The following is a 288,358-nucleotide window of genomic DNA, read 5'->3' as shown; positions in this document are numbered from 1 at the left end:
GTTTGATGACATCCCTCCCCAAAAAATAGTTTGGGGTTTTTTGTTCCCCAGTTTGTCTCCTTCCCCCCTTTTTCCAGTTAGGAGTAGAGAAAATAGTGAAAGAAAAAAGAGAAAAGACAAAACACATTTCTTGTTTTGTTTAGTTATAATACTAAAAGATTCCATACAAAATTTTGTATAAAACCTTTCTTAATTTTACTTTATTTTTATTGAAATACTTGTCTTTTTTTTTACAAAAAGGTAAAACAGGCAAAGAATGGGAGGGGAAACAGAGTCACAGAGACATGAAGTGACTTGCACACCACACGCTTCAGGTCAATAACAAGGTGAGGAATAAACCTGAAGTCTCCTGACTCACAGTTCAGTACCCTATCCACTAGACTACTCTGCCTCTCATATAGATCTTTTGTTGAAGAATTTCCTGATGGAAGCACCAAAAATACAGCTTGTAGATCCACCTCTTCTCTACTCCTTCCACCTGCAGAACTGCCAGAAAGAGGTGCCGGGGCTCAAGCAAGTAGGTGCCAGGACTGAAGCAATTTTTAAAAATTAATAACTGAGGCAGCAAGCCCAGAGTTACCAAGGCTCAGCCCTGGCAAACCCAGGCACAAATTAAGCACTGAGAACTGCTATTAACAGGACTTGTGCCCATGATGGGTCTTTGGGATCAAGGCTAAACACAAAGACTCTTTTCTTGGAAATATTTCAGGGTGTGCATGGCCTGTGCATTTACTCAAAGTAAATCTTTTCTCACTCTTCCCTCTGAGAGAAGCACAATCCTGCCACTGTATACTTAAAATTAGTCCCTTTGCCCTGAGAAATGGAAAAGGTTAAAAGAAAGAATCCAAAAAAGCATCAAAGGATCAGTATGGAAGTTGAGTGAAGAACAATTTTCCATGTATAGAAAATATACTCCTCAAAGAATGACCTGCAAATGAATGTGATTCCTACATATGGCGTGTGCTTTTCACTGTACGATCAACAAGCAGAAAAGAAGAGTTTTTAGTAAACAAAAATAAGAATGATTTGTACTTGAGCTCAGACTGATTGCTAGTAAAAGATAAGTCTGCACGTGTCCAACCTGATTCCGTGCCAATGCACTCTAATATTTTAGCAGGAATATAATTGTTCAGGGAGATTTAGACTGCTGAAAGATACAGAGGTCCATAGCAGCATTTCTGTCCTATGTTACTGTATTAGGGGTTTGCAGACTTTAGTAATGGGACTTGGCTCCCCAACCCTGTTTGAGAGGTTTTTAATGCTGATTACACAATCGGGGATGGAGTTTTACCTGCTGAGACCATAGGAAGAAAGATGCTGTAAAATATTTTTTGTTAGCATGGTGATATTTGTTTCATTTAAACTTGAAGTCCAAGTCTGGATATATAAACACTTTACCTGTCAGATTTTCTTACCTTCTAAGAAGCCACTAACATTTCTCAATGACTACCAATTTTACGGGTCAAAAAAATTGACATATATTCTAACCTACCTCCCTATTATGGGACAGATTGCAGCCCATGCTGCACCTAAGCTACCTTCTTACTCCCCTTTGCCAGCTACCATAGAGCACAGATGAAAGAGCAACCTCCATGCGGCCTTTATATCTCCTTGGTATACACAGCTAAGAAATGCTGGATCCTTGGATCTGACCCAAAGGGAACTTGTACTCTGCCCAGTAGAGAGCAGGCACAGGGCACTATCCATCCCCACACTGGAAGTGGCGGGACGGGGAGGGAGGGGGGACAGGAAGCAGCTTCTGACTCTGGGTAACAATCTGGCTCCCATTCTGCTCTTGGGTCAGTGCAGCCCCAAATAAGGAGCTTGAGGCAAAGACGTAGCCCTCTGAGAACATAGCATCATTTTAATTACATAGGCAATGCCTAGATATGCCTTCTTATATTCCGCACGATCAACCTATTCTTAAGATCAGTTCGTTCAAATAACAGACCCAATTCTGGCCCCTTTATTCAGATTGCAAAAGTAACCTATCAATTTCAGTGGGAGTAAGGCACCACTCAATATCTGTTAGGTTGGCAGGGCTGGCCCCAATATGTTTTTAATAATGTGTGTAAAGTACAGTATATTCTTATTACCAACGTGCATTTTAATAAATATATTCCCTTAAATGTACAGTTGGACTCATGCTAATCTACTTACACATTATTTTCTGGAAGGTTCAAGAATCCTAAAAGCTACATTACATGGGCAAAGTTACATGCATGCATCTTCATCTAAACATCAAGTTCATTGTTTTATTATAGAATGAAAACCATAAAAAGATTTGTCTGAAGTGACTGGTGATTGCACTTCACATCTGGTGGACTGTTAGTTATTATAATAACTCCTTCAGCTCCTTCAAATGAAGCCTTAGGCTAAATATGAAAATAAGTAATACTATTAGGACTATAAAAGGCTGTTATGGTATCATACGGAGATATTAGTGTGATGTGAGGCAAATCCAGCCACCAGAGGGAAAAAATTGCTGAACTGAAAAATTGTACTAAATGAGGCAGAGAAAAGGGTCAAAACCCACATGACTGGGTCAGATTCTCAGCCCTAATCTGGCTGCTTTGTTTCACTCCGGCAACACAAACCATCGCTCTCATTGGATTATATAGAGCCAACATAGCAGTTCCTATGCCACCCTCTCCCAACATCTGGTGAAAAAGAGGTGTAGGTTGGATAAATCCCCTCGGTTCTGTGGGTTGCTGATGTAACTTAGAGCAGCCCTGAGGATGCTTTAACTTATGCTGGTGTACCAGGCTGGGGCAAATTAGGCTCAGAATCCAGGAGCTATAAATTAAAGCTGCCTTCCCTCCTTCCTCAGCAAAACTCTACCTCCCCAGAGGATCTAGTTCCATTATGTGCAACACACTGAGGGTTTGAATGGTGAACAATTAACATAGAGAATGCTCCTCCATTTATTATACGAGTTTCTTGGTCTAAAATTTCAAGCTCTGGATATACAATTAGCTCTTTCTAATCACTGACCTGCATTTCCATCTACTGAATATTGTTAGTCTCCAGCAGCTTTATTTTACACACACGCACACAGGCCATATTGCATTTGTATCCAATGTTCTTACTGAGAATTTGTTTGTATTAAAAGTGTCTGATATTTCTGGATCAACTATGCATGATATTGTTGGATTTAACCACGAGACAGGTAAATTAATAACAGTGTTAGAGAGAAGGTATTTGGTAGTTAGTCTCATCATGGGAAAGGTGGACTCCATAATTGACTGGTTAATATTTAAAGTTTAGAAATATATGTCTAGTCCCGGTCTTATCGCGAAGCATCAGGAAAAGTGGTTAAGGATAAATAAGTTAACAAGAAACATCTGCCTTTAATATTACATTTTGACGTCAGCAAGTCTTTATTAGCCTCCCAAAATAGTCTAAGGTTTTGTGAAACTTGGAGAGGGGAAAAAAAGCATTGTTGTTCATTTTAAAAGCAATTTTCCATTGATGATAGAAGTGGGATTCGGTGCTATTTCATTTTTTTTTTTAAATAAATCAGGCATTTACAACAGCTCAGGCCACTACAGGATCTCAAGCATTATCCTGTTTCACATCATCTGAATGTTGTTGGCAACTTTTGTTAACTTAGTCCCAGATGTTATGGGCTAAATCCTATCCTTGCTTATGCTGTCTATTGCCTCTGGAGGCATACTGGCAGCCTCCAGCACCTGCCCAAACAGTGCACCTTTCCACTTCACCTGCAAGCCAGAATCCTTCCATAACATACACGTGAGCACGAGGATATGGTCTGGTAAAGCACAGTTTGCGAGAAAGAGGCAAGACTAATCTGTCTGGGGATTGGTCCTGCTTTGAGCAGGGGGTTGGACTAGATGACCTCCTGAGGTCCCTTCCAGCCCTGATATTCTATGATTCTATGATAAGCAATAAGCCTAAGCCAGCAACAACTGTCAGAGCACATTAGGTGGATCTGCACCTCTGGCAGCATTTCTGTTCATCTTCTTTGGCCTTTTGTGCACTTTAGATTAAATCCACTGTGGTGCAAAAGGCCCTCCATACCTCTTCAATCCCCAGAGTGGCTGGAACTAGAGCTGGTGGGGAACTTTTGATGAAAAGTTGGCAGTGTTTGGCTGGGTTTTGGTGGGTAGTGAGAGGTTTATGGGGTTTATTTTTTTGGCCTTTGTTTCTTTTTTTAATGCTGATTTGTCAAAATTATTTCTCAGATACAATAGGAGAGACACACACACCCCAGAATAGCCAATACCCCCCAGGGTTGAGGGCACTCACTCAGCCTGGGTTAGAAGAGGGACTTGAATCTGAGTCTCCCACATCCCACGTGAGAGCCCTAATCACTGGACTATAGAGTCAGGGCTTGTCTACACTTACCTTAGGATTGACACATGGTGATCGATGCATCGGCGGTTGATTTAGGAGGTCTAATGAAGACCCGCTAAATCTACCGCGGATCACTCTTCCGTCGACTCCTGTACTCCACCTGAATGAGAAGCACAAGGGGAGTCGATGGGAGAGTGTCTCCCCTCGACATTGCATAGTGTGGGACCCCAGGGTTAGTAGATCTAATTACGTCGACTTAAACTACAAAAAGAACAGGAGTACTTGTGGCACCTTAGAGACTAACAAATTTATTTGAGCTATAGCCCACGAAAGCTTATGCTCAAATAAATGTGTTAGTCTCTAAGGTGCCACAAGTACTGTTCTTTTTGCGGATACAGACTAACACGGCTGCTACTCTGAAACCTGACTTCAGCTACGTTATTCACATAGCTGAAGTTGCGTAACTTAGATAGATCTCCCACTGTAGTGTAGACAAGGCCTCAGTTTCTCTGCTACTGAAACTTCTCCAACTTATGTAAAAAATAAATATTCATTGAGCCAAAGAGAGGTTCAAGTTACTGCACTGACCGTGGTTCACCCACTGCCTAGGTAAATGCCCTAACCACCAGGCTGCTCGGAGGTGGGGCTGTCTCTCATTTAAATGTTTTTTCACAAAAAATTTGGAACAGCCTCATTTTCATTCCCATACAGAACAAAAACAAATGCCAAATTCTCAAAAATTGTCATGCAATGGAATTCTTATTTTCTGGCCAGCCCTAGCAAGAACCACTAAGAGTGGACCCATGCAAACAGACCACTGTATGTCACTATTGCAGCCTATGGATTGGAGTACCAGCCATAGGGGAAGAAAAGGATGGCTGTAGGGCAGCACCTCAATCCAGCCCTCCCCATACCTGTGCAATTAAAGCTCAAACACTCAGGCTTATGCAGGCGAAGTGAGTTTCACCTAGCAATAGGAGTTGACCCTGTTTCAAGGAAACAGTGTTAATAGGCAGGTAACATCTATGAAAAGGCATTGATTGAAATACACCTCCAGTTTATTTGTAAAGGGTCTTTTACCCTTGAAACTCTCTCTTTATACCATTTTATACCATATTTGTAAGAAACAGATTCGGAAAAGTTCCCCGGCTGCTAAGATTATCCCTCCCTCCCTCCTTATGTGTAGAGAAGAAAACAGAATACATTTTTGCAAGCCACAATAAAAACTTTATTTGCATTCCAATCCTGATGCACATCTAGGACTGATGATGTGGCAACAGCAGCCATATAACAGTTGGAAGCAAGGCAGAGAAAATTAATTTCTCTCTAAACAAGAAACCTTTGATCTATTTCCCTTTGGACAGAAGCATTATGTTGTTGTTCTCCCTGGCAATTATTAAATCACTTTCTAAAACTTTAGCTTTCCCTCTTTGGTTCAGTAAATAAGGAAAGTGTATCTCCCTTAAGTCATACAAAATAACCTCACTTTAAATTACATAATGCCTTCTTTCTGTGAATTCTAATAGCTCTGGTAGGTCAATAAATTCTTCTTTGCAGTGCTGTAATGTCACCCTGAATCTTATGTGACAAATATTCTATAACTGAAAATTAAAACATCAGCTCAAAATCTTAAGAAGCCCAACAATGTCCTGTTCAGCAACCAGCCTAGCTTGCTTGTCTGACTTTATAGCTGTCGTTCACTCTGTTGGAACAAACCGGCCTCCGGGGTCAATATTTATTCTGATTGAGTTAATGTTTCACATTTCAGATCAATATTTTTGCATTCCGGGGCATGACCAATTGGATTGACCCCCAAGCAAAGAATTGACATGGTACCCATGCCAGCCCCCAGCTTCTCTCTCCTCTTTTCCCAATTCCAGGTCTTCTCTTCCCAACTATGTTCATTCCCCTAGTTAGGGTGACCAGATGTCCCATTTTTAAAGGGAAAGTCCAGTTTTTGAGGACTTTTCCTTATATAGGCACCTATTACCCCCCCCCCACCCCCATCCAGTTTTTTTCACCGTCGCTATTTGGTAACCCTACCCCTAGTGTCCTCGACACAACCATTCTGTTATACACTCAGGGATTTAGGACTATGTTTTTACAATTGGTTTCTAACCTGGATGCCCAACTTGAGAAATGATTTTCAGAGATGCTGAGCCCCCGCAGCTCCAATTGACTTCAATTGGCATTGTGGGTGCTCAGCACATTGGCTGAGCAGGACTTAGGCTTCAGTACCAGGGTTGCTGTGCCTCAGTTTCCCCTCCTTCAGGGCCTGAATCAAACAACAAACAACAAAACCTCCCACTGGGGCTTCTATTTGGATAGCAAAATGTAAGCAATCGGTCACCCTTGTGGCAGGGCTTATATAAAATCATGAGTGGTGTGGAGAAAGTGAATAAGGAAAAGTTATTTACTTGTTCCCATACTATAAGAACTAGGGGACACCAAATGAAATTAATGGCCAGCGGGTTTAAAACAAATAAAAGAAAATTCTTCTTCACACAGCGCACAGTCAACCTGTGGAACTCCTTGCCTGAGGAGGTTGTGAAGACTAGGACTATAACGGGGTTTAAAAGAGAACTAGATACATTCATGGAGGTTAAGTTCATTAATGGCTATTAGCCAGGATGGCTAAGGAATGGTGTCCCTAGCCTCTGTTTGTCAGAGGGTGGATATGGATGGCAGCAGAGAGATCACTTGATCATTACCAGTTACCAGGGCCGGTGCAACCACTAGGCGAACTAGGCGGCCGCCTAGGGTGCCTAGTGGTTGAGGGCGCCTAAAAGCCCACTCAGGCGAGGAGGTGGAGCGGAGGTGACCTGGGGTGAGGGGGCTCGGGGTGGGCCGCCCGCAGAAACAGGGGGTGGTGCACAGGGGAACCCTCCCCGCCCCAGATCACCTCCACTCTGACTCCTCCGCTGAGCACACAGCCCCCTCTAATTCTCCTCCAATTGGCGCCGCAAGCCTGGGAGGGGAGAAGAATTAGAGTGGTGCCGGCATGCTCAGCGGAGGAGGCGGAACGGAGGGGAGCTGGGGCGGGCTCCCCGGGTGGGGTTAGCTTCCACGGGGGGAGTGGCGGGGGGGGTTAGCTGCCGTGGATGGGGGCTCCCTGGGTGGGGTTAGCTGCAGAGGGGGGGTAGCTGCTGCTGGGGGGGGCGGCGGGCTCCCTGGGTGGCGGGCTGGGTTAGCTGCCACGGCGGGCGGGGTTAGCTGCCACGTGGGGGGTAGGGTTAGCTGGGTGGGGAGGTGGCGCAAGGTGGAAGTTTCGCCTAGGGCGCGAAACTTCCTTGCACCGGCCCTGCCAGTTAGGTTCACTCCTTCTGGGGCACCTGGCATTGGCCACTGTCGGTAGCCAGGATACTGGGCTGAATGGACCTTTGGTCTGATCCAGTATGGCCGTTCTTATGTTGCTTGTATCAGGGTTTCTCAGTTTTCAGTCACCCTTCTATCAGAGCTCTGTGTCAACCCTACAGCTCAGCAAGGTCCCAAGTATAGCAGGAGCCTGTAATGCAGGGTTCCTGTTCCTGTTTAGAGTGTACGTTTGATGAGAAAGCAGCTGTCACTGTTACACATGGCTGTGGATCTCAAACTGTGCCCATGGACCACTGCTGGGCACCGAACTGCTTCTGCCCTCAGCAGTGACAGATGCACAGTTCAAAAAAAGCAAGATGTTTTCTCGCCAGGCTAGAATGCTCAGCTGCAAACTCACAGCAAAGCTCCCTTACAAATCTGTGCTGCCTCGATTGCTGCACCGGAACTGTGGCTGTTAGAGTCACTCTGGTTGCTGGTACTTTGGTGCAGAAACAAACTGCAAAGTGGCTTGGAGTGAGGCAGGCTGCAGAAACAGGAGACTTGTATTAGAAACATACAGCGCTACACCCAAGCAGGCTCAGGCTGGGCCACAGGGTAACCAAGCATCTGCTCACTGGGCCACTCTATTCCCTCCCAAATGTACACTTAAGCCTGAATAAAGAGTGAATAAAAACTAAGTAATCTTTGGCCAGCAGTTGGGGATCTCCCACCTATCTCCCCCAAACCCGGATCCCAGCAGGTTAAGGATAAAAACCTTAATGAATCCATAGCACTTTGTGGCTTCCCCCTAAATCAGCGGGCTGCACTTACCCTGTCTGGATCAGCCTCAACAATTAGAGAGAGCAGAAAGCTACAGAACCAATTCCAATTATATTGATATTAGCAAAACCTTGAGCTGCTCCCCCCCCACATTCAGTGTATAATCTAATCCAAACCTGACTGCCCCAATATACCCGGCTCTCCCCTTTACTCTTTTTGGGCTTACGGTATAATAAGTTGATCAGTGTCAAGCCAGGCTACTAGTCTATATTTGGACCTTAAGGCAGCAAAATGAGAGAACTGACCTTTCTTGCCTTCAGATCCTATTTCATTGTTATTTATTGCACCTTATCTGATGTCTTCTGTATCAAGACCACACCATGAACATGGCCTAGATCAGTCAGCAAGCCTCCTGCTACCTTAATAAAGCATCAGTACCTATGATCCACAGCATAACACAATGAAATCCAATACCACATTAAAATAATTGGCAGTAGCAGGGCACAGCCTTGTCTTGTTCCCTATTTCAGTGGAAACCTTCCAGGTTCACACATCTTGGACTTCCTGAGACAGGTTTCTCCCCCTGGAGTCTTACCACTTTGCTGGGAAAGAGCAAGATACTCACTTAACAAATGGCCCGTTGATGAGTCATGTGCTTGTTTGAAATCTACAAGGCCTATGAATCTCTCTTATCTCACTAGGTATGTTTTCAGTGTGTTCTATTTAAAACATTTAATAATCACTGCCTTTCCGATGACCCACTCGGCCTTTGCACAAAACCCACTCCCTGCTCTGTCTTGCTGAACTGTAAGTTTGGAAGAACTCAAGAACATTTTCTGGTTTTCGGAAAGCTGAGGAATCAGATGCCTTTAGATTGAGGAGGCTGTGCATTACATCCATTGCCTGAGGGGATATGGATAGCTTTCTCCAGCTCATTTGGATTTAATCCTACACTGTTAGCTTTTCCTGAACCTCTTTATAGCAATGTCACCTCAATATTTGTCATTCAGTATAGAAGTATTTCAGTCAGCCAGTGGGAAATCCTCTGCTTTTCTTAGTTTCTTATCTAGCATGTGGCCTTTCAAATCTTCTCTATTATCCAGACACTGCCTGAGTTTTGTTTTTTCTTTTTCTATTAAAAAAAAAATCTAATGCTTTTCAGGGGTGTGATTATGCTTTTGAGTTGACAGTTCCTTTATGGTCCTATACTGTACTAGCCTCCTCCTGCAAGGTGCTGAGAGACCACAGCTCCCATCAAAGTCAACAGGAACTAATGGCACTCAGCACCATGCAGGCATTGGCCCCTAGACATAGCGCCAAGAAAGATAGAATATATTTGCCAGAGGTTCTTTAGCTTTGTCAGAGAACTGGAGACCCTAAGACTGTCATAAGATATGATTAAAGAAGCTTTAAAACATTTATGAATAAGCAGGAACACACGCTCACAAATCTGAGCATTGAGGATTAAGAAGGCCCCTAAAATACTATAGAAAGGGCTGTGATGATATGAAGTTCAAAGACAAACTGCTTTGCAATACCTAAAGTGGTTAGAAATGTGATTTCAGCTACACTAAATTAATGTGCCCTTTTATCTCTACAACAAAGGGCATCTGTAAGCATCAGCACTGTGTGACAGGTATATGGGAATACAATATTCATTCCAAGTGTAACGATTATTGCTAGCAGATCACTTGGGATATTGAGCTAAATTTTCTGCTTGTGTAAATGAGCAAAACTCCACTGAAGTCAAGAGAGCATCACCCTTTTACAGCAGTAGAAAAGTTGGCCCATTCTGTCAACACATGAACTTGTGGGGTTATATATATAGGAAGGAAGGTGTTTTATATATAATGCTTTAAATAAAAAACATTTATAAAATGAAAAAAAAATAACACCACTTAGGTCTTGTATAGTATTTTTCATGAGTAGGTCCAAAAATGGAAGCTTGGTGTCATTATTGTCATTATACCCATTTTACAGATGGGAAAAGTAAGGTACAGAGAGGTGAAACAACTTTCTCAGTATAACTGCTTGCAGACAGTTTTATAGAAGTGGGCCATTTCTGTGTGAGGATTTTGGCTGCTTTAGAGTAGCATTAGATTGAAAGACAACTTGGTGAAGCACTTTATACCAATATTCCACATGAGGATGGACTACAAGCTGTCAGGAACAGTATCCCTGATGAGGCCACAGCAAGCCTGGTGGCTGAGCTTTGTGACTTTGTCCTCACCCACAACCACTTCAGATTTGGGGACAACTTATACCTTCAAGTCAGTGGCACTGCTATGGGTACCCGCATGGCCCCACAGTATGCCAACATTTTTATGGCTGACTTAGAACAACGCTTCCTCAGCTCTCGTCCCCTAGTGCCCCTCCTCTACTTGCGCTACATTGATGACATCTTCATCATATGGACCCACGGAAAGGAGGCCCTTGAAGAATTCCACCTGGACTTCAACAATTTCCACCCCACCATCAACCTCAGCCTGGACCAGTCCACACAAGAGATCCACTTCCTGGACACTACAGTACAAATAAGTGATGGTCACATAAACACCACCCTATACCGGAAACCTACTGACCGCTATACGTACCTACATGCCTCCAGCTTCCATCCAAGACACATCATACGATCCATTGTCTACAGCCAAGCCCTAAGATACAACCGAATTTGCTCCAACCCCTCAGACAGAGACAAACACCTACAAGATCTTTATCAAGCATTCGTAAAACTACAATACCCACCTGGGGAAGTGAGGAAACAGATTGACAGAGCAAGACGGGTACCCAGAAATCACCTACTACAGGACAGGCCCAACAAGGACAATAACAGAACACCACTGGCCATCACATACAGACCCCAGCTAAAACCTCTCCAGCGCATTATCCACGACCTACAACCTATCCTGGAAAATGATCCCTCACTCTCACAGACCTTGGGAGGCAGGCCAGTCCTTGCTTACAGACAACCCCCCAACCTTAAGCAAATACTCACCAGCAACTACACACCACACCACAGAAACACCAACCCAGGAACCTATCCCTGTAGCAAACCTCGTTGCCTACTCTGTCCCCATGTCTACTCTGGCAACAGCATCAGAGGACCCAACCACATCAGCCACACCATCAGGGGCTCATTCACCTGCACATCCACTAATGTCATATATGCCATCATGTGCCAGCAATGCCCCTCTGCCATGTACATTGGCCAAACCGGACAGTCCCTCCGCAAAAGAATAAATGGACACAAATCGGACATCAGGAATGGTAACATACACAAGCCAGTAAGTGAACACTTCAATCTCCCTGGTCATTCTATCACAGATTTAAAAGTCACTGTCATTGAACAAAAAAACTTCAGAAACAGACTTCAAAGAGAAACAGCAGAACTAAAATTCATTTGCAAATTCAACACCATTAATCTGGGCTTGAATAGGGATTGGGAGTGGCTGGCTCACTACAGAAGCAGCTTTTCCTCTCCTGGAATTGACACCTCCTCATCTATTATTGGGAGTGGACTACATCCACCCTGATTGAATTGGCCTTGTCAACACTGGTTCACCACTTGTGAAGTAACTCCCTGCTCTCCATGTGTCTGTATATAATGCCTGCATCTGTAGCTTTCACTCTATGCATCCGAAGAAGTGAGGTTTATACTCACGAAAGCTTATGCCCAAATAAATCTGTTAGTCTTTAAGGTGCCACCAGACTCTTTGTTCTTCTTCATTCAGATACCCACAATGCTATGCTATTATTAAGTATGTGGCAATGACGCACCCTGAGCAGCTGGAGACAAAGATCACAGAAGGCCCAGGTTAGGCAGTTAGGAGAACTAACTAAACCAGGGGTCGGCAACGTTTGGCATGCGGCTCTGCAGGGTAAGCACCCTAGCGGACCGGGCCAGTTTATTTACCTGCTGACGCGGCAGGTTCGGCCGATCACGGCCCCCACTGGCCGTGCTTTGCCGTCCCGGGCCAATGGGGGCGGCGGGAAGCCGTGGCCAGCACATCCCTCGCCGCGCCGCTTCCCGCCGCCCCCATGGCCCGGGACAGCGAACCGCAGCCAGTGGGGGGGCCACGATCGGCCGAACCTGCCGCGTCAGCAGGTAAATACACTGGCCCGGCCCGCTAGGGTGCTTACCCTGGCAAGCTGCGTGCCAAACGTCACCGACCCCTGAACTAAACTAAACTAACTAACTAAAACTGCCATCTTTGGTTTCAGGTTTATTTACACGGTTTTTGTTCACACAAACTAGCACGGACCTGCAAAGTATATGGTCACATTCCCTTCATGTATTTTACCAGTCTGTTAACTCAAAACAGGCAACTTTATGTCTACAGCTCACCCTGTTCTGGCTTCTAGTGAGCAACCCCCTCCCTCTTCATTTTTTAAGAGTCTGAGTTTAGTTCAAGGACACTCTTCCCCCACCTGGGACTCTGAAAAATCTGCAAATTTATTATGAATCTTGCAATATTTTGTGCTTTTTCTTAAAGTCCCAGCTTGTGGAGTCCTGCAATTACATGAGAATCCTGGCTTTCTTTTTCTGTTTTTTAAAAGGTGAATCCTAAAGGCTCAACTTTTTTTTTTATTTCATATTTTTTTGAGGCCCAACTCATGATTTTTGAATACTTGGGGTTGGCAGTACTGAAGAGCTAATCCTAAAAGCACCAGTGTCTGGCTCAGTAGAGCCTGCTCCTAAAAGAAGACGCTGGGGCTGGGTTCTCTTTCCATAGGTTAGTAAATAGACTGCACACCCTGCCACATTAGTAGCAGACTTATTCCTACTGTGACCATCCCCCACTGTATCTAGACAATACAGCAAAAAAAAGTTTGCACCACGCACAGACTATATGATGCCAAATGGTTCACTACCCTTTCAACCAAACACTGCTAGAAAAAAAAAAAAAAAACATGCCAAGAGAAAACACCTCCATATACTTAGTACATTTGCTTTTCTAGTTCTCTTCGCTCTCAGACTCAGCTAAACTTCCCTAAACTGTCTGGAAAGGGGACCAAATAGAACACACATTGTTAGCAGTAAATGCAAAATAAACCAAGTGTCATTATATATTATTGCAACAACTTAGTAACCCTTACAGAGCATTCTCTCTCTCATGTATAGCACATAACTATGCTTGTGTGGTGGGGGGAGGGTTGGGGTTTTTTTTTTTTTTTGTAGCAGGAAATCAAATTCTTTCTGAATACTCCCTCTATTTACATGTGGGGAAATAAATATTAGTGGGGGAATTACTGATTGATTTGGTTTAATATTTAAAGTCAAATTTTTAAAGGAAACTCAATCTGGTCTCTAAGGCCCCAGCCATGCAAACACTGCCGCACGTGCTTAACTTTCTATCGGAGTCAGCCTGTTGAACTCAATGCACTACTTATGGATTCATAGACTTTAAGGCCGGAGGCATCATCGTGATCATCTCATCAGACCTCGTGAATGGTGCAGGCCACAGAACCTCCCCGGCAGTTCCTGCATCGAGCCCCATGACTCCATGCTGAGCTAGAACATTTCTTTTAGGAAGACATTAGGGGTTTGTTGACACAGCCTGCAGCAGCGAGCCTCCCGGCCTGGCACCACAGACTTGGGTTTGCGGGATTCACACGAGTGCTCTAAAAATAGCTGGGTAGAGTGCTTGTGAAGTTGCCATTTGGGCTAGAGCTCAGGCTCTGACACCTTAAGGCTGGGGGGGGTCTATCGATACAGGCTGGGAGGCTCGCTGACGTAGGTTGTGCACACACACCCTCAGTCATTCATCCCTTGGTAAATTGTTCTAATGGTGAACTACTCTCACTGTTAAAACTGTGCTTTATTTCTACCTGGCTTCAGCTTCCAGCCATTGGAGCCATTATGCCATTTCCTGCTCAATTAAAGTTCCCCGTGTAGGAGCTTATAGCCCAGGATCAAGTCACATTTTAAGTTTTAAATAGATTGAGCTGCTTAAATCTCTCACTGTAGCCAGGTTTTCCAGATCCCAAATCGTTCTTGTAGCTCTTTTTTTCACTCGTGTGTGGAAAGTTACTCATATGCGTACATTTTGGAGGAGTACAGAGCATGGAGCAGCCAACGTCAGAGACTGGCCCAGTGGGACTGGTCAACTGTTTCTCAGCTCCTCCTTTAGTCTTTAGGTGGGAGTGCTGCTACTCCAATCTGGAAGGATGGATTCCTTTATCCCCTGCCCTCCACTCATCTGTTCAGCATCTGTTCCAGTTATTCAGGCCAGGCACTAGGCAGAGTATTTGGGCCCACTCCCATGGGTCATAAACATCTAAATATACAAGAACAGCAGGGTCCAAGCATCCTATGTGCTTTAAAATCAACAGAGAATCCAAAACAAACGAAGCAGGAAGAGGTCAATAAAGTTTCAGTAAGGAGAAAAAGATGATGGTTTCTTACGCCAGATACTTCTTCCAGTTCAAGTAACAAAACGTAGCCACATAGCCAAATAGCTATCCTACGAGTCATGTCAGACTGGTCATTTTTTCCATGGCTAAATCTTCCCAGATTTCTGTAAACTATCTGGCCAGTGTGGGGGTATTAGCTTTCCTCCTGTTACAGTGATGCAGCTAGAAATGAGGAATGTAGAAACTCATTCTGACCAAATTTGGAAAAAGAACGAGCAACACCTAACAAAGCCAAAGCAGGAGTTTTAACACAATAGACGTATTTGAACTTGTATCTTCTCTATACACAAAAGTTACCACTTTCATATATTGGTATATTTAAAGCAGCACAATACCCTTGTGTGGATGGAGCTAAACTGAGGTAAAAGTGCTTACACTGGTAGATGTGTTCCCTTAGGCTAGGTCTACACTACGGGGGAGGGGGGGGAGGGTCGACCTAAGATACGCAACCTCAGCTACGTGAATAGCGTAGCTGAAGTTGCATATTTTAGATCAACTTACCTGGCTGTGAGGACGGCGGCGAGTCGACCGCTGCCGCGCCACCGTCGACTCCGCTTCCGCCTCTTGCCGCGGTGGATTTCCGGAGTCGACGGCAGAGCCATTGGGGATCGATTTTATCGCGTCTTCACTAGAAGCGATAAGTCGATCCCCAATAGATCGATTGCTACCCGCCGATCCGGCGGGTGGTGAAGATGTGCCCATATGGGAAGAGGAATAAGGGATACAGGCATAAGCACCTTTATATCGGTATAACTGCATCCACGCTAGGGATTGGATGGGTATGACTATTTCACTAAAAAGTATCACACCCTAACCAAAATAGTTATGCTAGTACAAAATCTGTGTGTAGACCAGCCCTTAGCTTATGATGTTTTTCTACCACAAGCCAAAATCCTTTAATATTTTCATTTGTCTCCCAAAAGTAGCTCCTTTGGCCCCGCTGCTCACATTGGTCCAGATTCTTATACCCAGCATGAATAAAGGTAACACCATACTCCACAAAAAGAGTTCCATTCACTTACTTGTAGAATAGAGTACGCAGGTGAGTGAAGCTATCATGATCTCAGTTGAGGGGATCTGCTTATGGAATGAACTTCAAGTGGCTATCAAGTGAAAACAGAATCTGAACATCTCTAGGAAACTTCAAAACACTGCCAAACAATGATATTCACAACACTATCACCCCTTCTATCCCTAAACTCCTACCACTGCCCTCCCCTCACAAAAAGGGAGCTCTGCATTCTACCCCATTCTGTCACAAACATCCTGTGTGACTTTGAGCAAGTCTGGGCCTCAGTTCCCCATCTGCAAAATGGAGACAATCATACTAATTATTATTCATAATTAATGGTATTCTGGTAGCACCTAGGAGTGCCAGTCGTGGGTCAGAACCCCTGTGGCTAGACACGGCACAAACACAGAACAAAAAGACAGGGCCTGCCCCAAAGAGTTGACAGTGTAAGTAGCCAGATGTTCTTCTGCTCGTTGCCTCATCTATTCAGATTGCAAACTCCTCACATTATGTGTCGCCTCATATTATGTGTGTACAGCGCTTAGTACAAAGAGGCCCCAGCTTCACTTTGGGCTTCTTGGAGCTACCATAATACACATAAATAAATAAATAAATAAATAAATGATGGGAAGAAGCTAGAGGGGACACCCAAAATATCTTAAATTCCAAGTCAGAGGAGTGTTTAGGCCAGGGTTCTCAAACTGGGGGTCGTGACCCCTCATGGGGTCGCTAGGTAGTTACATGGGGTAGCAAGCTGCCAGCTCCTGAGCCCCCATTAAATTAAATTACCCCCCTCATTTTTAATTAATCAGAGGGGTTACACTCAGAAGCTTGCTGTGTGAAAGGGGAAATCGACTGTTTTAGGCATTAAAACATTTAGAAATGAATGGAGAAAATGTCAAATCTACATTATAAATGGCTAAATGATCCAGCTTTGGCAAGGATTTTTGTGGTACCCAAAGAAGAGAGCTTTAAATTGTGGTGCTACAAAACAGACATCAGCCCTTCCCTATCTTTTTTCCTATTGTAGCTAAATATTGCTAATTTTAAATGTGACCAAACAGCAATCAGAATAATCAGAATCATGGAATTTCGTCTGGGCAGGATATTCATGCTTAGAATGTTGGTGTGAGCTATTCAGGGGAAGCATTTTCCAATCAGCCAGATCTTTAATTATATCATCTAGGACTGGAGGATAGTTAAGTTTAAAAGCTGGGTTTAGAATACAGAGAGAAATTAAATCTTTCAAATTGTTGTCTGGCTCCACAGGTAATATTTTGATGCTTTCGTCCTTCTTTTTTTTTTCTTGGATTATATAGTACCTGGCATCATTAAATTAAGATAAATTATTTTCACTGAATCATTTAAAACATTGGTCTGACATACTTAACCTGTATTTTTCTGTCTGCTGAGGATGGGGGAATAAAAGCTTTCTGGTATGTAGGTTCAAAGAAATGGACCTTTCACCAGACTTGAACAGTTGTCTTGGGAATGCAGATTTATGAAAATTGATAGCCTGCCTTTGTGTGCGGGAACAATGTGCCTTTCTTTTCCGTGTTTGTCCCCGACTATAGAACTGAGTCAGAACTTCTTCAGAAAACCTCTTTAATTAATAAAGGATACCTTGCAACCACAATGTTACAAGATGTCTCTGACAAACCTCTCTTCAGATACAGTCAAAAAGGAAGATCTATAGACTTCAGATTCAATTTAAAGTGGAGGTTAAGGGTCAAAGTATAGTTCCCTACTTGGAATTCAAAATAATCAGAAAAACAGAAGGGCAAAATTAAGCATGTGCACTTCTCAGTGCTATCAACAGAAGGGATGCAGTAGGGCTGCCTCAAATGAATCTAGGCTCATCGCTATGAGCATAAAGCCTTTGTAAGACTGTTATGTGTATTTTATATTTTAAAAAAAGAAAATAATTCTACTATCTTAAAAAAATGTACACTTGTCTGAAGCAGAAAGCGTCAGTAAATACAGCCAATGTCCTGATTCTCAGTGACACTGAATTCTCTTTACATCTCTCTGGATATGTCTACACTGCAGCTGGAAGCAAGCCTCCCAGTCCAGGTAGACAGACTTGCACTAGCTGGGCTTATGCTAGTGCTCTAAAAACAGCCATATGAACTTTGCAGCTTGGGATCTCAAACCTAAGAGTCAGGTGGGCTTGAGAGCCCAAGCTACAATGTCCACACGCCGTCTTTAATGTGCAAGCTCAAACCCTGCTAATGTGAGTCTGTCCACCTAGGCTGGGTGACTCACACTCAGCTGCAGTGTAGACATAGCCTCTCTCTGACTATAAACATAAAATGAACTGTACATTTTCTTTAAGGCCCCTTTACAATGGCAGAGTGGTGCAAAGTGTTTTTAGTGTAAGTGAGAATCAGGGTGGATGTCTTTATGGAAGTCATATTTTTAAGTGTCCCTTGCATCTAAATTGTATGTTAAACATATCTGTAATTTTCTGACCATTACCATTTCTTGTGATCATTCTCTTTTGGGGAAAAAAACAGAAGACTTCAGTGAAAAGATTATGTGACATATTCGTTTCTTACTTATACCAGTTTTACTCCACTGCAACTTCATTGACTTCAGTGGAGTTACTCCTGATTCACACCAATAAAAAGTGAGAAGAGAATCTGACCCCTATGTGTTAATATAAAGTACAGGGAGTGATATGTTTTAGCGCTGTCAATGACTTCTAAATTATTTGGTTATATTGAGTGCTGCTTAAAACAATACGGCTACTGCATCTGAAAAGAAGTGGCTTCTTTACTCTGTTCTGGTTGCACCTCATTTTTGTTTCTAGGCAAAGTCACATGGGAAAGATAAGCTACAGGAGAGTGTGTATCAGCAGTGACTACAAAAGCAGAAAATAAACAGCAGCTGAGATAATACAAAATATCTAAAGCCCACTCTATCTACATACGCGCACCACAAGGAGACTTCTATTTACACCCATACAAGACAGTGCTACCTAGGCATTTTTGCTATAGAAATTAAGGGCTTTGTTGATGGAATTTTTAAAGACTTTTCTTTCAATTATTGTACTTCACAGAGCTTCCAGTTGTGTATGTCCACATATATTTTTAATCACATCTGATGTTTATGCTTTACCTGATCTGGACTCTTCCTGTATACATAATTAATTCCGCTAAACATACCAACTTTTAGAAACATTTCCCTGAATTTCCATAATTCTGGCAATGGAGTGTCCATGTGGCTTCCCTGCCTTTGCGGATTGAGGATATAATATGCATGGTACAACACTCAAAAAGTGTTTGTCTGCTCCCACATCACTCAGACTCTATCTGTCTCGGATTTGTATACTGCCACCCATTACCAGAGCATCTAATCACCTTTCAGGTATAACCAATTAGCAATGGCAAAGCCCCTAGTGGATTTCATGAGGCCGCTGGGTCTTCACCCTTTTCAGGATAAAGAAACTCTGCTTGGAGTGGGATTACAGTAGAACCTCGGAGTTACGAACACCGGAATTATGAACAGACCAGTCAACCACACACCACATTTGGAACCGGAAGTATGCAATCAGGCAGCAGCAGAGACCACACAAAAAAAGCAAATACAGTACAGTGCTGTGTTAAACATAAACTACTAAAAAAATAAAATATTAAGAATCGGGAAGAATGAAGTCACAATTTCTCTTCACTCATCTCCCTTTGTTTCACCTATGAGTCAACCAAAGCTTTATTTCAAGTCGTTCATATTTGTGGACAGTGTGGTTCTGTGGACAATCTGTTTATCACGGCGTGAATACATTGGAACATTTGGCAGTGACATGTGAGATCAATTCTGTGGCACCTACATACAATTCCAGTATATTTCCCTTTTTCCGTGAGAAGTCACAATCAGCAGCTACATACAGCCCCTTGCTCATATTAGGGAAGAAAGAAATTGTGAAGAAGCCAAATATAGTGTGCATATAAGATAGGAAAAAATAAATGTAAATAAGGCTATTATGGCCCCCTGAATCTGCAAAAATGCCTGTCTGTCTGACTACCATCCACAGGTATGCAATTCTTCTAACCAAGGTCCTGCAGGCCATTCATTGTCTAATTACAGTAGCGCTTCCCAACTCTCTTCCATTAAGGTACTAAGGGCCAGATGGAAGTGAGACATCTAAATACCTTTGCAAATCTGACCCTAAGACCTTTAAAATAAGAGCATGCTTGTAACCCTGTCAGCATGTTTTAATGATCCACAGTGCCCCAATTACTACCTACCTTACTTAATTTTCCATTTTCATTTTAAACATCTTTACAATGCAAGAAACTATTATATCATTTTCCAGCCTCCTCCATGTTTGAGCATGTGATGCGTCTACATTTAGAAAACTCCTAAATGAACTTTACTGTGAGACCCAGGGAGCAATCCTGCAGCCCTCACTCAAACATTGTCTGATTTTTGCCTGAGATTGGATGGAGATCAGTTCTCAGCCCATGTCACCATTCAAATATTTGTGAGTGCTACAGCACTTGTTTCCTAACCTTGTCTCACTGAGGACACCCAGCAGCTACAGAGACCACATACAATCTGATATGCTGCAGTTATGCAGAAAAGAAAATTCCATCGAAAAGGTCAGCTAGTTTCTACAGCAATCCGTAAATTGAAAAATGATACTGTAGACATATACATGACTCTTAACATATAAAAAGCTAGAAAGGATTTGTTTATTTTCTCTTGTAACGGAATTCTGCACAGTGACTGGGCTCAGAGACGTGTGGTTAAAGTTAGCGTCAGAAGGATAGCTCGAAACGTGAAGAACATCAGAACAGACAGAGGTGGAAAAAAATGTTGCTTTGTTGCGCTCAAAGACCAATGAATTGGAAAGCAGAACTAAAACTTTACATTGCAAGCAACAGGAGAGGGTGAGGCCGCATTTGTAACATTTACATTTCCCTTTTTACCGTATATTTGTTAATGCAGCTTTCCAGGCCAGATGAAGCGAGTTAGAGGTATTTTCTCACAGTGTAAGCTAATGTTCTCAAGCTGTTGGCCTTTCCAGGGTGTGCATGGACAAATTCCATGGTAACATCTGACGATAAGATCAGACAGTAGTAGTAGGGAAACATGTTTAAATCATATTTACAATGTGCCCCTCCAGACCAGCTAAAAAAAGGAACCTTTTTAAAACAATCCATACCGGCAGGTTTTTATGGCAGTTAAAGTTAACATTAGTTCTTCAGTACCAGCCAAATCCTGAAGTCCTTACTCAGAAAAAACTGGCATCAAAGGCACTGGGAGCTTTGCCTGAATAGGGAGAACTGAGGAAGGGCTTCCAAAAGGAGTTTTGCCGGAGTGATTTGATTTGCCTGAATAAATGTAAAAACAGTACATTTTACACCTAGTTTAAAGGGAAAATGGCACTTTTTAAAAGAAAAAAAAAGACAAATGTTTTCAGGATTAAAAACAATCTACATTAATTTTAGGTTCTTAACATAAACATTCCACTCACCAGCCTGCCAAGGGCCCACGTCTCCGTACGCTCTTTCCTCACCCCTGCTAAACTCTGAATCCTGCAGGGAGACTACAGAGGTTCACCTCCAGTTCCTCCTCCCAGCCCAGAGGACTGCCAGGCTGCCAGCTCTTCAGGAAACTTTCCTTCCCCCACTCTCCTGCTTCTCCATGGTTGGAATGAAGCAGCCAGGTAGGAGGAGAGGAGAGAGAAAGCAGAAGGGGAAAGGAAGCTGCAGTAAGTGGCTACCCTAGTGCCCCACAGCTGGGAATGGGAGAACATAGGGGGAAGGGATGCCTAACTCTTTCCCAAGGCCAGCGGCGGCTCCAGGCACCAGCGCTCCAAGCGCATGCCTGGGGTGGCATGCCTGCGGGAGGTCCACCAGTCCCGCGAATTCAGCGACAATTCGGCGGCGGGTACACCAAAGCCGTGGGACTGGCGGACCTCCCGCAGGCATGCTGCCGAATCCGTGGGACCAGGGACCGAAGGCAACCTGCCTGCCATGCTTGGGGGAGCAAAAAAAGCTAGAGCCGCCCCTGCCCAAGGCTCCCCAATGTGCCCAAGGCACTCCCCCACACCTAGCCCTGTGAAGCTACCCCTGTAGTCCCACCACCCTCCAAGCTGTCTCAGGATTCTTTCCCAACAACCATTCAAGATGCCCATATCTCTCCAACTCATCTATTTTGAAAGGCAATGGTTAAGAGGGGATATGACAGAAGTTTACAAAGTAATGAATGGTGTAGAGAAGATAAATTGGGTGCTCCTGTTTACCCTCTTTCAGAATGAAATAAAATAATTTACATGCAAACATCCTGTGGAACTCATTGCCACAAGATATAACTGGGACTCAGAGCTTAGCAGGATTGAAAAGCAGGGCTTACACTTGTATCTGGATAATGAGGCCATCAGCAGTAATATTAGATAGTGTCAGAAACAGTGATGGGGTTGGTCAGGCTTAGTGGTTGGAGCCAGTATCAGGAGTCCAGACAGAACTGGAGCAGGACTAGGAGCAGGATAGAAGCAAAAGCAGGGCTAGAGCAGGACTGGGAGCAGAGTGGGAACAAGAGCGGGGCTGGAGCAGGACTAAGAAGAGGGCTGGAGCAGGTTAAGGCCTGGAGATTCGGTTGGCACTGTTACATAGGAGTTAGTTCCAAGCCCCAGAGTGATATTGAGCAGACTGAATTGCTGTTCTGTCTACCTGGTCTGGGAGTCTCAAGATCAGTTCTTGGCTTATGGATTGGCTGGAGCCTAGCACAGGAGTGACTCATCACCTTACAGATAGGATAATAAAGAGTGCAAATATTATAAACACTCATGTTTTAAAGCAAACACTATCCACTTGCCAACAGCAGTTAGTGCAAGATATTCCATCATGGTCTACTACAGGGGTCGGCAACGTTTGGCATGCAGCTTGCCAGGGAAAGCACCCTAGCGGGCCGGGCCAGTTTATTTACCTGATGACGCGACAGGTTCGGCTGATCGTGGCCTCCCACTGGCTGTGGTTCGCTGTCCTGGGCCAATGGGGGCGGCGGGAAGTGTCGCGGGTGAGGGATGTGCTGGCCGCGGCTTCCTGCCACCCCCATTGGCCCGGAAAGGCAAATCGCGGCCAGTGGGGGCCGCGATCGGCCGAACCTGCCGCGTCAGCAGGTAAATAAACTGGCCCGGTCCGCTAGGGTGCTTACCCTGGAGAGCTGTATGCCAAACGTTGCCAACCCCTGGTCTACTAGGTGGTTTCTTTTACCTTTCTCTAAAGCAGATGGTACTGAATCCTGCCAGAGACAGGATACTTGACTAGACAAAACCATAGTGGGAATGTAATAAGGATTCCATTTGGAATCTAGTCTTGAAATATTTAGGATTCTGCCTAACTAAACTGCATGCAGCCTCGACAGCGGGACATGGTAATCTTCACTTCCTGTCTTAAACAGTTGTAAAACACTGCTGTGTGTTCCAGAGCAGTTGTCCTGTTTTGCTCAGAAATAGCTAGATAAAGTGATCTCTAGCCATCGTCTGCATAAAATTTTCTTAAATTTGCCAAAGCCACGGGAGAACTTTTGGGATACAAGTGTATAAAAGTAAGATTATATTATTTAGTATTGTTATTATAAATGTAGGGTCTTTCCTGTATGTACTGCCCTAGAACTTTTTAAGCTCTTTTTCTTGTTTGGCTTTCACTGCCTTTAAGCTTCTTGCTAAATTTAAAATCTCTTTTCTTTAGTTCCTTTTCTTTCTCTTTACTAGGAAATTTGGCATGCAATGAATCAAAGAGGAGATATTTATACCCATACTATAAGAATGTTTACAATATACAGAAAATTCTGACTGTGGTTTAGTCTTTGTATATTTTCAGAATAACTGACAGTTTTCCAAATTTACTGTATTACTGTGGAGTCCACAGAGTCTGTATTTATGTAACTAACATGCTTTTATTTGGATCTTTACAACATGCTAAAATTAAAAACATTTTAATGAATGAATCAAAATAGTGCAGCAAAGACATCTGCAATGTATTACCCTTGCAAAATAAAGATTTCAGTGAAAAACCCCTCTCAAATACAATTAAGGTCTATTTGTTTTAAATAGAGTAATTTTGTTATTTTTATTACCATTGTTTTAATAAAGAAAGCTTGATCTCAAAAATATTTTAGCATGAAACATGAATATGGTAATTGCTAAAGTTTCCATTCAACTGCTGCTATCAGATTCCAAGGATATTTAGTTCCATTATAAGCAGCATTTAATAATTTTCATATGGGCTCCAGGAGACCTCCTAGAAGACTTGCAATAGACAGTCTTTTCACGTTCCAAAGGTATAAGCATTACTAAACTTGAGAATATCAAAACAACATTAAGGGCCTGACTTAATTTTCCCAGTCCCATGTGTTGATTTAATCAGTTGACATTCTATGGAACATTACCCAGATCAATCACACCGATAACATTAAACACTCCATGTCTTTCCTGAATTTTAAGTTCTAGAGTTTCCCAACAGCACTGAAAAGTAGTTAAATTATCCAGGCATCTTTTACTAAAAAGTAGATTCTCTATGATGTGTTGGAAATCAAAGGAAGCAGGTATTAATATTACATTTCCTGAGCCTCTTTCAGCCCAAAGGAATCCAGAGTATTCCACAAATTATAAGCATGTCAGAATCCAGCATACTTCAGAGTACTTCAAAAACTGGCATACCCAGGGAAAACGTCTTTTTTTAATAAAATATTATGCTGTGATCTTTTAATGTGCCCAAAGAACCTCACCTATTAAAGTGTCACCTAAAAGGCCCACAGTCAATAAGTAGCACGGTATTCTGTTTATCTACTTCAGAGGGAAAAGAGACTAAGGTAGATGAACACGCATCTCCGAGAGTCTAAGAACGGTGTTTTCAAACAGTGGTTCCATGAGAGAAAAAAACAAAGGAGCACTGCTGGGAGCACTGAGAAGCTTCTGAACATCTCGGTGGCCACTGTATTTATTTAAAGAGGAACTGTATAAACAGAGACATATTGGGGCCAGGTGAAGCCTGGTTCAGAAACAGACTGATGTCAGGTGGGATCCCTCTCTGGGCTGAAACTAAGTTGCATTTCTGATTTTACCGTGCAGTTCCCTAATGGGTGACTCCTCTCGCCCATTTCTAGAAATATGTTTGCAAATGAAATGTGGAAAACAGGGCAAGAGGAACTTTTTGAAGCCAACGTCACCATCACATCCCAAATCAAGCCGTCTTTAAGCTCATGCCCTTCTTTAAGCTCACTGTGAAGGAGGGGCGAATGAATAAATCTTTCCAAGGGTTAACCCTGGAAGAGAAACTGGAGATAATAAATTTTAGTTAATCTTCATGGATGGGCTGAGGGCAGCACACGTAATAACCATCCGGCAGAAGAGAAGGTATTAGACATTTCAGCTACCATTAAATGTACCACCTTGCCCTTGAAAACTGATTAACATCAACATTGTCTGAGAAAGAAATGTGCAGACTCTCAAGTATCAGGCATCCCTTTGCAACACACGTGCAAAAGGCAGCTCTGCCAGGCAGTTATGTTCTTTAATGTTTATTTATGGTAACTGGGATTATTTATCATTTCAGAGGACTGAGGAATGAGAAGCAGGCTCTTGCTTTCTTGTCTCCCCTTTCCTGCCAATAAAGGAGTTGGTCATTTATACCCGGCTCATGCCTAAGAACTATTCCCTTTATAAGTCAGAAGAGTCCAGTCTGGAAAAATGAATCAACCCCCCTTGAACTCTGGGATGTTTGGCTCCACCTGAATGTCACTGCTCGGGTCCTGTTGGAAATGCCTGAACTTGGGCATGACCAATCTGAATTTTAACTTCATGGCTTGAGTTCAGCTTTATTCACAACATTAAAATGCCCAAACTGGCCTTTTCTTCTTGGTTTTCCTTCATAAAACTAATTAGAATCCAATTAGACATGTTCATCTAACTATCTATTTTGAACCCAAAGAAATGTTTCTGTGATGTAGAGGAAAATATCTGAATAACTGCACAGCTAATGGTGATACCAACAGAGCCTTTGGTCTAACAGAGCAGCTTTTCTGGACTCAGCTATAATTCATGTGACTACAGTATTCATGTGGGAATACAAGAGGAAGAGGAAAGAGCGTGATCATCTGAGAATGTTCATCCTGCACTTTATTTCCTTACACTGTAGTTCCTCTTCCCAGGATGTGCACATTTTGTAACACACTGTAAAAAGGAACTGACCCTACAGGCTACTCCTTCGTTTCTTGAGGCTTGATCTTCTGAGGTCCGGAGAGTCCTTAGTCCCTACTGATTCCCAAAGTCTGGGAGCAAGCAATTCAACTGATCCCGCATTGGGCCCCCAGCTCTCATTTTTAGTGAAATCTCCAGGATGATTTACATTAAAGAAGCATGTGTTTGACTGGTAGCCATTTATGCCATAGCCCTGTCACTCTTAGAAATGCATAAGTTTTGTCTCTCCCACATCACAAAGTCAACTGGTATTTTCACCAAAGGAGGTCCATTCCTTACATAGTGAACGACAGCTTAGTAATGGTCATCTTTCTTCACAGCACCCACTGGCACTCGAATACTACTTCATATCTTGCTCAGAAATCAAAGGCAACAGAAGGACAGGTTGCAATCCCTTGACACATAGGGCATTAAAGAAGTTTAAAGGTAATATGGTATCTGCATGCTCAACCATACTGTCATACAGCTCTAATATACTGGTCACTGGATGAGTAGTTTTCTGTTCCCTGAGTGATCAGAGCAGGGGCTGTACTAGAGTAATCAGGAACCTGCTAGAACCAGTTAAGGCAGGCAGGCTAATTAGGACACCTGGAGCCAATTAAGAAGAAGCTTCTAGAATCAATTAAGGCAGGCTAATCAGGGCACCTGGGTTTTAAAAAGGAGCTCACTTCAGTTTGTGGTGTGAGTGTGAGGAGCTGGGAGCAAGAGGTCCAAGGAGCTGAGAGTGAGAGGGTGTGCTGCTGGAGGACTGAGGAGCACAAGCATTATCAGACACCAGGAGGAAGGTCCTGTGATGAGACTAAGGAAGGTGTTTGGAGGAGGCCATGGGGAAGTAGCCCAGGGAGTTGTAGCTGTCATGCAGCTGTTACAGGAGGCACTCTAGACTATACTCCACAGAGTCCTGGGCTGGAACCCGGAGTAGAGGGTGGCCCCGGGTTCCTCCCAAACCTCCCAATTGACCTGGACTGTGGGTTCTTCCAGAGGGGAAGGTCTCTGGGCTGTTCCCCAACCCACATGGTGAATCTCTGCGGCAAGAAAATCTGCCAATAAGCGCAGGACCCACCAAGATAGAGGAGGAACTTTCTCACAGTCTTTAATACTAAATTCAAATTAACCACAGTAACTACTGTCAGATTTTGATGCCTTTACACTCATTGATTAGCATCTTACTCCACAACTAAACCCATTAATTTCAAGAAAACTGCACATGGAATAAGGTGCTACTCAACGTAAGTTAGAGTATCAGAATCTACTTTAGGAGTGACAGTACGGATGGGGGAACAGAGTATATCAATATCTGGGGAGAGGTCCCCCAATATAGAGACAAAGATTAGATTGTGTCCACCATATTCACATTGATTGTATCTTATTCAATGACTAGTCTAACTGAAATCAGAGGGCTTACTCCTGGAGTACTTAATGCGAGAAAGAGTATCAGAATGTGGCCCTGAGTGCCATCACTTCAAATTCAGTGATTGCATTCTAGTTATTAGATTCTGATTTCCATTTCAATAAGGTTGGCACAGTTTGACCCCAAATTAATCTAAGCAGGTCAGTTGATGTTATCTGAAAGGGCTATTGGCACACACTGAATAAGCCTGACCCATCTTCTCTCAGGTGTTTTGTATGACGTAACTAAGACACAGTGGCAGCATAGGGAAGTCTATACTGCCTCTGATTCTGTGCGCCTCTTATGTGGCTAACCAGGGATCATCTGTACATAGTGCTATTGATCTGGTACATTTCATCAGTGCTAATTTCACTTAACAAAAGAGAAAACTGAAATCTAGATTGCTGATCACTATTCATCTTCAGCAGTATGATAAGCAACAGAAAAGAGACTACTTAGAGAAAGAGTAAGTTAGAATGCACTATAGGAAACCTCGGAAGAGATGGGAAAAGAACTTTGGAAATGAATTATTTGACCCATAACATAACAAACTGCTTCATGTTAGCATACAGCTCTCATTCACAACTGCATGGCCTGTCAGCTATTCTACTGTTACACTCATTTCAGGGAGATTTTACTTTCTTATAAAAACACAGTCTGGGTTAAATTTAGCATAGATTAGCTCAGAGCATAAGCAAGCTTATTCTCTCAAAAAAGTTTGATTAAGGGGCTTTATTTATAGTTGCCATCTGAAATTTGGCAACCATAATACATAGTTTAATGGGTTACAATGTTTCAATATAAAGACATTAACTCCCTAAACGGATATATTTATATACACTGTCCCTCTATTGAAATAATGGCTCTCATCACCTTTATTGTGTGCTGATTCCAAAGCCCACCATAATCATTGGACAAACTCTCATTGACTTCCGTTAGCTCTGGACCATGCCATAGGTCAGCAGTTCTCAAATTTTTGTACTAGTGGCCCCTTTCACATAGCAAGCCTCTGAGTGCGAACCCTCTGATAATGTTTTTATATATTTAAACCACATTATAAATGCTGGAGGCAAAGCGGGATTTGAGGTGGAGGCTGACAGCTTGCGACCCCCCATATAATAACCTCGCGACCATCTCAGGGGTCCCGACCCCCAGTTTGAGAATCCCTGCCATAGGTGCCCTAAATGCTTTCTTACTGTCAGTCCAACTAGCATGGATCCTCAAGAAGAATTAGCATAATAGAGCTCATCCTCCACCCAGCCCTTCCATCCACACCAATTACAAGCTTGGAAGACCTTGGATGTACAGAATCAGTATAGCTGTTGTATAGAGGCAGCTTGTACCCTAGAATGCATGCAAAGCATCTACCGCTCCTGAGCGCCGTCAGGCACAGCTCTGTGGGGCTCCTGTACCCCACTGGGTGGGCATGGTTATTGTAATTACTTACATTATTGCTATGCCTACAGGCTCCAACCAAAACTGGGACCCCATAATTGTGCTAGTCCTGTATGAGCGTGTAGTATGAAACAGGCCTGTCTCTAAAGATCTTACAATTAACCCCACAGATGTCACTGAGGGCAGAATTTGGTCTTGCCAGATTGTTAAAAAGATTCCTGTGTTGATGTGAATTAAACCATCCAGATTCTTACAGCTCAAGACTGAGGCACTCTGCTCCAACCAGACACCATTCAGCTTTTGCTTTGGTTTTTTTTTTTCTTTACAACACAAGTTCCTGTCAGAATTTCCTGGGTTAGATTCTGCTCTGATTTACACCCCATGCAAATCCCACTGGCTTCAGGCAGGGCAGAATTTTGGCCTCCTCAGGTTTGTCAGTTTAAGGCAAACCTGTGCAGTGATTTGATTGGATTTTGCAGGTTCTGAGTGCCAATTATTGGTTCTAACCTGAGACTAATGGCAAAGGAAAGGTTGAACATGTCAGCTTTTTTAAGCTACTAAGAGGGTTGGGGTATTAGAAGTAGTCCAGGAAGAGTTGGATAGGTAGGCAGAGCATAGGTGAGCACAGAGTATAATGAATGCAAGTGATCATGTGACTGTATAATTTATCACACACATTGTATCTACTCAAACATATACTTCATTGTTTAATATATGGTGGAATTTCTCAAAGATCTTATGAGCCATTTGTGAAAGTTCAATCCATCGGTAACTCTTTTTTTCTAAGGATAATTTTCTTGAATTTGCCTGTAGGTCTAGCTCTCTTCTAGCAGTAAACAGCTTGGGAAAAGGGTGCCTCAAACTGTGTAAGTATTGAGTAGAGAAGACTTAAACGGTCATCCTCAATACCCATTTGTTTCACGCCGTTTAAAAAAAAATCAATGCTGTAAAGTATCACGTGACCAGATTGAGAGTATGGAAATCTTCCATTTCTTTCTGATACTTTTTGCAATTGTATGAACTAGCCCACTAGGCTGTTTTTTTGTTTGTTTGTTTTGTTTTCTGTTTTGGAAGAAAAAGCTTCCCCACACAGTCATTCTTTGTCCATTTTAATCACTGCCCCATATAGCCAGATTCAGTTGAACAAAAGATTGATTTTCCTCAACCATTTGACTGAGCCCTTTTAAAAGGAATTGCACAATGATATGGATCTGTTCATTATCACAGCTAGTACTTATCCTCGTGTCAAACCTTAGGACTGCTAGCAAGCTAGGTAAGTTAAAACATACAACCTTAATGCACAGTCTTTCCAAGGATAACAGCTTGCTACAGCTTTATTTAAAAGTGATACTAATGGTAACTTTACAATTTACTGTTTTTAAATAACTAGACACCATTCATATGTTTGGTCATTTTGCTTGCTAACTTATTAGGGCAAAGTTCTGCTGTGAGATGTGCATGAACATGAAGATCTCCCATTTAATTCAGTAAGACCATGCATACACAAACAATGGTAGAATTTACCATTAGGACACAGTTCAGCCAGCGTTTATATGGATAAAACTCTCATGTAACTGAAAGCAGAATTTGATCTAGAAGGTTGCATCGCCTCTGAATCAATAGAGGGTGTCACAATGCCTCCGTGGGTCACAACTCAGAATACCAAATTCAGGACAAACTGCTGAGAAATAGGACAGACACACTCCATAACTGGTGGTTATTCTCCCATAAGATATACCAAACTGACAACAAAAGTAAACTTCTGTTTCACTACACTGGATAACAAGAAGTCAGAAAAGCAGTCTCCTTAGATGTTCCAGTCCTTGTATCACCACCAAAAACACTACACTTAATAATGAGTGGTTATTTATAACCAATTTCATCGAAAGGGTACTTCTGATCCCAAAGGACCAGTCACATACCCAGGTCAATATATAACTCATATCTTACCCAATAATCACGCTGTTGCAAACCCTATCTAATCTTATCTAATAACTAAAGTTTTCTTTATAGAAATAAAGAAAGAAAGGTGAGAGTTAAAATTGGTTAAAGGAATCAAATACATACAACAATTGCAAAGTTCTTGGATCAGGCTTGTAGCAGTAATGAAATAAACTGCTGGCTTATTAAGTCTCTGGTTTCTTCCAAATCATTGGAAGGTCCTCAGTCCTTTGGTTAAAATGCTCCCATTAGTATAAGTTCATAGTCCAGAGGTTTGAGCAGAAACGAGGCAAAATGGAGATGTTTCCAGCGCCTTTCATAGCTTCTGCCAAGTGAAGGGAAACCCATTGTTCTCTCTGTGGAAAATAGTGTTTGGGGTCACATGGGCAAGTCACATGTCCATGCATGATTTTGCTTAGTCACAGCAGAACCCATTACCTATAGTCCAGATGGAATGTTCACAAGAAAGTCGATTAAGTGTAGATAGGCATCTCCCATGGTCCACTGTGAGGTAAATGTTCCTTGATGAGCCATTTAACTTGAATAGTCCCTTCAAAATGTGCAGGCTAAATAGCTTGTGGCTGCTACCCAGAAGTAAACACTTTAGAAATACAGATATAGAGCCAATGCTCGTAACTTCAGATACAAAAATGATACATGCATACAAATAGCATAATCATAGTCAGTAAATCATAACCTTTCCATAGACACCTTACTTGACATACTTTGTACAAGATTTGTTGCAATTATATAACAGTGGTAGCAACGATGATCTATATGGCCATGTTTTAATCAGATAACGTCACAATGGAGCTAAATTCTTAACATAGTTACGCTTAGGTAAAATCAGAGTAAAGCCATTGCCTTCAGCACCACTGCTCTCTGCTGTTATGATTTCCATCAACTTAACTGAAAGTACAATCTGGCCCGCACACTCCAGACATGCTCAGCAACACTGCATCACTTCACTAAGGGCCCAGTCCTGCTTCCACTAAAGTCAGTGGCAAAACTCTTACTGGCTTCTGCAAGAATAAAATCAGACCCATACAGCAGATTTCGCTTTGACCTTGCAATGAAATCATAAGGATGAATTTGTGACATCACAATAATGATCTGAAGAAGAGCTCAGGGTAAACTTGAAAGCTTGTGTCTCTCACCAACAGAAGTTGGTCCAATAAAAGATATTACCTCACCCACCTTTACACACTGTTACTCTAGAGATTATTAGTGAGATGTCACAAATACAGGGTTGTGATTTCACTGACGAGTCAAGCTAAAGAAAAAAAGTTGCAAGGGGGGGGAAGCTGTTATTCCAACAAAGATCATTAGTCACATGGGGACTTCAGAAAATTACTGGCAGAGCAAATAGTTCCTTTAATGTTATCTTTATTCAGGTTAGTCATAAACATGGGATTATGACTTTGCTAGGGGCCTGAGCTGAAGATAATGCTGAGTTTGAAAGAGCAAGCTCATACTCAGACACAAATGTCTGCATTTCTAACAAGAAAATGCAGACAGTTACTGACAGGGCAAAAAAAAAATTAGTGTGACTCTCCTCTTTATCCAATGCAAAACCCACTTGTTTAGGGTTAGGTCAATTCCATTATGAAAAACAGAATTTAGAACACTAAGGCTGCAGGGTTTGGGTTTTTTTTTTTTTTAAACTCTACAGCAAATAAGAAATGTTTCTGTGAGCTTTCTGAGGCTCAAGTGAAGAGCTAGCAGTTTCAAAGGCAATGTCCAAGTAAATTAGACGTTGGACAGTGATTTAACCTAGTTTAAAATAGCTCCTTGGCACACAGCAAAGCTTTTGAGCCGTGATACAACCAGACCAGGTTGAATAATGTTCATCAAATAATTTTTATGACAAATATCATGATATTGTCCCAATAAATTATTTAAGAAATATTTATCATCATCATGCACCCAGCTGTATTCAGAGTTGATTGAGATCCCAGCCACTTCAGGTGCTAGTCGCGTAGGTCCAGATCCTCCAAGCTATTCAGGTGGCTAACGCTTATTGAAAAAGGTTAGAAGCGAGGCACCTAAATACCCTGGAGGATCTTGGCCTTCAGGTCCAATCCCCCAAACACTTGCCACTGGGCACAGCCCCCTTTGAAATCAATAGAATTATGTATGTTAGAAAGTATTATGCCTGGTTCTATGTGAATAGAAGACCAGTCTCTTCCAATCTGATTTTGTACCCATTGAAGTTCAGGGAGGGTTAACACTGGTTTTAGTGGGTGCAAGACCAGGCTCTAAAAGAGCCACTTCTAACACAGGGTATGAGTTACACTGCAACAAAACACCCGGTGCTAGGACCTCACTGGGGAGTTCTGGTGCAACCACCAGTTGGGGACAGCTTGGTGACAACATAACGGCTACAGGGGTTGTGTTACTACAGGGGAGGGGAAACCAACTGAGTTGTTGTGGAGGTGCTGGTCCTCCCATGGATGTTTCTGGCTCTTGTGGGTATCACAAGATCTGCGCAGAGCTTGGGACCACTGCATGTTTTGGAGAAGGCTGGCTAGTTCTTGCTCACATGCTCAGGGGCTAACTGATCACCATGTGTGGGGTTGGGAAGGAACTTTCAGGCCAGATTGGCAGTGACCTTTAGGGGTTTTTTTGCCTTCCTCTGCAGCGTGTGGTGTGAGTCACTTGCTGCTATCATCTAGGTATATCTAACATAATCAATTTGCTGCCATTGCAGGGGCATTGGTGCACCTCAGTCCTTCCTATTCTCTACCTGTGGCACATAATAGTTTAGTCTCCTGTGAGCTGTAATATTCTGGTCTCATTTTTTTCCTGTGGAAAGAAGGAAGCCCCTGCCATTTCCATGAGACAGCAGAACACCTTCCCAGGAGAGGATTGCAAGGACACTGAATTTAAACTCACAAATTTTCCAAGTCCTTACACAAGTAGAGCACAGCCTGTCATCTTATTTAGGCAACATCAAATCTTCTTCAACCTGTAAGTTTCTCCCAGCTGCGTATTCAGAATGTATAAATTGAAAAGTCAACGTGTGCAAGCAGTAAACTAAACAGGACTAAATCAACCTTGAACAAGAAATGCACACTGACTTTTGCAGAATATACTGTGCATCTTAGAGCCCAGGGACATTAGAATATTGTCAGTAGCACAAAGAAGATATTTCTTTTCTTGACTTTCACACAGTAGGAAACAAATGGACTTCGACATCTCATTTCAACCTAAAACAGAACAAAGACAACAAAGGTGCTCCATATGTCGGTGCAGGTTATTCATGCAACAACTATTTAGTCTACTTAGGACAACAATGCCCCTGCCTAAGAACCCAACGTCTACTTCATATAATGACAGACTTCTCCCGCCCCCCACAATGCTGCCATTTCCAGAGACTGATTTATTCCTATTTGGATTAAACAGATAGTAAGGATAACATGCTACAGTGCATGAAGTCAGACAATTAAAGCAAAATGGATCATAGCTGATATGAGACAAAGCTTGGTGGCTACAAAAAGAGGTCCTATGGAAGATTATTCAGATTCTTGGTAATTGTGCAATACTTTCATTTTTATAAACCTTACGAAAGGCCTTATCTGACAAGGTGCTGAGATCCTGCTGCAAAATGATAGGTACCTTCAACTCCCCTGGAGGCAGGTGTCTGATAAAATTGGTGATGAGATCCGTGGAAGTTGAAGGTGCTCATTACCTCCGAGGATTGGCTCCATAATGAACTCTAGAGTGTGTTTATTCTGCACGGTGCAGCTTTACTTCTTAAGGTTAAAGTATTTGGATAATGAAGCACTGGTTTTTGCAATTTGCCTTTCTGATTCTCACTGTTTTCTGAGTCTATCCTTAGTGAGCCATGCATGTTTTTAGCATGTTGACCAAAACTGGCTTCGTACCTTGGATACCGATCAGACTTTTCTCTCTTGTTTGGAAATGACATTCCAACAATTTTTTTTCAAAATCAGAAACCCAACTAATCAAAATAAATATATAAACAGGCATGTAAAACTGTGGTCCATAGGGGTAATTATTATTAACCATTGCCCTTATAGTAAGTAGCTGTATGGTACTGGCTAGGGATTATGTGATACCACTGCCCTCAACTTGCTGGAAAGTTAGACAAGAGAAGAAATGTGACCCTCTAATGACAGCCCACAACACTCCCGGAGATGGGGACATGGATGAGAGCTAACTGCCTGAAGCCCACTCCTTATAAGACTGAAGCGATGGTGGTACTGTTAGTTAGCAGAAGCAACCAGAAGATGTGGCACAGTTATACCTGCCCTTTTACTGAAGGGGTGTTTCCTTCAATTTCTACCACGGCCTAGCATCTAGACCAGGGGTTCTCAACCTTTTTCTTTCTGAGGCCCCTCAACATGCTATAAAAACTCCATGGCCCTACATATGCATGGTTTTCTGCATATGAAAGCCAGGGCCAGAGTTAGGGGATAGGAAGTAGGGCAATTGCCTGGGGCCCCATGTGACAGCGGCTCCTGCAAAGCTACGTTGCTCAAGCTTTGGCTTCAGCCCCTGGTGGCAGGGCTAAGGGCCCCAGGCTTCATCCCCATGTAGTGGGGCTTTGGCTTTCTGCCCTGGGCCCAAGCGAGCCTAACACTGGCCCTGCTTGAAGGACTCCCTGAAACCTGCTTGTGGCCTCCCAGGGGACCCCGGGCCCCTGGTTGAGAACCACTGATCTAGACCATACTGATAGAAGATCATGCAGCTGTGGTGTCCAGAAACACTTTTATCCATCTGCAGCTGGCTTGCAGATTGTGTCCCATTCTGTCAGATGTGGTTCTTGCTATCTTGCCACTACAAGACTGGGCTACTGCACTACCCTCTACATTGCATCTTCTCTAGTTCCAGGCCACTCCTTGCAGCAGCACTGTCCTGGTCCATTGGAGCCAAGGAAATTTAGCACTAAATGAACAATATAAAAAGATGAGCATCTTAGTAGCTCTTTTCAGTCATTCTGCAGCTAATGCTGTTTAACAACAATTTTAGGTAGCACTGTTGGTAAGAATAACCAAAGTAAACTGAGTTTTATGAGCCAAGCAAGATGTTTATGATTGTGAAGCAATACTTAATTGGAATGCCCCTTGCTGTCTACAACTAGCACTTATTTCCATTCATAAAATCACTGGTTGGCTGATATGCAGGACTTTATGGGCCTGATTCAGAGCCTGCGGAAGTCAATGGGAGCCTATGACTGTGTATTCTACATTGCTCATAATAAAAATTTAAAAACTGAGAGAAATATTTTTCCTCACTCAAGATATTCCAAATGTTAGCAGAGGTAAAGACATTACAAAAAAATAGAACAATCACCTTGATAGAGTAACTTTTTAGTAAAGAGGAGCACAGTACAGTTACTTTTCTGCAAATCTGACTTCGTTTAGCTTATATGTGGAAACAGGAAAACCTATGCTTAATGTCACAAAAATGCTAACTGCTCATCAGGGATACATTAGATCAATGTTAAAACACAGCTGGAGGAGACTGGAGAAAAGATTGCACATGATTTGCAAACACTTTGTGGAATATTTCACTGGCACCTTTTTGGAGCGTATATGAGCATTTCCTGATATTTCTGAAGACATGCTGAGACAATGTTATTGTCCCAAAACAATCAATTGAGTGGAAGAACCATCTGATAAAAATCAACAACAAATACTAATGAAAGAGTTTAATTTATTCCCAAATCAGTGCTAAAGCAGAATTGAGTTTAATAGTATCCTTTGATAAGAAACCACAAGAGTAAATTTTATGTTGCTTCTACAATCAATTCCCTTGATTACTACTCTACCAAAGGGCCAGATTCCAACAGCAGATGTGAGATGTGTTGGTGTGCCAGCATATCTCAAGAAATCTATCAGTCTCTACCTTCCTCTCTATTGTCTTCTCCTTGGCCCCACTCAGTTTTCATTATTTTACATGAATTCTTCCATAACTTTACACCAGAGCTTGCAGTCTGTTGTGCAAAACTGATGAACACTCTTGCAGTTTGCTCATGAAGTGATTTATTGATTATCATAGCAGTTCTCCTCTTCTTGAGAACTTACTTCTTGAAACAGAGATCCCTTTTTTGGCCACGTCCCCTCCCATCCTCTCAATCCCAATTTCACACCTTCTCTGAGGTCACAAATTTTGACTGCTTGAAAAAAAATACTATTGGAACAATATTAAGGAGACAAAAAGGAAGATAACTTTATTTAAAAGATGGGTGTAGCTACTGGGTTACATCTCTCCACCACCTTCACTTCACTTTTTATTTCTTCTCCCTGGGTGCAGGGCTTTACATTTACCAGCACACAAATGTACACTGCACTGCAGCCTTTTCTGCTTTTCTCTTTCCAGATCATTTTGTAGCTTCCTGTGTATTTGTGTCATCCTCCAATGTGATTAGGGTTGAATATAAACCAAAGAAATGTCCAACAAAGACAGACATAAAGCAGCTATGCAAAGTCTAATCGAGGGTTTCTTGTTTGCAAGTTTAGTCATCACATTGCCTCGTAGAATAGTTAAATAAATCTTAGACTGGGCAAGAAGCTTCAGTGCTTGAATACAGTGATATATTCTTCACTATTGTGACCGCAACAGTCCCATGAATCTCCTGGAAGTTTTCCAATGCACCACCAGTGGACTGCACTGGTCTCAAACCACAGTTTGAGAATCATTGCATTAAAACTTATCATTCAAGGCCCTATTAGACCCAGAAGTTTGTGTATCTTAGCTTGGTAGGAAGCCAACCTAGTAAGTAGCATAAAAGGCCTACCAGGACACCCAAGTAAAACCAGATGCTGTGCATTGGAAAGACGAAGAATGAACTGGGAGATGAGGAGAGGGAGGGGAGGAAGAGAGAGTGTGTGGTTTGGGAAAGGAGAGAGGGCTTTAGAGATGGGAAGGGGAAATTGGCAAGGGGATTGGGATGGGAGAAGTGGAAAAAGGGGAGACAGAGACCAAAGGAAAGGAAGATAAGTCTGAAATAGACAAAAAGACAGAGAGGAGAGAAAAAATGTATCTGACACATTGAGCCAAATTCCTCCCTGGTGTAATGCTACTGACTTACATCAGAGACTAATTTGGCTCTTGGCTCCCTGTCAGACCTAGACAAGAATCATGGTCCTCAGAAGAGCCAATTCATACATTAAAAAAGTGACAGGAGCATGAAATACCTGACCTAAGATATTAAAAACAACTAGTGGTGACACCCTAACTTTGGAAGTGTATCCTCTGTTTTTCATCACTAGTGGGACATCAGACGTCAACCAATTTCTGATATGATCTGATAAGTACATCCTCTAACATTCCACAAAAGAACTAAATCCCATATTCCTACATGGTGACTATGGCCAGTATTTTTGTTTGCAAATGAAAACAACTAAGGTATTCTAAAAGGCCAACAACATATGCAAATTTAAATGAACAGAAATATCTTTGACAGCTTTCCCTTTGATAGGTAACCTGTCTACACCAACTCAGTACCCTCACCTTTGCCTTTACAATAGCTGTAACCAGATAAATCATTTAACTCTGCCACCAAGACTGTTACCTTTCGCTGATTCCATTACTTTGTATCTTGTTATTCAATGACTTGACTCAGTCACTAGAGTTCACTTCATCAGGCTTCAATAATCTTCTGCGGAACAACAATTTACTTATATCAGCTCCTGATTTTTTTCCTGTCAGTCCAAATTTTCTTTGCCCGCATTGCAATATTTCTCTTCACACTAGAAAAAAGTGGTGCATTTCCACAGTGACTTCTCTAGTACAAAATTATTGTAAGGTATTCACCTACTGCACAGTACCAATTTGTAATTTTATTTACAATGCTCTGGAATTCGTTCACCTATATATCAATATAACCCTTTTTTCTTTTTGTCTTCTGTTGGAGCTCTGCCTGTGCATGGTATCATAATTGGGCCTCAGATTGATAAAATTTCAGCAAAAATAGAGTCAAAACACAGTAGGCTCATTAAACTGAACATTTGCCATCCACAAATTTTGATTTTTTTCAGTAAACATTTCCATTGATCGTTTAATGGACAGAAACAGGAAAATAATTTAGCCAATATTTTCACAAATATTTCTTCCCCACTTTTTGACCAGCTCTTCTTATTGCTTCCACATAGCTAAAGTTGAAGGCTGCAAGCTTGTTCAGGATCGAGGCTGTCACCCAAAGACTGAGAAACAAACAGAGGTTTCTACTAAGTATCAGAGGCAGATCCAACCAATAACTATATGGCACATGATGTATTTCTTACCCAATCCCCTTTCTGTAGCAGTTTCCTGATGCCAGCTATTTAAGGAAGAGTTCTGCTTGCCATACTACAGTTTAGCCTTCACAAGTTTATATTGCTTTGTAACAATACAAATATTATAAAATTGCTCCCCAGATCTCTAATGCATACTCTGTTCAACTCGTTTTCCATTAGGGAGCATTTATAAAACTACAGTATTGCAAGATTTTTCCATAATGTATTTACAATAGTTGTTACTTGCAAAAGGATATTATACCATAGGAGAGAAATTCACCCATGGCACAGAGGACCAGTGCAAAGTCCTTTACACCATTTATGAGCTGAAGAGGGGGGCTAAGCAAAGGTTCAGATTGTGTAGCAGCCACACAGGTGCCTGTGTATCCCCTAAGTCCCATGGAAATGGTCTCTGCAGAAGACCACCATAGGGGTGGGCCAAACGTCTGTGACTATGAAGATCCATCGGCCCCAGCATCCTGTGGAACCGGAGCTCAATCATGCAAGGTAGTGAGCACTCTGGCCCAGATCCAGCAAAGCACTTGCTTAACTTTAAGCATAAGTATCAGTGGGGCTACTCACATGCTTAAAGTTGAGCATTTGCTTAAGTGTTTTACTGTATGGAGGCAAGAATGCTCAACTCCTTGCAGGATCAAGTGCATGTTGCAGAGAATCTGAGACCATTTTCCAGCTTATGCATATCCCCACACACTGCCCTGAGTTGGGGGTAGCTTTGGCCTTCCTTTTTGTCCATACTCCATCCGCATAGAAGCAGAGTACTCAGGCTTTATGTCAGAAAAGTGAACGTCACACTAAGTCAGTGGATCCCAACCTCTTCAAAACCAGCAACCCCCTCTCTTCTAACCAGAATTTAGCTGAGAACCTCCTCCCATTTAGCAATATCTCTCCCTTACACATGTTCATGTCACTGGTCAAAATATGTCAAGTATTGTAAGTCCAGAAAGACCTTAATATGGCACTGGAATACAATAGATCTCTACCACATTGCATTTACTTTATTTTTTGTATTCCTGGTACTTACAGTGAAAAATAATTCAAATACCACAGCAAATTTAGTTGACTAGTTCTGGCAAGTGCCATGCCGTCTCCTTTGATGGGAGTATGAATATAAGCTTCCTCCAACCATCTCATTTGGGGCAGGAATAGTTGGGAATATAGCCCCCCATGGAACGGGCAGGGAGCACTTAGCCCAGGGGTAGGCAACCTATGGCACGCGTGCCAAAGGCAGCACGTGAGCTGATTTTCAGTGGCACTGACACTGCCTAGGTCCTGGCCACCAGTCTGGGGGGCTCTGCATTTTAATTTAATTTTAAATGAAGCTTCTTAAACATTTAAAAAACCTTATTTACTTATTTACTTACAACAATAGTTTAGTTATATATTATAGACTTATAGAAAGAGAACCTTCTAAAAACGTTAAAATGTATTACTGGCACGTGAAACCTTAGGTTAAAGTGAATAAATGAAGACTCAGCACACCACTTCTGAAAGGTTGCTGACCCCTGATTTAGCCCATAGATCTCAAGCAGTGCTTCCTGCACATAGCCACTTTGCTGACAACACCATAGCATTAGCTGCTTGTTCCAAACCCATTTCAGGCCCTGTGTAGGCTTGTTTCAGCGTGTATATGTGTGGGTTAAGGAACAAACCACATAAAATATTAACCACAAGAAGTATATGAAACAAGCAAGAATCAGAAGAGATAGTAAATGGTGACGTTTTTGACCTTCTGGAGATGCTTAAATCAACTCGATACAAATACAGATGTCCTCAAAAACATCTTCCAGATTAGATTACCTTTGTTCTTCCAGGGAGTTGCTTTACCTCTTAGAACGCATCAACCTCTTCCCCTGGAACTTCCATTTACTTCTCTTTTCATTATGTTGCCCACAGTGTTAACTAAGATATAGGCCTTTATGTCTGTCTCATCTCCACCCCCTCCCTAATAATATTTTCTGTACAAAAAGGTTTTTAATAGAAAAAAATAGTCTTTTCTCAAACAATATTTTTGTGGGAAATTTGATGTCATTGGAATTTTGTTTTTTCATAAAAACATTCATTACATTTTTATCAAACTTTTCCTTAAATTTGAATGCAAACATTACTAACCAAAACTTGTTTCTCAAAAAGTAGGTGTTCAATAAATAAAACAACCATTTTGATAACCTTTTAATGAAAATTTCACGCACAAAAATTATCACAAAAGTCGCAAAATATTTTTGAAAAAAATTGATTTGTTTCAAACCCTTTGAAATTGAAAATTTTTTGACATTTCAATTTTTTCAAAATTAGTTTTTTAAATTTTGAACCAGCTCTAGTAATTTTCTTGCTGTGAGCCTTGTGTGATGTCATCTCTACAAATAAACCTGACAAGCATTACAGAGACTGTAGAAATTGAATGATCCTTGTTTGCTTTAGTTTTCAGAAAAGAACTTTGAAATACTAGCTACACTTTCAATCTGCTCACTGTCGACAAACATTACTTAGTTTCCAGGACATCCTTAAATATAAATCACAGGGGGAAAAAACCCTTGGAAGCTGCTAAAACTGGGACATTTGGAAAAGAGAAACAAGACTAGAATTGAAATAATCATGAGAGCGGTGAAGACTGTTTCCAATTAGAAAGGGATAGTTGTGAATATCAACATTTAACAATCTAATTAAAATGGACCTTGTAGAGCCTTTTGTGCAAAAAAGAACACAGTCAAGTTCTGTGGAGTTCACAACAAAGGTATGGCTTTAAAAAAAATGTTTCTAATGTTTTCCATTCCAGCCCAGTGAGAAAGCTAAGTAAAACAGCCATCATGCGGAGGCCTTGAGGGCCTCTTTACCTATTCACCCATGCCTTGAAAGACTTTTAGCGTCCCCAAAGGACCCGGCTCATTCAAAAAGGAAGACTCTTCCTACCTCTAAACTCAATGAACCTTATCCTTCTTTTAACCCCTCACACTTGAAAAATACCTCATGTCTCTCAACAACAAAACTAGGTTTGTTTAATATCTAGGATTTGCAGCTTTTTTTTTTAACCAGGTTATTGGTAATCAGAATATACACATAACAGTCTGATTCTTTCCTCACATACACCAGTGTGAATTGGGTAACTGTTATTACACTACAGAGAAACCCAATGGATCTGGAAAGATTAAGCTTTTCGGTATATCATTAATTAATCCATAGATTGAATAGATTAATGGGACTAAATTCTGTATTACTGTAACCTGCAGTAATTTAGCAAATTCTGCATTGTGTATTGACAGCTGTATATTCAGTTATAAACATAATGCCTATAATACCAATGTTTGGCTTTAATAAGAGAAGCTCCAGCTTTAAATCTCTTCTCTAAATATGGGCTACTTTCAAATAATCACATTTACTGCTGGAATAGGCAGGGACAACCTCACTGAAATAAAGAGAGTTGGGCCTTCTGTAGCAGTGCTAAATTTGGACCAAGAGACAACAAAAACCACATAACACAGTAGATTTTTTTTCAGGTAAGTTGCATTAGTACTCATTTGGAAAGCAGCAGATTCACAACCCCAGAGAGTGAGGTGCTGTTTGTGCCCACAAAATGCAGACTGACAGAGTAAACTTCCCTACACCACCACTCTGGTTGAGTGTATGACTGGAAGGATCAGTTTGGAGGTGGGAAAGTAGTCCAGTCCTCTTGCCTACTTGTTGGCCTCCCTACTGAAGCTGTCAGTAGAAGGTTGTTTTTGCAACGTTGACACTTTAGGAACTTGATTGAGAATGCATTAGATTCTGAACAGGTTAACCGTAAGTTGCTACCAACTTAGAACAGACTTGTATCACAGTGGAAGTTTCCATGCCCACTCATGTCCCCGTAGTCATCCAGTCCTCTGGATAAGATATCATTGATGGCAACAGACACCAAGATCTTTAACAGACAAAATTTAGTTTTTAGGATGCGAAACACAGCCATACACACTTTTCAGATTTAATGATGTGGGAAGTTTCCTACAGATCTCTTGAGTTTATGACCAACATAAAATCTGTGATCTTCCAAGCAGCACTCTTTCTCTAAATTGTCATTGTGAAGTTATAGTACAACTCAGGCGAGAGATATAATTGCCACACTGCATGCAAACACACTTATTACTTTTATATGAAATCTTTTAGCATTGAAAGAAAATCACTTTTCTGAACTCTAGTTCACCTACCAAATAGAACTGAATTAATCTCTGAATAAATGTTCCAAGGAAGTGGTTCTCAGCCTTTTTCCACATCAAGGCTCTGTTTTATATTGTCTTCTCCCACCCCATCCCCATCTCCATCTAGCCGGACCACTTTCCCATTAAGCAATATGGAACAGCAGGGTCAACATGATCCCCTGACATCTGTTCACAACCTCTCTGAAAGTTGGTAACTCCGGGATGAGAACCCACATTTTAAGGCAATCACAAACAAACAATTGCTAGAAACTACAGAGAGGCCATGAGCTAAAAGGCTAAACTTCTTCTCTTCAATGAGTTCTTTTTTCAAAATTCCTTGAACCATCACAGGCAAAATATTATTCTTACCTATTTCTATCTCTGGATTCATGTGACCAAGAATTCAAAAATAAATCTGATGTTATAACAGAGGTGTCTTCTGTACGAAGGGGTACATTTTCAGAGACTCCTTCCTATGCTTGCACAAAATTTGAATGTGCATTTGAGTGAGTGAACTAGGCAACTGCAGAACTAACTATCCAATTTGTACATGCCAATGCCTGACTTTGCATGTTGGTGCACATGTACATTATGCACAAACAGGAAAGTTTGTTCCCAAATGTCTATTAATAAACCAAATGTTGTTGATACCAAACAGCCAAAAGTAAACATTTCACTTTATTCAGTATCACTTTCTTAGTGTGAAAAAGGGCTTACTCTTGTTCCTATTAAAGGCAATAGGAATTCTTTCATTCACTTCAGTGGGGAAGGACTGGGCCCAAGGACTTCAGAAATAACCTCCACAAACACACACTTCTGAGCTTTGTGGATCTTTGTGTTTGCCCAAAGAGAGCATTGTGTGATCCTTGAACATGATTTCCATTCAGACATAACAGCATTATAATAGTAATTCATTCAGATCCCTATTCTCCAAGGTGTAGAATGGCCTCCCCTAGCACTGAATTCACTGTACAGGGAGGGCTAGCAACCTCTCACAGAATAGAGCCCTTAATGAGGGTTTATGTTTTATGTTCCATTCATAACCACAGAGTTAATTATAGTCTGGGTTTAAACATTATCATTAGTTACAGCAGGTAAAATGTGTGAAAGAGAATTAGGCATAGATAATGTTAACTTGTTTCTCTTTTAATTGGTTAAATAAGAGAGCAAAAGGCAAAGAAATGACATGGCACAGTATGTGGGGTTTGCATGATAATTCAATATATATCTTATGTTTTTGTACAGGTCAGAACATTCACAAACAAAATTCTTGTGGCTTGTGGCTTATTAGTCAGAGCAAAGGATTGGGTGCAAGGTGCTTCTTGAGAGACAGCCTCAGCTGAACTTCAGAATCATTGTGTGATTTTGGGCAAGCAAGTCGACTGCTTTGTGCCTCAGTCAGCTTAACTGGGCAATTGACAACATGTGTAAAAACAAGCAGCTCCCTGAAAACCAGTTCCTGCATTTGATCAAGTGGATAGAGCACTGGACTGGGACTCCGGAGACCTGGCTTTAATTCTTGGCTCTTAGCCACAGACATCCTGGGTGACCTTAGACAAATCATTTATTCCACCTTGTGCCTCAGTTTCTCATGTGCAAATGGGATTAATATTTCCCTACCTCACTGGGGAGTTTTGAGAATAAAATGCAGTAATAATTGTAGGTGCTCAGAGTGGCAATGAGAGTAAGAGTTATATAAGTATCTAGCTAAAAAGAATTGAACCCTTGAGTAAATACACTGCAATAACTAAAGCAGCCCTGCAAATATAAAGTGTTTGTTCCAAAGCTTTTCATATTTAACTCTGTCCATATTAAAAATAATATAGAAACATATTATTCAAAACCAAAAGCATTTTGGGCTACAAATATATATATATATATATATATATATATATATATATATATATGGATTATGGACCATAAAGGAAAGATGTTAATGTTTCTGTTGGGTGGCGTATTTCTCCTCATTTGCACACTCCTTCAAAAAGCACTGCACTTATTCAGATTAGTGATATTACATCCTTTTGTTATAACACATCATCAATAACATGGTTTGTCTGCCTTTTAGACTGTTTTTCTTTCTTATTCTATTTTACTTTGTTGCAGTATATATAATTCTCTCCTAAACATCTCTCTCCACTCCACCACCAATCCCAAATGCATATGTGTAGGGTGAAGTCCTGAACTCACTGAAGTAAAGCTTTTCATTACTTAAATTATTTTGCAAATATATTATTATGTTAATAATTTGTGTTGTGGTAGTGCCCTGATGGGAGCACCATCGTGTTATTCTATAACAACCCTCTGACACTCTATTTGTTCCTCTGTCACTGTAACTATGTTGCATGTCTCTTACTAATGCATGTTTAGATTCTGTTGCTAATAAAAATGAAAGCCTGAGACAAAAGTTTTTACTTTTTGGAGGACGATAAGCACACACATCATATAAGAACATATGGATTGCTACATGGATCAGAGGCGCACGTAATAGGATATGGAAGCTTTCAAAGTTGCAAATTTGTATCCCAGTTTGGCAGTCACCAAAATTCTGGCTGAGATCCTCAAAGCAGCCTAGGGAATTTAGACACACATCTTAAAAGTTAAGCATGTGCTTCAGTACTTGGCTGGATCAGGGCCATATTGAGTTGCAAATTTCAGTAAGAATCCATCTGATGAAAAACGGAGATAAACCCAAGAAAAAGGTTTGGGGAAGATCATGCTCTATTGAACAGATTCTATTACCTTTCAGTGTTTAGTTGGAGCCAAATCAATCAGAACATCCTGATAATAAAGAGCCAAATCTGCTATAGAGAAAAAGTTGATGCTACATCTGCATAACCAGATTCACTGAAAAGCTTCTTTTTAAAAAAAGGTAGAAAGTTATAAAAAGGAAATTTCCTTTCAGAAATCTCAGAAGTGAACAGAAAATCAAGCTTTCAATAATAACGGAACAAACCAACTTAGGCTGAATGAGTTCAGTTCAGTCCCATTCAGTTGTGTCTGAAGTTGATAAGCTTTCTGGCTTCACAGAAACACAGGAAGATGGAATAAACACAGCCTGTTGCAGAACACCAATAAGCACCAACCCAGCTTGACACAAACCCTCTCGTGTTGGAATTATGCCTGGGCTTTTCCCCAGTAACACTAAAAGGTGCCCTCACGCTTATGACAGGACATCAATGTTAAATGAAAGCGCCCTAAGGGTTCAAGAAGTGGTCCCACCCCAGTACCGTACCTCTAATGATGAAAGACCCAGCTAAATGAAAAGGACCCTCCTTAGTTGTGGCAGCATAATTCCAGCCTTGCTGGCAATTACAGTAGAAACCAAACCTCCTTTCAGTTTCAAACCTCAGCCTTTGAAAAACAACATTAAAGACTCACGTTGAGGATTATTTTTCGTCACAGAAAACTAAATTGAAGTGTCTGTCTCAAGTGGCAAAAGTTCCATTCACCGTTTTCTGCTGTGTGTAACGACTGCAAGGAGACAGTCTGAACTGTCGTCATCTCAAACTAATTTATAAAGGAAAGAGGTGACACGTGGTGGGTGGCCTGCAAAAGCTTTCTTCAGACTTCATTCAATTCATAAATAAAAGCCGATGCACACATAAAAGTAGTATTAAAGTGGATCCCATAATTCCCCATCAGCATCTGCCTGGTGTGACTCCAAATGAAAACATTACACAAGCTCTTGACAACATTTTCCATCCAGATATTTGTACAGTTTCTAATAACTTTTAAAAACCCTGGTCCTAATTTCACTCCCACTGAAGTCAATGGAAGTTTTGCAATTGGTTTCAATAGGAGCAGGGGAAGGTACTGTGGTATTAGGATTTTTAAACCAATTAATCTAATCTATAATAGATATATTTAAGGGAGATAATGTATCTAGTGTAATATTGTCCAAAAGGGACTAGGGACTATAAAAAACACAAAAAAAGAGACAGTATCGGCCCCAAAGAACTTAAGTGGTAAAATATCTGAGTTAGATCTTGCCTATACAAGGAAATTGACCAGACAGTTATTGAGGAATAAACTTTGTGAGGGAAGTAATTATTCCAGAATATATTTTGGAAGAGAGTATCCATGAAGGAATAACTATTGCAGACTAGCTTATTCCATAATAGCTATGCTGGTCAATATCCCTGTGTAGACCAGGCCTACACTATTTAGGACCCAATCCAGGATCCACTGAAGTCAATGAAAAGGCTTCCATTGACTGCAGTGGGCTTTGGATCAGGCCCTGATATGGCATGAATTATCAGAACAGGTAATATTACATAGGGACAAATCCTGAAGGTGCCATTCAGATAAAACTCCCATTGCTGAAGTCAATGGGATACCTGCCCACTGAGTCCTGTGTCCCATGCTAACTGACAGTGTTGGAGAACACTCTCCAGTATTTGAAATGATAACATAAGGATCTGACTGGTAAGCTGCAACTTTTTAAAGGTCAGTTCCAGACAAATAATCATCACAGACATTCAGAAAATCATTCTACCATGATATAATAGTTGGATACTAAAGGTCATCTTGAAGCCTTGGGTCCTAGCTGTGCTCCCACTTTACCGTAAAATAGGGTATACTAAAAGAGCAATCAAAATGGAATGGGTAGACGGCAATTCTGGGAGAATTCTACTTTACCATCTGAGCTAGGCAATGCTAATTTATAGCTCTTCCAGTTCTTCAGTGTCAACATGTAATATGGTACCCAATATTCTGCACAGTACTCCTGGTGTGGTCTCACTAGCACTTTATAGCTCTATATGAAATGCTTTTAGATGATCTCTGGATGGAAACAGACTTCAAAAGTACTAAACTTTCCTGGGTCTATACACACATAACTCCCATTGACACTAATAGGACATTAATAGGCCACACAAACATGGAAAATATGCTCCTTTTTATGAAGATATGAACTGTACTGTTGGATTGTGCTGTTGTACTCATCTCTTGGAGAGTGTTAACATCCTAACACATCAAAATTAGGTTTTCTAACATGAGTGCTCCAGCTTCCCCCCTCAACCCCAAGTCCTGCAAGTATCTTTCACAGTCTCTTCCCCAACGCCCCCCGTATCAGTTTGCCTCCCCTAGCCCCAACGCCAGCATCTGTCCTCCAACAAGTCCTGCCTTGATAATCTTTTTATCCCAGCCTCCAATTCCTGCACTCCCAGTTCCCCCACTCAGGTACCTGCCCTGTGCCCTCCCTAAGCTATGTCTCCCCCCACCTCCGGTTATGTCTCCCCCACAAACAGCCCTTGCCTAAGTGCCCTGCTGGTGCCTGTCCCTCACACCCAGCTCCCCTCCCCAAGATCTCCCCAGAACCTGGCTACTACACACCCCTCTCTGTGACTTTTCCTGCCCACACAAGCCTGCCTCCAACTCACCTTCAATTTCCCTCTTGTAACTGTCCCATTCAGTTCCCTTCCCCTCTTCTCTTAGTACCTTGTATCCGCCTCAACCCTCCCACCAATCCTCCTTGTCACTCCTCCTCAAAGTCCACCCCAGGATCTCGCTTCTCCCCCCGGTACCCCTTCCTCTACCTAGCAGGGCCCCCATCACACTTGTTCCCCTCGCGTTCCCTCCCCTTCGCGACCTGGAGTCAGTCCCCCCAGATTCCCAAGTCCCCCTATCACCTGCCCCATCCCCAAGCACCCCACCCAGAGTTCTCCACAGTACCACTCCTCAAGAAGCCCCCCTTGGACCTGCCCCCCACCCATGTCTCCTGAACACAAAGCAGTTTTCCAGTTCCAGAAAACACAGGGGGGAAACATCGGCATTGTCCTCTGGCCCCCATTCTGCGGCTGCCTCCCTCCCCTCTCTAGGCAGCTGGAATCTGGTGTGTGTGTGTGTGGGGGGGGGCAACAAAGATACTGTTGTCCCCTAGGGTGACCAGATGTCCCGATTTTATAGGGACAGTCCTGATTTTTGGGTCTTTTTCTTATATAGGCTCCTATTACCCCCCCCCACCCCTGTCCCGATTTTTCACATTTGCTGTCTGGTCACCCTATTGTCCCCTCTCCCCTTGCTAAAAGCTGGGGCCACAGGGTCTTTCCCCCCTCCTCCCACGATCGCACCCGCTGCCAGCCCTGAACAAGAGGCGGGGCGGAACTGTGCGCCGCGAAGTGGTGCGCATTAACTCGAGTCAATGCGGTAGAGAGGATTCCTCCCAAGCCCTTTGCAAGGAAGTCTCCGGCAATTAGTTGAGCCAGTCGACAGCCTGCAGCCAGCCTGTCTGGGCTGCTCCCGATGCGCCGCAGGGAAATCAAAGCGCGGTGGCAATCCTTCCCGATGATCTCGGCAGTCCCTTTTCTGGGGGGAGGGCGGCTGGTGAGCGTGTGAACCCCCCCCCTTCCCTCCCCCAGCCCCACATTTCGGGTGGCTTTGGCCGAGCCTGGAGAATGGGGTTCGAGCTGGATCGCTTCAGCGGGGAGGTGGATCCCGACTTCAAGTGCAACCTGTGCAACAAAGTTCTGGAGGACCCGCTGACCACCCCGTGCGGCCATGTGTTCTGCGCGGGCTGCGTGCTGCCCTGGGTGGTGCAGCAGGGCAGCTGCCCGGTACAGTGCCAGCGCATCTCCACCAAGGAGCTCAACCACGTCCTGCCGCTCAAGAGCCTCATCCTCAAGCTGGACATCAAGTGCGAGCACCACGCCCGGGGCTGCGAGCAGGTAGTGAAGCTGCAGCAGCTGGGCGCCCACGCCGAGCACTGCGACTACTCGCCGGCCCGCTGCCGCCACCCGGGGTGCGGCGAGGTGCTGAACCGCCGCGACGTGGACGCGCACATGCGGGAGAGCTGCGAGGCCAGGCCGGTGGGCATCTGCGAGCAGGGCTGCGGCTTGGTGCTGACCCACCGGGAGCACCGCGCCGGCGGCCACTGCTGCTTGGAAGCCCTGCAGGGCCACAACCGCTGCCTGCAGGCGAAGGTCGGCGGGCTGGAGAAGGAGTTGAAGAAGGAGGCGCTGCGGGCCGGCAAGCGGGAGAAGTCGCTGCTGGCCCAGCTCTCGGCCGTGCAGCTGGAGCTGCAGATGACAGCGCTGCGCTACCAGAAGAAGTTCACCGAGTACAGCGCCCGCCTGGACTCGCTCAGCCGCAGCCTGGCCGCGCCGCCCTGCAAGGTAAAGGGGCGGCGGTGGGGGGGCAGCCGCCCTCGCTGGCTGCCCGCACGGCTCGGCCCAGGAGTCAGCGCCCTCAGGTGCTCCTCTCTCTCTGCCCCCTGTCCCCTTCCCTCCTTCCGTCTTTCCTTCCAACCCTCTTTCCTTCAGTCACCCCAGCGCCTACTTTCACCCCCCCCCCCGGGGGGCTGATTTGGACTGGAGTCCCCCCACCTGGGCAGCTTGTTTTATCCTTCACCCTGGGGTTGAGCCACATTTTTGGGGCAGATACACTAGTGGGGAAAAAAAGCATCCAAGTGCCAGACTTTGGGGCTCCTGGAGTGGGGGGGCGTGTGAGTGTGGCACCCTGTTGAAGGCAGTTTTCTTCTCTTCCCCCATGAGGAAGGTCTGGTAAGTAATCAGCATTTCTTTTTTCTTGGAGACCTATTTTCTCCCCCCTTCCTCACCCACAGCCTGGCCTGTCAGCTGCAGCCTTAGCCAGCTGGCAGGTCTGGGTGAAGGGCAAATATTTACAGCTTAGCTGCTCGCCACCAACTGAAGAAACAGGACCGGCCTTAGAAAAGAAAGAGGGAGTTATCAAAATCCAGGGGGAAATATATATATATAGTTCCTGTGTTTATCTCTGTGATTTTTAAAAAATGCTTCAAGCTCTTGTCATGGATTATGTTAAAGTGACACTTATTTCGGGCCGTTCCCCACACCACATAGTTTGCACGCCGTTTCTTTTTAAGCCCATTTATTGTTACCTACCATCTCTGCGTTTTCTTAGGGTAGGGTTTTGTAAGATAATGCTTTTCACTGCAAACTGGGGAATGACGGAGTTACGTGTGCTCAGAACTCATGGTGCTATTCGATGTGTTTTGGGGAATTGATGTGTAGGGTGCTAGAGAGAGTCAGAAATGTTATGCTTGTCATTAAGAAGTAATTGCTAAGTGAGCGTAACAAAAAAAAAGTCATTTGAAATATGATGATGAGCTCTGGTCTTTAACTGCCACAGTCTGTTTCTATGTATGTATTTCTAATGGGACAGCTCAGTAGTATCTGAAGATACTACAGGAGTGGTCGTCTATCCAGGTCACAATCCCTTTTCTCACTTCCCTTCCCAAAGAACCCTGTAAACACCACAAATGGGATTTCCAGGACTCACAATATCGAATCACCAGAAGTCAACTTACTGGGCATAACACTAAACAGAATCATTTGCAAAAGACTTTTGGTGACTCAGTGCTTTCCAGATCCAGCATTCCATAACCCTAAATCATTCAGAATGGGTTTTCCATAATATGGCTTTCCACAGTATGATGTCACTAAGATTAGCCCTTACACAACGCAGACACACCTCAAGTAAACTGCACAATCGGTAGCCGCTAGCAATGAGCTTTCCATGATGTGAAACCAAATAGTGTGGACGTTCTACTGTATGTCCAAGTATGGGCCATCTACTTTGAGCTTTCTTTTTTCTGAACCATCTATAATAGGGATTTCAAAAGTTGGATTTAAGTAATTTAAATTTATCTTGACTTTGAACTACCTGCTGCTTATAAAATCAAGGTGACCAGAAGCAGATTCTTCAGGAAGCAGAGTTATACAGCACAGGGTTTCAGTAACCCCAAACTATTAATCAGAACAAGTCTTCCACATGAGGGGAGCATCAAGAAACCAATTAACTTCACGATGAAAGCACTGAGAATACATCTTGGGCTTTTCACAACTTACCACATCCACAGATGCAGCAGCAAACTTATCAAGCTCTGTTCAGAGAGCTGCATTGACATCTTTGACGCTGCTGATGTTCAAACAGCAATGTAAACAAAACAAAACTTCTTTTTATAATCTTCTACCCCATTAGAAATTAATGGGAAGAAAAAAAGATCAGTGTTTGTCAGATAAAAACATCATCATCTCAATAGGGGATATGCTTTTTTAAGTCTGTAGATGGTATCTGATGACAATGCAGGCTAATAACGAAATGAAACTAATAAAAGAAATCACAGACCCTACACTCAGTGGATCCAAGTCAGATCAAAACTGCCTTTTTTTAAAAGCATTCTTTGGATTTACTCAACCATAACCCCTAACTCATAGATCTTTTCTCACCCCCTCCCCATTTCTTTCATTCTGCACCCGGCCCTGCTCCCTCCACTCATCTGGTCCCCCCTCTTGCTCTGTAGTTGATGTGAAATCCTTCTCTACAGCTGCCACCATCTGGAATGCCTATTTATATCTCTCTACCTCATCAGCTTCATCTTAAATCTGTTCCAAAACCCACACCTTTGCTCTCTTATCTGAACTTCTCTCACTCTGCTGATAACTTTGCGGCTGCATTATTTAGTTCTGTAAAGTACTGTGGGATGCAATTTTATGAAAGGTACTTGTGACAGGGCCTTTTGGGGTGTCACCTGATGTGCTGGGGTGCCACTGAGTCAGCCTATTCTGCCAGCCTGGGTCCCCTTTACCTGGCCTTGCTGGGCTGGGCTCACAAGCCTCTTCCAGTCAAGCGCACGGGCAGGGCCACACCCAGCTGCACAGAGAGACAGAGATCCACTCTGGAAAGATTCAGCACCAACACTCTGGTGCCCACTCCCTTTCAGGGGTACAAACCCAAAGGTTTTATGAAATTCGCCCCCTCCTTCAATGTGGAGGGAGATATGCACAACTTCTTGTCCCCTCCCCCCCCAGTTAGACATTACATAAACTAGATTATGTTATAAACAAGAAATAAGTTTAACAACTACCAAAGGTGGATTTTAAATGAATATAAGAGATAACAGACAGAACAAAGCAGATTACTAAGCAAATGAAACCAAACACGCAAGCTAAGCTCAATATACTTAAAGAAACAGGTTACAAAATGTAATTTCTTACCCCTAAATGTTATTTTAAGCAGGTTGCAAAGTTCCTGTGGTTCAGAGTTCCCGTTATATTTCTTTTCAGACCAGACCGCTGTCTCAGTCTGGACTCCCCCCCGCCTTCCCTTCAGGTGGCTTTAGCAGTCTTTCTTCTTGGGCAGACAGTCTATGGAGAGGAGGAGTCCGGTTTGCCTTCTTCCCCACCCTTAAATAGGCTTTACATAAGGCGGGAATCCTTTGTTTCCCAAACTTGACACCCCTTCCCTTCCAGTGGAAAGTTACAAGAAGTCCCAGGTAATGTTTAATATCAAGTGACAAGACCTGATAGTTTCACAGCGTCCGTGAGTCAGTGACAGTATGGAATGTCTGCAGGAAGGCCAAGCCTTTTCACAGTCCATTGTTTTTGCTGATGGGTCATCAGCCCTGTCTGGCTTCTCCATTGTTGTACCTGAAGTGTTAGTAGTGGGCGTCACCCAAAGTAGCATAGTTGAAATACAGATACATAGTTAATATTCCTAATTTCAGATACAGAAATGATACAGGCATACAAATTGGATTATCATATTCAGTAAATTATAACCTTTCCAATGATCTCTTACAAGACCCATCTTGCATAAAGTACATCTGTTATGTTCTATTCATATCATAAGCATATTTTCATGAAGAATATGGAGTGAAACGTCACAGTTCTGTTACAAATCGATAATATGTCTACAGTGTGTAATTTCCAGCAATACTTTTATCAAATCTCTGGATGCAACTGACTAACATGAGTGGGTTCATTTTCAGCCCTGCTACAAAAAGGCTGTTGTGCAGTTTTCTGACGCAGTGCATAATGTGCAGAAAGCCAAAAGGTGTTGTGTCACCACAAACTTGTGGTCTAGCGGTCAGTCAATTACATGTCTTTCATGGCATTTTGGGCAATTTTCCAATGTTCATAGTTTCAGTCTGCCCAGTGTCAAAACATATACAATCAGGAAACATGCATCTTTGTGCACTAGAGATTTTTGAAAAAGACCATGTTGACAAGGTGATCACCTACTGCAAGAGATGTTGCACCAATTTGGGATGTGGCTTGCTTCCAGATTATTTAATCCTGGATTATTTATTCAGACAATGATGCCAGCATAATATGTGCAGCACAGGATGGAGGCTATAAACGCCTCGTAAGGCACATATATTTGACACAGACACTTTCTGGTCCCAGAACACCTGGTCTAGGAGTAGTAAAATATAGAATAATTGACTTCTCCATTTGATTCCAGGTTCAGAAATAGCTGTACCCAGTCAAAATGTGCATTGTCATTACCAATATTATTATTATTATTATTATTATTTATACCTCAAATATTTGCTATAAGCTGTAGTTGCTTGGTCAAGGTTGAAGCCCTCATTGTTCAAATAGAATGGTCATTAATGAACTGTGTTAATGTGTTTGTGCACATTATATTTGTTCCATCTATTTACTTTACAATGGCCTGAGTTCTCTGTGCAGGTTAGTTTAAAAATAAACGTTCTGGCTTTCCAGACTGAATTATTGCTCATTGGTAGTGATGTGGAACCACTCTAGATAGAAGAGAGGCCTCCTCACCATTCTATTCAAAGTATGAATCAATGGGGAAATTAAATGGTTTGAGGATGTCCACAAGGCCTTCTATACCAGTTGACCATCATGATGAGATTGCACTAAGGGATCAAAAACAGGCCAACTGTGTGCTGTGGAAGGGGTTTGAATAGACTGTCATATGGTGGGGGAGGGGAGAGTGCACTGGGAACAGAACCACTGAAGCTGCAATTATGTAGATCTAGTGGCTCAAAAACCTGCATAGGAGGAAATATGGCTGTGGACCGTCCATCCACTGAGGAAAGGGGAATTCCATTCCCCTTCCTACGTATAATCCCAGCAGAGATCTCTGCACAAAGCCCAATTAATCAGGTGTTTTAATTTATTTTATTCAGGTTCTTATACCATCTGTGATAAATGAAGGGGGAGGGGGGAAAGCTCCCTTTTATAGACACCCAGTCAGCCAGTTAGCTATAAAGTTCCTCTTGGTGGCTGTTCTCTGCTTGCTTTACCTGTAAAGGGTTAAAAAGTCCCCCAGGTAAAGGAAAGGGAGTGGACCCCTGACCAAAAGAGCCAATGGGAAGGCTAGAACTTTTTTAAATGGGGAAAAAATCTTCCCCTTTGTCTCTGTTGTGGTTCTCCAGGAAAGAGAAGAACAGGGAGCAGTTATGCTATATGAGAAGCTTTAAGCCAGGTATAATCATAGATCATACCTAGGACTACTTATTTGAAACCCACCAAATGTGTAAGTAGATCAGGAATGTTCAGAAAGATGCAATTAGGTTTATTTCTGTTTATTTCTTATGGCTAGTGGACTCCTCTGTGCTAATCCCAGATGCTTTTGTTTGCTTGTAACCTTTAAGCTGAACCCCCAAGAAAGGTATTTGGGGTGCTTAATTTTTGGAATTGCTCTTTTAAAATCTATCAGAAGCCTAAGTTCCAGATATATTTTCTTTTTTTGTTTTTAATAAAATTTACCTTTTTTTAAGAACAGGATTGGAGTTTTGGTGTCCTAAGAGGTTTGTGCATATATTAGCTGGTGGCAACAGCTAATTTCCTTTGTTTTCCTTCTCGGCTCTTCCCTGGAGGTGGGGGTGAAAGGGCTTGAGGGTGCTCCACAGGAAGGAATTCCCAAGTGCTCCTTCCTGGGTTCAAAAGGGTTTTTTTGCATTTGGGTGGTGGCAGCGTTTACCAAGCCAAGGTCAGAGAGCAGCTGTAACCCTGGGAGTTTAATACAAGCCTGGAGTAGCCAGTATTAATTTTTAGAATCCTTGTGGGCCCCCACCTTCTGCACTTGAAGTGCCAGAGTGGGGAATCAGCCTTGACACCATCTGATCTACATAGTGTTTGAGCACCTTCCAGATGTGCATTAAGTTACATAACTTGCATGTGTTCTCCCTCCCCCCTCTCCTTTTTCATCCTTGAGGAGAAAGTGTGAGGATGGTTTTTTAAAATATGTATGTATTTATTTATTTATTTATTTCATGTCTGCTCTGCTGTGTGTTTTTATTATTGAAAACAAGGTCTAAGACGTGTGTCTTGCATTTGGAGAGGCAGGCATTGAGGTTTGAGGTGGCGAGAGGTGAGGGCTTTTGTGCGTGTGTTTGAAGGGGAGGTGGTGATGTGTTTCACCCAAAATGAATATTTCGTTTGATAAAGAAAGTCAGTCTGAATACATCAAAGTCTGAATACATCTAAAAGAAAAACCTCAGGCTATTTAAACTGTGTTTGATCCTCACTGAAACATGCCATTATTCAAACCTATTGATAAAGTTGGTCACATTCTGCCCTTGCATGTAGGCACATGGTTTATGCTGAAGTCATTGGGAAGAAAGGAGCAAGGATGAATTAACAAGGTATTTTTGGAGCTGGGTCCTAGGCCACAGAAGCCCCTCCGAACTGGAGGCTGTGCTGCAGTTTGACCTCCTTCAGAGCCCCGTGAAAAAGCCACACACTAACAGAAACACTGAAGATTACATTTTTAAAATGTCCAAGTAGCCAATATCCAGAAAGGTGAGAACAGAGATCTCTTGTTTTAACTCCTAGGCACTTTTATTTTACTGTATTCAAACCTGCATTGATGCTGCAGTGAGAGGGAGTCCGTGGGTAGGTAAAATGGATATGTCACAGATCCTCAGCATAGATCCAATCAAATCAATGAAGTTGTTAGGTTTGCACTAGTTGAGGACCTGGTCCATAATATTGGGGTCTTTATGAAGGCAGTATCCTCCAGAATTTTAATTTAATAAAAGGCAACCAAACTGCTGAAAACTACAGTTGAACCTCAGAGTTATGAACACCAGAGTTACAAACTGACCAGTCAACCACACTTCTCCTTTGAAACTGGAAGTACGCAATCAGGCAGCAGCAGAGACACACACAAAAAAAAGCAAGTACAGTACTGTGTTAAATGTAAACTATTAAAAAATAAAGGGAAAGCAGCATTTTTCTTCTATATAGTGAAGTTTCAAAGCTGTATTAAATCAATGTTCAGTTGTAAACTTTGGAAAGAACCGTAACGTTTTGTTCAGAGTTGCAAACATTTCAGAGTTACGAACAACCTCCATTCCTGAGATGTTCGTAACTCTGAGGTTCTACTGTAAAAGCAGATTGTTTGTTTTTCTTAGAATATGTTCCTGACTATACAATTCGGCATAGTTCGGTTAGCCTGTATTCCTCTTATCAGGAGGCATAGGCGCCAACTTTCCCCAACACCAGTGGGTGCTCGCGCGCCCCTGACCCCACCCCAACTTTACCCTTTCCCTGCCCCCATTCCAACCCCTTCCCCAAAGTCCCTGCCCCAACTCTGCCCCCTCCCTATCCCATTGGACCCCTTCCCCAAATCCCCCCCCCCGGCCCCGCTTCTTCCACGAGCGCGTTCCCTCTCCCTCCCAGCCACGCAAAACAGCTGTTTTGTGGCGCATGCGCTGGGAGATGGGTGAAAAATCGGGCACACGGCGCGCTCAGGGGAGGAGGTGGTGGAGGCGGAGGTGAGCTGGGCGGGGAGCTGCCGGTGGGTGCTGAGCACCCACCAATTTTTCCCTGTGGGAAGCCCCGGAGCACCCACGGAGTTGGCGCCTATGTCAGGAGGGGTAGTTTCTCTGGTTGGTAAGAAATGTCTTCTTAGCTACAGCATCACTAGAGAAATGAGGAAGCTTCTAGTGTATAGATAGGAGATAGTTTATTAGCTCCAAAATATTCAGGTGGGAGATACAGTAATTTCCAGAATTACGTTTAAGAGCTTTACTCAGGGCTTGTCTACACCACGCAGCTTTTAGCGACAAGGCTGGGTCGACACAGCCTTGTCGCTAAACGTCAGCATATGTAAACGCTTTGTCGGTACTTTGTTGGCACTTTAGCGAGCGGCTTTAGCTTTGTCAGCAGGAGATCGCTCCTGCCAACAAAGCTGCATTCACACTGCCGCTTGCGCTGGCAAAACTTTTGTCTTTCGCGGGAGGGCTTTTTAAGTACCCGTGAAAGACAAAAGTTTTGTCGACAGCTTCGCAGTGTAGACAAGCCCTCAGGTGTGGGAATACAGCATGCCAGGAACCATCAGGTTTGCTGCAGAACCTGATGATATGGGCAGGGCTGGGATGCTGGCCATTCCATCTCCAGTCATTTCACTGTATAACGATTGGTTCACTGGAACATAAGACGTTGCAGGGAAGAAGAGAAAGTCACCAAGCCCTACAAGAATCGTTCTCTTTGTGGCTTCATTAATGTACATAAAAACATTTTTAAAGCCCCCTCCCCCAAGCACTTATCTTCAAAAGTAACAAAATATAAAAGCAACACATTGCAAGGTCCCTTGTGACTTGATATTTTAGCACATATGGTGGAATAATCACTTTGCATTGCCATATGCAATTCTTTACTGTAATACTACTCTGCTGCAGTAAAAATGGTGGACAAAATGTGCAAAGCCATTAGAGCTGGTTCAGAGTTCAACAACTCCTTACATCCAAAGTTATACACACAAGAAGACAGAAATATTTGGAACAATATTTTAAGAATGAAACCAAGGAATGTGCAATGGCAGGCGTGCTTTTGGGCAGCTGGAGGAAAACACCAACGAGGTACGCTGCAAGAAAGGGAAAATTTATGGGACACAGCAAGGAGGACATGCAAAGAGCAGCCTTGAGTGACAACAAGGATGGCAGACCTTGTAAGTGACATCCGATGGGGCAGGAAGGATTCAGATTCGAGTTGGTTGGAGTTATTTAAAAATTACCAAGGATATTTTTCATGAAGAAGTTTGAATTTTTTTTTTTTTTTTTACCATTTTTCAGATTGCTCCAAAATCCTCCTGCATGCTTAGCTCAAACTGTAGAAATAGGGGAATTGGAGGGAAAACAACGGGGAACACCTTTCTCCTTGGTATTAAAAGTATAATGTCCACCCCAAAAGCAGGAGTTGTAATGGAAGTACGTAACTCAGTTTTAATTGCAGCAACCACTCTGAGAGCAGTATGGTCATTATTTCTTGATTGACTTAGTCAATTTCCTCCATAGAGTAGTATAAAAGAAAGGAGGAGGAAACTGCTTTTGTGACAATGGCATACCTGTCCTTCAGACCTTAAAAGTGGTCTCACAGGACTGGAAAGTTTTCTCCTTGAAATATTATCTGATGTCTGGGTTTGAAGATTTCTAGGAAAACACCTAGTATTTCATTCTTCCCTGCAAGCCTGATTCTGATTAATGCTGAATATGTGCAAATCCACTTGAAATCAATGGGAGCTGTGAATGCTCAATACCTTCTGGGATCAGGTCTCAGTCTACCTATGTGATCTTCAGGAAAGAAAATGACCACATACAACTGAGGAATATTATAGGCCAAATTCTCAGCTGGCGTATGTTGATGCAGTTCCACTAAAGGGGTGGTATTGGGCAGCTGGGGGGAAAAGGGGTACGCTGCCAGAGTCCCTCTGTCACACTACTGAGTTAGTGGTGCTCTGTCAATTTACTGCAGCAGAAAATTTGGCCCCATCGCTTTTTTTCCTGCAAGAGTGATTCAGTGATATTGGATTGCTTTGACATTTATAGCGTTTGATTGACCACTTCAAATTGATATGTGAAAAGAAAAATGCACAAACTAAAAACATCTGCATTGAGTTGCTAAGTAACTGTTGTAATTTATGTCATTAATTGGTTAGGAAAACCAGACTTGTAATATAGCTTCCTCAAATTCTTGTGCGTTCATAACTTTTTCACCTTTTAGTTAAAACAAAGCAAGAAATCTGCAGGTAGCAATGTTCGAGTTCTGATAAGACCTTCTCTATATTTAGACATGCACCATATCACTCTGAATATCTGCACAGTCTCATCTCTGAAACCCTTAAGATATACAAGTGGGGGTTCCTCCCCCCCAGCCGTAAGGTGCTATTATTAACTGCTGCTTGACTGAGAACGAAATTAGTGGATTTTGAAGATTCAAATTTGTCATTAACAGTATAGGCATTTAATTTTGCCTTCCATGTACTGTAATTTGACACAACTTAGAACTATGACAATGCTTCAACTTATCCGTGGAAAGGATGTTATCATATAAGCCAATGACGTTCCTATGTTTGGGAGCAACCTTGGGACACAGGACAGAACAACAGATCATGTTTATATGGAGTATCTCCTTCACCTCTTCTCTATTGCACATTATACATAAAATATATCTATTATTCCTACCAGTCTAATCAGAGACATGCTACTTTAGGGTTTTCTATTTTGGGAGTTGGGGGAATTCTCAGTGAAGGAGGTTTTCTATTATTATCACTGTCAAGCCTTTATAGATAGGATCCGAATTAATTAGAATCTCAGTGGAATTGGTCTCTGTAATACTCACTTTGAACAACAGTTAGGAGTCTGATGCTTTTTGTCAGTTCTACCTGCTAAATTCACAGAAGAATTGCTGTTTCATAACACTTCATGTCTGCTGCTGCTTCGGATCACTCATAGTTTAGGACAACATAATGTAATCAGCGAGACAAAGAGTGGCAACATAAAAATGCCGTCCCAAGAATCAATTACAAAAGAATCAGAGACAGCAGACTATAGGTGACCCTGAAGATTTTTAGGTAGCTATAATTACTACATAGCATATGGACATTTTTTTTTTATTATTCCATTAGGCTATGCACCTGAGACACATGACACAGCAAAGGGTTCTCATTGCTCTAGCTTGCAAAATAAATGATGTATAAATCTTAAATTCTTCATTTTCAAAAGAGCTCAGCACTCAGCAATTCCTATTGAGAACAATGGAATAGATGGAATGTGGGAACAATGGGAGTGCTGGGTCTTGAGCACTCTTGAAAATCTGGCCATAAACAGCTTCCCCTGGAATTCATCAGCAAACTAAATATTTAGATGGAAGCATGACTCATCTTAGCATCTGCCTATATGCACATGTTTTGAATGCTTTTACCTGTTCTTCCTAGGGTGAAGAGACTAAAGCACTGACTCTTGTCCTTCATCGCGACTCTGGCTCTCTTGGATTTAATATTATTGGTGGCCGGCCATGTGTGGTATGTTAAAATGCGTTTGCCTTTTCTTGTTAGGGAGAGCACGTAGATCAGTGTTTGGAGAAAGAAATGCTGCTGACTACATATTTGGCTCCGTAGGAGATGGTTTCATGCCTTATATTCAAACCGACATGGAGTGTCTGCTTTTCCCCCCGTATCACTGTTTTTCATCCATGATCGCAGGTAGTTACACTTAAATGATGTGGATGGGCTGTCACAGCTGGGTTGCGTAGACAATGCTGAAGCACATAAGGCCCATTCCTGCAGACCACGCTCCTGTCAATACGTAGTCCCATGAGTTCAGTGCTGACAGGATTGGGTCCTTTAACAACTTGTTTCAAACTGCATTTGCAGTTGGGGCTTCAGAAATTTACCGTCCTTTCCATCAGACACTAAACAGCCCACTGTACTGTGGAAAGTATATAATTTAAACAACCCACAGTCTGCTCAGTTCTGAACTCCTTGATTTCAGTGGAAGTTTTGCCTGTGCAAGTGTCCAGGACTGAACTTCTTACAGGAACACTTATTACTATTTTTTCCCCCTTGATGTTGACTAGCTGGATCCAACATCATGTGACCTGAATTAGGTCAGGTGGTGGATTTTAATTTGTCCTGTTAGTTCAGAAAGGAAACAGCTTAACTTTGATAGAACAGCTTCTTTGCCTCTCAATAATGTGACAGAAATTTGGGCTTGTTCTTGGCAGTTTAACATTGAGGTTTCCCCTCAAACCCTCCCCCTCCCCCCATAATTAACACATTTTAACTACACTTCTTCATCATCACCACTCTATGCTGTTAGCACTTATGGGAACTGATTGTGCAGGCCCACTGGGACATAAAGAATAGCTTGTTAGTTTTATTTCATTTGCCATTGCTGTTTCTGCATTTGTTCTCTTGCATTATATACTTATTACACAAATGAATGATGGAGGGGATCAGCACCTCTCAGGAACTGGCTTTAGGTAACTATCAGTGTAAAGTGAGATAACAAATACAAGCCTGTTTGTGGTTGCATTTTTAAATGGAAGTTGTAGGTACTCAGCACTTAAGGATCTAGCCCATAGTAACTACCATAATTACTTTAGGTTGGCGCTGAGCATTTTGGGGCTCATGTGTCATTGACAAGATTCAGCCTTAAACAAATTAGAGCTGGTATAAGAACTGGTATAAAGTACAATGTTATATTTTTCTTTTCATTCCTAAAGGACAATCAAGATGGCTCATCTAGTGAAGGAATTTTTATATCGAAAATAATTGACAGTGGGCCTGCTGCCAAAGAAGGAGGGCTGCAGATTCACGACAGGATTATTGAGGTATGTGACCACGATGTCCAGTCTCTTTTAATAGGCCAAGTTCCATCTCATGTCTTCTGTAAGGCATAATGTGGGGTATGGGAGAGGTAGAGCATGGTAAATAATGTCTGGTAAAGAGATGTCTGTTAAAATATGTTTGACCAGAGTCAATGCTGACCTTCCTGGCTTTACGTAGAGCTCTTATCTAAATATAGAAACCAGATTATGGATGGTATGTACATGTCCTGGCTTTTTGAGGAGTTAGCATCTATTTGGTATGCTGCAGTTATTTCTTTTTAAAGCTATTGGAGACTTGTAAGTTATTTAGTTAAAACCATATGTGAAATATCTGTTGTATAAACGGTAACTTTATTTAGCTTGGTTTCTAAGACATTTCATAGGGGTAGCAAAATGTTTTGAACAGATAGAGGACAAAAGTTCCTGTTCCAGAATTTTGGTACAGACAGTTATAAGCTTGCCTAAGTAATTTCTCTAATGTTATTCTGGACTCCTAATATTATTCAGACTGCAAGTCTGAATTTCTTCTTATTTTCCTAGTCTTGACCTCACTAAAATATCCTTCTTGTTAAAGAGTTGGTAGCTTGAAATGTTTTTCATAAGTTTCAGTGAGTGATTTTTTTGGAGAGGGGAGGGGGGGTAACAGGGTTAGATTTCAGAAACAGAAAGCAATTTTTTGGGAGTCAGATTTGAGCATTTTACAGTTAAAAATGTGTCCTTACTGTCTTTTTATTTCCGTAAGAGGAGGAAAGTTTGAGAATCTATTGTTCAAAAAGATAAGTAAAGCTTTAGTTGCCACGGATATCATGGAACAGTCAGTTTCTCTAAGTAATGGAATTCCATTGGTGTTATGTTTTGCAAATGAGCAATAAACAGCTGTTAAGGATTTTCTGTTGGCAAAGGACAATGTGTATTTGCTATTTTCTACACTGTTATGGTAAACTGCATTCACAATTTAGGGAGTATAAAATATTAATATAGTACGTATGGAGAAGAGGAATAGAATCACAGTAGCACGGTCATTAAAAGATAAGAACTTAGTTGTGGAGTGGTTTAGAAGTGCTATCCCTGATTTAAGTTATGCTTATGATGTAATGTAACCACAAAGCGTCTGCAAAACTCTAAGAAGGACTCCATATAAATCTTCTCTGTATAGAATCTCTCCCGTAAAACAAAATATACCTGTAAAGCTTTAGTCAAGTTAGGATTTTTTAATAATGTGACATTTTTAATAACCTTATCTGTAGGTACGTCTGTCTTAAATACAGTAGAACCTCAGAGTTATGAACACCAGAGTTACAAAAAGTGACCGGTCAACCACACATCTCATTTGGAACCAGAAGTATGCAGGGTGGGGGGGAGAAGCAAAGACTGTACTGTGTTAAACATAAACTACTAAAAAAAAAAAGGAAAGTTTAAAAAAAAAAAAAGATTTGGCAAGGTAAGGAAACTGTTTCTCTGCTTGTTTCATTTAAATTAAGATGGTTAAAAGCAGCGTTTTTCTTCTGCATAGTAAAGTTTCAAACCTGTATTTAGTCAGTGTTCGGTTGTAAACTTTTGAAAGAAAAACCATAACGTTTTGTTCAGAGTTCCGAACAACCTCCGCTCCCGAGGTGTTCAGAACTCTGAGGTTCTACTGTATACAGTTACACACAAACTATGTTAAAGGAGTGTTAAGGTTTCACAATCAAGTACTCAGGAGTCAAGAAATGCCAACATTAATGTGGCTTATGCACCCTTAATTCAGCCTCTTTGTGCATAGGAATTTTGATATATTATTTAATTACATGAGCACATAGATTTTTTTTTTTTCATAGAACCCTTGCCTCATTCATTGCACAGTGTTATCTCCTGGAGGGCAGGGGAAAGGGCTACTGTGTACCTTTTGATAGAGTGGTTGTTACAGCATCTGCTTTTCCTTGCAAGAGACTAGTTCTGCTCCTCTTTGTCATTGCCTCTTCCCACTCACTTCTGATGGTATGTCTACACTGCACACACACAAAAATGCATTCCTAACTCAGGTTAGCTAATCTGGATTAAAATAAAAGTGGAGATACAGCAACTCAGTTCAACCCCAGGCTGCCCTATAGGCTTGGAACTTGAGCTGCTAACTAGCTGCTAACTAGCAGCTCACGTTTTTCAATGTCTTCACTGCTGTTTTAACTTCGGTTACCTAAACCAAGCTAAGAACACTTTTGTTTTGTTTACAGTATAGATATACTCTAAGGCCAGGCCTACACTAAAAAGTTAGGTCAACCCAGCTAGATTGCTTAGCAGTGTGAAAAATCCACATCCTTTAGCACATAGTGAAGCCAACCTAACCCTGGTGTAGGCCGCACTGGGTCACCAAAAGAATTCTTCCTTTGTTCTATCTACCACCTCTCAGGGATGAGGATTAACTACAGAGCAGGGAGAACCCCTCCTGTTAGGGTATGTCCAGACTACCTGCCGTATTGGCGGGTAGCGATCGATTTATCGGGGATCGATTTATCGCGTCTCGTTAAGACCTGATAAAGGACCAGGAGTCTAGGGCCAAATTCTGATACTCTTATTTGCCTTGAGTAGTACTCTATTCCACAAATAGCATTGCTGATTTCAGTAGGACTACTCCAGGAGTAAGGTACTACTCAGGGATATCTGAATCTGGCCCTTGGTGTCTATGTTGTTTTGCAGGATTCATACAGGCAGTTTGTTGCTGCCCTTACTTGGCCACACACGGAATAAGGCGTGGGAAGAGCTACTTTCCTCATACTTGCTGCTATGAATAATTGGGCAGGGAAGGAGCCCTGGTTACCCCACACCCACAGTTGTGTGCTGTAACAGCTGCTTAGATGCATAAGGGGAGTAAGCTCCAGGGGCACTGCATCTATGTGTCACCCCTTCCATAGGGCAGACTGTAAAAGCACCACTCAGCCCTACGTGAGTAGTGTGGGATTGGGCTCACATGTCCATTTGTTCTATGGTTGTGTTCACATTTTTCAGTTATATCCCCAGAATAGAAGCAGCCTGGCAATTCGTGGTATTTACCACCTACCAAGATTTCATCAGGCACCCATCTGGGTACAGCTTATCAGCTGAATTACTAATTCATGTGCCCTTAAGTGTCTGCACACCTCTAGTCAAAATTGAGCACACAGTTTCCAAAGCGTTGACATTGCTTTGTGTTCATACAGCAAAATGGTCCGTGTGCTTTATCATCTTTGCTTCCTGTGAGTGTTCAACCTAAACAAATGTTTGATGCTTCAAAGCTAAGATACATGCTTTCTGTGCAAACTATGGTTCGTACGCTGTGATAGCCCTAATACAGAAGGGGAGAGGGGATACTTATTATCAAAGCATCTGAACCATGTTTATCACCTTCATATTCACACAATCTAAACACCCTGAGATGGATATTTAAATCATGTTGCAATGCTGAAGTTGTTTAATTTTTGACAACTGTGTATAGCCAGTGAAAAATGGACCTAACAAAGAAATAGTCAGTGGCATAGCCATAAGGTAATTGTTTGAAGTTATCTTCCATTCATGATGCTAAATATTTATTTTGTTTGTTTGAGGCTCAATTTCACCAGCTTTACTCTCACTAAGTAGTACCTTATCCTGCAGTTATTCTTATAGTTTTCATAGTGCCTGCTTGTGGCATAAGGTCCTACTCAAAGTAGAGTGGCAAAAATCTATCCCTTCTGCATCATTCTTGGCTGTGCATAGAATGCTGTGATAATGCAGAACATTTATTAAACTTGGTCAAATATGCCAGAGGAAAAACCAGTCAATCTGCTAAAATAAAAGGGGGGATAAGAGAATAGATAAGGGAGAGCTAATGAAAACAGGATAACAAATTTGAATTGATCCAAATACAAAGCCCTTGCAGGCAGCTACAGACTAGAATTGGTGGTTGTCTTTAGGGAGGTAGATTTGTAGAAGGATTCTGCAAACAGACAGGGCACAGCAGTAGGATCTAGGTAGAACTTAAAGCTAGAGAGCAGACACATCTCATCTGATGACATTTGCTTTGGGAGAACACAGGGGAGAGATGGTAACCCAAGTATCTAGAGCAGGGTTCTCAAACGGGGGGTCGGGACCCCTCAGGGGGCCACAAGGTTATTACATGGGGGGTTGCAAGCTGTCAACCTCCACCCCAAACCCTGCTTTGCCTCCAGCATTTATAATGGTGTTAAATATATAAAAAAGTGTTTTTAATTTATAAGGGGGGGGGGTCACACTCAGAGGCTTGCTTTGTGAAAGGGGTCACCAGTAAAAAAAGTTTGAGAGCCACTGTTCTAGAGCCTAGACTATTATATATTTGTTCATTTAAAATGGAGGGCTTTATATACATTGCTGGCATGACCTTCAACTGAATCCTTTAAAAAGAACTCTCATTTCAGTGCGATAAACTATCCAAAAGCATAAACTGGGAAGCACAGCAACTCCAGAATTAATTACATTTCTGATCATAGCGAATTTACAGTTTATATCAAAAGTGAATTGTGCGGCTTCCTTTTGGAACCTTTCCTTTCTGCATGTCTTCTGGTAAATGAATTCTGAAGAGCCTGTTAATAATGGAGTGCCATTTTTCATTTTCAGAACTGTCAAAAAGCTTCAAATTGCTGAGCAGGGATTATGTGGTTTTTAAGATGTGCAGACAAATATAGTGGTCTTTATTTATAACTGATAGTAAATTATTGTTATGTTGATATTTGCTTTCAAATGCTATTCCATGATAGTTTCATACCAAGATAAGCTTTTGAAAAACGTCTCAGATCATTTTAAGCTTGGTTTCCTTATGTAGGTTGGGTTTGGATTTCCTCTCTCACCAGTTTTAAAAAGTTAAATGCAAAACAAGTAAATCATTTAAAAAAAAAAAGTGAATAGCCCCTTCTCCTTATTTGTCAGTAACCTTAGAAAATTATTTCTTAACTGCTTGTATGTCACGGACATGAGCAATAGCCCAGTAATAGTAAGGAAACAGCATGCCATGAAGTATACATCCTTACTGCTAACCAAGGACCTATTCCCTAGATGAATGCTGCATGTTTCAGGAGTTTAACACTACACATAATCGACATGTAAGGAAAATACAGGTCCCATCCCCTTGCAAAATCCCATTCAGTGTTTTGTTTTACAGTATCTGTTCAAAAATAATAATTGGTGCTTACATAGCACTTTACATCTTCAAATTGTATTGCAAACATTAACTAGTTAATAATTCTCACATTGTCCCTGTAGGGTAAATATTATCCCCATTTTACAGATGGGAGAACCTGAGGCGGAGACGGAAATGACTCCTGGAAGAAGTCAGTGTCATGGAGGATAGCTCCTTCAGTGGCTATTTGCCAAGATGGTCAGGGATGCAACCCCATGCTCTAGGTGTCCCTAGCCTCTGATTGCCAGAAGCTGGGAGTGGATGACAGGGGATGTATCACTCAATGTTTGCCTCTTCTGTTCATTCCTTCTTAAGCACCTGGCATTAGTCTCTGTCGGAAGACAGGACACTGGGCTAGATGGACCCTGACCCAGTATGGCCATTCTTATGTATGTTTTTGAAGTTTGAGTTCCTGGATCCCTGTCCCGTGTTCAATTTATCCCTAACTGCCTCTATCTAGAAATCTGCTTCTAAAGTACATTTGAATGGCTGGCCTAAATCTGCTTCCAGGTCTTCCACAATTACTTGCAAAGTTAGGAAGTAACACTATAATGGCAGGACTGCTGTGCCTTCTGTTTGCTCGCACCATACATTTCTGTGGCTTATAAATACAAGGCAAACTGCAATTAGAGCAATTATACTTTAATCTATTTAATACAATAAACCACTAGCGTGCCATTAAACATGTTCTGTAGTAAGATCCAGAAGAGACTGTGTTATGTATGCATTCACAAACACATGCACATAAAAGGCCTGGTTCCTTCCCCGTTTAAGTCAATGGGAGTTTTGCCTTTATTTCAATAGAAGCAGTTTTGGATCCCGTGTAAGAAAGAGATGAAAGTAGGCACTGTATGGACACTTAAACGTTCTCTATAATCATATAGTAGGCTCTTGTTGTGGGAGCAAAATGGCAGCTAATTACATCTCTGAATAAGGGTCTGTGCACGTTCCATAGATGAGCATGTGATCTTTCCTCAACTAGATAGAGGCCAAATTTACTTAAATTATTTCAGCACATCTGCTTTGTAGGATTATAGATTAAATATGACATTCTTTGCTGACTGTAGCTAGTGAGTCAGTTTATTTAGCTTCTGTGCTAGCGTAGGAAGTAGGAGACTTATTAAATTCCCTGCAAATAAATACTTCCCATCAGCATACTTTTAAACCTACTGGGGCCGATCCTTAGCTGGTGTCAATTGTCAGAACCCCACTGGCTTCGCCCGAGCTATGAGAACGTATCCCAGCTGAGGAGATGCCCCATGTAGCATGCTGTCTGTTGGAGCGTTTATTGTTTCAGCAGCCAGGGATGCGCCTTAGTGCAGAAATGATTTGATTGATTCGTACCCCAAAGGACACTCATTTACTATGAATTATGGACGGATTTTGTATGATGTCTTGAGTGGTTTTCATCACCAGTCTTCACATAAGCATATTCACACATTATAGCGACTCGTCCTGTGTTTTTGTAGATCTGTTTGATCGTTTGCTCTTTGGTGAGGCTAGTTGCAGAGTTTGCCCTGCAGGGGTCTGCTCCAACAGCAGTGCCATTTCTCATCTTACATAGAGTACGTCATAGACAGAGTAAACTGAATTTGGCAGCTGTGTTAACTGTGTAGCCTGTGGAAGTGCTCCAAAGCCAAATTAACACAGCGGAAGCTGAATCAGACACCCCCGGATGGATCACTCACCAGAAGGAAAGGTCACAAGTGCATGATATTCAGTTCTTTATTAATAAAATGTGTATGCTGAGGAACATCTACGGCTGGGGTTGGGAGGCAGGGGCTCTTTTAATTTTATAATGAACTAAGCGGGGTTTCACCTGGTTGTCTAGTCTAGGGTGTGATTTGCTAGTCCAGATATTTGGATTAGTTGCAGGTTTCCTTGCTAACATGTGAGATAAGATAGCAGTTTGGGGGCTGACAGTTTCCTCTTTCCTCCCCTTTATCTGGAGTGGTAGGATTCCTTGCTGACTGCTGGTGTTTCTCTGTGAATGGTCCCTGATTTAAGTGCATGTGTTTGTCCTGGAAGATGACAGCTGGCTAGGAGCAGGGGCCTAAAGCACTTTGGAGTCTCTGCGGCGCTGATCCCACATTTCCTGCCCAAGAACAGCAGCACAGATCCCTTCCCCTTGAGAGCTGCAGCAGGGGGGTCCCTTGCACTTACCCCAGCGGCAAGTGTGCATCTGTTGGGGAGAGCAGGCTGGTCCTGTTGCACTCCTCTCCCTTTCTGGGGCAGTGTTGACAAGGGTCCCCGAAGCAGTGGGTCTTGGAGCTGGGGCAGTCCACGCCCCTCAGAGCTATTGTGTCAGTCTGCGTTAGGGTGACCAGATGTCCCGATTTTATAGGGACAGTCCCGATTTTTGGGTCTTTTTCTTATATAGGTTACTATTACCCCCCCACCCCGTCCCGATTTTTCACATTTACTGTCTGGTCACCCGAGTCTGCGTCTCTGTCTCCGTTACACTTTGTTCATGGTTTTAAGATTCCCTCTGCAATTGTGACAGATTATATTTTAAATGAGAGCTGAGATTCTGAGGTACTCATATCACTCCAGGAGCCAGGGCTCTATGCACAATCCTATTGTACCTATGTCTTACTGCAGCTTTGGCTGGGAGTTGATCAATTGAAATGTCAGTCTTCACCTCAGACTGGTGAACTCCGATGAAAGATATGTCATTAAAGCCTTTTGCCCTGCCACCTTTTTACAAGGTGCAGTATGTGCTTCCCTATGCAAGTTCCGTTCTGCTAGAAGACCAGGCAGGAAGTGGACATGAGCCCTCTTGCACACCATCTTCTCCATATGGAGCCAAGTCCAAGCTATAGACTAGCACAGGACAGTCAGTGATGGAATTGTGCAACCCTCCTACAGAGAGAGAGAGAGAGAATAACTTCTTGCACCCTCTCCTCCCCTTGCAGAACTGTGTAGGACTAACTAATCAACCAACCGCTAACTAATCTGACCCTTGTACGCTAGGCTGAAGGGGCTGAAAAAATTGCCATTAGAGCAACCCTAGCAAAATGCAATGTTCAAATGCTACCAGCAATGACTAAGAGTTAGCGTCTGTCACCCATACTCCAGGAGTCACATTTTTGTCACCAGTCATGGAGTAAGGTGCTACTTAACATGAGCGAGGGTATCCGAATCCAGCCCTGTTGCTTTGCAAATTAGGGGAATTTAGCCTTCCGTTTGCAAATTGCCCATGAGAATTTTCTTGGGAGGTCTCTTTAATTAATTTGAAATTATTCACCCATTACTTTTATAAATACACCTTACTCCATAAATTATTCATGAGAAGTTCATTGCAAGTATTCACTAGTTGAAATTTAAAATTCTAGCTGCTGTTGTTTAGTTTTGATTAAGTCACATTGTATTGTTTCTGTTCCATGAATGGAGGAGCACAGCTCTTAAAACTAGATTCCCTGTGTGGATATGTGTGCTTACAAGTCTGGTTTTTAGGAATGTTTTCAGACTTTCACTTAAAATTGGCTGTTTCTGTGAATGTTCCTGCCAGGGCACTCAAGCACACTAAGCCTATTTGTAGGGAGTGAACACCAAAGGGCTGTTAACACAGCAGAAGCAAATTCAACTTTTTATTTTTATGCATATTCACAGGAAAGTTTTAGAGACGTTTGCCCCGGTCTATTAATGATGTCTCAGAAAGGAGCAGCATGTTCATGTCTGTGCTAAAGGCAGGATGGGGCAACTTGGCAACCGATGAAAGAGAACAGTAACAAATTTAAGGGAAAAACTCTGTAGGTCCAAATGAAAACATGAGGCCTTGGTTCTCACTCTATTTTCCCCCCTCCATAAATTTATTCTCTAGCTTGAATTTAGTGCTGTAGTCTAAGTTGGGGCAGGGAGGTGGGGAGTCGAAGAGAGAAGCCAAATTGAGTGCTGGTCAACATTAAAAACAAAATAGAGATGTAATATAATATAATATGTCTTATATTAAGTATTGTACTACAGTTCTTGCCTCAAACAGGAAAAAAACAACTTGGCAAGAGGAAAATAAAAAAAGTACTGCAAAGAAAGAAAATAATGCCCTTCTGTCAGGCTCGCTGTATTATTAAATTCCTCTCTCCAGATATGCAACTGGAGTTCCCCAGCTGAAGTATATTTCGTGCTGTAACTTCTGAAGCAGTACCCTCAATGATTCCCCTTTCATACACCAGCAACATTCCATTCTCTGCCCATTTTAATAAAAATCTACAGCATGTTGACACTTTGCACATTGTGGGCATTTTGGATCCATAGAAGCTTATAAATATCTCCCTCATGGGTATCTTTAAATTAAAAAGAGGTAATGAAGTAATCCAAAAAGAGCTTCAAACCCAGGAATAAACCAGAGACATGCTGGGACTGTAAGTGGACAACCCTTTTAAGTTAGTGGGAACATGTTTTTTTTTTTAATAATTTGGTTTCCTTAATAATATGCAGTGTTAAAAAGGGCCAGATCTTCTACTGGTGTAAATTGGCGTAGCTCCATGGAGCTACAGTACTAAGGATCCTAAGTTTCTCCTTCTCTACATAGTGCTGTTAGGTAGCATAGGAGGTAATTACATAACAGCATCTGTGTTTTTGTTTGTGGTGCTATGTAACAGAAAACAAATAAAACTTGAGAGAAAAAGGAAGTGACTAGGAAGAATATATTCTCTAAGGTTGATTCTCCACTGCATCGAACCTTGTCTAGCCATCTACAACCGTAAAGTGAGTGCAAAATGCTCTCAGCATGATGTGGTAGCATTTTGCACCCATATGAGACTCACTTCGCTCAGTGGTAAAAGACTACAGAAGGCAATGGAAAATCTGACCCTCTCGGGACATCTTGTCTCTGGTGTAGCTATTAATCTCTGTAGCAGAAGGAACAACTCTTTATACCATTTGGGAAGAAAACAGGAAGTGCTCAGGCTTTGATAATGTCAGTTGTATGCATTTGTATTATTATTATTTCAAAGGAAAAACTGATAAATAGCTATTTCCTATTTCGTTCTTCAGGACAAAATAGAAATATGTCAGACTCCACTAGACTGATCCTTTTTCTTTTAATGTGACATATTGAATACATAACAATGAGATGATTTAATCTCCTTTTCACATATGGTGCAGTTCCTTGAGCTTTAAATCATCCTCTGTTCAGTTTTCCGCAGTTGAAGCCAAACCGTTATGATTATCTGTTGGATTATTTTTTTTCTTAGATTTGAAGTACTCTGAGAGGCTTTGTAGAGAAAACATGCACTGTCCTATCAACTATTTTCACACAGTTTGTGCATTTTACAATAATTGGGCAATCAGGCGCAATCATCCTTAATTTAGTACATGTGCAATGAATTACCATGTCAATTGTATCAAAAGATATGAATAAAATAAGTGCAAATTAACTACAAAAGCGATTGTATGTTCAGATCATTGCTATTCAAAATGCGCTTGAATAGAGCTTGCATGACTTCTTTTACTTTGGATTAAATGGAATGTGGAGATTTTCTAGAAAATGCTAATATACTGGATGTATCAGTGGAACCCTGTCTTTAGATAACATTTCAAAGGGTCCTTGGTCCTGATCCTGTAGTTGAATCTTGGTGGGCCCCCCAGAGAACCTCATTGACTTCAGTGGGTTTTTGCATCAGTACTGCGGTATACCCATGCACATCTGATTGCAGTGCTGGGCTCATGCCTGGGTTTTTTACAACGTCATATTTCATCTGTATCATGTACACTACATAGTCACTGAAATAAGATATTGGGGGTCTAGTCTTATAACAAAAATAATGCAAAGTTGCTTCTGATTAACATTTGAATCAAATAAAATTCTTTTACTCCACAACACATATATTTCAATATGCAGTTGAGTAGGTGTTTTAAGAATTGCTAATTGTTAGCATATGTTAAGAAATCGTTTGTGTTATAGACAAAAGGGAAAAGATGGAAATAAAGATGCTTGATTAGCAACTGATCAAATTTGCTATGTTAAACTGAATAGCAGTAAAGTTATTAAATTCATGTTCTCTTTTCTTCCTGAGTTAATTAACTCTTTGCACCACAAAACATTAAAGCTGTTCATAATTAACTGCAGTTCTTTGACTTAAATACTCAAGAGGTGACAGCTTACCAGTTTTATGTAATTACATGTAATATTGTCTGCTTCTGTACTTTATGCATGATGTTTTGATATTTTTAATACTAAAATATATTTTTATTATTTCAGGTTTCACTACTGAGAGCAGCCACAGGGCTTGTAAAGTTGTTAGACCCTCATAAATATAAATGGTACTGGGCCGACAACATTAGCAGTTCAGTTTTTTTGCTTCAGCACTGGGGCTTTTAAACTGAATGTAGTACTTAAAGTGTTGCTTTCAAATCATCTGTATGTATTTTAGTATCCAGTGTAAATATAATTGTGTTATATTAGCTTTCTAAAGATTGTGTGGCTTTTAATAATGGTTATAAAACAATTCTCTCTGTGAAGAGAAAAGAATAAAAGTTCACCTGTTATAGTGAAAGGTGGTCTTTCCAAGACTGGCATAATTCATTTTGCCTACCCTGCAAAAGATATCAGAGAGATATGTGTGCTGCAGAGGAAAGAAATGCAGGATACCAAAGGGTGAAATTCACACCCCATTTTCGCTACTCCAGACTATAGGTGGAAGTAGTGTGTCCAATCCTGCCATTTGCGTAGCGTGACAATACCATTAGATAGATATACTATTATTTGTAGGCGCTCTAGTTACGAACTGTGTTTGGTGGTGTGTAAACACCCATGGCTGGCCCATGTCAGCTGACTTGGGCTGTAAAATTGTGGTCTAGACATTCGGGCTTGAGCTGGAGCACAACCTCTGTGACCCCCCCCCCCCTCCCCTCTATCAGCTAAGCCCTGTTTGGGCTCATCAGTTCAGGAAGCTTTAGTTTATTTCTTAAAAGGCCTTGCTTACAGAGCAGACCTTTGTCCGGCTCTCTGCCATACTAATAAAAATTACCAGTAACTTTAGTAGCTGCCACATCACATGATGACTTGGAGTTCTATCACATTTTCCCCCCCAAAGAACACCATCTGATCTTTACCTCTTACAAGATTATGTGAAATATATTTCAATAACTGATTTTTTTAAAAAGGTTTTTCTTTAATGCTCCTCTCTTTTCATGCTGAAATCTGAGATACAGTGAAAGTATAAGATACTTTGTTAGCTGTGTCATGGGTGCCTGCCAAAAAGCGAATACGGTGGACTGTTTTTTGCTACCTAAGCTCTGTTTACTTCATACCCACAGCCTAGTTGCTCCTATCCATGGACGCAGTCTAATTTCAGCCTGATGTCATTCAAAAAGTACTTTCAGAAATGAAGTTTCGTTGCCAGAATTATGACTTCTTGGGGCTGATGCTCTGTGTCTGAGAATATCACCTTCTGGTGATGACAAGTTGAGGAATGACAAGCAACAGATAAAAGTGCATAAACAGAGACTCGTATCAGCATAAATACAGTAAAGGTTGAACAGTAACCATGGACCCAATCTAGCTCCCACTTACGTAATTGGGAAAAAAAGACCCAGGGACTTTCATTGGAATAGGACTAGTCTCTATATTTTGTAATAGCATGGTTATGGAAACCGTGCCTAGAGCCAGATCCACACAGACATTTGTCAAGACAAAGACAGTGTTAAAATGTGTAAATTGTTCTTCCATTATGGCATGCTGAGTTGCACCACTTCTCTATTTCCCCCACTAATCAAGAGAAAAAATAACTTTTTATTCTAAATATTGATCTCATTGGCAGTTTCCCATTTAATATCAGAGACAATATGATATTAATCTTTGTGGAACCCAGGATTTGTCTGACATAAAGATAAATTGTGAACTGATTTACAGACTGTGCATCCAGACTGCCTTGAATTTGGCTGCATATGTTTTAAACCAGAACCCAGTTGTAAGTCAATAGCAGACTTTCCACTGACTTCACTGGGAGTTGCATCAGGATACATTTGTGAGCAGCTCTGTAATATTCTTAGTTTTGCCTTCCTGCAGGCATGATTCCAACACAGTTTTTTATGGTGGTGTGTGTTTGTTTTTAACAAATAGGTTGTCTGGTGCACATTGCAGCATATATGCAAAAGTTCTGTGGCAAAACTGGAGATTGTAGATGGAAGTTTAAAACCAGTTTGCCGAAATCTGAGAAGAACTCTCTTGTGCAGTGGTTTTATGATGCAGATTTCTTGCAAAAAAAACCCCCAACCTTTGTTTAGTCAGGAGACTCTATTGTCTGCCCTTGCGCATTTTGTTGTCTCACTTTTTTTCTTACCATGCATTCAGATTTGTCTAACATTAATCTATTGTGTGTCTTCAGTAAATTTCATAAAGAAATGGAACACAGATGTGTACCCATGACACTTACCTTCTGTCCTTGACTATATTTTATCAAAATCATCCTAGAACACTGTCAGATACATATTACAACAGTCGTATATTTATAATTGTTTTAAAAAAACTTTTGTTTTCCTCCTTTTATTGGTTAGAATGTTTTTCAATTTCCCTATAATACCATTTGAAATTACAACTTTAACTGTCAACTAATTCCAGTTGTGTACAAAACAAAAGTAGTGATCACTTTGTAGCAAATAAAGCAACACTAAAACTAGTTGGCAAACTCCCCCAGGTAGGCTGTTCCCACACACAACTCACAGAAGGCCAGACTTTGCTATCTGTACCACATTGATTTAAATGGAAATAAACATGGAGGACAGTACTATTCAGTGCAAGGCATTGGAATCTGGCCCAGAGTTTCCTATTGTTTATTCCCTCAGTGTCTCGGGAAGGGAATTCACAGATCTTTGAAGATCCAACAGAGCTCATTTCCACATTGACTAATGATCTCCAGCCTGGCAGCTCAGCTCCTACAGGGCTTTCTAGTTAACTTGATTGCTCTCAGAGTTGGTAAGACAACTCCCACCTGTTTATGCTCTCTGTATGTGTGTATATATATCTCCTCAATATTTATTCCACTCTATATGCATCCGAAGAAGTGGGCTGTAGTCCACGAAAGCTTATGCTCTAATAAATTTGTTAGTCTCTACGGTGCCACAAGTACTCCTGTTCTTTTTGCGGATACAGACTAACACGGCTGCTACTCTGAAACTTGATTGCTGCTGTTACCCAAAATAGTCTCCCTGCACAGAGGATCAGCATATAGAAACTACAGTGACTGGGGCTATCACCAATAGATTAGACTAGACTAGATTAACCTCCTGGGCATATCAATTTTTATGATTTTCACAATTGTTTTCTCTTATTTTTTTGAAATAGTAATTTTCACTTTCCCGGTACTGTTTTATAAACCCACAGCAACAGTAAAGAAGTGGGTGTGGGTGTGGTGGGATGGGGTGGGGGACGCTCTTGGAAAGAACACGGTGAAGTCAGTGGAACTACTCAAGTGCTTAGACTTGAGTATATACCCAAAGGTATGTTTACAGTGCCAAAAAAGGGTGGCAGTGAACCTCAGAGCCAAGTCAGTTGAGGGGCTTGAGCTATGGGGCTACAGTGGAGCCTGGGCTCTGAAACCCGGAGAGGGTGATAGGTCTTAGAGCTCTGGCTGAATATCTATGGTGTTGTTTTTAGCCCTATAGCATGAGTCTCATTGATCTGGGCTCTGAGACTTGCTGCCTTGGGTCTTTTTTTTTTTTTTTGCAATTTAGACATACCCTAAGCCTGGGTCTGTGGGACCCGGGCTTGTGAACTTGTGAACCGCTGCTTGAGCACCCCCATTGCATTGTAAACTGTGGTTTACAGCTGATGGACCCAGATCTCATAGCCATACTAACACGTCCATGCTGTACTTCACAGACCTTTGGACTTGGGTCTGTGACTTGACTTACATCCCCCTGAAAAATGACAGGGCTTCAACCAGAGTCACAGCAGGACTTACGCTCTGACCCACTTTCTTTGCAGGGTCCTAGCACTTGAGTGCTTGAGGACCTGAGTCAGACCAATTTGTGTGTGGACAGAAGTGGGGTTGGGGCTCAAACTGGAGTCAGAGCTTGGGCTTAGAGTGCGGTGTAGACATAGCCTAAGCATTTGCAAGCTCAGGGCTTTATTTAGAAGCCTAATTAAAAATTTTGGAGCATAACTTTAGGGACCTATTTTTGATAACCTTGCCCAAAGAAACCTTTATTTGAATCTGGTCTCTTTCAGTAATTGCAAATTTAGGTCTAACTTGGAACAAAAGTAGGTGGAAAATGTTCAGACAGAGGTATGGTTTCCATATTGCCAATATCCCACTAACAATTCTTGCTTTATTTTTAAGTAATTTCACACAGCTGACTCTTGTCTTGTATTTTAAGGAGTCAGCACATGCGCTTGCCGTTGTAAAAATTTTACACAACCCTTATTCTTTCCCCTTCATTTTGGCCTCCCTCCTTCCTTTAAAAGCTTTGAAGGCAAAGCCTGCTCTGCATCAGGGGAATTGTTGGCTGTTTCTATTACGGATTCTTTTTTAGCAACTAAATTGTTTGTTGTTTTTTCAGTTTTTACCAGTTCTTACCCCTAGTGAACAATTAAAATAGGTTTCCCTTTTTGTCAGCTGCTTTAAGATCCCCAAAAGTGAGTTTTCTTGGCTGCTTTGTGGATTGTACAACTGATGAAGGTCATTTCATTTTCAAACTTTAGAACTAGAAATTAGTAATAAACCCAGGAATGGACAGTGGTGTCAAAAACTGCGATAGGTAAAATATTAGCCTATTGCAGAGTCCCGTAAATCTCCAAGTTTTATGGACTATTAAAGTTACTTTCACTGAGCTGACATTGTGAATTCCTGTTACAGTATTCTCAGTTTGCCTTCCTGCTTGCTCGCTCCCTTGGTTCTTTGTTAGTTCCCTGAACACTTTAGATTAACCAGAAGTATCTTGGTAACTTATCTGTGGCTGGGAATGGGCAGCAGTTTGAAACTGCTGGGAGGGGAAAGCGTATTTCGCTACAGCTGAAATGAAATTCCATGGATAAGCTAAGGTGCTGGAGAAACCCTGTATCCCTCCATATTTGGAGAAATAAATTGAGTTCTCAGGAGCAGTTAGTCTCTGGTGCCTTGGATTGTGTATCTTCTTTTGAGTGTTGGTGTCATAATATGAACATAGATATAAAAAAACCCAAAACCCCATAGCCATTATCCAGACTGAAGAAACGCCCTTATCCTAGATTGTCACACGTACTTACACTGAGCAGTGTCTTACTCTGCATTTCAATGGGAGTACTTGCAGAGTAAGGTTCTATTCACAGCATGAGTACGGGCAGCAGAATCTGGCCCTTGCTCTTCATTTCTGTCTGGCTGTGAATATTACATTTCCTTCCTTTAAAAAAATCCCTGAAAAAACCTCTAAGCCTAAAAGCTGGCTCCCCTCCCCACCCCATCCTTAGAAGAAGTTTCCATACAGTTTTCAGGAAGTAATGCCTTTATCACAGTTGCTTAATTAAAGTGAGCTGTCAATGAAGCGATAAACCACGGTAGAATTTACTTAGGCTATCACTGTAGCAGAATGCAAATCAACGTTATAAATGGAGGTCTTGGGAAAGGTCTTGACTGCTTTTTGCCACCAGACCAATAATCACTCAAGGTCATTCCTATTCACAAGAAACTAGATGAGATACATCAGCTTCTAAGTGAGAAAAACTGTGGCCCTAAACACATGTTTATACTGTTAAACAAATGCTAACAGAATAAAGGGTCTTGTTTATATTCACCTCTGCTGTTTTAGCCAACCGTGTTAATTGTAAACCACATTTTAAATCTGCAGATTCCTCACTCAAAGTAAATCAGAAAACACACTTTTTGTTTTGTTTTGTTTTGTTTTGTTAAACAAGTAGCACGCAGTGAGAAAATAAAGGATACTTCTTTTAAATTGGTAATATTCTGGGGCCAGATCCTGACCTGGTGTAAATTAGCATATGTCCCCTGATTTCAGTGGAACTATGCTGTTATGTACATGGGTGAAATCTTGGCCCCACTGAAGTAAATGGCAAATCTCCCATTGACTTCAGTAAGGTGGGTGTTTCACCCCAGGTAAGGATCCGACCCAGCATCTCTTAGCTTTTGTTTACTAAGGAGCAGATTCTGTCCCCGTTACTCACTCTGAACTAGGCTGTGAAACCTGTTTTCACGAAGACTATAGCCTTACACTATCAGTAGTTCTATTGAAGTCCTCCGAGAGTAAGGTGCTACTCAATGTAAGTAAAAATATCACAATCTGGCCCATTCGGACAACTCTAGAAGTAAACCTGATCACTTGTTCTTAATTTAAACATATGATTAGCCTCCTTGAAGCCAAGGGGACTGCTCATAGGCTTAAAATTATGTGTATAAGTGTTTGAAGAATTGGGGCCTGTTAGCACGTGTGGCAGAATCTAGTACTTAATGTGCATATTAAAACAATCCACATAATTGCATGTATTTTCAAATGTAAGACAGTTCCTTCATTAATTTTAAAGTACCTGTTAAAATGTAAAACCTTAGCTATCCTAAGCAAATCCAAGTTAAATATTTTATTTGTTATAACTAAGGATTGAGGATTATAAAGAAAACCGTGTCAGATTTTACTTTAGTCCATTATTTCACTACATGTATCTGAGACCTCCCATAACGAAGCCATACAACCACATTTATGTTTTAGCTACCTGAGTTTTAATTATTTTAAGCTTGAGATCTGTAACCTAAAAATTACTGTTTCAGAGTTTTTTCCCTGACATATGCCTATGGTTTGTGCATGAGCCTTTCCACAAAATAAAGTACAGTGCAGGATAGCTATTTGATGTACTGTTGTTATAGCTATTATTAGACTTATCTATAGGATATTAAGAGCTATTGCCTATTAAAAACATGACAAAGCATATTCTTTTCTTCTTTTATTTCTTCATAATAATCATAATAATCCCACAATTAGGATTCTGTCATTAAAATTATAAATTCTATGATTCTGTCTTTATTCCATATTGAAAAATGTTGCCCATAAGATTTTCTGTTCTTAATTATTTATTAGATTTATGGCCATATAACTACACAGAACTTGGAATAATAGTTGATAACTGGCATACATTTACCTTTAGTGCTCTCCTTTTTGTGACTGATATAAGAAGATAAAACTTAGCATTATTATTATGTTGTTTTGATTTCTTCCTACCTGTTATCTTTCTCCAAGTGTAAATTTTGTTTTGGTTACCTGATTAATGTAACTAAGTTTGTCTCTTAATTCCACGAGAGTTAATGGTTCAGATCCATAGTTAAACATTTCCTTTTGGTTGGGTGAACCAAGTAGGCAACGTCTAGATCAAGGTCAATTGTAAAGTAAAAAATTGGTGGATAGCTTTGATTTTTAATTTGTCTTTTGGCAAGTATTTCATCTATCATTTCATAGGCCTTACACTGCAATATATTATTGTGTAAAAAGAATGTAAAATTTCAGCCATTAAAAGCACTGAAGTGTATCTATAAAACCACAAATGGGCTTGATTTTTGTTTTGTTTTGTAATTTACTATGCTAGACAGAAAGGATGTCCTACCCCTGCCAGTGAAAAGAAAACTGTTGCTGGCATTATAAGGGAAAGCATAAAACTAATGGTTGATGGTTTAATGTTACAGACCACCTAGGAAGCCTGAGACTTTGGGTCAAGTTTAAATTCTAAAGGACTTAGAATCTATGTAAAAGATTAATAAACAAATAAATAAAACCTGGCAGAAATTTACTAGAAAATAATCTGGTTGAGTTTTGTTAGCATTCTGGTACTCTTCATGACTTTATATTTAACAATCAAAACGTTAAACCAAAACATTGAGTGAAGCAATAAAATTCGTTCTATACCCTATCAGCTGTCACCGTAAAGCTGATCATGGAGTTACGTAAATAATGTCTATGTAAAGCTTTTATGGATAGAATTAATATACTGTATTTATTTTATATGTATAATACACTATATTAATTCTGTAAATAGAAGCTTTGTATATTAGTGTATATGCTTTACACAATAGAGCAGACCTTAAATTCCTCTTACTGTACAGTTAAACGGGGAAAAAATCATATTGTAACATATCTGGGAAAAGAGAAAGAAAAAAAATTATATCCCAAGCCTGAGCCTCCTCTAATAAGGAAGGTAGAAGAGCAGAACACTCCAGAAGTCCTCTAAGCCTCTAAGGGACTTCACCATGCAGACCTAATTTACCTGGAAAGTGCTTAGAGACTACAGTGATGGATAGAAAACTAATAGGAGGTTAGCTAGCTAGATTAGACAGATATATCACCCTCTAAACTTTTGGGGCCAATTTTAAGCACATCTCCCTAATTGTCCCTAGAAAACTTGCAAATGCATCCTCCTTCCAATCCTGGCTCTGAATTCAGTCTGGTTATTTGTGCATATAGTATTTCAGAGGAGATGAAGAAGACAGAAAAGGTCAGAATAAAGTGATACAGAGTGATAACAATTGTGATTTTAAAGTAAAGCCCAACTAAGAGAGCTACTAAAACACAAGTGTTTCAAACAACACATTTGTGCTAAGTAACAACATTTTCACAGTTAATGTTGTTGGCTACAAATTAGCTAAAGAAACTTGATGTGCTGTTTAAAGGGATCCCATGAATTTTAAAGTTACTGTTGTCTCAAAAGTGTTTACCTATGTTGTTATAGCGAACGTTTAAAATAGCTATAATTGAAAGGGATTGGAGAAAAGCACCACAACTCCTTCTCAGTCAGCTTGCTTTGTGCATATAACAGTTTATTTGCTTCCCTATATGGTCAGCAGTTCAGTTAGCTTCCTGTGTTGTTTGTGTGGGTCTTTAACACAGTGACTCAGGGAAGAAAAAGACATTGAAAATAGGAAAATGTGATTGCAAAAAATGTGATTGTCATTGGAACACAAAAGCACAGTTGTGTTACCAGAAACTAGTTTCAAATTTTGTTTTAAATGGTTAATAATACACCTCTACCTTGATATAACGCTGTCCTCGGGAGCCAAAACATCTTACCGTGTTATAGGTGAAACTGCGTTATATTAAACTTGCTTTGATCCACCGGAGTGCACAGCCCCGCCCCCCCCCCCCCCCCCCCCCCGGAGCACTGCTTTACTCCGAATTCATGTTATATCGGGTCGCGTTATATCAGGGTAGAGGTGTATGTCTTTAAATTGACCGCATTTTAATTTCTGTAAGTTCACACTGCCTCTTTTACCTCTCCTTCAGGTTCCTTTACACTGCTGTATGTTTTAGGCATTCAGATACCCTGGTAATGGGCACAAGATAAGAATCTAAATTGAATAGATAAGAATATTTGATCCCCCAAAACAATGTATATACAGCATTTATCTTACCCTAGGTCACTCTAGGAGTCCAACTGCACATCAGTGCACTGGGCCAACTGAATATATCTATATTTATTCAAAAGACACTATCAATTTTGCACAAAGTGGTGATGAAGAAAACTAATTTGTGTGCAATAATCCTTCTGTAATTATAGTTAGAAGGAAGGACTTTGTTTATTGCAGCTATGGTGTCTTTCTTCAGAATATTTGTGGACAGATCCATTGTAACACCTTAAAACAAAACTATAGAAGACATAACCCTATGTGAATAAAACAAGTCAATAAATGTGCAAGATTCACAGGATGGAAAACAACGGCGGTGTTCCCTTGGCACTTGACAAACAGATGTCTTTATGGTTGCTATGTTTTCCGCTGACATGCTTAGCTCTTACTCTGTAAATGCTATTGAGTTCAGTGAAGCAAAAGTGATGTGCTGATGGATTTTAACAGGTGTCATAGGAAGCCTTTTCACTTATAAATTCTTCAACCAAATCATTTCCTGCTCAGGTTAAGATTCTGTTACTACCAGGAATGAACATGTTTCTATTTCTTATAATTAAGACAGAATTTCACATTAGCTGAGTTGATGAATATTTAAGAGTATAGCACTAGTGAAAAGCTTTCATATCTCCAGGTGGGGAGTGTTATTGTTTGGAATGCCCCTTTTAGGGACCTCTTTACTGGAGCCTTGGGATGTGGAAAGATATAACAGTCTATTTTGATTCCTTACAACAGGTGGTAGGAGTCAAACTGCAGTTCATAAAAGTTGTAATCTTTCCAAGATTTCCATTTCAGCTGCACAAAATGTGTCTAATTTAGGAAGGTGAGAGTTACCATAAGTCGAACTCATGATGGCTTTTAACAATAACCAGTTGTGAGTAAATCTCTTATTTCTATCATTCATGCATCATAATATATTTTTGCGTTCCCTCAGTCTAATTGGATATGAAATAGTGACACACACTATAAGCTTTTATTCAAGCATATAGGTCTGATTCAACTCCCACTGAAGCAATGGAAATACTCCAGTGACTTCAATATGGGGTGGATCAAGCCATAGAGGGGAAGAGCTGGCTACTAAATTAGCTCTGTTGTCAGTGTGTGGATTGTTATATACATTTGTATTGCACAAAAATCTGTACCAAATGCTTCCATGGCCTTGTGCAGTCTGGTAGAATTATCTAGGGCCAAATGTTGCTCCTACTGACTTCAATGGGGCAAGGATCTGGCCCCTCAGAAAGTAACAAGATACATACCAGACTGGAGACAGAAATCAAGGTACCTTCCTGTCACCCCTCATCAAAAGAGAGACACAAACATTTTCAGTCTAGCCTCTTGTTTTAATAAAATCCTAGTTTTCATTGAGCGTAATGGATAGACATCAAGAATGCTGAAGTATGAAAGTTTCATAACTGCTACTTAGACTGTTTTCCCTGTAAAGTCTGAATTTCGAGGGCCTGATTTTGCAACCCTTACTCACAGTAAGTAATTGCATTGAAGTCAGTCTACTCGGCAGGAATAAGGGTGGAAGAAAAAGGATCTAAGAGTCTGATTCTCTTATTTTTGATTTACACTTCATTTGGGTATTTGGGGGACATAGTTTAAAAAAAGCATGTTTTACCTCAAGGGCTAACCCTTGCCCTCGTTTACACCAGTGCAACCCCATTGTCTTAATTAGGGGAGTTGTATGGGGGGGTAAGGGAAGGCAGAATTTGGTTTATACTCAAGTCAATGGGAGCTTCTTCATGAGCTTCAGTGGGCACTGGATCAGATCCCATATCTTGGAATTAAATGTGTTTGACAACCCTCAAACATACATGTTCTCTGTGAAGGAGAGAAAACAGTGTTTTGGTAGGGCTTGGTGGCCACAAGTAGGGGAAAAGCATCATCAGTTAAATCAGCCTACATGTTTTTGGAGATATACACAGTTAGGGGGTATATAATTCCTTCAGGACTTAATCCCTCTCTTTGGTTACCAAATGAGGCAGAAGCCTGTGCCTGCCACTGGGCTGTCTTTTCTTGTAGCTTTCCCCCTTCTTGAGACTCTCTTGTGGAAGGGAATCATAGGCTGGACAGTGATTGTGTAAAGTTCTCTCTTTTCAGTCAAAGGCAAGTGAGGTGGTAGCTGGTTGTATTACTAAAATCAAAAAAGCAGAGAGAAGGACAGTGACAAATACAATGAGACACATTGGGGGAGGGATAGCTCAGTGGTTTGAGCATTGGCCTGCTAAACCCAGGGTTGTGAGTTCAATCCTTGAGGGGGCCACTTAGGGAGCTGGGACAAAATCAGTACTTGGTCCTGCTAGTGAAGGCAGGGGGCTGGACTCGATGATCTATCAGGGTCCCTTCCCATTCTATGAGATAAGTATATCTCCATATATTACTTTATTACAACCAGCCGCACGCAGGCCTACATAGCTAATCTAGTCAAAGATTTATTTGAGGATTCAGTTTGAAGGAAGTGAAAGAAATACTTTAATTTGATCTATTTATAATAATTGCATCCTTAAAATAATATTGTTTTTAGGAGCCTGAAACAACAAAATAAAATGATTATTTCAGAATTTATTGGTGGAATCTTCTCAGCGTCTACAAATTTTCCCCTCTGAATTCACCATGGCAAAATATTGATGTCAAAGTTTTGTACAGTATGCTTAAAGAGAGAGTCAATGTTAGCAATATCAAGAGCCAGCCAATGTTTAATGTATATTAGTATTGGTATAAATCAATAGGAGATCAGCACACTGGCATGGACAGAAGCGAATGAGGCAATGTGCATATAGCACAGACTCTAGACATTATTGTACATAAGTGTCGAATATCTGACAGTTCTACAATTGGCTTGTTATTTCTGACAACTGTTGCATTAGGATAAAGAGCATTTGCTCTTTCCATTTCTGGTCTTCTCACATCCTCAGAACTATTCATGCCTCGAGGATGTGCAAACAAACGGTAGCTTTACGTTGTTCCATTTATGATGGGTAGCAGATACATGTGTCTGTCTCTTCCATGAGCCAAAACACAGAGAGACTGTTTTTGTGTTATATTATGGCATCAGAATGGTTACTTATGTATGTTTTCTTTTCAAGTGTCACAATATATCCTGAGTACTTGTTTGAATGATTTATCAGGAAGACACAGAGACTGTGCATGGAGGTGTAGGTTCACATTGGCTTTTATGGGTTTATTTCACTATTCATAGCCAGACAAAGATATTTTTTCTATTTCCACCAGAGAGCAAAGGCAGTTTCTACCTCACTTTTTCCTGGTCCTTACATAATTTTTATAGGATGGGTTGGAAGTTATGTATTATTATTTATGTTCTGATAGTGCCTGTAGGCCCCAACTGAGGTCAGGGCCCTAGAGTGGTAGGTGTTGAACAACACAGAGTAAACTGTAGTCCTTGTCCCCCAAATCTTACAAGCTAAGTTGTTGAGACAAAGGGTGGGAGAAAGAGGCAAACTGAGGCACTGAGAGGTTAAGTGACTTGCCCAAGGTCACAAATGAACGTTGTGGCTGAGACAGGAATAGAACCCAGATCTCTCAAGTAAGGTGAGAAGAATCAAGCCCTGTGTAGTAAGGAAAATAACTTTTACTTCTCCACAAGTTCATAGCTCAGCCAATTATGTTCTTCAGAATGAAAAAAAAAACATGCATTTTGTATTAGGAGCAACTGTACAAATGGTTCTATATATATTCACGGTTACATTTTAAAACTGGAATGTTAAGTAATGCATTAAAAAATACCCGAACAATTTTCTGACAATGTGAAAATTGTGTTAATTTTTATTAATGCTCAGGTAACTCAAAAACAGCTAATGGGATTTTACTCATGCGTTAATAATATAAAAAGAATTGTTTACCTCTAGGCTAAGAACAAACATGAGAAATTTCAGCCAAAAGAATAATTTTTTCAGAAACATTTTAAGGGCCTGAAAACAAAGACTTAAACTGAAATTGCTTCCTCAAGCATGACTATAGCACCTCTAGTCAGATGCTATAAAAATAATCTATCCTTGTGTTTCCATACTGAAACAAACAGCAGCTTCAACAATGGGCTTTACAATCATTATTCAAACATATTGATCTGTGAATTTTAGCTTACACACAAATGTTTTGTTTGAACATTGGTAATAAACTAGCAACTAATAAATACCTCTTAAAAAGTAAACCAAAATTGAGTCCATTTAGAAGTACAGAGCCTTATTCTTTAGTCCTTCGTACCTAAAATTGCAATGGGAGATTTGGGTGTGCAAGGAATGTAGGTTGGGTGGCCTGTCAAGAGAAATTTGAGGCACAGGGACATCATGTTCAATAGGATCCCACCACTCCCATTTCACCCCAGTTATAGACATTTCGGAGGGGCCCCCTGAGCTCAGGGCCCAGGTACAGTTGTCCTACCTTTTCCCGCCTCTCATCAGCCCTGAGTGGACCATTTCTTCATTCCCTTCCCTTCAGCACACAATATTTCAATAACCTACCACCACCGTTTATTGCCATTTTTAATGATTTTATAGCTGCAGCTATATACTTTTCTGAAGTACGGCAAGGGCCCGTAATGCATTTAGGAGTTCTCATCCTAAATAGTGGGGAAGCACTATGTAGGTCTGGCAGCGTTTGCTTTGATTGAAAAGGTATGCTGACAATTTAGAGTAAGCTTCATAACAAATGGCATCAGTTTCTAAAAAATGTACTTCCAGGAGAACCACCCAAAGAACCTGTTTACTTAAGGATTGCAACATTTTGTTATGCCTGACATTTGTGTTGAAACCAGAGTTTTTCCAGTGTGAAAGGAAATAACAGAAATGTCTTTTAGACAAATATGTTTAGGGATTTATCATAAAAGCGTAGTCATTATTCACGAAGGACTCGTTACTCATATAAGCCGCAGCAGCGACACATTATTGCTTACTTTATCTGAAGGTAGCACAGTTATTGTGGCTGTGTAATTATTTACATTGGAGTGGGTGGCTTGCAGTAACATGAGGGATGATGGCTAAGCACAGATGAGTCTGAGATGCAAAGTTCAGAATTGGCCTTCAAACCTTTAGGCACTCTGCTCTGGGTTTCTGGTGATAAATGCAAGTTGGCAACTTAGAGATTCTAGACTAGGCTTTCCTGAGAGTCTGTGGGTTAGATTCAAGCTTTTACTTTCAGCTCATGTCAGTACAGTTCACATCACAATGTGAGTGACCTGAATACGTTAAGACGAGATCATTTCTGATACATTTTCCCATGGGGAAACTCTTCATTGACTTGCACCTTTTGTGGTCATTTACATCATTGCAAAGTGGGAGTAAAATGGTACCCTCTTGATCTGGTCATGTTTTATACCCGCTGTGTACTGGTGTAAGTGACTACACATGGTACAGGGCAATGGAGAATGAGGCCCAGATACCTAGGTACTTTTGCGTGGAGGAAAGATGCTCTTGGATTTCTCATTTGCTCCCTTACATATTCTCTCTACATCATCCTACTTGCTTGCTCACTAAATACACATCATTCACATCAATGCAATGTTTAAAGGTGGGGGGACATCATAAAAATGGAGTTGTCTTGTGTTACTTCTGGGAAAGTAAATGGAAACATTGGGTTTATAACAACCCAAATGTGTGCACATGCTTGTGTAGAATTCAGCTCCAATTAAGGCCTGGGACTTCAGTAAGATTGAGGAGGATTTGTGTGAGGTCTGAGGGCTCACATCGGTATTTTGATTGGTGAGGCTGAGGGAATGGTTGAAGTGGATTGGCTTAGATGGGAAGGAAACAAACCAGTGTTTTATGCAGAAGGGCTGGATGGGGAAAGTTCCAGAGAATGAGGGCAGGATTAGGCCAGTGCTCTAGCAACTGTGGAGAGGAGGCAATTTGGATAGGGAGAGGGAATTTAAAACAACAATTCCAGTTGCAGAACACGGTTGTATATGCTGCCTCACATGTAGTTGGATCCACAATGCTATAATAATGACATGAGAACCAACCAACCAACAACCAACACTTATTTCGCATCAAGCCATTTTTTCCATTTAGCAAGAAATTGCACAAACATTGTTTTCTGAAATGCAAAAGACACAAATTTGTGGAAGACACAGTGCTGTGATTCTAGCAGGCACTGATCTAAACAGGTAGTGAACAAAACTTTGGATGTCCTAGATTTGGAATGGATAGATCTGGTTGTGTGACGCTGGGGGCTTCTTCTGGTTTTGGGGTTCTTTTTATATTTCTTTTTCGTTTTCTGGCCCACAAATGGTCATAGAGCAAACCAGTGATTTGATTTTGTGACCATAAAAATCTCAGGGGCCTAACCCAGTAGCCCCCGACTACCTACTAATAATAGCACCTGTTACAACCAGGCATCCCATTTGAAGAGATTAGTATAAATAGCACAAGCTCGAGTTAGATGGACTTTTTACCATTCCTTGATGACAGCTAGAACAGCTGAATAAAATAAAGGGAAGATAGCCACAGCCATCATTTTACGTGATTTTAACTAATTTAGAAATTACACATAAGCCATCTGAACACATCTAACCATTTTTACACATAACTTCTATAGAGTAGCTTGTCTATCTCATACAAAAAGGTACTGAGAGAATACACAGGTAAACTGAAGAAAGAGATGTGTATACAGGGCTGCTGGAACAATTTGTATAGTGGGAGTGCTGAGAGCCATTGACTCAAACTGAAACCCCTATATATGATGGAAACCACTTCAAGCCAGGCGGTGCGGCAGCACCCCTAGTTCCAGCACGTGTGTGTATATATTTAATGAACAAAGACCACTGGCACGTTCCCATTTTGGCAGTTCCTATGTTCCTATCTATCTGTGTAATTAAGGATCCCAGCATTGCAGTGTATGAGTGCTTCACAGTCAATGCATTTATCCTTATAACACCCTTGAAAGCTAGGGAACAACTATCACCGCCATTTTACAGATGGGAACTGAGACGTGGGAGGGGGATTAAGTGTCTGGCCCAACATCACGCAGGAAGTCTGAGTAGAGCTGAGAATTGAACTTCATTCATCTGGCTCCCAGTTCAGTGTTTTTATCACAAGAGCAAACTTCTCCCAGGTTTTGGGATCTCAGAGATGTCTCTTTCTTGTGACTGTTTTGAAGTTTTCTCTTTTAAATGTTATGCTTCTCGAGCTTCCCTGATAATTTTTTTAACCAACTTTTTTTTACCATCCCCCCAACCTTTATTACTGTCTTTAGGAAGGCAGGTTCAAATAGATGATAACACCAGATTTCAGATGAAACACTGTCCTTCCCCCTCCCTCCCCCCCTCGCTTCCTCCAGTGCTCTCGGGGCCATATGCACTCTTTCCTGTTTGCCACACAGGGAAGCAAAAGGTACCTAAAGGTACACAGAAGGGAAAGAGACATTGTTCAAAGGGGGAAAGATAGGTACTTGGTACCATGGTCCCCATTTGTGTAGACAACTCTTTGCCAGAAATTGGGAGTGGACGACAGGGGAGGGATCACTCGATGGTTGCCTGTTTTATTCATTCCCTCTGAAGCACCTCGGAAGACAGGACACTGGGCTGGATGGACCATTGGTCTGACCCTGTATGGCCGTTCTTATGTTAGTTGAACACTAGCCCTACTGCAGCCACAAAAATGGGAGTTCCCTGGGGCCACAGCAAGGAGCTGCCGTACAATGCACGTGTTCCTCTTTTGAGGCAGTGCAACTGGCAACATAGAGTGCATGAGTAGCAATAATTCCCTCACTCCCAGGCCTGTGGAGGAGGTGGGCAGCTAGCCAATAACAGGGCAGGCTGCTTGTGCCGCGGAGGGGATTGGTGGGGAAGGGAAGGATCTGTGGCTGGTATACAATTGTTCCTGTGCACTGTTAGTCTCAACAAGAACTGTTTGCACACACTCAAAACTGTTCACTGTGCCACTGGTCCCTCAGCGCAGTGGAGCAGAGACTTAGCAAGGGCCGTGCCTGTCTGGAAGTCTTTGGCTGCTTGTGTATGGAAAAAGGAAGACAGGGCCACTACTCACAAGCTGTGAAATACATACTGTTGCTTAAAGGGTCTCTATTATCCCAGATAGCTATAATGGAGTGATGAATAAAGGGTATGTATGAATATTGTGGTTATACACAAGAAGGAGAGAGATCTGTATACTTTATGTAGCAACCTGTGCATGTCAGGTTACATTAACAAGCAGAAGGTGTTTGTTTTGTGCATATTTTATTTCTGATTTAGGATGTTAGGTGATTATCATAATACTTATGTAATTAGATTGTAATATCACCTGACAGTAATTAGGACTTTGATAAGGATCAGTATACCAGGATGTCAAAACTGGCTTCATGCATGGAATTACCATTGTTAAACAACATTTAGTTTCAGCTATGAATAGAAGAATATGAATTCAGAATTAATAGTGTGGCTCTGTAAATTGTGGTTTTTATATTAAATATGGCTGTTAGTGGTTTCAATATAGCCTTGAAAAACAGTTGTAACTCAAAAATATTCTCAATATTGCAGAATTGCTAGTCCCCAGTGTTCAAAAAGCACAAGTCAGGCCACAAAATATAATGAGATTGCTTTAAAAGTTATAAGATTTTAAAAAAACAATACATTTGTCTTCTAGTTTTTGAGCCTTTAGGATTCACATTTAAAAGTTTTTTTTTTCTTTTCTCCCCAAGCATGAAGGCAAGAAACTTACATTTTTGAATGAAAGCTGAGATTCCCACTTAATAACAAGCTGAAACTTTAAGAAAGACACCAAATGTCATGAGCATCACGATAAAGTCACAAGAATGGGACTGATATTGACAGCAGGGCTCTTGCTGACTGGGTAGGCAGCGAACAGATTCCCCATAGACAAAATGCTCTTCGTCTCCCAAGAGGAGGCCAGAACACTAGACGCAGATTAAATCTTCTTGGTGCAGCCTTGCTGATCAACAATCTGCTGCTCTAAGCAGAGACAAACTGCTGTGATGTAGGGGGCAGATGTTCAGCAATTTGGGGCCTTTCAACAGGAATATAGTACGCGTTGAAAGAAACAGTAAAATGTAAGATTGCACAAAGACAGTATAACATACAATGGTAGATCCTAGTAAACTGTGAGCGACAACTGTTTGCTTGTTGGATTTAATCTGTTGATAAGAGGACAGATAGTCTTGTGGCTGTGGCACTTGGTAGATCTGCCGTCAATCCCCAGCTCCGCCACAGACTTTCTGCGTCGCTTTGAGCAAGTCACTAGGGGTAATGCCCACCCTGCATTTGAAAACCCGCGGCAGTGGGTCTCGGAGCCTGGGTCTATAGACTCAGGCTCGTGGGGCGCATATTATGGTGTTAAACAGCTGAGTAGGTGCTGGAGCTTGGGCTGCGAAATCCACTCCTCCCCCAGTCTTCAGAGTCTGAACATCTACAACAGCTGTTCTTAGTGCTGTAGCACAAGCCCTGCGAGCCTGAGTCTGGGCTCTGAGAGTCGTTGCCGTTTTAAAACATTCCATAGACATCCCTTAATCTCTCGGTGTCACAGATCTCTGTCTAAAAATAGAGGTACCGTATAAACTCGTTCATAAGCCAAATATTTTTGGTAAAAAAGTGACGCATCAAAGAGCGGGGGTCGGCTTATAAACGGGTCTACACCAAAATTTGATGATTCTAAACTCTATGGAATCATTGAATTGAATATCTAATACATTGTCGTTTTGTTTACCTGGAGCATCTGCAGGCACGGAGCCCCCCCCAGCTCCCTGTGGCTGCGGTTCGCCGTTCCCAGCCAATGGGAGCTGCGGGAAGTGGCGCGCTACTTCCCACAGCTCCCATTGGCTGGGAATGGCAAACCGCGGACACTGGGAGCTGAGGGGCGCCGTGCCTTTGAACGCTCCAGGTAAACAAAACTTCCCAACCCGCCAGTGGCTTACCCTAATGGGCCAGGAATCAAAGTTTGCCAACCGTTGAAATATAGGGTCGGCTTATGAAAGGGTCATACAGTTTTTGCTGTTTTTACCTAACCATCTTGGGGGGGTCGGTTTATAAACGAATGGGCTAATGAACGAGTATATACGGTAATCAAACTTACCTCCTCCCACCCCCCTTTGACTCTCTTGTCTACTTATATTTAAGCTCTTTGGGGCAGGTAAAATTTCTTAATATGTGAACAAACACAGTTGACATTTTTACTCACAATGCCTAGCACAGTGGGGCCCTGATCTTGGTTGAGGCCTCTCCGTTCCTAACACACACGACGACCCACAGACTGGTTTTGATCCACCAGTGCATTTCTCTTAAACTCAAGAGGGCAGTATTTGGCTTTCAGGACCCACATAATATTCCCTATGCAGCTATAAAATGTTTGGAGATTTAGGAGATAAAAAACAAAACAAAAAAGTTGCATTCCTGAATTTTTTTCAATACAATCCATTTTTATTGCTGCTAATAGATATAATGAAAAGCTGCTGTAACAACAATTCTGTGCGCATACTCTTGTTAGAAAGTAGAATGTGCCGTCTGTAAGGTTTAAATGGCTTTGCAAAAGTGTTGTAATCCATTAGTGACAAGAAAAGGTATTTGTCTATCGGTTGTGGTTAACTGCATTCCTTGTATTAGAAACAATTTAGTCTCTTGCGTGAACCCAGTGCAGGAAATTGTTTAGAGTGAGTCTGGCTGCAGAGTTGGAAAAATAGAGTAGTCAGAGCTCCCTTCCCCCAGCAGCAATGTGATGTATAACTGAACAGTGACAGCTAACAACTTAACCTTTAAAGTGTCTTGCATAGAACAGCACTCCATACTTTTTACTCAAGTGATTTCAGTTGTTTCAACCAATGACTCCTGCTAAGTACATTTAAATGTTCGCAAATGCAGGGTTTGGCACCCTTGCTTTTTGGGCTCTTGTAAAATAGCCTCGTTTCTGATTTTCTTTTTCTTAAAATAATGTTCAATGGCTTGGATGTCATCTTTGCTCTTTTGACACACAAATCCTAAATCTCTGGGCAAACAGAGGAATGAATCCAGATTAGATCCATATGAAGGGGGATTGTAACATCCCTGTGGAAATAAACTCCTGAATATGGACCAGATTCACATTTGAATGCTGAACCAGTTGTGTTGCATTCCTCTGGGCTTGGGAGCTATATTTGGCAAAATATTATCAAAATGCTTTGTTAGCCCAGGACATTTGGCTAAAATGCTTTTATGTGCAACATTAGTATGTTTTGTAGTTGAGCTTTATAAAGAACTTGACAAAGACAGGTAACCTATCCAGTGGTTTACAGGCACCTAACCATGTGATCAACACATACTAGAGCATGATGAGTATTACATACATGGAATTACCAAAACCGGAGATGGAAAAGACACATTCTCTGGTCACATCCATGTCCCTGCCACGGCATCATTGGCACAATAATAATACTGGCACTACCTGATGTCTGTACTTTCTTACCATTAATATTTAACAACAAATAGAATATAGAACTAGCAAATAGATTATGGATGTATAATATACAATATTTGTACAATGCAAGATTCTGTTCCAAATAATTTTATGCAGTTTCTAACATCATTAAAGACTTAACTATGTATCAGGAGCTATATTTTGCATGGACAATTCCAAATGTTCTTAATAGTTTTATTTTTGGGGAATGGGACAGATTTTGCATTATGATTTGGTCCCTTTGAGCCACTCAGGTATTGCAAATGGGATGGATACGGTCAGCAAATGGCCAGTGGAGAATTCTCCTGGAAGGGACTTTGAGAGGTCATCTAGTCCAGTCCCTTGTACTCATGGCAGGACTAAGTATTATCTGACCATACCTGACATGTTAAGGATGGGAGCATGGGTGTGTGACAGAGCTATGTTGATCTTTCACCGGTGTAGAGTTGAAGTGTCCCTAGGCCAGAGGCATATATTAGAGCAACCTTTAGGCTGCTCTAAGTTATGTTGGGGCAGGACAAGTGTAGACTGACTCTTGAATGCCCATCTCGAATTCCACAGCACTGAGGGAGTTTAGATGCAAAGGAGAATCTAACTCTTTTTCATCATGGTAATGAAATTTTCTTCTACGTGTGTTATTCTATAGAATAGATATAAGTTAGCTTTAGTTCCCACTTCATGAGTGGAGGTACTACCTTCCCAGGACTATCAGGAGAAGAGGACCCTTTGTCCATGGGAGGGGGCTTAACTACCGCTCAGATGCTGTCTCCCTCCTATCCTGGGATCCCACACACAGCCTTCCCATGGGGGTTAGGATTTGCATACACTTAGAGAGTGGAGCTGCAATGCCAGCAAGCCAAAGAGGTATCCAGGAGACGCTTGAGCCACGGCAGAAGCTATAGTGATGTGATGGGGCAATGCCCAATGTCCTACCTAGAGGCTAAGAATCACACAAATGCATTGGGTGCAGTCCCACTGCCTGAAATGAACCCTGCTTAGTGTCAGGCATGCAGTCTTCAAGAGATTGCCTGTTTGTTCAAAGTCTTTGCCTTGTCCAGCAAAAACACTCAAGGCCCATATCTGGCAAACAAATCAGAAGGTGAATACTGCAGAAAATCAAAGCCCAGTTGTCCTACCTCGTACACAGCATATTTGGCAGAAAAGCTGCAAGTTACAAGGAATACAAATTATACCCCCCCAAAAGAGAACACGTAACCAGCCCAGGGGAGCAAATAGAGGGAGAGAAAGAGGAGCAAAATGCAGTGCATAGGGTTTGCTCGCTTTTCATGAGCTCCCTCTGCAAATGTAGGCATTATATTCCAAAAAGAAGGTGTGGTCAGGGCCCCCACATCTTCCTAAATATAGTGAAGCGTCTGGGTTCTACCGCATTATAAATAGCAAATAATAATAATCCTCTTTTGTGGGAAATACTTGGAAGCAATGTAATACCAGAAACATAAATGTTATATTGATATTAAACAGCTGATATGCATCTGTGAATATGCATGGTGAAATCTGCATGCATTGGATAGCTGCTGTATTTTTCTTAAAATATCTACTCTAGGAATTATTTTTGGGAAGTTTTGTTGCCTGTGTTATACATAGGGCCCTACCAAATTCATGGCCATGAAAAACATGTCATGGACCGTGAAATCTGGGCTTCTGTGTGCTCTTACCCTATTCTACACAGATTTCACAGGGGAGACCAGCATTTCTCAAATTGGGGGTCCTGACCCAAAAGGGAGTTGCAGGGAGGTCGCAAGGTTATTTCATGGTATTGCCACCCTTTCTTCTGCTCTGCCTTTAGAGCTGAGCAGCCGGAGAGTGGTGGCTGCTGACTGAGGGCCCCACTCTTCAGGCAGCAACGCAGAAGTAAGGGTGGCAATACCGTACCATGCCATCCTTACTTCTGCGCTACAGCTGGCGGTGGCTATGCCTTCAGATCTGGGATCCCGGCCAGCAGCCGCCGCTTTCCAGTTGGCCAGCCCTGAAGGCAGCACCGCCGCCAGCAGCAGTGCAGAAGTAAGGGTAGCAGTATCGCACCTCCCCACACACAATAACCTTGTGACACCCAGAGTTCCCAACTGTCTAATCACACAAACCCAAACATCCTTACCATGCCCCTCCCCCTCCCCTTCTCCGAGGCCCCGCCCCACTCACTCCATCCCCCCTCCCTCCGTCATTCGCTCTCCCCCACCCTCACTCACTTTCACGGGGCTGGGGTAGGGGTTGGGTTGCGGGATGGGGTGCAGGCTCTGGGCTGGGGCCAAGGGATTCGCAGTGTCTGGGGAGGGCTCCGGGCTGAGCCTGGGACAGGGGGTTGGGGTACAGGAGAGAGTGCAAGCTCTAGGAGGGAGTTTGGGTGCAGGAGGGGGCTCGGGGTTGGGCTGCAGGAGAGAGTGAGGAGTGCAGGCTCTGGGAGTTTGGGTGCAAGAAGGGGCTCTGGGCTGGGGTAGGGGGTTAGGGTGCAGGAGGGGGTGTGGGGTGCAGGCTCCGGCCAGGCGGCACTTATCTTGGGTGGCTCTGGCCCCATGCTGCTCCCAGCCAGCACGTCCCTGCGAGACAGGGTCGGGGGCTCCACACACTACCACTCACTGCCCCTGCCTGCAAGCACCACCCCCACAGCTCCCATTGGCCACAGTTCCCAGCCAATGGGAACTGCGGGGGGGGTGTGCTTGCAGGCAGGGGCAGTGTGCAGAGACCCCCTATATCCCCCAAGGGTCCGCAGGGATGAGACAATTGCTTCTGGGAGCAGCGCAGGGCCAGGGCAGGCAGGGAGCCTGCCTAAGGGTACATCTACACTTACCGGAGGGTCCGGCGGCAGGCAATCGATGTTCTGGGATCGATCCCGGAAGTGCTCGCCGTCGACGCTGGTACTCCAGCTCGGCGAGAGGAGTACGCGGCATCGACGGGGGAGCCTTCCTGCCGCGTCTGGACCCGCGGTAAGTTCGGACTAAGGTACTTCGAATTCAGCTATGTTATTAACGTAGCTGAATTTGCGTACCTTAGTCCGAAGTGGGGACTTAGTGGGGACCAGGCCTTAGCCCCTCTGTGCTGCCAGACGTTAAGCTGGCTAAAATCTCCCGGCTTGGCTTCAGTAGCCTCTGGGAGATAGAACCCGATTCCAGGAGACTCCCAGTGAAACTGAGAGGGTTGGCAACCCTAGTGACATCCCCACAACTCCTTTTTGGGTCAGGACTCCTACACTTACAACACCGTGACATTTTAGATTTAAATAGATGAAATCATGAAAGGTATGATTTTTAAAATCCTATGACCGTGAAATTAAGCAAAATGGACTGTGAATTTGATAGGGCCCTAGTTATACAGCAGATCAGATGATCACAGTGGTGCCTTCTGGCTTTGGAATCTATGAATCTATGTGATGTTCAGGTGTATGTAACTGCGTGGGTGGATTTTGACAGCACAATTTCGTTCTGTTGGGGGTCAGAACTCTGTTATGGTTTTTATCCATGTTTGTATGCCTGTGTTGCTCAGTGGTTTTGATTGAATTTAACCACATGCTGTATTGACTCTACAGTAGCAAGAAAAACACCACTCCAGAGCTCACAGGCCTGTGTGGAAGTTGCAGGGATAATACTGCATGTGCAGCACCATTGTTTGTTTGTTTGTATGTATTGTCTTAGATTTATTGCATACGTCAATCATTGCTAACCACTTACACTTTTTTTCCCCTTTGTAATTCACATGTCTCAATTCAAGTGCTGTCCAACAGACAGCTGAAAGTATCTCCCCCTCAAAGGGCCTCCCCAGCCCTAAGGCAAAACAAGCACCTGATAAGCCCTGCAAGCCCTAAAGACATCTACAGTTATCAGATGAAAAAGATCCTTCAGGGAGCCTGGTGCCTGTACAGTCAAATCCACATCAGCTGAGCCTGTCTTCTGTATGCCTCTGATTTTTCCCAGGTGGTATAGGTATCCAGTCGCCTGGGTTGCATTCCCATTATCCAAAGATTTTCCCACAGCCAGACTGCTTATCTATCTGCTTCATCCAACACCATCAGCTGCTTCTACAGTTCTTCCATGCTTTGTACAGTGGAGATGTGAGAGCTGGGTGCTGTGGTTAGAGACCTGCACAGATACAAATTTGATATCCGCATCTGATCCACGATCCGCAAGTATGGACTGCGGATATCTGCATCCGAGTGGATGTGGATATATGCAACTATAAAGTGGATATCTACAGATTTGCAGGGCTCTATTTACAGGCAGTCTGGTGCATCTGGGCTTTCAGAAGCCATAACTGAAGCTGCTTTTGCACCACTTGAATAAACATTGCCTCTTCCTTGTCTAGAACATCAATCATTGCTGAAATGATCCTCAGTGTTTGCTGAGAATCTTGCAGATTTGTAAGGATTTGATGGGAGTACAGCTTATACTTTCCTGTTTTGGATCATATTTTCCCCTGCACACTTTATAATTCCAGAAAGGATGAATGAGTAGATATATTTATTTAGCAGGTGAGTGCCGAGGAATCTACCAGAAGTTACAAGTAGGAAGCCAGTTCTGTTTTAGGCCATACATTAAATTGCATGAAATAGTAGCTATGGGAGGGGTAGACTTCAGGCTCCAAATTACAAACGCAGTAAGATGCAGAAAATAGGTTCTGGGTTTTATACAATGTATTCGACTATCAAGCAGGGCCGCCCAGAGTGTGGGGGGGGGGGCGCAAGTGGGGCAATTTGCCCTAGGCCCCGGGCCCCGCAGGGGCCCCCACGAGAATATAGTATTGCAGCTTTTTTTTAGGGAAGGGGCCCCTGAAATTGCTTTGCCCCAGGCCCCCTGAATCCTCTGGGCAGCCCTGATTACAAGGAGTGTGTTCTTACTGGAAGTCTACTTATTTGCAGCTAATCGCTGCTTTTGATTCATGAAGCTTTTTCCCTTTTTTTATATACAATAGAGTTTTAGCACACAGTTAACTAACTCCCACCAGGAGTACTGAAAACATGGTTTCCATATATAGCAATATGGATTAAGCGGATTTAGAAATACGGTATGTTGACAGTACTATTTAAAAAGCCTATGGGAAATCTGCTTCTTTCTTCTTCATAACAAAAATGAGTAATTACCATGAAATGCAGTGCTTCAGAACACCACCCCTTCCTTTTTTTAGACCATTGCAATCTTTTCCAGGTGCAAAATAAAATGCAGCCTGTTTTATTGTCCTTGAAAGGCACTGAGGCATCTACGGCACCCTTTACATGCAAAGTTAGCGTAAAGCTTTAAAATTCAGTTTTAAATTATGAGCCTCTGTAAGTGCAGCCGTTCATACCATCAGTTGAGGTTACCATTTGAATTGTGTAGGGCTGATTCTCCACTGTGTTGGAACTGTTTTATACCAGTTTAACTCCACTGGCTTCAAGAGAGCTACACCAACGTAAAACCAGTGCAAGACGGAGAAGAATTGGGTGCATTTGTTTTTAGCACATGCCTTGCTGGACCCTGCCTGGGTTCTATCTGTGAGTAGGATCTTTTTGGTTATTCTGAAGAATTATGGAAACAGAAATGTTAGTAGGCTGAGTTTTATGTTGTTCTTAAAACATCATTAAAAATGTATTTCAGATTAAAAACATCACTAAATCTCCACTTTGTACTGAAGTTGTGAAGAGGGATTTTACCAACAAGGAAAAGAAATGGTGTGTATCAAACAAGATACTCCACTGTATCAATACCTTTGTATTCTATAACAGAATCATATAAGAAATGAGACAATTAGAGAAGTGGGATTTCCCAGGCATTTGTCAGAATAATATTTTGAAGAAAAAGAGTGGCAAAAAGAAACCATGCATGGGGATGTGAAAAGAGATGCTGTTATGCTTATTGAACCTTACAGAATTTTTCAAGACTAAATTAATCCTTTTGCTCAGATTATTCTCCTAGGGCCTAGTCCTGCAAACTGTCACTCAAGCACAACAGTAGTTGCTCAGCTGAGTAGTCACACTGATGACTACTTGCATGAGTAGGTTGTTTTGCATGTAGAACCTTAAAGGTGAGTACAAGGATACTGAATTTGATTCAGAAGGAGAAAGGGAGCCAGTGAAGGGGTTTGAGGATGGGAGCTGGAGTGGCAGGGTGGGGATGTTGCATAGGCAGGGGAGGAAAAGACAGGCTTAAAATGAAATGTGCAGGGGTCACTAGGGAGGCCTCACATTTTATGTTTGTTTGTTTTTCTTATACATATTTATAAAACCCATATAGTTCTGTATGTCTTTAGCAAATGTTTCAAAGTTCATGAGGACCCCTGAATTACTAACAAATGTGCATGCCTACTGAAGGAGAACCAGATTTCAATTTCAGGCTTCCAGTGGATATTACTGTAAACCGCAAGAGAAGATTTTTAAAAACACGGTGGGTCCCCATAGAAAGTTTGTCCAATTTGAAAGATTCTGTTGGTGCTAAGGGTATATCCTCCTTTAAAGAGAAGGTTTGTCTCTGGTAGGGTGACCAGATGTCCCGATTTTATAGGGACAGTCCCGATATTTGGGGCTTTTTCTTATATAGGCGCCTATTACCCCCTCCCCCGTCCCAATTTTTCTGGTCACCCTAATCTCTGGAGCCAGTAGACTCTTTCCAACCGATGGAACTTGTTAAGAGCTCCCACTGTAATATGACACGTACCTTATGTACACAGAACAAGGTAAGCAAACCTTTTCTGGCAGGAACACACAGCCAGATTTGGGTGCATGAAGCAAAGTTTTGCCAATGGAATTAAATTTAGATATAAAAGGGCTATTAGGTGTCCCACTCCCGTTGCAGATCAGTCAGCTAGGGTGCCCAACTCCCAGCTGTGTCTTTGAAAATCTCCCCCAGCATGAATAAATAGGCTTGCCAACCCTCCCGGATTGACCGGGAGTCTCCCGGAATCAGAATCCATCTCCCGGTGGCTACTGAAACCAATCTGGGAGATTTAAATAGGACACTAAAAGTCCGGTCGGCAGTGCAGCAGGGCTAAGGCAGGCTCCCTACCTGCCCTGGCTCCGTGTGGCTCCTGGAAGTGACACGTTCCTGGCACTTTCCTCTGGCTCCTAGGTGCAGGGGTGGCCAGGGGGTCTCTGCACGCTGCCCCCACCCCGAACGCTGACTCCGCAGCTCCCATTGGCTGGGAACCATGGTCAATGAAAGCTGTGGGGGCGGTGCCTGCAGGCAGGGGCAGCGCGGAGAACTGCCTGGATGCCCCAGATCCTAGGAACTGGACATGCCGGCTGCTTCCGGGAGCCTCCCGAGCTAAACACTGCTTGGCCGGACCCCATATCCTGAACCTCCTCCTGCACCCCAGCCCTGATCCCCCTCCCACACTGCAACTTCCTCCCAGAGCCCGCACCCTGAACCCCCTCCTACACAACAACCCCCTACCCTAGCCCTAAGCCCCCTTCCGCACCCAAACTCACTCCCAGAGCCCACACCCTGCACTTACTTTATTGTAACATCCCTTATAATGTGAACACCAGCCACAGCTTAGTTCTGCCTGCATTTTCCTTCAGTACTCACCGTAATGTCAGTAATTTTGCATCTCTTTTAGATATAGCATCATTGTTTTTCATTTCCCTACTGCTCCAGGAGTCTCTACTGGGGGCTTTTATGAGGCACCATGTTATTTCCAAAATGAAGGAATGCAAATGGTGGTTTTATCTGAAGTTGAAGTGAGTGTTACTTCCTGAATAGGTTAACATGGGATGTTCTAAAGAGTGAACCTTCGCCCTCTGCTAATAAAAAAGTTCTCCTCCCTAATGGGCTAAAGGAAAGTGTTCGTGGAAGGTTATTTATTCCAGATCATTTATGAATATGTTGAATAGGACTGGTTCCAGAACAGACCCATGGGGGACCCCACTATTTAGCTCTCTCCATTCTGAAAACTGACTATTTATATCTACCCTTTGTTTCCTATCTTTTAACCAGTTACCAATCCATGAGAGCTCCTTCCTTCTTAACCCGTGGCAGCTTACTTTGCGTAAGAGCCTTTGATGAGGGACCTTATCAAAGGCTTTCTGAAAATTTAAGTCGTGAAATATATGAATAGTAGTACACTCTACCCTGATATAACACTGTCCTCGGGAGCCAAAAAAATCTTACTGCGTTATAGGTGAAACTACGTTATATCGAACTTGCTTCGATCCGTCGGAGTGCATAGCCCCGCCCCCCCGGAGCGCTGCTTTACCGCGTTATATCCGAATTCATATTATATCGGGCCACGTTATATCGGGGTAGAGGTGTATTTAGTATTTACTACAATTACCTTAAACTGGAAAATAAATGAATCCCCTCATACTTGCTGATCCTCAACTGGTGTAATGGAACTATGACAGTTTACACCAGCAGAGGTTCAGCCCCCAGATCTCGAAAGACTCTGTTTATCCATTTGTTGATTATAGTGGGCAAATAACACCATGTGCTAGAATAGTGCCATGACTTCTTTTGTTAATGACACAAAACATTGAGAGTATGTTATAATTACATTTTGCACCTATTAACATCTCACGTATTATTGAAGCAAAAAACAATACATTTAAACTATAGTTATTTAAGTACTGTATAACAGTTTCTCTGATTTGTCACTGTTGTATTTATTATTGCAACAAAACAATTTATGCAATGAGAGGAATACGTTTGATAGTAACCTTTATATTTTATTCTCTTATGAATGTTACACGTATGACACACTTGGGTCCCAATCCTGCAGCTGCTCCATGCATGGAACTTCTGTCGGTAGCTAAGTGGGCTTGGCTAGCTTCAAAGTTTTTAAGTACCTCTTGCTGGAGATACAAAGAAGTGATTCAGTATTACAAATGCATCTAAAGAGCATGAACAACATACTGCTCTTAGCCACACTTGATGTATATCCAAAGTAATTTGACTTCAATGCAGTTACTTAGAAAATAGACCATTGTATCTGAGAGCAGAATTTGACCCATGAGTCTGCATCTTAGTCCAGGCAACAAGCAAAGAAGGTGACCAGGTAAAACTAAACTCGTGGAGCTGGTCATCGAATAACAATATCCCATATTGTGTACCTGATATTTAAATTGAACTCCCATTGATTTTAATGGAAAATATTGATTGGGAATTGGTAGTGCAACATAACCAAGTGTGATGAAATTCCAGGGTTGAGGTCATGCTTTAGTACCTAAGACCATGACGATAAAAAAAATAATTTGTCAATTTTTATAACTAAGACTTTGTTTGTAAGGCAAGATTTAAAAATAATTAGTAAGTATTTTGGGGAGGTACAAAATATGCATGGTAGTAGCCCTTGTAAAAGAAAACCAAGGAATTTCCTGCTAATAAAGTTACATACTATAAATTATGATCATTCGCATTAGTGTCAAAAAACTGGAAACAGACACTGAATCATTAATGCAATGAAGAAAAGAACATGTCAGCAAACAAAATTAATATAGACAGGTATGTGCCAACATTTCCCAGACCCTGTGTCACTAACAAGCCTTGAATGAAGTTAATTTACATTCTTGAATGCAAAGCCATTTGGTTTTTCACTGTTTACTAACGACCAGTTAGAGACAGGCATGCATATCTCATGAAAAGAACCGTTGTACAAAGAGTACTCCATGGAAATATCACATATACAGTGATAAACATTTCAAAGTTTATGCCCCATGCTCCACCTCACAGAATGACGCGATGTTAGGCAGGTTGGGCTCTGTGTAATAATAGATTATAACGGTTCCTGTCAAAGCTCTGGAATCCCTGATCCAAATACTTACTTCAGTCCCCGCTATTTACCACTAAATTTAGTACATGAATGTATGCGTTGCACGTATTTTTTCAGAACAATGATTTTATGATTTAGTGTTTGCCCAAACAGAGACACATAGAACTGCAAACTCAAAACAACACCTTAGGATAGTTGAAAAGAAAAAACATCTCATCACATTTCTGAGAGAAGTCTTTCCTTTTCTGGCATCTTACTGCACACAAGTTTGTTGTGGAGACATCAGGGTCTCCAGGGCTAAGAGCACTGAAGTTGTTGTAATCCAACTGTGCTGAAATATTTAAGAGAATTTGTTGCTGTAGGAGAGTTCCATTTGCCTGTAGATGTTTCCAGAAATAAAAGATTATGGGCCTTATTCAACTGTCATTAAAGTAAATGGAGGACTATGATTGTCTTCAATGAAAATTGGATTGGACCATAGGTGCTGCCGCGCCCTCTGGTTTGAAGTGGTTTCCCTCATATACAGAGTTTACAGTTTGGTTCAATGGCTTTCGGTACCCCCACTGTACAAATTGTTCCAGCACTCTTGGATTGGACTCTTGATCACTGTGCCTGTATCTAATATCAACTGCCTTCTTAGCAAAATAAGCTGTTAATTGTTGTAATAGTTATTTATACACAGGTATATGAACTGCATATAATAATATGTTATTTAGCTATGCAAAGCATAAATCACATGTCCAGGAGTAGAAATCCAGCTGTTTGCAATGAGAGTTGTATTTGAGTCTTACCTTTTATTGACTCCCTTACAGCTGTATTTTATATCCAGTACTTTCATTAGGGAAAAAACAACTGACTAAACACTCAAACAGCAATACTCCATGTTTCTGTACATAATTGGGATGAACAAAAAAAATATTTTCTTAGATAGGTAATTTTTTGCCTTTCTTTTTTCTACCAAGCACCGCTGAGCAGCATGGTGACAAGCATGTCATAAGTATGTGCTATGTCATCTGTATCTAACAGCTTTCATAAAAAGACCCTTTATTTCATCGCATGATTCCAGTTCTTGCATTTGCATTCTTAGAAGGTTCCTCTGTGGCTTATCTACACAACAAGAACAGTCTCTTGACCATTAGCTGTTTTATTTATAACAATAACAGGCCCTTGCGTATCAGTAAAATAAATCTTTATTGCAGATGCACACATTGTGTATCCGTCACTGATTTTGAAGTATTGACTTGCCTCTCTCACAAGATGCAACTATGAGAATTATCTAAAGCAGAGGTCAGCAACCTATGGCACGTGTGCCAAAGGCAGCACGCGAGATGATTTTGAGTGGCACTCAAACTGCCCGGGTCCCGGCCACTGGTCCCGGGGGCTCTGCTGCCATCCTGAGGTCCCAGACGCCGGCCCCCTGCCACCCTGGGTCCCATTCACCAGCCCCACTCAGCCTGCTGCCGGCCCCGGGTCCCGGCCACTGTTCCCATGGGCTCTGCTGCCAGCTTGGGGTCCTACCGCCGGCTCCCTGCCACCCAGGGTCCCGGCCACCGGTCCCAACCTGAAGCAAATACTCACCAGCAACCACACACCACACAACAAAAACACTAACCAAGGAACCTATCCTTGCAACAAAGCCCGTTGCCAAATCTGTCCACATATCTATTCAAGGGACACCATCATAGGACCTATTCACATCAACCACACCATCAGAGGTTCGTTCACCTGCACATCTACCAATGTGATATATGCCATCATGTGCCAGCAATGCCCCTCTGCCATGTACATTAGCCAAACCAGACAGTCTCTACACAAAAGACGTCAAGAATTATAACATTCAGAAACCAGTCAGAGAACACTTCAGCCTCCCTGGTCACTCAATTACAGACCTAAAAGTTGCAATACGCCAACAAAAAAAAACTTCAAAAACAGACTCCAACAAGAAACTACAGAACTGGAATTAATTTGGAAACTGGACACCATTAAATTAGGCTTGAATAAAGACTGGGAGTGGATGGGTCATTACACAAAGTAAAACTATTTCCCCATGCTAATTTTTCCCCTACTGTTACTCACAACTTCTTGTCAACTGTGTGAAATGAGCCATCCTGATTATCACTACAATTTTTTTTCTCCCGCTGATACTATCCCACCTTAATTGATTAGTCTTGTTATAGTTGGTATGGCAACACCCATTTTTTCATGTTCTCTGTGTATATATATATATATATATATTCCTACTGTATTTTCCACTGCATGCATCCAATGAAGTGGGTTTTAGCCCATGAAAGCTTATGCCAAAATAAATTTGTTAGTCTCTAAGGTGCCACAAGTACTCCTCATTCTTTTTGCTGATACAGACTAACACGGCTGCTACTCTGAAACCTGTCACTTCTGAAAGGTTGCTGACCCCTGATCTAAAGATTGTGTGCTTTATGGGCAAATGTGTTTTATGGGCTCCCTTCATGTGGAAAACCTACTTGGGAGCTAGGGCCCAGATTTTTAAATCCCATCAACTTTCCATGGAATTTACACTGCTAAATGCCTACATCCCTTTTGCAAAATGACATTTGGGCTCCTAAATCAGTTGGCGTTCTGACGCTGAGGGCCGCAGTGCCTAAATATCTTTAAAAATCTGGGCCTAGGTCACTCCAGTGATTGAATTTCCTCTTAATTGTTAATTCATGGCAAGGTGTGGGGTCAAGGGCTCTCCCTACTTCAGCAGAAATAGCATCCCAAAGCCTAGGTATGAAGTTTTCTGGTATTATTGGAGCATCTTAGAATAACAAGAACAATATTTGGTTAAGCAGCTCTCCTGGAACTTTGAGCATTTAAAACAAACAAACCCAACCATGCTTAGATGCTTTTTATTAGTGCTCAGTTAATGACTTGTGCCAACAGAGAACAATCTTGGGAGCAGTGGTCTGGCTCTTCCGTTATATATATTTATAGCAGAACAATGACTTTTAAAACTGAGGTTTGCGGAATAGATAGAGTAGGTCTCACTTATAAGATCAATACTTTAGTGAACATGATATTCTCAGTAAATGCTCTTGGAAGCACTAAAGTTTTTCATTGACACTTGGTAGTCCACACACTTATACCCCTGCCTAACATTAAGCATGTAAGTAATCCCGTTGAGTTTATTAAACGGGGCCCCAGTGAAGTCGCTGTGGATTTTGACATTGACTTACATGCCAGATGTGTACACAGAGCAGTAACTTGTGCAGGACACAGACCTTCATTTCTGCATCTACAGTGTCCCCCGGTAAATATGTTGAGGTTCAGTGACCCTCTGTTTTCCCCCCTCATGCATTCAGAAGTAGAGCTGGGTACAATTTGTAACCAAAACATTTTATTTGGCGACAATGTAGGTTCAGTGACACCAAAACATTTTGCGAGTTCCTGTCAGTCGTGCTGAGTTGTTTGCTCTCTGACTTGCCTAAGGTTACAGACAAGTTAGAAGAACAGGAGTACTTGTGGCACCTTAGAGACTAACAAATTTATTAGAACATAAGCTTTCGTGGACTACAGCCCACTTCTTCGGATGCAAGTTAGGAAGAGAACTCAGTTCCTTTCTTATACTACAACCCCAACTCTTAGTCCCTTGCTCATACCACTAAACCACACATATTCTGGCACAGGAAGGTTATCTAGATGTGCTTTTCCAGCCTTAAAAGAGTAATCTCTTGGGTTTTGTACATTTTATTTGATAGGAATTTATTTGCCCTTTGACAGATTAGGAAGAGAGAAGGTTTGAACAAAATACTGGTTTACTTTGTTAACAATTATCTGAATTCCTGCCACAATTGTTGAATATTCTTCTTCTCAGAACCCAGCTGCCACTCCCATCTCCAGTGATCTCATGGGGCTAGATTCTCATCTGGTGTAATTCGACATAGGTCCACGGTGTTGATGATATCCTAATGTATTTTCATTACTAATGATTGATACTTCTAATAGGTAAAATACATCAATGAGAGAGTGGACAGAAGATGAACATTTTGTGTTATGACTTTGAAGCAGGAATTCCTAAATGGGAAAGGAGAAATTATTAGGAAGAAAGCCCTTAAAAATCAATATTAAAATAACTTTGATACCTTTTTAATATTAGGAAAAGGGTAGGAGAAAATCTGTTGAGCAAAATACAGATGATTCAAAATTTTAAGTATGATGTATTTGAAAACTTTCTCAAACATAAGTTGTATATTATATAATCCCTTTATACCATTTTAGGGTTATGACTAAAGTGACATTCATACGTGACAATGTTTAAAGACATTTTACATTATTTGAACATTTCTAGCATATCTAAGGTTTGACAGTCATACCTTGAAACTTAGTGAGACAAGATAGATGAGGTAATATATTTTATTGGACCAACTTCTTCAAGTCCTAAAAACTGCTCTGTGTAGCTCAAAAGCTGTCTCAACAAGAAAACTTGGTCCAGTAAAAGATATTACCTCACCCACCTTGTCTTTATAATACCCTGGGACTGACATGGCTACAACAACACTGCTACCATACCTTGAAGTTTGTCAGACAAAGTCCTGCTTTCAGTATTTACTTCTGCTAATGGGAATCCAGGGTAAATTATGACCACATGCTGACGGAAATCAGATGAGAAATATTCAGTGAAATATTTCCAGATTTCACAACCTAAGGCTGATGATCAGGTTCCAAGAAAAGATAATGCAAATTTCATCAACTCAAACCAGCTGCTTTTCTTAAAAACAACATACTGTTTTCCTTCAGAAATGGGACAGAAATCTTAACATGGTGAAGAATAACTGTCTGAGTTGTTATTTTTGAAACAGCTGTCATTTATCTGCAATGAACTTACATTATTTTAAAAATTCAATGGGGCTAAAGCCTTAAATTACAATCTTTTGAAATGACATTTTAAAAGCTCCATTAAATAGTGCTGTGTGCTGTTACTAAATATTACATTTGTATTCATGCATGCTCTAACAAAAGCCAGCACTTCTTCAACATCTCAGTCAGCCTACTCTCATTACCTAGAGCATAATGGACAAAGCTGTGAAAGGCCCCGGTCATTAAACATTAACTGGCATGCTTCGTCAATGTCCTCTTGTGATTTCTAGCGCACAGAATGAGCAAGTCGTAAAAAAGTCACTTCTTTGTGTGGAATTTACTACTGCTGGTTTTCCTCTTCTTTCAGAATTTTTCATGTGAATTAATTGCACTTGATTCAGGTATCAGTTTGATAACCCTAGGGAGTAAAGTCCCCTAACTATCCAAAGAATTGGCAGTGGCACTGCTCTATGTCCTTAAGTCCTATTCTGTAGCGCCCACCTCCTCGTCCTGATGGGTAAGAGAGGATTTCAGTCTTGGTTATCCAGTCAATATTTAGCCTCTTTGCTGAGCCAATCAACGCAGTGTGTTTTTGTGATGTGAAACTCAGTTCTTGGTTGAAACCCACATTCATGTCACAAAGGCTCAAGAGCCACGATGGTAATAATTTTGGGTCACTTGCTGATTTGGGTTGGATTTGAGGCAGTAAACTGGAGAGGACTCTCCCCTGAACTAGCACCAGAAGTATCCTTATGATCAGTATTATTATTCACTTGCATTGTGGTAGTGCCCAGAGTCCTCAAACGAGGTTGGGGCCCCTTTGTGCTAGGCACTGTACAAATGCATAGCGCTTACATTTAGACAAGACAGGCAAAGAATGAGAGGAAGGGAGTATTACTATACCTTTTTTCGCAGATGAGGAACTGATGCACAGAGATCAACATGTTTGTGAAAGAGTCAGTCAGTAAGCCCGGATCCCTGAGTCCCTGTCCAGTGCATTAAGCATAAGACCAGTTTCTCCCTCTGTCTCTGTTTTTCCTCATATCTTGTGCTTTCCCAGAAAATATCAGGGCTATGGCAAACTGGTTGGTAGGTCAGTATGAAACATCATGGATTCGGTTTGCAAAGGGCTCATAAGAACTGGTTTTAAGTCATGGGTAAATTTGTATCTTCCAGGTTTCACTTAAGGTTTGAATAAATAATGTGAAGTGAAACCATCCAAGATTTTATGTCAAAAGAATGTGAAATGATCAATTCCACATGGTTTTAATGTGAAACAATGTATTGGACCAAGTCTGCTTAAAACTAGGCCGCACTCACTCATAACTGGGCTAAGTTTGGAGATGGTAACAAAGCTCTAAACAAGGAAAGTTTTGTATGGCCTTAACTTTCACTATTGTTTCCTAACTCATAGATCCTCAGTAGCATAAGGGAATTGAGAAGGGCTAAGTGCAGAATCCAGTTTTTGGTTTTGAACTGGTGAGCAAGAAAATACCCATGTTGGCTTTCAGATCCCAACTTGAATTTGCAGGGTGTCAGTTAAAAAGGAAACAACGCTTTTTTTCCAGAGTAAATTTGACACAGTGTCATTGTTTGAAGATACTAAGGAACTTACAGTTTCATTGAATCTGCATCATATTAATGATTTCTAGACAGTATAAATCATCAAGCAAATAAAACCAAGTTTTTTTATTGGGGTTATGCAACAATTATAAGAAGGTTGTAAGGGCAGGAGGAATTGACATCACCATGGGGACTTTATAGCTGAAATGTGGCTCCTTTCTCACGCCATTGGCAGATTTCATACTACACCCTCTTCCTGCCGCGCCACCACACAAAAGAGTCAGCGGATGATGAGGAGCACTTTTGGAGTTTGTTGTAGCAAAAGAAATCCCCCAAACTTCTACTGCTGTCCTGCCTCTTACCACTAGGAGCTTTTGCACTGAATTGTTTATGAGAAAGAAAGTCCTTCTGTGAAGAGAAAACATTAAAGACTCTTGTATGAAGTTCCTCAGAACCTCCTGCTGCTTAGACCCTGAATATTAAATTCCAGACTGAGTTGGCCACCCAGAAAGGCTCTGCTCAGGGGGTAAGCTAGAGAGAGAAACCGGATAGAAAATGTGTGGGATTTGGAGGGCTTGTATGATATGGGAGAGGGGGACTATCCCAAGAGAATTAAGGACGGGTGTGGGGAAGGAAACACTAGTGCATGCATATGACTTACTATAGCTTCATTTACAATATTGGCCCTGAGCCATAGTAAACAAATGCAGTCTGCAAAGAAAAGACGCCTGATGACTTGGTATAATGAGAGGCCTGTCATTGTTTGTGCTGTAAGACGCTATTTTGTAGATCTGTAAAAATACCTCCTGGATTAGAATTTTGCATACAATGTTCCATCATGAAAACAAGCTGCTTTCCCTAGTGTGTGTTTGTTTGTTTCTGTGTTTGGTATACATTAAAAGAGTAAAAACCAAACCACATTTCCTGGTTTTCTAACATTGTCAGTATCTCCTTGTGTTTCAGTTGAATATAACATTCTTGGTTATGTAGTGGTGTGTAGCTTTTCCAGGCATGCTGTTTTTCAGTGGTGGGAAAAGTATCATCAGAAGAGAAGTGATTTAACCTATACAATTGAGTAGTAAATTTTATACGTGCATTGGGAGACAGTTGAATGAAAGGCTGTAGATGTAGGAGCGTAAACAAACTAGGTAAATGCAACCTAGATGGAGCTACTATAAGGTGGGTGCATAACTGGTTGGAAAACCATTCCCAGAGAGTGTTATCAGTGGTTCACACTCATGCTGGAAGGGCATAACGAGTGAGGTCCTACAGGGATCAGTTCTGGGTCCAGTTCTGTTCAATATCTTCATCAGTGATTTAGATAATGGCATAGAGAATACACTTATAAAGTTTGCAGATGATACCAAGCTGGGAGGGGTTGCAAGTGCCTTGGAGGATAGGATTAAAATTCAAAATGATCTGGACAAACTAGAGAAATGGTCTGAAGTAAATAGGATGAAATTCAATAAAGACAAATGCAAAGTACTCCACTTAGGAAGGAACAATCAGTTGCACAAATACAAAATGGGAAATGACTGCCTAGGAAGGAGTACTGCGGAAAGGGATCTGGGGGTTATAGTGGACTAGAAGTTAAATATGAGTCAACAGTGTAACACTGTTGCAAAAAAACTGAACATCATTCTGGGATGTATTAGCAGGAGCATTGTAAGCAAGACACAAGAAGTAATTCTTCTGCTCTACTCCGCACTGATTGGGCCTCAACTGGAGTATTGTGTCCAGTTCTGGGTGCCACATTTCAGGAAGCATGTGGACAAATTGGAGAAAGTCCAGAGAAGAGCAACAAAAATGATTAAAGGTCTAGAAAACATGAGCTATGAGGGAAGATTGAAAAAAATGGATTTGTTTAGTCTGGAAAAGAGAAAACTGCGAGGGGACATAACAACAGTTTTCAAGTACGTAAAAGGTTGTTACAAGGAGGAGGGAGAAAAATTGTTCTCCTTAACCTCTGAGGATAGGACAAGAAGCAATGGGCTTAAATTGCAGCAAGGGAGGTTAAGGTTGGACATTAGGAAAAACTTCCTAACTGTTAGGGTGGTTAAGCACTGGAATAAATTGCCTAGGGAGGTTGTGGAACCTCCATCATTGGAGATTTTTAATAGCCGTTTTTTTTTGTTTGTTTGTTTGTTTTTTTATGGAGATATCCCATCTCCTAGAACTGGAAGGGACCTTGAAAGGTCATCGAGTCCAGCCCCCTGCCTTCACTAGCAAGACCAAGTACTGATTTTTCCCCAGATTCCTAAGTGGCCCCCTCAAGGATTGAACTCACAACCCTAGGTTTAGCAGGCCAGGTTAGACAAACACCTGTCAGGAATGGTCTACATAATACTTGTCCTACCATGAGTGCAAGGGACTGGACTAGATGACCTCTCAAGGTCCCTTCCAGGACTATGATTCTATGATTACTATTATTTTTATACTGATAAACTTTTTTAGGCCATTAACACAGAAAGCTGATTTTCAGTCTCCTTTTCTGCCTGTGCAAATACCTGTATGTATTTTTCAAGCACTGATACCTGCATATACATTTTTTACAGAGTTGCATGGGACTGAATGACACAGTTTCTGGTTGTGTGGCTCAGTTATGTATGAATTTTTGAAAATATAGGTGATGTTGTTCAGACGGGTACTTTTGTCCAGTTAAAACATCAAAAGGATTTTTTAAAATCTTCTTGGGATTTCCTCCAGTTAAAAAAAAATATTACATATTTAACAAATAGCACTACTCTTACACATTATTTGGAACACACAGTAATGTAGGAGCAAAATGTTAGCTACATAAATAATGGAGAGGTCAACTAGATTAGGAGCCACATTGAATAATAGTAAATAGAGACAGTTTGCTACCTGTGTTATCATTTGCCCTCCATTTGAGGTAAGGACATAAGGCTTTAGAGGTGTCAGCATTGGCAATAAAACCATAATTCTCCATGGAAACATGGCACATTTTTGTCTGTAGCTGTATTTTCATGGTGCCAGATTTAAGAAACATCCAGAGAGTATTCATAAGAAATATCTCATATGTTGGTAGATGCTACAACTTAAACCCTTGTTGCAGACTGCATAGTGTCCTTTCTACACTTTGGTTAAAGAAACCATAATTCATTTAACTTCAGTTTTCATAGCTCAATAAACAGTAGTGGAAAGTATACCGAAGATACAATAGGTCATATTTTGTTCTAATTTAGACCTATGTAAATATCATTGGAGTTACTCTGGATTTATACCAATGTAACTGAGCAGAATCTAGCCTGTTTATATATAGATGAATACAAAAACCTTTTCTCACATTCATGTCCTGTCTCAGACTCATGTCCCAATGGTTTGAACCTGAGGAAAAACTTTAAAAAACAAAACTTACATTTTGGATTGCACATTTCTGTTGGAATATTCCTTTGCACACTTGACCATTAGTCATATTAAGTTATTTAATTCTAAATAATTGACAATGACTCCTTTGACAGAGTTCAGTAACTTTTGTTTTTTGGGTTGTTTTTTTTAAGGACTATAACCAGGCCTGTGTGAAAAGGATTGTACACACGTGAAATGCTCTGTGTGAAAAGGATTGTACACACGAGCCACTGTAGTTTATTGTATTTCAGAGGGAATCAAACTGTAGGGTCTGTTCAGCTGAGAGGATTTTATTTATACTCTATAAATAATTTTAATAATATTTTGCATGTATAAGACACCTGTAATCAGAGCATCTCAAGGCATTTACAAAGATGGGTGAGTACCATTATCCTTATTTTTACAGACGGAGAAATTGAGGCACAGGGAGACTATTGTGAGTTGCAAAGAAAGACAGCAAAACCCAGCTCCTTTGCTCAAACCACTAGATTTTACTGCCTCCATGTGGTCTTAAAAGGATTAGTAGTTAATGTTGTAAATTTAACAAAATTCATTCAAATTACACTGGCTACTTCTGCTGTGTTTTGGAATATGTAATAACACAAAACAATTTAATCACATAGAAACCACAATAAAGATTTTTGTCCTTTTCAAAAGAATAAGGTGTGTTAGGTAAGTGCACTTGGCAATACTGTCAATAATCCTAGTATTCACAAAGAGCACATGTGTAAGTCAGTGGTAAGAGCCACATAATCATTCCCCTTGCTCAAATGGAGAAGATGGATAACTCTAGAACTGGCAATGTTAGTACTAGCAGCTTCAAAGAGACAGGATGAGATCATGGCTCCATGCTCATTTCTGCATCAGTTGGTGGATTGAAACCCCAAGGAAGCACTGTAGCCAAATCATCACACAGTCTTCTACAGCAACCCCTAGTAGCTAGAATAGCCCCTTGGGACCTTAGGCAGCTGTGCAGAATTCAGGGCCGCCTGGGGGGTGGGGGTGGGGGGGAGGGGAAGTGGGGCAATTTGCCCCGGGGCCTGCAGGGGCCCCCATGAGAATATAATATTCTATAGTATTGTAACTTTTTTTTTATGGAAGGGGCCCCCGAAATTGCTTTGCCCCAGGCCCCCTGAGTCCTCTGAGCAGCCCTGGCAGAATTTAGAGAAAACCTGAAGTTGCTCCAGGTTCTGCCAGGGTTGAACAAGTCCCAGAATCAGAAAAATCAAAGGTGGCATAAAGCCATCTTGCCCCCTCACCCTCCAGGACCAGTCCTGAGAGTAGCTTAGTTAGACCCAAGAATCAGAGCCATTGGATATAGTCTGACATGAAGGACTGGGTGTATTTCTCCTGCTAACGCAATTATAGATCTCTGAATTGGGTTCAAAAAGTAAGCCCCCTTTCAATGAGTTGGAATGTAAGATTTCCCATTTAAGTTTTGTGCATGTTGCTATTCCTCCCTAATGAAGAGACCCACTAGAACACAATTAACTTATGGGCACAGAGCCATAACATACAAAGATACAATCAGGAAAGGAAAGTGATGCTTGACCTAGTGCAATAAAAAGATGACTTTGATGGGAAAGTAAAACACTCCATTACAATGGAAAATTCTTGTGGTGCAACAGTAACATGGGCTTGTGTGTAAGTATGGCTTCACCATTGCTACATGGAGTACACTTTCCAAAACATCACTCGCGTGATGTGTTCTCTATTCCTAGTTTGTCCTCCCTTGTCCTTCTACCCACCTCTCTCCAATTGTTTTCTTCTCCTTGTCATGTCTCATGGTTCTTTGGGATAAACACACAGGACCATAGTCTGCTCTAAGGTACACCAGTGTAGATCTGGAGTTAATTCATGTAAGTCACTATACCTTTAAGGTCTCGTGCTTTCTTATTTACCCACCTTCCAAGACACAGCACAGCTCTATTTCTGAGTCCTGCCTGTCTCTCTGGTGCTCCCCAGTGTGTGGCAGTCTTTCTGAAAGTGATCTGTCTCTATTAAGGTATTAACAACCTTTCCAGTTTTGATGTCATCAGGAGACTGGCAGTTCCCACTTAGGGGAAGCCAAAGACTGAAATAGCAGGGTAGCTGTAGGTCATTGGCAAAGCTGTGGAAGGTCGCAGCACTTGCTCAGTCCATCCATGGCTGAAGATAATGAGTTTGTCCCTCACTTTTTTGTGAGCTCATAAACACGTAAGGTCCAATGTGGCCACTCATACTTTTGTGGAGGTATCCTGTTCCCCAGGAGTGCTCCCCATTGATTTCAGCAAGTGTAGGTGGCAAAATCAGGTCCATAAAACTGAGTAGGTTTGGATAAATAATATGAGGAGTTTTGCTTTTTTAAGTTTCTTGTGGACCTGTTGAATCTTTTCTCTGAAGGCTACGTTGGGATTTTACCTGGAAGCCTGGGTAGGGGACAGCACATCACTGCATCTTCCCTGGGGCAGCTCTGGCCAAGGAAGGCATCAGAATTCCTTTCCTGGTTTCCCCCTGGCTCCAAGGTGGAAGAAACGTACTGCTGCCCCATACCAGTAACAGATTGCTTCCCCCATCCTGCTTACTCAGCTGCTCTCCACCCATTCCCCTCACCTAGAATCATAGAATCTCAGGGATGGAAGGGACCTCAGGAGGTCATCTAGTCCAACCCCCTGCTCAAATCAGGACCAATCCCCAGACAGATTTTTACCCAGTTCCCTAAATGGCCCCTTCAAGGATCGAACTCACAACCCTGGGTTTAGGAGGCCAATGCTCAAACCACCTGCATGAGGATAGCCCTGGATACCTTCCTGTGCACAGACTGGCGATACAAAGAGGTCTCACCGGAGCATAAAATTGTGCTGGAACCTCCTTTATTTCCCTGCACAGCTGTGTAGGACAAGTCTCAAGCTGCTGTTACTAAGTAGCTGCTGCTAAAGCTATACCATATGGCTGTAGATACCTGCTTTTTCCATAAAAGACTAATATTGAAAAAAAGTAAATGTATAAAAACTTTAATGTTTCTCTCTCTCTGTCTCTCTCTCATATATATTTTAGGCATATTGTTTTTAAGATTTTGAAAAGACAGTGCCAAACACAGTGGCCAAGTGTTGATTCCTGGCAAAAGTAACTAGTTTCAGTAGAAGATTCAGCCTTCCAGAGTTATGAATGTACCTTTGCTCATGAGAGTAGTTTAGAGATCTCACTATCTTCCCACTTCCCCCATTTGCAAAAGCTATTCAACGCTTAGGGTCAGATTCTGCTTACCTTACTCAAGTCCATAACCCCATTGCCTTCATTGGGACTATTTGTACAAGTAAGGGCAGCAGAACTGGGCCCTTGTCCATAATGAATAAAAAGAATATAACTGTGCTACAGAACATACTGTTCTAGCCCCACTCTCTCTCCCCCTTTTTCCCCTCCCCCTGCCGGAGGCAGCAACGTCTCCTGACGTGCTCGATGGCTGTAATAAGATCTCCCTACTACTCACTGCTCTGGACTTTTGTTTTTCTTGGCACAGCACTCACTGAGACACTTTAATACAGAAAGCAAGTTTGAGTACTTTTGGCTTATTTTTGTGCCTTGTCTCCCTCTTTCCCCTTCTCGAAACAGTTTATGAATAAAATGGTGATATTATCTCTCAGATACATTTATAGTATTGAAATAGGAATTCTGAAGGCCTCTTCTGAGTGTACAAAAGCGGCAAATGTTTGTGCTAAGCATAGTGGGAAAAGACCATTCGCAATTCTAACATTAGAAAACCATGGTGCAGACTCCATTTTTGGTAGCAGTATGAATCCCTGTAGATCACTTAGTGCATATTTTAATGACATTTAAAAATATCCAGATACAATTGATATTGGAGAGGTGCGGAAGTATTTTAAAATAGGTTGATTTGAAAATGCTGGTTTTGTGTTCGATTTCCAGTGAAAGACTCATTCACTGTTTACTTATGAATGTGCTGAAAACAGTTTTGGGGAAATCAGTTAAAACAATGTTACGCAAATGGAGGTCACATAATTCATACTGGAATCAAATGCTAAGAAAATGTGGTGACAGAAAATTATTGTAAGCACAAAGCAAGTTAAATTTTTCATGCTTGTTTCTCTGTGTGGGGTGAATATTTCTGGAAAGTTCGAAGGAAGTCCATTCCATCATTGTGGAAAACACGGTTGTTTTCTACCCTCTAAAATTCTAATTGTAGACACTTTTTAGCACTCAGAGCTCAGATAACAAACATTGTTCAGCTTTTGAACATTCAAACCTGATAGATGTGTGAAAGGCACGCGTTGCCAACTTTGGAGAAATAAAGAAGTTATAAATGCACATGTAGATTGTACAGGGAATATGCCACACATTACCTTTTCTCAATAAGGATGATAATTTTTTTCTAAGTCCCTAAGTGGTTTAGGGACTTAAGTCCCATTTTCAAAAGTGACTTAGGCACTTGGAAGCCGAAGTTTCATTGACTTTCAATGAGACAGACTCTTAAGTCACTTCAGGAGCTTTTGAAAATGTTACCCTATGTCTATCCTGAAGATGGCAAGCTCAAATATCTCTGGAAATCCACATAAATCAGTGGTAGCTCCTGAAGACTCCAGATGCCCTTTTCCCCAAGCCCTAACAAGCCACCCATCTCCTACACTTTCTAAATCACTGCAGGGTCTTTCAGAAGCCCGTGGGAGAAGGCCAGAATGACTGCTAGATTTTGCTGGATCACCATCCCTTAAACTCCTGTTCCCTGAACCAGGCACCCACCCTCCTTCCTCTGGGAGCTGGCAAAATACCAGGTTTGGTCAGGAACCTGCTGTGGGCATCACGCTAGCCGCTCCTTTCTAGGGGGGCTGGGAAGGAATTTTTCCTTCACCACCATATTGGCCAATGTGGAGTTGGGTGAGGGTTTGCCTTCCCCATGGTGGATTCAGGGAGGACTTTGTTATGGCGAGTAGGGAAGGGAGTTAGGTATGATGTCGCAGCTCAGTATGTAAGTGTGGGGCAGATGTCCAGTGCTGGTACTCTGTAGGGAAGGGATACAGTGACCAGATAAATAGCTTGGTAAAGGACTTTAAAAGGAAGTGTTTGTTAGAGGAGCAGAATGGCAGAGGGAGGGTTCGGGGCTCCTATGACTGGTTCAGTAGGGAGGCACCCCTCCTTTCTTATAGCCCACCTTAACCCTTGTTCGAGGGCAGGGGATGGTAAGGTCCCTGGGGGACCTGGATGGGGAAAGGAGGGGCTGGCAGAAGCCCCTGGGTAGCTATTGAAATGATCCTGGCGTTACCTGCACTGTACACTTTATCTGATGGGTAGTCTCAGATATCTAATAATAAAGTTGCTGATTAAACCATATCAAGTGTCTCCTGTCCTTCTTCCGGGATAGCTGGACAACAGCCGCACCTCACATTTCATGTGTTCTGGGAATGCACTGACCATGCCAGAGCACACAGGGCCAAACCCTCACACTGTAACTTGCCATAGCTTCATTGACCTCAATTGGACTGTGCTGACTTATGCCAGCTAAGGATCTGGCTCATGAAATATAAAATTCGCAGCACCTGCGACTTTGCAGAAAATCTGTCAACCCCGGGGGGACATGATGCCGTCTTAAACGGAGTCCAAATGCACACAAGTCTACAGCTCTTCAGCATAGCACCACTGATTTCAGTGATTACATGTATTTACACCAGCTGAGACTACATAATACGTGCTTTAAAATATGTGACCTAACGTCTGCATGATGAAGTTAACACACCAATACTTTTTTTGGCCTGTTTATGATAAAAAGGAAATTAAATGCAAAATGTATTGCAGCACATTAATGCAACATTCTGATTGAGGTCTGAAATGCACAATTCAGGAAATTCAAATTTGTGCTTCCTATGGGAACCATAACTTAGTCACATTATGTATATATATATTGAATCATGTGTATACAGTCATGCGGAATACTATATATATATTTAAGGGGTCAAATTACTGTTGCTGTGGGAACCATCACTTTAAGCATATAAATGTCTTTTAGAAAACATAGAGGAAATTCTTAAGAGGTTAACAGCATGTCAGAGGGAAAAAACATTTTTTTAAAGTTCTCACATCTGTGTAATCATCAAATGTTTCATACCCATTGCTGTTACTGCCAGGCCTGCCAATTCTTTACCAGGCTCTTGAATTTTATCTTACCTATCTCCCTGGGGCAAATTAAAGTCATCTGAGAAATCAAAAGGATTTCAACAAGACGCTACTAAATTTCATAGCAGAAAAAAAGTTGATGTAGTGCTGCAGTTTCATAGGTGCATACAGATAAATCTTGCACCCCTGGGACTTTTTAAATTGGTGTCTGCTTTAAAGAGGACTCAAGGAAATGCTAATCAGATGCTGTTATCCACAAGAAACAAAAAACAAATGAAAAGAGTACGATATAGTACAGTGTAACCGTATAACTAGTTTGCATCCTCCATGCTCAAATATCACCAAAGGATTGAGTCCATGGGTGCAGTGTAGCTGTTGTGTTCCAAATAAACTCATCTGTCATGATTCAGAAGCGTAGCACTGTTTCTCAGCATGATGCCTGATTTCAAAAGGTAATGGGATGCCACTGAGCACTAATAGCATAACTACAAAAGATCAGACAACCACAATGTAGATGAAGTGTGCCCAGTGCGTGCTTGTACAGTACAAGGGAATTTAAAGCCTGTTTCCCATTCTCAGTAAATTAAGAGCTGTCTTTGTGGTCACTGTGAAACAGCTGTAGAGACTCCAGAAAGTCTATACTGGAAAACTGAAGTGAGAAACTTAAGTAAAAAAGTATATTCTCCAAAGGTATCATAATAGATTTCCACTCTTGCATGCATGTGTGTCTGTCTGTCTATTTCTGGGTCAGAACACCCAGCGCTTAAAGTTCTTACCCATTAAACTGTCCCATGATGGAGCACCTAATCTATTATATGGTAAACATGAGAAAGCCATTTTTCAGTAATAGTGTGCTGTGACGCTTTTGTATTTTTATATCTGATTTTGCAAGCATGTAGTTTTTAAGTGAGGTGAAACTTGGGGTACACAAGATAAATCAGACTCCTGAAAGGGGTACAGTAGTCTGGAAAGGTTGAGAACCACTGATCTAGCCAGTACTGGTAGGGACCAAATGTAGTTGCCATCTGATAGTTAATCAGTGTCTGCCATTAAATTAGTTACTATAGATATGTTAGACGTGTTCCCAAAAGACAGGTGTCTATGACACACGCACACGCATGCAAAAACCCCAGTCAAAACAGTGGGCAGTGATTGGCCTCTTTGTTGGAAATCTCAGCAGAGGCAAAGGATTGACTGGGCGTAGAGACTGAATTAACCCTAGAGTATTCCCTCTATGTAGGGACTGAGACATGGTGGTGAGCAAAGTAAGGGACATTTGTACTGCAGCATCTGTATTGGGTCTGTAGATTGAAATTCTCTATCACTGAGGCTTTGAACCTGATCCCTTTCATCAGAACATGACCATGCATGAAGGGGGAGACATGAATGAAAAATGAACAGCTGCTGCTGGACCCCAGTAAGGCTGATGCAGACAGGAACTGGCGAAATGTTTACAAATGTCGCAAGTGGGTTAAGGAATTCCTGTCTTTTAAAAACAAATTCTAAATGCCCATAATTTGGGGGCAGTGGGAGAACTTTGCCAAAAGCCCTCTGGGCCATTTGCACCGTTTGGAGTGTCGATAAATGTAGACACATTTGTTTTTTATTAGTAAGAAAATAATTTTAATGTTTTGTGCCTCTGCTTAATTTAGTAAAACTGTTTCATATCAATGGTATGCTTGCTTAGTGGATTGGGAGCTTATGCTCCCAATACTTCTGTTAGTCTTAAAGGTGCCACAGGACCCTCTGTTGCTTTTTAGTGGATGGTAGTGATTAAGGATATCAGTGTATGCCAGGCTCTGTCAGAATGGCTTACTGGGGAACGATGTGGCATAACTGTTTGTGTTTATTGAACAGAAGGAACTTAAGGCAAAAGTCAGAGTAACATCAAATGTGTTTCTTCTGTAAAGTTAGTCATCAGTTGCTGGAAACCACTTTTTAACTGTTTAGTAAACATGCAACTCCATGTATTGACTCTTGAGCTACGCTTATTCTAGAAGCTTCCAAATATGTACTAGAATGAATAGGTTAAACTGAATCTGTGAGACAAAAAACCACATTGGAGTTCACATCCCACTATTTGTGTTGTGATCATGTTTTGTTATTTTGCATGGGAATGTGCTGCTGCTCTAAAATTCTCAACAGCCAGTCTCACTGAAAGAGTCAGGGATGCCCACAGGATCCTTTGTAGTCAATAAAGAGGGAATCCACTTCAGTCCTCGAAAGATAGAATTGCTGGTGGCCAAATACCATTGTACCACTTCTTTTATGGATCTGACCACTGAAGCCGAATGTAGCTAAGAAGACACAGCTGTGAAATAGCACTTTACCTGCCTTGGCTACTAGAACAGAGACATGGGAGGATTCAAGCAAAAGGAAAAGAGGGCACATGGGGATACACCGTACTGCACAGAAAACTGGAGAAGGGTCATACGCTGTCCTCCTGCCAATTTAGAGAACAATTGTGGGGAAGATACTCACTGAAGCCACATAAGATGAGAAGAGATGAGTGGAGTTTTTGAGAAGTAAGAAACATAGAATCATAAGACTGGAAGGGACCTCGAGAAGTCATCTAGTCCAGTCCCCTGCACTCATGGCAGGACTAAGTATTATCTAGAGCAGGGGTGGGCAACGTTCGGCACGCAGCTCGCCACGGTAAGCACCCTGGTGGGCCGGGCCAGTTTTATTTACCTGCGGACATGGCAGGTTCGGCCGATTGCGGCCCCCACTGGCCGTGGTTCGCCATCCCAGGCCAATGGGGGCTGTGAGAAGCCGCGGCCAGCACATCGCTCACCCGCACCGCTTCTCGCCACCCCCATTGGCCCGGGACGGCAAACCGCGGCCAGTGGGGGCCGCGATCGGCTGAACCTGCCATGTCAGCAGGTAAATAAAACTGGCCCGGCCCACCAAGGTGCTTACCCGGGCGAGCTGCGTGCCGAACGTTGCCTACCCCTGATCTAGAGCATCCCTGACAGGTGTTTGTCTAACCTCTTAAAAATCTCCAGTGATGGAGGAGGGTTTAAGAGAGGGGAAAGTGGAGACATAAGTCTGATCTCTTAGGCTTTATTTATAAAAGTTTGTAACAAGACACAAAGAGCATTACCATTTTGAATCCATGACAAAATATATGTCATCTTCAGTAATATTACATGTTTACATTTCTTGCCTTCAAACAACTGCCCAACCTCACCAAGTTCATCATCAGAAGCAAGCTCCTCACAGACCAGGACACACCAACTCAAATGGCACCAGACTCTGTCAGACCAACAGATCCCAAACCTGCAGACATATCTCCATTGCTATGATGATCAAAAAACCACACAACACATCTTTCAAAATCCATGTGTCCTAAACATGCCATCACAACGTGTGGTGTATCTCATCCAGTGCACTAAGTGCCCTGAGAACAATTATGTGGGTGAAACCAGACAATCATGTGCTGTCAAATGAGCTCACACAGAAAAATGATAACAGGTAAAAACACCATATCGCCTGTGGGCAAAAACTTTTCACAAAACAATCACTCCATATCTGACTGCTCAAACCGCATCCTCAATGGAAACCTGCACAACACGCACAAAGGATGAGACTGGGGTCTTAAATTAATAGCATTGCTAGCCACTAAAAATCATAGTCTTCATAAAGACAATGGATATATGGCTTAATACAATAATCTGTAATCCACTTTCCCTCTGCTGTACTATGACTGCCGAGGTATGAACTGGCCACTTCACCTTGAATAGTATCTTGCAATATATTTTAGCTCCTTGTGCAGAACAATCTGTTTCATCTTGTATTTATCTGTGACACTTTGAGTAACTTTCCCAGACCTGAAGAATAGCTCTATGTAGCTCAAAAGCTTGTCTCTCTCTCTCTCTCTCTCTCTCTCTCCAGCAGAAGTTGGTCCATTAAAAGACATTACCTCACCCACCTTGTTACACCTTTAGCAGGCAGAATTGTTTTTAATTTAGTTTTTAAATTACATATAAATGGATGGCTCAGATTAACCGTTTTAAACACCTGATCTCCAGGCAGGTCTCACAAGAACTCACATTATGACTTTGAATTTTTTATGATAGGGTCTTTGGTATCTATCTTCTGGCCTCCTCCTTAATGTTATCTCTGGAAAGTCTTTTATCATGATGGCCTAATCTCCAGCTCAGGAGGGCTGTCTATATGTACTTATAGAGTGTCATTGGAGAGCCACTTGAGGCTATCCCTTCTCTCAAGGCCATCAAAGAGACAATAGTGGAAGCTAACATGGCACTTCATGGGAAAGAGGAGCACTTCAGGGACATACAGAGACAGATTTAGAAGGGTATTTAGATAGGTGCCTAATGGGACTTTCAAAAGAACCTACGTGAATTAGATGCATGGCTGTCCCTTGGGTAAAATAAAATAGAGCGAATCGGGGTGACCACTGTGGGCCTCGCACTTTGGGGGCCCTGCGCTTCAATAAAATCGGAATGATCCCAATATTTAGCCCTTTGTCCCGCATCCCAACCAATGTACGATCGGGACACCATTTGTCACGATATTCAAGTGAGGAGGTAGGCGGGGAGGTGAGGCGGGAGGCAGGTGGGCGAGCAGTGTGAGGAGGCGAGCAGGAGGCGGGTGAGGAGGCAGATGGGCGGGCAGATGGACAGCGAGGAGGAGAGCAGCGGTCGGGCAGATGGGGGGTGCGTGCCAGATGGACAGCGGGGAGGCGGGCAGGTGGGTGAAAAGGCAAGCGGCGGGCAAACAGGGGGTGAGGAGGCGGGCGGGTGGGCGGGCATGCTGGGCAGACGGCGAGGAGACTAGCAGAGGGACTGATTTGTCCCAGGCACTGCACCCCTCTAGGGACGGCCCTGGTTAAATGCCTGATTCCCATTGACTTTCATCCTATCTCTGTGTTCAAGTGCCTAAATGCCTTTGTAAATCTGGCACATTCAGATTTGTTAGAGCCAGCAAGCATAAATTTATGAAGGGGGAAGGTGTGGAATTAGCAGGAGATACAACTAAGGGTATGAGAAAAATCACTCATCTTTGCTTTGCAAACATCCCAAATTCGACTTGCTGAAAAATGTTTTTGCACCTGTGATAGCTCCTTCTCTCCACCGAAGTTGAATGTAACCTCAGAGGCTTCTGGGAGTTGTATTCAACTTCCTTCCTAACAGATTGGCCTCCTCCCGAAATAAGGCATATCTGGAAGAATAGGGAAGAATTCAACAGGTGACCCCCAAAAGCCCATTAAGGAAAGTTTTCTGCTGCTGTCTGTCTTTTCAGATTCAAGCCTACAAGGCTTATCAGTCCCAGTACGTCAAATGGTTTCAGTCAAGTACAAACATAAACATCTGTTCTGTTATATTCTGCAGTGGTTCTGAGTGCATATGTCCAGCATTGTGAACAAGCATCAACTTCAGAGAGCGATAAGCTACTCTTGGGCTGTTTTGTTTCTTTAGTGAGCAGCAAGCAGTTAATGCTCAATGTGGCAAGCCAGAACTTACCCACACAACTTTCATAGATGTTAGTGGCAGCCACACAGCTAAATACCAGTAACCACTTACATGCAGGATTACATTTTCACACCATTTTTCGGAGATATATGTAATAACCAGGGAAATGTAAACAACTCAGTATGGGGAGAACTCAAAGTATTATCCTCTAAAGTACTGCTCCCGGTGGGGCTTTAAATGAAGGCTAGGGAACACACACGAAGCAGTTCCATAGAATTGTTGCTCATACATATTTTCATTGATACTATTTATGTCTTCTACTAAAAACATCTGCTCATAAAGCCAGACTGTGTCAATGTAACTGGCAGCGGAGTACTGTGGGCTGCTTGATTCTAATTATTTAAAAGGACAAAACTAAATTACCTAAAGAATAGCCTACAGGAGCTAGACTTGCTGAAGTATGGCAAAAAGTTAAATACTTTAAAATGGCAGCCTTAAACTCCAGTCAGAGTAGGTAAACTTAAAAAAATGCAGTTGGGTTAATATGCACTGCTTTGGCCTAGGCCACTGTGCATTAATTCCTGCCAAAAGTATTTAGAAAAACGTAAACTTAATTAAGACAGAAGGATTGATGTGGGTATTGGCCTTATTTTTATAAATCCTTCATTATTGCTTCATTTGACTTTGCCAGTGAATCTTTTTTCTTTGATGTTAAGCTTATAGGATTAAAATCAACTTGTTAAAATTGAAACCTGAGGTTACAGGGAAGATTCATTAAGATCAGAGTTTTATCAAAGTTGCTGCTTTTCTAAAAAAGTAGCACTTTAGAGCGCTTATTACTCTGATAAGCTTTCATTTCTTCTTTTTGCTTTACCTGTTTCGAGTGAGCTGCACTGGATAGCAATTGTAATTCTACAGGGCTGCATAATATTTTCCTCAGACCTGAAGTGATGCATTTTTAAATAAATTATCAATCATGCTGTATGCCATTTTTCTTCCAATAAATTTGATACCAGAGATTTTACATTCTGTGAATCACCTGGATCCCCAACACTTCCCAAAACTCTCAATCTCTGAGGACTTAGAATCATAGAACCACAGAACTGGAAGGGACCTTGAGAGGTCATCTAGTCCAGTCCCCTGCACTCAAGGCAGGACTAAATGTTATCTAGACCATCCCTGACAGGTGTTTGTTCAACTTGCTCTTAAAAATCCCCAATGATGGAGATTCCACAATCTCCCTACGCAAGTTATTCCAGTGCTTAACTACTCTGACAGTTAGGAAGTTTTTCCTAAAGTCCAACCTAAACCGCCCTTGCTATATTTTAAGCCCATTGCTTCTTGTCCTATCCTCAGAGGTTAAGAAGAACAATTTTTCTCCCTCCTCCTTGTAACAACCCTTTATGTACTTGAAAACTGTTATATCCCCTCTGTCTTCTCTTCTCCACACTAAACAAACCCAATTTTTTCAATCTTCCCACATAGATCATGTTTTCTAGACTTGTAATCGTTTTTGTTGCCCTTCTCTGGACTCTCTCCAATTTGTCCACATCTTTCCTGAAATGTGCCACCCAGAACTGGACACAATACTCCATTTGATGTTTAATCAGCACGGAGTAGAGCGGAAGATTTACTTCTCGTGTCTTGCTTACAATACTCCTGCTAATACATCCCAGAATGATGTTTGCTTTTTTTGCAACAGTGTTACACTGTTGACTCATATTTAGCTTCTGGTCCACTATGACCCCCAGATCCCTTTCCGCAGTACTCCTTCCTAGGCAGTCATTTCACATTTTGTATGTGTGCAACTGATTGTTCCTTCCTAAGTGGAGTTCTTTGCATTTGTTCTCATTGAATTTTATTCTGTTTACTTCAGACCATTTCTCCAGTTTGTCCAGATCATTTTTAATTTTAATCCTATCCTCCAAAGCACTTATAGCCTCTCCCAGATTGGTATCATCTGCAAATGTTATAAGTGTACTCTCTATGCCGTTTTCTAAAATCATTGATGAAGATATTGAACAGAACCAGACCCAGAACCGATCTGTGCAGGACCCTACTCGTTATGACCTTCCAGCATAAGTGTGAACCACTGATAACTACTCTCTGGGAAGGATTTTCAATGGCAACTTGCTGGAAGCCCCAGGAGTGTACCAAATGGAAATGAATATAACTTTTAAAATAAATACACACAATCATACCAGATCCTTGCATTTGAATCTTCCTTGATATCTAAATAGAAATTGATTGTTTAAGTTAATCAGGAAAAAATGGCTGTTGACCAGATTTCTCCTTGTTATGTAATTATGTAGAGGTTTCAGCTGTGTGTACATTTAGCAGATGGGCTTGTACTTTGTGCAGTAACTACAGTATGTATGTTATCCAGAGTCTAATCACATCATTTGGAATCTTATCTGTGGTTTTGTAATGTGTGTTAAGTTGCAAGTATTATGTCATTTGCCTACATTTTACAGAACCTCACATTTGAAGTGTTGGCACTAGTCTTGAGGTTAGTCACATTAATAACAAACTCTATAACAACATTTACCGCTACACAGAATTTCATAGTAAAACTAAACATAGTAGTGGCTTCGTTATTTAGCAGTGGTCAATTTTATTATCACAGGTGTTATATTGTAAAAATTGCCTATATTATGAACTACAAAACTGCACTCTAAACCTGAGTAAAGAGGCCAGGCAACCATACAGAACTGCTGCATTCTAGAATCAACGTACTAGCTTAGTCTGATGCCAACACCACTCCGTTGTACAGTAATATATATAAGTAGAGCAAATCATGAAAAGGCATAAAGGGGTTAGCATTACAGAGCGAGTTTAAACCTTATACCTTTATCTTAATAGCAAACAGCCTCAAAATATACATGTATCCAAGTACTGTTCAGTGAACTGAAACATACTGACCAGAGCTGAAGAAATTGCTGTAACAATTTAACACCGGGTAAATAAAATGCTGAAGAATAATGGACACTGCACTGACTTGTATTCTAAGTTTCGCACCATGTCACTGGTGTGTTGGAAAAAACCAAACTGGGTCGGGCCTGTCGGCTGGTGTGAATCAGCATATGATTATTTATTTTCACCAATTGAACGTCTGGCACGTTGGCTTAGTCTCAGCCCTTATTTTATTTTCTCTTTTTTTATTTTGTAGTGGCTTAAATTAGAATAGATCAATGTTCATATTCCTTACACTTAATTCTTGATCCGTTTATCTAGGCGTATTGGCCCGGTAGCTGATTTTCAGTCCACTACATGATTCTAATACTAGCTTTTCTTTTAATGCATGATTGTGCATTTACAGTACTTATTTGTAGCCTGTACGTAAAAGAAAGACAATGGGTCAAAATTCACACAGCTCGTACATTTCTGGACTGATCAAAGCATTGGGAAAATTTCCCATAGGGAACAATCCTGAACTGGCAAAGGGGTGGACTTGATCTCCATCCCAAATGATTCTGTTAAAAGAACTAATTATATGTAAAAAGAAGAACAGGAGTACTTGTGGCACCTTAGAGACTAACAAATTTATTAGAGCATAAGATTTCGTGGACTACAGCCCATGCATCCGAAGAAGTGGGCTGTAGTCCACGAAAGCTTATGCTCTAATAAATCTGTTAGTCTGTAAGGTGCCACAAGTACTCCTGTTCTTCTTTTTGCGGATACAGACTAACACGGCTGCTACTCTGAAACCTGTAATTATATATAGTTTTAAAGTTGAAATTAGCACTGTTTCTCACATGTCTTGTATTAGTGTGCTTCTGCCCTCCTGCCTAAAAGTCTTCATTACTAGCTATTTACATAATAAGCATATTACAGATGATTGAGTGCACTAACAAAGCACAAGCTGAAAAAAACACTGACATAATTTGTTTAGAATCCAAAATTGTATTATTTTTATGGCATATAAGTTATATTTACTTTGATCTGTAGATTGCTAAAGGAAAAGGCTGCTAAAAATAAAAAATGAGTTATTTATTTCATCCTCAAATATCTATTATGAACAGGACAGACTTTCTCCATAAGGCAGGGGGGGGAATTGTTTAAGTAAGAAAAGTTTATCCTCTTTTAGGATTTTAAAAAATAATGGCAGGCAAGAGATCGGCTTATAGCTCTGGAACATTTACAAATAAATGTGAATAAGCACATTGTAAAATTCACAAACTTACTTCAAACCAACAGAAAAAAAGTTTTCAGGGCATAGATCCCAAATCAATTTCAAATGCCACCAACCCAACTGAGCCAAGCATTCACTCCAATTCAGAGAAGTGCAACAACATTCCAAATTTGTATTACAATGTCTTAGAAAGGTCAATAGGAAAAACTTCAGTGCTCATCTGCAGAATTGAAATCAAAACATGTTACATGCCAGGAAAGTGGAGACTGCAGCAGCCGAGGACAAAGATTTCTGCTGCTTAGAACGTTGGTTTGTGCTTAGTTTTGAACTACTTCAGCTAATCAGTAAACTAAAAGAAGAAACTACCATTAGAAAAGCACAGTGGACAATTCTATAAGGAAAAAATTCACAGCAAGCATCACCTCAAGATATATTTTCTCCTCACACTCCTTGACAGAACCTTATGGAAGATCTTCAGAGTAAGAGAGAATTTGCAGGAACTAATGGACCACGGACAAGAAAATATAGGTGGATGTTTAGAGTTTGTTAAAACAGATAATCGCATGGAGGCAGCTTCTAACCACCCATCCTTCCCCATCACAGCCCCTGAGTTGTGTTGTGTACTTTGGATGTAGACACATTGATTCTAATGAAAATACTCACCAAGATAGATATTATTCTGTCTTGTCTTTAAGAATGGAAGAATTGGACCGATTGGAAGGGCAGAGAATGAAATTCAAGGAATGGAAAGTGCTGGACCAAGACAATATGTTTATTCTGTGGTTACTTTTACCTTTGAGTTTGATTACATTAAACATTTGGACTGACCAGAGGATTGAAATAGGAGAATAATACATATTTATTCTAGGTATTTTATGAAGGAATGACACTAATGACATACTTAGCTTTATAGAAAATGTGATTCCCCAAGTTACTTATGGTAAATATAGAAAAATGTCCAATTTATATGGAAAAGCAGCTATACAATCTCAAGAAGACAATATAATACAGAAAATCTTATAGCACATTTTAGAAGATTAGAGGTGTTAAATCCAGCATCCTGGCCAAATTCCTCTTTTAGTCATTCTGATGACCTAGATTCCCTTTGGGGTTTCAACAGGATATGGTATAACTTTTACCTCCTGTCCTTAACTTTTGTGTAGTGGTATTGTATACTGTTAAACAGTTACTTCACTTCAACATAGAGGTGGCTGTTCTTCAGATGGATCTATGTAGTTTTTAAACTGCTTTGGGATCCGTCTGGATGAAAGATACCATGTAAAGACCAGTTCATTAAGATCATAAATGTCAGATAGTTATCATGGCAGCATCTAACTTAGCAGATAAAGAAAGCATACTAAACGCAGGGAAAAAAAGGTTTCCAGGACAGTACAAAGATTAGCAAGTCCACTTTAATGTATCTTAACAGATACATGAATATGAAGAATAGAAAAAAGGAAATGACTAATTAAGGGACAGCACCCGGAGTAGCTTCAGTGTATTTTGCCAGACTCCAAGACCCTGATTAAAGGCTGAAACAATCAGACACTTCTGATACTTTTAGAAAAAAGTGAAAACATAAAAATGGTGAGGGAGAAACAGTAAATGAAGAGAACAATGAAGAGAACTGATATTACCAGTCTTTCTTCATTTGTCAAATATTCATGTACCATCACAGAGACTCCTTATATGTGAACTATGCAAAAATGAGCCCTAAAATTTAAGAGACTGAAGATCTGAAGGACTTTAAAAATATATACTATTTAGATCTCCCTCTCAACCCAGCCCCTCAGGAAAAATGAGTGAGGAAAGGATATTGTAGAGAGTATGAGCACAACAGAAATTATGGACCAGAAAGAACTGTAGAGGAAGAATGGTGCAGAAGGGAAAAGGTCAGAAGAAGAATGGTGAAGAGGAGAGAATGACAAAGAAAAAGTAGGTGACAGACAGGGAGAGGAAAGGAGAGGCAGGGCTTGTGGCCCATGTGGACCCATTTCACAGAATTTGGAGCAAGCTGCAACTTCATAGTTGAGAAATTAAGCAAAGGGGCCCAGAAACAGTGGGCACCACAGCACTCTGGCCCCACCTGACAGCCAGTCACAGGGAGGAGTTAAGTGCCCTGATGGAGGAAGCGCCTCTGTGTAGTGAACTGAGGAGTCTTTATTAAAGAGACTAATGTAACAGAAATGTCAGGATTCTGTTGCTCAGGAGCTGATGACTAGTAAGGCAGCAAAGAAACTAGAAGCAAGTTCCTTTTTGCTAAATATTAATAAATACAGAAAATAAATACTTTTTTGCAGTCAGTCCTATGAACTCTCACAACACACTTTTACTTCTTTCTGAAATCCAGAGTGAAAACTAGCTTTTGCAAAGCTTCCTGACCTCATCCAATCTGGGAAGTAAAACACACATAGTGCCCATGTGATTCCAGTCACTTGACCAATCACAAACAACCCAGCATGAAAAAACGACAAATGAAATTCTGGAAAGCACGATGAAACTTTTGTGTCCAGTATCATTAATTGGGGATAATTTCATGTAGAGCTCCCTTAAAATTGGTAAAACTAGCATCTTTTTGCCTTATTCACTATACTCAAATCCAAAACTAGCCACATTAGCCCAAGATTTAGTTCATCTATTAAATAGCGAATAATAAAAACTGTATCATTTGTATAATCTCTACTATTTTTATTAATGCTCTGTTTATCTTTCAATGGATTTATCTCACCAGTAGTGCCACTGTTTGGTGGCATAGGTTTGGCATTAATTTAAATGATCAAGTATGAACCTTTCTAGAACATTCTCTAACGTAAAGACTTGTTTTTTAAAAACAGGTTTTATTTATAACTGTTTCTCTGACAGTCATCTTACAAATATTTTGTTAATTTTGTGATGTTTTTATAGTCTCTAATACATGTAAACATGAATAATGCTGCTGAGGTCGGAATTACAAATATCACACTTAACATACAATTTAGCAAAGTTTGAAGTAGCAGGCTTTGTTTCATGTTCAATATTAACTTCTTTCCAGAAAAGCAATAATAAAATGTGTTGGCTATTACTTTATAATCTGTTTAGGCATGCCAGCTTTCATTAAGGAACATAAAAGCTTGGCTAAAGAGAAAAAAGGTCTGAAAATCAGAAGGAAAATTTCCCATTTGCTTTGCAGTATTACTCCAACTATAACCCAGATGTAATCTATATTGATGTAACGCTTTATATAATTCTTGTTAAATAATCACTCGAAACTTGTCTGAAAACAATAAAAGTATAATGTCCATATTGTTCATGTATTTGTTTCTGTTCATCCCATTCTTGTGTGCAGTTACAGGCTTTAAGCTATGTAGCTGGTTTATTGTAAACTTCAAAAAGAATGCCAGGTAGTTTTAATCTTCACAATGTACTGCATGAAAGGAGTAGTTGCAATGATTGAAGGATTAACTAGCAGGCGCTTTAAACTGGCAACTCATGTAAGCTAGTGTCCCCAGTCAACTTCCAGCCAAGCATGAATTAAAGCAGCCAAATTGGCAGCTGGCATTAAGGAGCACTCCGACATTGCATGGGTCTTTGGTTTTTAGTGGAAGACCCTTGACATCAGAAAGGGTTGAACTTTGACCTTGACCCTTGCAACCTTGAATATTAGCAAGAGTAATTTGTTAAGGGTTATTGTGTGTGCAGCCCTGAGTCTGTTGAGCATTTAGCAACTTCTAAAGCAAACTGCAAGGAGCAGTTTGTAAACTGTGCTGTAAAAGGAACCTTACATATACATTCATATATATTATGCACAAAGATTATTAATGTTGCAGACCCAAGCAGCAGAAAGTTAGGATATGTGCATATGCATTATGATACAGTTATTAATTAAACAAACACATACTTTTTTTTCTACAGGATGGACTGTGCTCACTGAACGAGCAACTATTTTATATGCAATTTTTCATTGTTCAGTGTGCGGCCCCAGGCCTTATTTACTGCACACCGTTTAAACTCTACTCTGAATGCAGAATTATTCATTTCCTTTGGGGCTTTTCTATGGTACTCATCACTGTAGCATCTGAGTTTTTCACAAACAATTTATTTTCACAACACCCCTTTACGTTAGGGGGTATTATTATTCCCATCTTACAGATGGGGGACTGAAGCACAGAAAGATTAATGTAAAAAATATCCTCCAGTTTTGGATACCCGTGTCTGAAATACCTTGGGCCTGATTTTTCAGAATACTTAGCAATATGTTGCTTTTTTTATGTTCAAAGTTTGTATGACTTCAGTTGCAGTTGTGAGTGGTCTGTATTTCTGCAAATTGTACCAAAGATCTCAAGTTGGGCACCCATAAAATGTGGAATATGTAGTTAGCGGCCACCTGTTAGAAGTTTGGTTTATGTGACTTGTCTAGCATCACGCAGGAACTCTGTGGCAGGGGCAGAGATTGAATCCAGTTCTCCAGGGCAGCATTCAGCTACCTTAACCATGAGACCATTCCTTTCTCATTCCTTTCCAGCCAGTCTTATATCCACCTCATCTCCCTGGGGTCCTTGTTCAAGTCTCCTTGCCAGCCAGTCAAAGGCTCTCACCTCTCTGGCTCCTCATCCTGTCTGTCTCTCCAACACTTCCCAATCCCTCCCCAGCCCAGTCTCGGTATCTCTCTTTCTCACGTACACACACAGCATCCAGTGCCAATCTTCCCCCTCCTCGCCCCAGGCTCCATGTCCCAATCCACTCCTCCCCACCCCCAACTCCTCTATATTTCAGTGAAGCTACGGCTTGGGTGCCACCAGGGGAGCACTGAGAGCACAGGAGAGACAAATCTCCCTGCTCTCAGTTCCTCTGCCCTGTATCTCTCCCCGCCATTGCTCCAGGGAAAGTCATGTTCAGCCCTGGGATGGAATGTGCTCAGTGCAGACACAGTCTCCAGAGATTTTAGCTGCCAAATTCCAATGAGTCTCTATTGAGTCAATATGGGGTGAGATTTTTTTTAACTAGGCAAAATTTGGGCATTTGAGCAAAAGGCACATCCTTGACACCAGGGCGACACCCTCTACTAAATTGCTGAACAGCTAGGTGCTATATCTTCTCAGTGAAATAGCAATGAGAAATTTTTTTTAACAAGGGATAAATAAAACAACATTTTCCCCCTAAACTTCTTGTCAGAAACAGCTGAACCAATTTTTGCAAAAACTTAAAAATAAAATATTCTAGCCTAAGGCAGACACCCAGCATGGAAACAGTCAGCCCATTGGTTAAAGTTCAGTAAAGTTGTAAGAAACTGAAAACATGGTCTTATAAGGGAAAGTGTCAGGCAACTTTAACCTCAGGCAGTGCTACCAGTCGTGCTTATAATATACAAAATATCTATAACATACTTTAAGATTTGTACCCATTGAACTGGTTTTATCCTCTTCCTGGATTATTTACATATTTACATATTCAATTTCACCACTGGATACTGGAGGTTTTAGGATCAACAACAGCGCAATCAACATGTCATGGTGGTGCCATGGCATCTTTGTCACAAAGGACTGTGAGGTTCCCTAGTTACTTGATGTTGTGTGTAAAAAGGATGGAAGAAATGTTGTTTAACAATGGACATTCTGCAGCTGTGCATTTAACAAAACAGAGCTATTAAGAAAGCTGTATAAGGACTATTAAAACCATATTAATAAATGATCACCAGGTTACATTTGAGAATTATTGCAGTGATCAGGAATACTGGATTTCCAGAAGGTAATTTTCCTTCTCTGGTAAAGCTCCTTCCCCCCACATCCTTTTGATAACCTTTATTTTTAATTATTAACAACACTAGGTTATTTAAATAGTTTAATTAATGCAAAAATACATCCTTTGGCATGATACAGTTCTGTTCCCCAGTGTCTCCAGGACAACAAAGACCCAGAGACAACAATTCCTGTTCTATTGACAAAGAATTGTTCATTACAAGGCTGATTTTTCTCTGTTGTTTCCTTGATAATGTCAGCTAAATTTTCAAAGGGAATACTTAAAAACAAACAAATACAAAAAAAACCCCCAAAAAACCCAGATCAGCTGGTGACTAGAGAGAAATCGAACCAGATTCACTAGATGTCCTCATCTGCTTCTACCAAAGTAGGACTAAATCAAAGGGCTGGTCTACACTGGGGGGGGAGGAGGGATTTATCTAAGATACACAACTTCAGCTACATGAATAGCATAGTGGAAGTCGAAGTATCTTTGATCGATTTACCTTGGGTCCTCACGGCGCGGGATCAACGGCCACGGCTCCCCCATCGACTCCGCTACCGCCGCTTGCTCCGGTGGAGTTCCGGAGTCGACTGGGAGCGCGTTCGGGGATCGATATATCACATCTTAACGCGATGCAATATATCGATCCCCGATAAATCGATCGCTATCCGCCGATAAATCAGACGTACCCAAATTTCTGAATCTATTTCTAATGGCAACTAGGAGTCTGTAGTCCTACTACTTTGTGTCTCAGATCCTGTCTTAAATAAATTCATTAACATATTTGGGAGTGTTGTTTGAGTAAAGAGCGTAAGGTCTGTTCCATAGCCTGTAGGTTATTGGAATTAACTTTGGATAAGGTTTGATATGTAAAGGTTGGAGAATTAATCAAATTTTGCTGCTTCATTAGCAATGATATTTACTGAGAAAGTTTCTCTTTAGTTATTGGAAACCGTATTGTAGAAGGGTGTTCCAGGTTTGAAGGCTTCAGTCTGTATTGATACACATTTTAACTGCAATGTAACTGTTCAAGTTACTCACCTGCAAAAGTGTTTGCAAGGTCAGGCCCTTCACTTTCTCATGGAAACAAATCTAAGTTGCGTGTTTGAGCTGGAAGTGCACATGGTATAGCATCATGACTGAGTGCTATACCATATGATAGCATAGCCTCAGAAGAAGAAATGAGTTTTGAATCCATAATGGATGTGAAATGTAATGAAAAAATTCCTATAACACCTGTACATTGAATATGCTGTATTATTTGTTCTGTATTATTTGTTCTATTGAATAGTCTCTCTGCAAATGAAAAAGGTAATCCTCTCATGAATGCCTTTAAACTATTTTTCAGATGTTTGTTTGTTTTTCTGAAGTTGGGGTTGGTTTGTGTTTTTAGATGATGTGTTGTCAGATTGTGATGACCCATTAACTTTATGTACACTTTAATGTATTTAGCAGACCCTTGACTTTGAGCCAGAAAACACATTGGGCCAGGTCCTGAGCTGGTGGAGGTATGCTGGTTTACATCAGCGGAGGACCCATTTCTCTGTTACAGCAGTTGTAGATGTTGAACGTGCAGTGTATATATTGAATGGACAGTGAACTCTTTGGCATTTGGAAGGTTGAGCTGAAAGGGAACATGTGTTGAACAAACCAAAGAAGAAGAAAAAACTTCCAGCTATTATTTGAGACAACTGTTATTTAGAAATTGCCTCATCCAATGCCCAGGAAAGTCAATGAAAGAGCTCCAACGGGCGTCAGTTCAGTCCCATACTGCAGTATACACACATTTTCAAAAGGGCACTCACTCATTATGGCAACTGAATTATTCAGCATTAACCAGCATCATAGCCACCTTCATATTTCTGCTGGTTTTGACCTTATGAAATATTGGACCCTTTCCAAAAGTTTAAACTCAGTTGAATACGAATGCTTTTCATTTTGCATTCTCAGTTAAGAATGCCACTAACAGAGCACTTTTCTTCATAAATCTGAATTAATTAAATTAGAGTGTGCCAGTGAAAGTGACCACTTATAAATACAGAATCCAACTCGGTGGGTCTCGTCCTTGAAAATCCCTCTTATTCGGAATAACTGATCTTACATCAAAGCAACTAGTGAAGACCAAGGGCTCTTTCATTTTTTAATAAAGAGATTTTCTGCTCTAAAGGCACACCTGACATTGTTTGCATCCAGAGCAAGTGGTCTGTAATAAGTGGCCCAATGGAGGTTTAAGCCTGCTTTCAAGGGTCATTGGCTTTCCTGACTGTTACTTGATCTGTTTAGAACTGGCTAATTTGTTAATCAGAACAAGGCTTAGATCTTACTGTGATTGCCCCTGAATTGCTGTTACACACAGACACAACTTTTTAAAAAAAGACTTCAGTACCAAATTTTGATGTTCTTTGCTAAAATGGAAAGTGTAGCTGCATCCAGCACAATATAATGACTCATGCCATTGCAATTGTGGGCTTTTTACTCTATTTAATAAGGGAGAGTATTAAAACTAAAGAAGCAAAATTAATGTTCTTTTAATTTTTGCATCAACAACTTGCCTCTTTATCTCATAATTATACTAGACCCAGTTCTGATCTTACTTCCATAATTGTGCATGAAATTAGAATTAGCCCCTCATCTCTTTATAGACTACAGTGGAATGTTAGACTACTTATAGGAAACTGTAAAAGCTGAACACGTTAGAGAATCTGAGGGCTTGTCTACATGAGGAAGTTGCTCTGGTTTAACTTTCATCTGCTTTTAAACCAGTGTTGTTTAAACCAGTGCAAAAGACTGTCTGGACACTTATTTCAGAATAAAAGTGACTTACTTCAGTGTAATTAAGCCGCTTCCTAATTGACTTAAGCGAAACTGAAGCTCTTATAGGGTACGTCTACAGTACCCGCCGGATCAGCGGGTAGTGATCGATCTATCAGGGATCGATTTATCGCGTCTAGTGTAGACGCGATAAAATCGATCCATGATCACTCTGCCGTCGACTCCGGAACTCCACCGTGGTGAGAGGCGGAAGCGGAGTTGACGGGGGAGCGGCAGCGGTCGACTCGCCGTTGTCCTCACGGCCAGGTAAATCGACCTAAGATACGCCGACTGAAGGTGCGTATCTTAGGTCAACCCCCCACAGTGTAGACCTAGCCAAACTGAAATAAGTGTGTCCATGCAGCCTTTTTTGCAAGTTTAACTACATTGCTTTAAATTCACACCTTAAGTTATACTGATACAACTTTCTCATGTAGACAAACTTTCCCTGTAAACACACTCACTCTGAATAAGAAGGAAATATGAAGTAAGGGGCTCAGTCACTGCTAGTGGAAGGAGAAGTATTAAGTAGGTTGGAAAATCAGAGATCTGCTTCTGACAATATGTCCTGACTTGGCCTCAGGGAGAAAACTTTGACAAAACATCATCTGTAAGCAGGATGTTTCAACCCACTGGCAGTCCACATGATGGGTATATGGTTGAGAGGCTTCTGGGAAAATGAAATGCTGTTTTTTAATATTTTTGAAAGCTTCTTGGATAGACACTTGTCCTGACATCCGCCCATTAAGATCTAATTTCCAGTTCAGTTAGCACGCTTTGCCTTTTTGAACTGGTCACTTAGAAGTCATTGTAACTGATGTGTGCCGCCTTGCATAGCCTTGTGTATGACTATTTAGCTAGAAAAAATAGGAGTTAAATCTTTAATGATACAAATACTGTTGCAGTTACGTGTACAGGAAACCTGATTTCTAAGCCATTCTCAGACCCTTTGTAAGTAGAATATTTGTAAGGAAAGACATGTTAGCAGCATCTCTTGATCCTTGTTTGAAGGATAATATTGACATCATGCTCTTTGCTCCATGTACACCTAAATCACTTAGATAATGCTCTTTTCCATAAAACATTAGATACCAAATCATTGTGCTCCATTTCCTCAGTCTGCCCAGTACATTACTCTAGGTCAGTCCCATCACATGAAATAAAATATATTCCTAGCACATCACAGTTAGTCTTTAACTGATTGACTGTAGTTAAACAGTAACAGTGAGAGCGTTCACATTAGCAGCACCAGTGGCAAAAGCAGCCACACAAACAGGTCATTCATGAGAACAGGCGAGCTTTTTGATAACTTGAGCCTTTTCTCAACACTGCAGAGTGAAGCAGGATTATCAAAGGAAAAATCAATCTAGCCCTGCATCTCAGGTAGATTACATTCTAAAATGAAAGGACTCAGGGTATCCAGTAAGGCTTGTTAGTGTTCAACACTGAGAAGTCCACCATACCCAGTTCTGGGGGGACGGGGGAAATGGTGTTCTTTGCTTGGACTTCTGTAGTGCTGTCAAGTTATTTCAGTGCTCTTGATGGCATAGTTACACAGTAGACACAAAATGAAAGTTCCCAACATTAGTTGTAATAATAATTGTCTTGCCAAGACTGGGGGCACGCTCGTTTACATCAGCCTCCACCCCATCCATTAGAGGATGGAGCTGACCAAAAAGACCATGGGGATGACTAAATCTATCCAGAACAGATGAACTAATCTTCCTCCACCCCCACCCACTTTGCACCTGTGGATGATCATCCAGCAAAAAAAGAGAAAGAAAAAAAAAGGCAGGATACTGAATGCTCAGTTAGCAAATACAATCTTTGTGTCAGATACGCTATTGGTCTATGTGCAGACCACATAACATGCCTATTGCTTCACTTCAGATGGTTTGGGAGAGTGGTCCAGTTAAGCAGCTTTCCCACCTCTCACTTGTCTCCTTTCATCTCCTGTGATATCCCTTTCATGTTTCTGTGTGTTTTGTGAGGGTGTTTTTTGTTATTCTGCTAAGCTGGCTATGGTAGTGCTGATTAGACCATATTTAGGAAGCACCAGGAATTTATTTCATAAGCACTTCTTCTGGATAATGAGTATTTCCTTGAGAGTTGTGGGTACCTAACCCATATTCTTTTCCTGTGGTATTTGAATATTGGATTACCTGATTATTCAGGTATATTTTGGTGAGACACAGAATGGGCACACTGATAAACTCATTCTAGTTTTAGAGGTATTACAGGTTGGTAGCAATATTCCCTGAAATGGGATATAACTCAAGAACCAATAATATCTCTGGCACTAGACTGTACTAAGCCTGACAGATACATTCCCAGCCCATCAATACGTTTTCATTCCTTAGTGTCACATTTTCAAAAACAGCTGCTAAATATGTCTGCAGAAGTTGTGTGTGCAAAACTGCAAACGTAAACTGGGGAGTTAACCCTCTGACTGCCTGATCTGTGCACACAAGTGGGCTTTTGCAGATACAGAACTGGGTGCAAATGTAGGTATTGGATTGACGCCACTTATAGAATTTGGCTCTTAGTGATTATATATGATTATTTGCATATTGCATAAAACACCTTATCCTGCAACAGTGGAGTACATGCTGGTACTGGACAGGTATATACAATACAGTGACAATGGCAGGTAATCGCTATTATTGGCCCATATCCTGGATCACGTAGGGTTTAAGAAATGGTATGAAGGAGGTGAGTGAGGGAGCTGACTGGGACGCTGTTCCGGGCACTGGAGGTGGATGATGACACTTTACAAAGTACCAGGAAAGTGTAATTGGAAAAAAAATCCAACACCACGTATGTTACCCTTGTTCTGAAATATGAAGATGATTCAAAGAAGATTTTCAAAGCAGGTGTTATATGTATTATAATTATGGATTCGGTTATTTAGAGTATTCTATTACTGGATATTTTGACTATCAGAGCAATTAATTCTGCAGCTCAGTATACACAATACCTAGATTTTTATCTCTCCCTTTCCAATTAGATGAGTAATTTTGACTAATACACCACCTCCTCCATTCCCAGTGCTCAGAGAAAGAAACGTAAAATATTTATAACAAAATGTTTGAAATTTCAGGGTACTGATATACCATGGTGGTGATGAGAATGTGCAAAAGTCTAGAGTAGGATCCACTGTTTTTCAGTTGCTTATAACTTTCTCAAACAATTTCCTCTTGGCCAGGAATTTTTCATGCCTGATCTCTTTTCAAAGTCAGGTGGCTTTTTTCCCCGTTCGATTTCGGGGAAAGTTTCAGCAAAATTAGCTCTGCCATTTTTGAATTCTGGGTGCATTAAAACAACTGTAAAAGCAATTTTGTTCAGATGTGTTCAGTTTTGTCATTGGGCTTAAGATCTAAGAAACAAGCCAATTCTGAAGGAAACTGATTCAGTAGTTCTAAAGTTATCAGAAATGGAAGGGACTTTGAAAATAGGTGACATATGCATGGCAGACTTTACCTTTTCATTTTTTTAATCAAAAACAGCTTTTTTCCTTAGATTTTTTATATCTTATTTTCCCAAGTATTATAATGCTCTGAAAAAAATTACATTTTTCTCCACAAAAGATTTTAACAGAAACTCAGTGAATACTTTTATTTAAATTAAACCATGGATCCTGATATGTCCATGTGAATATTAGCAAGTTTGCTTTACAAGGGTGCTAGTTAAGCAAGTGGAATATTAGAAACAGCTCCTTAAACCGGATCAAAATCCCGTGTTAAAGATTAACTTTAGTTGTAAGCATATGTTGCAGGATGCATACAGATGTGTTTATTATTACCTTTAACCACAACATTTTACAATTCACAACATACTCTCAACTACATCTCCCACCATTGTCAAACTTAACTGTCATTAAAACAATCAAGTTAGTGTTGCTATAGGATACTGGCCAATGGCTAGGGTGAGGTCTAGACACAGATTTTGTACAGAATATCTTTTTTCAGTTAGGGTTGTGATTTTTTTTTTTTTAACCCATACACTTGTACCAACCCATAATGTGCACATTATACCAACATAAAGGTGTCTTCCTGTAGAGGAATAAGCTGTGCCAATATAAACATTTTTATAACCATCCACACTAGGGGGGTTGTACTGCTTTAATTATACCAGTATATTTAAAGAGAGACAACTTGTGTGTGTAGACAAAACCCCCGGCCTTCGTGGGCCTCCTCCCCCGCTCTCTACAGAGGGGCCAGACATAATTTCATTTCACTCAGAAACAGTCTAATTTTCAAAAGAAAAAGACCACGGAATTTTACAGAGTTTTTGCTCATTTGCTTATGCAAGCCTCAAATGGTGGGGCTGCTGAAAAGTCACTGCCAATAAAGAATGCAGTTCTGTACACTCACTTTCGCCTTAGTTCTGAGGCCCCCATATTAACCTGCTCTCTCTCTCTCTCTCTCTCGGATCATGTCTCCCGCAACCAGAGGCACTCGCAAGGGAATATGCAGTCTCTGTACTATTTTAAAGTCTGTTTATTGGTTTGTTTGTGAACGTCAGTACTTTACAGTTCATGACCTCAGTTCAGGAAAGCATTCAAGCATACTCTAACGTTAAGCACATGCTAATGGAACTTAAGCATGCGCTCAAGTTCTTTTCTGAGTAGGGCAGCTCTCCTGAATCAGGAAAAAAGTATCCAGGTAATTTGAGAAAACAAGCATCTTTACCTTCAAATACTATTTTAAATATTGTTTTAAGTGGCAGGTTCATAATAACTCCTTGGCCCTTTAGCTGTTTTTAAGGCAAAACTGTTTAATTACCTCCATTAAAGTATAACTTCTTTCCCAGCTTTACATACAATCTTTTACTATTCAGCCTCTGTGCCTCATGAGATTATAATACTATACCCGGGCACAAAAAGTTAAAGTTGGATTTTCACCCTCAATTCAGAATAGATTTGATTTGATTAATTGAAATCAGATGCTAATTTATGGCCCAATCCGGCAACCCCATAGGCAGTCTCACAAAATTCATTAGGAATAGATGTGTATATTAGATCTACTCATATAACAAGGGTTTGGGGGTTTGCACTTTCTGTTTAACTTAATTAGTGGCACATCTAAGTTTTCTTTTCAAATCAAGGCCCCAGGCAGTGGAATTCATAAGTACTGGTTTGCCAAAGTAGAATTTCTTTTCAGAAAAACAAACCAAAAACAAGGAAACTTATCTTTATTTTAGTTAGTGTTTCAGTGAACAATGAAACATAAAATCAAAGAAGAGCATGTGCTACTAAGAAATAAACATAACAGCTCCTGAAATATTTAATCGATATATCCTATGGAACCACCTTCCACAGGTTTTAAATTTCGAGTGTACTTGTGAAAAATATGAATTTTAGGGAAAAATCTGACTAGCATTGCACGTATTTAGTTCTGCTGCACCAATGTTTATAGAACTGGTCAGAGAGTGTTTTACTGCACAAGATGAATATTTATTAACAATTCAAAATGATCTGTTCCAAAATGTACAGTACACTCACAGAGATGTTTTACCACAGAAGTCCAGGTGTTTCCTGTCTGAAGTTTGGAATGGCTATTAGCTTATGGTAGGTTTACTAAGCAATGCTTTTATAGCTTTAATATGCAGCAATGAAATATTTTACTTGGTATCTAATGCCTCAAAATACAAATGGTTACAGTCACTGAATGCAGACATGCCTTGTTTAATGCATAAGATGTACTTGAGAAAAGCATGTATCATATGGGCTATGAACTGTTATATTAATTTCTTCTTCCAGATCTTTGCTGTGGTTTTCTAAAGAAGTGTGCTAACCGTCCCCAAAAACACACAAGTTATGTTTTCAAACATAGTTGCAAGCCAAATGTTTAATTTCTGATTCAGAAAGCTGCTGTATTGTTAACACCTCCGCTTTCTGTGAAATAGAAGTATTAAGCATATACCTGGATGGTTATAAGTTGTGATTATAAATAGAGCCAGAATTAATTTAGCCATCTAAAGGACAAGCACAACTTCTTAGAGGTTTGATTTAAAGTGAATACAGTGAAAGGTTGGTTTTAAATGCTAGCCTTACATACATGTATTTGGCTCATCACTAAAGAATAGACCACTTTTTGTTACTCTTCCGACTAGGTTGCCACAGCTCTTACACAATCACGCAGGAGAGTAAGGTCTTCACCCTTGTTCAGTTTGCAAATCCAGCCATGGAGGGGAGAGCAGGAGCTGTTCCTCTGATATTTCCCCCTGCAAACAATTGCGTAAAGGTAGCAAGGGGCAGAAAGTGGGAGGAGCCCTGTCTCTGTCTCTCCCTACCCCTCCCATACTAGCCAATCAGACACATATGGGAAAGCAAGCTGCTCGATAATAAGGAATGAAGTGATTTACTCCTCCCCACCAGAGCAGGCAGGGAGCAGGAGAAGAAATGACTGTCAGGGCCTGTCTTGATGAGCAAAAAGGGTGGGGGTTTCCAGTCACGGTAGCTCAACCATGATTCCTTAACATGCCTAAAAAGTCATGTGAAGATGCAAACTAGACTTTTTTAGCTTATGCTACAGAACATGGCCAGTTCGCACAGCTTCATATTAGCCTGCATCTTAATGGGGCTTTTCAATAGACTTAAGCTAACCTAATTGAAACACACCCCTTTTCCCTATCTAGACAGAGTGTTAGTTACCATTCGTTCTCTGATCTGCTTCTGGGACAATGCAGCTACATGTCATCCCAAACTGAGAGAGAATTGTAAAATCACAACCTAGCTCTTATTCATAACAGAGATGCACCATTATAGTTAACGTCTATCAGATTTTGATTAGCTATTTCTGTATTCAGAATTAACACCCATAAAATTTGATTTACATCTGAAAATTGATATTACAGAGCTTTGCCTCTAGAATAAATCACACCGTTTTTTTCAGACTACAAAAATATGTTGTGGCCTACATTGTGACTTACACTGCCATGACATGGTCCCCAGCTGGAAAGTTTTACTTTAGGGTTGCAAATACGTGACATGGTGAAAGACTATGTACTTATAACAGTTCACTTAGAGAGGAAGTTAGGTTTTTGTTTATTTCTGGTTATCACAGATGGACTCAATAAAGCTCACAGTCTTCAGAGTGTCTCACTCAGATCCAGATTTTCAAGTGCTCGGCACTCACAGTTGGAGGCAGATTTTCAAGAGTGCTCAGAATCAGTCACCTCCCATTGTGACACTTATGACCCCAACGAGCTCAGCTTTTTTGAAAATCTGATGGTTGATTGTGGGTGCCGAGCCTCTCTGAAAATTCTGGTCTAAATGATTAGAAGAGCAATGGAAAGCAAGAATTTCTGTACAGTGTTTACATGTGATATTGACATCACTGGGAATTCTACAGCAGATAATGTATAGTATAACGAATCTTCATTTGATGCCCCTTCCCTCTAGCTGGCATATTGCAGTGTTTATGGAATATAACCACCCCCTTTTAAGCACTCTGCCCTTAATTCTAGTTCTATTAATAATTAAAATATACCATGCAAAAAGAAAGTCCAGAAAAGATGATAAATACATAATAATATAATAATTATGAATATCAACATCCCCCCACATTGAACCACCTCTTTCTCAACCCACCCTCTTCCCAAATGCCTGAAAGGAGAGATGAGCTTCGCTGGGAAGCAAGTTCCGCAACTGACATCAACCTCCTCTGTTTTAAACCAGGGGTCTCCCAGCTCAAGAGTCCCTGGTGATCACAACAGAAGTGGGGATAAATTATGTCTCCATGTCTCAAACCATTTAGGGCTTTGTAGGTTGAAATTCTTAAACGCCACTGAAAGTTTAGAGGAAACCAGTGTAAAGTACATTTGTATGTACTATCTAAATGATCTACCACTTTATAAACCTGCAGCCACATACTGTATTAATTTCAGCACTGAGATGGTCTCAAACAGTAGTCCATTGGAGAGCACTTCACAATAGCCTCGTTTTGAGGCATGATTAACCACAGCAAAGTCCACATACTAAGAAAGGACCACAGCTGCTGCCTGACCATCCAGGAGCAGCAAAAGATCTTACAATATCCTTAAATAATGAATCTGTATAGCGGAGTTGACACTGCCTCAAAAAGCTAGACATATCAGTCCAGATTCAAGTGTTTCTCTCTGCAAAACAGCAGGAAAATCCATCACAACAAGGACACTTAACCAAGTGAAGCCAGCCAGGGTTTAATAGGCTTTGTCCCACTTAGGATAATTCTGCTCTGTGAGTTTTTGTGGGTGTGTTAGTGGAAGGGTTTCTTTAGTTCCCACACAGACGCAACCTAGGACTTCCAAAATTCTGTATGTTGCCATCAGTGAAATTCACCTGAAGTCCTCTGCCATTAGCACAAATGAGCCTTCTCTCTTCTGTCATTCATTACAGGTTATCTGTATACCATTGTGACCTGTGACAGCACGGCCAGCGGAGAGAGTAATTTTAGAGACCGCTGTTTCAACAATAGCGGACCAAAGGTTATAATAAAGTCATGGATGGCCATCAGTAGAGAGTTGTGTCACTGAGAAGCATTCTGCTTCAGAGCCACCTAGAAATGCATTAACCTCAGAGGGCAGATTATCAACTCAAGTCCCTTGCTTTGACAGCTTAAGCATGCCCTAGTCACAAACCAAATGAGGAAATAGTTGGTCCAAGACAAAGGTACACCTCTACCCTGATAGAACGCTGTCCTCATGAGCCAAAAAATCGTACCGCATTATAGGTGAAACTGCGTTATATTGAACTTGCTTTGATCCACCGCAGTGCGCAGCCCCGCCCCCCTGGAGCGCTGCTTTACCGCGTTATATCCGAATTCGTGTTATATTGGGTCACGTTATATCGGGGTAGAGGTGTATATTCTTCATGTGCCTAATTTCTAATCCTTGCCCAATGTCTCAATGATCCCTGCTCTGTGATTTTAGCCAAACCCTAAGGTAGTCCTGAAGGCTATCCATGAAAAATCACCATCTCTGTGGACATCAGAATCAACAAGTGCCATCATTTTCAGCAGCTCCAGCACCATCACAGGAAGGATCCCAATTAACACCTTGATCAAATGGTCATAATGATCATTTGTTTCCTTGGTCAAACAAATTGCCAGCTTTGTAAATTACACTTCTATTCTTTATTTTATTTTAGATTCAGAACAAACCAACACACAAAACAAAATAAAGGGAATGATAATATGGCAAGTAAAATCTTACAAACTGGGGGCACAATCCTTCAAGCCCTTATTGGCACATATGGCACCACTTCCTACTCACTTGTAGCAGTGTTTGCGGGATTGGACTCCTATTATGGATTATATAGCAATTGAGATATAGGATAAAGATGTTAATCAAAAATAAAATAAGCATTGCAGAAGTCAAGGAATTCCACTCCTCCCTTCTCCCCCACCCTCCCATCAGAGGGAGGAAGCAAGTGGTGACATAGAACAGCTAATACCTTCTGCAATGGGTGGAAGGATGGATAGCTAGATAAATAGCAGGTTTAGTTAGGGGAAATAGGGCATAGCTACTTCTATGCTACCCGCTCCCAACGCTTTCTTTCCCTTCCCCCTGGTGCCAGGGGAAACAGGAGGGCACTCTGAGGATAGGAAGGGACATGGTTGAAGCACCGTGTGCTCCAAAAATATGGGTTTATTCCAGCAGTTGAAAGTTAGAGCAGCATTGGGGCTGCTCTAACTCACAGCAGTTTCTGAAACATTACCCAGGTTGACGGTGTGTTGTGTACAGAAGTACTTCCTTGTGTTCGTTTTGAACCTGCTACCTATTAATTCCATTGGGTGACCCCTGGTTCTTGTGCTATGAGAAGTAAATAACACTTCCTTATTCACTTGTTCCACCTCATTCATGATTTTATAGACGTCTATCATATATATATATACCCCCTTTTCCCAGATTAACAGTCCCAGTCTTTTTAATCTCTCCTCAGACTCCTAATCATTTTTGTTGCCCATCTCTGTACTTTTTCCCATTCTAATTTATCTTTTTGGAGATGGGGTGACCAAAACTGCAGGCAGTGTTCAAAATGTGAGCCTATGATGGTTTTATATGATGGAATTATGATATTTTCTGTCTTATTATCCCTCTAGTAATGGTTCCTAACATTCTGTTAGCTTTTCTGACTGCCACTATACATTGAGCAGATGTTTTCAGAGAATTCTCCACAGTGACTCCAAAATCTCTTTCTTGAGTGGTAACAGCTGATTTAAACCTTATCATTATGCATAGTTGGGATTATGGTTTCTGATGTGAATTGCTTTGCATTTATCAACATTGAATTTCATCTGCCATTTTGTTGCTGAGCCACCAAGTTTTGTGACTCCTCACAGTCTGCTTTGGATTTAACTAACTTGAGTTGTTTTGTATTCTCTGCAAACTGTTAAACTGAAATTAAAAGTAACTTGTTCTTACTGAAAGAGAAGGAAGAGGCTTTTCTACTTTCCTGGGGGGGGGAAAACAAAACAAAAAAACAGTTGACAAGAGCCAATGTATCTTCAGGGATTCTTTAAAATCCTTTTATTTATTCAAATACATTGATACAGTTGCACGTATTCATTGGTAACACAAGGATTTATCTTAGAAAAATGGAATGGAAGGTCGTTTTGTTTCATTGTAGTTTCCATATGTGCAGTCCTTCATTTCTTTGCTGAAATGCCATCTAGCAACCCCTTACTGCTCAAAGAGTCACAGCAGATATCCCAGGGCTCCTAGAGTAATAGACTACTACAGGGTCTAACTTTCCCCTCTCTCCAGCCAGGGCCGGCTCTAGGCACCAGCAAAACAAGCTGGTGCTTGGGGCGGCACATTTTTAGGGGCGGCATTCTGGCGCGGGCCATGCTGTCCCTAAAAATGTGCCCCGGCCACCCTAACTCACCTCCGCTGCTGCCGCTTGCGCACCCTGCTCGCCCTCCCTCCCAGGCTCTCAAACCCGGGATGGAGGGGGACATCCCAAGCAGCCGTGGCGCGTGAAACAGCTGATTAGCTCGCCGCGGCCGCTTGGGATCTCCCCCTCCCTCCCAGGTTTAGAGCCTGGGAGGGAGGGGGAGACCCTGAGTGGCCGTGGCGCACGCGCTGCTTCTCCCCCTCCCTCCCTCCCAGGCTTGAGAGCCTGGCGGGAGGAGGCAGGGCTGGGGATTTGGGGAAGGGGCGGAGTTGAGGCGGGGCCGGGGGTGGGGTAAGAAAAAAACGGGGAGGGAGGGCAGCCAAAATTGTTTTCGCTTGGGGCGGCAAAAATCCTAGAGCCGGCCCTGTCTCCAGCTCACTGTTGTTGCAAAGAATCCTCTCTATAGTAACATCATTAGGCTCAGCTCAGGAGATGCACACCACAGGCCAGATCTGTTCACCTTACTCAAGCAAGAAGTCCCTCTGAGGTCAAACTAGCTCCATAGCAGCTACTGTGTTGAGAAACTCAAGAGCTCAAAATCAGAGCTATAACTGTGGCACTTATCTTTATTTTATTTGTTCGTTGAACCATGTTGGAATTGAAGTGGGTGGGGGGGAAAAATTAAGATAACATTAAGAATGATATGATTTTTAAACTCTGATATCTTTCAAACTACCAAAGCTAGAAATCCCAGTATAAATTCCTTCAGGACTAGTACATCTTCTTAAGCACTAGTTGTGGGTCAATGATATCAAAGAAAAACACATGATTCTTGTAGAAGGTTGTTTGTTAGAGAGACAAGAGGTTCCTCCTCTTTCTCCCACCCAGTGAATGTCCAGTATGGAAGCAGAGTTGCAGAAAAAGTGAGAAACGTTCTGATCCATTTGGCTACTTTTGTAGCACCCAGTGACCAGAAAGCTGCCCTCAAAAATGGTTTATCCAGCTTTAACATATGCTTCAGCTATGGGTTCTATTTTGTAATTGTCCCATTTGTCTTTTGTTTCAGAATTCTTAGCCAAAAAGAAAGGTTGCTGTGCCACTGAGTCTTTGAAGTAAGTGTGCTGGGTGGGAACAAATAAAGGAGTCCCAGGGGATTCCCTCAAAACAAAAATGAATGTAGACACTGGGAAACTGGCAATTCGTAAGGTGTTATCCAACTCAGAATTATTTCAGTCAGCATCAAAACTTGTTGCCCCTAGAGACCAGGGAACAATAGGCCTGATTGAAAGGCCTGTCAAGTCAATGAAAATGTGGTGGACTTTGGATCCGACTCATTGTAAGCCTTCAGGTATCATGGAGGAGGGAAAGCAGGAGTTGCTGTTCTTTGACTGAGTACTGTAAGATGTAATTCCATTAAATCTCAGGCAAATGGTTTCAGCTCAAGTTCAGAGCTGGTTTCAGGCAGCTCTCATGAATAAAACCCTCATTATTTCAAAGATTTACCAATTGTTTCCTTGATTTGGAACCCTGGAAATGAGAACACATATTTTTCTCTTTTCGCTGACTCCCGTCCTTTTTGGATTATGCGCCCTACGGGTGAAGTGGTGATTTGGTCGTCTGATCATGTAACAGCACAGGACTTAATGAATAACACATTTGTACTTTCCATCCTCAGTCTGAGAAAAGGCCCTATAAATAAAGGTTATTGGCTCTCAGATCAAGAAACCAGTTTTCTAAATAATGTCATTAAATATTAAATTATATGTATATATAATTACTGGTCAGAATGTTAAATACTGTATAGTCTAACCATATGACCTAATTTAATATCATTTTATAAATGCTTGAATTCAATTAAATAAAACTTTTATGTAATTTTTAAAATATTTGCTTGGTTTTCCCTAGAGTTCACAGTAGGTTACTATGAGCCAAACTGCATTACAGCATTTGTATAAAATGTCAGGAGTCTTAGGATAGATCTCATGCACTTCTAGTTGAATCCCTAGCCACTCACAGTAAGTACTGGGCAGAAGCCATTGTATTAAATAATTGCTGGCTAATAAATATATTTTAGACACATTATAAACTTGAATGTTAAACCTGTTGTGGTGAATTAAATGTTTGTTGCAGAAAAAAATACATTTTGCTGTTTTGACCTAGGTGTATCGTCATGGAAACGGAAACCTTTTTTGCGCAATAAAAAAAATCTGCTTGTCATCTGACTTGAGCCAGCTATTTGCACAGGTGGTTTTCCTACCAGACGAGTACTTAGTAAAAACAAATCTATTCTTCCTCAATAGTTCCATTATGTGTTCCTATTACAATGTGTTTCATTTCGCTAGTTTTATAATTAATGATCCATTATCAACTAATTAAATCACGATTAGTTTTATACGAACTCATCTGTCACACAGCACGTGCTCGCCAATCCTATTTCCTAGGTGTGTTTAACCTCATAACATTTTACATTCATGGCGAAAATGAGGTAGCATGGTACTCCAGACAGGCTAATGTAGTAACAATGTGGACACGTAAATATATCCAATAGTTTAACACCAATTTCCTTAAACTAAATAAAGCAGCCATAGGAATAACTGAAATCAGATTTCCAGTGTGTATATACAACTGGTGTACAATATTATCATGTGTTGTAGCTCATGAAAACTGAAACTTCAACTGCACCACCAATTCCAAAATGTCATCCAAGGAAAATTCTTACTCCATGGAGAAAGCCTGTGCCTACTGAGGTCAGTGAAAGGATTCTCATTTATTTTAAGGGGCTCTGGATCAGAACCATGAGATGGAAATAGATATTGATAAAAGCTTATAGACAAGTTTTTCCTTTCTGATCATGAAACCTGTATCCTCAAGAAGTGTGAAGATTCACTGAAGCTATAGTAAAAAGAAAAACAGGATTTGGTAGTAGGATCTTAAAACAACTTCCAGTTTTTTTTTTAAAACTATGCATATTGCTTGGGTTTAAGAGCAGTGTATCATTTAAAGCTGTATCCATTTTGTCTAACAAATTCTGTAATCAAATAAGAATAGGTGGACATATTTTCCATTTCTCACTGAAACAGACTAATGGATAGCAATGTCACTCACAGAGTAAAGAAAGTGTATTCAGGACTAGTAATTAGTTTAAACTGAAAGATGTTTCAACAGCCTTTTAGAATCTAGTAGTAATGCATCATACTTTCTTGAGGTTTAAAAAATGTGAAATTACCAATCTAAAGCCAAGGAATCCTGCTCTGCATTTCCAGCTGTTTTAACCATCTGTTATAAATGAGAACTTGTGTAGGATTTATGACCTTAAGAAACTATTTCAGGTAAATAACAGGCCCTTACACATCTTATTATAAGCATAGCAAATAATGTAAACAGCTTGTTGAGACTGATTATACAAGTTGTAGGTTAGTCTACAAAATGGTTAAAATAACTAAGGCTCCTTTGTTTCTACTTGAAATGGACTTAACAAAGAGTTTAAAAACTAGGGTTTTAATTTGCAGTGGAATGTTAAGTCATGTACAGTTAGAACACCGGAGGAAACCAAACATCATTCTAGAGAAAGAGCTGTAGCACATCATAAAACTAATCAATACGTTTATTATGTGTGCTTTTACACCGGACAGTGCCATTTTTTTCTAATCACCAATGAAGTTTACACAGACACACAGAGAGCACCAGCGTCACTGAAAAGTGATGTATTACACATTCAGTGTTATGGCTTTTGGAAATTAATATTGTTCAATTTAATAACACCAGAATAAATGTCTTCCTTGAACTATTGTAACATGTATCCACTGTGAATAGTGTTTCACTAGATGGCGCTAGAGTACCATAAACCTTTGAGTAAATGATACCATGGAGTAGTACAGTGCAGTTTAGTTGTATAATACAGTGGTTCTCAATCAGGGGTACACATGTCCCTGCAGGTACGCAGATGTCTTCCAGGAGGTACATCAGTTCATCTAGATATTTGCCTAGTTTTACAACAGGCTACATAAAAAGCACTAGCAAAATCAATACAAATTACAATTTAATACAGACAATGACTTGTTTATACTATTCTATATACTATACACTGATTTATTTTATAATAATATGGTATTTTATAATAATATGATAAAAATGAGAAAGGAAGCAATTTTTCAGTAATATTGTGCTTTGATACTTTCGTATTTTTATGTCTGATTCTGTAAGCAAGTAGTTTTTAAGGGAGGTGAAACTTGAGGTACGCAAGACAAATCAGACTCCTGAAAGGGGTACATTGGTTTGGAAAGGTTGAGAACCATTGGGGTAATAAACTTGAGGTACAATTAGTATTAACATAAAAAATAAATCATGTTGTAGTCTAGATAAACTCACAGGGAGAGAGAGAGAGAGAGAGAGAGAGAACCTCTCTCACGTTTGACAGAGAAGGCCAAAAGCTAAAGCATAGTGGAAAGATCTAAGGGAAGTTTTAAATAGAAGAAGTAATTCGGCTCACAGGGAAAAGAAGGGAGAAGAGAGTTCAACCAAGAATGGATGGGTCAGCAAAAGCATAAGAACAACTATCAGCTGTAAATGAATGCTAGGAAGGAGAAAGAGAGAGGAGGCCAAGACTGGGTGATCAGACAAAGTGGATGAAAAAGTAACTAACTATAATCTCAGAGAGATTCTAAATATATCAAGCAAAAACTCTATAGAGCTTTAAAAACCAAGAAGGATTGAATTTGGAGGTGCATAAAAAGCCAGTGACGGTGACATACTCTGGGGTATTATATATCTTCTTCCTGGAGCAAGAAAGTAGTCTGGCCACAATCTTCTGACTCCCCTGAAGCTTAGAAAATAGAGATCTAGAGCCAGATCTTCATCTGGTGTAATTTGTCATAGCTTCACTGACTTCAGTGGAGTTTCACTGGCATATACCAGATGAGACTGACCCCTAAATCTTAGAAGTGTTTACCAAGCAAGGAGATTTGTCCTACCAGTAAATCTTTCTCTGAAGAATTCTATTAAATGGTGTGAAGAGTATTATAAGGCACCCTGTATTTCCTCTAAACAGTATTAACAATGCAATATAAGGTATTTGTAGAAAAGCACTCAGATATTCCTATTGCTAAGATTATCTGCATTTTCTTTAACTGTTCAAGGCTATGCAATTCAGATATGCAATATTATGCAATTCAGAATGAATAATTTGATTGTCCTGTGATGAGACAATTACATGCAAACGAAGCTCAGTGTATAAATACAGTACTAACGCCCTCATCAAGCAAAGAGCTTAAGTGCATGCTTAAGTCTCACCCTATTCAACAAAGCACTTAGGCATGTGCTTAAGACCTAGTGACTTCACAGGCCTTAGTACCTGAGCCAAAGCTTGGGCAAGCCAATGGCAAGACACCTATTGACTTCAGATCAACCTTACATTTAGGATTCTTTTTAAACTCGCTGTTTTTATATCAGTGAAAGTATTTGTAAGTTTACTTCTACACATCTCCCACTGGACTGCACTACATTGAACAGGGAAATACAATCATGAGTTTGACATATTCATTTATGTTAACACAGTATAAAATCATGTGCTATCAAGGCTTTCCTGTTGGTGCGGGGTCCACAGAGAATGGTCTGAAGGTACTTTAGAGAATAAATTTGTTCTTTTAGAAAAGTGCAACCACCCATAAGCTTCCCATCTTTGTAATCTTGATATTCCTACTGTTTTGGTGAGAAAAAAAGTGTCAACCTTTTCCCTGAAACTAAAGTTTTATCCCATAAAGTACACCCATAGTATACATGGCTCTATCTTCTTGACTGTTCACTTTTAGGATTGTTAAGTTTCTCAGTAATATAACCTATATAAAAACTATAGATATTTTAATACAAATGACATTTAACTTACAGAGCTCACCATGAACATTATACAGCTGCAGGGGTGAAAGTAACTGTCAACACTTACCGGTATGGGGGAGGGGGATGGCTCTGGCCCCTGAAAGAGGCGGGGCCTTGGGTGGAAGGGGCGGGGCTGGGGTCAGCATCCCCCAGTCAGCCCTTGGCCCATGCCGCCCGGGGCTCCCGTGTTGATTTACAGGGCCCGGAGCTCCAGATGCCCGCAGCAGCGCGGGGGAGGGGGAAGCAAAAGGAGCAGGGATGTTAAAGCGTTGCAGGGTCCTTAAAGCACTGCCGCAGCAAAGGACCACGGCAACGCTTTAACGTTGCTGCCCCTCCCCCGTCGGCGGCCCTGCCAGTACGGACCCTACCGGCAGGGCCCCCGACAGGGGAGGCAAAAGGGGCAGGGACGGCAGCGCTTTAATGTGGGCTGGGTATGGGCCAGTGCAGGTTCTTATGGTACGGAGTACCGGCCCGTACCAGCTCACTTTCACCCCTGTACAGCTGTTAACACAGATCTTCTGATTTTAGTCATGGAGGGGTTAAAAAATAGCAGAAAACTTGCGAAAACTACCAAATTCTTGAGCCTAAGAAGCATCAAGGCCTTCTCCCTCTAACCCCAATTTCCCAATGAATCATAAGAACGGCCATACTGGATCAGGCCAGTGGTCCAACTAGTCCAATATCCTGTCTTCTGACAGTAGTCAATGCCGGATGCTTCAGAGAGAATGAACAGAACAGGGCAATTTGAGTGAGAAAAGGGCAATTTCAATCCAAGGACATCTGCAGAGTTGGAGGGCACACCCTTTCTTTCAGCCACCAAACCCCAGCCACCACAGGGAATGATGCAACATGAGCTTACGACAGCTTCAAGTTCATAGAGTTTCCCACTCACTTGGGGCCCTCCCTTGACTTTTGACATAAGAGGGCACCATCTGGTCCATCGTTTATAAGACAGACGCTGCATGATATGTATGAAAAACAACATGAAGTGCAATTAAGAGATTTCTCCCTTTCTTGTTGGCAGAAAGGAACCATTTCTAGCTCTGCAGGTTCACAAGAGATAACAGAATTTAAGATCTGATATTGTTATATTTGGAATGGATGTTACTGTTCCAAGTCTGACTGTTGCCCCCATCCTGGGCCATGAGCCTAGGAGAAAGAGGAGGAAACCGATCTTTGCAGGATTGAAAGAAGCAGCTTAGAAGTTTGGAATGTTGATAGCTGTCTCATGGAAGACGGATTAGTGAGGAGTGGGCAGGTGAGGCTCACAAAGGTAAATGAATCACATGGCATCACAATTTATTACAGGTGGGAATTTCAAAAGCACTTAGCGTTAGCCTGTTCGGGTGTCGATTGACATCACCAGGAGTTTGACCATTGACTTCCTTGGAAGCAGAGCCAGACACTGAGCACTTTTGCATTGATATCACCTCCATGTCTGTGGTATCTGTTACATACAATTACATGTATAGACTGAGAAAATTGAACTCTTAAACTGACACATTTAGGTATTGTGCCAGTGCACATTACAGAGTTTCACTGAACTATCCAAATTCTTGGGACTATATTACATTGCTAATATTTAGTCATTTTTACTGCTCATTAATAAATACCTTAACATTTTTAACATGAAGTCCCCACTAATCAGTGCATGAACACTGTGATTCCAAAAAGTACCAATAGGCAGTCTGCTTTTAATAGTGTTACACTTATTTAAGTGTTCTTTATATAGTCAACTAATTGGCTAATCACATTTCCAAATGATCAGCGTAGAGGTTGTGTCTCCTCTATATAAATATATCTGGCCCACTCATTTTATTGCAGATTTTTCTTTATAATCTCATTTAAAAGTGTGCAGTGAACACAAAACCATAATTTACCTGGTGTTGCAGATTCATTAAACATCAAAAGGATGCTTGATGGAGTAGAATAATCCTATTCTGCACCCTTCATTGAACATCTTTTCAAAATAATTTTATTCATTTAATTAGAAGGTTTCTCTAAGTGAAGATTGCACTGGTTTTATTAGAGTAACAGATTTTGCATTTGTTATCCAAAGCACCCACTATTTCACTGTACTTACGATAAGTATGTTAGAGCACATGCTGGAAAATATCTGAGCAAATTTATTTTCAGAATGGTGTTATTTAATACTAATTCAAAAGAGAAGGAGCAAAGAAGCTCCATTACACCTTAAAGTGGAATTTCCCCTTCAAATCCATGGATTAGTCATGGCAAACAATGAAATGTTTAACTCAACTTTAAATAGGATTACAAAATACCTTTTTAAACTGGAAAATCACATACATTATTCTATTCCCAATACAAAAGGACAGTGAATTACTTTCTCTCTTCATTCTGCATGAAACAATGAATACTACCGCGGCTGCATTTTTACCCTCTAAGGACTTTGCTGACTCACATGCCCTAAAAACTGGTTTAGATCATTTTAATATGAAGGTGACATTCTTTCTATGATTAAAACATGCAGTTGTTGTAATGGTAGTGGTGGTGGAGTTGGAATGGGGTAAATCTCTGCGGTCCTGTAACTGCAGCAATTTCGAAACCTCAGGTTTTATTCATTCCTTAGGTTTGGAATGAAGCTGTGATTATTGCTTTGCAGTTCAGCAGCCATGATGAGTAATAGCTAGACAAAAACTCCTTCGTTCCTATTGTTTTCTCTTCTTTTCCTGGTTTCTTTGGGTCTGGCCTTACTTCTCCTGAAATCAATGGCAGTTTTGCTATTCATTTCGATTGGAGCAGGATCTGGCCCTGGCCCTTTATGTAAAACTGCATAAAGAATACAGACCAGATCCCCACATGCTGCCAAACTGAAGTAACGCAGGACTGAAGGTCAGCTATGGGAAGAAGCCACCTTTCCAGGCCCATTCTCTCAGCCTAAAGGATGGTCCAGATTACACTGGCTGGAGTACTGTCGCTCTGACCTCTTTCTCCTAACCATGCCATTGGCCACCTCACAACAGCCCTATACCTGGGTTGGCATGCAGGAGGATTGAGTAACCTAAGAGCACCCAAGAGCAGTGGAAAGGGGACAGAGCTGGCAACGGGGATCCAATAACTATTTTCAAGGTTAATATGTTTTGAATGGATACATTCAAGGTTGTGTTGGACATGGCTATATTTAGGACAAATACTTAGTTCCACAACATTTGTGCTCCCTCCCACTTTGGTGTCAGGTGTCATGGTCAGTACAAAAGAAATTGCCTATTTTTTCTCAAATAAGGTATATTTTTCCTGAGAAATAGTATAACTCACATCATAAGCCAGTGCAACCGTACATAAATTCCAGACTTTTTATTGAGAGATGTAGTTAGAAGTCTCACCATTTGGTAAGTACAAAAAATGAAGGAAGAAAACTGTGATCCAACTGTAGAGAGGGAAATGGTGCCAATCTAACAGGCTGCAGTGCCTTATTGCAAGTGCATGTAGATCTTTGGGAAGTGGGGGTGTTGGTTAATGAGGTCACTGGTAGTATTTTTAATAGACTTTCCAAGTTGCGGACAATCCCGTGAGAATGCAAAAGATGACAATCATTCACCTTTCTGGCCCCATTTCATATCAAGCAATGACAAGGGTGACTGAACTGTATTCTTTGGAGACTGCTGTAGAGAAGACTAAGTAAAATGCAGTTAGTAGCTTTTCTTAGCATGTCTCATTTTCTGGTGGACTCCTAATCAGATAGACCCTTCTGCCCCCCTTGCGCTTGTCACAGTTCATTGCAGTCAGTATCACCCGGATTGATCCTTGATTGAATAAAGGATTTCTGTTTTTCCTCATCAACAGTTATCTTATAGCACTGTTCTAAATCTATTAATCCATAGACCTCATCAACAGTGATAACTCCCCAACCAGTTCCCCATTTTATTATGTAACCCCTGATTTGGATAATAGCCCATAATCTTTATAGTCCACTCTCTCCACGTGAGTGAAAATGTCTGGGGCCTTTGTCCTTGACAGTAATGGAGCCAGGTACCTTACCATGTCCTCCTGTCCCACCCGGATCAATTCATGCCCCATTTTAAAAGCATTTAGAAACACGTTCCTTTCCCTAAAGCCTGGAAATAATTTGGCGTCTATGCCACCTACTGGGACAGGTACTTGGGGTCTGGCTCCACCTACCACACTAGGATTTTGCTGGCGCAGTCTCTCCATATTGAGCTGATGATGATGATCCTTGTCCTGCAGTTTTCTCATGCTGGGGCTGCTTCTCCCAGTCTGCTGTCTCTTGCTCCTGGTCTGCAAGCAGCTGGGTTTCCAGACATAGTCTGTCCTCTCCAGCTGCAGATTCTCTTGCGCTAGCTGTTGGTCTGTCCACAATACTTGATGCAGTTGTGCAGTCGATCTGGATGGAACGCAGTCGCTCTGTCAGCCTCTTCCCTGCTTCCTTTTAGGAAGGTGTCTCCAAGATTTCCCCCACCTGCTGGACTCTCTGCCAGTGGGTTGGACGTTCCCTGCAATACTAGACCACCCTTCCTTTTCTGGTCCTCAGAATACAGCAGATCAACTATCCATGCCTTTGTCAGTTCCTCGGCCTTGAGCTGCCTTTCTCCGCGTATCTCAGCCAGCTGACCTTGTTTCAGCTGATCATAACTCATTTCCCCGTCTCTCATCACTGTTCCTTTCCCAGAAAGGCTACGAGACTTTTCTCTGTGCTTTTCCCTTCCACGGTACTTGCTTCACACTGCTATTGGCCTTTTCCTGGCAATTCCCCACTGTCATAGATCCCCACACACACTGCCACCGTAGTGTTTATTTGCAGATTTCTCTCACTTGGGTCAGATACAAATCCCTGTATAACATTGTGGCTAATGAAATAAGAGAGGGGGCAAAATGATGCCAAAAATAATATTCAGCCCCCAGGCTCGGAATGGGTTTTGGATTGAGTCAGCATCTCATGGCTCAGCAAGCTGGTGTTTTTCTGGGGTAGCTGCCATCCTGTGCTCCAGAATCTAAGCTTTTGTTTTCAAGACGGTGATAAAACGGCCATTGACTACAGTGAGACCAGAATTTCAACATAAGTCTCTAGGCTCTGTGTGGTATTTCTTCTGTCTCTCATGCCGTGTTCTTACATGTCATTTTTCCCTTGTTTCCTGTGGCTGCTTTTGATATGACAAAAATGGCTTTATATTGTATCTCCCTTTTTGTTTTTCGTATTTCACTTTAAGGTTGTTTTTTTCCTGTATGAAATAAAAACATTAAACCAAAAAGACAATATTCAGCCTCTTGCCCTTCTGGTTACAAAGAAAACCTTCAATACCTGAATGGAAGGGCAGCTGATGAAGTGTTGTCTAAGAGAAGACAATGTGAAATAGCTCTGAGAGGAATGTGAATTGGCATTGGAATTGGATATTGACTCTGAAGGACGGTGGTAATTTAAATGTCAGCATTGTTAACTATTTCATTGCTCTCAAGGAGCACAAGAAAAAATGCCTATTGTATTATGAAGATCTACACAATCTACAGTGAGTGGCCTATCATTTTGCATCATGCATGACTAAAGTCTTGTGGTAGATGGAGATTTAGAGAATAATACCTTCCCTACCCACCCAATCACCCTTCTCCCCACCCCCTTTTAAAGAACTAGTAAAAAGAAAATCCATGTTTGACATTTTTAAGATTTTCACTAAGAATTTTCCTATTTTTCAGCCAGATCTATTTCCCCTGCCTCCAATCTGATCCCTGCTTGAAAACATTCAGTCTTGTTCACCACCAAGTAGTTGCTTATAAGCTTGAGGGTGAGGTGTTGAAATGCGTATGCTGGCTTCATTCATAATGAGTGTAGATCCCACCTGTACATTCCATCTGTTTAACACTTTTGTCCATTAAAGGGGCCTGTTCATCAGTCATTTTGTAAAAAAAAAAGTAAGTACTCTGCTATTCAGAGCACAAATTCAATCCTAGATGAATGGTGGGCACAGACATTCATGAACATAGCGACAGTTCATGGCATGGGAGATGCCCCTCTAAAAGGTTGACAGTGGATTTATTTGTATGCTTAGACACACCCAGATTGGAACTAACCTTTTGCCGGATCTTTGTTTCCACTACAATATGTCTCATGATTGTCAGATTTACCTTCCATTTGGCATTCGGTGCTGGTTAACTGTAGAGTAGCTGATGATAATATGAGGACCTGATCCTTCCTGCCCTTATATAAACAGTCCTTAGTGGGGGCTCTTTCATAATCATTAGGCACAGGCCATTGTTAGGACAATGCAGAGCGCAACATTCTGTCTCAGGCAAGTAGAATGTCTCCCAGAGTTCCTTGGGGCAAAGGGAGAGAGTATCCATTGCTACACCAATACATAAGGTACACCTGCTCCCAGGAGCTCTCTCACATGGAGGGAAAGCATACCCATTGCTACACCCCGTCTGAGCAGTCCTGCTCCTGCGGATGAAGGGCTAAACATTGCCCATGATTCTTGTCCCCCACCCTCCATCCGCAGAAGCAGGACTGCTCCAAAAGAGCGTAGCAATGGATGTTTGGCCAGGCTATCTCAGCATTCCTGCTAGGCCCTCGCACACAGCAGTGAGGTGTGTGGTATTCCGTGCCTGTTTGTCCTCTTCTGCCACACCCACTTCAGATCATGAGTAAGGGTTTGCAAGATCAGATTCTAAGTGATAATGAAGTCAGTAAAGGGGACAGAGGTAAATGCAATGGCTGCTTCACCATTTACACAGTTGTTTCCAATACACCTTGCCATATTTGTATATCTAAAAACTCTACTAAGTTTCCCCAAACAATGAGCTAACTGTTCTTGAATTATACCGTTTAAATTAATCATGAGCCCTTGTTAAGGAAGCAAAATAAACAAGCAAAAAGCAAGCACTCCATTGGGCTTTTCAGATTATTATGAAGTTCAGAAAATTGGGCCCACTGTGTCTATTACCCACATCATAACATGGCAGCAATTGTATTATTTCGTTTGTTATTCTGTCGTATGTTCTTCTGGACATTAAAGCCTTGCCAATTGTTTTATTTATTGGTAATTTTGCTGGATGCCATGGTAAAATTAAATAGCTTGATTTTGTTTTTAGTGCCAAAATAGGCTTTCCTGCATGATTATTTCCAAGAGCCAATTCAGTTTAATAAGCCGTTGGCCCTGAGCATGATTGAGAAATTAAAGATTCTTACTGGTTATAATTGACTTCTTGCATCATCTTCAGATTTTATGTAAATAATGCACTTCAATTGGCAGTTTTAAACTGCTGTCTGTTTACCTTCTTTTCGAATATCATCACCTCTCCCCCAAATACATAGATGATTCTCTGCTGTGTGGCTTTTCCCTCTTCTTACATGCATTATGGCCTTACTCAGAGGACCATCTTCCTGGGACAGGCTCTCTTACTCAACAGCTAGCAGTTTGGGGGCTTACAGGTCTCAGGAAGCAGCACATATGTAAACCATAGACTCATAGACTTTAAGGTCAGAAGGGACCATGATAGAATCATAACATTGTAGGACTGGAAGGGACCTCAAGAGGTCTTCTAGTCCAGACCCCTGCACTCAAAGCAGGGCTAAGTATTATCTAGACCATCCCTGATAGGCATTTGCCTAACCTGCTCTTAAAAATCTCCAGTGATGGAGATTCCACAACCTCCCTAGGCAATTTATTCCAGTGCTTAACCACTCTGACAGTTAGGAAGATTTTCCTAGTGTCCCCCCTCAATCTTCTCTTCTCCAGAGTAAACAAATCTAGCTTTTTCAATCTTCCCTCATAGGTCATGTTTTCTAGACCTTTAATCATTTTTGTTGCTCTTCTCTGGACTCCCTCCAATTTGTCCATATCATTGCTGAAGTGTGGTGCCCAGAACTGGCCAAATTAGTTAAGGCCAGTGTGGAGTAAAATGGAAGAATTACTTCCGGCTTGCTTATAACACTTTGGCCAACACATCCCAGAATTATGTTTGCTTTTTTTTTTTTTTTTTTTTTTGCGCAACAGTGTTACAATGTTGACACTCATTTAGCTTGTGATCCATCACGACCTGCTTTCTGCAGAACTCCTAGGCAGTCATTTCCCATTTTGTATTTGTACAACTGATTTTCCTTCCTAAGTGGAGTATTTTGCATTTGTCCTTATTGAATTCATCCTATTTACTTCAGATCATTTCCCCAGTTTGTCAAGACCATTTTGAATGTTAATCCTATCCTCCAAAGCACTTGCAACCCCTCCTAGCTTGCTATTATCTGCAAACTTTATAAGTGTACTTTCTATGTCATTATCTAAATCATTGATGAAGATATTGAACAGAACTGGACCCAGAACTGATCCCTGCAGAACCCCACTCTATATGCTCTTCCAGCTTGACCATGAATCACTGATAACTATTCTCTGGGAACAGTTTTCCAACCAGTTATGTACCCACCTTGTAGTAGCTCCATCTAGGTTATATTTCCCTAGTTTGTTTATGAGAAGGTCAGGTCATGTGAGACAGAATCAAAAGCCTTACTAAAGTCAAGATATACCACATCTACCACTTCCCCCCTGTCCACAAGGCTTGTTACGCTGTCAAAGAAAGCTATTAGATTGGCTTGACATGATTTGTTCTTGACAATCCATGCTGACTGTTACTTATCACCTTATTATCTTCTACGTGTTTGCATAATTGATTGCTTAATTATTTGCTCTATTATCTTTCCGGGTACTGAAGTTAAGCTGACTGATTTGTAATTCCCCAGGTTGTCCTTCTTCCCCTTTTTATAGATTGGCACTACATTTGCCCTTTCCCAGTCCTCTAGAATCTCTCCCATTTTCCATGACTTTTCTAAGATAATCGCCAATGGCTCAAATATGGCTCATGACTATCATCCAGTCTGACCCATGATAGGATACAGAATGAAAAAGGCTCTTTCAGCATCCATAGATCCTACTGACCACTTTTCTCACCAAATGGTAACCTCATAATCTAATTCAATTAACTTCATATAATTTCTTCACTTGGGCCTCTTTCATTGCCCATTGAAGTTAATGGAAATACTCTCCGACTGATCATTGAATTGGGACTTTAGAGAGAATGGACTATTCAGGAGATTTGGATTAAATCTGCCACAGACCTCTTCTGTGACCTTGAGCACAATCTCTATGCCACAGGTCTCCATCTGTAAAACAGAGAAAATCATCCTTCTTTCTCTCAGCCTTTGTATGCATGATCTGTTTAGACAGCAGTCTTTTCAGGGCAACAACTCTATCTTACTCTGTGTATGTACAATGGGTAGCACAATACAGCCCAGATTTCAGTTTTACCCACTAAGCATCACTGTAATATGAATAATAAACTCTGCTTACTTGCATTAATTATCTCTGTTTTAACTTTAATCTTCTATGTAGAGTGTCATAGTCCTACAATTAGATCAGGTCAGGATTTTTTTGACAAAAACGTTTTTAGTTGGAAAATGCAGATTTGTCAAAAAAACGTTCCTAATGTCCAGGAGAGAGAGAGTCAGAGAGTCCAAATAATCCATTATCCAGGGTTTGGCTTCTCACCAGAGATGGGGGAGACCCAAGTTTGAGTCCCTGCTCTGAATCAGGCAAAACAGGGTACACTTACACAGCCTACAGCCGCGAGCCTCTGAGCTTGGGTTGACAGACCTATGCTACCATGCTAAAGATAGCTGTGTAGATGTTGCACCTTGGAGTCTGAAGCGTAACAATTTTTAGTATGGTAGTGTTAGCCCAAGTGTGTCGACCCTGGCTCAGAAACTCATGGCTGCTGGCTATGTAGAAGTACCCACAGACACTCCAACCTGGATTTCCCATATCCCACGTGAGTACCCTAACTACCCAGAGATTAGCTCAGTCTCTCTCTCTCTCATTTTGCATGATGTTTTTGAAAGGTCTCCGTTTTGACCCAATGTGAAACAGGATTTTTTTTTTTAAATCTCAAAAATGTTCCTGGGATGGGAAAAACATTTCTCATCTAGCTGTACCTGCAGCAAAAAAACTAGAAAATTATCCATGTAGAGAAAAATAAATTCTTGCCATACAGGATTGTGTTTTTTTTTCTAGAGATTACACAAAACTTTCCAGCAAGTACAGGATGATAGTCACATTTGGAATAGCACAAGGGGACACAGTCTAGTAGGCTTGATCAAATGAATGTACAAATGAAACTTCTGACAAAGGAGAGTTCAGTCTAAAACATCAGCCACCTTTAAATATTCTGTTTCAATAAACACAATCCATAAGCTGTTGTTCATAAAACTTTTTTTTTTCAAAAATACTATTTCATAGCTTATAAACATTACCCCAGATAAATGTTATACGAGGAGCTCTAGCATCTTTATTGGTATTTTGTATGAGAGCTAATGATCTTGCATAAGGCAGACATAAATTATGTTTATATACCTTCCCAGGAGTTGCTTTATATAAATGACTGTGGCAATTGTATCCTGAGCTTCTCAATTAAAGAACGGAAAGAACCAGAGCAACAGTGACTTTTGTAGGGTTTTCCACATGATTTTATGGGATGATCCTATTCCCAAAACTATTTATGCTGCACCAAAAAATTTAAAATTCCGCACAAAATATTTTCAAATTCTGCATATTTGTCAAATTCTGTTATTTGTCAAAATAACATGATGTAATCACACCAGTTTCAATTATTTTAGTCAGCTAACTCAAAATACTTGTTAGCAAGTATGTCTGTAACAATACAGACAACAAAAAAGATTTAGGAAATGTTTTTCGACAAATAGATTCCTTACTAGGCATATTAATACAGAACTCTGAGTAATAATTCATTTAAACTACTATATAGAACCATATTTCCTGCACCCTCAGAAGCAGTGCAAAGGCTTGGGGGAGTCAAGGGTAACGGAGGAGCTAGGGAAGAGGGAAGTAATTGCTGGGAAGGAGCCTGTGTGTGAACTTGGATGGTTGTTGGGTATGGGCGGGAAAAGTATGGAACAGGTTTTTTTGTGGGGGCGGGGAAGGATTGATAGGGAGCTTCCCCCATGCAGACCCTGACTGACCCCTAGCCTCTCCCATTCAATCAAGCACATCTGCCCCGTCCCCATGTGTCCTTGCACCCCCTGTCCACGTGTCCCTCCACCCCCACTCAGACACCCACTCTGCCCATCCCCATGTGGCCCTGCACCCCCTCCCCCTGTCCCCTTGTGTCTCTGTGCCCCCACACAGCCATCCCCCTTCCTCCTGTAGCTCTGCACCCCTCCCCCATCTCCATGTCACCCTGTACCTCCTCACCCCCCATGGTCCTGTGCTTCCATTCACATCAGCCCCTACCCCAGTCTGTCCTCCCTCACTAGCCCTTATGAGCCCTGTCTGACCCCTCAGAAGCCCCATGCTTTCCCCATAGCCCCTGTTTCCTGATCTGGTCCAACGGGGGCTGTGAAGAAGACCCTACAGCCTCTTTCTCTTCTCTAGCTGGCCTGGAGCTGCTGCTCTATTCTATCACCACAGCGCCCTCTGGTGGGCAGAACTGCAGCAACTTTTCAGACAAAGTTATTTTCTGCTGAGGCTGCTCTGTTCTAATGCGATAGCGCCCTCTAGTGGGCAAAAGGTGGAACTGCAGCAACTTTTCAAAGAAGCTTTTTTCTGCACAAAAGATTAAAAATATGTGTGGCTCATTAATTATGCATATGCGCAGTGGCGCAGAATTCCCCTAGGAGTAAATCATTCAAGAGAGCTATATTTAAAATGTGTAGCTGTTATATTACACCGTGGACAATGAAAATAACCATTTCAATTCTACTCTACTAAACTGCCTTTTAATTTGGAAGATGTTTCTCCTCAATTCTAAGTGTCCACACTAGCGCTGGTCAAAAAAATTATGTCGGTGGTGGGCAACCCATTTTGGCACATGGTCTACCTGTGAGGTACTGCATGGTTTACTTGAGTGAGCTGTCACCTTGAGATAGCCCAGCTCGAGTGAGAGAGCCATGATGCAAAATAACACTTGAGCTACACCGAATTATTGCATTAGCAGCTGACAAGTCAGTCTAACTCAAGCTGTGGCCCATAGCCCTTGACAGCTCAGCTAACTTGATTTAAAAGCACTACCCCACTCATGGTAAGGATTTTTGGGTGTTGGCAGGACTCGAGTTAGGGGCAACAGTTAAATTATAACTTGTGTTCACTCAGGGTTTGTATTCCCTGCAGAGTTAAGTATCACATGTAGGGCTGAAGGAGAGGTGTGAACTCCACCTGAACCAACGAGCCTTGCTGAAGTCTGCCATACTAAACTTGAACACTGATAACCAAATTTTCAGCTGATATAACTAGCCATAGCGCCATTGACTTCAGTGGAGGTCTGGGCACATTTTTGTCAGCTGAGAATCTGGCCCTGTAGCTCTGATATGGCAGATGTGTGTGTTGCATCATAAATATAGCAGAAGAAGGTGGGCACTCCTGCCCCCTCCCTCCATATATATATGACATATGGAATATATATTCCATATAATCACCTAGAAAAAATATATATAATCTCTAAGTAATTATAGGGCATATATCTTACTACCACCTAAGAGAGTGAAAATAACAATAACAATGTCTCCTTTTTTCTTCCTTCACAGCCTATAGGGAAAATAGTTTCATGAACTAGTAGACTTTTGTTTGTGAGTATAAGAAAGGTGGGTGAAGACCTTGTGGAGAGGACACTGAAATGTCTTGTCCTTTCTTTGCTGCTGTGTTTATTGTTTTCTCTTTTAATGGCTTTAATCCTCAGCTAGTTGGCTGAATTTTCCCCCCCTTGAATTCTGGGGGTTGAGGTAGTGAGATCAGCTGTTTGCTTCCTTTCTATGGCAGAAGAATTAGGATTCTGTTGTGGTTTAATACCTTGCTGTGATCAGCTCATACATTAGTAAGATAATACAGATATATGCAAAAATTCACATTTAAAATATATAGTAAAATCCTAGTACTGTAGTGTCAAACACCACTTTAGAGTGATTAGATGAAGACAGACAGATAGGCAAAATGAATAAAAAGGAACTTAGGGTTTCCATTTTTATATGGGATTCTATGTTGCAAATGAAGCTGGGATACATTTCCTTGTTACATGTTACGAAGATTCTCATTAAGGTGATGCTTCTTTGACCTGTGCCATTATAAAACAGACTCAAAGGCAAGTGAGCTTATTCTAATGAGGCACAAGCACATCCTCACCTCTCACAATTAGAGCAAATTCAGTGGCAAAGCCAGATGGGGGCCTGTTAAAGGTTTCCACAAATATATGCTGGCGATAGATAACGGCAAAGAGTCCACAATGGCAATTGTCAAGCAACATATACATGAACAAATGAGTAGGGGGATTTGGTGTGGGGGGGCAGGTGGAGGTGCATTATAGCAGTTTTGTTTTCATCAAAATAATATACGTAGCCACATTCTGCTTAGAAAGGTTTTATTTTGTTTTCTAAGATGTTTATGCTGCAGTTGAACAAAACTTTGGTGGCTCTATCCTGCTAAAACAGCAGGTTCCTTGCTTCTGCCCTAACCTGCACAAGCCCTCTCTGCTTACACATCTGCTTACAATCCCTCCTGCTTCTCGTCTTGTTCCTTTTGCTTCTCCTGAGCCTCTCTCCCTCTTCTCTCCACCCCAACTGCTCAAACATGGCTCATTCTCATCGTTGTACCTTCCTACATGTTGACTGCCCCTTGCATGTGAACTCTTCTCCTCTTCTTGCATGCCAGGAAAACCTCACTCTATTCCAGCAGAACTCTCCTTAAAACACAGGTATTCCCTGAAGCTATTCAGGAAGCCATTTCTCCAGGAGATCCAGGGAGAAGGAGAGAAAGGGAGAGTATGTGTGCACCCACACATGCCAAGATTTTTCAGAAGGGGTTAATAATTTTGCCACCTTTTGTTGATGCACCTTAAAGAGGCCTGGGTTTTCAGAGACGGTACTCAGCCTTTTAAACGCTTTACGGTGTCGGAGAATAACAGAGTTTTTGTTTGGGTACAGCAAGTTAGATACTTATTTTTTTTTCTATTAATTGCATAGAGGGAGAGAGCTAAACAGGTCTCTCCACAGGTAAACAATTACAGCAAACCTTTATACCTTTCATTACAGACAATAATAAGCAACAACTGCGTTTTGTTTATACATAGGCCATCTTGATATCTTATTTTTTTCACTTGTTTTGACTCTAGTCTACATACAATATTTTCTACACATTATTTACACAAGGTCACAACAACTTCTCACACAGTTCTTTCCCACTCGCCTCACACAATCCTCGCTTCTACAAATCTCACGTTATTAGGGTTACAGTTAGCCTGACTCTTGCTAACAAACTGTCATGCATTGCAATCCCCTTCCTGTCAGTTCTTTCTCTGCTTCCACAACGGTATCTCAAGTTGGGCATCCCAAAAACAGAGGTAACCAAAGTCACTTGTACCTGTCCCCCTCCAGAATTGGTCATATTGTCAGAATTACATTGTAAGTTCTTTTGGGCAGGGATACTATATAGCCATAGGTTAGTACAGTACTAGTCAGTGCTCAGTAAATGCTAATGGTCTCATCACCAGGATAGTTACATAACTATCTTCAATGCTTGTTATAGGCCCTCCATTACCATCTTTAATGTAATTATCCTCACAACGCACCTGTAAAATAGAGATTTATTATCCCCCTTTTTATTTTAGCATTATCCCTGTTTTACAGGGATCTGAGGCAGAGAATGAGCAAGATCCATATCCTCAAAGGTATTTCAGTGCCTAACTCCCATTGATTTCCTGGGGCCTAAGTGGTTTGTCTGAGCTCAGAGACGTCTGCAAAGCAGAGGCAGGGAACTGAATTTGGGTCTCCAATATCACGGGCTAACGTTCTAACTGCTGGCCCTTCCTTTCTCTTACTATTCAGTGAACTAAAACTTGCAGCTAGATAGTGCTTTGAATCAAAGCCTTATTATTTTTTAATTTTTTAAAAACTATTAAGGACAGTTTGTGACAGTTGCAGATTCCAGCATGAGTGTCATGCTGGAACCACATCACTGGTTAATTTTATGTCTAACGATGTGCATGAGGAACAGTGTGCCCAACACACGCTCCTGTGTGCCTGTGAATTCTAAGTAATAGCAGGCACCAAATACATATGAAATTTCAGCAGCCATTTTGCTGGAAGATGAGAAATATTTTGAACAGTGCTGTTTTGTCATTAACATTGTTTCTAATCATAAGAACGGCCATAGTGGGTAAGGCCAAAGGTCCATCTAGCCCAGTATCCTACAGTATCCAACAGTGGCCAATGCCAGTTGCTTCAGAAGAAATGAACAGAACAGGCAATCATCGCGTGATCCATTCCCAGCCATCCATTTCCAGCTTGTGGCAAACAGTCAGAATCTGTCTGTAGAACCTGACCTGTGGTGTAGTTTGGCAACCAAAACTTAAAGCATATGTCCCTCTATCTGGGGACATATGCTTGGTGGAATCTCCTTCCTTAGAGGTTTTTAAGGTCAGGCCTGTCAGAGCCCTGGCTGAGATGATTTAGTTGGGGATTGGTCCAGCTTTGAGCAGGGGGTTGGACTAGATGACCTCCTGAGGTCCCTTCCAACCCTGATATTCTATGATTCTACCTGGGTAGCTCTCAGATACTTCTTGTTCTGGGTGCTATTTGGCATCATGCTGGGTTAGTTTATTGTTACTTTCCCCCAATTGATTTTAAATAAAATGAATGTAAGGGGATGTGCTGCACTGGAACTGGAAAGCATGAGAGACTGACGTACTATTTGTCCGTAGAATAGCTCAGCATAAACATTGTGACTCTCACCTATACCATCCTGCCCATCATGACCAGTGGGTTAGTAAGAAAGTACTTCATCTGTCATACCCATTCAATACTAAACTTCCATGCGGAGAATGCCAACCAGTTCCAATAACATTGTAAAATGTTGATGTTTGTCATGTGCATCCCTTATCCGCTAGGAAATGTTCTGAGACCATCTTCCTCATTTCACATAAGCCACAGTGTAGCTTCAGTTGACAGTAACATTCATAGTATAGTCCAAGTAAGATTGAAACACCCTTTGGAAGCATCAGTGGCGTCAACACCACATATCACCTTGGATTAAGATGCGTATCTATCAAGCAGCAGTAACGTCTGTCCTTCTCTATGGCTCTGAAACCTGGGCCACCACATAGATGCAAATGTGCCAGCTGGACACATTCAACATGAAACAGCAATGATGCATTGAAGGCATATGGCGGTTTCATCACAATATGAATGAGGATGTCAGGCGTCGGACCAACCTGCCTTCAATGTTTTCCCAAGTGACTCAGGTGTCTTGATCATCTGCTCCGTATGCTGGAGTCCATACCAATCTGCTAGCTTTATGCTTTTGATCCAACAAAAGCTGGATGGAGAAGACCTCTCACATGGGCTGGAGGGTTGTCATGGCTTCTGACCTCACCCAGCTCAGACATTATATCGGGCAGGTTCCAACACTGGCAGGAGACCGGGCTCTCTGAAAACAGATGATCTGAAGTGTGCACTCTATGGTCCAGGGGCAGGAAAATTAATGCATAAGAATGAAACTGTTGACTTAGGGTGCAAAGTTCCATATGCCATTACCAGTCCTTTTAGACATTCCTTGAAGTGTGCATTTTCTCAGCTGCATGGCAACTGTATCCACCTAACCACTTTTCCTCATTGCTGTCCATATCCACTGATTAAGATAAAATTCTTGTGGACAAAAGCTGCTAAGCAGTATCTCATGTGCTGTTTATTGGTGAGGGAATATTTAATAGCTTTTAAATTCATTTAAAGAAAATGGGAGCGGTGAGTCACATGTAATTATTCCCAGATAGATCATTAATTACTAGATAAAGTTTCTACATAATGCCGCCTTTTGCGTCTTTTGCCATAATGATGGGTTATTTCTCACTTATCTCAGTTTGCCTGTCAGTTTTTCCAATTCCCTTTCATTCCCTTTCTGTGAAATGTATGTAAATATTACAGATTGAGATTGATAAAGGTTAAAAAAAAGAGGCTGTTGCTTTATTGGATTATAGACCAGTTTATATGAAACTCATTTGATTATTGTGTTAGAATGGCATCATTTGCACCAATACAATTAAGGCTGTGTTGGTACCTACATTGTAAATTCCATTTTTCATAGGTTTATAACTCAGCTTCAGAAATTTGCTCTTGCCTGAGAACTGCCGTACAAAGACATTGGCCAGGAAATAGCTTTAAAAAATAAATTAAATGGGTTTGATTTTTGTTAAGTCACTTACAAAAAAATCTCACCTGGTTAATGCTTTTTTGGTTTGTTGTTTTTTTTTTTTGCATTTGTTGCAACTCAGAAGGAAGTAAACAGAACTTTAAATGCACATTGTACAAGGAATATTAAGGTAGCAAGAACATTTGACCCATAATGTCTTGTTTAGGAACAATCAGTACTGAGAAAACTATACAGGGAAAACCCCAGCCAAACAGACCTCTAGATCTCTTTCCCATTCTCTTCTGACTGTGATACACAGCCACACTAACAGTTCAGAAAGAAATGAGAAGAAGAGACATAGAAAAATGGCGTTCAAGGAGCCACATTAGCCTTCGTATTGTTTTTTTTTATAAATGTTACTGATTTAACTACTGGACAGATTGAAAAGGTGCTGGCTACATCCAGGTGGAATGCACCTGTTGTGCAACAGAATCCACCAAATACTATAATCTTCAAACATTCCTCTGATTATAAGTTACTGTGGGCTGGTCTACACTGGGGGGGAGGGGAGGGATTGATCTAAGATACGCAACTTCAGCTATGCGAATAGCATAGCTGAAGTCGAAGTATCTTAGATAGAATTACCCGGGGTCCACACGGCGCGGGATCGACGGCCGCGGCTCCCCCGTCGACTGCGCTACCGCCGCTCGCTCTGGTGGAGTTCCGGAGTCGACGGTGAGCGCGTTCGGGGATCGATATATCACGTCTTAACGAGACGCAATATGTCGATCCCGGATCAATCGATTGCTACCTGCCGATACGGCGGGTAGTGAAGATGTACCCTGTGTGATCAGGTGTAAAGGAGGGCCAGCACCCAAAGGGTTATATTTATCCCAAATGACAAGCATCTCACTTATGCATCTGATGTTCCAAACAGGGCAATCAGAATAGAATATCCTTTGCACTATTTACCTCTATCCACATGATGGGTATAATTAGGTATATAGCCTTTAAACTGACTGAAAACCGCGTTGGGCCAGTCAGATTGCTAACAGCTAATGCTTGTTGCTGCTAGCTCACATTGTCCTAATCCATGCATTCTGATGTGCCCAAATGATTAACTGCCATGCTAGGCACAGCTCACCAGCAATAAATGCCTAGAGAAAATGTTAAACAGAATAGTGATAACTTGCTCAGTAGCATCTTGTGAACTCAGGGAATAAATTTATCCTGCTCCATAAACACTTGGATGTTTATGAGCACAAGCATTTATTCGGTGATGCGCCCAATACCACTGTGAGGTTATCGCTAAGTTATCATTACCCCGGCTCACTAAAATACATCTAGCTGAGACATTTCAGCTCAGCTTTACTATTCCATGTTCCACTCTCTGTTTCTCCATAAAATAAATGACTAAAATTACGAAAACACGGAAATTTGGAGAGCTGAACTCAAATATCTTTAGTCTGAGTCCTAGCTGTTACTGTTCTCCCAAAGATTGTATTCTTTACCCTATGCTGGTAGATTATCATACCCTTTGCATGAGTAATATGTTGCTGCAATATTAATCATTACAAAGAATCTCTCTGCAAAGAAGATAGAAAAGATTGTCTACTATCTCGTGAGCTGATAACAAGACAGTCATGTTTGTTGCATTATTACCCTACATCTGCTTTCAATTATTCTGCAGTTAATTTTAGTGCAAAATAAGTGGGATATATGACAGTAGCAGGTCTTAAAACTGTCTGCAAAATCTAAACAAACCTTAACAGAGTTAAACATGTGATCAGATGCATTGTTTACTCTCCCTGATAAGTAGGCATAGGCTGTACATCTGAGACTTCAGTACCTCTGGTACTGTGCTAAAATTCAGTATAGGTCGTGATTCATTGTTACACCACATTCAAGTTGGACAGATTAGATAGATAAGGAGTAAATACTGCTTTTAATTAGAAAAAGGCCCAAGAGACATGGCATTTGGATCAAATGTTGATCTGCTAGTGTTTGTTGTGTGCCCCGATTCTCTGCAAAATCAACTAAACAAGAAACGGTTTGCTTCTCCCTGATCTTTTCCTTGTCATTAAGTAGATGCCATGATAACTTGTGATTTATTATAAAGCAAGTCTTGTAAACACTGTAAATGTGTATCGAGAGTCAAGTTAAGGTACCAGTCCTAAAGTAATCTCCCTTTCTATTAAGAATTTTCAAAAAGGGAGGAGTAGGTAGCACACTGGGTTAGTTGATTAGAGTTCTTATTCTAGATTTCTTATTCTGAGTTTGGCAGCTAATGCAAATAAATACCCCATCTGTGCATGTGCAGAAGCACCACAGCATTCAGCACAATGCGGCACGTTTAGGATTTCTTGCTCGAGAGAAGTTCTGGAATGGAACTGCACGCCAGAACTCGGGAGCACCAACAGCAATCCGTTAAAAAGCCTGCAATCGCGTTTGCAATGCTGGGCTCAACTCAGGCTGTGCTAGTGCTATCCAACCTTCGCTTTCAGGATTATTTAATTAGCCTGTAAAATTAAAACAAGAATAATTACACAGTGGTTTGCTGAAATACAGTGCCGCCTCCTTAGATCAGATCAGCATGCTTAGAGCAGGACGCTGTTGTTCTTCACTGACACACCGCTCCATATATATAAAAAAAATCAGCAGCATTCTGGGTACAGTTGTTAACATGCCATACATATAATCTGATTGTGATATACACTGTGCTTGGTTATAAAACAATCATGGTTTGAGGACTTCAGGAACTCAGCCAGAGGTTATGGGTCTCTTAGAGAAGTTGGTGGGTGCGCTTGCATGGCCTGCAAGTGTAGGTGGTCACCAGATGAGAACTAGGGGTCACCAAATGAAATTAATAGGCAGCAGGTTTAAAACAAACAGAAGGAAGTATTTCTTCACACAACGCACAGTCAACCTGTGGAACTCTTTGCCAGAGGATGTTGTGAAGGCCAAGACTATAACAGGGTTTCAAATGAGAACTAGATAAATTTATTCAATGGCTATTGGCCAGGATGGGTAGGGATGTTGTCCCTAGCCTCTGTTTGCCAGAAGCTGGGAATGAGTGACAGGGGATGATTAACTGTTCTGTTCATTCCCTCTGGGGCACCTGGCATTAGCCACTGTCAGAAGACAGGATACTGGGCTAGATGGACCTTTGGTCTGACATATTCTGGTGTTCGTATGTGGTCAGACTACATAATCACGGTGGTCCCTTCTGGCCTTAAAGTCTATGAGTCTAACTAGAAAGCTGTTGAAACTTCTAGACTTATTTACTTTTTCAAATTCACATTGGACACTAGGGGCTGATCCCAAACCACTTGAAATCAATGGGAGTCTTTCCATTGACTTATTCGACTTTGGGTCAGGCTCCTGAGAATGGGAGTGGAGAAAATGTGTTACATGCATAAATGTGGCAGGCTTTCCTGTCTTTACAAACAAGGGTGTTGTGATTTTAGAGATTCATGGTACAGTCTGGAGTAGACCATGACAGAGCAAATTCTCTCGCTGTTCTTCTAGTACACCTCAAGCCTGTTGCTTTGGAGTAAGAGGCAACTTCTTTCACCAGGCAAATTTAATAGTTAGTTATCTTCTCAGACTCCTATCAAGGGTGCCAGTTGTGATGGGATTTTAATTATATTCACTAGCTACTGGTCTGAGCCCACTGAATATCTTCACATAGGCCACTGAACAGCTGTTAGGTGGTAATGACTTTCGGTCACTGGGATAAATTCAAACCAGTGATCTTGAGATAAAAGGCGCTTTTTTGGTCTCACGTGCTTAACATATGGCAATTTGGGGATGATCACCAGAACTCACTTGTGGGAGTAATGCTGGTATATCAGTCATACTGATAAAAGCTTTCCATCATACACAGGGAGTACATGAGGGTGTGTGGTACACAGACTCTATCTGTATGAGTTTGTGACAGCTGCTGTATCGCACAAATGACTTATGTTGATGGTCCCGACAGAACCTCCAGAACTTTAAACCGTGTCTCACCTTCACGTGTTCTGCATATGCCACGTACTTTACAGAAAAACTATTCTGGGAATGATTTTTATTATGATTATTTTTCATATCCATCAGCTTTAGAACCAGGTGCCCCTGACTGATTCAATGTTCATTGAAGTAAATGGAAAGGCTCACACTGACTTCAATGGGGCCAGGATTTCACCTCCAGTCTGTGTGAAAGAACTGACGTTTTGACACCCACATACACCTATTTCATTAGGCAGCACCTGTGTATTTGAAATTGCTTTTAAAACTATGAAATATAAAATTCCTACAGCCCAGGGAGCTAGAGGTAACCCTCACATCATACTGGGTGTGTCTCAGTTTCAGTATCTTAATTTGCATCACATTACTCTGGCACCATGGAGCCTTTATTGCAGTCCTCTTTTTTGGTATACATCAAATTGTTGCTGGGCCTGATACATCTTGCAGTCAGTTCTATCAGCATATCAGCCGTCAGCAATAGTTGTATTTCATTACAAGCTGGCTGGTGGCAGTACATTGGTATTCAGTCAGAGCTCCGAGTGTTTTCCTGGACTTTCCAGGTTAATATTTCCCGCCTATTTTCAGTTTTCCATTTTACACTTTAAAGAATATTTTTAATGAACCAACCTGAGAGGTTTTGTCTTATGAGATGGGATACGGACAACAACAAAAAATAAAATCAGTGACCAGATACCAAGAATTCAGAGTGGATGGATGCCAGCACCTTGAGGAATAATTATTCATTTCATTAGTGGAAAAGAAATGGAAGCTCACATGAAAGGTCCTGTCCTTGTGTGAACACATTTTATTTAATATATGAGCATAATTGTGCTACCCATATACATGGCGATTTTAGGCGGAAAGAAAGATTTAAGTTTTAGCCCCAACATTTATATTTTAACTTAATGGTTTAAAGGAATAAATTAATTAAGCAGACCATAATTGTGCATTTAACCTTATGACCCATGCTACCCTTTGACATTCAAGCCTTAAACGTGTGTCTTCATTTGTTATCCTGGGACAGTAGGCGTGTGTGCTGTATCTTTATAGGGCCAAGAGCCACACTGTCTATTCTGTGGTTCATTTCACAGCTTGCTCCCTTCATTCTCCCAGAAGATTCATCTTCTTTTTTCCATTCACTTGGCAAAAGCGAGTTTAAAGAAATAAATAAAGAGCCGAGAATGGGTAGACCCTTTACTGACCTGCTTTTGTTTAATGGGAGCTGTTCCCTCAGCTTTAAAAAAGCAGACCATTGACATAATGACAGCATTTGCTAAATGCTTTTATCATGAGTAAAGTTGTGATTGGAAGAAAATGATAGACCTATGCCATTTTAATGTAGTCATCCTTTCTCCAGACTCAATTTAGAAAATGAAGCAAGAGGATACATTTATGATTGCTAAGGACATTTGGTTTATTATATCTATGCTGCAGAATAAAAACCAGTATTTGGTCCAATAAAAGATATTACCTCACCCACCTTGTCTCTCTAGTATTTGGTAACTAATTCACATTGCCAGTTTTAGTAACCTGGACAGTTTTGAACTTTGTGGTAGCGGGTAATAGTATTTTTCCCACTCAACTGTTAACGATTGTTTGTTTTGGAACTATTTCTGTGTTTGTGTTACCTTTTCTAAATAATAAAAACAAAATCATAGAGAAATATGTTTTAAAAAATGTTTTTTATTCCAGTTTTGCTTTCACTTTACTAATCATTCAAGAACAGGAGCGCTGGGGGTCTCCTGAATGTGAGCATTCAGTTTCTTGAGGAGATGGGAGTGGGAGATATAGAAAAGGTATATTTTATTTTTGCTATCTGAGTGTTAAGGTAGGATAGTGACCAGTGCTGGGAAACTTCCAGTCCTGGAAGCTAAAGGTTGCAGAAAACAGACCAGCCATCAGGCTACTGTTAAAATGTAGAGTGGTGTAATTCAGCCAAATCGCAGAAGCCACTGCACTTACAATTTTTCTTCAATAAATTAACTTATATTTCCAATATAGCACTTCATAAATATAAATCAGTGTATTAATGCAATGATCCATAGAAGGCCATTTTTATTTTTTTCTAGACCTATTTGTTCATCTCTAGTTATCAGGATTCAACTGAATTTAAGGCGAATGGGTGATCCAAATACAACTTTTTAATGTAAATATTTCAGTCTTAGATACTAGTTTGTTACTTTTTTGGTCTTTCAGATTTGAAACACATTTGAATCTCAGCGTTTGCAACCCAGCACGTATATATTTCTGTTAGACTGTGATTGAATGCTATTCTAATATTTTAGCTTTCAGTTATGATGAGATTGTTTCCAGCTACTGTCAATTTATTTTACACAGCCATGATGTAATCATTAAGCAGTTGTAATGAAGATTGAAGGTTTAATAATGCCAAGCGTTACAAATTTCTATTTAATCATTCCTAAATTGATTAGTTACCTTCACTCAAATGCCTAGCCATTGAAATGCAGGGAGCTAAAGATACAAACTGCTGTGGCCAGTGTTTGATAAATGTTACTTTGGTGCAGTGGTAATTGAGTTATTGAATTTACTCATCTTCCAAATGATGTTTGCATTGTCTCAGCCATATGTGTTTAGGGCCAGGGGAAGGTCATTAGGAGCGTCAGACCGGGGGCATGTTTGGGTTAAAGTGATTTTGAACAGCCAGTATTGAGGTTAGTCAATTAAAAGAAATAGCTCAGTGAGATGCTACAGAGGGGCATGTTGTAGGCTGGTCAATTGTAAGGTCCCAAAGGCCTATTTAAAATAGTCTGAAGATTCGGTAAGTAAATGTCTACTCCTTGCCTCAGGCTCTTTACTCACTGACAAATTGCTGCTGCAAGCTGAAGCCTATTTGAAGTGAAGGACATCTATAAACAAATTCCACACTTTTATGGCTGTCTATAGGACACGGCTATAACAGGGCCAAGGTGAAACATTAAATAATAGGACTTTCCAGATTTAATAACAAAAATGCGGGGAGATTCCCAATAAGATTATCTTAATGATAGAAATATTTCTGTCTCATTGAGTCTGAGTATTATCAACAGATCTTTCTTTAGAAATGAATTGACTAAGGCCAATGGTGTAGAATGTTGAGGAACATGCTGTCTGGGTGGAGCTTCACAGTACCATTCTCGCAAAGCCCTCAATTGAGGAGAGCACTTAGGCATGTGGTCAAGCCATCCCTATGCAGTCAAGCTCTTCAGCATGGTCTTAAATGTATATTTCTGACATGAGGCCGAAGGCTGCAGGTGTGACCCACTGAAAATGTGCCCAATGTAATTGAAATGAGTAAATACTTTAGTAGCTGAAAAGCAGACAACTTCTTGCCGGAGTTAAGTTGCTTAGATTTAGCAGGCATAATTGAACTGCTGAGAATTATCCAAACGTGCACAGTTACCTTTTAGGGAAGCTCTTAGTATGACATGATCAAGCTCTCTTATTGACCCTACCAGGATCAGAAGACCCACATTTCAACCTACAACCTTTCCTTGTTTTATTATATCTATTTGGGGCAGGGGGAAGGACCTTTATATGCTTTGTTCTCCAAAACGACTCTTCAGTGCTACTTATACTTTTAAATAAACAGCAGTGAACCATGAGTAGTTGTTTCTGAGCCAGCTCCTGCTGAAGTCAGTGGAAAGACCCCAGCAATCAGGCTTTCACAGAGCAACCCAACACCACAACCTGATGCAAGAAAATATATATCAGATAGACAGACAGACAGATCCTGAATATCCACTACTCCAAATGAAGTCAGTTGGAACAGCAGATGCTCAATCTCTGAAAATCAGTCCCATTTTATTTTTAAATAATTAGCTGGTTGGCTTCTCTTGGGAGCAAATTTTACTCGAGAAAATTCAGGAAAGCCTCTTGTTTTCCAACTATTCCACTGGGCTATTCTTAAGAAAATTTGTTACTGTATAAATACTGCGTGGTATTTGATTTCTGTCCTCTAAACACTATTTAAATCGGAAGTAATATTTTCTAATCCTGTAAAAGCCCCCAGGCTTAGATCAATAAACATTTGATGAATACGTAGCCTGAAGATATCGCATGAACTGATAAATGATAATTGTGCAGATACCTGGCAGCTTTTGTGGTTAAGCTTTTGTTTTTATGCAATTAGATGGCTGACCCTTTCAAGCACCGGACTCACTGTTCATGATAATCGCACCGTGAGTACACAGCTTTAGTCCCGTGCTGTGGGCAAGTAAAACAAAGACCTTTCCCTCAGTGCTAGGAAATGATTGCTTAAAAGGCTAGCGTTACTAGGCTTTGTAGCACACCTGACGCTCTTGGGGCAGGATAGAAAAGGGTCATTAGGGTGCTGGGTAAGGCTCCCTGACTCTTGGGGCCTAGCATCAATGAAACTTAGAGCTCTCACCTGACAGCTGTACATTCTGCTGCTGATCTCAGGGTCTTATTGGTCCTATGCCACTAGAGGATTGCCATGGCAAAGTGGAACTTTTCTGCCGTCAGCCTAGTACTCTAAATGTTGCCCTACACCAGTGGTGACGATTGTGGAAATGAGGCAGAAGCACAGAGCTGGAACAGGCATACTTACACCCAGCAGACAATTCCCTTAGGCCAGGGGAATTCTCTGCTGGGCATTTACAGTCACATTATGGCCCCTTTCTGCCACCTGAGTGGTATAAAGGGGCAACGTGATCACTGGAGGATCTGGTTCAGTGGACCTGCTAGAGCCAGGATTTGAATTCTTACCCCCTAGCCCTTTGCTCAGTCCACAGACCACACTGCCTATCTGAGCACATTGCCTCTCTGCAAAGATCTCTCCCTTCTCCTCCATCTGCACACGTTCACCTCCCGGGCCCTATGATGACCTTCCAGCAGACATATCCATTACTGGCTAGCTGAGGACATATTTCAATCTTTCACTATTACAACAAAACCTGTACAGGAGACACTTCCTTACTAGGCAATCTCCAAAGAGAATCCCCATGTGTATTCAGCGCAATTCTTTTCCACAAGGAAACACTACCTTCATTAAATCAACTTTATTTTGTCAGTCTCGTACAGGTTTCACTATGTTCAGTATTGTATCCTGTCTTCTTATCTTGCAGCAGTTAGGTCAGTTGCACTCATTTTAGTCAGGATACCATATGCCAAATTTGTAAAATCTTGTTAACATTTGTGGGTATTTGGGGGGGGGGGGTAGGGGAAGAATTGCTCTTTAGAAGAGAAAAATAGAACTGACAATTACACTGCTCCCTGCTGTGAATAAACTGTTAGTACATTCCCAGCCATCAGGCTTTACAGGCAAATGCAAATATCTTTAGCCTTTCTCCCCATAGTAGATGAAGTTACAACATAAGGTACCGTCAGGTGGAATGTAAAAGTGGAAAATTAAACATTGAAAAGTGATCATATTTTTATGCAGTGCTATTCTTAATATGTAGCCTTGTGTGTGTTTGTACACGCAAGCAAAATGAGGGGCAATAGTTATGGGTAGAAGTGAAGGGAGGGTTATTTTTATTTTTATTCTAAATGACTATTGTACAAATAGAGCATTTTGGGATTCTGGTACATATGAGATTCTGTATATTTATTTTCTCCATTGCTCTAGCCACAATGTCACCCAGGATCATGTCTCAGATGACAGCTAGGCAATTAAGAAAAAATGTGTCCAGGCTATGCCCCCTGCCAGACTGAATCATGACCCTTTGTTTGGCAGCCCCATGCATGAATCCCTCCCCTTGGGGAACTTCAGACAGAGGCTGACTTGCCAGTTGACATATGTACTTTTTTGTGCATATGTGTCATGTTAGTGATACGATGCGCTCATTGGAAATAGAGCTTATATCTCTGCAATAATGCATTAGTTGAGCTATTAACTGTTTACTGACTGAGGTCCAAGAAGAGATGCAATGGGCTGCATGATTGTTTGCTATATTCCAAACCAGAATCCTTGGCAATTTGATACTTTTTAATTAAAATAAGTTGTAAAATCTACGTAGATATAAAGTACATCAAATTATCTAGTTTAAATATAAACAGCTGAGGGCATGGTAGCTGAAAGCACCTGCGGAGCTGAGATCTACAGATAATTTATTAAAGTGTGAAATGTGCCCAAAATAGTGACTTGAAGGGTTTCTGTTCACCAATGCCATTTCTGCTGTCCACTGCCTATTTTCTTTTGTATCCAACTCCCCTGGGCACACAGCTCAAGAAGGGATTGAAAGTAAAAGAAAAAAACCCTCTTCTCTGCTGAAGAAAGGACTTTACAGACGCACACAAAAACACAGATAAACATTTCCGGTATCACCAGTGTGTAGAGCGGAGCAGATGCAGCTTCATGTTAAATATATAGGACAGCTATTTACTAGAATTAAACTTTTTTCATTTTTCCTTGATAGCAAATATTTTCTGTTGTTTAAATAAGACATGCAAGCTATAGGGGTGATGTATTGATCACAATCAAACAATTCAATGAACAATTTCATATAGAATCTATCTGTGTGTATTTCATTTCTCAAGACTCTGGCTACCGGGTTGCTAATCAACTGGGTAACAGCATAAATACACAATAGTGTATTTTATTGTTTAATTTCATACACATTCAAAAAGACAAACATGGGATGTGTGGACATGAAAACCCCTCCAGAGCAGGAATAAGGCAGTTAATTGTGCTCTTACTGTAAAGAATCCACATACAGCATTCAGATAATTATCATTCTACATAAATCACACAGCCCCAACCACTGAAATGCTGAGACTAGAATTTGGGTTCTTTAGCTCCAAAATCACAAGTCTGCCCCTCATGCTGAAGTAGATATCTCCTTTGCTGACTAGAAGTCATCCCTTATTTCTGTGGACCAGCATTTGAGGGTGACATCAGTTGCCAAGCCACCAAATGAAAGCAACCTCATCTCTGTTACACTAATCACAAACCGAAGACGGAGCTCCAGCGACCCAGTTTCTATTAGAATGTTCACAGTATTGCCACCTTGGACTTGTGCAACTGTCTGAAAAACTTGATGGCAACAAAAGGCACCGTTATGTTATTCCACCTCTCAAAATAACCAGTGTGTTTGCAGACGTCCTACATCACTTTAGAAAGTGACAGGCGTCAATCTAGTAACTATAGGTAGGGTCCATGCATACGCTGGAATGCTTAACACTGAGTCAATCTTCATGTTTCTTGGAAACAGAAAGCCAGAGTTTGCCCACACAGGTCGATACTGAGTTCACCTTGTTTCCTATTCATATAAAACCGTGTGACCAAAAAAAAAAAAAAATGTGGTAGGGAGAACTGAACTACACCAGGCAGTAGCCTGTGTAACCAACAAACCTATCACACAAACACTACCCCTGAGAATTTGTCATCCAGCCATGCGGCCACATTCTCAGCTGGTATAAATCAGTGCAGTTCAGGGGTAGGCAGCCTACGGCACGGGTGGCACGCGAGCTGATTTTCAATGGCACTCACACTGCCTGGGTCCTGGCCACCGGTCCGGGGGGGGTTCTGCATTTTAATTTAATTTTAAATGAAGCTTCTTAAACATTTTAGAAACCTTATTTACTTTACCTACAACAATAGTTTAGTTATAAATTATAGACTTATAGAAAGAGACCTTCTAAAAACTTTAAAATGTATTACTGGCATGCAAAACCTTAAATTAGAGTAAATAAATGAAGACTTGGCACACCACTTTTGAAAGGTTGCCAACCCCTGGTGTAGTTCCTTGATACTTGCTTGTGCTATGTCAGTTTATACCAGCTAAGGATCTGGCCCTTTATGTTTGTCTTTTCTAACGATCATCTCAGACCGTTTTGTCAAAACATCTTGTCTTACCTTTACATACTTTATTACCCTATGTGAAACTCTACCTGAAAGTTACATACTTAGTTGTTGGAGGCATATTTCTTCCCCTGCTAAAGAGTAATTGCAGCAGAACGTGACAAAAGGTCTGTCATTAACCACATACTCAAGTGTTTGAAAAATGCACTTGTAAACTACTTCACACAAGAAAGGAACCATGACATTATTCCCAGTTTTATAATTGGTGACTACAATTGTTAAAACCCGGATATGATGCCTTTAATCTAATCCACCTCTATTATCACTTCATTTTTTTTAATGAACTGTACTTAGTATTAGTCTTTATAGAAGATGCAGTAATTAGACAGGATGAACCTGTGAGAAAATGAAACCTCTTACTGGTTATTAGCATAGTGTTTACACTAGAATTGACAGTTTATTTGAGAATACATTATTACTCAAAGGTCCAACAGATGTTCAGGAAATTTCATAGTATTTCAGTAGCACCCTTTTGTCTTAGCAGCATAGAGGCTGTTGTTATGGCCTTGTAGGGGTATGATCATAGTAGTGAGGGACAATATTCAGATAGTGACAAATTTTCCAGACTCCTATTGTTATTACTTCTATTACCATAGTGCATAGGAGCCCTATTCATGGACCACGACCCTATTGTGCTCGTACTGTATGCACATAGAACAAAAAGTCAGCCCGTGCCCCAAAAAGGTTACACTCTAAAGCCAGACAGCTAAACTTACTAGGCAAAGCATAGACACAAAGGACAAGCGTGGGTGGCTTCATCAGCAAGGACTAGAGGCAACCCTTTGTGGAGAAGTCCAGCCTGCCTGCAATATCCAGGTACTGGAAAGAAAGGGGAAGGTCCTAGGATTCAGTCTAGGTGCTGTCCCTGAATCTTACTCATAGGCTCCATCCTTTGTATTAGCCTCTGCCTAGTTAGTGTCATGTAAATTTTAAGCTGCTGGTTGGTAAAAGGAAATTTGTTCTCCCCACCTCCGCAGACTCTTAGCTGCTGGAAGAAGGGAGGGTCTCCAGTATTCTACTCCTCACTCAGCAACTTCTGGCTACTATGTGGGGGTAGAAATGCTCTCCTGTCCCTTTTATCTCTCCCCAGTCTCCATTTTGTCGGTCACCTTCACCCATAAATAACTTAGTGCCTATCTCTGTTTGCCATGCATATTAGCAACCGTATCAGAATCAGATCATGATCAGGAATCTCATCTACAATGCTAGCCAGCTGTTGATAAAATCCATCCTTCTCCTCCCGCTGCTTTCGTTGGTGCGTAACAGCAGATCACAGTTATGCATAGTTCATTATAGGCAGTAGTAAACCTTGCTATGACAATCTGCTCACACATTGGTTTCCAGCTGTTCACTGAAGTAACTCTTCTCTTGCCCACTGCTATAGCAACCCTAGCTCTTTGATTTGCTTGTCCCCTTGAATATCCAGAGTAAATGAAAGTAATTTCCAACTGTCAACTCTCCTGTACCGAACCAATGTGTCTCTTGTCTGGCAATAAGGGAAACTTAACTTACCTCCTCCGCTACTAGCTCATCTGGTCTGGAGCAAACAGGGATCTAACATCCCAGATTGCAATATGTGTAATATGGTTAGCTGTTCATCCAAAATCCATGACCATTTCCACTTGTTACTTTATAGGTCTGAGTCGAAATCCATATACATTAGTTTGTTTGATGGACTGGTTCTATAACAAGTGAGTTTCGGATATACTTGTTTGTTAGGCCAAGCCACCCTATCCAGGGCGGGACAGGAGCGGGGTTAAAAAAATAGTCCTCCTGCCCACAAACAACATGAACGCCACAGCCAGTAGCCGCCGATCTCCCAGCTATGAAGGCAGCACCACCACCAGCAGCAACGCAGAAGTAAGGGTGGCAATACCATACCTTGCCATCCTTACTTCTGTGCTGCTGCTGGCAGTGATGCTGCCTTAGGAGCTGGGTGCCTGGCCAGCAGCCACTGCTCTCCGGCCGCTGAATGACAAGGCTCGCAAGTAAAAAACAGGCTCTAGTATCACAATGAGATGTAAATACAATATTTATATTCCAATCAATTATTTTATAATTATATGGTTAAAAAAAATGAGAAAGGAAGCAATTTTTCAGTAATAGTGTGCTATGACACTTTTGTATTTTATGTCTGATTTTGTAAGCAAGTAGTTTTTAAGTGAGGTGAAACTTAGGGTACTCAAGGCTCCTGAAAGGGGTCCAGTAGTCTGGAAAGGTTGAGAACCACTGTCCTACACTGACTTGCCTGAAGAAGTTAGGAGGAGAGTAGGATGCGAAATCAGGATACGGGATTGGCAACAATCAAAAAGATTATGATGGTGGGGACACTGCAGGAGACAAACTGACGATAGGATGCTAAAGAAAATAACGCAAGGACAGCCCAGGTCAGTTCAGCCTAGACACTGATCATCTACTAAATGGAAGGACATAACATACAGGAACAGACCAGGCCTGGCTTCCGGTAGGAACAAGCCATGGACAAGAATGAATGATGATGCTGAACTGTTCCCCATGTGTGCAAAGATGCTTCAGGATGAAAAAGAATATGTCTCGTGCAACTGCTTGTAGCTTTCCCAAGACATAGTTCTAGCAAGATCTTGATAGTTTAACAAAGCTATGAGCAACAGCACAGGCACTAGGGGTTGTCTGCAGATTCAGGGAGATGACACTACTTCAGTTTACACTTGCCTTGCATTTCGAAGGTTTTTTTTAATGAATGTTCAGATTCTTCAGGCATTTGTGATGTGTGTGGGTCCTCTCACTTGCCAGGACACATTTCCCCACTCACAAGGAATAACTAGTTTTTCTCTCAGTGCCCTGATAGTATTCATAGACTTTTAATGCAAGTGGTTGTTTAATTTATCATATCTTGGAGCTCTGACATCTCTAATAAAATTAATAAATAGGCACCTCGTGGCAAGCAGGGTGAAATTACTTTTTTCTAATTAGTCTTCAGACAATGTTATATTATGCGGTTAAGGGAAAAGGAGCTCTGCCTCAAATTTTAAAGTGGTGAATCTCAGTTTAATTCTGCTAATGGCAGTTAACGCAGATGGCTAAAAAAGAGTAATTATCTTGTTTAGTTTTTTGCCACTTGTCACAAGTGAACTGTTTTCTTTAATTGCTCAAAATTACTCTTAATCACACAAAACAGATACTTAAATCCTAGTCACAGATCGAAACTCGAGAGCAGGATTTCCACCCTACGTTATGGGACCTAAGAAACTATCGCCATGGTTAAGGATAATATGCCTGCTATGTGCTGTGAGGGTTGAAAATACATACCTTTTATCTACCAGACCTGAGCGATGCTTGTATGCTGAGCTGAGCAAATCCTGTAGCCTAATCCAAGTAATTATCAGAGTAACAAGGAGGTTATCCCCCTAGTGCCCAGAAGAAGATATACGCACTGTATCCTTCCACTAATATACTCTGCAACAAGTCTACATTTTGAAAAGGGACACTGTTAAATACCATTGTGTCAGAATGATCTGCCTAACAGCTCCATTATGACATAATGGTATCTATCCCTGGATGAACCCAATGGGAGCTTTCTGCATGTATCCCAGGACAGGTTTTGACATAGCTGTCACCAGTTCCATTTTGGTTGGGACCAAAGCAGGTTCCGTAAACTTTTGCTGGGTGTTTACAATTCACACCAGTGTCTTACAGAGTCTGGTAGCTGGTGTTTGTATTATTTTTTATAAAAGCAATTCTTGCCTCCCACCACTAAGAGATGTATGATTGTCGGGCAGAAAACCAGCTGGTAATTCTTCCCCTCCCCTCTCCATTACTCCGCCTGATGTCTGAATTTACAGTGGGGAAGTTCAGATTTAGAAAGTGACCAGAGAAGTCATTAGCTCAGTTCTGCCCTGGTGTCAAGACTAAAAATTGCCCCTAACTCCAGGGTCATTTAAAATGTTTCTGGATCTCCACTGCATGAGTCTAGAACACTTGGAAGAGACGGCTGCATTAAGGGAAGGCAGGCAAAAGCACCATGCAAATTATGTCAGCAGTTTTGATGCCAATGATTCTTATCCCAACCCTGTCTCTCCCAAATTCTCTAGACAAAGATTCCATAGCACTTCAGATCAGAGAGGAACATTAAAGGGATAGTCATAAAAATAACTACATCAGTTAGCATTAGTTCCTAGTTCTAGACGGAAACCATATTACCTTAAGGGTGAAAAGTTGTAGTATGTAGTGTAGGAAAGGTGAAAATACACCAGTGGTATAAGACCTCTACGGTGTGCATTACATCAAGAGGTTTATTCATTTCCTTTAGAGAACATAGATTGTTTTCCAGAAAGCCCTGATTATTCTAGTTTAACATATCACTTGCTATTACATCTTCATTTCTTCAAGTGTTTCAGTTTTGGGGATTAAAGGAGAATCTTTTGGAAGTGCACTCTAAAACAATAGCGTGAAGAAACTTGCACTTCCTCACCAGGCTACTGAAGAAAAGGACCCAAAATAGGACAGGATCACTGACTTCCAGATAAACTTCACAGACATGCATTTCTGAACCCTGCATCCTTTTGGAAACTCAGTATCTATGTGATTAATCTTGTATACAAAAACTTAGAGCAGGGTTCCAAGTTAGTGGGAATTTCCATTTTGTAAATTCCTATTATTGGTCTCAACACATGTTTTAAGATAGCCTCAGCTCTATAAAATGTCTATAAGTAGGCGTGAGAAAGTAAAGAAGAGGCCCTGATTGCATCTGCATCCACATGTGCTTTTTCCCACGAAGAGGAAAGTTAGATTAATAATTGTATTCGCCTTCAGTATTTAGTAAATAATAAAGTATTTCTGGATAAATAATTGTATTAAAGCTAAATGTCCACTTTCTATAGTTCATTTTTAATAGCTTTTACATGCTTGCTCTGTTTTAGGACAGTTGTACTGATAAGACCTTTTGACAGAAAATAGCCTGGTACGCCAAATATTTTGATGAATGAAAACCTATGAAACTGAGTTAATTTCATATTAAAGCTGAGAATTTTTCATTGGAACATGTTAATGTAGTCTTATTACTTGGCTACAGATTTCATATGTACTTACGAGAATAATAATATGAGCATATATAATATAGACATGTTCTTCTAATTGTTTTTCCAGCGAACAATAGGGTTTTTTAATTGGTTATGTATGTTGGCCAATCACCACACTCTGCTCAGTGTTCTATTATTGGTGTTATACAGTGATAACAGGAAATGAAAGCATCGGACAGGGGGAAAGATTAAACAGAATCAATACGTCATTGTGTGATAAGTAACAAGCTTTCATAGTTTGACTAAATAAGGTAATATATTTTGTTTGAGTGACTCAGTTTTTAAAAAAAAAAAAATAGGAAGAATTGTTTCCCCCTCTTCTCCAATGGATATGTCTTTTTGTTAATGCCATTAGCAATGCACAAATTGGCTCATGATTAATATAGACCCTGATCTTGTATAGCTTACTCAAGCAAAATTTCAATTGACTTTAATTAGTTTTCCCTGAGCAAGGGCATAAGTTGTTCCAGTACTGTAACTTGAGTACTGTTACTTTTTGATTCTATTATACATTCAAAGTCCTGTGTTAGCATTGTTTCCTTTAAACAATTCTCAGGGTATGTTTTAGCAATATGTTGCTTCCCAAGGGCCAGCTCTGGCAATCAACATGCTACCTGATCAAGCAAGTAGCACAGTGGGAATTTACCACCAAGACCTCACTCATTGTGCTTTCCTGAAGGTGGAATGCTATAGGCAAGCACTATAATGATCATAAGTTTCCTATACATTTTTTTAACCTTTGCTCAAGACGTCAGTGTGTTCAATGCAGGCCCCATCCTGCAAGGTACTGAGCACCTCTGGCAAGCTAGCGGCACCCTCTGCTGTGTCTGAAGTCAATGGGAGTGGAGATCACTCAGTACTTGTAGTATTGGGCCCGGTATGTGATGTTATTTGCCACTGTACAAGCATCAGATTTGAGATGGGATAGTATGTAGGTAGGACAGCTGTCTATTAAATTATGCAGAGGAACAAGTGGATGACAAATACAACTGACTTAAAAACCAACAGATTAGCAGCTTGTTGAAGGAATCGATCCAGTAGTATCAATTCAGTAATTCCCCTGGAAAAGGAGAAAAAGCATCATAGTTTTATCTTATAGTCAATTAAATACATGTGCTTGTATGTAGATACATAGGACATATGGGCATATTATATATTTTCTGACATATCTAATGTATATGTTATACTGTGAATAAAATACACATACCCAATGTATATTAGAGAGAGAGATTTTCAAAAGTGCTCAGTGTTGGCCAAACTCTGTCCTCACTGAAATCAGAGGTAAAAAGGCCAATTGAATTCAGTGAGAACAGAATTTGGCTACCACTGAGCACTTTTGAAAATTCTCACTCATAATTTATCCGTTCAAGTCAGCGGCTAAATACGTATGCATTTGCAGAAAGTTATATTATCCACAGAGAAGAAAATATATATAAAATGTACAGTACACAAAGTCAAACATTTTACAATAAGAGGCAGATCAGAGAGCTGATCCTTTACAGAGCTAAATACACTGGCTCTCAGGGAAGCTGAGAAGGTAAATGATGGAATCACCAAGTCCCTCCCCCGTCTCTAAGAATAATTTAAAAAATCACTTCACTGAATCTTTTTTCTTGATTAGACATCCCAAAATCTACAAACTGTGAGCCATCACTGTGTATTGTGTCAAGTACATTTTCAAGGCATAGAATGTATTTTTAACATTGAAACTTGGCCTGCAACTGCCTTATAATTCAAAACCTTCCATGTTTCTTACTAGTTCAAAATCTATTGCGTAATAAGAAAAATAGAAAACAAAGTACAGAAATTATGTAAAGTAGCAGAAATATCTGAAACTTGTAAGTACTCCTGAAAATTATGCATGCTAAGGGGTTTGGAAGGATGCACTAATTGGAGGCATTATTGTACCAGGCAACATAAGAAAAACAGTTCATGAATATACCTACTACAATACCTTATTAGGAGCCCGACTTTTGGAAAAGATACTTAGCATGAGTTTTTCCAGTGATCTTTTAGAAACCTTTCAAGATGCATATTATGTAACTGCTTCCATAAGAATAACTGGTGGAATATACAGGTGGAAATATCAGAGAAGTAAGATTGAGCTAAGCATTTCATTTCCCAAATACACCGCTACCTCGATATAACGCGACCCAATATAACACGAATTCGGATATAACGCGGTAAAGCAGTGCTCCAGGGGGGCAGGGCTGCGCACTCCGGTGGATCAAAGCAAGTTTGATACAACGCGGTTTCACCTATAACGCGGTAAGATTTTTTGGCTCCCGAGGACAGCATTATATCGAGGTAGAGGTGTACAACATAGTGCACAAGGAAATGTCTGTTTCTGCTTATAGATGCACTTCCCAGTAGAAACTGACAACATTAGGTTTTCAGAAATACTCAGCCCCCAGCAGATATTTATTCCCATTCCGATATTTTTTCAGGAGAGTAACTGGGGGTGCACAGCTCGTTAGAAAATCTGAGACACTGGTCTTTATTTAACGAAGCAGTTGTGCACATGTTACGGTATAAATGAAATGGTGCTACTGAGAATTGACACCTTATATACTCTGGATGCTTAAAATGTTCCTGTTGTAAACTCAGTGCAGCATGTCCCAAACCTAGCACCCCGCTGGAGAGGGGATGGGCACTGAGTGTCTCTGTGTCAGACAGAGAAGGAAGGAATATTCCCCCAAGGCCACACACCTCAACAGTAACCTAATATAGTTCCAGTGCAGCCCCTGCAGCACTGGATAAGCACGGAAGCATCTCTGACCCCACCTTTAGAGAGGTAGGGTCTACAGAACATGGGGAATTGACCCTCATACCCAACTCCCATGTCCAGCTGAACTGGTTCTGCTGCCAGGGTTTTCTTGCGCATAGAGGGAAATTGATTTCATAGGTGAATACTAGCACATCTCGGATTACATCCCGATGAATATTTAAATGGGTTGGATCTGGAAAATGTGAAGTGTCTTCCACACCTACTGATGTCATTAGGAGTTGAGGGCGTGTCACCTGTCACATTAGTTTATTAAGATTCTGTATAATTACAGGGTTGTAAACAAAACAAATATATAATAAAACATTGCTGCAATCCCAAATCCTTACAGTTCCCTGTGAGTACATTTGATGGTTTATATAATTAAATCTAGCCAGATTTTACAATAACAATTAGAACACTGAGTTTGATTACATTCAGTATAAACCATAGCAGAGCAAAGCGATATGTAATAATTGTTAACAAAAAATCCAGTATTGCTAAAGATGGCATTTAGAAAATAATAAATCTCAAAATATTTATTGAAGAAAACATATTTGACCTAATAAAAGCAGTATTTTTGAATGTAACCTCTCTTTATTGCTAATTTTCCACCAGGATTTGTTTTCCTTTTATATATTTCCTTAGTGAACACTGGTGGTATCATGCCACCATGACCGAAGTGACAGCCTTTTGTCTCTGTTGGATTAATCAGTGTGTTCTTTGATCCATAACATATGCTCCCCGTAGAAATTTAAAGTCAACATATTCAACATTTGTGGTCTGGCGGTTCAGTATCTGATGTTAACCTAGCTGATGGACAGTTTATGTATTTGAATGTTTTTTATTAAACCTCTCATTCACACACAATAGGTCATATTCAAAGTGTACAATGTGTGTGCAGGGTTATATACTGTATTTGGATTAACATCTGAAAATATCTATGTACTTTATCTGGCTAGGAAGACACAGAGAGGCCATCCATTGTTGTTAGAATACCGGGGTTTTGAAATACATCTGTGTGCGTGTTCATCTACATTTTCTTACAAACAGAGTGTCTCAGGCACAGGCTTTCTGCAGCATGCTTGCATTGGCAAGTGAAGCTTGTCCTCACGGAAGAGAATAGAGGCAAACCTAATGATCCTAGGGGTCTGCCAAAGGCAATGAAAGATGTCCCTGGCCTCTATTCCCTAACTGCTCCATCTGACTCACTGCAGCCTCTGGACAGCGTGAGTAATGACCCTAGCAACAACACCAATGGGGGGTCCAAACCATTTAAGGGACAGAGCGCAAGTTACTACAGATTCTCTGCTAAAACTTATGCTTTGGTGGCCCGTGGGTTTTGTGGGGAGAAGCCAAGAGAGACCTGCTGTAAAGCCCCTGAAGAGGGGGTCCAAGGGAAGAAGAAATGTCAGATAGAAGAAAGTAGCTCTCCTCCTCCCCGCACCATCAGCAGGGTTGCAGGTGCACCTGCTCCCTACCCCATTTGGGCAGGGAGGCAAACAGGGGTTAAACTTACACTTTTCACTGTGGAAAATATTTAATAGATTGAAAATTTGATTTCCTAATGCAGCATGTTGAAAATGGCAGAAAAGCTATGGCAGCGGAAGCTGGATAGAGAGAACGCTTGGGGAATGAGAGTTGGAAGCCCGGTTTTCTTTTTAAGTGCATCATTAAGGTCATTAATGATATTCAAACAATGTAATTATTGTTGCAATGAGCAGTATTATGCATGTGGCCATGATTTATAGCTCATCTGCCCCTTTGCTGAACATACTGCCGTAAAGCACAATGTAATATACTGTGTCTATAGAGATATGAATTACAAGCGTAAAATGAAATTAACCGTCCTCAGCCACTCAGGGTGAGATCCGACCACTGTTGAAGTCAATGTTAAAACTCCCATTGACTTAGTAGTGCAGCATCAAGCCCTAATGGCACCCTTAGTTGCACACATGCAAGTCACAGTGAGTGGAAGATGTGCATAGAAAACTGGACCCAAACAGAATTCAGGCATTGTAGATTGGCACAATCATTTTTTAAACATGCTGCCTTTTCCTTTTTAAAACTGATGAGCCGAATGTCAGCTGCTCCCCTAGACTTTAGGCAAATGGCAAGTCTACTGGGTGCAAGAGAAAACCAGCAGATTGAAATGTAAGAAAAACGATGTATTATCAGTCCTTAGAGATAATTTTTCTGGTGGAACTTAAATTTTTGCAGAAGTGGTCCTAGATTGCAACCTACAAGGAAAATGAACTCATCCAGGCCAACTTATGACAGGGTTTTATTAAATTGCATATTCATTTGTGTGTGTGAAATTAAAAGTAGGATTGTTTTACAGAGCGTTACCTGCATCTTTCTTTTATTTAACAACGCAGAGCTCAATGTGATTAACAACGTGGCTGCTCGTAGCAAGAAGAAAAATAATTGTTTTTTCAATATACAAGCTCCCTTAATAATTCAGAAATCAATATGCATCCTCAGAGAATTTTCCCCAGCAATGGATTATAGAATTCAGGGTGGCCTGCCTTCATTTCCCTATGAATGTGAAGTTGTTGAGACCTTGGTTAGCCAGGAATTTAAAAAAAATGTTTAACTATAACCAGTGGGATTGAAATCATTGCTTCCAGTGCCCTAATATGAATATTAATAAGAAGTCAGGCCATGAAGTTCCTTGCTGAGTTTGACAGTTTAAAGGATCAGTTAGTTAATTAGAAGATAACATGGCACATTGCATCCCTTGGCTCTGTCCTGCCTTCTGTCTCCTCTTTTCATTTTCTTTTTTGACATGTTAGATTACATCATTACTTGTAGTTTCACTTGTTAGCCACACCATGAAATGAGAATATTTTAAGCTTTAATTATCCGTGATTTCTTCCCTTTTCTGCTAAGACCTGACTTAACACAATATTCAAAAGGAAGCACAGAAGAATTTGAGATTCAAAGGCCCATGAATATCAGCTTGATCGTTTGTAACATATCAAACTCTGCATTTGAACGGTAAAAAAAAAAATGTTTTTAAACAGCACAGAAAACTGGGTTGATCATCATAACAGCAACTGAGTTTAAATATAAAGTTGACTCTTCCTCTCTTTTGTGCAATTATTACAGATTTTTCCATGCATCTTTCTATTGTGCATTTTCCAGTAATTTAAAGAACTCTTCCTCAGTGCCCATTAAATGAGCCTGCCTCTTTACATGTTCAGATACAAAATGGTACGTTTAGTGTCTAGTACTATGCTCAGAAAATATCCGTGTTATTCAGTATCATTTTGGTAGAGTTGGACAAAAAGCGTTTGAATACACAATGTTCTATCATACAATGACAATCTCAGTTCAAGGGAAGTGCAGGGGAAACTGTATGAATTAACAAACAATGCACATTAAAACCTCCTCAAAACACTAACATATTCCTTAACAACTTGTGCTGCAACATCTGATTCCCAAAAGTTAGACAATCTGCAACTTACAAATGTTTTAACAAACACAAGAAATTAGAAGTATAGAAGTTACAACCAGATCATAACAGCTTTAACTTATTCTGAAAGGCCCAATCAGCCCATCGCAGTTTTCCATTGACTTTAACTGAACTTGGATTTGGACTAATACCATGGATCTAAAACTATATTTTGCAAGTATCAAACTATTCATTCCTATATGTCTCACAAATGGATAGTAGTCATCTATCTTATGTTTTTCATAGTATCTATGATCAGAATAGTACCTATCCATGCGGCGAAGGCAACGAATGTTACTAACCTCATACTGGTCTTGAAAACAGCTTGTCTCCAAAAATGGGGATCTTGTAACAAACTACGAGTAAAGCATTCAGCTGTAAGGTGTCTAGGAAAGCCTTTGGCTGTAGAATAGTACTGCAAATCTCAAGATCTAGGATTAGGGGATATATGCGCCGATAGGAAAGATAACAGAACTATTCATTTATAAGCAATCTTTAGTGCTCACCACCATAGTGTCTGATTGCCTATGTATTTTCATATTTCTCCTATCAATAGTTAGGCAATATTTTTGTATTCAGTTCAAATCTTGCTATCAAAATATATTTGGGGAGGGTTGGGAAGTTGCCTAGAAAATGTATCTACATAATAAACCTACATAGTAAGCTAATACAATAGACTGGTGAGGTAATTTATTCTTTTTCTTTAAGGTAAATATATTAACTGACATATTGATTCTCAGTGCTTCACAAACACACCACACTGCTAATAACAAATGGACAAAGAAGAAAGAGTTACTGCAGAAGTACAAGACTGAGCTGGATAATGTCAACAGTAAAGAGAATAATGTTATATCAGCTCAGAAACCTGGAATTCTGTTTTCAACATGATCAAGTTAGGCAGGAAGAGTGTACCTCCTGTGTTAACAAGTATTATTGCATTAGATTGTCTTCTATTTCATCGTTATCACATGAATATTGATTTCATAATGAAACATGAACGGGCGTGGTACAATTGCAATTTCATATACTGATATGATTATACTGTAAATACAATAGAGGGAGACCAAATGCAACATTTGTATTGATGTTGCTATATTTTATACACAAATGATGGAAAATTGTGAGTGCAAAAGAAAGATTAATAAAAAGTTAGCTGTCCTCTTTCTTAGAGAGAATAGATGGTCTTGTGGTTGAGGTACTGGCATAGACCTTAAAAGTTCAATTCCCAACTCTGCCACAGACTTCGGAACAGTCACTTAATCTCTCTGTGCCTCAGTTCCCCACCTGTAAAACAGGTATAATGTTTCCTTTCTCCCAGCATGTCTGTCTTGTCTACTTAGATTATAAACTTTCTGAAGTAGGGATTGTCTGTTATTGTGTGTTTGTACAGCACTTAGCACAAAATTATGCCATGTTTGTTGGGGGTGTCTGCGCACTACTTTAATACAACAGAGCATGTTAAAGGGAAATACAAATTCCGAAATTGCAAAGACAGTACCTTGCACTTTCAGTTTCTGTTGCACTGAGGCCTTGCTCTGCTCTCATTAAGTCCCACTCCATCTTCTGAATCTTCTTCTCGGGGTTTCTGGAAGAGAATTAGAAAGCAGATTAATCACAGCTCAATAAGGTCTAGAATGAATATAAAAAAATATATGTATAATAACAATGTTTATTTCCTATTGGCCACTGTTTACCATTAATACTTCAAACTCACACATAGCCTCACCTGATGTTGAAAAGTGCTACTAATAGAAAGCCTAATGAACGCTAGACAGTTTATTTTCCCCTCTATTTAGGTAGATTGGGAGGAAGTTAATACCTTTTCATATAGAAATGGCTCAAAAATCTTTACATAAATATGATGGCTAAAACACATAGCCATTTAAAGAGGTTAGTCAGTTGTAGTATAGTATCAACTGGCTGTGGCTTTTTATTATTAAGCACTATTGTGCTGATCCTAAGGGGAGTTCCCTTTAAAGACATTAGGGTCAAAGAGTAGAAGCATTTGGACACAGTTAAATGGATTTTACACCTTTGTGTCTTCCTGACATTACTGTTTTGCTTCACAAACTGGCTAATATCAGATATAACCTATTGGGTTCCATTCTAAATCACTTCAATTTTCTTTATCCCTTGGCTACGGTCATATGATCATGATCTAAAGCTATCATAGGTTGTGATCTACTATTTTACTTGCTCATCTGTATTAGGGTGAACTTTATTAGCTTTTGGGCACACGTCTATCAGTTTTAAAGATTAAGTATTATGTCAATAATTCTTACGCAGCGTGGAAGTACACTGAATCATTTTGTTTGCCCTCAGATTGTTAAAAGAATATTATTGCCTTTCCTGAAAACATTTTTATTTTAAAATGAACCATCATTCATAACAGTCTTTGCTTACCACCAGCAGCTCTCCGAAGTGATATTTCATAGAAAAAGCACAACGGGGTTAGATGGTCTGTAAGTAATTTCAGACTTGATAGCACATGAACCTTATAGGTACAAGTGAATTACTAAAGTTTGACTTTGCAGTGCTGCTCTTTCATAATTTGCTTTCCTTTGCTGAGCAGTTTTTAAATGTCTTTAATTTTCATTTTTAAATTATTATTACTCTGTGAGAATAAGATGCGGAGCCTCATTTCCATTCACTTCCTCCACCAAACCCCCAGAGTGATATTTTGTGTATGTTCAGACATTTCTTTCATTTTAAAGAGACAAGGAGAGTGAGGTAATATCTTTTATTGGACCATCTTCTGTTGGTGAGAGAGACAAGCACCAACAGAAATTGGTTCAATAAAGATATTACCTCACCCACCTCACCTCTGTAATATCCTGGGTCTGATACAACTACAACACTCTTTCATTTTAAGGCAGTTATATCACCAGCAGAAATTATGGGCTCAGTTTTGACTCTCTGCTGTTCTAGTGGCAAAAAAGGAAATTAAAGCTGACTTTCACAGGTAGCTGACGTTTCCCACAGTGTGGGACAGCCAGTGTAGAGCTGGTCTAAATGGAGTTCAATGCTGGGCTTGGCCTGGAAGAAGATTGGGCTGATGCCGCTAGCACTTGAGCCAAAGATGAATCTTTTCAAAGTTTTATCTGTCTTCAGATCCGTGATGCCCACAGAACAATAGCTGAGCAGGTGGCAAATTCATACCTCTGTTTATTGTATTATGCAAAGTGTGTTCCTTTTACTCTAAGCTCATCTTCCCCTTCCTTGATAGCCATCCCCCAAATAGACTTCTCCGTTTCACCCACTTCTCACATCTTGTCATAAATCTAGATAGTCAAGTCTCTGATGCAGGGATCGTCTTTTTGGTGTCTGTACTTCACCAAGTACAATAGGTCCCCAATCCTTATTGGCACCTCTATGTGCCATTATAAATATACATTAAAAAAGGTATGTCTTTAGTAGGAGAAGGCCTTTCGTGCTCTATGAGACAGCCATTAGTATTCTAGTTCTCTTCGCTATAAGGCAATGACGACATGTTATCCAGTAATTTACATGACATTACATCATTGTTTGTGCTCGTGACAGAAATGACTGAGCTATTGCAACACAATTCTCTCTGCTTTTCAGCCTTAGAAACAATCAAGCTGCTTCTCAGGGTTACTTTTTAATACAATAAACTGTTCATATACTATTGCTGTCCTATTTCAGCAATGGGAGTTAAATGTGAATATCTAAGGCTACATCTACACTACAGGGGGGAGTCGATTTAAGATACGCAAATTCAGCTATGTGAATAGCGTAGCTGAATTTGACGTATCGCAGCCGACTTACCCCGCTGTGAGGACGGCGGCAAAATCGACCTCTGCAGCTTCCCGTCGACGGCGCTTACTCCCACCTCCGCTGGTGGAGTAAGAGCGTCGATTCGGGGATCGATTGTCGCGTCCCAACGGGACGCGATAAATCGATCCCCGGGAGGTCGATTTCTACCCGCCGATTCTGGCGGGTAGTGTAGACCCAGCCTAAGGGACTTTAAAAGAACAGGAGTACTTTTGGCACTTTAGAGACTAACAAATGTATTTGAGCATAAGCTTTCGTGGGCTACAGCCCACTTCATCGGATGCACAGAATGGAACATATAGTAAGGAGATATATATACACATACAGAGAACATGAAAAGGTGGGAGTTGCCCTACCAACTCTAAGAGGCTAATTAATTAAGAGAAAAAACTTTTCTAGTGATAATCAAGATGGCCCATTTCAAACAGTTTGACAAGAAGGTGTGAGGATACTTAACATGGGGACATAGATTCAATGTGTGTAATGGCTCAGCCAATCCCAGTTCTATTCAAGCCTAAATTGATGGTATCTAGACTTTAGACTCCTTAGCATAGCTCTGAGGTCAGGATTGTTCCTTTGATGGTTTAATAAGAAGAAGACATATCATTGCACTTATTTTAAAAAGAAGCACTGGGACTTTTTCAGAGGAGCGAGGTGAGGAAAATCAGGACTCAACAGCTCCAACATTAACTTACAGGAGTAAGGCCAGCAGCATTCTATATTTGCTTTCAAAATCCTTATCTTTTGTTATGAAGTTTACATATTTGGCTCCAATCTGCATGGCAGGTGGCTATACCCACATGCAAGAAATTACAGTATGAAGGTCTTTTTGTGTTTGTATTCAGAATATATATATTTGTTTTAATTGTAACACTTGCACAATGGCATGGGAAAGATACTGGCTTGTTTTCAAATTCTCAAAAGCCAACAAAGGACTTTTAAAAGGGACATTTTTTAAAACAAGATCCACTACAATTAAATGCATTATTAAGAATCAAACACTTAGGGTACTTATCATAGGTTCAGAGTGTTGAAAATTATAAATAGACCTACTGAACATGAATTCTGATTGAATTCACTCTCAACACACAGGCACTACCGCGCTGATGGAGCTGACCCATTGACTACACTTTGAAGCATCATGGCTACATTTTTTAAATTTCAGATGTTTTTTAAAGTGCTATTGTTTTGGAAAAAACAAGTTTTTTTCTCACTCCTTGTGGTCATCTTTACTCTTTTTAAATTGCATATGAATATAGGATTTATTATAAGCAGCTGTTCTCTTCCCTTGTCTTTGTTTCTTTTGGGTCTCAAAAATTAAGGAAACTAATTAGATTGTTGATATATTAGGCAAAAATGGTTCCACCACATCCTGCTTAAGTGGGAATTACTTATTTAAAGAGAATCTGATCAGTACACATACAGTAACATGGATCTTAAATGGTTCTTAGGCACAAAAAATGCATGAAAAGCACAGGAGTACAGGTGCAAAGTCAAGCACACAGAAGTTACGAATGCCGGCTCTGTAGGGGAGCGTGCTCTTTCAGCATCATATTGATACCCACACAGTCATCAGCAGGGTTAAAACCTTTAGATACACTGCATAGACTCTTCCACCTGAGTTAGCAGATTAACTGACAGCAGTAGTAGGTTGTCATCCTCTATGTGGACCCGCACTAAAGAGGATGGGACACTTTGCTAGCTATTTGCTGACATCAGAGGACTGGTCAGACTCAGGAAGCTAGAGTTTCATTCCGGTCTCTGGAGGAGCGTCTGCTCCAGCGGATACAGTCCCTTCACCTCCAACCCGTCTGTGATCCAGTCCCGTATCTTCCCCACATCCCATTCCTTGTCCCAGTCCTATTCTCCTCACCTAGCCAATCCTAGTCTCCCTTGCTTAGGCTTCTCATCCCCAGCCCAGTTTTCTTGCCCAACCATTTCCAGTTCCCTCTACACTCACCCACAGCTTCTCATCCAATCTCAGTCTCCTCACTCACACAGCTACTGACTTTTGGTCTCTGCACCCCCATTTCCCTCCCTGGCTTCCCACTGCAGTCTCTTTGCCAGCCAGCGCCAGTCTCCTCTCCCAGCTCTTAGTCTTCTTCTCCAGCCAGTCCCCCACCCACTCCAACTCCCAGTCTTCCCCCCACTTCCAAGCACCTTGTTCCAATCGACTGCTTCCCCCACCACAAATCTTGTTCTTGACCCTCAGCATGGAGGAGGAACTGCCTGAACTGAATGCAGCCTCAGCCCAGCAGAGAGAGAGAGTCTCCCTGCTCTCATTTGCAGTGCCTGGACTCAGACTCAGCACTACCTGGAGCAGCTGGGAACTGCAATTGCAGGGAAAATCCTGCTCAGTCCCCTAGCCCCAGCTGGAGCATATTTTGCATTCACAGAATCTCCAGGGAATTAAGCTGCAAAAATCTAGCGAGTCGCTATTGAGCATAGGCTTTCAAAGGCTTGTAATAAAACTTTGCTGAATTTTCACTTGGACAACAATCCACATTTCAAGTCCCTGTTTGAAAGAATGGGGGTGCTCGAGCTTCTCAAAGAACAGGATGCTAAGGTTTTTTTTTTATCAAAACAATGTATTTGTCCCTAGCCTCATTCTCAGAAATAACTGAACCATTTTAGCTATAATTTTCCAAAAAGATGCAGCCTAAGGCACACACCGTGCATGGAATATTTCAGCTCAAACGGTTGAAGTTTAGCACAGTTATAAGCGACTGAAAGCAGGGTCTTATAGTCAGAAGGGTCGGGAATGTTTCACAATAGGCTGCGCTACCAGCCCCGCCTAGAACAACAACAGAGTAATATGAAGTAGGTTCAGATAATGGAAAATATCTGCATTTAGATCAATGTTTTTGCTTGAATATCAGGCTTACTTACCGGAGCTCACAGCCCAGTCAACGTTACCCATTAAACTACACTGTTTGCCACCGAGCAGCATGATTAATCTCTGTTAGCCAAGGACCCGGGAGGCCCGGTTTATCTGAGAGCTCTGGTAGTCAATTGAAAAGCACAATGCTGTGCTGAAGTTACTCTCCTGGCCTACTTTCTGGACTATATTTTTTTCAGTGCTCTTATATTCGAATGTAGACTGGCCGTCAGGGCATTTGTTGCATCTGATTAGATATCAGCATAGTCCATTGTACCAGTATGGAAAAATAGTAGGATGATGCTTTGCTATGGGAATTGCAGCTGGGACATACCATGCAATAAGCTAACTTTTAGTTCCTTCATCTTTTTTCCCCCCTTCTTCTTCTTCCATTTCTGATGACACACAATTGCTGGAAATTTTTTCAAGGTGACAATTGAAATGTAACTTTTAAAGAGCAACTAGTGTTTAAACAGACACTGTTAACCTTGTCAGGAGCCAACATTTACATTCCATAAAGGAAGATACATCTTATGCAATATCTTTGGAAGATGTAATATTAAATTTATAAATATATGTATTCAAAGCCAAATACTATACTTGTTACAGTACATTTAGTCCTTGTTCTTAAAAATAATTCAGGTTTATTATCTCTGGCATTTTCAGGAGGACATCAAATCCATACCTTTATTCAAGATCACATATTTAAGTACTTTAGGGCCAGATCTGGGTATCTCACTTAATCGTTTCCTTGCCATTGCAGAGGCTTCAAGCACTAGTGCACCTGAGTCCCTCCTATTCTCTGCCTGTGGCACATAACAATCTAATCTCTTGTGGGCTGTAATGCTTTCATCTAATTGGGTTTAGTGTGCAGGTGCTGGGTGGTTTTGATGGGCTGTGGTGGTCCTTTCTGGACTTAAAGTCTCTGACTAGACCGAAAGCCCATTGAAGTCAACTGAACTCTTTGCATTGGGTTTTGTGTTAGCCCCACATTATTCCAATGTAGATAAACACATTTAAGCTTGGATGTTCTGTATGGTTCCTCAACTTGGTAGGCACACAACAAGACCCAAGGACACAGAGTATCTTGACATGCTGTGACCCCTGAAGTTCAACCACCACCCTACGCAGAAGTTACTCAAAGTATCTGTTAAAGAAAACAAATCACAGCCTTCCAACCTCATGTCCGAGGGCCTTATTCAGGAAAGCATCCCTATCACAGTCATGGGGCTCACTGCATCTCTGTCTCCTTTCTGATTTCTCTGAGTATGTCCCCTCAGGTGTTCAGCAGCTATGGAAAGGGTGCTCCCCTCTTTCCTTAATTGGGTAGGATGTGCTACTAAGACAGACCCCATGGGTGAAATATATATCCCTATACATAGTACAGAAACACCACATTAGTGACGGTATTAAGGACTATTGAAAAGCACCATGTAGTTATGATAGGGAAAAGGAATAGGGATTGGTCACCATCCCAGTTCAGGAAAGCACTTAAACACATACTTAATTTTAACCTGACCTCAATGAAGGTACTTCTGAGTACTTCAGGCTCTGTGACTCTAGTGCTTGGAAGACTCCGAGTATGTCAATTCAGCAACTAGACACCTGTGGCTGGCCCCTGCCAGGTGACTTGGGCTCGTGAGGCTTGAGCTGTTTCACTGCTGTGTAGACGTCTGGGCTTGGGCTGGAGCCTGGGCTCTAGGACCCTGCAAGTTGGGAGGGTCCCAGAACTCGGGCTTGGAAGTCAACACCGCAGCGAAACAGCCCTGTGGCCTGAGTCCTGCCAACCCGAATCAGCTGGCATGGGCCAGCCATGGGTTTTTCTTTGCTGTGTACCCTTAGGGAATATCATAAATTCAAAGACAGAAGACCATGTCCCATTTGAAACAGAGACTTCATGGTTCCAGAGTCTCTGCTTAGTGATCAGAGAATCGTTTTTAGGTGGATGCTCTAGATAATTTTATTCACTTTCTTCAAACCATTTATGATTTTGTAGACCTCTATCATATCCCCCCCCCCTTAGCCATCTCTTTTCTAAGCTGAACAGTCCCAGTCTTTTTAATCTCTCCTCATCTGGAAGCTGTTCCATACCCCTAATCATTTTTTGTTGCCCTTCTCTGTACTTTTTTCAATTCCAATATATATTTTTGAGATGGAGCGACCAGAACTGCATTCAATATTCAAGGTGCGTGCATACCATGGATTTATATAGTGGTATTATATTTTCTGTCATATCTATCTATCCCTTTTCTAATGGTTCCTAATATTCTGTTAGCTTTTCTGACTGCTACCGCACATTGAGCAGGTGTTTTCAGAGAACTATCCATGATGAATCCAAGATCTCTTTCTTGAGTGGTAACAGCTAATGTAGACCCCATCATTTTGTATGTATAGCTGGGATTATGTTTTCCAATATGCATTAGTTTGCATTTATCAAAATTTAATATCATCAGCAATTTTGTTGCTCTATCACCCAGGTTTGTGAGATCTCTCTGTAACTCTTTGCAGTCAGCTTTGGACTTAAGAGCTCTGTGTAAGCTCTAAAGCTTGTTTCTGTCATTAACAGAAGTTGGTCCAATAAAAAATAAAACCTCACCCACATTTTCTTTCAAAGATCTTGAAATCAAATAAATTAAATATGAATTATAGGTCTCTAAAAATTGTGGGAAAATCTCACTATCTGCTCTGCAGTGTCATTCTTATCCACAGGGCAGATTTCAGTTGCATAATCTGAACTTGATCCCTGCACAAATTCACATAGTCATCCACAGAAGCCCTGCACATGCTGAGTGAGTGCATGTCCAAGTCAGAGACCCACAATGAGAGATCCAGTACATCCGTCTTTAAACACTGGCATCAGAGTGGTTCTATTTTCCTACTTGATTTGATGTTCCATCCCCTTAACTCCATTATAACATAATAAAAGACAATAAATATAACAACTTGCAACTGGTAAATGCTAATCACTTTTTGGGGTAATTATCCATTCAGGGACAGAATATTTGATCCAGATTCATTGTGCCAGTTAATTCAGTGTCGTGGACTCTAGAGTATCTTTCACGAAACTGTGAAATATACATATAGCTGACGCCTTACATGATTTTCCTAGTTAGGCAGATCTTTCATATGCTATCGTTATATAGATATGCAATGTTTAATATACATGGTTAGATGCACACAAAAATGATATAGCTAGAAATATACTCCAAACATATTTTATATTTCATCATCTCAATATCAGGTAACATTGCCTAATGAGAGCAAGGAGCCACGTTCCAATTGTTGCAGCTACTAAATCTAAAACATTTAAATTGAACCGTGAAATTGCAAACATGCCCTTTTTTCCAAATACCAACATATTCCCCATACCTTTTTAAGGGAGTGTCTTTTTTGTTGTGTGTTTGTACAGCCCCTAGCACAGTGGGGTCCTGGTCCATGACTGTGGCTAGTAGGTGCAATTGCAGGATAAATAACAACAGAGGACGTGACTTGACCACATTTAATGCTGAACGTAAGAGTTTTGCACTGTCAGATTCATTTCATTGTGACTTACATTTAAAATGTATTTGTATTCTGCTTAAATATGCTAAGAATTATCCTGAGGGACCATAGTAAAATGTAGTAATGTTTATTTGTAATTGCTACAAAATGGTTTACAAAATTGTTAGTGTCTTTTATTATGCCCTGCTACTGAAGCACTTGCTTGTTAATTAGAGAAATTTCAGCTGTCATAGCTGGCAATTATAGCTTCTGTATCACTGTCTGTTATGAATAGTCAATGAGAACTGATTAATATGCATGAGTAGCAGTATATAGCGTGTGCACAGTACAGCAGCTTGACTAAAGCAGTAGAGGGAGTGTTGTGTACTGTGAGTGAAGGAGGGAAAGCACTCAAGAAACAGGCATAGTTGCTTTCCAACATTCAGTGTAATACCAATGTGAATAGTTTCAGTCCAGCTGACTCACCTAGGATATCTGTGTGCATACTTGTTAACAAATATTTCTGTGGCTGTGCTGGTGCATAAGGAAGACTTTCTCTGACACTTAATTAAATATGGGATGCAGTCTGTGCACTCTACAGAAGCAAGAAGAGCAGTACAAATTACTGTATGAAGTTTGTCAGGTAATATCATTGGATTTCATTTCTAAGACCAAATGTTCTCATCTAGCCTAGTGCAATTGTTGTTGTTATTGTAGGAAAAAAAGAATGGAGAGAGGGCTGGTACTAGTGGAAATTAAAGGGTTTGTCACTTTTTTTTTTATGCCTGTGTTATTTTGACTCCGTTTTTATGATGTGCCTTCCCAATGGTGCTTGTGGAAGATCAAATATTTAAAGTCAGATTGGTACACAATCAAACTTGCTTCAAGTCTTCGTGTCACAAACCAGTGTGCCAGAGTCATTTTCTCCAGCATATGTTAAGTAAAATGTCTCAAGAAGGGTCATAGCTTGGTCATGCACTCTTTGAACAAGTTAAGAAAGACATGTGCGATGATTGATGCTTAGAGAGGTTTTGTCTCTTTTTACAAATAGTTACAAGATACTTATTTTCTGTGGAACACATGTATTTACTTCTGACTTCAGCTTTTAAAGTAACTGTTCATACCAGTACTTTAAATCAAGTTTATGTTTAACTCTTGCAGTTTCTGCTTCCCTGTGTGTTGAAATGTATCAGCTGGCAGAAAACCAGAAGTACGGCTCAAAATTTCTTTCAAAATTATTTTTCATATAACATTTCAGATGAGGTTAAGAACATTGATGATATATTCACCCCTATTTTAAAATAAGTGCATCTTTTTATTTCCCTACTCAGAGTTTTGTCAGTATTGTATATGTGTCTGAAACATGCTACTTTGACTGCCTAACTAAAATGTTCTTTGGCTTGGAAGTGCAGGTTTGCATTGTGTAAAATATTGGAAGGGTACAGTAGTGGATATTTACTTATTTTAGACCTCGAAAACAAAAATATGAAAATACCTTGTAATTTTTTTAACATCTGAAAAATGTGACTTTTTGATACTATGCCAAAATTGCATCAAATACTTAAGTACTTGGAAATTTTAATTATAGGAATTTTCAGTTAACAACGCATTTTAAGAACATGCAACAATCACAAACCACCACATAAACAGTATAGAATCAGTTTACGTATAAGGTGTCGTTTTCTACACTCACCAGCAGAGGGTGTTGAGTATCATTACAAAAGCGGTACAGAGCAAAATCATGTGGCCTTTGTTATGGTGCTACCTAGATTTGATCACAAGATATATTGATGTCCTTCACAACATAGTGAATAAACTGTGTCCTGTATGCTCTGCAAGCAGGGAACTAACTCAGTTTTAAACACCGTTTTTATCTAATTCTGTGTCACCCCCATAAGGACAATGTTGCTTTGTGGAAAAAATACTTTGTTAAAACAAATAGAACATGTTTACTGTCATTTTTATTTATCCCAACTCACTCCCCCTTATTAAGCTGCTGCTATGCAGGTCACAATGGGAAGAATTTTCAGGCAAGATAACAAGATTTCTTGAACATCATTCCCCATTGAGAACTAGCTTCTGACGGTGCCTACAACAGCAGGCTTGATGTTGATATTGTTTGTGTGAACCCTTCTGTTAAGATCAGGCGGTGTCTGTCGTAATAGTTAGCCCACAGTGTCGCCAAGTTTTCACGCAGTCTGGATTTGATGACTATCAATGCATTGCGTAGTCAGAAGTGCAACAAGCAGAACAAACTGAGACGGCAGCATAATAGGAATATTTTTAACTGTTTATGCATCTTGCAACACATTGTATGAGATCAGGAAGAGACAGAGTCTTTGCAACATACTGACATCATTTACCAGAGACAGGTCCCCTTTCTGCAATCACTTAAGGCACATGCTTAAGTTTAGTCACAGGGAGCCGTCCCGGTTGATGTCAGTCAGACTACTTGCATGCCTAATGTTAAGCATGAACCTAGATGTTTGCAGGATCTGGAGCCCAAGTGCTAAATTAGGGAACGAGCCTGCTAGGGTACAGAGGCCCTGTTTCAGCAAGGCATTTAAACATGTCCCATTGCTGCCATGCTTAGCTTTAAGCATATGCTTAAATGCTTTGCTGAACCAGGACCCGAATGCCCTCAACTTCTATAGGTTGTTCAGCATTCTGCAGAATTAGGTCCTTCAACGTACTAGGGTTCTATTTTATTTATATAAGGAAGCAGTAATCGTGTGTTTATACATGTTATTGTACATAATTAATTTAGAGACCAAAAGATTTTGCTACTACGTTTTTATTTTAAGACAAGACCATCAGGTTTTTTTATGCGTGTTATTTTGTTATACCCTGACAAAAGCACATTTCCTACATTTTCTAGGACAGCGAGGTTAACTTTATTTAGCAAGAAATTGGTTACTTTTACTGATCTCTGATAATCAGTCAGCCAGATTTAGCAGCTAGTGAGCCATGCAGAATCATTTTAATTTAAAATAAAATGTAAACACTTAATAATAATAATATGGCTCTTGCCGTAGCTTTTTTACTTTATAACATTCATGGAAGTCTAATATAATGAAGCTATGCTTTTGCTACTTACATTAAAACTAAAGGAAACATGCTTTTTTAAAAAGCCTGTCTGATAAAGTTTGCCTAATTCCATTTTATGAAATACTAAGTATTAGCATAAATAAATCCCCTTAACCTTATTTTTGAAGAGTTCAGCACTGTGGCACGCAGGAATTCAGAAAACACTTGCAGAATTAATAATAGTACATAACTGCACTTTCTCTATTAGACCAAGAGCTTTAATATGGCTGGGAAATTAATGCTTCAATAAATTACAATTCCAGAAGGTCCAGTACGTCTGGCTCTGTAAGTCCTCATAACAGGGAAAACAAAGAGGATCAAATATACCAGGGCTCAGGCTTTATCCCTTCCTTATCCACAGATAATTCAAAGAGATCCTCTTCATTAAGGGCTTTGGCACATTGCCTACAATTTCTTTTTGGGCCGCTGTGAGCTTAATGATGCAGAACAATGGTCTTCCCTCTTGTTGAACACATACCTTATTGTACCTTTAATCACATAATAAAAAGCAAATTAAGACACCTAGTCATTAAAGTGCATTGTGGATGTTGTGCATATCAATGCGTTGTGTTATGAATTTAAAGTGGACTGTGGCAATTTAAAATCTCAATGATCTAGAATGGCAGTTGTCGCTGGAGGCAGCTAAGCTTGTAGTAAGCAACCAGTACTTGTTTCTTCCTAGTCCTCTAATACCCATAACAGCAACTTGTGATCAGTCCACCTAAATCCTGGCACTTCCAAAGTAGGTCTACACCTGCAATGATTTCATTATCATGTGCAGCATCTGAGATAAAGAATTATCTTCTATTTGATGTTGTCTTCCTAGTTGAATGATGTTTTTCAGTGCTATCATGGGGGGGGGGGAAGAGCTTTATGCTATGGGGTATAATCAGAAAACTCTTTTTCAGACCGTATTTCTCACTCAACACCTTCAGCTCCCCTTAGAGCTAATGGTGTGATAAAACACTAAGCAAACACTGCTGAAGAAACATTATAGAAGTACATTGTCTGGGGTGGATCTTTTTATATTTCTTAGGGTTACCATACGTCCGGATTTTCCCGGACATGTCCGGCTTTTTGGGCCTCAAATCCCTGTCCGGGGGGAAATCCCAAAAAAGCCGAACATGTCCGGGGCGGGGCCAGACCGGGGCCGGGGGTGCCTGCGGCCGGCAGCCCAGGAGCCGAGCCAGGCTGGAGACACTGGGACCGGGGTCGGCCGCCGGAGGGAGCCGCTCGGTTGGGGGGGCCAGACTGGGCCGCGCCTCCTCCCCTCACCCCCCCCCAGCTTACCTGCTGCCTGCTTCAGGCTTCCCGCGAATCAAATGTTCACAGGAAGCAGGGGAGAGGGCGGAGTTGGGGCGGGGAGTTTGGGGAAGGGGTGGAGTTGGGGCGGGGGCATGGGTGTGGCTGGGGGCGGGGCCGGGGCCCCGTGGAGTGTCGTCTTTTTGGACACTCAAAATATGGTAACCCTATATTTCTAACATGACATTAAAAGACTAAGGCCCCAGTTGAGGAAAGCACTTAAGTACATGCATAACTTTAAGCACATTCTTAAGTCCTATTAACTTCAATGGGATTAAAGTACTTGTTGAAGTGCTTTCGTGAATAGGGGCTAAATGTTTCAGGGCTAGGAATACCCAGCCTTTCAGCTCTAAGTCACAGGTTTAAATCCGACCTAGGTGGCAGAGGCTGAAAGCTCTTCCCGGGTGATTAGCTGTTCCCACTATGATTCTGTGTGATAAGTTGTTTGTTCCATGTGGAATGCGTTGGTGGAGCTCACTCCAATGCCTGAAAGGGACAGGTGTCCATATCACACAAGCCACTCCCAGCTGAGAGATCCAGGGTTGAATGAGCCTAGAGACTGTACTCTTCATCTCACCAATCTGGGATGTCCCTCTGGAGCAGGGCTGAGATACAGTACATTGGCAGGGTACAAGCTTGCATTGCCACTGCGTTATTGTATTTGATCTGGGGTCAAAAGATTTCCGCTACCATGGATGTGGAGCCAGCATCTTTCACAAGCACTGAAGTTCCCATATATATAAATAATTGCATCTGAATAAATCAAACAGAAAGCTCCATTCTTGGCCTCACACGCCACTGATAGAAATAAAAACCATAGTACTCAAATTGGATTTGTGCTTTAAACTAGAATTAGCTGCTAAAGGGGCAGTGCTATGTAAACACTAAGGTCAATGTACCAATTCCTGTGACAATAGGAAAATCACAGTGATAAGGAACTAACTATTGCTATATTTTATTGGCAACTTCCAACGACAAGCAGTGAAAAGTCACTTCTTTCTCCATGCTTAAAATACAAAACAGTTATGCGAAGTAGTTATAAAGAAATAAAATATTCAGACAAATGTCTTTTTTCCATTAGAATCCCACATAGTCTCATATACTTGTAGCTGCTACAATGAGACAAGTTTAAGTAATGAGCTATGAAGAAAGACCCTGATTCAGGTAAACACTTAAGCCTGTGCTTAAGTCAAACTGACTTCAAGCTTAAAGTCAAAGCCGCGCTCACACTTTCTGAATAGTGATGCTTCCCTAAATTGGGGCCCAAATGCGGATTGATAAAGTAAGTATATAAACATCAAAACTTTAAAAAAAAAATAATGTAAAAGGTTGATTAGGGGAACATAGAAAACTGCCTCTAATTGTATTCTGAGTGTACCCTAGCATTTAATTAGGCAGACACAATATGCGATTAGGCTAGATTTCAGTAGTTTTCAAAGTTTAGCTTCAAATTGATGTGCTAACCATATTAAACTGACCTACTTGAAATATGTTCCCTGATCAAAAAATTATCCTGATCAGACACGGTACATACAAATTTCAATTGAGATTCAGAACTAAGAGTAGTGTTGAAGTTAATGGTAGTTAAGTGACAGAATATAAACTTGACCTCAATAACAATGGTGAACCTATCACACTTACTTCAAAGTAGGCGTGTGTTTGCTTAAACAAGATGTTAATTCCCAGGGCTTTGTTCTAGGCAGTTTTCTACTGCTGAATTAGTTCAGCTGTAGGGGAGAAAAAAAAAAGAAAAACTTCGCTTGACAGACTGGAGACCCGTAATCTTCAGAAAACTGCCCTTTAATGATTGTGGCGCCTGTCTGTGGCTCAGAAGTCCCCTTTCTTAATTAGACATTTACCAGAAACTGGCAATTGAAATTTTCCTCTTCACTTGACGATGAATAATGCAATGCCTCTGTTAGAATCTCTGTGGAAAATACTCTTTATTCCATGCTGGAGGAATATTTTGGTTGTTAAAGCAACATAAACAAGAAGCACTATGAAATAAACCAAATGCCTTATGGTCACTTGTGACACAAATGGATAACGTGACCTATTGTGTAGCTGAACTATCTTATTGTAGTGCTTTCCCCCTTTACTTCAACTACCAAAAAATGCTGACCCAGGCACGGCTTTCTTTGGACAGTTGGGTTTGGTGTTTTTTTTTTTTAAATGATCAATGATTGAAATGACAGGTTTTGCAGTGCTTTACACTTATACATCTGTTTAATGCTACCAAGCAGGTGGCGAGGAGTTGCAAGGGACGAGGCACTAGGGACAATCACTCAGTGCTTTACTGTCACATGACAGCCATGGGCAGGCAAAAAGGAAACATATGGAACCATGAAAAAGTGCAGGTTTAATAATTGTGTTTCGTTGCGTTCATTAATAATGAAATGAAAGGTCATGGTTCGCTTTCAGTAGCACGAGAGAACATTGGTATATACTGGGAATGACTCAGTGGAAGGCTAGTTGGGTAAATGCAAATAAGAGGGTCTCCATTCAGACTCTCTGAACTGGTTAGCCAGTCGAGGATTGTGAAAGGGAAAGGGGGACTGGAAAATATACACGTCCATTAAATGGCACTACAGCCTACTGTAAACACTATTTTGGAAAACAAGCCTCCATGCTGATGCAATATTTGTTGAGCTAAACAACAAGAAGTCATCTGTTATTTGATCAACAAAAAAGCTATTAGAGTAATGTTTTCTCACCAGTCTGAGAGAAATGCTGATTCTCTAGTGGAATGTTTGAGGGACCAGGGTCCAAACTCTCCATTTGCTTAAAACTCCTTCACTGTTCTCAAACTGGTTTCATTGGAGTTTCTCTGGATTTTCACTGGGGTGAAAACTTACCTGTGTTGAGTAGTACCTTACTTCTCAAATGGTCTCATTGGGAATACTGGAGAGGTCATGTGCAGCGTAGCATGAGTGACACATTTTGGCCTTTGACTGGTTGACTTTGATGGACTTGTGCCCACTCATACCAGTGGTGAGTTAGATCCTACGTGTCATACAATGTTATCTCAGAAGAACTGAATGCTCATACATCAGATGCTTACTGTGTGGATTTTGCTGACAGTCAGAAAGCCGTTCAGAGTTTGACAAATTTACTGCCACACAACCCAGTAGTCTTTGCTCTTTGTACTGGGCGTAGCTGTGCCCATATGATTGTCATAAATTGCAAGCCCTAAAAATAGGCGGGGGAGAGAAAGGGGTATTTCCCTTCCCCACACTGCAAGTTACAGTTCACCAAAATGAAGTTACTTTTTCTAATTAACATAGCAGATGTCACCCCCTTTGTCATGAAATGCTGAAAAATAATAAGTGCAGCATAGAGTGAAAGGACAGAATGAGGCAGTACCAGGTGTCTTATTTGGAATCATAGCATCAGTAGAGTCTAAGACCATTGGTTTGTTGTTGTTATTCACCGGAAAGCAGCAAACTATACGAGAGTCCGAAGTGGCTACCCTATAGACATAGGGCGACTAGATGTCCAATTTTCGACCCAAAGACCCTTCCTGCACTCTGAATTCCTCAGCCCCAGCACGGAGCCCCCTCCTGCACCCCAAATCCCCAGCCCCACCGCAGAGCCCGCACCCCCAGCCGAAAGTGACAGAGTGACAGCTGAGGAAGGAGAATGTGGCGCATTAGAATGGGCAGAGAGGAAGCATGGTCGTCTGCTCAAAGCACTCAACCGTGTCTCCCAAGTTCAATTGTCAGCTTCAACAGACCCCCTGTGTAACCTTGGGCAAGTTTCATCTCTATGCCTTGATTCCTCATCTCTAGAGGACTCCCTTTGTCTATTGGACTGTAAGCTGTTCAGGGCACGGACTCGCTACCCCTTTGTGTTTGCACTGCAGCTAGCACAATGGCAGGCCAGTCTCAGTTGGGGGTTCCAGGTGCTACTGAAATAGAAATTATTATTGTAATACGAACTGGTCTACACACAAACTTGCACTGGTGTAGCTAAAGGTTAAACAGATTTATCCAGAGCAGTGGGACTGTGGGTGTGGCTGCTCTTACATTGGTTTCGCTTGCCCCTGGATTTATCTAGCTGTTTTGCTAAATCGGTGCCACCTTACACCCTTACTTTAACTGCTAAAACTTCAGCCGTTATTTACTATTATTGCAATAAAGTTGTGCCAGCGAGACAAAAAGAAGAGATGGCTCAGGAGAGACACCATTGACTCAGACACCTCCCTTCGTAATGATCCTTTGTTACAGGACTCCGTGTTTCAAAGCTACTCCTGTTATAAGGCTCCAGTCTTCTAACTATTCCTAGTAAAGTCATTTATAAAATCCCCTTCATAAAAAGCACCTTACACACAATTCTTGCCTCTTGCACTGTGTAGTTGGGACGGAGCAGTGCATTACACTGTAACATCACTGGAAATGCATGCTGCGAAAGATTACTTTACCGGGCCTATCATCTGCAGCACACATGGCCAGCTCTTCTGGAGAGTTAAAGAAATTGGGTTAATTGCCATTGCTAAATTCTGTTAGTGAGCAATTCATGCTAATTTATGGCTGCCATTTGTATCTCACACATAAATATAATTGATTGGCTTCCTCTAGGTCATGCTCATTAAAATGATAGAAAGATTCATTAAAGCTAAGGGCCTGTAAGCTTATATCTATGTTTTATATGGACCAGTCAATTATTAACTTATTAAGCAGATACTTAATAAGGTTGATAGAATATGCAGTTGTTTTCTTCTCCCATTTCACACGATAAACATGCTACATAAAAACAAAAGGTCTGAGAATCAGTAGTTTGAAAAGCACTCCTATTTGAGCAGTATGACACCAATCCTGAGCCTGAGAATACCACCAAAAATGTATCATTTCCAATATGCTATGACAGTCCTTATGCTGTATTGTTACTAGTTAACACATCTAAATATCAACAGAGTTAAGCTTTCTCCCAAGTTTTTCCTGTTGGAAGCGAAATATTTTAGAGAACAAATGGACTCTGTTTTAAGTAAAGAATTTTCCTTTAGTCTTAATTTTTTTGTTACGAGTGGCTCACAGGAAAGAAGGGAAATGCACACACATGGAAACAGTCTATTATGAAACAATATGATTCTTCTTTTTTAAAAAGAGAAAGTCTGTCCATACGAGTGAAATAAAAGGAGGATTAGACTGAGCTGCAAGAAGAATTAACCTATATTTTGAACCTTCTTTCTGCAGTGCCTGAGGAAAAGGAGGTTTAGAAATAGGCTTTTTTGCTGTTCCACTTTCTATAAAATCTAAAGTTGTGCTGCTTTTTTCTTAAAATGCAGACTTCTTAAGAACTTGCTAAAGAAGTGTATCAGACCATAAAGAGTGTTTTAAATGAAACACAGACATTGCAAGTCTAAAGGAACTAGCATTTTTGTAGTGCGTTTCCCAAGGATTTGCATGGTTTTCTACAAAGAAAAGCTTCTTACTCATTCTTAAGCAAAAAAGTTTTCCTCTGTGACATTTGTGAATTATAGAACAACCAACAAGCCATATAATGTAGACAAATGTTTACTGTTCATGACATTAAACTAATGTAAAACCAATCTAATCTTACAGACAGCTGGGAAAATAACATTTTTCTTTCAATACATTACAGATTTTATTGTAGCTCAAACAATATAGTATTTTTTCACTTGTCTTTTAAAGTTTTTTTTTAGTTTATAGCCAAAAACTAACTTTGCAACTAAACAATTACAAGGTATAAAAGAAGTATTGAAACAGTAATCAAGAAACATTTATGCTCAGAAACATGCTCTGCCTCTGAATATTTTTGTCATTCACTAACACTAATGGCCACATCTATGCATAGTGCAAATTTCTCTTTCCAAAATGGGTGACGCATTGTAATGTCCCCTCGCGCCCCTGATAAAAGTTCCCCACATTACCTAAGTGGCTGCCCTTTATCCCTTTCTCCCTGGCCAGAAAAGCTAAACACACCAACAGTTTTTATACTGTTACATTTATCTAATAATTTAGCTTCTTACACAATGGCTATTGGTAAATTAATCCATTATAATATTGTATATTATACTAAAAATTCTTCCCTCTCAAAATTGTTTTACAAGAAGTTAAGAGTCTTCGTCTACCGGATTGATACTGCGTGCACCTCTCATTGACAACTCTGTAAGAATTATGGCCTAGATCCTCAGCTGGTGAAAATTAGAGTAGCTATACTGACTTCCTTGGAGTTACACCAGTTTTCCCCAGGTGAGGATCTGGCTCTGTATGTGTATCTCAGTGATGAGAGAGACAAGGTGGGTGAGGTAATAGCTTTTGTTGGACCAACTTCTGTTGGTGGAAGATACACATTTTTGAGCTGCACAGAGCTCTTCTTCCGATCTGGAAAAGGTAGACAGAGTATCACAGCTTAAATACAAGGTGGAACAAATTATAACTGGTTAACACATGTTGCATGATATTTGATGGAGATCACATTCTGACAGAAATCTTTCCAGTACCCTTTTCTGGCCTTCAAACAATCCCCCAGCCTTGCCAAGCTCATCATCAGAAGCAAGCTCCTCACAGACCACGACACACCAACTCAATGCAACACCAGAACCTGTCAGAAAAACAGATGCAAAACCTGCAGACATATCTCCACTGCTACAATGATCAATACCCCCCACAACACACCTTTCAAGATCAATAGGCACTACACAACACATTGTGTACCTCGATCTAGTACATCAGATGGCCCAATAACAACTCTATGGGTAAAACAAGACAATCACTACACTCTTGAATGAACTCACACAGAAAAATGATAAAAGACAAAAATACCATATCACCTGCGGATGAACATTTTTCACAGAATGATCACTCCATATCTGACCTCTCAGTCCTCAACCTCAAAGGAAACCTGAACATCATCTCGAAAGATGAGCCTGGGAACTTAAATTCATAACTCTGCTAGATTTAATGCACTGGGTTTATGGTTTATCATAGAAATCATAGAATATCAGGGTTGGAAGGGACCTCAGGAGGTCATCTAGTCCAACCCCCTGCTCAGAGCAGGACCAATCCCCAGACAGATTTTTGCCCCAGATTCCTAAATGGCCCCCTCAAGGATTGAACTCACAACCCTGGGTTTAGCAGGCCAATGCTCAAACCACTGAGCTATCCCTCCCCCCCCAATATGGGTTCCATTGTTGAGTGGTACATTACAACAAGGAGTGTACAGTTGGTGGGGGGGAATCTGTATTGAAGCAGGTTTTCTTGGGGGTTTGGGTGGCTTGTTCTTTAGTGCAATAAATATACTTTTCTGTTAGAGTGTCCTTGTTGGGTGAAGGTGATTTTAAAGATGTTAAGGTGTGTATCCCGGACTTTCTCCTCAGAGCATATTCTGTGGTATCTGAATGCCTGGCTATAAATAACAGATTTCTTGGTGTGTTTAGGGTGGTTACTGGATTTGCGAAGATAAGTGGTGATCGTGTATATAGTTGTCTGTATGGGTTTGTTGCTGAAACTGATTGTGGCATCCAGGGAGTGTGGGAGTGTTCTAGAGAGAGTATGATGGATGAGTGGTAGTTGTTTAAGTTGTGCTGGAAACGTATGAGGGCGTTTAGGTCATCTGTCCAGTGACCTATCAGTGATGTAGCTCAAGTATATCATTGGTTTCATGGTACATTTTTTCAAGAAATTCTTCTTCAGGTCAGCCCAAGAAAAGGTTGGCATATTGGGAGCCATCCTAGTACCCCCATGGCTGTTCCCATGGTTTGGACTAAGTGTTGGTTGTTAAATGCAAAGCTATTATGAATGAGGATGAAATGGATGAGTTTGGCCACGTGTTTGGGGAGGATATCTGAGTGTTGTCTATTGTCTTGTAGATATTGGAGGCAGGCAGTGAGGATGTCCTGGTGAGGGATGTTGGTATATATGGTATCCATGGTGGCAAGGATGATGTTTTGAGAGAGGTTGTTAATATTATGGAATTTCTGGGGGAAATCAAATGTGTCCTGGAGGAAACTAGCCTTTTGCGTGGTGAGTGATTTGAGGATGATGATGCAATTTGGCTCCGGAAACTACTGGGGAACTTAAAAACAGAATAAGCATCAACGCAAAATGTTGAGTGGATACGATATGTGACCATGTAAGTAGAGGGATGTCAGTTATTCTAAGCTATATCTCCCATCTGCTGTGAAACACACCCTAAGCTAACAGAGGAAGAAGAAAATTCCAACTTTTTATTCTAACCAGAAGGATGCAAACAATTAACACATCCATGAAATGAAGAAGCCTTTACAGGCTCAGGGCTTTACTCATCTGAAACTCCACAAGATCATGACGGAAGCTCTGTCCTACATGTTGCAAATTCTTTACAAATTATTAAAGCTATCAACATCTTCCCCAATTTCCCCTCCTTTGTATCAGACTCCTTCCTTTTCTCTTTGTTTTGTCTCTCACCCATCCATTCCCCCCCATCTTCTGTCCATCCACCACTGAAGCAAGCAAAAGCTCCAGTGGATAGTAGATTTGGAACCATTTGGGACTTACCAAGGCCACACTGAGACAGGGTGGACATTGTTATTTCCTTCTCTCTCTCGTACTACCCAAGTCCTGTCAACTTTTTAATAGGCATCATAAATATCTTCACAGATCATCATATTATACCAATTCAAGTTCACATTCCCTACCTTGCTTAGTCTATTTTCTAGAAGCTTCAGCTGATGCTCAGGGCACTACACTACAGCTCAGATTCTGCTCCACCACATGTGGGTATGTTCCCAGCCTATAATAGCATACTGTCATCTTTTCCTTTTACTAACTTCTATTTCCTTTACTCTTTATTTCTTGGGAAGAAAAATTAATGAAAGCCACATGACTGAGATGTCAGTTTACCACGTCATTTCCACGCACTTGGTTCAAGGGACTTTCCATGTGGATGTGTCTCTTGTCCTCCCTTTTTTTTTTTTTTTTTTTTTGCCTTATTTTATCATCTTTCTTCCCTTTTCTGGATTAAAAATATATATCATGTCTCACTTAATGGACTATTGTGTCATTTCATATCCCTTCCTTGGTTTCCCATTGTCAGATTCTGCCTGTGTCTATTGCATGCTGATGGCTCATTTTCCTTCATAACATCTTGACTTGTTTTTTCCCTTATTGTATGTACCTATTTGTCTCAGTCAGGGCCTGAACCAAGGCCCACTGAAGTCAATGGAATGAATCCCTTTGATTTCAATAGGTGTTGGAACAGGCCCAAACTACCACTGTATCTCCAACCCCTTTAAAAAAAAAAAAACCACAAAAAACAGACTTTCTATAAAGGCTTGTACCGTGAGTACTTACAAATTTCATTTTGCCTTTACAATGTAGCCTTACATCTGTCCCTTTATAGCAGTGGTGGGTAACCTGCGGCCCATCAGGGTAATTTGATTGTGGCCTGTGAGACATTTTGCTGACTTTGACCATCTGCAGGCACCGCCCCCGGCAGCTCCCATTGGCTAGGAATGCCCCGGGTGACCACTGGGAGCTGTGGGGATCCGTGCCTGCAGACGGTCAACATCAGCAAAATGTCTCGTGGCCTGCAATCAGATTACCCTGATGGGCCCCATGCAGCCCTCAGGTTGCCCACCACTGCTTTATAGCATACCGTCATAGCTCCAACGGTCCAGTGTAGACTGTAACTTAATTATATTGGACAATATCAGAAAATTCTGTAAAAAAAATACGAACTTTTCCTGGTTACTTAGTCACCCTACTACAGTTCTAGTTTAGTGTGTGTTCTAGATTCAAGCTTCACATAACGATATGTCTCTCTGTCTCAAGTTACTATTCATATTGTCTAGCTCCATCAGAGATTTCATTGAGGCCCACTGTTCCCACTAATTTAATTGTAGCTGTCTCCGTACCTAATATATTTCCAGTACATAAAGTACAAAAAAAAATCCAGAATTTAAGCAATGGCATGTTTTAGTCAAACTAATCTATCCATCGTTTTGCCATGAAAAGGTCCTTTTATCTCTGTTACGTGGCAAGTAAGTTTCTTAAGGAATTATGCATATTTCTAAATGGTGGCCAGCTAATAAAGCATTTGTATATATGGATTTTCTTCCATGTTATTTCAGATGTACCCATTTATAAATAAGAATTTTGCTGCATACAGTTTACAAACACTACAAATAAAATGTATGTTTATACAGCAGAAAGTAAATGTAGTTATATTCGTCTTATTTAAACTGTAGCCTAACAAATCTGTTTACCACCTTTACAATCATTGGAAATAGTGACATTTGTCTATTCTGACTTGTGTTTTCCATTCAGATTAGATCAATACAAATGCTGTATTATTATCTGATGTAGTTTAGGAAGGATGTAAGCTTAGCTGCGAGCATTAATTTCATAGGGAAACCAAAAAAGCAAGCTCTTGATATCAGTGCAAATACGTTCCTCTCGAACATTTTGTAATCTTTGTTTACGGTGCTAGGAATCATAGGAATAAAATACCAACACCTGCTACCCTCCTACAGAAGAAAGCTTGAGCAAATGGTTGAGCTAGCCATCTGCAGACCTGAGTTTGGCAATTTTCATTATATGAAGAACAAGCAGTTTTTTTAAACAATTTTTAAGAGTATCTTAAAATACCCCTGATGTGCTGACCTTGAACTAGCTATCGATGTACCATACAGTTCAGATTTGGAACTCTACCTGTACCGGTGTCTCTAGATAACAGTATTATATTCCCATAGGCTTGACCTGCAGTTCTTTCTAAGCAGATCAATTAAGAATAATGAATAATGTTAGAATAATGAAAGCTTGCCCCTTAGACTGCAAGTTCTTTGGGGCAGGGACTCTTTTTTTTATTCTGTGTTTGTACAGCAGTTAGTGTAGAGGGAACTAAGTCCACAACTAGAGCTCTTAGGTGCTGTGGCATTACAAATAATAAATAATAGAATCCTTGCACCTCTTGTACTGCAGTAGATCCGTAATGGGGGGGGGAAGGTGTCTTGAAGCATTTGTTAAAGAAAGTTTTGAAAATTCATGATTAATTCTAGGTGCCTGTATTGCAGCATTGCCCTTTTCATTCCCCTCCACTGGAAACTACATCATGTTAGAACACAACTTTAACTAACGAAACGTTAAACACAATTGTCTATCTCCGCTGAGTGCTCAGTTGTGTTTAACATTGTGCCAGTTAATATGAGTCCTCAAGGTCATTGTCTAACACAATGCAATTTTCCTGTGTAGATAAGTGTCTAGAACAGTGATGCCCAAACTTTTCCTGTCACGCCCCCGCCACCAGTAATGGAATCTGTCCATGCTCCCCCCCCCCAATTACTGCACAATTGGCTCAGCAGCAGAGCTGGAGGCGGAACTGGGGATGAGGCAGGAGCTGGGGCTAGAGGCGGAGAGGGAATGAGGGCAGAGCTGGCCTGGGGGCGGAGCTGGGGGCGAAGTGCAACTGCAGCTGGGGCCTTACTTGGGCTGGGGGTGGAGCAGAGCTGCAGCTGGGGGCAGAGCTAGGTGGCGTTGCCTTCCTGCCCTCCATGGGGGCTGGCCCGGGCCCCGCCCGAACATTGTTCCACATCTTCCAGTTTGGGGCCCACTGGTCTAGAGTGAAGGGGGGGTCAGCATCTTTATTACAATCCCTTGTTTCAGGTTTAAGCTTAGGTTTTAGGCCAAAACTTGGCAAACAAGATTTTCAACCTAGGAGCAAATTTTCCCCCCAGTTGAAAAAGCAAACGGAACAGAAATAATGCTAATGGAAAAGGATACTACTGTGCTCTCTCACAGATAAGTGAATTAATCGGACTGGGCAAGAGATGAGTATCTACAATAGCCTGGTTTAATTGCTTGTCAGATTCTGATAGATACAAAACAGCCCCAATATTGAGGATTAAAAAGCAGCAACTGCAGCTTGCGCAGTTCATCAACTAAAAGGCTACCAGAGACCACTGTGACCAAATTGTCTGATCTCCTGTATGATACAGGCCATAAGATTTCCCTGAATTAATTCCTGTTCCAGCAATAAGTGTTGTCAGGAAAGATTTATACAAATTTACAGGCCTCAATCTTTGGCTGCAGCTGGGGCAGAGGGGCCAAAGGTCTGGATCACCAGGGTTCAGCCATGCCTCTACCCCTTAACGACTCTGCCCGAGCCAAAATCTACAGTGGAGTGTTGATCCCATGGCTGGCTACACTGGCTTTAGGGGTGCATTGCATCAGTGGAGTAATGCAAAGAAGATTTAGTGTGGATCAAAGAACTGGCCCAGGATGTTCAACTCCTGCACTTGGGTTCTCAAATCAGCACGTAGGCACTGAAATGGTAAGTTCAGTCACCAAGTGCCAACCTGAGTGTTCAAACGTCTGAGTGTTTGGATGTTCTCTTTGAGTGCCCACATTTGCAAATTGGGCCTACACCATCTACTTTTTTCAAATGAATTTTCTAGAAAATAGTCCATATGGTCTCTTCAGTTTTTAAGAGCTCCCTGTTGAAATTAATGAAGAGGTCTGCTTAAAATCAATAACATAATATGGACCCTTGTTACTATCGTAGAGTTAAACCACATTTTAAATTTATGTTTCCATTGATTTTAGTTTTATTCCACAATAAAAGCAGGAGGAAATATCAACTAGCACACGAGAATTAGTTACAAAGTATTTACTGAGTCACCACTGTGATCACATTTCACAAGAAAACAGTCTTAAAAGACTTCTACTACACATTTGTTTGTAATTCGCTAGTTAAATACATATAGAGTTTACATCCTAATAGACAAGAGGAAAACAAGAGGTCTTGAATGTATCTATTATGCCTAGATACTGGGATGAGTGTGTCCACAGAGACTAGCTACTATAAATCACTTTATCCAGATTGTCCCATCATTCCAAAGACAGGACTCCAATTGATATCAGCAAAGCTGCACCCACCCACCCACACCATCGGAAGTTCTCCTATTAACACAGCTCCTCTACTGAACTATCGAGCTGGATACAGTCTTGGCTAACTCTGAGAATCAAACTAGTGACGTTCAGAGCTAAGAGAATGATTCTCTACACTTTAAGCTAAAGAACCAGCTTCTGTAACAGGGAGTTTAACAACTCACATCCTTTGTGGATCAGGCACAGATGGGAACATGTAACACACACTGACCAGTGATTTACATTACCCCATTGATCTTATCCATACTTCCTAACTGAAGTTTATTGGCTTCCTGGGGGAAGTAGCCATTCTGCTCATTTTAGTAGTTCATTCTCAAACAACAGTGTTCTGTGGGCCCTCATTTTAAGGATATGGAATCAGATTCTGATCTCAGTGACACTAGTGTAAATCTGAAATAACTCTCTGACATTCAGAGGGGAGGGATAGCTCAGTGGTTTGAGCATTGGTCTGCTAAACCCAGGGTGTTGTGAGCTCAATCCTTGAGGGGGCCATTTAGGGATATGGGGCAAAAACCTGTCAGGGGCTTGGTCCTGCTTTGAGCAGGGTGTTGAACTTCATCACCTCCTGAGGTCCCTTCCAACCCTGATATTCTATGATTCAGTAGAGTTAAATTCATGTCAATCCAGAGCAACTAAGAATAGAGTCTGGTCCATGATCCCAAACAGCATGTTCATCAAAAAAAGGTATTTTCAAGTTTTAAAATTTATTTACTCCTACTTAGGAAGAGAAGCATATTTCTAAAAATACAGATGTTGGCACTATGTTTGTGAATAGGACAATATATATACTACTGAGTATCCACAATTAGTCTCTTATCTTTAAAGAGGTTTCACAGTGAAAAGAAGACATCTAACAAGGCTTTCTCCTTGACTGATGAACCAGTTACACATCCATTGGTTATTTAGGAGGACAGACAGATGTGTAGGTTGAGTAGTTACTAGCCGCAGAATTACCTACCTAGTATAAATTACCTGTGTTGCCATAAATCACATCTTTCCTGGAACTACCCACTTCCAAAGACTAAAATCCCAACCCTGTTTTTGCATTGAACTAATTGAATTTTTTAAAGTGTCATAAAAATAATACATTTCATTACATCTTTTATTTTGTTGTAGTCATTAGTACCTTATCAAACTACTAACATCAAAAATATATACCTCAGAGACACAGTCCACTTGTAAATCATTCATTAGCCAAAGAATGATGACTAAGCAGTTCTTTTTGTCTGTAACACTTGGCTGTGATTTTCAAATCTGATGAGGTGATTTACATACTCAAGCTTCAACTTAAATGGGAACTGTGTCTGAATTCCCTAGTAAGCTTTGTAAAGGTCAACCTTTGGGTTGGATTTTGTTATTGTTGTTTGGAGGGGTTGTTTTGTGTTTTGTCTAATTTAGGGTTACCATATTTCAACAAGCAAAAAAGAGGACGGGAGGAGCCCCGCCTTAGCCCTGCCCCTGCCCCTCCCACTTCCCGCCCCCCCAGAACCCCCAACCCTCCCCCCGTTCCTTGTCCCCTGACTGCCCCCTCCTGGGACCCCTGCCCCTAACTGCCCCCCGGGACTCCACTCCCTATCTAAGCCTCCTTGCCTCTTGTCCCCTGACTGCCCCAACCCTTATCCACACCCCCACCCCCAGACAGACCCCTGGGACTCCCACGCCCCATCCAACCACTCCCCACCCCCTGACAGCCCCCCCCAGAACTCCCAACCCATCTAAACCCCTCTGCTCCCTGTCCCCTGACTGCTCCGATCCCTCTCCACACTCCTGCCCCCTGACAGCCCCCCAGAACTCCCAACCCATCTAAACCCCTCTGCTCCCTGTCCCCTGACTGCTCCGATCCCTCTCCCCACTCCTGCCCCCTGACAGCTCCCCCCCAGAACTCCCAGCCCCCTACCCCCCACTCCTTGTCCCCTGACTGCCCCCTCCTGGGACCCCTGCTCCTAACTGCCCTCCAGAACCCCACCCCCTACCTAAGACTCCCTGTTCCTTGTCCCCTAACTGCCCCCTCCTAAGACCCCCCCCAACTGCCCCCCAGGACCCTACCCCCTACCTGTACCCTGACTGCCCAAAACTTTCTCCACTCCCCTCCAAAAGCCCCCCCCCCGTTTCTTGACTGCCCCCTCCAGAACCTCCCTGTCCCTTCTCCTGCCCCCCCTTACCCTGCTGCTCAGAACAGGGTGTTGGGCTCTGTGCCAGCCGGACACATGGCTGAGCTCCCCAGCACAACAAAACCTGGTCCCTGGCCCTGCACAGGGTTGCCGGAGCGGGCTGCAGGAGGAGGAGCTGCCGGCCGGCTCAGAATGCAGGGAGGGTGGGGTGGGAGGAGGAAGCTGCTCCGGAGTCCAGCCCGGGACTTTCCTGCAGCCCTCCCAGCCGCTCGCTCTGCCGGGGGAGGGGGAAATCCCGGACATTGTGAGTGCTTTACAAATTCCCCCCGGACGCTATTTTTAGCACACAAAAGGAGGACATGTCCAGGTAAATCTGGACGAATGGTAACCCTAGACTCTAATTCTGATTTGTGAGCCAGCTGTGTAAAGAAACTTGGCAGCTGGAAGTTATAGATTCCAGAATCTGGGATGAATCATTCTGACAGCAAAATCTTTCCATCAAAATCTTCCCTGCCTTAACTGGCTTTTCTTACAAATACCCCCTGCATCTGATTGGGCATCTTGCTGCTCTGTTATGCAACCCTTCTTCATTTAATTTTTACCCACAGTCACCCTGTAGAACATTTAGCAAGATGCTGCAGTTGGAAGTTGTTCTGCTGCAATCAGAATGAAAATAGATTTTTTTTCAAAGATCTTTGATCCACTCCTACTGCCTGTTCCCCATCTGATATCAAACTTAGTGATGTCTTACTTATCTCCCTAGTAATTATTTATGAGAGTACAAAGAGTTAAGATTCAGGTGAGGAAACTGATGTTTGGTTGAAATAAGTTATGCAGCAAACTAGAAATGCAAAGCCTCTAGCTAACATATTTAACAGAAAAGAATTAGCTATATTACTGGCAAGAAAAATGATCACAGGAGGATTGATCCAGCTAGCACTAGTTGGACAGTTTTACTAGCTTTTATAACATTCAGTTGTGGAAAGTGGATCACGTAAAGTTTGCTTGCCTAACAATGATTTCAGGCTAGAGCTATAAAATGAAATACTTGATATAACTTGGGATTGGGTTTCATTTTGATTGCTTATTTACCTTAATTGTACACAAATTATTTAAAAAATCAATTTTAGGCCTTACACAATAAGCATCTGCAACATTTAATTTATAGTAAATAATAAAACCAGGAACCTAATCAGCATTTCCTCTTTAAACAGAAAACATTACATTGGACTTAATTTTACAGCTGTACAAATTATTTTAAAGTAATCTGCTTAGTTGGGTAAGTTAATGATGTTTAATTTGACCAGGCCAAACTTTACATGCCTTTATTACTTTGAGCAATTGCAGTCAGTGCATCTGTTAATGTAATGCAAATGTAATGCTAGCACATAACAAATGCTCCCATTCTCAACTGGCTGATCAAAAATCTGGAGTCATCACCTTGCCAAGTTTCTCCATGATGAGCCTAAGAGGACAGTGTAATAAGTATGTGCACAAGGTAACTCAAAAGGAACAGGTCTATGCACTGACATTAACCTGGTCTTTGTTGCTTTTTGCTATAGGCAATATATTAACTACGGGCCAAACCCAGATATCATTGTCACGTGGAGTTGCACCTTACTCTATAAGTAAGGCTAAGATTTTGTCATTGTCACAGACATTTTTAGTAAAAGTCACAGACAGGTCACGGGCAATAAAGAAAAATTCACGGAAGCCCATGACCTGTCCGTGACTTTTACTAAAAATAGCCATGACAAAATGGGGAGCTCAGCTGTGGAGTCCCCACACTGCCTGCAGTGGCTAGTGTGGGGACCCCCCACTGCCCCGGAGCTCAGGGGTCCCCCCAATGCCCGTGGAGTCCGAGAGCTCTGGGGCTCTCCCCACCGCTCCCAGCAATCAGGAGCTCCAGGGGTCCCTGCAGTAGCCTGGAGCTCGGGGGTTCCCCCCACCGGCCGTGGCAGCCAGGAGCTCCGAAGGGTCCCCCCACTGCCCCCAGCAGCTGGGAGCTCCGAGGGTCCATGACTTCCATGACCTCTGTGAAAAAGTCGTAGCCTTATCTATAAGTAGTCCATTTGTTTCAATGGGACTATTTGTGGAGACAGAATTCTCACACACACACACACACACACACGTTGACTGGAAAGGTTGTGAAGTAGGTTGGTCATGGTAATTGCTTGTGGAATGTTTGGCTGCCGAATCACAAGAGGTCCCAAGTTTTGTAGAAGAGCAGTCAATATGAGAGAGAAGCCCATGAGAGAGATGCCACTGCAGAAATTCAGAGGGTTCACAGAAAAGGTAATTTTGGTCTGAGCAGAGCTGTTAAATTACAGCGTGATGCTCCTAACGTGTGTGACCACCACATTTCAGACTAGCTCTTTCAAAGGATTTAGGTGTAAAAATATGAATGGTCACTCTCTAAGGTGAGTATCCACCAATCGAGGGGATGTAAAAAATGAAGTGTATTGGGATGGAAGATTTTTAGAATAGGCTCTATGGTCAGAAATTCTATTTTTAAAATTGGCTCTTATTGGGATAGGGAGTCCGGGAAATCTTTCAGTACTCATCTAATCTCTCTATCCATCATCACAGTGGTATCTTACGGTATGTATGCTCTGTAACCAGAGGTGTGACTGCAGCCCATGTAAACATACCCAAACTAGCTTTGGTATAGTTAGCTTGAACAGCAATAAGCAATGAAGCCACGGCAGCATGGGATAATCATTCAAGAACATACTCATGGTCCTGGATGTGCTTGCATAGTCCATGCTACCACAGCTCCACTGATATTGTTATTCAAGCTAGCTAGATCCCAGCTAGCTCAGGTATGTCTACAAGTGCTCTGAGTGCAGTGTAGACATACCCTTTGTCTGTATTACAATGTTAGGGCACCATTACAATGTTTTATCTGAAAAGTTATTTACAAGATACTGATGCAAAATTGCTTATTCAGAGGTCTTGTCCCAATAGTTTTGTAGTACAGTAATATGATTAAATGATTTTGAAAGAAACTAGAAAAAATAGCCGGAGAATCAATATCTTGTTCTGCTTGAACAAGTGTTGAGGGATTTCTAATCTGTAAGAAGTAAACAGGGCACCACTTTGTGTCTTGCTCAAACGATTAACCTAGTGAAATCTTACAGCTGAAATAAAAAGCAGAATATGGGACCTGTTGCTACCTGGTGAATGAAAATAACTGTATAAATACAACATTTTGCATAGTCTTTAATGCAAACTGTATCCCAAAATAGTAGAGAAAAACAGGAAGATATTTCCAGTCTGCAGTGAAGACCACTCTTGTACCAACAACGTAGAGAGACGGAGAAAATCACCATTAGGGGGCAGGACTAAAAGGAGGGATGGAGAAAATCTATCAAGGACACTTCTGAACAGAGTCCTTAAATTAGGTAGGCAGGCAGTGGAGTTGTCTGATGGTGGGAATGGTGTGGCTGTGCTCCTTGTCCACATGAGTAGCATTCTACGCCGCCCCCTCCGGCAAACTGAGATCGGGGTGCTCAGCTTCTGCATTTGGAAACGGTCATGAACTTGGACTGGTTTTGTATTATAGGCAGAGAGACATGCGAAAGGTAAATGTCAACATTTACAAAATGCTTGTGTACGGTGAAAGGAAAGAGATGGTTATTTATGCAGTGCTGCTCATAGCATTTCGTGTATACACACAACAAACCAAAACAAGGGCCCGGCTCCAAGCGTTCAAAAGTTATGACGCATGTCCCCAAATATCATGAGATTGGCTTGAAATACAACTTTAATAATGGATAGAACTTTGCAGTTCCTTTTCTTTGTTTCCTGGTTTATGGGTCTTTCGGCTACATTCACTTCACATCGCCAAGCTTTTCTGTACAGCCACGAGGGGTAGAAATTTACATGGATGCTGAGATGCTCATATAATTTCTTGCTTCCAGCAGCTGGAGCTTTCAGAAAACCACCAAATATTATGAGACCCACAATAAACTCACAAGAGGTGGCAACACTGCAAGTGGCAATGGTTGATGTCTTCATTCATTATGTTATTTGTCTCAGACAGCTCACACAGTGAATGAAGACATCAACCACTCTTCTAGCATTTCAAAGTTAAAGTGAATGTAGAGCTCCTGAAAGGTACCGGATGGGCAGCAGAGGGCAGTGAAGTCCTCTCCACTAGAGAAATTAAACTAGTAAAACCCGGCCAGTGGCTTTGCAAACTTCCCCATACTGACTGCCCCTTGACCCCCAAGGTTTGCCTAACATTTGGGCACCAATTATGATGAGTTGTTGATGCCTATCTACTACAGATAAATAACTGGGAACATTTCATAGATCACTGAATAGTCATCCAATGAGTGCCCCTTTTGGCCCCTTTTGGCCAATTTGATCCAAATTGAAGCTGGTGACCTACCTTACTAGGGTAGTCACATGTTCCCCATAGTAACTGAACACCTCATGCGCACTAGTAAATCTATCTGCACTATACTCCTGCAAGTGTGGAGAAGTGTTCCACAGTTACAGTCACAGAACTGAGGCCAGACACTCAGTGAAGCTGAGACATTAGAGTCGGATTTTTTTTAAGAGTTTATCAGCCAATAGGCTGCACACTTTTTGAAAACCTGGCTCTAAAGTGATATGCCCCAGGACACACAAATAGTTTGTAGCACAACCAGGAATTGAACCCACATCTACTGAATTTCAGTACAGTGTCTTTACCACAAGACCATTCTTCCTCCCTTGAGATGAAAGGCTCATAACCCTTTAATCCTCTAGCTCTTGTTTTACCTTTACTAATTATCACTTACATAGCACTCTGAAGGTCCCAGGCAGTTAAGTAAGCCACATTGTTTAGACAAGTCCATGACCTTAAGAGCCTATCACTTCTGTATTTCAAGGTTTTGCACAGCAACTCTCACCATAGTATCTAAGCTGTTGGACAAATATTTTTGTAAAAAAGATGAGGCATCAAGATGGAGAGCAGACTTTTCACTTCTGACTTTTCACGGGCATTTTACATGAATAAGCAAACAAAGAGTGGAAGTTATCATCCCCTGTTCTCTTCTAATTGTTTCCCATTCACTCTTTCCACAGGTAAATGGAAAAGATTTATCTAAAGCAACACATGACCAGGCAGTGGAAGCATTCAAAACAGCCAAAGAGCCCATCGTTGTGCAGGTCCTGAGGAGAACTCCACGCACTAAGATCTTCAGTCCTTCACATGAGTCTCATCTGGTAGATATGGGCACCCAGACCGATATAACCTTTGAACACATCATGGCTCTAACCAAGATGGGATCCCCTCCTCCACCAGTCTCAGTACTAGATCCATACCTCTTACCTGAGGAGTAAGTAGCCGTTTTTTATAAAGCACTAAAAAACCACTGTGTTTCTTAACTTACCACATTAAGGGTAAGATTTTGAACCCTTCACACACACTGGTGAGCAGTTACTCACATGAGTAGTCCCATTGAGTTCACAATCAGGCCCTATAAATCTTTTTTGTTTGTAGTTGTTTTAAAGGAAAAGGCTAATGTTGCTTGTCATTCCCCTCACTACCTCTTTGGGTTGCTTATGTTTTAACTTTATTTTTTATGGCTGCCATAAATTGCATACTGCTAAGAGCAGCTGCATTCTGTTCCGGTGTATTAATTACTTTATTATAACCCTGCAGCAATGTTACTCACATAAATTATATTCTAGGACTGAAATTACTTACCAGTGCTGTCAAGGATGTTTTAGAATCAAAATGTAATTATTGTTAATGGTAGTTTGATGCTTTTGTACTTACAAATAAAAAACTATAATTATCTTCAGACACACATGCACCACACCCCACAGACATTGTTTGAAGAGGAAACAGTTCCCCATAGAATCCATGCTGATTGTCTCCACTCACTTCACATTTGCCTTTGTGAGGCACAGAAGAACATACAAAAGCTTCTAAAGATGTCAACTGTCGTGCATTATGAACCAAATTCTAGTTAGTTCATAGCATGTGGTGTTAATGTGCACCCTTATTCTGCCTGTGCAGTATAAGAGTCCATGGAGAGAAATGAACAGAAAACATAGGGCTTGTCTACACTTAAAGTGCTGCAGCGGCACAACTGCAACAATTAGTGAAGGTGCTACAAATGCCAATGGAAGAGCTTCTCCTGTCAGTATTGGTACTCCACCTCCCCAAGAGGCAGTAGCTCTGCTCTGTCGACAGGAGAACCCTCCTGTCAACATAGTGCTGTCTGCACCAGGGGGTAGGTCGGAATAACTACGGATTTTCCACATCCCTGAGCGACATAATTATACCAACGTACGTTCCTAGTGTAGACCAGGTCTGAGCAAGTCCAGGCAGGCTGTGAGCATAAACATAAGAAAAATCCCATTGTGCCCTCCCAGACTCCTTCAGAAAGTTGCTGTAGAGGAGAAACCTAGAGCGGGAATGGACATCAATGCTGTACTACTCCTTTTGGGTTTTGTGGCATGTGAGCCCGCATAGCATGATCCAGAAATTGGTTGTGTGTCTCTAAGTGCATGTTGTTCCCAGTGTTTCACTGTTGGGCATTTTTATCTATTAACTATTTGAAAGGGGGGTTCAATTAGGAAGTCACTGCATTGCCTCCTGGTTTCCAGCCCACATTTTAGTGCTGCATTGAGGGCTAGTTTTCAAGCTCTCTGACAGTCAACTGGCAGTGAAGCTTAGAGCATTCTGGAGGGGATGATCTTCTTCTTCTTAGCTAAGTTACGTTACAGTCCATAGAAATATACCCATGGGGTTGATGTTAATGCCATTGCAGTCTCTGAGGAGACATCTGCCTGAATTCCCAGCTGCTAGGCCAAGCACTGTGATGCAATACTACACCATAAACGTGGTAAAGAAGAAGAATTCATGAGAGAAGTCATTTAGGTTACAACATTCATGCATAACAGACCCACCAGTAAGATTGATCCTAAGGGTAATCTGGCGAGTAGCGATCGATCCAGCGGGGATCGATTTATCGCATCAAGTCTAGATGCGATAAATCTATTCCCGAGCGCTCTCCCGTCGACTCCTGTACTCCAGCTTGACGAGAGGCACAGGCAGAGTCAACGGGGGAGTGGTCGCAGTCAACTCACCGCAGTGAAGACACCATGGTAAGTCGATCTAAGTACTTCAGCTACGTTATTCACGTAGCTGAAGTTGCGTAACTTAGATCGATCTTCCCCCACCCCCCAGTGTAGATCAGGGCTAACACTGCCAGTCCCACATGAGATATTGATTAGAACTCTGGACATCATCAGTGGCCTGGTTTTGAGCTGCACCTGAACAACTGGGCATGCCAAACTCATATGCAGATGTAAAAGGGCTTGTGCATGCAAAGAGGTATTTAAATACCCCACTAACCCAACTGTGCATGCAAATGAAGAGTTTTGCAGATGCAAATGGTTTTCGTGCTTTTTTTTTTTCCTGGTACAATAAGTGTAAAAATGATCCTTTATGTTTAACTTCTCTTGCTGCCTGTTTCAATGTCCACTGAAATCAGTGTGACCCTTGAAGAACAACCCAGACATTTCAGCAAAATAGCAGATACTGTTCTTTAAATGGCCTCTCACTTACACAGAACGTGCATCTAGTTAACAAGGAATCAAATGGAGTTCACTTCAATCTTAGAAGTAAATAAAGTTGCTGCATATTCATTGGCGATCACCAAAGCATTATACTGCTGAAAATCCCAAAAGTGCAAGTAGTGCAGCTGTCTGAAGGGAGCTGGAATTTTAAAACAACATGCCAATAATGATTGGCAATTTAAGGAGAGTGGAGTGTGTTTAAATTGCTAATCATTAAACACACCCCATTGTGTTTCAATTGCCAATCACTAATAACCTATTGTTTTAATCCTAAATAGCTGAGGACCAAATAATGATTATAATAATCCTGAGCAATTTGATAGCACTTTACATCTTCAAAGAAAAGTACAAATATTAACTAAGATGGCAAAGGTAGTTTCACCTCTGCATACATGGGCTGCAATCCAACTCAGTTTATAAATAAAAACAAGTCTAGCATTCTCATCATACTCCCTGAACAACATTTGTCCATATCACAAAACAGCAGTAATCACACAGCTGAGAACAATTGGAAGTGTCTGCTTAGCAGAAACCAGGAGAAGAAACAGCAGGGATGTTGCAGGCAAGAGCCAAACTACATTTGCAAAAACTGTGAGAGCCTCCCGTATTCTTGGCTGTATCCAGTTGATCTCTCCCTTTGTGCTAACCTTTCACACTCAAGCTATTCTTGTGCAAAATTGTCAAAGTTCTGATCTCCATAATCTCATATATATTACATCTTTTCCTCAAACTGCACGCTTCTAATCCCTTTTCAGCTAGATTCACTCTGACCTCTTTGGGTAAACCTCTTTGTGCCTCCGTATCCCCATCTATAAACTGCACTCCTCAGAGATATTGCATGTCTTAATATATCCAAAGCACTTGGACGTTCTTTGATGAAAGGTGCTACTCAGATGTGAAGTATATGTACACTATAAGATCTTTTCTGAAAAATGTAGCACTTTGCAGCCCCGGGTTTTATTCAAAAATTCTAAAGAATCATCTATGCAGGCGACGTTCTGCCCATCTATCAGCAGAGCTATAGTTTCATTTATCTTACAATTTTATCCTAGTTTTACCAGTTCACCATGCAGCCCCCTTCTCACCTCACCAACTCCTTTTTGTTTTATGGGATTGGCTTTGCGTTCTGGGGGGAAAGGTCACAAATTTTAAATTTACAATATAAAACATTAGAGGGGTCTTTTGCTTCTGTCTTTATATTCATCATATTTAAGGTGCAACTATATCTGTCTAGTTTTCACTTGGTGTATTTATTATTATAAACAGTGCACTCTGCACCATACTTGTTGGTCTGATTGTCTGTCATGTTAGTGATGACCTGCCATGAGACTAGGATGGATTAATATGCTAATTAGAACAGGGCATCTTATCCTAAAACATACTTTATTTTTCCAGTCATTCATCGGTGCATGAATACTATGACCCGAATGACTACATGGGAGGCATTCATCAAGAAATGGACAGAGACGAGTTAGAATTAGAGGTATTTAATAACTATCAACAAAAATTTAAAATTCAAAATGTTTTATATATTGTCGTGTCGCGGTCTTCTTATTTAGCATTAAACTACAATTACACATGTAGAATGTCAAAAGACATCTTTAACAATTATGCATAAGCATATTTCTCTCCAGTTACGCTGTAGGCGGCAAAAATTAAAACTTATACAACTATGTTGTGTAATCATGAACTAGATCCTCAGCTGGTGTAAACGGACATTATTCCATACCTGAGGATCTGGCCATATGTAATTACATATTTATTACATGATTTGAAAAACAATATGATTTTGTAGGTGGAACAACATGTACCACAAATTCATAATAGATGATTTTTACACGTCAGTGTTTCAGTGGTATTAATTGTTTTCTAAATGTCCATGGGGTTTGGAAGCGAGGATTGCCAGTCTTAATCATATAAGGCTATTTTAAAATTGTAAGCGGAGATCAAAGAAAATATCTCAAATTACTAAGCTGTTTTTCTCTCTCATATAACTGAAAAGTTACAGCAGTATATGTATAGAATCATAGATATTAAAAGCAGAACGGACATCTGAGCGCATCTAAATCCATCTTCCTCCTAATGCAAAATTTCTATTTTATCCAGTCGATTTTAAAATGTCTTAAAGCAATGGACCTTCCAACACTTCCATTGGGAAAATCTTGTATATCCCAACTGGAAGCTTATTTTTTCAATTTTCCCTTTATGAATTTCATTACATTACTACCAACCCTCCTGCCACTTAGAGTGCCATTTATACACATGGGGCATGATTCCGCAAGGTACCTAAGCATATGTCTAACATTATGCTCATGAGTAGCTTCACTGAAGTTATTATTTTTACTTCTACATTTACAGTGGTAATATAGGTTCTAATATTTCTGTAGCCACTGACTAATGCATCTGTCTTTGTCACTGAAGTCTGATCTGGTTAATATATGCTTGGTTGTCCATATGCTGATGTAACACAAAAGGTTACACTCAGTTTGGGTGCACCACTGATTTCTTACAGCTCAGTCCTGGTAACACTTCACTTTCCAAAGAGATCAGTGGTCACCTAGCTCTGCCACTATTTAAACCAGTGCAAGTTATACCACTGAATTCAATGGAAGCAGAGTTAGGCAGCACTTTTTGAGAATCTCACCCCATGAGCATGAAGTTGCTCACCTACATTAGTGTTTGCAGGACCAAGGCCTTAATCCACATAAAAAAATTACAAGATGACTAAATTCTACAAGTCTGGCTGTAATTGGTCTCTGTATACAAATTCAAATAGAAATCAGACAAGAATCAAGATATCAGTGATTTCATCAGCAGCTGTCGACGCTTTTGTTGTTACAATGTCCAGTATCTTTTATACACTATGGGAAAATGTTAAGCACATTAGCATTTTCTGCAACTGTCTTTTCAAAATACACCTCTACCCCGATATAACGCTGTCCTCGGGAGCTAAAAAATCTTACCGCATTATAGGTGAAACCGCGTTATATCGAACTTGCTTTGATCCACCAAGTGCGCAGCCCTGCCCCCCCCCCCCCCCCCGGAGCACTGCTTTACCGTGTTATATCCGAATTCGTGTTATATCAGGTCGTGTTATATCGGAGTAGAGTCTTAAGAAATCTAATATTGTGAATAAATTATATTGCTTCCATTAGAAGATCAACCAGTTGAGCTGAAAATTGTTTAAACATGTGCACTTCAGTAGCCAGTTGTTAACACGGCTTAAGCCCCAACATTAATAATTTTGACATTGATAGATTACTTGGTGGCAAAAGGTGATCAGCTCAGTAACACAAGCAGTTGAACATTTGCAACATCTCTGTGGCCTAATAGGATTTCTTAAAAATCACTAAAGATTCTTGTTCAAATCTTGGAGACTAAGATCAATGGAAGAGTCAAAGTGCTATAACAAAGACTTGACTAGCTAGTTACTTTTTTGTTTGCCCATTGATAGATGTGCTTTAACAGACCACAAAGGCACTTGTTTCGTTGACTATAGTGGGAATGTCTAAAGCAAGAAAACCATCTAGTCACCCTTGTGGGCTTTTATATCTATAAAATGTGCTCTGAATTTCAATCAGAGCTCCTTGTCTAAACTTTTATGACCTATAACTGTCTAGTTATTGACATGTAACAAGTAAACAAGGTCAAACCAGTGAAACACACAGGTTGGCAACATTCTTCTGTAAATGTCTATAGGGTATAGTTTATGCTGGAATCATTAAAAAAGACACCAAAATTGTGTACCCATTTCGGGCTCCGAAGGTTTCTCTCAAAAATTGATTCATGGTCCAAATTTACTATTATGTGTTCAATTCAGTAAAAGTAAATAAACAAAATGACTTCTTTAACAGTTCTTTCACCAGAATCTGACTGAAAAAATATGGAATTAATATTTCATTTTAAGTTAGCAAATACATTCAAATTTGCGAAGAGACCCAGACAGAATTAATTTCAGGTTGAAAGAGAAGCAATATATCACTGCATGATTTCCCTGGGATGTCATGGATTAAATGTTTATTCAGACCAAGTCAACCCAGCTGCCAGACAGGTACTATAGAAGGTTCCCTTAGTATGTTAATTCCTTTGGACTACAAAGGAGAAAATTCTGAACTGAGGGTATGTGCACTTGCTCTCTCAATGTTTACTATGTTATTTCCCTTTCCAACTTTCCTGTTTGTCCAAGCAGGATGTGCATTTTATTCTCAAGTATAGGGATTGAGAGGAATTCTTCCAAGTTATATTTATATTTGAGACAAAGCATATCATGTGTGGGGGGTGGGGGGAGGGACACAACAGAAGCCCTTTGACTTTTCCAAGTTCTTCCACTTCTCCTAGTCGAGTCCCTTATGCACAATTCATGCTAGGCAAGAACCACTCTTGCAGGAGGTTCCTCAGCATGAAGAGGCATGTATCTCTGATACCCACCCTTCTCACAAAGCTCTACCCTTGTGTACATCCTCCCCCAATATCTAACCATTGGTGATAGACACTTTGATGACTGAAATCCACTCTTCGAAGCCTGAAATGGGTCTTTAGTTGCATCAGTGTCCATGTAAGAATCCATATTTGAAAACTGGTTACCAGGTCTGGAGGTTACCCCATCCAGTATGCTTTGATACCCTCCTCTACTTTCAGTTTCTCCTCTTCAAACAAAGACAATCCAGAACTATTTGACAGGGGCTGGCGGCATGCTCAGACGCATACTGCTATATTTTGTAGTCCCTGTGTGCACAGTAGGTTTTACTCTATCCTAAATTTAAGGCACCTTCCCGCAGCCGTCTTTCTTCCAGAGGGAGGAGCTTTGCTCTGAGCTCAGAAGATCAACTTAGAGATTGTCTGCAATTGGCATGTGCATTCCCAGTTGCCTAGCCATTTCCTCTTGTTTTGTATTGGGGCAGCACTGACAGCTCAGAGACCTGCCTGGAGTGCCTGATTCCTTCCCCCAGGCCATGGCCACTGTGATGTTGACTGATCGGTGGAGGCATCTCTTCATCCACCCATTTCTGGATGACATGGATGAAGACAGCGAGGGAGGGGGTGTTCATGGTACACTTTTCCGTAGCCTAATGTCTGGGTGATCAGCTGAGCCAAGATCTCTTTCCTTTCCTAGGAACTGGTCTGCTTAAGGGCCAGTTTTGCACATGGCATTACATTCAAAGATGCACTAAGGCACTCCAACACCCGTAGATATGCTTAGGCTGTGAATGACTCTGAATAGATTAAGTGATCAATTGTTGAAACTGAAAAAGCAGAGTCACCTAGATGAATATTTTGACATTCTTCCATTAGAACACATCCAGAGGTAGCAAAACATTTTAGACCAAATAAACTACCTCAGGGAAGAGAAGGGGGAACTAAGTCTGAAACTAATTACCTTTGGGACCCATGTGAGCAATGTTAGAGAGCTTCCATCATCTTTTAAATTGCCTTACTACTGGCCATCTGCTTAGCTAGGAGAGTGACCAATCTTCAGGTTGTTTTCCACAGGGATTCCAATGCTGCCTTTTATCTGGACAAGACCATGCCTGTCTCTGGTCCTGTCATGCTGAACAATTAATTTAACTTTCTGGCCTCTCTATAGTGCAACTGAGAGGTACCCCCAAAAGGCCCTTTTGGCACCCAGGCTGAAATAAGAAGCATAATACTAAATGTACTTTACCCTTAGAAATACAACACATGAAACGTCTTTTTCTTTGCCACTCGTAGAGCAAGGAAACAGGGAAAGAAGATCAGCTTCCTTGTTGAGGTACAAATGGTAAATCATCTTCAGCACAAAGCAGGGGAACCATCATAAACACCATGCTCTAATATAGGGACCAGTTCCTGTGCTGTTAGCTCAAGAGACAGTCAACAAAAGTTTTTTCCTCCTGCTGAATAAAACAACTACAGCATGGTGATCAGTAAGCTCCTTACAGTACGGCAGGATACTGACATCACAAAGGCTTTGATGTCTCCCCATCTCCACGTTTTATCCACTGTGGAGACTGGCAGAAAAGGAGAAGGCCTGTTGGTTTGGAATCTCAAGGCTCAGCATACAAAAAGCTTCATTTTAAAAAATGTATTTATTTCAAGCTTTGGCTAGACATCCAAATTGAATCTCTGAATCTTTCAGTCATCCCTAGCCATTTGTTTCGAATGTTTAATGCTCATTTTTGCCTTTTTAAGCAAAGGTCTGGGTTTTTTATAAATGTGCAAACTGGCCATAATTTCAAATCATCTGTAAAACAATTCAATAATCTGTTGCGAATGAATGTCCTTTTGGGGATAGAGGTTAATTTACTCTTACCACTAATTCTGAATCTATTATTACAAGTGTGTGGAGGGATAATAATATCATAGTGCATGATCATTCTTCTTGCCTTGCTATAAATGTCATACAGGTTTTAGCAACACACTTTTTGAGCTCCCCTGGTCTCTAAGCCAACCATTCTTTTAAGCCGTTTTCAAATTGAGTATGGAGAGTATTCTAACATTTCCGTCAAACGTATGTACAAATTCCACTTTTACCAGATGTACGCAAAGGATCCAGGTCATTTTTCTTATGTCTATAAAGGTTATATTACAGCAATACATATAGAATGTAATTCTGATTTGTATCTTATGAACACTGCTCCGGACATTACAGCATCTAGTGAAAACCCCCATTGTCCAGTTTCTAACGTCTGTGGATCTGTTCCATGTGTCATACGCATACATAGGCTCCTCTTTCCCAATGTAGGTGGCTGATGTGTTTCATAATGTAGCTATGATCTTCTACACAGGTCATCACCACAACGTCTGAGCATCTATCCAGCCGAAAATATTCCTCCATCCCAGTTCTAGTATAAAACACCAAACTAAGCTAAAAGAATGTCCACATGGCAGGGGCTTTGGGAGCAATCCAGCAATCAGCACACATGAAACTTTTGTCATCTGCAACAGGATTAGGGCTTGCAGGATAAAGCCATTTGCCTGTCTTGCAGTACAGGAACTACAAAGTGATAGGCAGGAGATGTAGAATGTCAAAGGAGTCAAGTTTTAATTTACCCTTTCAAAAAAATCTACATGCCAATATTAATTCCTAGACTTTTCATTCTCAAATACAAATGGACAAACTATCATTGGGCTTTGTAGATTGTGATTTTTCCCCCATGTAACAGAACCTATGCATTAAAAAAAATTGACTCTGAATATGGAAAATAGCCTTTGCTTTAAAGAATTTGGATTTGTGTACTTATACATATAAAACCTTTCAAAGCTTTATGATTACATTAAAACTTTATTGAGGAAAAGGCACATAGAAAACAGCTGTTCCTATTTTTCAGTACACAAAATTATCACATTTAGAGTAACATGAAATCCCAATTATTCTACTTCTTCCCAGGGCTAGAGGGATTACCCAAGTGTATGCCTACCAATTAATTATCTGTAAAAAAAAAAACAAAAAATCAGGTACTAAACACCTGCTCTGAGTCTCTTTTTGCAGGATTTTTTTTTCCAAAAGGCCACCTGTCTAAAGATTGGTTTCCTTATATATATTTTAAAATTCCCTGAGGTGATTTATCCCCTTCCAAATATATCACATCAGACTATCCCTCATGCTTATGTATTAAAATGCACAATTATATAAAATGCATTGAAACAAATGAGTGTCATTAGTAAATATAAGCTTTAAGCAAGAATGGACAAATACCTTGTCCACCTCCCCAAAAAAATAGTCAAGTATTAATCATCAAATAGGATCCGTCTAACGAGGCTGAAGTGTTTCACACTTTGCTGTATTCTTTCATTGCAGATATAAGACAATATGATCTTGTACAGCAGCTAAAACTTACCTTATTCTTTTCTTCACAGCCACATTCTCAGATGCTTAGAGTGCATAAAGCCCTCTTAAAGACATGAAGCCCCTTTGTTAAGGTACACAGAAAAATGCAGAAGAACTGTACTAAACCTAATTTAGTGGCATAATGCCTGATTCTCCCCCATAAGATCCAGAATAAACCCACTGACATCAAAAGAGTTACTCTGGATGTACACCAGCATAATTGAGACCAGAATCAGCCCCATTTTATCTAATCATTCCTATTGAACAGTTTCAGTCTCCTGTCTAGAAATGGCAAAGCTTTAGAAATACGGAAAAATTCTGCAATTAGAGCGAGGTGTTCAACCTTTTTGTAACATAAGAGGGGAGAGGGGAAGCTGAAGTTCACCATGGATGCTATTGATTGAAACCATTTAAATATCATCTGAAATGTCATTGACATTTACTGCTATGGTGTGGGTTTTTTTTTAAAAAAAATTACACATGTTGACAAGTAAATAACAAGAGACTGCTGATCTTGGCAGCTGTCATCTAGACAAGCCAATAAATTATTCATATCAGCTTGTTTCATTGTCTTTCCCCATATGAATGGCTCCGCAGGTTGAAATTGAGAGATGTTCAGAAATAATTAATTATGTTATCAAGACTTTTACATTAGAATGGACAAGCAGCAGCAAAAGTTGCTAAGATAGGGTTTCTTCACGGCTTGTCGTGAGAAAGTTCAGGGATTCATACATGGGCTCATGCCCTCATTCTGATCCCATGCTTTTGACCAGTTTTTCTGCTCTCTCTAATCCCATTTCCAACAGCAGGTCTCCATCACAGCATCTTTATTTTGCAGGTAGCAAAGAACATATGGCCCCTTTCAAGGCTGCACTCCATTAATCAGCTGTCAGGGCCCTCTAAAAACAGTTTGCTACCCATACCATTGCTTACCTATCTGTGGGGGGGTGGAAAGGACATCATTCCTCATGTCACTTGTGGAAGCCTTCTCAGAAGTGATGCAGCAGAATCACAGATTGGCCACGACTAGGACATGATTCCAGGCAAGGTCCTACATCCAAGAACTGTGAATGCTTGAAATTTTCTGTGATTCTCAGCACACCACTCTTGAGATGGTGAGGCAGTGGGAGGAGGCAGACTGTGCCAGCTGATGATTTCTCTGCACTATGGAAAAAAACTCAGCTGGGCATATTAACTGGCTTTACCAACCTGTGTACTGATGCAAAGGGCACATGAACATGGGGAGACTCTAACAGAGGGTGTTTTTTCACAACAAGTCTAGAATCTTAATATTTTTTAAATGAAAACTTGCATTCCTCCAAGACTAACTGTGCCACCAGAGAATGCTGGAATGGTATAGTGTGGCCTGTGTGCTCAATCTACATTCTGGCAAAGCTAAAAATATATTTCTACAGCCACTGTCACACCCATTGCTGAAAATACATTGATCTTGCAGCCACCAGCTTCTTTCTTTTCTTAGCAACTTATTAAGTCGTTCCTCTCTGAAAGTTACAAAACTATGAAGATTAATGTAACACAGCGTGGTGTACTCTTCCAAATAAATCAGAAAATATTGTCAAATGTTGCACTATTCATAGGAAAATATATGCAACCTATGGCAAATATTGAAATAATACTTTCTAAAATATTTTAGCAATGGAAGTCTTGGCACCACATGAAATATAGGTAATTTTTCTTCTTTACGATCAATAAAAGGTCCATTTTCAAAATGACTTTGTATTGATTGAAGGGTCAAAAATGCCCTAGGTATTGATTGTCTGCACATAATCCACTTTTCACTCAGTCAGTTAACATGGTCTTCACAGTAAAATGAAAAGAGATCCAGTATATCATTGAAGCAAAATATTTTCATTGCATTTGAAAAATTGCTTTCATCACTCACTGATGTCTTATTCAGAACATCCTTTTCTTTGCCTAGGAAGTGGACTTGCATAGAGTGAACAGCCAGGACAAGCTCGGCCTTACTGTATGTTATCGAACTGATGATGAAGATGACATTGGTATTTATGTTAGCGAGGTAAGATTGAGCTGCTTTACATATGGGACAATTTGTCTTTGTAAGACAAAGGCTAAGAAAAATATCATCCCTGCTCCTATTCTGTCATGTCTGGTGATGTTCCAAAAACATTTGGGAGTGGAATAATTAGAAGATAATTGCTTATTTTCCTTTCCACCGCGTAATGGGTAAAATTCTGTGTCCATTGAAGTCAATGGCAAAATTCCCATTAACTTTAGTGGGGCCAAGATTTCACCCAATATATCAGTTTAGTGCATGTCCAAAGACAACATTGTACCTTAAAATAGAAAACAAATTCCCTCCAGCGTTTCTCATTTATGTTTCTTCTTCTGCGCTCTCTTCTCTAACAATGACATATATTTATATTTCTACAATTTAAGGCCCTCACATTTGTTCTAGATCCACCACCCACAGAACTTCCATTAGTCTTGGTAAGCTTTAAAACCAAGTATTGCCATCATTAGACAATCTGGCACCAATTCCCTTTCACCCAACTCCCCGTTCTGTGGATGATGCTCCCACATAATCTGATCCCTCCCCTCGGCCCCCACCCAAGGCAACTACCTCCACCCATCCATGCAGTCAGAGGGCTACAGTAGCTTGTGGCCTTGATATGAGCTGCACCAACCCAACCCTTTTTTATATGCTATACTCCATTTTAATAACCTGGAGTGCTGTACGTGTATGGACGGATTATATAATTCTACTATAAAATGTTGTTCTCTCCAATGGAACAGCACTGTTCAGAGAAGCACTAACCATTGCAAAATCCCACAAACAGTCATATGGGAAGGCTGAAAAATTGGAAGGAGTCATCAGTATATACATAAAAAGCCTGGTTCTGGTGTCACTAATGTTGTAACTCCCACAAAAATCTGTTCTCAGCTTCCCAAGTGAAGTTTATGTTCTTTTTTGGTCGAAAAATTACTTTTTTGTCAAAATGGACATTTCCTTGGAAACGCTTTGATTTTGATGAAATTTTTCATGTTTTCATTGAAAACCCAAAATCTTCTGAAGAAAAAGTGTTGAGCAAAATAAAACCTTTTTCGTTTTCTTATAAATTGTTCTCAGTAACAAATCATGTCCAAGCAAACTCTAGTTGTGCCCCTAAATTTGAGAACCCCTACCTAATCCTGTAACATAATCTGGAGACAATGTCAAAGGGCAAAACATGCTTTGTACCCTCGCCTTTCTACCACCTTGAGAGTTAGGGCTTGTCTACACTTACATTTTATAGCGCTCTAACTTGCTGGCTCAGGGGGGTGAAAAATGACCCTCCTGAGCGCAGCAAGTTTGAGCGCTTTAAAGCGCCAGTGTGGACAGGCTCCGAGCGCTGGGAGCCGCACTTGGAGCTATTCCCCTCGTGGAGGTGGATTACCAGGAGCGCTGGGTGAGCTCTCTCACACTTGGGAGCGCTCCCGTGGCAGCACTTTGAAGTTTCTAGTGTAGATGTAGCCTTACTCCAGAACTATTGCATAAGAACAGCCACACTGGATCAGACCAATGGTCCATGTAGCCCAATATCCTGTCCTCCAACAGAGGACAGGTGCTTCAGAGGGAATGAACAGAACAGGGTAATTATCGAGTGATCCATCTCCTGTCATCCACTCCCAGCTTCTAGCAAGGACACCCAGAATGTGGGGTTGCATCCCTGACCAGCTTGGTCAATAGCCATTGCTGGACTTAGCCTCCATGAACTTATATAGTTCTTTTTAGAACCCCATTATAGTTTTGGCCTTCACAACATCCCCTAGCAATGAGTTCCACATGTTGACTTTGCATTGTGTGAAGTACTTCCTTTTGTTTGTTTTAAACCTGCTGCCTATTAATTTCATTTGGTGATCCCCAGCTCTTGTGTTATTTGAAGGAGTAAATATCACTTTATCCATACCATTCATGACTTTGTAGACCTCTATCACATTCCCCCTTAGTTGCCTCTTTTCCAAGCTGAAAAGTCCCAGTCGTTTTCATTAAAAACCTGTTTCTTTGAGTGATTGTGCCAACAAACATGAAATGCCACATCCTCTCTACCATGAAATAAAAATGTATATTTTTAGTAGTGTCAGATCATTAGCTCCTTAAAAAAATGTTGTTCATGGACACCACAATCATTACATTGACACCTAACTCTCGTGTTTACTGAAATAGAGCCATACAGTGTATTTAACTTCAGATTAGATTTACCAAGAATTCTTAATGTTCTTAATGCATCTGATGTCTATTTTTCATTGCTCTGAAAACCAAGATAAATAGAATAAAATTGCAAGCATTTTTATTAGGTTGCAAGTGAATATTTCATGCCTGCTTGACATTCTGTGCTTCCTTTTATACAACAAACAGTAATTTATACATAGACTTAGCTAACCTTTTATCACTCATGGATCCATTTCAAATTAAATAGTTATTTAGGGAAAAACAAACGTAAATGTAACATATTCCTCCATTACAACATACCAATTAGGGCCTAATCCTTCCATTATTCCATGTAAAAGAATTGCAGGTATAGATCAGATAACTGCATTTGAAAATTAAAATGTTAATTATGAAAGCACAAATGAGCAAACTTTTCTAATATGTAATACAAGCCTGTCTTCTCTGGAGGCTCCTGTCAGGAAGAAAACCTTTTACATTTAACCCAGTTGTTTTAAATTTGTGGTTCCCCCTTCTCATGAAAGCAAGGGAGAACTCTAAATTATTTATGAAGTAAAAAACATGGACCCAGCCCTGGATGTTCACATCTCAATTTAACCCATGTTACTTGCATTTCAAATATCAGGTTTAAAGTGGGAAGTGAAAGATTGAGCTTTTAAACCTCCATAGCATATACGAGCAGTGCTTAATTTGTGCTGGGCTGAGCCCTGGCACTTCTAGGCCTGGCAGTTCATAGCCCCGGCACCTCCGGGCTTGCTGCATCAGTTTACGCTGTTTACATGTCTTTTGTTTTGCAGATTGATCCCAACAGCATTGCTGCGAAAGATGGTCGCCTGCGGGAGGGAGATCGCATTATTCAAGTATGTGTGCAAATCATTCAGAGATGACTTGCCTTCTGCGATGTACTGTAGCCATTTGAATTTACACATCAGATTGCTTCACACACTTTATTTTAGGATTGCTGCAGTGAATCATTCCATTATAGCCTTAATAATTCTGCCCTCCCTTGTAACTTTCCTCCAAAATTTTCCTTTGAGCTACAGTTTTTCAGGTGTAGGGCTTGTCTAGACAGTGCGTCGAGATGGGGTTTAACTGGCCATGCAGACCCCTGGTCCTGTGCACTGAAAGTTCCCTTTAGTGCATGATAGCAGGGTCCACACAGCCAATTAGGGTGCGGCAGGTTAGTGCGTGACTGATTTACAACCCAGCTTACTTCACACTGTCTCTCCATCTAGACACCCTCAGTGTAAACCCTTAAGGGCCAAGTTTTGATAGCCTTGGTCAAGTTGCAGATATAGTGTACTAGCCCAAAGTGTTTTTTATTTTGAAAAGCTGAGTAAAAAATGACTCCTCCAGTTTGAGTTGTGTGGCAATGAAAAGTTAGCCAGTATTCTGCACCTAGCCTCTTTTCCAATAATAGTGCCTTGTTTTCATTCTCTTTAGCCTACCCTCAGGCCTGGTCTACACTAGAATATCTTACCAGCAAAACCTGTTTTTTTTCCAGCACAGCCAGCCATGCATCCATGCTTAATTGTCTCCTACCAAGGAAACCGTCCACTTTTTCCAACAGTTATTCTCCTCTTTGGAACAACATAAGAACCATTCCAGCATAGTTCTTCTGATGCTGTGACAATGTGGACACACAGATACCTGTACCAGCATAAGCAGTCCTCCCACAACACAGCATCTATTTCAGGAGTGATTTATCTGATAGTACTTTAGAACTTCACGGCTCAGGATCATACTGGCTAGAAGTCCACCTCCTTTTTAATTGCCGGCGTGGTCTTCACTGGGAAACTCTATCCCCTTAGCCATATCCAGAGTTATGAAACTATTCTGGTTCCCTGTTGTGATTTACTCATATCTCTCCCCTCCTATCTGGCTCCATTTCTATGACAAGACTCCTTCCATATAGCTACACACACACACACAAAAAAAATATGAAAAATATGGAATAGATGCCAGTCTCAGGTGTTCTCCATCAAAATATCTGCCACAACACGGACATACACGCTCTACTGTTTCAGATTTGTACAGAGATAATATGCAGCATGTCTCATATGAGAATCTCTCTAGCCACGCAGTTCAGTGGAGCCCACCACAATGGAATTTGAGCATCCAAATGGCAACATTTCACTTTTTTCCCCTCATATATTATTTAGATTAATGGCATAGAGGTACAGAACCGAGAAGAAGCTGTGGCACTTCTAACCAGTGAAGAGAGCAAGAATGTCTCCTTACTTGTAGCAAGACCAGAAATCCAGGTACAGAGAGACTACTATATACTTACTGTAAATTGAAAATAGAGAAGCTGAATTCTAGAATAAAGTAATTGGATTTTGAGGTGGTTTCGTTTTCTATTTTAAAAAAAGTAATACACCTCTACCCCGATATAACGCTGTCCTCGGGAGCCAAAAAAAATCTTACTGCGTTATAGGTGAAACCGCGTTATATCGAACTTGCTTTGATCCACTGGAGTGCGCAGCCCCGTTTCCCCCCCCCCCTCCCCCGGAGCGCTGCTTTTCCGCGTTATATCCGAATTCATGTTATATCGGGCCGCGCTATATCGGGGTAGAGGTGTATACGGTTAGACTGGAGACACTCACAACATATGAAATAAGTTCCTGAGAGTTCACTATGACATTTTGCCACACTTAATATTAAGGTTCAATTTATAAAGGGTTAATAAATGATTAATCATGTAACAGATATGAGGAGTACCTGTTACAGATGGCTATAGATACATCAGTAGAAGGTGTTGTGGATAGTTACATGCCATGGTTACAAATAATGTACTGATCTCTATAATACTCTATAGAAATTGATTAACCAGCACTTATTAATCATTTATTGGCCCTTTGTGTCCTATCTATAAATGGAGCCTTTGTGTAAAGTGTGATTGACATTTTGGTCAGGTCTAACCTAGATGGCTTCTCTTCTCAGCTGCAAGACCTAGGTTTGAAACTGAATCCTACCCTGCTTACACTCCAGGGCTGGGATTTGAGTGTCCCACACATTCAGCAGCATTTACTATAATTATTAGTAGTACTAGAGTTGTCCTGTGAATGTGTCCCCCTTGCTCAAAACTGTTGTGATCATGCATGCAGGCGGTGGGGCATGGGTAAGGGTCAGTTTGGAGAATCCACAGCTACCTGAACACTCCGTCAGTTTGGAGAATCCACAGCTACCTGAACACTCCTGCTCTTTCCTTGGAGATGTGGGGGAGGAGGGATAGGGTAGCCACTTTCACATCCCTAGAAAACCGGACATTTCAGTACTTCCAGGGATGACATCTACCAAGCCTGACCACCCAGGTCGAGCAATAGGTTCAAGATTTGAGTATAGAATATATATATATTCTAGCTACGTGCACAAAAACCACCACCCACCTCAGAAGTAAATAACTACCGTATATTTCTAGAAACAGCAGGGAATTTGGTGGGGACAGTAGGGGAGAGGGACTTTTGAGGATAGACAAGGAGAGATTTTTTTTTTTAGAATTGATTTGTATTCTAAACTGAGCAAATAGCACAAATATATTATTGCGGACCAGATCCTGCTACTGGGAATGCAAGCAGCCTCATGCAAAGAAGGGATTGAATCCTAAAAGTTCTCCTTGTGGCAGGTCATTGTTTGCCCTTAGAGTAGCACATAAAAAAGAGCTGCATGTTCATTTCCATGTAGGCATTGTAGTTGTAGCAAGGTTACACCAATGACATTAGAGACAAGGTGGGTGAGGTAATATCTTTTATTGGACCAATTTCTGTTGGTGAAGAGAGACAAGCTTTGGAGCCACACAGAGCTCTGCTTCAGGTCTGGGGAAAGTACTCCCTGGGTCACAGCAAAATGCAAGGTGGAACAGATTGTTTAGCATAAATAGTAAGGAACCATTTAAGGTAGAGTGGCCCATTAACATCTCTGCCATAAGTCAAAAAGAGGGGTTAATGGATTACCGATTGTTGTAATAAGCCATCAATCCAGTGTCTCTGTTCAGTCCACGCTTTTTAGTGTCTCGCAGATTAATCAATTTAAGCTCCCAGGCTTGTCTTTTGAAAGTGTGCAGGGTTCCTTTGAGGATGAGGACTGATAGGCCAGACATAGAGTGATATACAGCAAAGTTGCAGAAAGCAGCTCCCTTGATCTCCTGATAATTTTCCACAAAGAGGGAGCATATATTTATGTCAGTTTTCATCCTTGTGACAATGCTTTTGTGGGTTTTTATTTATTTATTTATTCTCTTTCATGTAGCTGGATGAAGGATGGATGGATGATGACAGAAATGATTTTCTGGATGACTTACACATGGACATGCTAGAGGAACAGCACCACCAGGCAATGCAGTTTACTGCCAGCATGCTTCAGCAGGTAATGCCACTCCATTGTGCAGCCTTGTCAAAACGTCACACACACCCCTTGAGATTCTGATACTGAATTCAACTGAATGAACCAACCACTATTTTTTATGACGATCTAAGCAGAAAGGGGCTCTGCAAAATCTAGTTCCAGGATGATATCTGCAAACTGCATAGAAGACTTCACCTCAATAAGCATATATTTTCAAATCTGCTACTGTTTTTTTCCATTTAAAACATAAGCACAGTTCAAGCGTTTAATAGCCTTCTTCATAGGAATCCACCATTGTGGCTGTGGTCATTGAGGTGAATAGAATTAGATACATGATAGCTTCCAGTCCATCTTGCTAGCTAATTAATAAACATAAATCAGTTCTGGAAAGAACATTCTATGTGTTTGAAAACTTGAATCAGCTTTAATTGTAAGTCAGGTTTAACACACTTGATAGTGACAAAGACAAAGAGTGTCAAGGACAATGATTATCACAGTGGTACCTAGAGTCCCCTGCCAATGTGGGAGCCCTAATGTGCTATTCATTGTACATACTCATAATAAGAAATTATCTCTGCCCAGATGTGCTTACAATCTTAGTGGACAGGAGAGGCAAAAGGTGGGAGAAAGGGAGTATTATTTTATACCTGGGGAACTGAGGCAGCGAACAAGTGACTTACCCAGGATCACACAAAAAGTATGTGGCAGAGCCAAGAATTTAATCCAGATCTCCTGTGCCCCGGCCCAGAACTTTAACCACAAGACCATGTTACTTCCTTGACATACACATGTATAATGCATTTGCAATTATGCTAATTCACATATAATTCCGCAGTTCTCAGCCAGAATTTTCTACAACATTCCATGATCTAAAATTGGGAACAGCTTTTCAAGAGAGTTCTGCTCCCATTTCACCCCCAAAAATAAGAGATCAGATTTTTTAAAAGAGCTCAGCACGTTGGGTCATAGGCGTCACAGTAGGAGCTGCTAAATGCTGAGCAATTTTTAAAATTTGTTCCTAATTTCAGCACCTGAATGGGAGTGGAGATCTTTCGGAAATCTAGCCCCTAGTGTGGATGTTGAGCAATTGAAAATCTGCCACTGAGCTCTGTTGAAAATCTGGTCCATGATATGTTTCCTAAACTCACTGGGGTAATAAGTGAACATGCAATGACTGGTAGATTAAGAAAACTTAGAATGACTCAGGGCTTTTATTATTATTTAAACTCGCAAAGAGTTTGTCTTTAATTTTTCCATTTATACTTTTTTATTTTTTATTTTAGAAGAAGCACGAAGAAGATGGAGGCACCACAGACACTGCCACTATCTTATCGAACCAGCACGAGAAGGACAGCGGTGTGGGACGCACAGATGAGAGCACGCGAAACGATGAAAGCTCAGAGCAGGAGAATAACGCCGATGATCACACCACTTCCTCTAACACTTTAGGAAGCCAGAAGAAGCTGGTGTACAGTCATGACACTCTAGGAAGTGGTGACATGCAGTTCAGCAATGAGTCATTTATCTCAGCCGACTGCACAGACACAGACTTCCTCAGCATCCCGGTGGATGAATGTGAGAGATTCCGTGAACTGCTGGAGCTGAAGTGCCAAGTCAAGTCTGCCAACCCATACAGTCTGTATTATCATAACAGTGCCCTGGATATAAGTAAGAGTGACCACGAAAGCGTTGACAGGGAGCTGGAGATGCTGAACGAGGAGCTGCGGAATATTGAGCTGGAGTGTCTGAATATCGTGAGAGCTCATAAAATGCAACAGCTGAAGGATCAATACCGGGAGCCTTGGATGCTCCATAACAGCGGATTCCGTAACTACAACACAAGCATCGATGCGCGCAGGCACGAGCTCTCAGACATTACAGAGCTCCCTGAGAAATCTGACAAGGACAGCTCGAGTGCGTATAATACAGGCGAGAGCTGTCGCAGCACACCGCTCACGCTGCAGATTTCCCCTGACAATTCACTGCGCAGAACTGCAGAAGGCAGCAGTTGTCAAGGTAATGAGGGGGCAGAGGCATACAATGTCTCCCAGAAGAATTTGCTACCTAGCTCAGAAAGTCACGAATCCGGCTCTGCTAAATATCTCTCGTCACCTAAAGATCCAGACCTTGGCAAGCAACTGGAAAGCAAAGAACGAAAAGCCAGTGATGGAAGCAAAAGCCCAGCTCAGAAACTGGCTGGCTCCTACATCTCTCCATATCATCACTCTCCCTATAAACACGCTCATATCCCAGCCCACGCTCAGCACTATCAGAGCTACATGCAGCTGATTCAACAGAAATCAGCCGTGGAATATGCACAGAGCCAAATGAGCCTAGTGAGCATGTGCAAAGACTTTAATTCTTCAAGCCAAAGTGAACCCAGGATGGAATGGAAAGTCAAGGTCAGGAGTGATGGAACCCGCTACATCACAAAGAGGCCAGTCAGGGACAGGCTGCTGAGAGAACGTGCCATAAAGATTAAGGAAGAGCGCAGTGGTATGACGACAGATGACGACGCTATAAGCGAGATGAAGATGGGCCGCTATTGGAGCAAGGAGGAACGGAAGCAGCATTTGGTGAAAGCGAAGGAGCAGAAGAGGCGGCGTGAGTTTATGATGCAGAGCAGGTTAGATTGTTTAAAGGAACAGCAAGGTGCAGACGAAAAGAAAGAGATGAACATCATTGAACTGAGCCACAAAAAAATGATGAAGAAAAGGAATAAAAAAATCTTTGATAATTGGATGACAATCCAAGAACTCTTAACCCATGGCACAAAGTCCCCCGATGGCACAAGAGTGTACAATTCCTTCCTGTCAGTGACTACTGTATAATCACCATTGCTGAATTATGTACATAAAACACTACCATTGGGGTAGAAATCCCTGCCTCGTTCAATGTGGCAAGTTTTTTTGTATATAAGATACAGTCATCAACTTTATAATTAAAGTACTGAATTCTACAACTTTGGGTGCCAACATTCTTTATTGGAAAGTGGAGACAGAACCCGCCCATCCCTTTTGAAGGCAATATTAATGCAACTTTTTGGAATACTGATTGTACTTTTTTACTCATTACCTTTTACATCAAGTGTTTAAATATCAGAAAACATATTAACCATACTTAAGCAGATAATTTGTTTAAACTGTATTCATATAAAAGGTTACACATGCTTTTCTTTGCCTAAAAACACAAAAGCAACTGCAAATATGTATTTTTATGAAAGCATATTTTGTGATATTACTTTGCTGTTGTGCACTTCTGCACACACTGCTGTTTATCAATATTTAGCTCAAGGTTAATCGCAAAAGTATTGAACTCCTGATAGAGTCATTCTCCTGTAATATTTAACATTTATCAAACCAGCAGGCTTTAGAGTTATGATCAGCATTTAAACATTTTTCTTTTTAAAGGTATCTAAAGGAAATATATAGGTTTCAGCTGAAAGGCCTGAGGCAAAATACACTACACTGCAGCTTTAAAGGATTTTAAAGCATGTTTGCAAGTGTTGCAACCTGTTGAAAGAATGTGCATGTACAGCTAAGTTGTTTACACAAAACAGTTTGTGTAATTTGAAATGCCCATTGTAGTAACTGTTTGCTTTGTAGATTTGAATGTACTGAATTATAAAAGCAGTTTCATGAAATCATTAGTTACAAACATTAACAAGTAAATAAATTATTGTTTTATATTTCATATGTTTTGATTTTTTTCTTTAACCCAAAGTCTTATTCAAGTTATATTGTTTAGAGTAAGCCTTTGCTTAGAGGACAGTAGAAGAGTCCTTTGGTAGAGGACCAATTGGACAAACTACAACACTAGATTCTAAATCATCATGACAAAAATGCACTACGGACGTTTTACCTTCTTTATACTAGTCAACCACTGTTGATTTCTGTGGATAAGTTCAGTCCACATACTAGGACTGCAATCAGAAAACACAAATTTAAATGTTATTTCAGCTGATATAGAGCATTTATTAAAGGGAAAAAAGAAATAGGGCTTGGAATTTTGGTTTTTTGCTTTGTTTTTTATTTTCTTGTTCTTTATGATGTATAAAGATGGCCTGAAAATTGTGTGTGGGTTCCTCCTCCACTCAAAAAAAAATTGGGTGTTTTTTTTTTCCTAATTTTTTTTCTGATTGTTATTGGAAATTGAGGTCTGGTCTAGGCTGGAATACTCTACAAATATTAGCAATCTAGTGAAATGATGACATCAAATTTGCTAAGAGAGGAAACAGGGAAAATGAGTAGGAAAGGGAATTGTAGGCTATTCAAATCTGTTTTGTTAACAATTATTTAAGTGCAATGACAAATTAATATTTTGGATAAAGGACCCTCAAATGGTAGATTAAGTTTCACTGAACACATCTTTCCTCCAAAGCAACTAGAAAAGAACCAACTTTACATTCCTGATATTTTAAAGGGGGGAAAGAGCGTGGGCAGAGGAGCTAAGAAACCTTTCAAGGCCTATTTTGTCCATTATCAGGAATCAAACGACATGTACAAGTCCATTTTTTTAACACTTTGAAAGTCACCTTGAAATGCAATAGTAAATATATATCTGCTGTACCCCTCAGCAAGCTACCATAAATATTAGGAAACAGATCCTCACTTATTATAAATTGTCATAGTTCCATTAAAGTCAAGAGAGCTATGACAATTTACACTAAAGGTCTGCCCCAAGGCTTCACCCTAGATGTTTCAAACCATTACCACCCTAGTAGCTACACAGTAGAAGAAATAACATATGATTTTTACAACACTGTGCCCTCAGCAGAAGATTCCTACACTCCATCACTGACTTCAGGCTGCACTAATTTGACTTCTCAAAGAGAACCCAGGGAATTATAGACAGTCAGCCTAACTTTGGTACCAGGAAAAATACTGGGACAAATTATTAAATAATCAATTTGTAAGCACCTGGAGGATAATAGGGTTATAAGGAACTGCCAACATGGATTTGTCAAGAACGAATTATACCAAACAAACCTCATTTCCTTCTTTGACGGGTTACTGGCCTAGTGGATAGGGGAAAACAGTAGATGTGATATATCTTGATTTTAGTAAGGCCCTTTACACCGTTCCACATGACAGTCTCATAAGCAAACTAGGGAATTGTTGTCTAGATAAAATTACTATAAGGTAGGTGCAAAACTGGTTGAAAGACTATACTCAAAGAGTAATTATCAATGGTTTGCAATCAAACTGTGAGGGTATATTTAGTGGGGCACGCCACAGGGGTCAATCCTGGGTTTGGTACTGTTCAGTATTTTCATTGATAATTTGGATAATGGAGTGGACAGTAGGCTTATAAAATTTGCAGATAATTCCAAACTAGGAAGGATTGCAAGCACTTTGGAGGGCAGGATTAGAATTGAGAATGACCTAGAAAAATTGGAGAATTGGTCTGAAATCAACAAGATGAAATTCAGTAAAGACAAGTACAAATTATTGCACTTAGGAAGGAAAAATCAAATGCATAACTACAAGATGGGGAATAACTGGCTAGGCAGTAGTACTGCTGAAAAGGATCTGGGGGTTATAGTGGATCACAAATTGAATGAGTACCAACAGTATGATGCAGTTGCAAAAAAAGCAAATATCATTCTGAGGTGTATTAATAGGAGTATTGTTAAGTGAACATGGGAAGTAATTGTCCAACTCTATTCAGCACTGATAAAGCCTCAGCTGGAGTACCGTGTCCAATTCTGGGCACCACACTTTAGGAAAGAGGTGGATAAATTGGAAAAAGTCCAGAGGAGAGCAACGAAAATGATAAAAGGTTTAGAAAACCTGACCTATGAGGAAAGGCTAAAAAAACAGGCATATTTAGTCCTGGGAAAATAAGATCAAGGAGGGACCAGACAACGGTCTTCAAATACATTAAGGGCTGTTATAAAGAGGACAATAATCAATTGTTCTCCATGTCCACTAAAGGTGGGACGAGTAGTAATGGGCTTAATCTGCAACAAGGGAGATTTAGGTTAGATATTAGGAAAAGCTTTCTAACTAACTAGTGTGACGGGTTGGATTACAGAAACCCCCTTGGGAGCTGCCATCCAATATGCAAAGACTACCCCTGCTTCTGTTTTCCCTGCCAGCTCAGGACTCCAGCACCCTGTCTTGCTGAGTCAGACACTCCCGTCTGGCTCCAGACACAGACCCAGGGTCTGAATCACTTGTCCCAAAGCTGCAAGTTTACCTGAAAACAGCTCACAGACATGTGCTTGTCTTTAGCACTCAGATACCCAACTCCCAATGGGGTCTAAACCCAGATAAATCTGTTTTACCCTGCATAAAGCTTATGCAGGGCAAACTCATAAATTGTTCGCCCTCTATAACACTGATAGAGAGATATGCACAGTTGTTTGCTCCCCCAGGTATTAATAAATACATACTCTGAGTAAGTTACTAAATAAAAAGTGATTTTATTAAATACAGATAGTAGGATTTAAGTGGTTCCAAGTAGTAACAGACAGAACAAAGTAAGTCACCAAGCAAAATAAAATAAAATGCGCAAATCTATGTCTAATCAAACTAAATACAGATAATCTCACCCTCAGAGATGCTTTAGTAAGTTTTTTTTCAGACTGGACACCTTCTAGGCCTGGGCACAATTCTTTCCCCTGGTACAGCTCTTGTTGCAGCTGAGGTGATAGCTAGGGGATTCTTCATGATGGCTCCTCTCTCCCCTTGTTCTCTTCCACCCCTTTATATATCTTTTGCATAAGGCGGGAACCCTTTGTCCCTCTGGGTTTCCACCCCCCGTCACTGGAAAAGCACCAGGTTAAAGATGGATTCCAGTTCAGGTGACATGATCACATGTCACTGCAAGACTTCATTACTCACTTGCCAGCACACACATATAGAGGAAGACTCAGAGGTAAATACAGCCATCTGCAGACAATGGGAGTCATCAAGATTCCAAACCATCCTTAATGGCCCACACTTTACATAATTACAATAGGCCCTCAGAGTTATGTTTTATATTTCTAGTTTTAGATACAAGAGTAGTACATTTCTACAAATAGGATGATCACACTCAGTAGATTATGAGCTTTGTAATGATACTTTACAAGAGACCTTTTGCATGAAGCATATCCCAGTTACATTATATTCACTTATATTTTTATAAAACCATATAGACTGCACAACGTCACAGGTAGTTAACCACTGGAATCGTCATTCAAGTGAGGTTGTAGAATCCCCATCATTTGAGGATTTTAAGAACAGGTTAGACCAGGGGTCGGCAACGTTTGGCACACGGCTCACCAGGGTAAGCACCCTAGCGGACCGGGCCAGTTTATTTACCTGCTGATGCGGCAGGTTCAGCTGATTGCAGCCCCCACTGGCCGCGGTTCGCCGTCCTGGGCCAATGGGGGCGGCGAGAAGCGGCGTGGGCGAGGGATGTGCTGGCCGCAGCTTCCCACCACCCCCATTGGGCCGCGATCGGCCGAACCTGCCGCGTCAGCAGGTAAATAAACTGGCCCCGCCCGCCAGGATGCTTACCCTGGCGAGCCGCGTGCCAAACGTTGCCGACCCGTGGGTTAGACAAATACCTGTCAGGGATGGTCTTGGTTTACTTGATCCTGCCTCAGCACAGGGGGTTGGACTTAATGACCTCTTGAGGTCCCTTCTATCCCTCCATTTCTATGATTCTACATTAACCCACCTATAACAACATCAACTATATTGCCTCTTGTAAAATTTAGAGCTCTAGGTAGAAGAGCAAAGCTATAAGCCATGCACAAAAAGATACTAAAACCTGATTTTTTCTTCTATAAACACATTCTCAGTACCAATGTGTGTGTCATCAAAGTGCAATTCTTGAATGGGACCTGAAATGATGTTATGGCGGAAAAAATGAAATTGAGATACTTCCCATAAATAAAATGATCCTTTAGAACAACATTCTCACATGGTTCCTTTTGTCCTCAGTTACACAAGTGCCAAGTATTATAATATGTAATATTGACAGAACAGCAGGAAACATTATTTTGTGTTTGGAAGAAAAGATTGAAATATAGAAATAATAAATGATTCCAAAGCATGAAAAATGCAAGTTACTCACTCTAAGATTCTTAAATCAAATTGTTTGCTACAGATTTCCTCTGTCACCAATGCCTTTCTTGGATACTTTTATTAGTAAACACAAGTCATGGTTTCTAACATTTTAAAATCACATTTACCTATTAGTACTATAATTTATATACTGATTGCAAGCCACAAAAAGAGCAAAAATCAAATTTTCCTATTAGAATCTGTAGTCATCCAGCACATCTCTGCCAAATTTATCCAAACTATGGATTCTGCAGCTCTTTAGATTTTGATTTCTCAGCTAGTTTACTTATGAAAATGTTTATTAACACCAAGGCCTTCTCAAAGTAGTTACTGTAATCGTGTAAGGTGATTTCAGTCTTTTGTATTGCTTGGAACAGGAATATTGGGGATTACCATACTATTATACCAATGTTGACCTCATTTACACAGGAGAAAAATGAGATCAGAATTCAATCCATTTTGCATACAGGAAATAATGTTTTCAGCTAAGATCTTCCCGGGAATCACATGAAATTGTATAAGACATTTGAATATAACCTGACTCACCACTCTGGTTCCTGAAACACATTGATTCCCACAAGAAAATCCATGGGCAGGGATGGAATATCAGAAGATGTTTTCTACCCACACGCAGGTTGTCCCTAAATTCCAAGGGAAGGCATCTTGGCAGGCCCTCTATGAACTGTGAAGTGGCATTCCAAGCTAAGTGGACAAGGGAAATGATCCACATGTTCTTGTGCACACAAGAATGATAGCAATGACAAACAGCCCCTTCTTGTCAGCACAGGCTGTTCATACTCCTGGCAGAAGTAATCTCTGCAGCAGAGATGTGCCACTTCAACTAGTGAGGCTGACAAGCTGAGTGAAAAGGTAGAATTCTTTCTGGATAAAATTTGTAAAATTCTAACAATTCTTCATTTTGCCCGTTTCGCTTATGCAAAATCCACCTGTATGAATTCTGAGTATATCCAAATTATTGCCAAATCCCGCCTCCCCCCCTCCAAAAAAAATGCTTTTTAAAAAGTATTAAGATTGGAAGTGTGTATTATTATTGGTTTCAGGGTAGCAGCCGTGTTAGTCTGTATCCTCAAAAAGAACAGGAGTACTTGTGGCACCTTAGAGACTAACAAATTTATTAGAGCATAAGCTTTCGTGGGCTACAACCCACTTCTTCGGATGCATATAGAGTGAAACATATATTGAGGAGAAATATATACACACATACATACCCTCAATACATAGCAGTGGCCATCAGCTAACACTCTCTCTTCCCCATCCAAAAAAAAAAAAATCACATGTACTTCAGAAATATCCTTCACCTATAAAAAAAAATCTTCAAACATTCAAGATGTTGAGAAATGGATAAACTTTCTTCACGCACTGATTTACACTGGTCGGCCAACCTTAAATTTTGTTCCTCGTTTTCTTTCTACAGGTGGATATATACTGTTGATTTTTAGTTTTAGTTTGATTAGCTTATTTTCCCTAGGATTTTAGTCCCAAGGTATGTCACAATTCTACACCTTGTCTCAGCATGGTGGCTTGGAAGAGAAGACGTTTTAAATTTTATATTATTTTTATGAATAAAGATGGAAGGAGTGATCTGTTTAGTAAGAAAAAAGACCCTCTGTGGAATTGAGCACGTGGGGAGCCAGGAGTATGCTTCTTGTTTATCCCAGAAATCTACACAAAAGTGGCTGTATTAATTTTTCTACATCTGCCCTAGTCCCTCCTCCCTTGACACTGGGCAACAGCATGCACTTGATTATAACCCAGGGTTCAAAGCAAGGCTGGAGCCCAGAGGAAGCATGGAAGTGCAGAACCTCAGTATGGAAGGGGCCTACTCCCTTTACATGGAGAAGCAATGCTGCTGTTCTAACAAAACAAATTGGGAGACTCCACCAAGAGGAAATTCAAGGAAATTCAAGCCCTCAAATGGCTTTTTTAGTAGGAGGGACTGATTATTCCTGCCGTACACACCCACCCCTACAGTTTGCCATGGTGGCATTGTACCATTGTTGGGACAGACCAATGAAAGCTAACATATTGGACCAAATTCTCTTCCCATGTATACCCCATGCAGCCCCAACGACTTTAAAGGGAACTGCCGGAAGTTTGACACCATGATTATTTTTATTTTAAACATGTCGGACCAAATTCTGCATGAACTCATGCTCTATGAAGCCCCATTTAAGCAGGGAACAGCACCTGGCCACAATATAAAGGATGATGTATAACAATGCAAGATATTTATTTGAAAACAGGGTTTGAATCAGCATGGAATCACCCAGATCAGATGCACATTGAAATGGAAAAGCCCTGAACCAAACCTAACAGCGTTTTGTTGTTGTTGTTGTTTTTAAATTAAAACAAGAGATCTTGCACATTAAAGATCACAAATAAGATGAGGTAGGACTACATATCGCCTAGGGACTACTGGTTGGAGAACTAATTAGGATTATAAACTGAAAGTATGTAAATTAACCAAAATATAATTATCTGCTAGTGGCCTTCGGAAATAGGTTACAGGATACTTGTTAGCAAAATTGCTCTAATGCCTGGAAGCCATATAAAGCAAGCCATAAGCAATTTAAACTCCTCTTCTTTATTTTGTTTTCAATGGTTTTCAACACAGTCCTTGTATTAAGGATTTATTTGGAACATAAACTAATTAGAAAGAAGTCAGGAAACAAAGGTAAGACACCAGAATTGTCACAGCAGATGCTGTAACTCAATGCAGAGGTCCTTGTACATGATTAAATTCCTCATTGCACCCAAACAAAAACAAAAAATTCTGCTTGGGGTTCCATCATGGTTGGATTTTAATTCCCTAGCAGGCATTTTTTCTTAGGCTTCCAATCAGAGTTAATCCTAATGAGGGGTGATGTTTCTAGTTGAAGACAAATTCCCAGGAATACAGAGTTTAGCTTTCATTAGCTAACAATTACAAAGGTGTGTTCATCTTTTAAAAGGAAACATGCGGAACTAATGGCACTTTAAAGAAATGTGTCTATCAGGATGCAGAGTAGCACTGGAGTAGCACTTGTCTCTGCCTTGTGATCCTTGCTTCAGCCATTTTCTACGAGATGGGCAGCTCCGTGTACTGATGAAGCTGTACAATCAATACATCAATGCAGAACTTCTGTGGGTCATGGTGTAGAGGACAGCTGGTGATTGTGATGTTGGGCCCCTTATGCATGGGCCTACCCCAAAGCCCACTGGTGTCAATGGAAAGACTCCCATTGACTTCAGTGGGTTTAGGAGCAGGCCCCATGAGACAAGGACAGATATTGTTATGGGAAGGTGTTTGATGTGGCATCAGTAGAGCGTTCACATCTCGCAGCTGTAAAGGAGTGAGGCAAGTACAACAATGCAGTCGTTTTTTATGTTGGTTCTGAGGCAAACTCCACGTTCCCTCCAAGCTAGCCTTTGCCAGGGGCTGAATGAGCTCATCATCCAATAAGGCATTGCTGGAATGCCAGGTAGCAGAATTTGCTGACCAAGTGGATGGGTGTGTTGTCAGTTGTGACAATGGGATCATGGTGGTCTGGTGCTGGCTAGTACCTGACCTCCATCTTTTTCAGCCTGATTGTGAAACCAAACATTTTAAAGCACGGGCAAAGTGGTCCACAATAAGCTGAATGTCCTCAAGAGCGTATGTAATGAGGGCACAGTCGTCAGCAAACAGGAGCTCCCTTAATAGCTCTTTGATTACCTTGGGGCAGGCCCTGAATCACTATAGATTGTCTAGACCCCCACCCAATCTAAACCGGATGTGGACACCTCTATCAAGGTCCTAGAATGCAAACAAGAGCATGGCTGAAAAGACAATGGCAAAGAGGACTGAAGCCACTACGCATCCTTGTTTGGCGCCATTGGTGACAAGGAAGACTTCTGATGAGTCACCACACTCCATGACCCTGGCCATCACGCCATCGTGAAATGAGCGAATGACAGCAATCATCTTCTCTGGGCAGTCAAATTTATAAAGGAGTTTCCATAGCCCCTTCACCATGTCGGAGGCCTCGGTCAGATCAACAAACACCACGTACAAGTCCTTGTTCTGTTCACGAGCCTTCTCTTGTATTTGCCGGGCTACAAAAATCATGTGCCCATGGTGCGATGGCCAGCACAAAAGCCACACTGTGACTCTGGATTCACCGAGTTCACTAGGAGAGACATGAACCTGTTGAGGACAATTTATGCAAGAATCTTTCCCGCTGTAGACAGCAGTAAGATTCTGCAATGGTTGTCACAGCTAGATATGCTTCCTAGGAAAGCATCCTTATACTCCTGGGGTATGGTACCCTATTCCCATATAGTCTTAAAAAGCTGGTGAGTTTCTTGATCAGGGGGCACCTCTACATTTGTACATTTGAGGCGGAATGCCACCATGGCCTGGAGACTTGCCCGTGGACAGCTGTTTGATGGCCTTAGTAACCTTGTCTAAAGAAGGATTTACAGACATCTGCTCCAGCACAGGATGCTGCAGGAGTGAGTCACTGGCTTCATCAGACACAGTGGATTGACAGTTCAGGAGACCATCAAAGTGCTCTGCCCAGCAAGAGAGAACAACAGAGCCAGTTCCCACAGAAGGCCTTCATGTCATGCTTGTCAACTGCATCCTGCAATTCTGGAGGCTTTTGCTCTAACCAATAATTCTTCCCGCCGCTCCAGGCCAATGGGGTTTGCGGGAAGTGGCATGGGCCGAGGGAAGAGCTGGCCACCGCGTTCTGCAGCCCCTATTGGCCTGGAGCGGTGAACCACGGCCAGTGGGAGCCGCGATCGACCGAACCTGCGGACGCGGCAGGTAAACAAACCACCCCGGCCCGCCAGGGGCTTTCCCTGAACAAGCGGCGGCCCTAGTTTGAGAACCACTGCTATACACGGAAACATAAGTACAATATTTCTATTCCAATCGATTTATTTTATAATGACATGGTAAAAATGAGAAAGGAAGCAATTTTTCAGTAATAGTGTGCTTTGGTACTCTTGTATTTTTGTGTCTGATTTTGTAAGCAAGTAGTTTTTAAGTGAGGAGAAACTTGGGGTACACAAGACAAATCAGACTCCTGAAAGGGGTACAGTAGTGTAGAAAGGTTGAGAGCCACTGATCTATATATATTAGTGCAGGTTTTCATTCAGTGCATCAATATTGAATATTATGCAATTCTAACTCAAACATTGTAGTGAAGTCTTACTTGGGTTACATTGTTTAGATTATTAGGTCAGCCTATCAAACACAAGAGCATAATCCCAAAACATGTGTATTGACCTAGTCCCAAACTGAAAGGCAATTCCACCAGTTTTCTGTGAAAACTGTCATTTTAATAATCATTTCTTAGACTGAGGTCTGATCAATGCAAATTAAAAATGAAAATAAACAAAATGTTGGTCATGCCTTGCTTGGGATTTATAGTTACAAAGTAGCTGGGTCACATGCTGAGATGGCATAAATTGGTGTAGCTCCATTTGAGTTAATAGCCTGATATTAATCTGGGCCAATATCGCTAAATAACTCTTATTCTATCCCATAGGTCCAATTTAATTTGAAATATAACTAAGTTTCTGCAATGACTTCTCCAGACACCTGTATTTACAAAGGAAAGATCAAACTCAAGTCAGCCCAAACAGCTGGGATCCATATCTCCCCTGCAGCAGAGGATGCTGGCCTCAGGCCAAAGATTTCCACAACCCTGCCCCAGCCTCATTTATTATCTGAATGGATAAAGTGAGTCAATTGAATTTGAAAGAGCCCATACAGAATCATCTCCAAAATCCTTTGGTTATAATGGACGCAACAGTGATTAGGAATCACTTAGATTTGCAGGAAATAATTTCACAAGCTCCCACCCACCCACAAGTGCTAAAGCTGGCTCTGCTTGTGCATTTTAATTTTGAGGTTTCGTTCTTAGGTACCAAAAGAAGGACTTAGTCTACAGTAGACACAGGACTGTCAGCATGCAAAATTTCATTTTCAAATCTAAACCCGCTTTTTGGTGACTAGAGAATCCAAATCAAGAAATGTCTCATTCCTGTGCCATAGAAAGGCTAAATGGCTTGCTATGAAAAGCTTTTAGGAAGCACAGCAAAAAAAAATGCAATCCTGAAGGCTGACACCCAGCTGGAAACAGAGGTTCGAAATGGAAATGCTGATAAATCCTTAACTGTGGCAGTGAGACAGGGTGACCACCTCTGTTGTTGGAGTCATGCAACGGTCAGTTTGGCTCAGAGAGAACATTCTGTCTGTCCTCTTAGGCACATTTGCTGTGGCAGAATTTTAAAATAATTTGACAATTTGGCCTTTTTACTGTAAGCAACTGCAGGACCATCCAACAAGGAGGCCCATTAACAGAGAGTAAGAGTTCCTCCGTAAAAGTGAACTCTTGGTGACCTTCACTCAAAGAAAAAGCTCTCTCGTATTGGTATGTGGGCCACCCAGGTGTCACAGCAAAGCCTGGATTGGACAAGATTCTATTGTCCCTTCCAGGAGAGCTAGCTTTGATTTTTGATAATCCATCCTTCACCTGAGCAGGTCTTTGTTAGTTTCAAAGGCCATAAACAAGGACTCCACAAAAGACAAATCCAACTAAAATTGTTTAATAAAAGTAAATCAAAACACAGGGAATCAGAGTTTGTCAATTTTCTGCATAGCTCCAGATAAACGTAAGTATCAAACACATACCGGGTCTTGGGTTTGAGATAGGCAGCCCAAGGTAAAAGCAGTGAGATGATAGCCAACTAAATTCCACAAGAAACAAAAGTATCAGATATGGTGTAAGATTCCAGCATGCATGGATGCCAAATTAACAACAGATAAAGCCATCTCTACTCAACTATTCAAGAGCAAGCTTCTCTGCTCTATCACATTTAAACTCCCTTTCAAAGAAACTCCATAAGCTTCTCCCCACCTAACTACTCAACATGGAAACAAGGGCTGCGGTGCTTTCCCAGTAGATTCTACCATTCCCTTCCCAACATTTTCATCCCAAAATCATACATTAGATTGCCCCTGTTTCATAGACACTGATCCTTTTCATATACAACCTCTAACCTCCCTCCCGCGCCAGTGTTTTTCAGTGGATCTACCACATTTGCCCGTCTTTCTTACTCTCCCCAAATAGTATGAAAATTCTCCCTGTACATTTGTATTACAGTAATGCTCATGGGCTGCAAGCACTGGAAAACACAAAGGTAGTCCCTGCCCCAGAAGCTCATAAACCGAATTCAGGACAAGACCCAGTAGGCGGATAAAAGAGACATTAAAACAAGCCCAGTTTGCACTGTGGGCAATAACTCCAACTTGCTACTTCCCCAACCACTTTCTCTAGGACTATTTCTCTGGCATGGATAGAACAAAAAATGGTTCTTATCTCCGAGGGTTCTTGTCTTGTGCTAGTTTTCAATGAACACATGCTTGAAGCATTGCCTGTTCCCCTCACCTAAAATATCTACTACTGCAAGAATATATGTGATGCAACAAGGTTACAAAAAAGGCTTCGCGCTATTAGGACAAAGAAATCACATAACGAATCTGTGTGTATTTGTGGCTCATGCAGGTGAAGTAACAGCTGTATTTTTGTCCTTTCTTGGCTCCCTGTATAGCCTCTAGGTCCTTCGCAGAAGTGTTGAGGGCAGCTCTGTGGGTCTGATCCTGTTTTTTCTTTTATTCAACGGAAGCAGAATCAGTCCTCATGACAGGAAGACGCTTTGCTCAGCAACATTAAAAGGCCACACATCAAACTCCCCCACAAATTGCAAACAGAACCAAAACAGAAAAATCCTTTCCCCGTGTTCTACATGAATGTGGAATCTGTCAACTTCAAAATTAAGTCAACAGTCAATACGGCACTTCCAGTTGCCTGCATATGGTGTTGATGAGCAATCAGAAATATTTCCAAATTAAATGGATGAACATCAATGTGTTGAAATAGTACAAGAAGGACTAGGCACAGCTGGCACTCTGTCTCCCAGAATGGGCATTAGTGCCATCAAGAGGGGCATAGCAGCCTAAAATGCAGCCATTCTATTAACAGATTCATAAATATCTGTGTCTGCCAAAGGGATGTGCGTATTCCCAGCAGAGCGTTAGACCTCAAATCATCAACATCTCACATAACAAGTTTATAATATGAACTGTTTCATGCCTCAAAAATTGGACTCTGATTTTCCCTCAGCCCACAGACCAGAGTTGCAGCCCTGGATCCGGAAGATTTTCTTGTAAGAGGTGAGTTGGTTGCTGTTGCCCCTCTGTTGTATTAGGAACAGCAGACTTCAGCCTTTTCGCCTCACATTGAGGCCACATACATGGACTGGCTACAAACCCTGCCAAATTAGCTTGTTGTGGTCTGCCATTTTGTTCTAGCTACTCGGACAATCCCTCAAACGTGTCTCTTAATTTAGCATCTCTCTCTGGTCAATTGATTTTGGCTAGCAGTGATCTCAAAACAGCTGTGTGTTCACTGGCTTTAAACAAGCAGGGACAAGGATAGAAAACATGAGCAAACTTATACAAGAAGCAGCTTTTTTAGAACAGCAGGTTGGGCCAAGTCTTGGAGTACTTTCTCAGACAAAACTCCGACTGACTTCAATGGATGCTTGCCTGAGAGAGGGAGAGTTAACACTGAATGAAGAGCCCCAGGATTTGGCCCATAAACAGGGAGCAGAGTTCTCATCCCCAAGACTGACACGGAGAGGACTGAAGGCCTTTTTCATTACACATGAGTGTACCAGATAAATCCCCCAACCACTACTTAAACTGGCCCCTGAAACAGGAATCCGTCAGCTAAAGCATGTGCATTCACCAGCTGGTGACCCTACTGAACTGAAGCACCACCTCCAGGATAGATCTAACACAACTGTAATGAGGGCAGTCTACATGCTCAGGTTAGAAAGTAGATTGACTCCAAACCTAACAACGTCAGAACCAAAGTTTAAGCCTGAACTTCAACCCACTCCCAGATTCCACAATCCAGAACCTGGTAGCCCAATATGACCGCTAGTAAAAATTAAATCCTCTAGAATGCTCTAGAGTAATGCACTTTTAAAACAAACCAGTTGTCGTATTCCTTATACCAGAGTTATGACTATTACCCAGTGCTCATAAATACACATAATTTCCCACATTTACTGGTAAAGCAAATGCATTCCCACATATTGCTTTTGCAGGCAGTCGTGGCATTTCAGAGGACAGCTCTGGGGAACGAGCACAAGGCCTTTGAATTGTCTTTGTATCATCATGCTATGGTGCAACATCATAATGTTGTAGCACATTTCACCACCTCACAACACATCACACATTATATTTTGTATATGGACAAGGTAGCTTTGACTGAAAGTCCTGGGGGTAAAGGTAACAGAAAAAATACAGCACTGACATGACAAAAACAGCACACATCAACAACTGGCAGTCTCCAGATGAGGAAAAAGTACTGTGCTTACAACAAGAAGAGGAGAATCACTTGAAGTAACACTGAGAAAATGAGAGAGATTTTGAGATGGGAATTAGAGTCAGAAAAATCAGAGAGGCAGAGTATTTTCAATCAAGGCTAGACCAGAAGATGACCATTATTTAGTTACAGAAACAGACAAATGAATAACAATAAGATTACAGGAAGAGGGATGAAGGAAAGTGGAAAGGCGTAAAAGAAGAAATGTAGAAAGGACAAAATATAAGAATTAGACTCTTACAGCAACAGTGCAGATGACCAGAAAACCACTGAAGTTATGATAAGAGAAATGGGAGATGTGAAACAAATCCAATCTGAAATTAGACAAATTGGATGATTTTTGTCTGGCTGAAGAGAACATTGAAAGACCAGCATAGGCAGCATTGCAGAAATTGAGATACAAGGTCACAAGGACATACTGCTTATGCTGAAGGGAAAGTAGAAAAATTGCTGGCATGAGAGAGGGGTAGATTATTTCACCTGCAGGATTTAACAGCGTGAGTCTACCATTGTCATGACTTCTTCAGTAGTGGTAGGATATGCCCTATTCATCATGAGTTATATCACTAATTTCTGAGTTCACTAGTGGTTTTTTTTATCAATTCAAAGAGCTTAAAGAGAAAACACTCATTTGCAACATAAACAATCCTTGTTTTGAACCTGCAGAGTCCTACCACTCCTTAGGAGAGGAATAAATTTGGACTTCTCCCCCTTTCATCTGAGAGTAGCATGAGATAATATGGAGCAAAATAGGGCCTAAACTGCTTTAAAAACTGGATTATTTGCAGAAAGCACGGAAGACACTAAAAAGTGAATCTCTGTTAACAGCTGCCTAAATATTTCTGAATGGGGAAGATTAAAAAAAAGTCATTCTTTAGTAAATTTATATCTTGGATTTCAATACATGAACAGCAGAAGGAGAGTATGAAATAGCCTGGAGTCCTCAGGGACTGAATCACTGAACCCAATGGATCTGGGATCAGGCACTGTGAAGTAAGTGTTCCTATAATTATGGTGGACCGATTGGGACATATTCTTTGTTACAGCCTAGCAACCCCATTTAAGTCAATGGGATGGGCCAAATTCTTCTTTCACCTAATGCCAAAGGGGAGGCCCATTGGGGGAAATGAGATTTGCACTAGAAGAGGGATGGGACGAAAAAATAGATTTCCCTTATTCTGTATTTTAATATACCATGGCATAGCACTGACCCTGCCAAAAGTGAGACATCAGCTTTTAACTACCAAGAACAAAGAACTACCAAGGCCAAGAACTTTTCAACAGCATGTTTTTTCTTCAGAAAATGCCAATTTGTCAAAACTTAGCAGTTTTGATTAAAATTTTGATCAGAATTTTTTCTCAGACCCAGGATGGAATGTCTGGTCAAAACCAGAGAGAGACCCCCCACCCTAGAATAGCTATTAGCCTGGTGGTTAGGATACTCACTTGGCATTGGGGAGACAAAGGTTCCAAATTCCTGCGCTACCTGATTTGGGAAACAAAGGATTCCCGCTTTATGTAAATCCTATTTAACAGTGGGGAGGATGACAAACAGGACTCCTCCTCTTCATGGCCTGTCTGCCCAAGAAGAAAGACTGCTTAAGCCACCTGAGGGGAAGGCGGGGGAGGGAAGGGAAGGGAAGTACAGACTGAGACAGGGGTCCAGTCTGAAAAGAAATATAACTGGAACTCTGAACCACAGAAACTTCACAATCTGCCTAAAATAACTTTTAGGGTAAGAACTTACATTTTGTAACCTGTTTCTTGAGTATATTGAGCTTAGCTTGCGTACTTTGTTTTATTTGCTCAGTAATCTGCTTTGTTCTGCCTGTTATCTCTTATAGTCACTTAAAATTCACCTTTTGTAATTAATAAACTTATCTCTTCTTTATAATATAACCCAGTTTATGTAATTTCTAACTGGGGGAGGGACAAGAAGTTGTGCATATCTCCCGCCACATTGAGGGAGGGGGCAAATTTCATAAAACCTTTGGCCCCTACTGGAGAGCTTCCCCAAACATGTCTGAGCCTAGAGAGATGGAAAGCTTTGCTGGAAAAATTTTCTGTATCAAACTGCTACATAAACTGAATCCAGGAAAGAACCTTATTGTCACAGTCTGGCAGCAAAGTGGACAGTGTAGTCCTCCCATTCTAGTATTTATGAAGCAAACACACAGAAATGGCCAGTGGACTTCCCATGCTTAATACCAATCAGAGAGAAAAACAGTTTCCTGCACTTCCAAAAGCAAACATTATTTTAATGTTTTAATGTTATTTCAGCTGAAGAGGAGGAATTTGATCATGGAGGAAATAAAAAAAGAAGGTTAAAGACAGTCACCAAGGTGAGGCTTGACTTTGAGGGACGGGTGAGAAAACGACCGACAGTTGCTAACAATTTTATCTCAATCTCAGAGGTTTTTTGCTTTTATGACTCTGTCTCAGTATGCTTGATGCCAAGGTGAGCACCAAACCATAACCTTAATAGCTTCCAAAGAGTTATGATAACCTCGGATGTTGTGGATGATGAGCAAATAACAGCGAAAATGTAATGAAAAGTATATATTTATGTCTGTGCTATTAAAGCTAAAGCTATAAACATTGGCGACATTAAAAGTAGTGGTTGCTAGTATCATTGATTAATGCCTTGTTTTGAAGAACAGAAAAAAGGATAACACAAGAAAAAAATAAAGATGTTTTTCTACCCCATCCTTGGTCTTAAAATGACATTGCCTATTCTAGGTGGGAGCAACATGTCTGCTACTATTTCACTCACTGTGATGTGTCTATAAGGGGATGCAGTCCCCTTATAGACACATGACTAGAGTTTTTTGGTCATGTTGTCTAGCACATATTGACTGATCACCAAGTAACATATGTTAAGTAAGAAGATTGTGCCTGCTACTATCGGACACTTCACAAATGTTTTGGCTCACCTAAGGCTGGTTCTCAGCGGACAGTTCAACTGCTCAGGGCATGTCCTCACTGTAAAAAATAGGTGTGGTTTTACATCAAGATAGCTATATTTGATGTAAAATCCTAGGGGAGACAAGGCACAGGTAGATTTTACCTCCATATAAAGAGTTGAGGTCAACCCAACACTCCCTAACTATACTGAGGTAAAAGCTACAGTGCCCAGGATTTTACATCAGGTAGTTATTTCAGATTAGCAATCAATGTCAATGGGGGGCGGGGGGAACTGAAGAAAGTCTCAGATTTGTTCCCACAATGGGATTCTAGGAACAGATTACAACTGCAAAAATAAGTCAGAAAAGAAAAACCCTCCCATTTTCGTGGCTACCCCTAACCGGAAGGCAGTGGCTCAGAATCTTTTATGTTTGCATCATTCCCATCCATCTCTCGTCACAATACCATGTGCATACTGTGGGTTTGTGTATTCCTTTCGCCCTCACCCACACAACTACCTAACTCACAAGAGCACATTTTTCCAACAGGAGCTCTACACAACTTCTGCTCCAGGGATGAATATGAAATGTCATGCTCCTAATGACACTTTGTGAAATGCTGTCCCTCCCCTCACCCGTCTCCCCAATCCTTTAGGAGAGAAGTTTGGTTTTGGCATTTCCATTCTGATTAAATATTTTGTAAAATTTTGAGAGCTCAAAAAAGCACATGGAACTCCCCTGAAAAAGCAAATGTCACCAAACACATACAAAAGGAATTAGGAAGATTTGCACAATTCCACTCCAAAGCATTGATCCATCTTCCACCCAACCTTCACACCCCCATCTGATAACCACCCAACAAAACCATGATCACCTCTTACGTTTTCCAACAAAGACCCAGCCTGAATGTCATCGTGGATTAAAGGACACAAGAAAGAAAAGAACAAAGTCTATATGAGAAAGCATAGGGTATGGGATTTACTCTGATAAACAGGCAGCATGGACTATCTCACAGGGAGAGCCACTCTGCAGAGTTTGGGGATACTGTGCTCCTCCAGTACATTAAAATTACAGACAGCACAGCGCACCATCCATATTTCCCTGCCAGACCCTTGATCTTTCTCCCACTGCAAAGTAATCAGCTGACCCCTCTATCAATGGGTCCCATTCCTCACTGCCCAGCCTATCACTTTGCTGTCAGATCTTTCCAGCTTCTGTGGCAAACCCAGCACTTCTTCCAAGTTGTCAAACCATCCCAGGCACTAACCCCATCTGCTGGATTTTTACCAATTTCCTCACTGTGACATTATGCCCCATATTCTTCATAGAAATCTTGTGATGATATGAATATGGCATAACTAATGTGCGTTTTATGTGAGATGGGTCATGTGAGATATCATTGGAAAGGTTATGATTTCCTGAATGTGATTATCCTATTTGTATGCATGTATCATTTCTGTATCTGAAGTTAGGAATATGGACTATGAATCATTTACAAAAGTGCTTGCACCTGGGGAATGCCCACTAGATAGTAGGCAATCAGCCTGGATGGGCCATTAGGAAAGACAATAGGACTTTGAAGATGCAAATCTCCCTCCTTCCTGAGAAGTTTCCTGGGATGCTGCTTTAACACTGCAGGGTCAGGTGGTCATGTCACCTGGTACTGGACATCATTTTGGGCTTGTAGTGTTTTTCCACTGGAAGGGGATGGGGGTCAAATTAGGAAACATAGGATTCCAACCATATGTAAATCCTATTTAAGGCTGGGGAGTGAGTTAATCTTGGTTCTTCTCCACTGCCTCCCTGCCCAAGAAGGAAGACTGCTGAAAACACCTGAAGGAACAAAGGAGCTAAGCTGGGGAAGGGGGACAGGGGCTGAGCCGAGGCAAGAAAGGTCTAGCCTGTGAAACGAATGTCTAGAGATTTAAGCTGCAAAGCAGTGCAGTTTACCTTCAAGAAGCTTTGCAACCTGCATAAAACAACACTTAGGGTGAGAATTTGCTAATATTAACCAGTTAATTTAGTGCAATAAGCTTGGTTTGCGTGTTTTGTTTTATTTGCTCAGTGATCTGCTTTGTTCTGTTTCCTATCCCTTATAATCACTTAAAATCTGCCTTTTGTAGTTGTTAAACTTATTTTTTGCTTATTCTAAAACCCAGTTTGTGCAATTCATAACCGGGCCGGGGGGGGGGGGGGGGGGGGGCAAAAACTGTGCATATCTTCCTCCACATTGAGGGAGGAAGCAAATTTCCATGAGCTTACGCTGTATAGATCTCTATACAGCACAAGACAATATAATTTTGGGTTTACACTCCAGAAGGTGTGTGCCCTTGAATGCTAGGCAATCCCCAGCTGAGTCTTCCCACACAGAGCTGATTGCAGACTCTGTGTGATTCTTCAGCTGCGTATGTCCCTACCTGTGTGTGTGTGCAGCAGGACAGGGTGAGGGAGCCCAGGCTGGTGGAACGGTGGGCTCAGTGGGACCCCAGTACATCAGGTGGGATCCCGGAAAGGGGGTCCAACCCGTCACTCTCACGTTCTGACAAAAGCAAGTGAAAATAAACCACCTGATCAAGAGCATGAGGATTCCTTTGTCAAAAGCCTACATTTTCCTCACAACAGAACAAATGCTATTTTCCTAACCAGCAAAAATTATCATTTTACATGATGTAGAGTAATATGTATATATTGTATTTTGTGTAAGCTGCTCTCAATACCAATATGTGAACATGTCCAGCCACATTAACTTGGGGATGCAGGACACAGCTTTCTGTTACTGCTCTAGGGAAGAATGGAGCAGTGGATGCTTCCTCTCTCTCTCTCTCTCTTTTTAATAACTTGTATTGTTGTTATTATTGCTGCTGTTGTTACAGAGCTCTAGGGGGAGATGCGGAAATAGTAAGCTCCCCTGTGTAATGCCTGAAATCAAAGCTAGAATACATCAGCTCAACACTGACTGCCTGTTACTGCCTTAAAGCTAGTTATTAAAAAACAAACAAACAAACAAATCATGGCACCACACCAGATTCATTTTGGAGAAGGAACAAAGGGGAATTTAATCTGGTGGCTAGAGGAGTAGGCTGGGAATTAGGACTCCAGGATTCCATTCCCAGCTTCCCAATGATTTGGGAAAAGCCAGTTAGAACTGTTTAGATCATAATTATGTTTAGATTCTAAGCTCTTTGGGGAAGTGCATCCATAAGCGCAAAGTATTCTTGCCCCTTCTCCTAACACCAGATTCACCCCTCTGCTGAATGGTAGCAGATGTCCCAGGCAAGGAGAAATCAGTGACAGAGCCTGGACATGCTCTAAGTGTAACATATTTTATTTACACACAGAGAAGTCCTGAAACAGAGGGGGTCAAACAGCATGCAGGCAATCTCTGTGTCCAGGGATCTCAGCCAAACAAAAAGCAGAGAAAGTGAGGGGGAAAGCCTCACATGTTCTTTTCCCCCCCACTGGAAAAAGTTAAAAAGTTATGGTCTTTCCTCACTCTGTTCTTCTCTTCCCTCCCCCTCTTTATGTGAGTAGATAAAGGACAGGATTTGTAAAGAGGAAGAAATGGGGGGAAAAAACCCAAAAATTCAAAATGAAAGGGGGCGGGCAGTTATGCTAAGTTATTCCATTTTTAATGTCAATGTAATAACTCCTACCAGGATCCATTGGCCCAGCCCCTTCAGCACCAGAGACCAGACATCGACTGCTTTACTTAAAGCACTAAGATCATTAGCAGGCAACTGCTATTATTTATACTGCTGTAGCATCTAGGAGTCCTAGCAATGAACCACAACCCCATTGTGATAGGTGCTGTACAAACACAGAACAAAAGGACAATCCCTGTCCCAAAGCACTCACCATCTACACTCATGGACCAACCCCAGAGAGAGGCACATAACCCTGTAACACTAAATAGATCACTGCTGAAGCAGGCAGCATTTCTGAGTTCGTGGGAGGAGCTTGTGTGGCACACCACCATTCCCCTAACCAATGACTATCTGATGTTTTTAATAGGCGGGAAGGTGCATGACAGAAGGAAAAAAGTGAAAGCACCAAGAAAACAAAGAATTAAAGGTGTAAAATGAAGTATTCTCTCGCGCGCGTGCACACGTGCCGGCACAAAAATCAATCCGGAATAAAGCCATTTTAAGATGCTTTGAAATTCCTGAGCATGTGATATAGTTAGGCCGGCAATAAAGGAAGCGAACAAGGAAAAGTTACATAAAAACAATCAAGTGAAGTACTAAGGATAAGAAGAAACTGAACACAAATCTCTGCAAATTTTAGAAAGAGATGGCTGCCTTTGAAATATTTATAAAAGACACAGAGCTAATCAGCCATTTAATGGACAATCCGATAAAACGAGGGATGAGAGAAGGCTGGTATCTAGAGAAAAATACAAACTTTCCTTGTAGTTTTGCAAATTTACAAAAGAAGCAGCTAGATTTTTACTTGAATTCATTTATGTAAGAAAAAAAACTTCTTGGAGATGTTACTCTGCTACCAACAGTAAAATTCAGAGGAAAAAACCCAGAGAATAAAATGCCTAAAATGGAAGCATCACTGGGGTATATTTAAAATTCTTGGGCTCTTTTGTCCATACATTAAAATGTATTGTATTGTGTGATATTCATTGGAAAAAATATAACAAACATGCAGCTTGCCACAGAGATGGGGCCAAAAGCAAGTCAAGATCATCTCAGATCATTATCTTTTATTGGACCAACTTCTGTTGGTATGAGACAAGTTTTTGCACTTACACAGAGCTCTTCTTCAGGCCTGGGCAGTATTCTATGCAGTATGGTTATTTGCATGCATCATACATAAGACTGCAAGTTTGTCACGGAGGTCACGGATTCTGTGACTTTCCGTGACCTCCGTGACTTTTGCAGTGGCCCATGCACTTGGCTCAGGGGCAGCTCAGGCAGCCCCGGTGCCAGGTGAATGGGCCGCTGCTGGGGCAGTCTTGGGCCACTGTGCCCCCACCCCTAGTAACAGAGTTTGGTGTGGGAGAGGGCAGTGGGTTGGGGCACAGGATGGGGTGAGGCAGGCTCTGGGCAGCGCTTACTTGGGGAGCTCCCCAAAAGTGGCGACATCCCCCTCACTCAACTGCTAGGGAGAGGTGTGGCCAGGCAGCTCTTCAGGCTGCCTCCACCCAGAGCGCTGGCTTCACAGCTCCCATTGGCCGGGAACAGCAGCCAATTGGAGCTGGAGAGACGGTACCTGCAGGCAGAGGCAGCGCGTAGACAGGGCTGGCTCTACCATTTTTGCAGCCCGAACTGCCGAAGCAAAAAAAAAAAAAAACGCCACCCAGACTGTGACGCCCCAAGAATGGACGGAATGCCACCCCTTAGCATGTGCCGCCCCAGGCACATGCTTCCTCCGCTGGTGCCTAGAGCCGTCCCTGCGCACAGAGCTGCCTGGCCACGCCTCCACCTAGCAGCTGAGCAAGGGGGTGGCCCAAGACTTCTCCATCAGCCTTAATCATACAGCTTCATCATAGACTGTATTATGAATGCAAATAACTACACTGCATAAAATACTGCACAGACCTGACAAAGAGCTCTGTGTACACACAAAAGCTTGTCTCTTTCACCAACAGAAGCTGGTCAAATACCCACCTTGTCTCTCTAATATCCTTGGACCAACATAGCTACAACAACACTGATTTTGGAACACATGCATTCTCATCACAACTACAAATGAGCAAAGGTCACTCTGGAATGATTTATAAAGTTAGCTACTGCTCCCTTCTGGATTGGCCAACGATGCGATGGTCACACTGGCTGACTTATCTTAAAAGTGCATCCATTCTATTAAAGTAACAATGATTGGAGGTGTTGTTCTCAATTCCCCATTCGTAACCAATCACATGCATCCTGTTTCATTTTTAAACTTCTTCCATTAATATTGACAGTAAGCTACTGCATAAATTGAGCCTCAGTTTTTCCCTACTTAAATCCCAGTGCTCTTCTGTATTCAGCTTTACAGTTGTGATTCAGGGTTTGTTTTCAAGGGGTCAAATTTTATATGAATCAAATCTTCCAGTTTGTGAAGGTTTAATGATGCATCTTGGGAAAGAAATCCACAGGAACCAACACAGAGGATATTCAGAGGTCCAGATTTACAAAGATGACTAAGATTTTCATGTCTAAGAATCCATCTTGGACTTACATTGCTCTCTCAAAGCACTCAGGGGAAATACTCAGCTGAATAAAAGGAAGAGGGAGTTAGGGCTTCTCCAACAGTTTCTCCCAAACTTACTCTTCATTCAATTGATGAAGCAGTATCCTGACTCCTGATAGGCTCCTATCCCAGCTACACTATCTCATGTTATCAACCTGCTGGCATTTGTAATTCATTTACATTGTAAATTCCTTGAGGGTAAGAGCCTTGTTTTCATACCATTCAGTAAGGCTCTTTGGCTCCATACTGCAAATAACGATACTATTAGTAACAGTAATTGCTGCAATGATAGTATCACTTCTATACGACACTATCATCATCTCTGGCACATACTGTGTTTTAAAATGTCCTTCCCTTTTCCTTTTTTGAAGGTTATAATGCCACGAAAACGTATTGCTTTATATTTTCATTCTTGTTCTGAATATTTGCCATTGTACTTGGCACTGCAGAATAGTCAAAATAAATTTTAATAATAGTAATTTCTAAGTAGGCAGCTACAGAACATTCACTAATATGTGATATCATTTAAGTGATATCTAAGGAATTAGCATGAGACAACTTTGGCATTTTGCATAGCAATTCACTGGCCAGAATAATATGAACATGATCTCTACGCTTTGAAATGTGCTGTTAGGCCTGTGAAAGCACTATTGCTTATCTGAAACCCTTCCCTAGAGTAACAATTTTGTACAATGCGTTATAAACATTTGGGGATACATTAAGCCGGAGATGCAAATCTGAAGCCCAATGGTGCAATTATTTGTGCGCTATTTAGAAAATGGTATTTTCTCCACCCATTTACCGCATGTGCATTTTTCAGTACGATACCTCTTGCAGTTAGCAAGATGAAGACACTGCTTGTATGTACAGCTTCTTTCTCTATTTTGGCTGCCCCCATATGTTTCTCAGCATACATGGAAAAAACTGATTGATCGATGATCAAAATTACTACATCTGGACACGAGTCCAGAATTTGGTTTCCCGGGAGGAATATTTTCTCTGAATCGTGTATTTTTCCATGGTGCTTGCATATTTGCTGCTGTTTGCAGCAGGGTGCAGGAAGAACAACCAGCATCTCTACACTTTTATCCACATTTATCTAAGAATTCATTTTTATTTTAACACAGCTTGGGAAGGGAGCTGTGACTGGCTAATGAGAATTCTAAAGAGCTGGATTAATCATTGTGAATCACCGCCTCAGCTGCAACTGCTGCTCAATATTCTTAACTGCCAGTACCAAAAATATAGGTTTGCTCCACAATAAACACTTTTTATAATACCAATAAGGCCACTCCAGGGAGTGTTGTTATCATGAAATAATCATGCCCCTGTGGGACGTGAGTGCTTGGCTGTGCTTCCTTATAATGCTGGTGGGGCTATGATCATATCAGAATAACTGCACTCCCCCGTTGTGCCTTTTTGCTTAAAGGTTTTTCTAAAGATTTAGGCACCTCGGCTGAGAACATGTGCAGAAGAATTGTAAGGGAATGAGCAGCTGTGACTTTCTTACTTACAGCCATCTGTAGTCATGTATTTTTAATGGATCGCTCTGGCTGTTCGTTCACACACACAAAGTTGTGGTGGGTTTGGTGCTTTTAGGTTCTGTCCTTACCAGAGTTGACAACCCCTTTAAAAGAGTTAATCTATTAAATAGTAAGATAGTGGCTAATGCAGCAGGAACTGACCTAGCATTTGCAACTTTAATTTAACATGTTAAGGGACTGCGCCCACTGAATTCGGAGGGAATGTTGGGAAGAGGATCAGGCGCTGAGCAGCGACAAAATGCTTTCTGACCATTTTGTTTCAGAGATAGACAGACAGCTAAATTAAATCCTCCAGAGATCAGACTTGTATGATTCAAGATAGTTTCAACTGCAAATGAAGTAGATACAATTTAATGTCCTGATTGCTTTAATGTGTTTTTAGGTTCTACCCAAAATAATCATTTATGTGATATAGAGTGATGACTATTGTGCAGTACCATTCGTTAGCATTAAAAACCTACAGACGATAGTACCGAAAGACTCTTGGGAAAGGTGTCTTATCTACATAACTCTGAAATGTATATATAAACAATGACTGAATAACAGCACTAACTGCTTTAAATAGACATGTGTCAAGAAGGCGAAGTTGAGATCTGCATTAGAGTCGGAGTTGGGTTCAAGGCTTGAGGCCAAGTTTAGGCTAGAATTTGTATGCAAACAAAGCTGAAATATCATAACCGGTACCCGTGAAATTTCAGTCCCAAATGGCAGAAATGAGACCATAGAAGCCAGTGGACAGATCTCCAAATATCAAAATCAAAGGCCCTTCCCTCAGGGCTGTCTTTATTAATGCAAAAGATGCAGAAGATGTCAAAGCAACTCAGAACACTTGGCTCCAGCCACCAGGGGACCATCCAGCTTTCAGCAAGCTGGGATAGGAAGGACACTCCTGTCCCCTCCCCCATGGGCAGCTGTCCCTGCAATTGCTTCCTTGTGCTCTTATACCCCACCCTAGATCACTGATGCAATAGGCAAAGAACCTGGCTCCTCCTTGGAATCCCTTATCTGCTGAGGTTGAGAAGCACCTTCATACTTCGCCACAAACTAGTTGATCCCATATGAGATTCCTCACAATCTCAATAGTGGAAATACCACAGAATCTATTGCTCTTTCAAAGACTTTCCTCCATTGCAACCAAAATTGCAGAAGGAGAGCAATATCTGAGAGATTTTGGCCATGCTCCCAAGGAAACTGGCCTCTTCTGGTTTTGTATTTGACCCAAATCCAAACCCAAAAAGGCAGATTTAGATATAAAGAGCGTAACCCCGCTCACTTCAGCAGAGTTGGATCATTAATAAATCTGGTCCAAGAATTCACATTTGAACCCATTAGCCTCCAACATTACAGGGCTGATCATTTGTGAGGTACTAGGTTTGGCCCATATTTAATTTTTGGCATGAACAGCCTTGCCAGTTCCTGCAGTCACTTACAATCATGTAACACCATTTCATGAGAAGGCTGCATAGGCATAAATGAGAGTTGAATTGAACTTGAATTCCTTAAAAATAAGCCCTGTGGTCTCCAATTGCTTCCAGGCACTTTCAGGAAGCTTTGGTACATTTATTATTTTATGTTTAGAACTACAGCCAAACTAACAGGATGCTCACGTGTTTTCAAATTACGGGAAATTTCTGTTTGCATTTCCAGATTTCTCCTAATAACTGAAATCTCTGTTGAGCAGTCATCAAAATGGAGATGGGACAGAAGTGTAACAGAAAATCTACTGAAACTAACATGGCAGACATGAGTCGAGGAGTTCAGAGAACTGTACTGCCTTAAAACTAAACACACGTGCAAACTCACATTGTCATAAATGGAATGCATGCATTTGAATCCCATAGACCCAGGGCTAATGCCACTAAACTTAACAAAATTGCTGTGGTGTAAAACTACTGTCATTGAAAGAAGACTCGGGTACTATATCTCCATATATGCAGCATTTACTAGATGTAAACCAGATGTTAAATCCATTTTTCTTCTATGAAGGTGGAATTTGTCTCTCTCTATCTGGCCAACAGCTGATACAAATATGTTTAAGGCAAGTTCTGAAAGTATCCTGCACATCTGCAAGACAGAGAACAATCAGATCTACTTTAATTGATTCAGCTTTTGTAAGTCTACCCAAGTTACAGATTTTAATTTAATTGGGGAGAAATTGCCATGTAATGTCTTCAAACTCCATTTTGATCATGAATTCTAAGGCGGGAACAAAATGGGAAACATCAACAGGACACTTTGCTATCAAAATGTATCTTTGCTAATATAATAATAGCTACAGGTTTATGAACCATTGGATCAAACAGCCAACAGAGAAATTAGATCATTGGGCTCTGGCTGCTGGAATGCAATAGATGTCTCTTCAGTTCAGGTGGCTGAACACAGCCTTCAGTGATTAATGTGAAAAGCCTGCATGTGTAAAGACTGTTTCACAGAAGAGAGCAATATGACATGCAAACCAAACTAAAACAACCATAAATATTTTAGGCACCTTTATAAAGATTCAAGAATATTTATTTCACATATAAATCCTCTTTGCTGTAATATCAGCACATAGCCTGCATTTCTTTGTCTATTGCCTGGCTTATTTCTGTGGAACGGAATGGAAATACCACTCCAGGAAGGTAAACACTCACTCCGTTTCTCAAAATGTCATAGGACATCTTAGTTGGATATGAAACCTCCTGGAGTTTGCTTCCAAAATAAAGCAGTGTTCTTAGGTGCTGCTATAGTCGTAGAATCAAATCTGGTTACAGGACTCTACACAGCACAGGATTGGAGGGGGGACAACAGCAAGCGGGTATGGCTCCTTGATTCTGGGATGTGATCTGTGCAGGCCCTCGTGAGAGTTAGAGCAGCTGAGGGGCTACTCTAATTTACGCCCCACAGATAGAGATCTTAACAGACCAAATTCCAGTGGGGGAAAAGCAGTGTGGACTAGAGCTCTGCCACAGCCCTCCCTACCCCACTATGTCCTCTCTCTCCTCTGGGGTGGGCAAACTATGGCCCGTGGGCCACATCCAGGCCACCAACTAATTTAATCTGGCCCTTGAGCTCCCGCTGGGGAGCCGGGAGCGGGATCGGGGGCCGTTCTGTGCATGCGGGCTGCGGCTCCGCGTGGCTCCCGGAAGCAGCGGCATATCCCTTTTCCGGCTCCTATGCATAGGGGCAGCCAGGGGGCTCCGCACACTGCCCCCGCCCCAAGTGCTGCCCCTGCAGCTCCCATTGGCCAGGAACTGCAGCCAATGGGAGCTGCAGTGGCGGTGCCTGTGGACAGGGCAGTGTGCAGAGCCGCCTGGCTGTGGCTCCACATAGGAGCCAGAGGAGAGACATGCCGCTGCTTCTGAGAGTTGCTTGAGTAAGCGCCACCTGGAGCCTGCACCCCTGAGTCCCTCCTGTACCTCAAGCCTCTGCCCCAACCCTGATCCCCCTCCTGCCCTCTGAACCCCTTGGTCCCAGCCTGGAATACCCTGCTGCACCCAAAACCCCTCATCCCCAGCCCCACCCCAGAGCCTGCACCCCCAACCAGAGCCCTTACCTCACCCACTCACCCCCGTGCCCCAATCACCTGTCCCAGCCCAGAGCCCTCTCCCACACTCTGAACTCCTTGGTCCCAGCCTGGAGCACCCTCCTACACCCTCAAACCCCTCATCCTCAGTCCTACCCCAGAGCCCGCCCCTCCAGCTGGAGCCCACCCAAACCCCCTGCCTTCACTAGCCCCTCCTGCACCCTGAACTCCTCATTTCAGGCCCCACCCCAGAGACCACACCCCCAGCCACAGCCCTCACCCCCTTCTGCACCCCAATCCCAATTTTGTGAGCATTCATGGCCTGCCATACAATTTCCATACCTAGATGTGGCCCTCAGGCCAAAAGGTTTGCCCACCCCTATGTTAAATGCTCCCTAAACTGGGAACAGCTGGCACAGGAGCTGCATCTGTCAGCTTTCTGCCAGTGGGGAATTCTTCTGTGTCAAGGGAATTCCCCTGCTGGCCATGCAAGACCAGAATCCAGCCCCTTTGCATGGCCTGGTAGGTGCACAGGAACCAGATCTTAGATGAGAATCTAGCCATCATTTATTATTTGTATTGCATTAGAGCCAAGGGGCAACCACCAAGATCAGAGGTCCCATTACATTAGGTGCTGTACATAGACTCATAGACTTTAAGGTCAGAAGGGACCATTATGATCATCTGGTCTGACCCCCTGCATGCTGCAGGCCACAAAACTGTCCCTACCCTTTCCTTGACTCTGCTGATGAAGTCCCCAAATCCTGTGTCTTAGTGACTTCAATTGGCAGAGAACCCTCCTGCTAGAGATCCCTGCCCCATGCCGCGGAGGAAGGCGAAAAACCTCCAGGGCCTCAGCCAATCTACCCTGGAGGAAAATTCCTTCCCGACCCCAAATATGGCGATCAGTAAGACCCCGAGCATGTAGGCAAGAGTCTCCAGCCTAACCCTTGTTAGCCATTATACTGTTTGCCTACCATTGCTTGGTATTCCTCAGCTAATATGTTTTACCATTAAACCATTCCCTCCATAAACTTGTCTAACAATCTTAAAACCAGACAGGTCCCTCGCCCCCAGACAGAGACGGATACAAGAGACAGTCCCTGCCCCAAAGAACTTATAATCAAAGGTTATCCAGTTTTTTCCACTACAGGAAACTTGATTTATTAAAGGATTTCTTTTTGTTAGGCCCCAAAACTTTACCTTCCTGTTGTGTCACCACCACAAGCAGTGCTCCAGTATGATGCTCATGACTGCCCCTTTTCCTAGATGACAAAAACTTTTCTTTGGTACTATACATGTCTGTTCTAGCTTAGTGGGGCCCAGGGACCTCTTGGCACAGGGAGTTTTACAGGGATCTCCTGAGTCAGATATATGCATAATAATTCACTAAAGGGGGGCATGTGAGGGCTCTGCTGAGAGCCAGTAGCCCACTGGCCATCAAAATCATTGTGAAATTTGTGTATAGATATTTAAGGAGTTATATGTCCATACCGAATATCATGTTCTTAAGGCAAGTTACCAGGGAGTGACACCCTTCACATAACACAAGAACTAGGAGTTATTTGATGAAATGAATAGGCAGAAGGTTTAAAACAAGCATAAGGAAATACTTCTTCACACAACACACAGTCAACCTGTGGAACTCATTGCCAGGGTATGTTATGAAGGCCAAAAGAATAACTGGGTTCAAAAAAGAATTAGATAAGTTCATGGAGGATATGTCCATCAATGGCTATTAGCCAAGATGGCCAACAATGCAACTCCAAGCTCTGGGTGTTCCTAAACCTCCAACTGTCAGAAGCTGAGAGTGGACGACAGGAAATTTATCACTCCAAATTGCCCAGGGCAATTCTGTTCATTCCCTTTGAAGTATCTGGCATTGGCCACTGTCAGAAGACAGGATACTGGGCTATATGGACCATTGGTCTGACCCAGTATGGCCGTTCTTGTGTTCTTATGACATGTCACAGACAGGTTATTTTCAGGCAGAGGGTACCAGATGCTTATCCCTCTGTCTGGCCATTGTGTTTTGTGTGCTTATTTGCATAGTGAGCCAGATGCTCATTAAGAGATTGTGAAATATAGTCTATAAGAAAGGAACTTGCAGGGGGAAAAAACAGCAGAGGGGTGTCCTGTTTATGAATTAGGACAATGGACTCTTCTGATATATCTGAGGGTGCACACAGACTTCTGGGATCTTTCACTAATGAGGCCTGGCTGTAAAACGCTGGAAGGACTTTGGGTGAGCATCACTTTATAAGACATGACAGTATCTAGTTAAGTAAGTCTAGGTTCTAGAATGTGTGTTACAATTTTATTTTATATGTAACCATTTGTTTCCAGTGCTTCTACTGGCTTCCACTTGAATCTCTATACTTTGTTAAATAGAACCTGTTTTCACTATGAACATATCTAAGTTCTGTGTGCCAAGCGGAGCCATGATCTGAGGTAAAACTGGTGAGCTTCTTTGGAAGGTGGCACTGTGAAACTAGCAGAACTACTGAGCTAAATCTTTCAGTCCCTATTCAGAGGAGGAATCCTACTCATTTCAATGAGAATAATGCACGCACTTGAAAAAGTCTGTGCAAAAGTTAAAGTCCGCTTAAAGACAAATTAAAGACCCAAGAGCACTAAATAAATAAAATAAAAAATAAAATAAATTAATGGAGATATCCTATTTCCTAGAACTGGAAGGGACCTTGAAAGGTCATATGAGTCCAGCCCCCTGCCTTCACTAGCAGGACCAAGTACTGATTTGGCCCCAGATCCCTAAGTGGCCCACCTCAATGATGGATTTAGCAGGCCAATGTTCAAACCACTGAGCTATCCCTCCCCCTGCTTGTCCTCAACTCTGGGCCCTGATCCTGAAGTCAGTGGGAATCTCCCACAGTGCTGGAATCTCCCTGCGCAGAGCACATTGTGGAATCAAGCCTCTGGAGAGCAAACACATAACTAAATTCCGTTAAGGTGATTGAGAGATGCTGCTTTCACCCTCTGACTTATGGCCCTTTAAAAGTTTGCTTTCCAAAAATGCAGATCCCAAACTCTAGGCTAATCAGCAACAGCACCTTAGACTTAAAAATGAATCTGTGGTACTGAGAGAGTTGTTTTCCATGCACCTATAGCTGTACTAGTGGCAGACTAGGAAATCAATAGAAGTTGTAGTCCTAAAGAGCAATCAGGGGAGATTTGCCAAAGGAAATAGTGTTCCAGAAATGCTTGTCCCCAAATAATCCCTTAGAGTAGTACAAGAGACACGCATTGCAATTTCTGACATAAACAAATCACTCAAATAGCAATGAACTGCACTCTAAACATCCATGACATTAGAGCTATGGAAACTTCCCCACCACGGCCTGCCAGCAGGCAAAGCTCACGCTGAGGCCAGGCAAAGTTGGTGAAGGGCGACTAAATTGTAAGGAGGCCTGGGCTGAATTGCAAAGCAGCTCTGGCACATTTATGTTAATGGTGAGTTTCATCAGGGGAAAACCAGGAGATTAACAGCTCTTGCAGGAGGGCTGAGGGAATCATCTGTGCTCTCCGGCTTTCCTGGGGTGTGCTGTCAGGCAGCAATGCAGGAGTGATGCCAAACTTAAAATGGATCATCAGTGGGGCGCAGTGGCAAGTCAGCTGGGCCCTGCTGCCACTTCATCCTTGATTTCTAATAGGGGTAGTCAGGGGATACCATGCACTCCCTCGCTCCCCAGCACATGGTCATTAAGGGAACGGTACAATCCTGCCCACACTCTATAACCACCACACAAATGTGCAAGAGGACTTGAGCCTCCTTCAATGCTCCTTACTGTATGTATACATCATACGAGGGGTGTAAGTGAAGAGGGATTGGTGAAGTCAGTGCTCATTCTCACCTAGGGTGGCCAGGTGCCCGGTTTTCAACCAGAAAGTCTGATTGAAAAGGGGACCTGATAGTGTCCAGTCAGATCTCCTGACTGGACATGCAAAGTCTGGTTACTGTGGCAGGGGCGGCGGGGAGGTACCAGATCATCACCCGCGCCAGCCCCCACTCAACCGGGGTTGCCTCCTACTTGTGTCGGACAGCTGCAGCTCCCAGTCGCGACTCCACAGGCGAGTCCCACCCAACCCGGGCAGGAGAGAGAGGGGAATAGCAGCGAGTGAGGGGGGGAGGGAGGGAAAGAGGAGTGAATTGGGGTAGGGCAGGGGGAAGAGGTGGGGCAGGGTACGTTCCAGCACTCCTGCTGGAGTGTCCAGTTTTTAAATATTACAAAGTTGGCAACCCTATTCTCACCCTTGCACATGATGGGGCCCCAGTGCTTACCTACATTCAGACGAGTTCCCAGTGGTCTCTGAAAGCACGGGGGGGGGGGGGGGAGGAAGGGGGCCTGCAGCACCATTGGAAGCTGGAAAGTTTGGTTCAAGAACAGAAGAATAGAGCCCCAGGATTTTTGCCCTTTTTATTGCTGCAAATGCCAGGAAAGTTTTAAATTAATAGCAACCGGTGTAAAAGGGGAAAGGAAATAAAAGAAACATTTATTGCCTCAGAAACAGCCCCATGCCCCTGACATTTCCATATCAGTGCAGCATTCTCTCGGCTTTAGCACCAAGCAAGCATAAAACACGCTCTTATTGCAAACACCATGAATTTTTCTGTCCTTTTAAACTTAGCTATGTAAGGTTTCATATACTATAAAAATAGAGCAAGAGAATGGAGGATTTTTATTCTACATAAAGCAATTACCGCTGCTGTCAGCAGGAGCAAAATTTACTACCGCAGGAAAGGGTACGGAGAAAGGGAGACGCAAAGCAGTTCAGAGAGGACCAACCTGAACTCTCACTGAACCAAACCTGAACTTCAAACATTGCAGAGGTCCACAACGTTTAAGAGCCAGCTACTAATACCATTATTCCTGCTGTGTAGGGTAGGTGATTCCATATAAGTCAATATGGCTGCTTGTGGAATAAGGTACTCTTCAGAATCTGGCCCTATATTTGGTTTTCATTTGCCTCTCCACTGTCTGGTGCTTGAGCCAGACTGGCATTAGCCAGAATAGTCACCACGCTGTGTTATCTGCAGGGTTAACGATCTCCTCCAAAAGTGGGCCCCACAGACAAACTGCACGGAACTAACTCCACAAGGATGAAGGGCTGAGTTCAGGATGGTCCTTGTTCTCTCTGAACTGCTGTGTGTCTCCCTTTCTCCTTACCCTTTCCTGACGTAGTATATTTCGCTCCCGCTGGCAACAGTGGTAATTGCTTCATGTGGACACCTTAGAAATTTGAACCTGTTGTTCTAGGGTGTCTCGATAGCCCAGAGCAGAGGCTTAGACCCCTACAGCATAGCTTGCAAATAGTGATAGTTCAGTGGGACCATCCTTGTTCTTAAAAGTTCCTCACGTGCACACATGCTTGCAGGACTAAAGATAAGACTTAGCTTTCCTATACGTGTATAGTGCCTATGTGCATTCATCTAGCCAAAATCTCAAAATATACAAGAAAAAAACCCAATGGTGATACAGCTGGTCAAGCTTAAGATTCACCTATTATGAATAACTCTACTGATTGGAGACAAATTCCTTGAGGTAGATCCTCAGGTGGTATAAATGGTGGTAGCTGGTGCTCCACAGGAGCTATGACAATTTACAGCAGCTGAGACTGTGCCCCAGTGAATCTTTCCCCAATCAGTGGAGTTTCTCACAGTGGAAGAATCTTTAAGCTTGACCTCAGTATCAGCTTCATTTTCTTCAAAGTACCAACAAGTCATTAGCTCAAAGCTTACCCAGTTTCTGTAAAAATACCCAATACCTAGAGTTTTGACATAAAAGGCATCAAAACGTTGAGAGTTTGATGCAAGCTAAGAACTTTAAGTGCACAGATCCTCCGAGAAACTCTCAAAGAAATTTGGCATTAGAAGGATCGAGCAAGCAACTCATCTTCTCAGTGGAGAGTCAAAAGCATGGCTAGCGATTTAGTCCATTGATCTATTTTGAATAGCATCCCCTTACTTTTAATTCACAAGCTATCCTCCAACAAAACAGTCAGATATTACAGTGATGAGAGCAGTATGGGAACCCATGCAGAACAGATAGGATTTCCTTGGCAGGTATAAACAGTCTTCCTGTCTAGCTCATTCAAAGGAGACCGCTCCCCAGAGACTCAAAGAGGCTTCCAACACTAAACCCCCCCCCCCCCTCCCCATGCCAAGATCACTGTGTGAAAAGCAACCTGGTTCCAGTAAACTGGGGAGAGAGTTAGGGGAGTTAAGTTGGAATAATTTTTAAATTGCCAACCCACTGTTATGAGAAATTGTACATAAATATTAATTCCAGCGCTAAGCACTTGTATTTCATATTCCAGCTTGGAGCAAGTTTTTATTGCTGAGTTGTAAATGCCTGAAATTAACACCTTTTCCTGAAAATGCTGACAGATCATTCATTGTAACGGTGCTAGTAGGCACAAAACACAGCTATAACTCTAATACTCGTCTATTTAAACAAAGAGGCAAAGCAAAAATAGAGCTCAGAAAGCTAATATCAACCAGCCAACCTCACAGCAGCCTGGCCACTTTAGAGCCCTACAAACATCTCAAGAGAGATCAGCTCAGCTCAGAAGAGAAGGGCAAAGAGATCTCCAGCTGCCACTGCTTGAAAAATATCTGCCACAGCTTGGCATTGCCACCTTTGTGTCTGGTCATAGATGCTGACCCTGCTGCTGGGAGAATGTTAAGGCCAGAATTCAGCTGGATGCCCCCAAGGAACAGAAAATCTTTCAAGAACAATCTCACCTTGATTGTTTTTATTCTTCACGGACACTGATTATGATACTTTAAAAGTGATCATTCCCTTTCCTTACTGCTTTTTTGCACCAGGAAGGCAGCAGAATTTGGACACTACTCAAGATGAACAGAAGCACCAAGGAGCTTAAACTCAGTGTGTTAGAAGTTGGAAGGTTTCCATGCTTTTTAGAACTCTTCCATTTCCATACACACACACCCATACAGTCCCACAGGTCAGAACTGGTTATTGTTTTTCCCCCATTTCAATCCTTTTGTGATTTTTTTTTAAATAAAAAAATCAAATCTTGATGGGAATAAAACAAAAAATTTGGACAAAAGTTTTCACAGATTTTTTTTTTAAGTCAGTAAAAATGAGAAAATGTTAGTCAATTTATTTGCACAGTTTTCTGACCAGCCGTATCTCAGGCACACATGTTATACATCTCCAGCTGTAGCATTTTTCAGCTGTCATTGGGAGCTGCTCCCCCAGCACAATTTGAATTTTTCACACTGAACCCAAGTGAAACAAACCTGGTGACGGGTTTCATTGTCAACCACAACCGTGCAGACATTTTCTCATTATCCCTTCATCCCACGTCCAACAGGATCGGGCTGCCTCCTGACCTTCACTCTCTCTGAGATAGGGCTCTGATGGCCTGCATCCCAACCCAACCACGGAGATGAGGAATGAGCCCACCTTCCCTCTCCTGCAGCCACAAAGAATTTCTTGAGGAGAGCTGGTTGCTTGACTCCTCCTCCTGAGTGAAATCCTGACATGCCCCTCCCCTCTATTGACATCAATGGCAAAGCTCCCATCAACATTAACAGGGCCAGGATTTTCCTCTTTGTTTCCAAGTTAGCAACGGCAACATCATTCACATCCTGGGTCTGATGCTACACGAGATTCTTTGTCCATCTACCGGGACACTATGATGACATATTTCCATTCTGCTGGTACTTTACCCGATGCCCACACTTTTAAGAACTGTTGATACAGCATGTCCATTCCATAACTTTTGGATAGCCTTTTATACTTCCTTAACTGACAGAGGATCTGTGTTTGCCCCGGGTCTGCAGCTGTGCAGTTTGCCAGGTCATGTAGCTCTGGACAGTTGTCAGCAGGTATGTGGTTCAGCACACTTTCATATTGAGTTTTCCATCTGTCTAGGACCTCAATCCATGGATGAGCAGGGAGAGCAGTCTGGTTGTGTGATGGGGAGGTTAGAAAGCTGTTTATAGCTGCCACGCCAGGCACGCAGTGGCTTTGTAGGAAGGATGCCGATTGTTGTAATTTAGGCCAGGGAATTGATGCATCACAATCACGTTTTGCCTTGTCCTGGAAAATCCCTTTCAGCAGTTTATGCTCTTGGACATATGCCTGCCTATGTGTTTCTGCCTTTTTTGCTGACGTATTAAGGGTCTCTTCAGAAAGAGACTGTTTCTTGTGCGACCATCTGAAGCTGAAAGTTCCAGTGGCACCATGTAATACAACGTTACGGAGACCACCCTAGGTGATCTCCACGTCATCAGAGAAGGTTCT

At 41.3% G+C, this 288,358-nt stretch overlaps 1 protein-coding gene across 1 annotated transcript; it reads left to right on the top strand.

The window, feature by feature from the left end:
• The first annotated feature begins 49,388 nt into the window (after positions 1 to 49,388).
• Positions 49,389 to 252,113, top strand: PDZRN3 (PDZ domain containing ring finger 3). The gene is made up of 10 exons (XM_054035301.1): positions 49,389 to 50,301; positions 61,142 to 61,228; positions 62,431 to 62,538; positions 229,573 to 229,826; positions 233,476 to 233,563; positions 241,827 to 241,925; positions 244,874 to 244,936; positions 246,239 to 246,340; positions 248,325 to 248,441; positions 249,704 to 252,113. The coding sequence occupies exons 1-10, from the start codon at positions 49,585 to 49,587 to the stop codon at positions 251,249 to 251,251; spliced, it is 3,183 nt and encodes a 1,060-aa protein (XP_053891276.1). The 5' UTR covers positions 49,389 to 49,584; the 3' UTR covers positions 251,252 to 252,113.
• Positions 252,114 to 288,358: the final 36,245 nt, after the last annotated feature.

Source organism: Malaclemys terrapin, chromosome 7, assembly GCF_027887155.1.
Source record: "Malaclemys terrapin pileata isolate rMalTer1 chromosome 7, rMalTer1.hap1, whole genome shotgun sequence".
In the NCBI taxonomy this organism is placed as follows: Eukaryota; Metazoa; Chordata; order Testudines; family Emydidae; genus Malaclemys; species Malaclemys terrapin.
Note: the sequence above shows the minus strand (reverse complement) of the source record. Positions and strands in the feature narration are given on the sequence as shown.

Excerpts from the sequence above, each read along its gene's own strand:
- PDZRN3 (XM_054035301.1), top strand. The coding sequence starts at position 49,585 with ATGGGGTTCGAGCTGGATCGCTTCAGCGGGGAGGTGGATCCCGACTTC. Across the intron at positions 50,302-61,141 it reads TGGCCGCGCCGCCCTGCAAG|GGTGAAGAGACTAAAGCACT; the intron begins GTAAAGGGGCGG and ends TGTTCTTCCTAG. Across the intron at positions 241,926-244,873 it reads TTGGTATTTATGTTAGCGAG|ATTGATCCCAACAGCATTGC; the intron begins GTAAGATTGAGC and ends TTTGTTTTGCAG.